We start from the raw sequence: 288,358 nt of genomic DNA on the forward strand, positions 1-288,358 counted from the left end.
CCAGCCTGGGCTACAAAGCAAGACTCTGCCTCAAATAAAATAAAAATAAAAAAAAAAATCTGATGAACATTCAAGAATACAACTAAGTACTCAAAGATATATACTTTTGAAAGACATTTTAACAAATCTTACATGTCCATACTAACAAACAACTGGAAATAAAATGTCTACAAAATGATATTTGGGTAATAAGATATAAACATATAAAGATGTATTATCACTTGAAAGTAAATACCAGAAAGATGCAACCATGTTCACAAGATATTGTAAGGAATGTGCCAGGAAACTGCATATTTAGGCCAGGTGTGGTGGCTCACGCCTATAACCCCAGGACTTTGGGAGATGGAGACAGGAGGACCACTTGAGGCCAGAAGTTTGAGACCAGCCTGGGCAACAAAGTGAGATCCCATCTCTCTCTCTCTCTCTCTCTCTCTCTCTCTCTCTCTCTCTCTGTCTCTCTCTCTCTCTCTCTCTCTCTCTCTATATATATATATTTATACACACACACACACACAGAGAAAACTGCATGTTTATTATAAATTTGCATATCTCTGCAAATAGACAAAAAAGTCAGTGTTAACAATGGCACTTATTTTCTAAGTAGTGAAATTAGGGTTGTTTTCCATAGGACTATGGATTTTATTTCTGAGGATCTACATTTTGTAATTTTTCTATGAATATGTGTTACGTAAGCAAGACGATAGTTCTCAGATTTGCCTATCTTTGAAGAACTGCATAAAAGCCACCCTGTGGTAATATTCTGTTATTTCCTGCCCTCCACCTGAATTAGAATGAATCACTATATCCTCTGAATTCCCACAGCACGTTGGTTAATCCAATATTACAGACTTATTTGAATCAGCTTTGTGTTATTTCGAAAGTAAATTAGGAGACTGTTAGCTGACTTACAGAAGGACTCACTGAGGAGTGGCATGAAATAGTGGTCTCTGCTGTGACTGACAGTTTATGAAGACATGCTTAGCCTATAGAGCCAATAGCCTTTACCTGCTATAACAGCTTACAGAAATGCTGTCATATTTCAACTCTAGAAAGCTGTTGTATTTCAATTCTAAAATCTGTAGATTTTTAAGGATCACAGTCTTTTTTTCAGATCTCCACAGCATATGCTCATTTGTTTTTCACGAATTATTTATTTTTCACACTAAAAGGCAGACCACTTCCTTTTATTTCCATGAGTTTTTAACCATCTCATGTTCTCCTGTTCAGAACTTTTATAGACTGATGTTAATTATAAACACTGACTACAATTAATCTGAAGATCAGATTAGCTATCTATAAAACTTCTTTAGGTATTTCAGAGCTGAGAATAGAATAATATTTATATTTTCTACTTTATTCTTTTACTTCTTTCTTTTTTGAAAATGAGTTGAGGTTTTCATCCATTTGGCTGCTCTGTTTTTTTTTCTTCCTTAATTTTGTTGAACTTGACACAGTTGATTTGCTGTTATGTTTTCAAGAACTACTGAGACTTCTACATTTTTTGGTCTTATTGGTTGTGGATTAGTTGGCTGTAGGGAAGTTTGTTTGTCGTGTTATACATTTCACCCTCTGGGCCAATAATAGAGAAAAAGCCCCAGAAAACTAATGGTCAGAGATGATTCAAGTAAACCAGATTACCATAAAAAAGGTAGCTTCCCCCCCTACATTCAATTTCCAGATTAGCAAATGCATTTGAATTTTAGTAAACTGGTCATTATACTATCTCAAGATACTGTTATAAGAATTAAATAAGCTTGTATTTGATTAGGGTGACAGAAAAACTAATCAGTAGACTGCAAGCAGTACTGTGACTAATCACCGTGCCTGAATCAGACTTCCAAAGAGACCCAGGGTTCATCTAAGGGTCACAGATCTGCTCTTTGTTTTTGTTAAACTTTGGCCATGATAATCTAGAATGAAAGCGACAAAGAGTTTGAGTAAATCCATTGGCAATATGAACAGAAAGAGGAAGATTACCAAGTGATTTTTTTAAAAAACCAACCAAGAATGATGATGAAAAAAGAAAAATGACTGATATAAAATTTACTTTGGAAAAGTATAGGCATCTATGAAATTGGAAGTTGGAGCAGAAGATTTAAAAACATTTTTGCCTGTGGAGGAATAATTATCGTAAAATACAAGGCAAAGATCTTCTGTGTTCAGTTTGATGAATTTTGACAGTTTTAGTCATGCTTGTAATTACCACCTAAAACAAGATATAAAGCATTTCCATCACACTAGAAATTTCCCTCATGCCTTTTTCTGATCATTTCACCTTCTTCCTCAGTCAACTATTCTCTGCTTCTATCTAAAATGGAGAAATATTTTTTAAGATCTAAATTCTTCAAAACATCAAGGAGCAGAATATGAAATTTATAAGCATATGGTGTTCTCTGGTAATGAACTAGGGTATTTTCAAATATTTGGCCTTTAGTTTCTCTTAATATGGAATTAAGGAAAAATATAGATATATTGAAAATAATGATCACAAATGTTTGGTTGATAAAATGGTATTCTTGAATTTAAAACAGAAAGTAGTAGATAGACATATTGAAAATCCTCATGTAATTTGTCTAGCATATTTTCTTTATTAAACTATATGACAGGGAGTTAGTTAGTGTGAAGGAATACCATTACTTATTACCTAAATTGTCAAATATTATTATTTTTTGAGGCAGGGTCTTGATCTGATGCCCAGGCTGGAGTGCAGTAACAGGATCGTGCAGGCTCAGCCTCCTGGGCTCAAGTGATTCTCCCACCTCAGCCTCTTGAGTAGGTGGGACCACAGTCACATGCTACCATGCCTGGCTAATTTTTAAAATTTTGGATAGGGACACGGTCTCACTATGTTGTTAGGCTGGTCTCAAGATCCTGGGATCAAGTGTTATATTATCTATTTACCTTTCTTCCTTTCCTTACATTCCCCCTTCCCTTCCCCTTCCCTTCCCTTCCTTCCCCTTCCCTTCCTTTCCCCCTTCCCCCTTCCCTTCCCTTCCTCCTTCCCTTCCCCCTTCTCTTCCCTTCCCCCTTCCCTCCCCTTCCCTCCCCTATTCCCTTGCCTTCCCCTGCCTTCCCCCTTCCCTTCCTCCTTCCCTTTCCCCTTGCCTTCTCTTCCCCCTTCTCTTCCCTTCCCCCTTCTCTTCTCTCTTCCCTTCCCCTCACCCTTCCCTTGTCTTCCCCCTTCCCTTCCCCCTTCCCTTCCCTCTTCCCCTTCCCTTCCTTTCCCCCTTCCCCCTTCCCCCTTCCCCTTCCCCCTTCCCTTTTCCCTTTTCCCTTTTCCCTTTTCCCTTCCCTTCCCTTCCCTTCCTCAACTTTAGCTTATAAGAAATATTCCGGCCAGGCGCGGTGGCTCACGCCTGCCTGTAATCCCAGCACTTTGGGAGGCTGAGGCAGGTGGATCACGAGGTCAGGAGATTGAGACCATCCTGGCTAACACGGTAAAATCCCGTCTCTACTAAAAAAAAATGCAAAAAATTAGCCAGTTGTGCTGGCGGGCGCCTGTAGTCCCAGCTACTTGGGAGGCTCAGGCAGGAGAATGGCGTGAACCCGGGAGGCGGAGCGTGCGGTGAGCAGAGACCATGCCACTGCACTCCAGCCTGGGAGACAGAGCGAGACTCCGTCTCAAAACAAACAAACAAACAAACGAAAAAACAACAAAAAAGGAATATTCCCGTATTGCAGATTAACAAGAAGTTAAGGCTTGCATTAAACAATCTTGGGAAACAATGTCCATGTTTTTCTAAGATTATATAATTCCAGGAGTCAGATCTAGATACAACTTTTCCCAACATCTCTGAAGCAGAAAAAAACTTTAGGTGGTGAATAAGTTTCCCTTTTAAGAAGTGCAGCAGCCTTACTCTTTAGGGCAAAAACCTAGGGATACCAAATGTCCTTTGATTATAAAGTCTAATAGGAAAAATCAGTTGCCTTAGATCTATTTTTTTTTCTTTAAAGCTTACTTTATTATGATTTATTTCACAACTCCTCCACTGATTCAGCTCTATCACCACCAGCCACAGATGGTGATACTACTACCTTGTTCTGGATTCCTTCTAGGACATGCACATACTTTCATTACTTCGCATAGTATATTCCACAATGAAATTGTCTGAAAGCCTTTCTTTTCTTCACTAATAAAAGGCAAAAATTGTCTTTTAAATGTTCTCCTAAAGTTCAGCCAGTGGCTGACATACGGTAGGCACTGCAGTGCTTTTGGAGGAATGAAGTAATAGGGTCTCATTTTCTGTGTGCCATGGTTTAGATGTTTGTCTCCTCCAAATCGAATGTTGAAATGTGATCCCAATGTTGGAAGTAAGGCCTGGTGGGAGGTGTTTGGGTCATGTGGGCGGATCCCTCATGAATGGCTTGGTACCCTCCTCGTGGTAATGAATGAGTTCTCACTCTATTAGTTCATGTGAATGCTAGTTGTTTAAAAGACTCTGGGAGCTCTGGGACTTCCCCCACTTTCTCTTGCTTCCTCTCTTGCCATGTGACATGCCTGACTTCCCTTCACCATCTGCCATGAGTGAAAGCTTCCTGAGGCCTCACCAGAAGCTGAGCTGATGGATGCTGGTGCCATGCTTATATGGCTGGCAGAACTGTGAGCCAAATAAACCTCTTCATAAATTACCCAGCCTCAGGTATTCCTTTATAGCAATGCAAAATGAACGAACACCATGTATAATACATGTCAGTTTTTGAACACTGTCAGGAAGATGGCCTCCCCAGAAGGCTCTTATTGGAGTGCATGTGCCTGTAGCATGCAAGGGAGCCCCGTGAGTTGCCCCCATGGGGAGCTCCTGGAGCCACACTCAGACACTGGACCTGGGCCCTGCTCTGTGGAGAGCTCTGCACATTTAAATTCCCCAGTTCCTGGGATTTGAGTCAGTGTACTGCCAATTAACCTGAGCTCATGAGAATTCTGCCAAAGATGTTCTCAAACACCTTTAAGCAATGTCAGGTAAAATATTATTCAAAATGTTCTTGGGAAAATTTTGATCTGAATTAGAAATTTAGCTAACAGTATGGGATGGAACAGATAATATAGCTGACATATGTTAGGCATATTACAGTTCATGAATAAGCAGTCGCTAGTGCTAGACATAGAAAAGTACAAATAGAACATCTGCTAACTCTTAAGTACATGTTTTTGAAGTCCTTATTTACATTGAGTTGTTCTCCCTCTGATTAAAAATATTATAATATTAAAATGTTTGATGGATTTGATCTCATGATTTCACAAAAGAGAAATGAATTCCAATCATATCTTGACTGTTTTCATGTGAAGTCTTACAATTGAGGCAAAATATTTTTTTCAATAAACAATAAGTTTTAGAAATAATCATCTAATTAAAATCACGATTTGTAGATTCCCAGTGTTCTTCCCTTTATTGACATCAGTCATACTTGTCAGCTTGCCTGAACAACTAAAACCAGAGAATCCCCCAGCTCCCACCAACACACACGTATGCTAACAGAATAAAATCTTTGATGGGTTTGTGATTTAAAAAAATAGAATTGTGGAAATGCTATTTTTAGGAGAGATTAGTTGGAGGGAACCTCTGGGTTGTCATAATATTATTTATATGTACTCTCTTCATTTACTTTTTATGGTTAACCCATGGCAATAATCTCATTTATGATCTTATTTTTTTAAGTTTTTTTTTTTTTTTTTTCTTCATGAGACAGAGTCTCCCTCTCTCACCCAGGCTGGAGTGCAGTGACACAATCATAGCTCACTGCAGCCTTGACCTCCTGGGCTTAACCCATCCTCCCACTTCAGTGTCCCAAGTAGCTGGGATTACAGGCGTGTGCCACTACATCTGGCTAATTTTTGTATTTTTTGAAGAGACAGAGTTTTGCCATGCTGCCCAGGCTGCTCTCAAATTTCTGGACTCAAGCAGTCCTCTCACCTTGGCCCCCAAAGTTCTGAGATAACAGGCATGAGCCACGGTGCCCAGCCAGAAGTTTTATATATACAAAAAATAAAGGGGAACCACTTTGTCTCTGTTTCCACATCAGTGTTTCTAAAAGTGTTATCAGGACTCTACTATATAGACAGATTCAAGCAATGTGAGGATTTTCTTTGGGCCCTAAGTTACTCACATGTCTAACCAGAAAGGAGAAGTTTCTACTTAATGTAGGTAAGTGACAACCAAGTTCTAAGGAGCACAGCACAATTATGGGTAGAATCAGGTGATACAAGAGATTGGAGGAAAAAAAACAAAACAGAAAAGATAGTCCCTAACCTCAAGGCATTTACCTCTTTTTTGTTTTATTGTATTCTATCACAGTTAGTTTCCATCCATCATTTATAATCGAAACAGAAGCACAAACCATGCACTGAGAACTCCCTTCTCAATCAAAACATAAACATGAGGAAACATTCAAAATAGTGATGTCACTGGACTCTCTTTACTATTGCAATTGGGTATAAATGACACCTAGCCTGTCATCTGTGCATGGCCATTCCCCCAGAGGCCTCACAAAGCTACAACATACCAGGAGAGCCTATGCATGGCCCACATTACATTTCTCTTCCTGATCCTGCCCTCATTTTTGAGGTTTTAACCAGTAGGCAAAATAAAAGCTTAAAGAAACAACAAAGAAAAAATTATTCAAAATCTGCTTTGAATCAGTTTTTGTGTAGCAAATGAAAACTAGTTTTCTTTCTGGATATTTATTAGAAATTGTAGTGTGGGGGAAATTTAGAAAAGATCTATAATATCACATTATTACTCTTCACAGTGTTGGCTGTACATGCAAACTATCGGCAATAACCTGAATGCACATGTATAGGAGAGTGGTTGAATAAGCCGTGATGCATCCACATAGATGGCCGTGCTATGCAGCTGGAGAAAAGAATAAAGAATGTCTCTGTGAACTGGTATGGAATAATTTCCAGGATATATGAAATTTAAAAAGCAAAGGATAAAAAAACATCTACAACAGTGGTTAGCTAACTTTTTTCTGGAAAGGGCCAGATGGCAAATATTTTAGATTTTGTAGATCACATGTTCTTGGTGGAGACTACCCACAGTGTGAAAGCCATCACGGCCCATACTACAGGGAAGGGTGCTGAGGTTGGGTTCCAATCAAACTTCGTTTACAAAACAGGCAGCAGGTTAGATACAGCCCTCAGGCTTTCATTTGCTGATCCCTAATTTGTTGATTCATGTAAGAAAGGGCTATAAGAAAAAACAGGAAGGGAAAAAACAATGAGCTTGATTAGCTACAGGGAGTAGAATGGAATGAGGTAGAAAGAATGGAGGAGTGGGTATATGGTCATAGGAATGAACAGGGAGCAATACTTTTTTGAGTGACTTTTTGTGGAGCTCTGACTTTCAGAACCATGGTAATGTTCCATATATCCACAAAAATTATACTTTTCTGGAAACTGGTCAGTTTTATGTTTTCAAATTTATTGGTATCATTGATATTGTCTTTTACTTTCATGTGAATCTATGGCTATGCCCTTTTTATCTTTCTCAGCTTTATTTGTGCTTTTTAATCTTTTTTCTTCTTTGAGCAATAGTATATAGGCTTATCAATTTTATATATATCATATACAGATACATTTGTATATATATGTTTATATATGTCTATATATGTATGGTATATATATGTATATGTATACACACACATTCTAAGAACCATATTTGGCTTTTTAATTTTATCTGTGCTTTCTATTTTATTACTTTTTACTGTTATTTTTATCTTTTCTACTTTCTTTGACTTTATTTTATTATTCTGATCTAAATTTCTTGAGATGAACGTTTACCTCAGGAAACTTTAGTCTTTTCTTTTTTCCTAATATGAATATACAGTGCTGTAAGCTGCACCTCCAAATGTTTGTTATGTCAAACTTTCATTATTTAGTTCTGAATATCAACATTTTAATTTTATTTTGACTCAAGGCTTATTTAGTTACAGGTATATTTTGTTTCCACCTGTAAGAGGATTTTTTTCATTTATATTTGTTTTTGATTTATTAATAAGTTCCATTGTTTTCAGATAACATATTGTTAAGACATCAGCTCTTGACTTTTTTTTTAAATTATACTTCAAGTTCTAGGGTACATGTACACAACGTGCAGGTTTGTTACATAGGTATACATGTGCCAAGTTGGTTTGCTGCACCCATTAACTCGTCATTTACATTAGGTATTTCTTCTAATACTATCCCTCCGCCTGCCCCCACCCCATGACAGGCTCCCGTGTGTGATGTTCCCACCCTGTGTCCAAGTGTTCTCATTGTTCAATTCCCACCTGTGAGTGTGTCCTTGTGATAGTTTGATCAGAATGATGGTTTCCAGCTTCATCCATGTCACTACAAAGGACATGAACTCATCCTTTTTTATGGCTGCATAGTATTTCATGGTGTATATGTGCCACATTTTCTTAATCCAGTCTATCATTGATGGGCATTTGGGTTGGTTCCAAGTTTTTTCTATTGTGAATAGTGCAGTAAACATACATGCACATGTGTCTTTATAGTAGCATGATTTATAATCCTTTGGGTATATACCCAGTAATGGGATCACTGGGTCAAATGGTATTTCTAGTTCTAAATCCTTGAGGAATTGCCACACTGTCTTCCACAGTGGTTGAACTAGTTTACACTCCCACCAACAGTTTAAAAGTGTTCCAATTTCTCCACATCCTCTCCAGCATGTGTTGTTTCCTGACTTTTTTTTTTTTTTTTTGAGACGGAGTCTCGCTTGTTGCCCAGGCTGGAGTGCAGTGGCGCAATCTCGGCTCACTGCAAGTTTCGCCTCCTGGGTTCACACCATTCTCCTGCCTCAGCCTCCCCAGTAGCTGGGACTACAGGCACCTGCCACCACGTCCGGCTAATTTTTTGTATTTTTTAGTAGAGATGGGGTTTCACCGTGTTAGCCAAGATGGTCTCAATCTCTTGACCTCAAGATCTGCCCTTCTTGGCCTCCCAAAGTGCTGGGATTACAGGCATGAGCCTCCACGCCTGGCCATGTTTCCTGATTTTTTAAAGATCACCATTCTAACTGGTGTGAGATGGTATCTCACTGTGGTTTTGATTTGCATTTCTCTGATGACCAGCAATCATGAGCATTTTTTCATGTGTCTGTTGTCTGCATAAATGTCTTCTTTTAAGAAGTGTCTGTTCATATCCTTTGCCCACTTTTTGATGGGGTTGTTTTTTCTTGTAAATTTGTTTAAGTTCTTTGTAGGTTCTGGATATTAGCCCTTTGTCAGGTGGGTAGATAGCAAAAATTTTCTCCCATTCTGTAGTTTGCTTGTTCACTCTGATGGTAGTTTCTTTTGCTGTGCAAAGCTGTTTAGTTTAATTAGATTCCCTTTGTCAATTTTGACTTTTGTTGCCATTGCTTTTGGTGTTTTAGACATGAAGTCCTTGCCCATGCCTATGTCCTGAATGGTATTGCCCAGGTTTTCTTCTAGGGTTTTTATGGTTTTAGGTCTAACATTTAAGTCTCTAATCCATCTTGAATTAATTTTTGTGTAAGGTGTAAGGAAGGGATCCAGTTTCAGCTTTCTACATATGGCTAGCCAGTTTTCCCAGCACCATTTATTAAATAGGGAATCCTTTTCCCATTTCTTGTTTTCGTCAGGTTTGTCAAAGATCAGATGGTTGTAGATGTGTGCTGTTATTTCTGAGGCCTCTGTTCTTTTCCATTGGTCTATCTCTCTGTTTTAGTACCAGTACCATGCTGTTTTGGTTATTGTAGACTTGTAGTATAGTTTAAAGTCAGGTAGCGTAATGTCTTCAGCTTTGTTCTTTTTGCTTAGGATTGTCTTGGCTATGTGAGCTCTTTTTTGGTTCCAAATGAACTTTAAAGTAGATTTTTCCAATTCTGCGAAGAAAGTCATTGGTAGCTTGATGAGGATAGCATTGAATCTATAAATTACCTTGGGCAGTATGGCCATTTTCATAATATTGATTCTTACTATCCATGAGCATGGAATGTTCTTCCATTTGTTCCCTCTTTTATTTTGTTGAGCAGTGGTTTGTAGTTGTCCTTGAAGAGATCCTTCACATCCCTTGTAAGTTGGATTCCTAGGTATTTTATTCTCTTTGTAGCAATTGTGAATGGGAGTTCACTCACGATTTGGCTCTCTGTTTGTCTGTTATTGGTGTTTAGGAATGCTTGTGATATTTGCACATTGATTTTGTATCCTGAGACTTTGCTGAAGTTGCTTATCAGCTTAAGGAGATTTTGGGCTGAGACTATGGAGTTTTCTAAATACACAATCATGTCATATGCAAACAGGGACAATTTGGCTTCCTCTTTTCCTAATTGAATACCCTTCATTTCTTTCTCTTGCTGATTGCCCTGCACAGAACTTCCAACACTATGTTGAATAGGAGTGGTGAGAGAGGGCATCCCTGTCTTGTGCCAGTTTTCAAAGGGAATGCTTCCAGGTTTTGCCCATTCAGTATGATACTGGCTGTGGGTTTGTCTTAAATAGCTCTTATTATTTTGAGATACGTTCCATCAATACCTAGTTTATTGAGAGTTTTTAGCATGAAGGCTGTTGAATTTTGTCAAAAGCCTTTTCTGCATCTATTGAGATAATCATGGTTTTTGTTGTTGGTTCTGTTTATGTGATGGATTATGTTTATTAATTTGTGTCCCAGCTTTGCATCCCAGAGATGAAGCTGACTTGATCGTGGTGGATAAATTTTTTGATGTGCTGTTTGATTTGGTTTGCCGGTATTTTACTGAGGATTTTCACATCGATGTTCATCAGGGATATTGGTCTAAAATTCTCTTTTTTGTTGTGTCTTTGCCAGGTTTTGGTATCAGGATGACGCTGGCCTCATAAAATGAGTTAGGGAGGATTCCCTCTTTTTCTGTTGATTGGAATAGTTTCAGAAGGAATGATAGCAGCTCCTCTTTGTACCTCTGGTAGAATTCAGCTGTGAATCCATCTGGTCCTGGACTTTTTTTGGTTGGTAGGCTATTAATTATTGCCTCAATTTCAGGGCCTGTTATTGGTCTATTAAGGGATTCAACTTCTTCCTGGTTTAGTCTTGGGAGGGTGTATGTGTCCAGGAATTTATCCATTTCTTCTAGATTTTCTTTTTTTTTTTTTTTCTTTTTTATTTTTTATTATACTTTAAGTTCTAGGGTACATGTGCATAACGTGCAGGTTTGTTACATATGTATACTTATGCCATGTTGGTGTGCTGCACCCATCAACTCGTCAGCACCCATCAATTCATCATTTATATCATGTATAACTCCCCAATGCAATCCTCCCTCCTCCCCCCTCCCCATGATAGGCCCCAGTGTGTGATGTTCCCCTTCCCGAGTCCAAGTGATCTCATTGTTCAGTTCCCACCTATGAGTGAGAACATGCGGTGTTTGTTTTCTCTTCTTGTGATAGTTTGCTAAGAATGATGGTTTCCAGCTGCATCCATGTCCCTACAAAGGACGCAAACTCATCCTTTTTGATGGCTGCATAGTATTCCATGGTGTATATGTGCCACATTTTCTTAATCCAGTCTGTCACAGATGGACATTTGGGTTGATTCCAAGTCTTTGCTATTGTGAATAGTGCCGCAATAAACATACGTGTGCATGTGTCTTTGTAGTAGAGTAATTTATAATCCTTTGGGTATATACCCAGTAGTGGGATGGCTGGGTCATATGGTACATCTAGTTCTAGATCCTTGAGGAATCGCCATACTGTTTTCCATAATGGTTGAACTAGTTTACAATCCCACCAACAGTGTAAAAGTGTTCCTATTTCTCCACATCCTCTCCAACACCTGTTGTTTCCTGACTTCTTAATGATTGCCATTCTAACTGGTGTGAGATGGTATCTCATTGTGGTTTTGATTTGCATTTCTCTGATGGCGAGTGATGATGAGCATTTTTTCATGTGTCTGTTGGCTGTATGGATGTCTTCTTTTGAGAAATGTCTGTTCATATCCTTTCCCCACTTTTTGATGGGGTTGTTTGTTTTTTTCTTGTATATTTGTTTGAGTTCTTTGTAGATTCTGGATATTAGCCCTTTGTCAGATGAGTAGGTTGCAAAAATTTTCTCCCATTCTGTAGCTTGCCTGTTCACTCTGATGGTAGTTTCTTTTGCTGTGCAAAAGCTCTTTAGTTTAATGAGATCCCATTTGTCAATTTTGGCTTTTGCTGCCATTGCTTTTGGTGTTTTAGACATGAAGTCCTTGCCCATGCCTATGTCCTGAATGGTACTACCTAGATTTCCTTCTAGGGTTTTTATGGTATTAGGTCTAACATTTAAGTCTCTAATCCATCTTGAATTAATCTTCATATAAGGGGTAAGGAAAGGATCCAGTTTCAGCTTTCTACTTATGGCTAGCCAATTTTCCCAGCACCATTTATTAAATAGGGAATCCTTTCCCCATTTCTTGTTTCTCTCAGGTTTGTCAAAGATCGGATGGCTGTAGATGTGTGGTATTATTTCTGAGGACTCTGTTCTGTTCCATTGGTCTGTATCTCTGTTGTGGTACCAGTACCATGCTGTTTTGGTTACTGTAGCCTTGTAGTATAGTTTGAAGTCAGGTAGCATGACGCCTCCAGCTTTGTCCTTTTGACTTAGGATTGTCTTGGCAATGCGGGCTCTTTTTTGGTTCCATATGAACTTTAAAGCAGTTTTTTCCAATTCTGTGAAGAAAGTCATTGGTAGCTTGATGGGGATGGCATTGAATCTATAAATCACCTTGGGCAGTATGGCCATTTTCACGATATTGATTCTTCCTATCCATGAGCATGGTATGTTCTTCCATTTGTTTGTGTCCTCTTTGATTTCACTGAGCAGTGGTTTGTAGTTCTCCTTGAAGAGGTCCTTGACATCCCTTGTAAGCTGGATTCCTAGGTATTTTATTCTCTTTGAAGCAATTGTGAATGGAAGTTCATTCCTGATTTGGCTCTCTGCTTGTCTGTTACTGGTGTATAAGAATGCTTGTGATTTTTGCACATTAATTTTGTATCCTGAGACTTTGCTGAAGTTGCTTATCAGCTTAAGGAGATTTTGGGCTGAGACGATGGGGTTTTCTAGATATACCATCATGTCATCTGCAAACAGGGACAATTTGACTTCTTCTTTTCCTAACTGGATACCCTTGATTTCTTTCTCTTGCCTGATTGCCCTAGCCAGAACTTCCAGCACTATGTTGAATAGGAGTGGTGAGAGAGGGCATCCTGTCTTGTGCCAGTTTTCAAAGGGAATGCTTCCAGGTTTTGCCCATTCAGTATGATACTGGCTGTGGGTTTGTCTTAAATAGCTCTTATTATTTTGAGATACGTTCCATCAATACCTAGTTTATTGAGAGTTTTTAGCATGAAGGCTGTTGAATTTTGTCAAAAGCCTTTTCTGCATCTATTGAGATAATCATGGTTTTTGTTGTTGGTTCTGTTTATGTGATGGATTATGTTTATTAATTGTGTCCCAGCTTTGCATCCCAGAGATGAAGCTGACTTGATCGTGGTGGATAAATTTTTGATGTGCTGTTGATTTGGTTTGCCGGTATTTTACTGAGGATTTTCACATCGATGTTCATCAGGGATATTGGTCTAAAATTCTCTTTTTGTTGTGTGTTGCCAGGTTTTGGTATCAGGATGACGCTGCCTCATAAAATGAGTTAGGGAGGATTCCCTCTTTTTCTGTTGATTGGAATAGTTCAGAAGGAATGATAGCAGCTCCTCTTTGTACCTCTGGTAGAATTCAGCTGTGAATCCATCTGGTCCTGGACTTTTTTGGTGGGTAGGCTATTAATTGTTGCCTCAATTTCAGGGCCTGTTATTGGTCTATTAAGGGATTCAACTTCTTCCTGGTTTAGTCTTGGGAGGGTGTATGTGTCCAGGAATTTATCCATTTCTTCTAGATTTTCTTTTTTTTTTTATTTTTTATTTTTTATTATACTTTAAGTTCTAGGGTACATGTGCATAACGTGCAGGTTTGTTACATATGTATACTTATGCCATGTTGGTGTGCTGCACCCATCAACTCGTCAGCACCATCAATTCATCATTTATATCATGTATAACTCCCCAATGCAATCCCTCCCTCCTCCCCCCTCCCCATGATAGGCCCCAGTGTGTGATGTTCCCCTCCCGAGTCCAAGTGATCTCATTGTTCAGTTCCCACCTATGAGTGAGAACATGCGGTGTTTGGTTTCTCTTCTTGTGATAGTTTGCTAAGAATGATGGTTTCCAGCTGCATCCATGTCCCTACAAAGGACGCAAACTCATCCTTTTTGATGGCTGCATAGTATTCCATGGTGTATATGTGCCACATTTTCTTAATCCAGTCTGTCACAGATGGACATTTGGGTTGATTCCAAGTCTTTGCTATTGTGAATAGTGCCGCAATAAACATACGTGTGCATGTGTCTTTGTAGTAGAGTAATTTATAATCCTTGGGTATATACCCAGTAGTGGGATGGCTGGGTCATATGGTACATCTAGTTCTAGATCCTTGAGGAATCGCCATACTGTTTTCCATAATGGTTGAACTAGTTTACAATCCCACCAACAGTGTAAAAGTGTTCCTATTTCTCCACATCCTCTCCAACACCTGTGTTTCCTGACTTCTTAATGATTGCCATTCTAACTGGTGTGAGATGGTATCTCATTGTGGTTTTGATTTGCATTTCTCTGATGGCGAGTGATGATGAGCATTTTTTCATGTGTCTGTTGGCTGTATGGATGTCTTCTTTTGAGAAATGTCTGTTCATATCCTTTCCCCACTTTTTGATGGGGTTGTTTGTTTTTTTCTTGTATATTTGTTTGAGTTCTTTGTAGATTCTGGATATTAGCCCTTTGTCAGATGAGTAGGTTGCAAAAATTTTCTCCCATTCTGTAGCTTGCCTGTTCACTCTGATGGTAGTTTCTTTTGCTGTGCAAAAGCTCTTTAGTTTAATGAGATCCCATTTGTCAATTTTGGCTTTTGCTGCCATTGCTTTTGGTGTTTTAGACATGAAGTCCTTGCCCATGCCTATGTCCTGAATGGTACTACCTAGATTTCCTTCTAGGGTTTTTATGGTATTAGGTCTAACATTTAAGTCTCTAATCCATCTTGAATTAATCTTCATATAAGGGGTAAGGAAAGGATCCAGTTTCAGCTTTCTACTTATGGCTAGCCAATTTTCCCAGCACCATTTATTAAATAGGGAATCCTTTCCCCATTTCTTGTTTCTCTCAGGTTTGTCAAAGATCGGATGGCTGTAGATGTGTGGTATTATTTCTGAGGACTCTGTTCTGTTCCATTGGTCTATATCTCTGTTGTGGTACCAGTACCATGCTGTTTTGGTTACTGTAGCCTTGTAGTATAGTTTGAAGTCAGGTAGCATGACGCCTCCAGCTTTGTCCTTTTGACTTAGGATTGTCTTGGCAATGCGGGCTCTTTTTTGGTTCCATATGAACTTTAAAGCAGTTTTTTCCAATTCTGTGAAGAAAGTCATTGGTAGCTTGATGGGGATGGCATTGAATCTATAAATCACCTTGGGCAGTATGGCCATTTTCACGATATTGATTCTTCCTATCCATGAGCATGGTATGTTCTTCCATTTGTTTGTGTCCTCTTTGATTTCACTGAGCAGTGGTTTGTAGTTCTCCTTGAAGAGGTCCTTGACATCCCTTGTAAGCTGGATTCCTAGGTATTTTATTCTCTTTGAAGCAATTGTGAATGGAAGTTCATTCCTGATTTGGCTCTCTGCTTGTCTGTTACTGGTGTATAAGAATGCTTGTGATTTTTGCACATTAATTTTGTATCCTGAGACTTTGCTGAAGTTGCTTATCAGCTTAAGGAGATTTTGGGCTGAGACGATGGGGTTTTCTAGATATACCATCATGTCATCTGCAAACAGGGACAATTTGACTTCTTCTTTTCCTAACTGGATACCCTTGATTTCTTTCTCTTGCCTGATTGCCCTAGCCAGAACTTCCAGCACTATGTTGAATAGGAGTGGTGAGAGAGGGCATCCCTGTCTTGTGCCAGTTTTCAAAGGGAATTTTTCCAGTTTTTGCCCATTCAGTATGATATTAGCTGTGGTTTGTCATAAATAGCTCTTATTATTTTGAGGTACGTTCCATCAATACCGAATTTATTGAGCGTTTTTAGCATAAAGGGCTGTTGAATTTTGTCAAAAGCCTTTTCTGCATCTATTGAGATAATCATGGTTTTTGTTGTTGGTTCTGTTTATGTGATGGATTACGTTTATTGATTTTTGAATGTTGAACCAGCCTTGCATCCCAGGGATGAAGCCTACTTGATCATGGTGGATAAGCTTTTTGATGTGCTGCTGAATCCGGTTTGCCAGTATTTTATTGAGAATTTTTGCATCGATGTTCATCAGGGATATTGGTCTAAAATTCTCTTTTTTTTGTTGTGTCTCTGCCAGGCTTTGGTATCAGGATGATGTTGGCCTCATAAAATGATTTAGGGAGGATTCCCTCTTTTTCTATTGATTGGAATAGTTTCAAAAGGAATGGTACCAGCTCCTCCTTGTACCTCTGGTAGAATTCAGCTGTGAATCCATCTGGTCCTGGACTTTTTTTCATGGGTAGGCTATTAATTGTTGCCTCAATTTCAGAGCCTGCTATTGGTCTATTCAGGGATTCAAATTCTTCCTGGTTTAGTCTTGGGAGAGTGTAAGTGTCCAGGAAATTATCCATTTCTTCTAGATTTTCTAGTTGATTTGCGTAGAGGCATTTATAGTATTCTCTGATGGTGTTTGTATTTCTGTGGGGTCGGTGGTGATATCCCCTTTATCATTTTTTATTGCGTCTATTTGATTCCTCTCTCTTTCTTCTTTATTAGTCTTGCTAGCGGTCTGTCAATTTTGTTGATCTTTTCAAAAAACCAACTCCTGGATTCACTGATTTTTTGGAGGGTTTTTTGTGTCTCTATCTCCTTCAGTTCTGCTCTGATCTTAGTTATTTCTTGCCTTCTGCTAGCTTTTGAATGTGTTTGCTCTTGCCTCTCTAGTTCTTTTAATTGTGATGTTAGAGTGTCCATTTTAGATCTTTCCTGCTTTCTCTTGTGGGCATTTAGTGCTATAAATTTCCCTCTACATACTGCTTTAAATGTGTCCCAGAGATTCTGGTATGTTGTATCTTTGTTCTCATTGGTTTCAAAGAACATCTTTATTTCTGCTTTCATTTCGTTATGTACCCAGTAGTCATTCAGGAGCAGGTTGTTCAGTTTCCATGTAGTTGAGCGGTTTTGATGGAGTTTCTTAGTCCTGAGTTCTAGTTTGATTGCACTGTGGTCTGAGAGACAGTTTGTTATAATTTCTGTTCTTTGACATTTGCTGAGGAGTGCTTTACTTCCATTATGTGGTCAATTTTGGAATAAGTGCGATGTGGTGCTGAGAAGAATGTATATTCTGTTGATTTGGGGTGGAGAGTTCTATAGATGTCTATTAGGTCCGCTTGGTGCAGAGATGAGTTCAATTCCTGGATATCCTTGTTAACTTTCTGTCTCGTTGATCTGTCTAATGTTGACAGTGGAGTGTTGAAGTCTCCCATTATTATTGTATGGAGTCTAAGTCTCTTTGTAGGTCTCTAAGGACTTGCTTTATGAATCTGGGTGCTCCTGTATTGGGTGCATATATATTTAGGAGAGTTAGCTCTTCCTGTTGAATTGATCCCTTTACCATTATGTAATGGCCTTCTTTGTCTCTTTTGATCTTTGATGGTTTAAAGTCTGTTTTATCAGAGACTAGGATTGCAACCCCTGCTTTTTTTTGTTCTCCATTTGCTTGGTAGATCTTCCTCCATCCCTTTATTTTGAGCCTATGTATGTCTCTGCATGTGAGATGGGTCTCCTGAATACAGCAGACTGATGGGTCTTGACTCTTTATCCAGTTTGCCAGTCTGTGTCTTTTAATTGGAGCATTTAGTCCATTTACATTTAAGGTTAATATTGTTATGTGTGAACTTGATCCTGCCATTATGATATTAACTGGTTATTTTGCTCGTTAGTTGATGGAGTTTCTTCCTAGCCTCGATGGTCTTTACATTTTGGCATGTTTTTGCAATGGCTGGTACCGGTTGTTCCTTTCCATGTTTAGGGCTTCCTTCAGGGTCTCTTGTAAGGCAGGCCTGGTGGTGACAAAATCTCTAAGCATTTGCTTATCTGTAAAGGATTTTATTTCTCCTTCACTGATGAAACTTAGTTTGGCTGGATATGAAATTCTGGGTTGAAAATTCTTTTCTTTAAGAACGTTGAATATTGGCCCCCACTCTCTTCTGGCTTGTAGAGTTTCTGCCGAGAGAGCTGCTGTTAGTCTGATGGCTTCCCTTTGTGGGTAACCCGACCTTTCTCTCTGGCTGCCCTTAAGATTTTTTCCTTCATTTCAACTTTGGTGAATCTGGCAATTATGTGTCTTGGAGTTGCTCTTCTGGAGGAGTATCTTTGTGGCGTTCTCTGTATTTCCTGAATTTGAATGTTGGCCTGCCCTACTAGGTTGGGGAAGTTCTCCTGGATGATATCCTGAAGAGTGTTTTCCAACTTGGTTCCATTTTCCCCGTCACTTTCAGGCACCCCAATCAGACGTAGATTTGGTCTTTTTACATAATCCCATACTTCTTGCAGGCTTTGTTCATTTCTTTTTCTTCTTTTTTCTTTTGGTTTCTCTTCTCACTTCATTTCATTCATTTGATCCTCAATCGCTGATACTCTTTCTTCCAGTTGATCGAGTCGGTTACTGAAGCTTGTGCATTTGTCACGTATTTCTCGTGTCATGGTTTTCATCTCTGTCATTTCGTTTATGATCTTCTCTGCATTAATTAGTCTAGCTGTCAATTCTTCCACTCTTTTTTCAAGATTTTTAGTTTCTTTGTGCTGGGTACGTAATTCCTCCTTTAGCTCTGAGAGGTTTGATGGACTGAAGCCTTCTTCTCTCATCTCGTCAAAGTCATTCTCTGACCAGCTTTGATCCGTTGCTGGCGATGGGCTGCGCTCCTTTGCAGGGGGAGATGCGCTCTTATTTTTTGAATTTCCAGCTTTTCTGCCCTGCTTCTTCCCCATCTTTGTGGTTTTATCTGTCTCTGGTCTTTGATGATGGTGACGTACTGATGGGGTTTTGGTATAGGTGTCCTTCCTGTTTGATAGTTTTTCGTCTGACAGTCAGAAGGACTGTCTGTTGGTCTGTTGGAGATTGCTTGAGGTCTACTCCAGACCCTGTTTGCCTGGGTATCAGCAGCAGAGGTTGCCAAAGATAGAATATTGCTGAACAGCGAGTGTACCTTTCTGATTCTTCCTTTGGAAGTTTCCTCTCAGGGGTGACTCCACCCTGTGAGGTGTGGGGTGTCAGACTGCCCCTAGTGGGGGATGTCTCCCAGCTAGGCTACTCAGGGGTCAGGGACCCACCTGAGCAGGCAGTCTGTCCGTTCTCAGATCTCAACCTCCGCGTTAGGAGATCCACGGCTCTCCCCAAAGCTGTCAGACAGAGTCGTTGGCGTCTGCACCGGCCCCCGCTGCTTCCCCTATTGGACTGCAGCTGTGCGCTGTCCGCAGAGGTAGAGTCTACAGAGACAGGCAGGCTTCCTTGAGCTGCTGTGAGCTCCACCCAGTTCGAGCTTCCCAGTGGCTTTGTTTACCTACTTAAGCCTCAGCAATGGCGGGCGCCCCTCCCCCAGCCTGGCTGCTGCCTTGCGGATAGATCGCGGCAGACTGCTGTGTTAGTAGTGAGGGAGGCTCCGTGGGCGTGGGACCCTCCCGGCCAGGTGTGGGATATATTCTCCTGGTGTGCCTGTTTCCTTAAAGCGCAGTATTGGGGTGGGAGTTACCCGATTTTCCAGGTGTTGTGTGTCTCAGTTCCCCTGGCTAGGAAAATGGATTTCCTTCCCCCTTGCGCTTCCAGGTGAGGAGATGCCTCGCCCTGCTTCAGCTCTCGCTGGTCAGGCTGCAGCAGCTGACCAGCACTGATTGTCTGGCACTCCCTAGAGAGATGACCCCAGTACCTCAGTTGAAAATGCAGAAATCACCGGTCTTCTGTGTCGCTGGCGCTGGGAGTTGGAGACTGGAGCTGTTCCTATTCGGCCATCTTGCTCCCCACCCCCCCCCCCCCCGATAAGGATGTATTCTAAAGAGAGACTGGTCGCCCCATATCCTTTCCTCTTCCCACGGGTGCTAAGGGACTCACGTGGGATTGAGGGACACCTGCTTCAGACACTCTGGGTCATGCCACCAATTTTTGCCTCTGAACCGTTTGAGTGGAATGGACCTGAAACCCTGGGGTATCTGGTGCGGCCCTTGTATTGTTAAGAGTATTTGTGGGCAATGTATGCTACTTACATTTTGGAGTTTGCTAAACAACATTTATCTGAAGGGACTATTTTAATTACATGTGATTTATATGTTATTTACAAAGAGGCTTTTCAGTTGTTTATAAATAAAAACAATACAAATCTAATGACCAAATGGGTGCTACCAGGGAGTTAGGATGAAATAATTTTTCAACATGTTTGGAAAGGTTGAATTTTGGTTCAGACCTGGGCTTGAGTTCAGACTGTTTCCTAGCTGGGCAGCCTTGGGATCTCAGGACGTTTTCCTTGTCATGAGAGAAAATGACTTGAAACCACCTTGTCTAATTCTTAGGAAGAGGAATACAGTGAGGTGCAGTAACTTGCAAGGGGCATGTGTTTTATTTTTCCCCTGTTCCTAAACACTCTGCTTTACTTGAAACTAAATTTGGCTCTGAGTTTACTGGCAGCGAAGGCAAAATACAAACACAAAAACAAACAGGTTACCTCCCCTCCCTCCCTTTTAAAGTTAGTATCTATTTACAAGATCAAATAGTTGTTATCAAAGCCCTTGGCTCTGAATTCTTGAAAAATGGTCTCATGTTTCCTTATATAAGAAATCAAGTGATGTAATGGGCACCTATTGTTAATATGGATTATGGAAGACAAATTCGGTGATTTTTTATATCGACCCTTTTTGAAAGCTGAGATGTAACATTAAATTTTAATTTAGTGCAGACATCTCTAAAGGAAGCTGAGATAATTTGGCCTGAAACCATTGCTTCTCAGCAGCATAGCATAATGCAGGAATAACATGAGAAATTCTAAACATTGTGACTACTCAAAATGACCTTTACTTTTGCCTCAAGTATTAATGCTCTCAAGTTATCATTTGGTAAATGCTAAATTGACAGGTTGAATATGATCATCAGTTGTCTTGTGTGTTGCTTATTCCTATAGAATATGAATTTATTTTGTGTTTCCTATGGTTATGAGACCAGACTCAGCTTCTCACAGTGAGGACTAGTATAACACAATTACTTTGTGAGGACTGATTAAGAAAAAAAATGTTTGAATTTAAGTTTGTGGGTGATGTTCACTCAATTAAGGTTAGAGATGATGCACTGGGAAAGATCCAGCCTGGCTGTTAATTTCACTTTCATTGTTACCTCAAGCTATCATGTCCTAGTGCTTAAGGTGTGGCTTTGCAGTCAGGCTGAACTGGGTTTGAATTCTGGCTCTGCCAATTTCCAGCCATGTGACCATCAGTAAGTTATTTCTGTTCACTTCTCTGAGCCATTACTCTCTCCATCTGTAAAATGTGGTCTGGAAAACTTACCCTGCAGACTGTTGGTGAGAATAAAAGGACATATTTAAAATAAATTGTCCAACATAGTTCTGAGTATTGAGATAGTGAGAATGTGGACTTGGGGGCTTGTTTTGATTCCTTATAATCTGATGCTCCATTCAGAGAGGAAATATGAGCACAAGGTCTTCTCTTCTCTTCTCTTCTCTTCTCTTCTTTTTCTTCAGATCTCATTCTGTTGCCCAGGCTGGACTGCAGTGGTGCCATTTCGGCTCACTGCAACCTCCACCTCCTGGGTTCAGGTGATTCTCCTGCCTCAGCCTCCATAGTAGCTGGGACTACAGGCACCCACCACCACGCCCAGCTAATTTTTGTATTTTTAGTAGAGCCTGTTGGCCAGGCTGATCCAGAACTCCTGACCTCAAATGATCTGCCTGCCTTGGCCTCCCAAAGTGCTGGGATTACAGGTATGAGCCACCATGCCTGGCCATCTTTCTATGACAGAGTAAACACTGGGTAGCAGAGACCCCTGTTCCTTTTGAAAGTGGTCCACTCAGTCTCACTTTTCTTAAGGAAATGATTGCTTCAGTGGCTTAAAAATGTATCATTAAAATGAAGATAATGAGGAAATAATTATTAGTTAATATCAGTTTACCTGTTGGTGTCATATTGGTAAAATTTTTCTAGATTTATTTCATAATCTGATGGCTAGTAATATAAGATCATGATGATAACTGAGTTTGGCCATTTGCATATTAGAGTTATTTGGTAAAATCATTTCTAATATTAGTTATTGAATATTTTAGAATAAACATTAGCTGAGTAATTAGCAGTCAGACTGGTTCCAGGTATCTAAAGGGTTGGTATATTCATTAACAGGGGCCTAAATCTGGATAGAAACTTAATATATTTGACTAATAATTTATCCATCTCATCTTTAAATATTGTTAGGTATATTTTTATTTTTGAGATATTCCTAATTTGAAGCAATTTTTAAAATTTACATGAAACAAGTCATTTTAAAAAAAATTTTAAGAGATCAATCCTGACATTAAAACACTGATTTTTTTTTTTCATTTTAAAAAAATGGGGGTGAGGGGAAATTTTAGGCCATTCTATTATTATTATTTTGTTTTGACAATGCTTTAAAAACCCAACCAAACTGGAATTTTAAGTGAGTGAACTGCATGAATACATACAGAACTGCCTTTTTAGTAAGCTTTACTCTATAGCCGGGAGACATTTCTTCTGAGTAGGAGAAAATCTATGTATTGCCCCTCTTTTGAATGCCTCTAAAGCAGGAGCCTTCGTGTGAGCTTAGTGGAGCCACTTTGCTGTCAGAACTCTGGTCAGGGAAAGGGAATGGTATGTTTTAAGGGACCTTGGCAATCATTTCACCAGCCCTGTCACATGGCAGATAAGGGAATGACGCTTGAGAAGTAATTTGCTCACAAACACACTGTGTTGATCTAGGACAGGGAGTTACAGCTCCTAATTCCCAGGTGATCCTAACAGACCATAAGGTGACTCGAGAGAAAAGTGTACTTATTCCAAATACAATTTGATGAGTTTGTCCCAGATTGACAGCCATCCCCTTCCTTATGGTAACTCTAGGACACAGTTTCTTTAACTGACAATTGTACCATGGACTTCTTTGCAGTCTGGGGAGGTCTATAGAATTTCTTTTCTAAATAATGTTTCTAAATGCTTAAGATAAAATACAATTGGTTATAAAGGAAGCCAGTGTACTTATCAAAATCCTTAACTTGTGATAGAATAATATATATTCTTCCCCATGAATACATTAAATAACAAGATCTAGTAGTGGTTTCTAGTAACAACCACCATGTGTTCCAAGTCTGGGAATTTTTAGAGATCTGCAATAGGGAGGGACTTTTCTGGGTAACAAGCTGCAGGTCCTGCCAACATCGCTGTGATTAGTTGCATGCATTCCAAATTAAAGGGCATGTTAAATTTCAGTTATGTGTCAGTGAAAATAGAGCTATAATTTTTTCCCTTTCTTGTTTGTGGATCCCTTAATTATTCTTTCTTTCTTTCTTTCTTTCTTTTTCTTCCTATTTTTTTATTTTTTATTTTTTATTTTTTTGAGGCAGAGTCTCGTTCTGTCACCCAGGCTGAGTGGCATGATTTCAGCTCGCTACAACCTCCGCCTCCTGGGTTCAATCAATCCTCCTGCCTCAGCCTCCCAAGTAGCTGGGATTACAGGCATGCACCACGACGCTGGGCTAATTTTTGTGTTTTTAGTAGAGATGAGGTTTCACCATATTGGTCAGGTTGGTCTCAAACTCCTGACCCCAGGTGATCCACCTGCCTTGGCCTCCCAAAGTGCTTTGATTACCGAGATCCCTTAATTCTTTGCCTACTCCAAGTTACAAACTTCTGTTCTAAAGTGAAGCTACCTGGGGAATAGAATGCTTGAACAACCTCCACCTATTTCTGCATTTTGAAACCTTGCCAAAATGCAGATTCCTGAGCCCTGCACCATACTAACTGATTTCCTCTCTGAATGGAGCATCAGAGTATAAGGAATCAAAACAAGCCCCCACGTCCACATTCTCACTATCTCAATGGATCAGAAGTTCTGCAAGAACACTTGCAGGTATCCAAGGTCTGGACACCGGCAAGTTCAACATTCAACAATTTTTGATTCTTAGGGACATTAGAATTTGAGATTGTCTAAGGTGGCTGAGCTAGTTCAGGTACCTAAGTGAGCTGGGGGAGGAGGCTGTTGTCAGTAGAGGGGAAGGATGGTTTTGATAGGGGTTGAGTCACTTAGTAAGCTGGTTACATTGTCCTGCCATTTTCCTTAAGATTACATAGAGAAACTATTTGAATTTCTAAGGCTGAATTTGGCTGTAATCCACATGGGGTGGGAAGTTTCTTTTGCTGATTACCTAACTGTGAAGTTGGGCTATTGTAGCCCCAGCAGAAGTGCACATGGGATGTCTACCCAGAAATAAGCAGAATGGAGGTTATAAAATTGGGTGGGGGAACACATTTGGTTATCTGCCCCAAATGGGTCCCTGCTCAGTGGGTTGAATCAAACTCTAGTCTGTTAAACTGGCTCACATATTCAAGGGGAGAGAGTTTGGGACCTCCGTAGAAGATGACTGGATAAGACAGCCTTGTTCCCAAAGAGAGCAGATGGCTAGCTTTCTCAGGCCGAGAGCCACTGGCTTTGAACTTAGGAGGTCTTGTTGATTGCCAACTCTGTTGGTACTTCCTTAGGGAATAACTTTGCGTTTGTAAGGACAGCTGGGTGGATTTGTTTTTTTGCCATCCTAATTGCCTTATAAAACGAGACATAAGGTTTTACAGTGATTTTTAGATTATTCACTACAAAAGCAGGTATAAATCTTAGCCCACAACTTTACATATTAACTTTTCATTTTATTTATTTTTCTCTAACTAAAAAGTGTCCTGCACCTCTATTCTGCCAGGATAGCACAAACTTAACATATCTGTAAAGGGCTTAGGCTCTTAGAATACAAGAGCTGGAGACTCACAGACAATTTTTGGCATTCGATCGCATCATGTCCCTCCTCTGAAATAATGAACCCCTGAGCCAACTATTTACTTGACTAGGGAGAAAGGAATGGGGGAAAATATTGAGAGACAAAAAATAGATTAATATCTCAAGAATACTTTTCAGCCTTAATGCTTTTGAGGTACTTAATGCTTTTGAGGAAAAACTTGTATTGAAGAAAGGTGGTCTGGTAGCCATTCATCTACAATTTTTGGATCAAGGATCTGGTCCCTTAAATCCATATCTGTGCCCATTTTTGAATTTTGGATAGTCTACAATTTTATGAAAGGCACAACCCAGGTTGTTCTGATAACTGCTGAATCCTGTGCATCCTTTCAAGAGCAGCCTTTGAAACAACTCTGTTATTATGTCAATCTATTTCTGGTTGACGCCCAGGAGCAGCATGGTCAGGTCGCAGACAATGTATGCTGTGCTCAGCTGAGTGTGCAGGGACAGGGAGGCTGCTGCTTCTGGCCAGGCAGAGCAGAGGGCTGAGAGAGACCTGGAGAGGAGGAGTTGTTTCTATCTCATGCCAGGCCATGCTCTAATCCCCCCCAAAATCACCAAAGGCTTACAGGGTTGGTTGGTTGGTTGGTTGTTTCCATAGGAATAAGAGCTATGAGGTTGGTGCAAAAATAATTGTGGTTTTTGCATTAAAAGTAATGGCAAAGACTGGCTGGGTGTGGAGGCTCACGCCTGTAATCCCAGCACTTTGGGAGGCCGAGGCGGGTGGATCACCTGAGGTCAGGTTCAAGACCAGTCTGACCAACATGGCGAAACCCTGTCTCTACTAAAAGTACAAGTGTTGTGGTGGGTGCCTGTAATTCCAGCTACTCGGGAGGCTGAGGCAGACGAATTGCTTGAACCCGGGAGGCGAAGGTTGCCGTGAGCCAAGATTGTGCCATTGTATTCCAGCTTGGGTGACAGAGAAAGACTCTGTCTCCAAAAGAAAAAAAAAAAAAAAACGGTAATGGCAAAAACCTCAGTTACTTTTGCACCAACCTAATAAATTTACCAATTTAATAATCTGAAATTTAACTGTCCAAAAGTATACTAATGTGTAACTGGCTGTGTCTTTAGTTCATTGTCCTTAGAATAAAACAGCAACTATGCTCAGTTAATTTTCCAAAATGTCCATTTATAAATGGTTTTGACCTGAGAGGTCTATAATAATATATTCTCCTTTTGCTTGAAAAAGAAATCTATTTTAGACTTTAGAAGAATATTATTTTTGTAACCCATTGTTATATTTTAAAAGAGCTGTAAAATATTTATAGTCCATGGCCATTATTGGAGCAGATTAAAATGAACCTTGGAATATCAAACTTTTATCTATAATACAGGCAGCATATCTTTCCTTTATAATAGGTAAATTAGCTTCAATACTCAGTTTTTCAAGTTGCTATAAAAGGAGCCTTCTACTTCACAACATCTAACATTCATTTTCTTGAAGGTAAATCATTCTTGGCTAGAGACACCACTAGAGAATGTTGTTTTGAATTCTTTCTGTACTAGAGACAGTGCTAGAGAATGTTGTTTTACTTCCTTACATCATTTGTACTGGTTAGAACAATAGCTCAATGTAGCTTCCTTATATGCCAATGTAAGAAGACTAGGTAACAATATCAAAGAGAATACCATTTCAATATTTGAGTTCTCAGCTCTAAACTGTTGTGCATTTCATCTCTTCATGTTCAAAGAGAAATAATCTAGCTTTTTAAAAATAAGTGATTTACAATCTACTTACAAATGCCTGTGTGATTTAACTATGCCTTTATAATCTTTGAGTTTGAATGAGATTAAACTGGATAGTTTGTTTCTCTGACAACACAATATTTTGTGCAAGCAGATTAAGTTAGCAAGGCAGACTCAGGGCACTAATGGCTTCATGCTGTAACTAGGAATCTATAAATAAAAAGAAACAAGGAGAAGACCAAAGAGATGCTTACCATGCTCCTTCAAAGGCTTGAGATAAGAGGAATGCTGGTCAATATGTGAAAACCGCAATGTTGCATTATGCTTTGCTTTTATTTTCACTTGTATATTGAATCTAGCTTTAAGTTGTACGGGAAAGTGAATTTTTTCTAATGAGTGATATGAAATATACATCAAAGCTACATTATAATACAAGTTTTGATCATAAGCCAAATAGTTGAAGTGTATCACTGTTGTGGGAAGTCAGGGACCCCGAATGGAGGGACTGGCTGAAGCCATGGCAGATGAACATAAATTGTGAAGACTTCATGGACATTTATTAGTTCCCTAAATTAATACTTTTATAATTTCTTACGCTTGTCTTTACTGCAATCTCTGAACATAAACTGTGAAGATTTCATGGACACTTACCACTTCCCCAGTCAATACTCTTGTGATTTCCTATGCCTGTCTTTAATCTCTCAATCCCGTCATCTTCATAAGCTGAGGATGTATGTCGCCTCAGGACCCTGTGATGATTGCATTAACTGCACAAATTGTTTAAACAATATGAAATCTGGGCACCTTGAAAAAAGAGCAGGATAACAGTGATGTTCAGGGAACAAGGGAGTTAGTTAACCATTAGGTCTGGCTGCCTGAGAGCCAGGTGGAACAGAGCCATATTTCTCTTCCTTCAAAAGCAAATAGGAGAAATATTGCTGAATTCTTTTTTCTCAGCAAGGAACATCCCTGAGAAAGAGAATGCGTTCCCAAGGGGAGGTCTCTAAAATGGCCGCTTTGGGAATGTCTGTCTTTTACAGTTGTAAATAAGGGATGAAATAAGCCCCAGTCTCACATAGCACTCCCAGGCTTATTAGGATGAGGAAATTCCTGTCCAATAAATCTTGTTCAGACTGGTTGTCTGCTCTCAAACCCTGTCTCCTGATAAGATGTTATCAATGACAATGTGTGCCCGAAACTTCATTAGCAATTTTAATTTTGCCCCGGTCCTGTGATCTCGCCCGGCCTCCATTTGTGTTATGATACTTTATTACCTTGTGAAGCATGTGATCTCTGTGACCCACACCCTATTCGTACACTCCATCCCCTTTTGAAAATCGCTAATAAAAACTTGCTGGTTTTGCGGCTCAGGGGGCATCAGGGAACCTGCCATCATGTGATGTCTTCCTCAGATACCCAGTTTTAAAATTTCTCTCTTTTGTACTCTTTCCCTTTATTTCTCAGACCGGTTGACCCTTAGGGAAACAGAAAAGAAACTACGTGAAATAACATTGAATTATCGGGGGCTGGTTTCCCCCAATATATCATGTCTCTGTTTTAAAGAAATACATATAGATTTGTGCACATAGTATATTCATCGCTAGATATTAATAACTGAAGAATTGGCCATTGACCTATAATTCATTTCCAAATGTTTGATTAAAGAGCTCTGCTCCTGAGCTAACTTTATATTAGATTGGTGTAAAGTGTTAAGCTTTATCTGTTGGAGAACATTTATGAATATGAATATCAAGGATATGTACATATCCTCAAATGTAAATTAACTTGCAAAACAGCATGGTATTTATAAATAGCTATTCTCCTACACATAGTACTTACTGTTGATTAGGCACTAATGTTTGCAAAAGCAAAACACTGCCAGATTGAGCTTTCATATTACTTTAAGACAGCCCTTTGAGGTAAGAGTGTATTTTCATTTTACAGAGCACGACACTTGAGCTCTAAGTAGTCAAGTGTTGTCCAGGTTTCCCACTCCCAGGAAAGGACAAAGCGTGGGATGTGAGCTCTGCTGTTTTGGCTGAGGCTTCATTCTCAGCTTTCTCCATCCATAAACATGGTTGGCCCCTGTATTTGTGATGTTCTTATGCAAAGTATGTTGATGCCTATCTTAGTTTTATTTCATCCTTATGATGGAAGTGATTGAGTCTTGGTGGTGTAACTGAGACTCCTAGTGTGTACGCATGATAGAATCATGACTTAAGCTCAAAAACAAAAATTCAATTTCCACAGCATTTTGAATGTCTTTTATCCCATGCTTGGCTAAACAGCAGTTTTCTATGATTTTGGGCAGGGTGATACCTAGACTGATATATTATAGACTTACAAAACAATGTTTTTAAAAAAATTTTCTTAAAAAAAATTTTTTTTTTTTATATGGAGTCTCACTCTGTCACCCAGGCTGGAGTGCAGTGGTGTGATCTCAGCTTACTGCAAGCTCCACCTCCTGGGTTCATGCCATTCTCCTGCCTCAGCCTCCCAAGTAGCTGGGACTACAGGTGCCTGCCACAACACCTGGCTAATTTTTTGTATTTTTTTAGTAGAAATGATGTTTCACCGTGTTAGCCAGGATGGTCTCAATCTCCTGACCTTGTGACCAGCCTGCCTCGGCCTCCCAAAGTGACGGGATTATAGGCATGAGCCACTGTGCAAAAAAAATTTTTAATTGACATCATTAATTACATTAATTGTACATATTTATGGGGTATGGTGTGACATTTTGATATAGGTGTATTTAAAACTATAGTAAGATCAGGAAGTTAAAAGTGGCTGTATTTTTTAATATTACTTTTAAATACTAATATTCTTATTAATTGAGGGATTTTTGGTTATGAACAAAAGGTAATACTTTAATTTTTTAAATGAATGATCTACATCAATATCTACTGACAGTAGGAATTTGATATAAGTTCTAATTACGAGTAAAAGATACCATAGAATAAGCCCTTTTCTTAAAAAATGAAATAATGATACATTATTTCTACGAATTTGTTTTTTAGGCATATACCAAATTGTCAATAATGACTATCTCCATGTTCTAAGATTTAAAATGGGCCTTTACATTCAGACTTATGAAATGCCATGAAAAGGGGCCTAATTCTTTTGACAGAATTCTGTAAACACAGGATATTTATATATATTTATTCAGTAAAGACAATTGCTTCATGTACCAGATTTTTAATGCATTTGAATCTTTATTCTACAACACAAGCAACATAATACAATATCTTTTAAAATATTTTCTCTTTAGAATTTTCATTTCCACCTCAGATAAAATGTACACAAAATACACTTGCAAGCTTGCTTACAGAGACCTGTTAAACAAGGAACAGACAGATTCTATAAAATCAAACAGTTATATCAACATATAAAGGAGTGTGATTTTCAGTTTGTTTTTTTAAGTAAATGTGACCAAACTGACTAAATAAGAAGGCAAAACAAAAAATTATGCTTCCTTGACAAGGCCTTTGGAGTAAATAAAACGCTTCAAGGCTCCTGGTGAATAGGGTTGCAAGGATGAATTTTGCATTTTATAGGTAAAATGGTACACTGACTCAAATCATTATGGCTATACCAAGCTTCATTTATTTATAATCTTCAATGAAAATAAGTTGATTCTTTGGCATAATACTATAAGGAATAAAAGGACCCATACCACCCATTGGCTTTATCTAGAGTGGGAGATAGTAGTAGGGGAACTGTTTATAATGCAATTTGTCTAAGTTTATTCCTGTTAGAAAAGTGGGAAAAGCATCTTGAATAATAGTCTCTTAGCATGATTAGGGCAATAAACATCTTATTCCTATCTCCCCCATCCCCCCAACACAAACTAAGAAACAAAAATAACCTTTCCCTCTAGGCACCTCCTCCTGTCCCATCATGCCACACCTGGATATTCTATCACATTGTTTCAACTGAAGTGAAACCCAGCTTATCAAAAGCATTCATCTTTGTTCAGCTTTGCCTATTTTATGGGAAATCAATTTTTATTGGAGAGAAGCACTCCCAATAAGAACCAGATGAAAGAAATGCAGGACCAAGCAGCTTGCACATAATCCCGAGGTAGCCAGGGATGCTCACTGGGGCTGGCAGTGTCAGGGCCCGAGTCTCCCTAACTTTAGGAAGAAACATAATCTTTTATACATTAGTTCAACAGATTGGCTTTCGGATTCCCTCCTCTCCTTTTTGGCACCGGTTGGTAAAACAAAAATAAATTACTCTTAGAGATTGACTTTTGAAATTTAATTTTAAAATTAGTGTTACTAAAAGAACTAAATGCACACATACTTTCCAAAAATTATGGGAAACTAAAGTAAAAAAACAAAAAAACAAAAAAAACTCTTCAATTATTTCCATCCACAGAGCCAAAAACTCTGTGGATTGTCTCCTTGATGTCATTAACATTCTGATATGCTTTCTGATCTCACTAATTCTAGTAAATATAATCATTTCCTTCCATTCCTACAATAGTCTAAATTAATTTAAACGAAGTCAGTATATTAAGCAGAAGTCTGTAGAGAAACCTCATTGAATCAATAAGCATTATGTGTAATTAATACAGTTTATAAATAGGTGATGATTGTTAAGTTACTTGTTTTTTTCTTAAATCATTCTCTGTATGGTCCTTAATTTTTTTTAATGGTAAAAGAATTTCCAAAGCTAATTAATTAAATAAGAGATAAACTAAGGCCCCCTCTATATGAGTTAACATGATTTCACTGAATTCCCAAAGCACACTGATTATTTTTATATTTTTCCCGTTATTTGGAAGATGAAATAATATGGTCTCCACCATGTAGATATGTGCACAAACACAACATATTTACTGAAAAGTCAAACAGGCACACCTACTGCTTAAAAGGGAATTGGTTCATTTTGCAAATTTCCATGAAGCCTTTGGGTAGACTCTTTACAGATATATATGAAATTAAAATGTTAATTTATGCCAGACAGTTAAATGAAAAATGAAGGTACAACAAGTAGTCTCATCTCATCTCAAAGGGCTAATATTTTGGTGGCCAATGAGAGATGTAAAACGACTGGCAAGCAAGCAACTATTAAAAAATCTGTAAGCCAGGAGCCAAGGCTGTAAAGGAGCCTACATGGAAACATCTCATTAAAACCATATGGACGGAAGAAATTCAAACACTACACACTTAAATTTAAAATCACCTTCAGTACAAGTCAAAGGGTCAACATGATACAAATGATCATCCATAGAATCAATGTTTCTAAATACAGAGACGAGAAGCTTAGATTTATCTCACTGTTCCATAGAACTTATACATTCATTGTCTTCTAGCTTGTAAAAACCAATTGTTGGTATAACAAAACTGGAAACTGGGAAGATTGAGCAAGACTGCTGTATAGAATCCAATCCCAAGTTGTCTGCCCAAGGATAGATTCAGTTTTTCTCTAGCGTTTGATAAGTCAGGTTGATCTTAAAGGTAGTAGTTGGAAACTTTTTCAAGGCAGTGGTTCTCAAAGCATAGTTCCCAAAACAGCAGTATTGGCCTCACCTATAAACTTGTTAGAAATGCAAATTTCCTGATTTACTTAACTGGAAACTCTGAGCATGAGCCCAGCAATCTGTGTCTTAACAGGCCCTCCAGGTGATACTGATGTGTACTAAAGTCTGAGAACCACTGTTCTAAAGACAAAAGATACTGGACAACCACTGGTTAAACCTTCGGGATAGGAATTAACAGTAGAAACAGTTTTCGGTGGTTGAAAAGGGTGGAAGGACCATAATTAGATGGAATTCACCAGCAGTGGAGTGCCATTTTGTCACCAAAGTGGTCAGCCACTCTCTCCTCCCTGGTACGCCTTTGTAGTATTGTACAAAGATACAGAGAAAAGGTTTTGTATGGTGCTAGTGGTGTGGTCGTGGTTTCTCTTCAATGATGGAGTGGTACCACAATTTATAAAGAAACGGATGATCTCAGGAGATATTTTTGGTCTGTCTTCCCTGAAATAAGAATTGTGTTTTGGAAATCTAAAGGGTGTTCTGTTCCAAAATCTTAAGTTATTATTATTTCCACATCAAATAGCAAACACTACAATATAGCCAGAGAAAGAGGATCTTTCAAACAAAAAAGGTATGTTTTCTAGATTGCTCCACTACTAAATGAGAACTTTTTTTTTGAGGAGGCATAATTATAAATCAAGTTCTTGACCAATTTTACAAATCTTTCCCAGTAACAAGCTCCTATTTCCAATAAAAAGTGCTCTTTTGCTTTCCTAAGGCCACACTAAATCTCCCTGGGGTCACCTAAGTGGTGCCCAAGCATATTGAAGTTTTGTCATCTGCTTACTGCAAGACTCTGGATTTTCCTTCTGCCTGTTTCCTTGTCTGTAAAACAAGTGGAAATGTGTAGATGTTATGGCACATGGTTACTAAGGATGTCGACCTGATGCCCTTAGCACCTGGTTCTTCAAGCAATCTTGTCTAACCAGCTGCTTCCTCTTCAGAGAATGTACATTTTGAAAAATGGTTATCCATTATTTTGCATATTCCCAAACTTTGTGCTACAAATTTAGTACCATGTATTTCCCAGAGAAGCAAGTAAAGAGGCACTGTTGGCTACAGGGCACTTTATTCTGAGTTGATTAAGTGGTATTTGCAAAAGGTTTACAAATTGTGCATGCCATTCTAGAGACACAGGCTGCCATGTACTTCTGTGTTAACAGCTGGCCATGAACAGTATTATTCCATCATTTCCGCCTAATTCAGTGAGTTTTCTAAAGTAACACTGAATGTCTGCTTGAAGATTAAAGTTTAGATTTTGGCTTTATTTTCAAACACTTGAAATGTGTTACATATGATTTTTTTATGTATAAACACGATTCATTTTTTTTCAACTTTCATTTTTAAAAACCTCCATAATATCCCAGACAGATCTGAGATGTCAAATAGTCTCATTTTAATGGCCTCATTCCTTGAAACTTTTTCTCATACTAGAGTGCTTACTCTGTGGACTTACAGCATGTTGTCAGAGAGAGTATGGCCTTTGAATTCAGAAACACCTTTTGCAACCAACTTTGCCTTTTGCTTGTTATCTTGGGCAAGTTTCTGAACCTCTCTGGGTCTGTGTTCTCATCTGAAAAAATGAGGAACACAATACTTGTCTCACAAGGTTGTTGTGAGGACTATGTGTGATAATACAGGTAAAGGTTTGCAATCACAGTGACATCTCACTCTCTTCCTCCCTGCTATTTGTAACCTCTTGTTATTACTATCAGCTCTACACAAAGGTCTTCATTCTGTTTAGTTTGATGGGACTGATACTAATGGATTTTCCTTTCTGAGAAAGAAAATTTTCCTGTATAAGCAGTATTGTGATGAATTTGGTAAAGTCAAGGATATCTATTATATAACTGCATTACCTTCTCACAGCGAAGGCTATTGTAAAACAACAAGGACGAAAAGCCTAATGATCATTGTACCAATATGTTTCAATTTCAAGGAACTTTTGAATTATATTAACATTTTTGTCATGTTTGATTTAAAATTTTTATTTTTATTTACTTTTTTGAGAAGAAGTCTCACTTTGTCACCCAGGCTGGAGTGCAATCTTGGTTCACTGCAACCGCCACCTCCCAGGTTCAAGCAATTCTCCTGCCTCAGCCTCCCGAGTAGCTGGGATTACAGGCGGCTGCCACCATGCCCGGCTAATTTTGTATTTTTAGTAGAGACAGGGTTTCACCATGTTGGCCAGGTCTCGAACTCCTGACCTCAAGAGATCTACCTGCCTCAGCCTCCCAAAGTGCTGGGATTACAGGCATGAGCCACCATGCCTGATTTAAAGTATTTTAATGAGAGCTGTTAAGTATGTTAGCATCTGTCTGGGTTCTCATTGGTCAGTCATTACATAGACCCCAAATAATAAAAGGTGTTCTAGTTTTATATCTATGGTAAGGGCTGGAAAATTATCATAAGAGGAGAGAAGATGGTGTAAAAAGGCAGTCTATTTTTAAAATATGATCAGGAGACACAAGAGCTAGGTGAGATGCTATGGACAGTGCATGAGGTTCAATTGTGAAAACCGATGTCCTCATTAATGACAGAGAGAACTCTGTCCCTCCATACACTTGGCTGGGCCATCATCAGTCCCAGTTCTCTTATACTTGGAGTTTTCCAGATGTTTGTTTCATGAAGCACACTTTACCAAATTTTAAGAAAAGAAGAGAAAGATCTCAACTTTAGGGTAATAAACTTTTGGCTATAAATACAGGCAACTAAAAACAATGTATAAACTCTCATTCTGCTTAGGTCTGTAAATACATGCTAATAACTGTTCTTCACTTTAAAAGGCTGCTTTGGGCCGGGCGCGGTGGCTCAAGCCTGTAATCCCAGCACTTTGGGAGGCCGAGACGGGTGGATCACGAGGTCAGGAGATCGAGACCATCCTGGCTACCATGGTGAAACCCCGTCTCTACTAAAAATACAAAAAACTAGCCGGGCGACGTGGCGGGCGCCTGTAGTCCCAGCTACTCGGGAGGCTGAGGCAGGAGAATGGCGTGAACCCAGGAGGCGGAGCTTGCAGTGAGCTGAGACCCGGCCACTGCACTCCAGCCTGGGCGGCAGAGCGAGACTCCGTCTCAAAAAAAAAAAAAAAAAAAGGCTGCTTTGAATTTTGTCTTACTGTTGCTGCAAACAAGACTGTGAGGAGAGAAACACCTGACACTTTCAGAGACTGGGAGGGATTGAGACAAGTTTGGGGGTGGGCAGCTGAGTCACAGGAACAGGGCAAGAGACTGAGCTGGGCAGTCTGGGAAAGTGCCACTCCCCTCAGCGTTCTTCATCTCCTCCCTCGCTTCTCCACCTGCTGGGAAGAACCACCTGAAGGCCTACTCGTTAGAGACGACTTTGCATCAAGCTGCAAATACCTCTGAGAAGTACTGCTGTCACTCAGTGATGTTTCTGGTTGAAATCTGATGTCAGTGTGGATGTCCGGTAACTCGAGCGCAGAGTATGTTAGGACTGGGTTATAGAGAAGACAATGGGAAGGTACCAAAACACTCTTAAAAATTATAGATCAAGAGCTCTGTACACCTTCTCATCCTTTTATTCTTGGGACCCATAGTCAGGCTAGAACAAGAACAGTGTTCGGACACAGTATAGGGTAAACTTATGTTCAAGAATTTTGGATCCCATAATAGAGCATCAGGGAGAATGCTGATTTCCAAATAACTAACATACTTTGGGACGCAGTATTCACAATTATTATTTTTTTAGATGGAGTTTCACTCTTGTCGCCCAGGCTGGAGTGCAATGGCACAATCTTGGCTCACTGCAACCTCCGCCTCCTGGGTTCAAGCAATTCTCCTGTCTCAGCCTCCTAAGTAGCTGGGATTACAGGTGCATGCTACCACACCTAGCTAATTTTTGCATATTTGGTAGAGACAAGGTTTCACCATGTTGTCCAGGCTGGTCTCAAACTCCTGATCGCACGTGATCCGCCCACCTTGGCCTCCCAAACTGCTGGGATTACAGGCGTGAGCTACTGCGCCCAGCCGGTATTCACAAACTGAGACAGCTTCCTTTGAATTTTTCTACTTTATGAAAAGTTGCTATGTATAAATACTGTAATTCTGGCCTCTGCTTTACTGAAGCCTTTTCCCCCAGTAAACTGTGCAGTACTCACAGGTTCACAAAGAAGAACTGAACCTCAGGTAAGCTATAAAAAGAAACAAAACAACTGTGGTGTTACTTCTGTTGGAAAATTTAAAAAAAAAGCAGTTATCCAACTTTCAATTCCATTTATAAAGTATAAAAATTCAAAAGTATACAACATAGTTCATTGATATCCCAACGATTCATTGCCTTTTAAGATCAAATAGCTGATTACCTGTTTCTAAACTTGAATTATTGTCTAGTGAGTGAAAAATGAAGGCAAAGAGAGTGTTTTGTGGAACTGGCAAAAAAATGGATTCTGTGGTGATCTCTAGATGGCACACAGAATGATAAGGGTCTTTCTTTTGGATCACCTGAAGAAGTCAGAACACTGCCTTCCTCCTAACCTCTAAGTTAGTTCCATGTTTCTCAAGGAGGGCAAAGTTTACAAATACCCTTTTAAATCCGTGTTTCAAGACTGCAGAATTTATGTCTTATATTTAAAGGGTGACTTATTCATTATGAATAGAGCTGAGAGATTATAATGTATGCCTTAACAACTAAATCTGCTCTGTAGAATGTGTGTAAGTTTGAGGAGTTTTCAATCATTAGGATAATGTAAAAATACTGTAAATAATAAGATAAAGCTTTCAAATGTATTTTCTAGTAATACTTAGAAATATCCACCTGAAATATTGGTCTGAATGAAAAGACATCAAATGTAGGGTAACTTTACTTGCTAGATAGGAGAAATATTTTAAACAGACAACATTTTCTACATTTCAGTGTCTTTCTCCATTGCTTTCATTTTATGAGACTAGTGCTTGTGTAACTGACACCATAATTTTGCAAGATTGTTGTGTTATATTTTAAGATTGAAAACGATTTCATCATCATCCATCCCTACCCTCCACTCCCTGCTCCCTTCCCTGAGTCCCTTTCCTCCAAGCATGTTGATATACAATGAGTTGCGTTTTACTGTTTTGTTGTCTTAAAAACCAAATGTTATACCTTATGTTCAGATAATTGTGGGGCATAGAAATGTAAGTGCAACAAAAGACGAAGGCACCATTTTTTCTTTCCTTTCCTTGTTTGCCTTGGGGACAGAAGCAAACGCCACGAGAACAGCCAGGGTGGCCGGTCGGTCTCATGTCTCTCGACGATCTATGTATCAGCCACTTTCACTGGCTACTCTGTGTCACAGGCTGACAAGCCACAGACTTCAAAACCTGCTAGGAAAGAACTTTCTTCTTTTAGACATACAGAAATCATACAGAAATAAAGGCACAACAGTACCTTATATGGGGAAATTGGTGAATAGCTGAAAATCTTATTTAGGAATAATTTTGAAGTGTTCTGGATTATTTTACAACAGAAGTCACCTCTTTCTTGATTATGACACCCAAGAATATGTCTTTATAGTTGTCTTCTTCCCAGCCAAACCCATAATCATAAATCTTCCTCCAATTAATAATCCCTGGTACTATATGTCTGAGTGTTTACGTATCAGCTTGATTTACCAGCAGATATTGCCTTAGGAATTATATTTATTTTTAAGATGATAGATCAATATAGTGTTTTCAAATGAGTAACCCTTGAAAATGACCCATTTGGGGACAACACTGTAAGCAAAAGCACTGGGAAATATACCTCAAGAGTTAGAAACATATCAAGGATTATAGATTCTTCTATAATAATGTGCAAAATCAGAATATCGTTTGTGTCATCTAGATACAAACCTTAGCATGGCCCCAATGCTGATCAGTGGTTGGAAAGGCTTTTTACATTAGGAAACATTGTTCTCTGAGACACTAGTTTAAGTGGGGCTGGTGGTGGGGAAAACGCAACAGTTGGATTGGCAGGCAGACTCTAACCCTCACTACTGCTGTTTGGTGGCGGAGTGGAATAGGAGTCTGCTACACAATGATGTCTACACAATGATGTCATAGACACGGCCCACCCTACCCAGCCACTCCCTCACAGCCTGGCGAACTCTGATGTCAGTCACGTGACAGGTCAGCTGACTGATGCACGGGAACACTGCGGGCTGGAGGGCCGTAAAGGTCTGGTCTGGGAGAATCTGAATCTGATTGAGAACTGTTAGCACCATGTTGGTCCATGCCTAAGAGAAAGGATTTAAGAAAATTAGTGGCTTTCCCCCCTAGTTTTATTTGAACACTTGCGAGTGGCCCTGCCAATGTGGAAATGTTTTTTTTTTTTCAGGCGCTAGTTGCAATAAATTCGTTTTCATTCATTTAATATGCCTATAATAAATTGTAGGCATATTAATTTATTATGCCTACATCATAATTTCACATCCATAAAGATGGGCAGAGATTCGCCTTATTTTCAGCTTTCACAAACTACTAAACTCTTACTCCTTAGATTAAAAAAAAAAAAGCAAATATAAAAAACCTCCCTTGCCTTCTCACAATGAGATCTCCATAGGCCATTCATCTCAAACTCATTTTTTGATGCACCATAGAATTACACTCAAAGCGCCCCTGAAGATTGAGAATTTTTATGTGTACAGGATGGGCTAGAAAAAGTTGAGATGAAAAGAATTTGAAAAAAATTAATTGGCATAACCACACAATATTTGCTTTTTTCGTTTGTATAATGCTTCATAACTACAGAATTTCTTCAGTGCCGTTTTTGAATGACACACTAAGAACTCAATGCCAGTTAAAGCTTCCTTTTTTTAAGACAGGGTCTATGTCATCCAAGCTGGTGTGCAGTGGCACCATCTCAGCTCACTGCAACCTCTGTCTCCTGGGATCACACAATCCTCCTGGCTCAGCCTCCCAAGTAGCTGGGATTACGGGCATGTGCCACCTTTCCCAGCTAATTTTTGTATTTCTTTTTTTGTAGAGATGGGTTTTGCCTTGTTGTCCAGGCTGGTCTTGAAAAAGCTTACATTTTATAAGCTTTAGCCTCATCTTATTTATACAGCTGAGTTCCTAATTCTCAATAATACATATTACAATGGAAAAAAACAGTTTCTGAAATTACCTGAGAGTAAAATTCCAGCTTCATAATGATATACTGATACTGGGAAATCCTGCACTTAGGCTCGGGCAGTCCTCTGACTTTGGAGGGAAATTGGTTCGTACTCCCTACCTGTTTCTATACATCTTAGCCTTTGTGCGCCCGCTCTGCAAGGGGGGCCCATCCAGTACTGGAAACCCAGCCTCCCGCCCACCTCCTCTGGCCGCAGGGGTGTACCTGGATCTGTGCTTCTGCGTCTCTCACCGAGACACTAAGGGAGCTGCCGGTGGAGCCTGAGCGGGGCCTCTTGTCCTGTCGCAGCAGCTCGGGGCCTGCGCTGAAGGAATGCCGCATTTGCCCTTGGTCCATCAAGTGCTGGGGACGCTGAAGCAGTGGGGAGTCCTGGCCCCTGGGACCCAGTGGCTCTCCTTTCTTCTCCACTTTGACCTCTTTGGGGAACGCGGCCAGGTTGTGCTGCTGTTTCCTCTTTTTGTATTCGGTCATCAACTTGGAAATGGTCTTGTCGGCCGCCATGGTGTAGATTTTGTTGCCTGCATTCTCCCACCATTCCTTCTTCCGGCTGGGATCCTTCTTCTCTACTTTGGGGCTGGGGGGCGGCAGCAGCAGCAGGTCCCCACCAGCGGTCTTCAGGCTCAGGGACTCGCCCGTGTGCTCCCGGGACTGGCTTCTGTCGTCCTCGGAAGGGGTTTCTTTCCCAGAGAAGCCCCCCGTGGATGGGGTGGATGACTCGGACTGGAAGGAGGGCAGGATGAAGAATGGGTCGCCCTTGAAGATGGGAGGCTCCTCCAAACAGTTCTCCAAGTCCAAGTGCATCTGGATGTAGTTGTTGCACAGTTCCATGCACAGCTTGTGCAGCCTCTTGACCAGCCACACCCAATCTGCGTTGCTGACAGGCTGGACGCTGAGCAAGGGCATCCGTGCCCGCCACTGTCTCTTCTCCTTGCCTCTCGGGGGGCTGACCTGGGCGGTTTCCTCAAAGATGTCTTCATCCTCAGATGAACACTGCTGGGAAGAATCTGTGCTTCTCTCGTCGTCCTCAAACAGGACCTTCTTCACTTGCTCGGCCGTGATGGTTTCTTGATTGGTGAGAACAGCACACACCAGGGCGTGGAAATAAATGTTAAAGCTCATCGCAGACTGACGGTAGAGGTTGGCGGCGCCCCCGATGCCAGACACTTTCTTCAGCAGGCACTTCAGCCCGGGGCTGGTGTCAAACTCCCTGGCAGTCCTATAAGAGTCCAGCAGCAGGTCGAATATGACTGCCAAGTTCTGCATGGAGATGTATCTGAGGAAGCCAGCCAGCTTGGCTTCTGGCACTTGCATCGTCTTTTCCTCTCCAGGAGAGGGGCCTTTGACAAACTCTTCTAACAAGATGTCATATAAGTTCTGGAGTAACACCTGATGAGACAGCAGGCTCACCACAATTTCCCTGAAAGACACGCTTCAAGTGAAAAGAGAGGGATAGATTAATGGTTTTCTGCCCTACATCCAGTATTTCAAAGCAATATAGACGTTACCCATTTCAGACTGATATATGCAAATTTACAAACTAAACTACCTCTACTCAAATGTCTTCCGTGAAAAAAGGCATACTTTTTGGGCATTACATGTTAACCATTTTAATCACAACTAGTGGAATTCTTGACACTTTAAAAAATTCCCAAAGCTATAGAATATAAGTTATGATGCCAAATTAACAGTTAACATGAAGATATATTTGTGAAAAGATGTCACAGTTGAAGGGGGCTGGGAGGTCTTTTTGCCCTTGGGAACACAGAATACATTTTGGGTTTTCCTACGACCCATCACATGAGGTCAGGTGTGGAATTTTCCATTTGTGGTGTCTTGCTGGCACTCAAAAAGTTGAGGTTAGGGATGCTCAACCTGTCCTATGTTTGCCAAATTTTTAAATTCACCAGTGTGGTTCAATGTGGTTTTGGTTTACAGTTTCATTTCTTTTCACTGCTCTTAGAATTTTATGAAAATAGTTGAGGCCATTATACAGCCAGTTAATATCCCAAACTGGATAATTATAAAATTATGACAACTGTTATTAATTTCAAAGGTCTAGCCATCATGTTAATAACATTTTGCTTTATGTCTCACTATGACTTTGAATGTAAAAATTTGTGTAAGCAGGAAAAGTGCTTTTCTAACAGCAGAAAATGACAAATCCTGCATAAATCTCAGTGTCAACTTTGCCCTTTGTCTAGTCCTCACTGAGGGAAAACACATTACTCTCAAGATGAAATGAGTAACAAAGGACTGTCACTCAAAAACAGTAACCTTTTAAAATAAATCACTTTCATGTTTTTGTGGTAAAATAATACATAAAAGTTACTATTTTAATTTTTTGTGTATACAATTCAGTGATATTAAGTATATTCATAATGTTGTATAACCACTACTGCTATCTATTGCTAAAACTTTTTCATCATTTCTAACAGAAACTTTGTACCCATTAAACAAGTCTCCATTTCCTCAGCCTCAGTTCCTACTTGAGCTACCAGTAAACCCGAACACGCGTTCTTTTGAAAAAGAGGGCTCCAAAAGCTTATACCAACTTGGTCCAAAAGCTATCAGTTTGTTCTAATGTTTTCTGTCCATACTATAAGGATATGAACTAAAAAGGGACATTTTTTAGTCATCAGACAAGTCTGTCCCCATGACACCTATAACATCCTCAAGGGACGGGACACTACCTTATTAATCTTGTCCACAGTAACCGGGAAAATGGTGAGAGTAGCATTCAGTAAGTCTCCAAGTCAAAGAAAGAAAGCAGGCTGGCTCTGGGCACAGGCTGCCTGAAGGAAATGCTCCCCCTGAGAAATGGCTCTGACATTTGAACCCCACTCCCCTAGGATCCTGGATCCCTGACGCAGGAAGCACCACCAGAGGGGTGAGTTTAATCAGCCTGGTGAAGGCGTGAAACCCTTTGCTCACAACACTGTTTTTTATTACCTTCCCTAAGAAATGAAAAGCCATTTTCCAGCCAACACCTAAAGTGAGGCCAATGCAAAGGCATGTCTGAATTGTGGAAGATCTTCATCCACCAAGATCATTTTTTGGATGCTTTAAGAGATACAGCTGCTAACTATGCATGTAAAAAAGGACAGCAAATCCCCTTTACCTTAGGTTTAGGTTAAAGGATGCAGTGGCAAGAAAACAGAATGGGAGGGAAATAATACTGAAGAGATCAAAGTTTCAGAAAGATAAGTGCAACAATTTTATAGATATGCAGTTCCTAATCATCTATGCTGATAGGAGACAAAGATCTCAAACAAAATCAACAAATAACTTTCTAATTCAGAGTACCCAAGGGTTTCAAGCTTTTTCTCAGCACACCTTTAAGAAGTCTGCCATCCTCCAGATTGGATAATTGAGAATTAATTGCATAAAAAGTGGTTGACTTAAAACATGCTAATATATATATATATTTATTATTATTATTATTATTATACTTTAAGTTCTAGGGTACATGTGCACAAGTGCAGGTTTGTTACATATGTATACATATGCCATGTTGGTGTGCTACACCCATCAACTCGTCATTTACATCAGTTATAACTCCCAATGCCATCCCTCCCCCCTCCCATATTAGGCCCCCGTGTGTGATGTTCCCCTTCCCATGTCCAAATGATCTCATTGTTCAATGCCCACCTATGAGTGAGAACATGCGGTATTTGGTTTTCTGTTCTTGCGATAGTTTGCTGAGAATGATGGTTTCCAGCTGCATCCATGTCCCTACAAAGGGCACGAACTCATCCTTTTTTATGGCTGCATAGTATTCCATGGTGTATATGTGCCACATTTTCTTAATCCAGTCTGTCACTGATGGACATTGGGGTTGATTCCAAGTCTTTGCTATTGTGAATAGTGCCGCAATAAACATACGTGTGCATGTGTCTTTATGGCAGCATGATTTATAATACTTTGGGTATATACCCAGTAATGGGATGGCTGGGTCATATGGTATTTCTAGTTCTAGATCCTTGAGGAATCGCCATACTGTTTTCCACAATGGTTGAACTAGTTGACAATCCCACCAACAGTGTAAAAGTGTTCCTATTTCTCCACATCCTCTCCAGCACCTGTTGTTTCCTGACTTTTTAATGATTGCCATTCTAACTGGTGTGAGATGGTATCTCATTGTGGTTTTGATTTGCATTTCTCTGATGGCCAGTGATGATGAGCATTTTTTCATGTGTCTGTTGGCTGTATGCATGTCTTCTTTTGAGAAATGTCTATTTATATCCATTGCCCACTTTTTGATGGGGTTTTTTCCTGTAAATTTGTTTGAGTTCTTTGTAGGTTCTGGATATTAGCCCTTTGTCAGATGAGTAGGTTGCAAAAATTTTCTCCCATTCTGTAGGTTGCCTGTTCACTCTGATGGTAGTTTCTTTTGCTGTGCAGAAGCTCTTTAGTTTAATGAGATTCCATTTGTCAATTTTGGCTTTTGTTGCCATTGCTTTTGGTGTTTTAGACATGAAGTCCTTGCCCATGCCTATGTCCTGAATGGTATTCCCTAGGTTTTCTTCTAGGGTTTTTATGGTATTAGGTCTAACATTTCAGTCTCTAATCCATCTTGAATTAATTTTCGTATAAGGAGTAAGGAAAGGATCCACTTTCAGCTTTCTACTTATGGCTAGTCAATTTTCCCAGCACCATTTATTAAATAGGGACTCCTTTCCCCATTTCTTGTTTCTCTCAGGTTTGTCAAAGATCAGATGGCTGTAGATGTGTGGTATTATTTCTGAGGGCTCTGTTCTGTTCCTTTGGTCTATATCTGTTTTGGTACCAGTACCATGCTGTTTTGGTTACTGTAGCCTTGTAGTATAGTTTGAAGTCAGGTAGCATAATGCCTCCAGCTTTGTTCTTTTGACTTAGGATTGTCTGGGCAATGTGGGCTCTTTTTTGGTTCCATATGAACTTTAAAGCAATTTATTCCAATTCTGTGAAGAAAGTCATAGGTAGCTTGATGGGAATGGCATTGAATCTATAAGTTACCTTGGGCAGTATGGCCATTTTCACGATCTTGATTCTTCCTATCCATGAGCATGGTATGTTCTTCCATTTGTTTGTGTCCTCTTTGATTTCACTGAGCAGTGGTTTGTAGTTCTCCTTGAAGAGATCCTTCACATCCCTTGTAAGTTGGATTCCTAGGTATTTTATTCTCTTTGAAGCAATTGTGAATGGAAGTTCATTCATGATTTGGCTCTGTTTGTCTGTTACTGGTGTATAAGAATGCTTGTGATTTTTGCGCATTGATTTTGTATCCTGAGACTTTGCTGAAGTTGCTTATCAGCTTAAGGAGATTTTGGGCTGAGATGATGGGGTTTTCTAAATATACAATCATGTCATCTGCAATCAGGGACAATTTGACTTCTTCTTTTCCTAACTGAATACCCTTGATTTCTTTCTCTTGCCTGATTGCCCTAGCCAGAACTTCCAGCACTATGTTGAATAGGAGTGGTGAGAGAGGGCATCCCTGTCTTGTGCCAGTTTTCAAAGGGAATGCTTCCATTTTTTGCCCATTCAGTATGATAATGGCTGTGGGTTTGTCATAAACAGCTCTTATTATTTTGAGATATGTTCCATCAATACTGAATTTATTGAGAGTTTTTAGCATGAAGGACTGTTGAATTTTGTCAAAGGCCTTTTCTGCATCTATTGAGATAATCATGTGGTTTTTTTCTTTGGTTCTGTTTATATGCTGGATTACGTTTGTTGATTTGCATATGTTGAACCAGCCTTGCATCCCAGGGATGAAGCCCACTTGATCATGGTGGATAAGCTTTTTGATGTGCTACTGGATTCGGTTTGCCAGTATTTTATTGAGGATTTTTGTATCGATGTTCATCAGGGATATTGGTCTAAAATTCTCTTTTTGTTGTGTCTCTGTCAGGCTTTGGTATCAGGATGATGTTGGCCTCATAAAATGAGTTAGGGAGGATTCCCTCTTTTTCTATTGATTGGAATAGTTTCAGAAGGAATGGTACTAGCTCCTCCTTAAACCTCTGGTAGAATCTGGATGTGAATCTGTCTGGTCCTGGACATTTTTTGGTTCATAGGCTATTAATTATTGCCTCAATTTCAGAGCCTGCTATTGGTCTATTCAGGGATTCAACTTCTTCCTGGTTTAGTCTTGGGAGAGTGTAAGTGTCCAGGAAATTATCCATTTCTTCTAGGTGTTCTAGTTTATTTGCGTAGAGGTGTTTATAGTATTCTCTGATGATAGTTTGTATTTCTGTGGGGTTGGTGGTGATAACCCCTTTATCATTTTTTATTGTGTCTATGTGATTCTTCTCTCTTTTCTTCTTTATTAGTCTTGCTAGCGGTCTATCAATTTTGTTGACCTTTTCAAAAAAACCAGCTCCTGGATTGATTTTTTTGAAGGTTTTTTGTGTCTCTCTCTCCTTCAGTTCTGCTCTGATCTTAGTTATTTCTTGCCTTCTGCTAGCTTTTGAATGTGTTTGCTCTTGCTTCTCTAGTTCTTTTATTTGTGATGTTAGGGTGTCAATTTTAGATCTTTCCAGCTTTCTTTTGTGGGCATTTAGTGCTATAAATTTCCCTCTACACACTGCTTTAAATGTGTCTCAGAGATTCTAGTATGTTGTATCTTCGTTCTCATTGGTTTCAAAGAACATCTTTATTTCTGCTTTCATTTCCTTATGTACCCAGTAGTCATTCAGGAGCAGGTTGTTCAGTTTCCATGTAGTTGAGCGGTTTTGATTGGGTTTCTTAGTCCTGAGTTCTAGTTTGATTGCACTGTGGTCTGAGAGACAGTTTGTTATAATTTCTGTTCTTTTACATTTGCTGAGGAGTGCTTTACTTCCAACTATGTGGTCAATTTTGGAATAAGTGTGATGTGGTGCTGAGAAGAATGTATATTCTATTGATTTGGGGTGGAGAGTTCTGTAGATGTCTATTAGGTCCACTTGGTGCAGAGTTGAGTTCAATTCCCGGATATCTTTGTTAACTTTTTGTCTCGTTGATCTGTCTAGTGTTGACAGTGGGGTGTTGAAGTCTCCCATTATTATTGTATGGGAGTCTAAGTCTCTTTGTAAGTCTCTAAGGACTTGCTTTATGAATCTGGGTGCTCCTGTATTGGGTGCATATATATTTAGGATAGTTAGCTCTTCCTGTTGCATTGATCCCTTTACCATTATGTAATGGCCTTCTTTGTCTCTTTTGATCTTTGATGGTTTAAAGTCAGTTTTATCAGAGACTAGGATTGCAACCCCTGCTTTTTTTTGTTCTCCATTTTCTTGGCAGATCTTCCTCCATCTCTTTATTTTGAGCCTGTGTGTGTCTCTGCATGTGAGATGGGTCTCCTGAATACAGCAAACTGATGGGTCTTGACTCTTTATCCAATTTGCCAGTCTGTGTCTTTTAATTGGACCATTTAGTCCATTTACATTTAAGGTTAATATTGTTATGTGTGAACTTGATCCTGTCATTGTGATATTAGCTGGTTATTTTGCTTGTTAGTTGATGCAGTTTTTTCCTAGCATCAGTGGTCTTTACATTTTGGCATGTTTTTGCAATGGCTGGTACTGGTTGTTCCTTTCCATGTTTAGTGCTTCCTTCAGGGTCTCTTGTAGGGCAGGACTGGTGGTGACAAAATCTCTAAGCATTTGCTTGTCTGTAAAGGATTCTATTTCTCCTTCACTTATGAAACTTAGTTTGGCTGGATATGAAATTCTGGGTTTCAAATTCTTTAAGAATGTTGAATATTGCCCCCCCCCCCTTCTGTCTTGTAGAGTTTCTGCCGAGAGATCTGCTGTTAGTCTGATGGGCTTCCCTTTGTGGGTAACTCAACCTTTCTCTCTGGCTGCCCTTAACATTTTTTCCTTCATTTCAACTTTGGTGAATCTGACAATTATGTGTCTTGGAGTTGCTCTTCTCAAGGAGTATCTTTGTGGCATTCTCTGTATTTCCTGAATTTGAATGTTGGCCTGCCTTACCAGGTTGGGGAAGTTCTCCTGGATGATATCCTGAAGAGTGTTTTCCAACTTGGTTCCATTTTCCTGCTCACTTTTAGGCACACCGATCAGACATAGATTTGGTCTTTTCACATAATCCCATATTTCTTGGAGGCTTTGTTCATTTCTTTTTCCTCTTTTTTCTCTAGACTTCTCTTCTCAGTTTGTTTCATTCATTTGATCTTCAATCATTGATACTCTTTCTTCCCGTTGATTGAGTTGGTTACTGAAGCTTGTGCATTTGTCACGTATTTCTCGTGTCATGGTTTTTATCTCTGTCAGTTTGTTTATGGCCTTCTCTGCATGGATTATTCTAGTTATCCATTCTTCCATTCTTTTTTCAAGATTTATAGTTTCTTTGTGCTGGGTACGTAGTTCCTCCTTTAGCTCTGAGAAGTTTGATCAACTGAAGCCTTCTCTCAACTTGTCAAAGTCATTCTCCGTCCAGCTTTGAGCCGTTGCTGGCGATAAGCTGCGTTCCTTTAGAGTGGGAGATGCGCTCTGATTTTTTGAATTTACAGTTTTTCTGCCCTGCTTTTTCCCCATCTTTGTGGTTTTATCAGCCTTTGGTCTTTGATTATGGTGATGAACTGATGGGGTTTTGGTGTGGGTGTCCTTGCTGTTTGTTAGTTTTCCTTCTAACTGTCAGGACCCTCAGCTGTAGGTCTGTTGGAGATTGCTTGAGGTCCACTCCAGACCCTGTTTGCCTGGGTATCAGCAGTGGAGGCTGCAGAAGATAGAATATTTGCTGAACAGCAAGTGTTGCTGTCGGATTCTTGCTCTGGAAGCTTTGTCTCGGGGTGTACCAGCTGTGTGAGGTGTGAGGTGTCGGTCTGCACCTAGTGGGGAATGTCTCCCAGTTAGGCTACTCAGGGGTCAGGGACCCACTTGAGCAGGCAGTCTGTTTGTTCTCAGATCTCAACCTCCGTGCTGGGAGAACCACTGCTCTCTTCAAAGCTGTCAGACAGGGTCATTTACATCTGCAGAGGTTTCTGCTGCTTTTTGTTTAGCTATGCCCTGTCCCCAGAGGTGGAGTCTACAGAGACAGGCAGGTCCCCCTTGAGCTGTGGTGGGCTCCACCCAGTTCGAGCTTCCTAGTGGCTTTGTTTACCTACTTAAGCCTCAGCAGTGGCAGACGCCCCTCCCCCAGCCTCGCTGCTGCCTTGCAGTCAGATCTCAGACTGCTGTGCTATCAATGACGGAGGCTCCATGGGTGTGGGACCCTCCTGTACAGGTGTGGGATATAATCTCCTGGTGTGCCGCTTGCTAAGACGCTTGGTAAAGTGCAGAATTAGGGTGGGAGTTACCCGATTTTCCAGGTGTTGTGTGTCTCAGTTTCCCTTGGCTAGGAAAAGGGACTCCCTTCCCCCTTGCGCTCCCAGGTGAGGCAATGGCTTGCCCTGCTTCAGCTCTTGCTGGTTGGGCTGCACCAGCTGACCAGCACCGATTGTCCGGCACTCCCCAGTGAGATGAACCCAGTACCTCAGTTGAAAATGCAGAAATCACCCGTCCTCTATGTCATTCGCGATGGGAGCTGGAGGCTGGAGCTGCTCCTATTCAGCCATCTTACTCTGGGAATCGCTAATATATATATATCTTAAAGTGCTAATTAAGATTATGTGGATTAAGTAAAGCTTGGGGCTATCAATGTCAAGGCTATTAAAACAAACCCAAACCAACCAACACAGGTTTCTCTACTTAAATGCTGTAATTTGGTTTTAGGATTACATCTAAAGTATGCACCTGGCCAGCATATAATTTTCCATAGGTCTAACTCATCTTCCACTACATCCTATACTGAACTAAGAATTGCCCCTGCAAATAAAAGTCAAATCTAAGAATGCAAAGCATAGAGAGTTTGGCTGAGAGCTCCTAAAGAATGTTAAGGAATGTCTTTTGCCTCAGTGGCCAGTGGGATTGGTGAAAGAATTTAATATGCTTATTTTGTTTTGTTTAACTACAATGAGTGGGCAACCGCCTATTAAAAGTGCTAAGAAAATTTATGAGCCATGTTGCTATATTTTCAAACTGTAACCTTTTAAAACCAATAATATAAGGATATTAGGCTATTCTCCTGTGTTTTATTTATAATTTGAATGCAACCTATTCCTTTTTCCTACTTCTACATCAAAAATATTTCAGCAAGAATAATTGACTGAATGTGAATTAGAAATAGGAAAAAAGGAAGAAAAGAACTGAAATTCTGAAGTAAATCAATGCTTAAAGATGTCAAAGGATTGAATAATCTTTGGTAGATAAAAAATGACCAACACTTAAAAATCAGCGACTGGCGGTTGAGGGAAACAGACTAGAATTGGTAGAGTTTTTATTGCTGAAGTTGGGTGACTGGTTCACATTTATTTTTTATTCATGCTTCATAACTTTTGAACATTCTATATTTTTTTTTAGGTACCAATAATTGACCAAAAAATTATTACCTAGAAATTTCACCCAAATAATTGTTACATTAATCAAACTGCTCTGCTAACCCAGCTACCTGTTTGTTCGTTTTATGAGATGAAGTCTTGTTCTGCCGCCCAGGCTGGAGTGCAGAGCGATCTCAGCTCACTGCAACCTCTGCCTCCTGGGTTCAAGCGATTCTCCTGCCTCAGCCTCTTGAGTAGCCGGGACTACAGGCACAAGCCAGCATGCCTGACCCAGCTAACTTTTGGACAAATCACCCAGAGCTTGTGAAATGATACCAACTGTCTTTATTTGGGCTGCTGTAACAAATACCATAGACTGGGTGGCTCACAAACAACAGAAATTGGTTTCCTGTAGTTCTAGAGGCTGGATGTCTGAGATCAGAGTGCCAGCATGGGTGGCTTCTGGTGAAGGCCCTCTTCCAGACTACAGATGACCATCTTCTCCATGTATCCTCACATGACAGAAAGAGAGCAAGGGAGCTGCCTCTTCTTATAAGGACACGAATCCCTTTCATGAGGGCTCCACCCTCAAGACCGAATTTCCTCCTGAAAGGCCCATCTAACATCATCACATTGGGGGTTAGGACTAAAACACATCAATATTGGGGGACACATTCAGTCTACTGCAGCAACTCTCTCCTTGAAATGGGAAACGGCAGAGGCCTTATGCCCAACCAGACCTAGTTTTTTTTTTTTTTTTTTTTTTCTTTTAAGACAGAGTCTCGCTCTGTCACCCAGGCTGTAGTACAGTGGTGTGATCTCGACTCACTGCAACCTCCACCTCCCAGGTTCAAGAGATTCTCCTGCCTCAGTAGCTGGGATTACAGGTGCACGCCACTATGCCTGGCTAATTTTTGTATTTTTAATAGAGACAGGGTTTCACCATGTTGGCCAGGCTGGTCTCAAACTCCTGATCTCAGGTGATCCGTCTGCCTTGGGTCCCAAGGTGCTTGGATTACCGGCGTGAGCCACTGCGCCCAGCCCAGAGCCAGTTTGGATTGTGACTCCACCTCTTTGCAGTTGTGTGTCCTCGGGCAAGGGACCCAAGCTTCTCTGTACGTGCCTCACTGTGTTTCACATAGAGTGCTCAAATACTTCGTATTACTATTAATGTGTCAGAAGTTTAAAAGTGGGAAATCTTGGTCATTGCCTTCATCCTCAAGTCTAGAACGATATTTTTAAGGGAGGATGATAGTGTTTAGAAAGGGCAAGTTTGCTGGGGCACAGCATAGACCTTTTTGTCTTCCAATAGCCATTATTGTTCCTGGGGAGGTTTATGTGCTTCTCACTGAAACAATCAGAACCATGCCTCAATTTACTTCTTATTTTTAATGAGACAAGGTTTTGTTCTGTTGCCCAGGCTGGAGTGCAGTGGCACAATCATGCCCACTACAGCCTCGACCTCCTGGGCTCAAGTGACCCTCCCACCTGAGCCTCCTGAGCAGCTGGGATTACAGGCGCATGCCATCACGCTTGGCTAAATTTTTATTTTTTTACTTTTTTGTAGAGATGGCTCTCACTATGTTACTCAGGCTGGGCTTGAACTTCTGAGCTTAAGTGATCCTCCTGCAGTCCTGGGATTAGAGGTGTGAGCCACCACGCCCGGCTCCTGTTTTTGTTTAAGATAGTAAGTGTATGACATTATGGGTTGGGCTGTGTTCCCCCAATTCGTATGTTGAAGTCCTAACCCCTGGTACCTCAGGATGTGACTATATTTGGAGGTCTTTTAAGAGGTAATTAATTCAAAATGAGGTCATGAGGGTTAATTTTAATTCAAAATGACTGGTGTCTTTATAAGATGAGGAAATTCAGATACAGACCTGTACAGAGGAAGTCCATGTTAAGACACAGGAAGAAAATGGTCATCTACAGGTCAAGGAGACAGATCTCAGAGGAAACCTTCATATCTGACTTCTAGGTGCCAGAACTGGGGGATATATGGTTCTGCTGTTTGAGTCACCCAGTCTGTGGTACTTTCTGTGCAACCTGGGCAACCTAATACATATGAGATGTGGGGAATTTGGTTACAAGGCTAACCGTTTTTATGAAAACCTTTGCTGAATGACTCCACAGATGTTTTCAGTATTCCTGGCCAAAGCTTGGATTACAATGCATGAGAACTGGAAGTGAATGAACATTCTTATTCATAAGCACTCTATGAGTTGAGATTTAGGTACTTACCTTTTCTTGGTGTGTCCATTTGGTTTTTCATCAGGAGGCAGCTCAATAATGAGCTGGCAGGACTGAGCGTGGTCAAAGTTGTTTGGTGTCTTTGGTGAGCACTGGGTGTCCAGCATAAACACCTGTATGGGTGTGCAAAGGTACATTTCAGAACTCCAGTGTCCTCTGCTTGACCTGTCAGGGATCAGCTGGATGACCCTGGGCAAGTTAAGCCTCATCTATAAAATAAGGATAATGGTTTCCTATTTGATATGTTTGTTGAGAGACTTAATTTATATGTGTATATTACATATGCAAAGCATTAGAACAGAGGAGTAAATAATCAGGGTTAGCCGTTGACACTAATACTAGCAACACTACTAGTTCTACCATGTGACAATTCATTATATCCCAAATAACAGGTATTGACACTTAATATTAACTATAAGTAAATAAAGAAGGGCTTTGTAAAAGATTCTCTCTGATTTTTGAGTCTTTGGTATCATATTCAACACAGGGATAAAAAATGAGTTGGGACTTCTGTCAGGATTACTGGTGGTTACCGATAGGGCCACAGTGCCCTACCAGGCATTGGCAGATGTGACTAAGAAAATACTGAGCACTTACTGGCTCTCTGACCCAAATGATTTTCTTTTACATGACTTAAAATACTTCCACTACTTTCTTCTGGAAAGATTTTATATATAATATATTATATATATTATTTTATATATTATAATACATAATATATAAATATATAAAAAAATTATAATACATAATATATAAATATATATTATAATATATTATAAGATTATATATTATATAATCTTATATATAAATAAGATTATTATATGATATATATTAAATATATATATTTATATGATATATATTATATGTATTATATATATCTCTCTCTGAGACAGGATCTCACTCTGTTGTCCAGGCTGGAGTGCAGTGGTGTGATCATGGCTCACTGCAGTCTCAATGTCCCAGGTCAAGTGATCCTCCCACCTTAGTCCCTCGAGTAGCTGGGACCCAGGTGTGCACCACTATGCTCATCTATTTTTTAAACAATTTTTTCCTTCTTTTCAAGTTTTAAGTTTGGGGTCCACATGCAGTATGTGCAGATTTCTTACATAGGTAAACATGTGCCATCGTGGTTTGCTGCACAGGTCATCCCATCACCCAGGTATTAAGCCCAGCAACCATTAGCTATTCTTCCTGATGCCCTCCCTCCCCCATCCCCCACAGGTTCCCAGTGTGTGTTGTTCTTCGCCATGTGTCCATGCATTCTCATCAATCAGCTCCCACTTATAAGTGAGAACATGCAGTGTTTGGTTTTCTGTCCCTGTGTTAGTTTACTGAGGATAATGGCCTCCAACTCCATCCATGTTCCTGCAAAGCACATGATCTCATTCCTTTTTATGACTGCATAGTATTTCAGGTACCACATTTTCTTTATCCAGTCTATCATTTATGGGCATTTAGGTTGATTCCATGTATTTGTTATTGTGAATAGTGCTGCAATGAACATGTATGTGCATGCATCTTTATAACAGAATGATTTATATTCCTTTGGGTATATGCCCACTAATGGGATTTCTGGGTCAAATGGTATTTCTGCCTCTAGTCTTTGAGAAATCACCACACTGTCTTCCATAATAGTTGAACTAATTTACACTCCCGCCAACAGTGTAAAAGTGTTATTTTTTCTCTACAACCTCACCAGCATCTGTTTTTTGACTTTTTACTAATAGCCAATCTGAGTGGTGTGAGATGGTATCTCATGGTGGTTTTGATTTGCATTTCTCTAATGATCAGTGATGTTGAGTTTTTTTCTTATGTTTATTGGCCACATATATGTCTTCTTTTGAGAAGTGTCTGTTCAAGTCCTTTGCCCACTTTTTAATGGAGTTGTTTTTTCCTTGTAAATTTGTTTAAGTTCCTTGTCGATTTCATAGAGATGGAGTCTTATGGTATTGCCTAGGCTGGTCTTGCACTCCTGGGCTCAAGCAGTCCTCCTGCCTTGGCTGCCCAAGGTGCTGGGATTATAGGCGTGAGCCACCATGCCTGGCAAGGTTAGAATACTTTAAAAATATTTTCTTGCAAAATCTTGTAAGAATTATCAGATTTTCAAATAATGAGTTATTTTAAGAGTGAATACATAAGGAAAATTTGGGATTGAGGAAGAAATAGAGAAGTATTAAGAAGTGAAAGATTGTCCAGTTGTGGTGGCTCATGCCTATAATCCCAGCACTTTGGGAGGTTGAGGCAGATGGATCACTTGAGGTCAGGAGTTTGAGAACCAGCCTGGCCAACAAGGCGAAACCCCATCTCTGCTAAAACTGCAAAAATTAGTGGGGTGTGGTGGTGCACACCTGTAATCCCAGCTACTCTGGAGGCTGAGGTAGGAAAATCACTTGAACCTGGAGGTAGAGGTTGCTGTGAGCTGAGATCACACCTTGCACTTCAGCCTGGGCAACAGAGCAAGTCTTAAAAACAACAACAAAAAACAAAACAACAAAACAGAAAAAGAAGTGAACAATTCACTAAACAGTTCTTGCTGTTCTTCTCCATTAATGATCTATTTCAGAAGATTCCATTGACTTTTTCATATTCTTGTTGTATGATTGGACAGGGTTGCAGAGACCACTGCAGGCACGAGTGCAAATGCTTTAGCCAGATGTAACAACTGCGTATTTAGAGAAGCTATCCCTTTGGAGGGTCACCTTCTTGGTTTCTCTGTTCTCACTTCTAGCTACACCATTGCTGTAGCAGCCACAATTGCCATGCTGCTAGAAGTGGCTCTTCGTTGCAGCCTTACAACCTTTCTTTTCCAACTTTTGCAGACTGGCCATGGAGGCTTCAGTGGGACATGGTGCCTTCCTTCAGAACCAGCAGAATCATCAAGTCCCAGATGTTAGGCCTGTGCTCAACAGAGATGTGAGAAACCGAAGGTAGAAGGTTCTTGTCCCACTACCTCAGGATAGCTGGGAAAAGCCCCAAAGAAGCCAGACCTGGCTAAGAAACTTCTCAACTGACTGAGTTCTTTACATGGGTAATCAGGGGATCCCAGATTATCAGTGTGCTAAGAGAAAATTTTATTAAGAATTTAAACAGATCTGGTAGAGAAAAGGGGCCTTGCCTTTTGAGCATAACCTCCAATTCATTTCTTCAAATTTAACTCAAATGTGACAGTTCAATTACATTTGTAAAACTTGTTTAATATTTTAAATACATACCATGCATACATATGCATATGCAAAATAGTTTCTTCATATGAAGACCCAATTCAGACATGTCTGTTGCTATTATATGATGGAATATTTAGCCAGTCAATAGTTGTTGGGAATTTAGTCCATTTCCATTTTTCACTACTATGAATGGCATGGTTATGATTATATATGGATTTGGGGATGGCATTTAGCTGGACTGCTGCTGAGAGTCACATCTAGGGTTTCCTAGAGGCAGACTGCCATGTCACTTAGGAGCTTAGGGCATATCTGTAGTTTGTGATACTACTGTATTCTTCTGATATTTCTGTGATTCAGTAACCTATTGATTCAACAAAGACATACTAAACATTTTCTCTAGGCCTTGCTGTAAAAATACCAAGGTAAATATAGAGAATGTGTTCTCTGCTCCTCAGGAGCTGACAGTCAAATTTTGTGACTTCTTACACGTGTCTCAAGAAGAAAAAGCCATTGGTATATGATGATTCCTGCATGAGTGAATACACTTGAATTTTAATGCTATATTCAACTCAAATGTATTAAGCAACTTTTAAATGTTAAGTTCTGTGTTGTGAATGAAAGATATAAGAAAAAAGCCCAAATAAGTTTGCCATTGTTAGGCACTCATAGTCTAGCAGTTAATAATAGTTAAGCAAATACTTACAGATAGCTCAAGCAAGTTACGTATAAAGGACAATGATTCTATTTGATCTGGGCACTGGAGGATGCAACAAGCAAGAGATGATGGACAGGAGGTAATGCTGTTGATTGGGTTCATGTCATTCCTGGCAAAGAATGGTACTGGCAAGAGTTGGGAGCAACAAAGTGTATGTCCCTCAGGGAATGAAAGGCAATTTGGTGATGCAAGACCTTGAAGGAAGGTCTCCTAACATGCATTTCAAGTTACTAGAGGCCCTGAGATCAAAAGCCCCTGCCCTTACCTGCTGGGCCATGGCTCGGATGCGCCAGTACTCGGCCTCGGCACTTGGGGAGGTGGATGGGGCTGCCACCCGCACCTGGCAGCCTTCCCCGCTGAAGCTCTCTGTGCCGCTGTGGAAGCAGCCCAGCAGGTCCTGGGGAGGAATAGCACATGCTCACTGAGTGCATCCTGGTTCATGGGCTAGGCCCAGTCTTGGATCTGAGATCGTTATTGTGTCTGAGATAAAAGTACTGACCCAGCGACATCTTTCTCACCCTCTGCAAGATCTAAAGTGAGGCTACCTGCTCAGAGGAGGCAGAACTCATGTGCCCAACATGATAAGGGATCAGGAGCTAAAGACGGTTAGAACTGCTCCAGGGAGGGCTTCCTCCCAGTGATGTACCTTCACTGGCTTGAGTGTGGCAGAGAATGCATCTTGCAGGGCACAGCAGGCAAGCCTCCACATCTCCTCAGTGAACACAGGGCCCGCTGTCACAAGGACGTATCTGCCAAAAGAAACAAGTTGTTGTTGTTTTTTTTTTTTTTTTTTTTTGAGACGGAGTTTTGCTCTTGTTGCCCAGGCTGGAGTGCAACGGCATGATCTTGGCTCACTGCAACCTCCACCTCCCGGGTACAAGCAATTCTCCTGTCTCAGCCTCCTGAGTAGCTGGCATTACAGGCATGCGCCTCCACGCCTGGCTAATTTTGTATTTTTAGTAGAGACGGGGTTTCTCCATGTTGGTCAGGCTGGTCTTGAACTCCCAACCTCAGGTGATCCAGCCACCTTGGCCTCCCAAAATGTTGGGATTACAGGTGTGGGCCACCGCACCCGGCCACAAAGAAGTCTTGAATTCCATTTTGTTGCCACAAAATTTAGGCCATATGGACTCATGCATAGGTTTATTCTGCAGCTCCCTGCCAAGTCTCCCTGTCTCAACCATCCAGTATTCCATTGTCAAAATACTACTTCCTAAACGATTTTAATAGAGAAATATCAACGGATCCCCTCTACAAATAGGCCAATCATTAAGCGTAGACTTGTATGCAAGACTGTATATATTCTGTAGTGATTTTTGGATTCTAGTTCCATTTTCCATCACTCCTCTACAACTAACAAGCAAAACCAAACCCCAAACTCTTATTGTCACTTACAACTCTAATCTCAATGCTATTTTGTTCTTCTGCTTGGAAAGTCCCCTCCTCCCCCATGCCTGTCCACCTTAGAGGAGGTGACCAGTGTCACTGCTACAAAGAGGTCCTTGCTTCACTGTCACCATTTTTCATGTGACTTGCTCTCCCATGTGCCTGGCTTATTTCACTTAGCATAATAACCTCTAGTTCCCTCTATGTTGTTGTAAATGACAGAATCCCCCCCACTTTTTTTGAGACGGAATCTCGCTCTGTCGCCCAGGCTGGAGTGCAGTGGTGCCACCTCGTCTTACTGCAACCTCTGCCTCCCAGGTTCAAGCGATTCTCCTGCCTCAGTCTCCTAAGTAGCTGGGACTACAGGTGCCTGCCACCACACCCAGCTAATTTTTGTCTTTTTAGTAGAGACAGGGTTTCACCATATTGGCCAAGCTAGTCTCGAACTCCTGACCTTGTGATCTGCCCCCCTTGGCCTCCCAAAGTGCTGAGAATCCCATTTTTTTTTATGGCTGAATAGTACTCCATTGTGTGTATGTATCACATTTCCTTTATGCATTCATCTGTTGATGGACACAGATATGGTTTGGCTGTGTCCCCACCAACTCTCATCTTGAATTCCCATGTGTTGTGAGAGGAACCCAGTGAGAGGTAACTGAATTGTGGGGCCGGGTCTTTCCCATGCTGTTACAGGGAATAAGTCTCATGAGATCTGATGGTTATAACGAGTTTTCTCTGAGCCAGGGGTATAGTTCAGTCCAAGTCTGAAAGCCTGAGAAGTGGGAGATGTAAGTACAGTCCAGGGGCAGGAGAAGACTGATGTTCCAGCTCAAACATTTCAGGCAGGCAAAGTACCCTCTTACTTGGCCTTTTTGTTCTATTCAGGTCTTCAACTGATTGGACAAGGCCCACCCACATTACGGAGGGCCATCTGCTTTGCTCTCTCCACCAATTCAAATGTTCTTCTCATCCAGAAACATACCCACAATAATGTTTGGCCAAATGTCTGGGTACCCTGTGGCCCTGAGCAAGCTCTCTGCCTGCCACCATCCATGTAAGATGTGACTTGCTCCTCCTTGCCTTTCACCATGATTGTGAGGCCTACCCAGCCACGTGGAACTGTAAGTCCATTAAACCTGTTTTCTTCCCAGTCTTGGGTGTGTCTTTATCAGCAGCACATGAAAATGGACTAATACTGACACTTAGGTTGCTTCCAAATTTTGACTATTGTGAACATGGGAGTGCAGCTATCTCTTCAATATAATTATTTTCCTTTATTTTGAGTATATACCCAGCAGTGGGATTGCTGATCATATGATAGCTCTATTTTTAGTTTGAGGAGACTCCAAACTGTTCTCCATAGTGGTTGTACTAATTTACATTCCCACCAACAGTGTACGAGGGTTCCCTTTTCTCCACATCCTCTCCAGTATTTGTTATTACCTGTCTTTTGGATAAGCTATTTTAGCCGGCATGAGATGACATCTCATTGTACATTCAATTTGCATTTCTCTTATGATCACTGATGCTGGGCACCTTTCCATATACCTGTTTGCCTTTTGTATGTCTTCTTTTGAGAAACTGAACCAGAATACTTTGTATAATGTCTTACACAATACACATTTGCTGACTGAACACTGAAATGAAGAATTATTAGCACATAGTCATTTTTAATTATAAAAGTCTACTTACAGAAAGCAATCCAAAAAGCCGATTCCTACCACAAAGACAATTTAATTTCCTTAGATTTTTAAATAACTCCAGCTTTGTGGAGAGTCAGGAAAGCTTTTTCTCACCTAATACAGGAGCAGCCCACTCTGGAGATGGTTTCAGTGGGCTTGGCCACACAGGCGACCAGCAGCTCGAAGAGGTCCTTCAGCATGGTATTGATCATACTCTCATACCTGATGTCTATGGGAAACAGCAAAATCACAGTTTCACACAGGTCTAGTGTAAAGGGATAGATTGAAATGGCCATCTACAGCAACAGAGGAAAGTCTGAATGATAAGCAAATATCTGGGAAAAAGAAATAGAACAATGAGAAAAATGGCCATATCCTCCTCCAACCCCCCTACCCCCAAAAAAACCCAGTAAAACAATAATTTTCTTGGATTTTTACTCAATTTCAGCGTGTTTCATCCACTTCTAGAGAAATAAAAATGAAATATGCAGTTCACTTTTATGTGTTGCTATATCAGAGTCTCACACTGTGCAAAGCAATAACCTGGCCAGGGACATGTGGCTACCCTTAGGGATATGGTTACCAGTTACCACCTACATGTAGAAAAACTCACTTGTTTTCTTTTGCAATTCGTGTTCTTTTTTTGCAGGGTAAACTGTCCTTGCTAAACTTGATAGAGACACAGTTTCTTTTATTAGCTTTGTTAGTTACTCTCCCCTGGGGTCAACATCCTCCTTAGTTTCTCTGTCCTCTCCAGCAAGGGGACCTCTTCCCTTATACCATGATATACCAGTCCTTCGAGTTATAAGCTCTGCGGGTAGCAGCAATGATTCTTCTGCTCCCGGACACCCAGATCTTCACACATGTGGCTCCACTGGAACCACAGTGAACACATTCCCTGCCTCTAGGTCCCTCTCCATCTGCTGACTTCAGCATACTGTCCATCCTACACTTTCACAGCCTTTACAAAGTGCCATCAATATTAAGAAATTTCTCTTCATCCCTAGCCTGTTAAGCTACTTCTTGCCCACAGTGGAAGCCTTTTCTAAAACGCTGCCTCCTCCATTTAGCCTCCCCAGATGAAGCAGGGTGACAGGATATAACCCCTAACCCCCCACAGGCTACAGGGATATTGCTTCTTTTTTATTCATTATATACTTGAATTTGCCTCCCTTCTCCTAATGCACAGGTACCCCAGACCTCTTATTAGGCACTTTGTTTTCCACCACACATATATTTTGAGCATTCGATTTGAAAATTTTGTAGAAGACACATGGGTATGAATTTTCTCTTTGAAAATCTATTAGAAGGCTGGCACTGACCATGTTGTTCTATTTTAATAATTCCCAGGACAAAAAACCCTGCATTAGTATTTGCATTAGGTATTTACTATGCCGTTTTAGCTGACGGTGCTGTCTACCAAAGAAATACCCAGAATGAACTGCTCTGGCACTTCAGATACCTGAATGTAGAAAGCTTTGAATGTGCTCCACCACCAGCTCACAGGACAGACCAATAGCGTGCTTGAAATTGGCAGAGGCCACATCCCAGTAGGAATGGTCTTTATGGCTACGGCGGAGCCAAAGGGACATCACAGGAAGTAGGAGGTGAACCACTGCATAGATACCAAACCCTGGTCCTGAAAAAGAAAAGTCAGCATAGCAACAACCTGTAATAAAAGGGAAGCTCTTTGCCTCCACCTGGCATTGTTGCTCTCTTTTGAAGGATCCCTACATTTGCTGAGAAAGTGCAGGGAAAAAGAATTTACTGCTGATGGGGGGATATATGGTCTTCAGTGGCATTTTTCCTTTTTGTTTCTGCAGGGTTTTAGTTATGTGAGCAATATGTGAATATACTCCTAAAACATTCAAATATTGCTGGTAAAGCTAAAATATCACCTGCTCAACTCCTAGGACCCAAATGTAAACACACAAATACACATGTGTGTATAAGAAAATACCCTTTGAAATCATATGTTTATGATATCTAACTACATGGGGAAATACAGAGTTTATTTTTATTTTATATAAATGAGATAATGTAAACTTTGGTCTGCATACTCATTTTTTTTTTTTACTTAATAATAGTGTTAGAGCTGGCCACAGTAGTGCACGCCTGTAATCTCACCTACTCTGCAGGCTGAGTCATGAAGATTGCTTAATTAAGCCCAGTAGTTTAAGACTAGCTTGGGTAACATTGTGAAATCCCTTCTCCTAAAAGAAAAAAAAAATTAGCTGGGCATTGTGGAGTGCTGGTAGCCTCGGCAACCTGGGAGGCTGAGATGGAAGGATCGCTCGAGCCCAGGAATTTGAGACTGCGGTAAGCTATGATCACATCCCCTCCTCCAGCCTGGGCAAGACCTCCATTTCAAAGAAAACCCCAAAAGTGTAAGAGATTATTCTTTGTCAGCAAATTTGGATATTCCTCATTTTTATTGCCACATACTATTTCTGTTGTATTTACATACAGCAGTTTACTTATCCATTTCCTTACTGATGAACATTTAAGGTATTTCTAATTTTTTGTTTTATAGACTATGCTATAATGAAAATCATTGTGCTTCTTTGTTCAACATCATGGAAATGTTGATTAGTTTTTGAAGTTATGATGACAAAAGCAAAGCATCCATTTTATAATAAATATGTAAATTACATGAGAATACAAAAGAAAAAACTCATCTAGAGATAATCACATTTTGATGTATTTCCTTTTAGGACTTTTTGAATGCATGTGTGTTTGTATTTATAATTGCATAAAATTTCATAGTTGAGGCTGCACTCCATAGTATGTGCATTTTAATATAATGCTTTGTAAGTAATTATTCACATCATTAAATATTATTCACAAATATTAATTTTAATGCCTACAGAATATTTACCACAATTAACCGCTTCCCAATTAGGGTGTGTTCATAATTTTTTGGTATTCAAGATGTTTCAGCAAACATCTTATATATATAATTTTGTCTTTATTATTGATAATTTCCTTAGATGACAGGCTCCTGGGAACAGAAGTGGATTAAATGCTCTTCACACACATTTAGTGGCAATAAATGTGAAAGCAGAAAATGGTACTGATGAGTAAAACAGATTTAGAAATAGTAGTTTGCAATTCCATAAAATACCTACTTACTCTTTGATGGAAGGCTTTTGACTTTTTAACATGTGGGAGTATGTATGGTTTTTTTGTTAAATAATACAAACTTTGCTATAGATTTTGAAACAGTATCAATTATCTAGTCTTCATTATAGTGAGTGCAGACCTCTTAGTATGAAAGTGGCTTCATTTAGGGTCTGATTGTTAGTAAAATACTTAAATTTCTATAAAAAAGTTTTTTTTTTTACCTTGAGAAATTGGGATGAATAAATGTATATACTGAAATTGATTAATTCACAACAAGAAATAAATTCCTAAAAGTCATTCTTTTCTTATACTCTCAGGGGCCTTGTACTAGGCGAGCACTAAATGTCTTTTTCCAAATCTAATCACCTACGACCTTTACACAAACGGGGTGTTGCTACCTTAATACTGCATATAGTTGCAAGTGGTTTGTTTATATTACTGCAAGACCCAGTAAGCCCAACCAACAGCCCAGGGCCCAAGAGTATGTGACTGTGAGATCCTGCCTCAAAGGAAGGCTGTGACCATGGAACACAGCAAAGCCAAATGGCTCATGGAGACACTGATACCATAGCCTTGATCTGATTAACGTGGAGCTCCTGCACATCCAACTAACTGGCCACCACACAATACTTGTAACCAGACTTCTAGGAAGATATGTAAACAATACACGGGCCATATCTTAAACATCACTACCATTCAACAAACATTTATTGAGCACCTCTTACATGTGAAGCTTTGTACTAAGTCTAGGAAACAGTGAAAACAGGCAGACACCTGCAGAAATACCCTAGTGAAAAGAGTTATACATATAACCACTCCTCCAAAAGACGGACATAGAAATATTTACCTGGTGTTTTGGTCACATCTCTCAACAGCTCAAAGAGTAAATCCAAAGTCGGTGGTTGGTGCTGCCGTGGACAATTGGACACAGCCGCTGTCAGCTGCTCCAGCAGGATTATCCAGACTTCTATCAGACCTGGAAACCAAAAAGCAGACCTGTATGAAATCCAGTTAGACACAATGAATAATCATCCTAAGATCCAATTAAACATTGTATGTAAACTGCCAAGTGCTATACAGATGTGAGCCATCACCCAGCGTGTTAGCCTTCAGTGGCCATAGACATGAACAGATGATGATTTATGTGTTCTGACAAAAACAAAGGGAAAAATACTCACATTTCCTCCTTCTTCCCCTTTAATAAAAAGGTGATAGGGTAAGGAAATTCTACTACGTTGAAATGGCTGTCAGGTTTCTTGGGAGCTGACGATAACAAACAAGATATCCATCCAGTTCTATCACCTTCATCTATCATTTTTTAAAAAATGATTTTATTGTGGTAAATATGTAGAGCAGAAAAAGCCATTTTAGCCATTTCTATGAGTATAATTCAGTGGCATTCATGACAACAATGTTGTGCAACTATCACTGTTTCCAAAACGTTTTCATCTCAAACAGAAACCCCGGAGCTATTAAACAGTTAATCTCCTTTCTTACTCACTCCAGTCCCTGGTACCTCTAATGTACTATAAATCATGGTTGATTTTGAGGTGTGTAGTGGTGTCGTGCTTATGTTTGTTATCTTTAAAGAACACACACTGAAACATCTACAGATGAAATGCTATGTTGAGGATTTGCCTTAAAATATGGAGAAAGAGGAAGAGAGAGTAAAGATATATATGATCCAAGATTAGCCATAAATTGATAGTAGTTGAAGCTGCGTGATAAGTCCATTATATTATTCTGTTTAGTTCTGTATATTCTACATATGTATATCTGTATATGTATGTATTTTGTATATTCAAAATATACAAGTTTTGCATATGTTTGACATTTCCATAAGGGGAAAAATTTAACTATTTGCCTTTGAAAACCAGAGGAATAATATCTGAGAATGTATCAATGTTGAGGATTGTTTAATTTTATAAACTGAATTTAAAGCTGTTACTGATTTTTGTTCTGATTTACTATGTCTACATAACGATAATTTTAAAGTCCTTGATACATTGATTATGTAGAAAACTTAGGTGCTGGACTGAACTGTATCCCTTAGAAGATGGGGTTCCTAGAAAAAAAAATCAAAGATTTGCACAAATGGGAAAGAGAATGCTCGCCATTACAGACACAACCATTTAAAACTGTTTTAAAGAATGTATAAACAACATAAGCTTCTGCTTATAATTATCTGGGTTTGAGGTTTAAATGCTAAAAATTGTTCTTATCTAATCATTAAACTGAAACCTCTATTAGGCAATATCTAGCCAACTTCCAATACTTTAATTGTTCTCTATATTAGATATTCTTTCCTATAATTACTCCTCACAACTAATCTGAACTTGTGAGATTTTGTTGTTTATAATCTCCATCAAAACTCTTAAATCTCTTGGCCACCCCCACAAAATCTGTAACACCAAAATAAAACAAAACAAAAAACCTTCCCCTCAAAAGTCCTTTTATAAAAGAGTTTGAAATAACCTATACCCAGAAATTAGACCCATGTGAGGGTATGATATCCAATTCTAGATGTAGAACAGGACAGGGTCTTCTGAGACAGAAGACAGAAGGCATGAGCATGAGTTAATCCATCTGAAAATGATCCACAGTTACTAGTTTGAACTCTGATTCACAGGAGATCACATGGGACCTAATGTGAAACAAATTCTTTAAAATCATTCCTTTCATGAACCTTCAGCGTCAACAGTCAGTCACAAATAGATTCTCTCTTTAGTAATGGCTTCACTTCCCCAGTCTCTAGCCAAATAGTCCTGAAGGAAGTAATTATATAATGATTTGTTTTCTAAAAGATACTAAAAGACAATTACCAGTCAATTTAAATACCCAGGCACCAATGGAACTTCATTCCAATTTGCTAAACTCAAGAGAATTGAGAGAAACTACTTAAGTGGAATCTGCAAATCTGCACTAGTTTTAGACAGAGGAATCCATTTTAAAAGGATGGGTATAGAGGCATCCATTGTAAAGTGATGTTTTTGGAAAGTCCATGGAAACTTTAAGCAGACTTCTTGTGACAGAATTACAAAAAATAACCACAAAAGTAGATGATCATTCTTATGATCTATGCTACGGTTTGAATATTTCCCCCAAAGTTCACATGTTCATGGAAAGTGCAGTAAAAGATTATTTCGGAGTCTTACAATTTAATGTCTGCTCTGTTGTTTTTGGGCCTACCTGGGGCATGTTACTCCTGTCTTGCCTATTTCTCCCCCTTCAGAATGTGAATGTCTATCCTATGCCTTCCTACCATTGTATTTGGTGGAAACATGCAATTTGTTAATTTCACAGGCCCACAGCTGGAGAGGAATTTGCTTTGGAATGAATCATGTCTTTAGCCTCAACTGTACCTGATTTACATGAGACTCTTGAGTTGGTGCTGAAACAAGCTAAGGCTTTGGGACTATTGGGATGGAATTAATGTATTCTGCCTGTGAGAAGAACCTGAATTTTGGGGACCAGAATGGGATGCTATGGTTTGAATGTGTCCCCTAAAATTCATGTGTTGGAAACTTTATCCATAATGCAACGGTGATTATGGTAATTAGGTGATTAGGTCATGAGGGCTCTGTCCTCATGAATGGATTAATATTGTTAGGAACGTGAGTTAATATCTTGGGAGTGGGTTCCTGATCAAAGCATGAGTTTGGCCCCCCTTCCTCTCCCCACCACCCTGAACTCCTTGAGTGCTCTCTTGCCCTTCCTCTGTGGGATGACACAGCAAGAGGGCCCTCATCAGAGGCAAGTCCCTCAACTTTTGGCTTCTCAGCCCCAGAACTGTAAGAAATAAATCCGTTATTTATTACTCTCAAGTATTCTCTTATAGAAGCACAAAATGGACTAAGACAATTCCCAGAAGCTTAAGGTACTTCATTTATGACTTAAGCTTCTGGGAATATGAACACGGCAAATAACCTAGTTTAGTCCAATCAATTAACTTACCGGTGTCATCATCAAAATCAGACAGGACTGATTCAATTCCATCCTCACTGCTGGCTGACTGTTCCTGAAGTCTTCGAGGCAAGCTGGCAAGTCTCCCACTAAGGAATATTGGCTTCAAGGGCATTTTGTAGATTTTGGCCAATAACTAAATTTAAAAAGAAAAAAAACGGCAATTATATATTGGAAAAAGCTGCATTGTGGGTTTTAAAGAATAATGAAATTATACACTAGTACTAAAGGGAGATGGGAAACTAGACATTGAAAATTTGATTATTCGTGATTTGGATTTATAAAGGTAGCTTAAAAAGAGGCATTTATCCCATGAAGCAGATGAAATAGCATTCAATGGCAACAAAAAAGTAGAGGGAAAAAGGATCCTATGGATAATTATTCAGTATTTTAATTACATATGAGTTTTATAGATGTTTATAAACCTACCGAGGGAACCATGAAACATGTCAAGAATTTTTGCCCATGGGAAAAAGTGTTCTGTGGGGATCACTGAGAAGACAGTCCACAGGCAAATGAGATACCAGACTCTGATTTCTCCGTCCCTTGACTCAACCTCTGAGGAAACACAGGGGCAAGAGCAGTTGGAGAAATGAAGGAGGCGGGGCCAGGAGGGAGACGGGAAGGTCTCAGAAGCAGAGCCAGCAGAGTGGCCTGGGCTCTTTATTCCCGTCTTGGGACTAGCGCCCAGGCACCCCTGAGCTCTCTGTTACTGGGACAGACTTCCAAAGACCCTTATGTCTTCATGAATTAGAATCCTGCCATGCCCACATTGTTCAAGGAACCAGGACTATGAGCAAACAGACAAAATTCCTGTCCTGGTGGGTCTCACCAACTACAGTCCTTTCACAAGTAATTAAATTTTAGACATAAATGCTACAGGAAAAACTAAACAGGTGGTACTAGAAATAGTGAAGGTTGGGCATGGTGGCTCACACCTGTAATGCCAGCACTTTGGGAGGCTGAGGCCAGGGGATCACTTTTGATCTGGAGTTCGAGACCAGCCTGGACAACATGGCGAAACCTCATCTCTACTAAAGATACAAAAATTAGCTGGATGTGGTGTTGCATGCCTGTAATCCCAGCTACTTGGGAGGCTGAGGCAGGAGAATCGCTTGTGAGGGCAGAGATTGTAGTGAGCCGAGATCGTGCCACTGCACTCCAGCCTGGGCGACAGAGCAAGACTCTGCCAAGAAAAAAAAGTTACCACACAGGGGGAATCTTGGCAGAAGTTGGCAGATCCTCTAGCTCTGCACTCTGAGGAGGTGACATGTCAGATGAGATCTGGGAGATAAAGAGTGGCACTTAGAATCCGGGGAGAGTCCCAGTGGAGGAAGCAGAGATGGCCCTGCGCAGCAGTGAGCAGGTGTATTTGGGGGAGGGCAGAAGCTCAGCGTGGCTGTAGCACTGTGAGTGAGAGGGGAGGATGTGAGGGTGGAAAGAGAGCCGGGCAGGGGTCATATTATATGGGGCCTGGGGGAGGCAGCTGGATGTAGAAGCCAGGGCTGTGTCCCTTCTAAAGCCATGGGCTCAATGCTATCACCCAGGAAGAGGTTGTACATAGATCCCCAAAGAGGCCCAGGGACACCACCTGAGAAAACAGGTGAGAAAGTATTGACAGAGGGGTGTCACTGAAGCTTAGAGAGAAATGGCTTCAGGGAGGGGGCATGGTGTCAGGCAGAGAAGGATGGACACAATGACGGTCACTGCTCACTATGACAGTGCTGTTGTATTCTGTCTCTTTACTAGGTTTAAAAATTTTTTTTTGAGAGGGAGTCTTGCTCTGTCACCCAGACCAGAGTGCAATGGCATGATCTCAGTTCACCGCAACCTCCACCTGCCGGGTTGAAGCAATTCTCCTGCCTCAGCCTCCCCAGTAGCTGGGATTACAGGCGCATGCCACCACGCCCGGCTGATTTTTGTATTTTTAGTAGAGACGGGATTTCACCATGTTGTCCAGGCTGTTCTTGAACTCCTGACCTCAGGTGATCTGCCCACCTCTACTAGATGATCTTGACTGAACATGTCTTTCTTTTATTAATGTCCCTCTTCACTGCTTGCACCCCTGCTCTCCACTTTTTGGTGCCCTCAGGAAGACTTCCTGTGACTTCGTGACCCCTTCCCCTAAAACCTCACGCAAATATAAAAATTCTGGTAGTCTGGGCCTCTGAGTGTGAGGGAGAAGTTTCAGAGACCTCGGCATCCAATTGCATGTTCTAGTATGTTTCCATTATTTTCTTTCCTTCATGGAAAGAGGAGGGACAAAAACGTATACTCCACATCTGTGCCCCAATCTCCTCAGATGGCAAAGTGTCTCTCTTGGGCTTCAGCAAAAGACCCCCACGCGTGTTTTGGGAGCATCTTCCAAGGCAGGTTTCCAGGCCCAGAGCCCAGCTGGACCATTCCCCTACCTGAGAGCAGCGCCTGAGGTAATCCAGGGCCGGGAGGCACAGGTCTGTGGACGGGGCTCCAGGTGCTGGGGCACAGTCTCCAATCTCTTTACAGTCCACTTCCCCTAGGGGCGGCATGGGGGACAGAGAGCAACACTGTTACCCTTGCGGGCCCTCTTCTAACAGGAGACCTGTTTACTCACATAGCACTAGCGCACCAAATATCTACTAAAAGAGAGTGGGAGAAAAGGAGAAAAATGACTCCGAATTGCACAACCCTGAGGAAAATCCTTTCGGCCATTCTCCCGGCTGCATGTGCACATGTTAAATACAGCTGGGACCATACTCTACCTATCATTTTGTTGAGATTATATGGTTTAGTAACTCCCCCTTCCACTAAACAATCAATATCTCTTCTCTATTCTACCACAGTACTTTCAGCGACTGGACGGTGTTCCTTTGTACACGGGCACATGGTAAATCACATTTCTGGGACCTGCTATTGGATGGAGGGACTTTTGATGACAGAGGACAATCCCAGAGACAAGTCCTGGATTGGGTTGGAATGAAGCACTTCCCTCTCTCCATTTGGGAAATGATTTCTTTCTCTGCCAGTACGTGGCACTAAATGGTGATAATAAATGAGGTCTCTTGTTAGAGTGTAAACATCTGGGGTTTGGGGACAGAGACTACTTAATTGCATTTACATGATTTTCTATTTTTTGTACATATCTAGAGATTTAACATGTCTGTAGAGGGTTATCTGGGTTTTTCTATAAGAATGGTAATTGTGAATTATTATAATTTTTCTTCTTGAATCTATTTCTATACATTTAATCAAATCATTTCACGTGCTGTAATTGTTTCTAATTGTCTACAATTGTGAGAGCTAGAACCCTCCCCTGTGAGTAAACAGACATAATTACTAGGCATTAGTTAAAATTCAGAAGCAAAGAGGCATGTTTCTCCTTAAAAAAACAAAAAACATTTATTATGTTTTCAATCAAGGGTTAGCAAACGTTTTTGGCAAAGGGCCAGAGAGTAAATACTTCAGGCTTTGCAGGTCATGCTGTCTTTATTGCAACCGCTCAACTCTGCACGGTAGTATAGAAGCAGCCATCGATGAATGAACATGGCTGTTTTAATACAACTGTATTTATAAAAACTGTGGGCCATAGCTTGCCAACTCCTGGCTTAGATGAACACATTTTATAATACAGAAACAGACCAGGTCAAATTCATGTTGAAATAAGCAGGTGGGGATTAACAATAAATCATTTCCTACCCATGATTACAGCAGGCGTCCCAAAGGTTTACACCGTGGCTGCTGTGTATTTGAAAGCATCCAAGTCTATGTGGATGGCACTCCCTGGAGCCAGGCAGGACACAGGCACCATGACTATACAGGGGACTCTGCTTTTTCCACTGACCCCAGGCCCCATACAAATAACTCCACCTTATAATTCACAGAAGAAAACAGGCTGTTTTCGATGTCCTCTGTATGATGGTTTTAGATGTCAACTTGACTGGATTGGGGAGACCCAGATCACTGATAGAACATGATTTTTGGGTGTGTCTGTGAGGCTGGTTCTGGAAGAGCTTGGCATTTGAATCAGACTGAATAAGGGAGCTCCACCCTCACCCAGTGTAGGCAGACACCATCTAATAAGCCAAGGCCCAGGGAGAACAAAAGGCAGAGCAGAAGAGAATTCTCTGTGTTTCTGTCTCCGGAGCTGGGATACCCTTCTTCTCCTGTCTTAGAACTACAGGTTCTCCGGCCTCTTGCTTTGGACTAAGAGTTACACCATCAGTGCCCCTCATTCAGGGGCCTTTGAACTTGAACTGAGCCATGTTATCAGCTTCCTAGTTTCCAGCTTGCAGATGGTCTATCGTGGGACTTCTCAGCCTCCATAATTGTATGAATGTTCTAAGATTTCCAACCTTAGATTAGTCAATATTATATTAAATAATTGGCCTTATGCAGAAACCTATTCTCAGTGTCATATGATTAGCAGCTTGAGTTTGATTTCCCAACTTTTTAGCGAAAGTTAAGAATTCCTCCTACCCCAGGCTTTAATTAGAAAATATATTTTCTAAGTATAGAAGTCCCCCTTCTTGAAAGCCTCGTGTATTTCAGAAACTACCCAGATGATTTTATACTTAATTTAGAAACACCTTAACAAAATAGATTCTCACTATACAACGACCTGCGATAGCAGATTTTTATATAGCACAGGTTTATCCGGGGTGAAAAGAAAGGGAGGGACACTTAGTTAAACCAAAAGGTTTATTAAAAACTTAACATTTTGAGAGCTTGCATAGAGTGTGATTAGACCTGGAGCCTGAGAACCTTTTACAAAGGGAAAATATAAGGTTGATATTATTTGACAATAAAGTTAGTATAAAATAAATAGATTAAAAATATGCTATAAGATATTCATGAACACAATGAAAAGTATTGACCTTGGACAAAATTCAAGCTGCTTTCACAGTAAGTTTTTGCTTTTGAGTACACAACACCACCATCTGCTTGTATCCCAGGGTGCGTGCTTGTTCCAGGCAGTCAGTGGGCCCTTTCTCCAGCCACAGAGCCACCCTGGAAAGGGTCTTCAGCAGTTACAAGGCATGAGAAGAGGGTTCTGCTTACCCAGTCCTTTGACAAACTTCATAAGGCACATGATGTAGCTAGTGGCTGCATTAGCAAAGACCTGGATGTTGTCGGTATTGAGAAAAGCTTCGAATACATCAAACACTGGAGCTTGGCCTTTTCCTATGGGAGGAAGATTACAGAATTGTAAGAAAGTAAGTTTCTGCCCTCGGGGTTGCCAGGGTTGCCCATATTCCTAGCACCTTCCACTGAGACAGATCTTGAGAAAGATCTACTGGGGAGATGCCTGGGTTTTTTATTGGACCATTGGCTTGACTCCAGTGCGGTGCTCAGCTCTGCCGGCAGGGGAGCAGCTCGGCAGAGAGATGAGTGCCGAGCTGAGGCAATGTGCTGGTCTAAAGAGCAGGGAACCACGTGGCCTCTGGAATGCTCCTGCACAGGTATTTGTAGATTATCTACAGGACATGGCAGGGCAGGTTCAGATAGACCTTTGGTGGCATATCTGAGTTTCTTTATGCAGAAAAAGAGCACAGAAGGCCTGAGACCACTCTCCTTTTAGAAAGCTTGCTTGCAAAATTGGCCTTCAGCTGGTGTCTGGGAACTCAGTTCTCAGAGTACTCCCAGGCCACAGTTAACTGATAAGAGTAGTTCACCGTGCCTAGACTGTTCATGCAAACCATATGGTTTATGCTGAACACCTGCTTTCCTGTTGGGAGTCTGGGATTTTGGTATGTGCTAGGCAAGGGGTACATAAGTGGTCAGTCTCCAGCTAGATCTCTAATGGGCTTCCACAGGCAGAAACATTGCAAACATGTTGCTGTGTTTTCACTGCTGGGGGAAGAATGTGTTGTGTGTGATCCCTCCTGGGAGGGTGAGAGCACAGGGAGGCTGGTGCGTAGATTCCTCCAGACTCTGCCTGTGTCGTTCCTTTTCATAATCTGTTGTGTCCTTCCTACATTGCTAAAACTTAGTCATGAACTGTGTAATAAATCTCAACATAATATGCTGGGTCCCATGAATCCTTCTCGTGGGTTTCTGAGTTTAGGGTGGTTTTGGGAACCTCTGAGACAACACTCCTGGGCCCTGGGCATGCTTTATGGGTACCCATCCATTTCCAGCAGACTGAATCTCCCTAAGTCTGGTTACTCTGTGTTATGATACTTTTCTGCTTCTTAACCAGCACATAGATAACATTTTTCTTTTTGGCTTTAGAAATGAACTCAACACAGCAATGCGTAAGTGAAACAACAGAAGTCTCAGCCTTATTGCCCAATTGTCAGCAAGAACAGGGCCTGACAATGCTTAGGGCTCTCAGCCTGCTGGCAGAACTCAGAACTCGTGTTCCTGCTACACCACATTCTTTCCTGCTGATAAAACATAGCTGACAATCTGTCTTCCCTATTGTTCAACTGTTTTTTTTTTTTTATAGCATGAAACTTGGCACAGAGAGTTAATGCTGAATAGCAAGAATCATCCAAACATTCTTACCCATGGAGTAGTCACCAACCAGGTACTCCTTCACCTCCGACTTGTTCCCGCCGTGCACTGTTTCCAGAGCACTGAACAAGGGTCTCCATCCGGACTGGATCTGCGTGGAACACACTTCAACCAGCTCACCAATGGATGTCACAACCTGGCAGACACAAAGCAAGGGGCACTTAAAGCCCTCTCCTTAAAAGGAGCAGAATTTCTGGGAAGGGTGATATAGTTCTCTGCCCCCTATTTTGGAGTTAATTTTAGTGAAAAGGAAAAACCAGAATAGACAAACTCACTCAAAAATCTTCTGAATAATCAGCCGTATTGTATTAATTTGCATTTCACTAATGACTAGTGCCACTAAGCAACTTTTCACATCTTATTAGTCAAATATTTTGTTGTTTTTAAAAATTCGGTTCACGTCTTCTTGTTATTTTCTTTTTTGTTTGTATTTAGAGTTCCTTATATATTCCCAAGATATAATTTGCAAATATTTTTCCACAACTTTGGGCTTTTTAAAAGTTTTGTTTTTTAATGGTGTCTTTTGAAGATTAAAAGTTCTTAGTTTTGGTGGAGTCCAATTCATCCATTTTTCTTTTAATGGATCACATCATGACCCATTTTGAACTTTTAAAAATATGGTGAGAGGTAAAGGTGTAAGTTTACTTTTATCACATACATTCAAGCATAATTTGCTGAAAATATCCCCTCCCATGATTGAATTGCAATGGTATCTTCGTCAAAAATCAATTGATTATAAACAGGAGAATTTATTTCTTTACTCTTCAGTTCCACTGAACTATAGGTCTGTCTTCAAACCAATACCACACTGTGTTGATTACTGAAATTTTGAAATCAGGTAGTGTAAATTTTCATACTTTGTCTTCTTTTTCAAGTTTGTTTTCTCTATTATGTTCTTTGCAGTTTCATATAAATTTGAGAATTACTTTGACAATCTCTTCAAAAAGGTCTACTGGATTTTAATCGGAATTGCACTGAATCTATACATCAATTTGGGGAAATTTGCTGTTTTAAAAATATTGAGTCTTTCAATCCATGAATACGGTATATCTCATATTTATTTGAATCTTTAATTTCTCTCAGCAATGTTTTGTAGCTTTTGTGTACAGGTCTTGAGCTTCTTTTGCTAAATTTATTCATAAATATTTTATCATATTTGATGTTGTTTTGAATGGAATTGTTCTTATCTTTGGATAATTTATTTCTCATATATATAAATTCAATTGATTTTAGTATGTTGATCTTGTATGCAGTGACCTTGCTCGACTAGAATTTTTTTGTAAATCCCATATAATGTTCTATATATAACCACATGTTGTCTGTGAACTAAAATAGCTTACTTTTCATTTCAAACCTTGATGTCTTTAATTTCTTTATACAATGAGTAAAAGTTAAAGTTGAGTAGAAATAGAGAAGACAGAAATCCTTGTCTTATTACTGATTACAAGAGAAAAACACTCAGTCTTTCATCATTAAGTTGATGTTAGATGTGGGATTCTCAAAGATGCCCCTTATCTCATGGAGGAAATCCCTCTAATTCCTTTTTTTTTTTTTTTTTTTGAGATGGAGTCTCGCTCTGTCGCCCAGGCTGGTGTGCAGTGGCCGGATCTCAGCTCACTGCAAGCTCCGCCTCCTGGGTTTATGCCATTCTCCTGCCTCAGCCTCCCGAGTAGCTGGGACTACAGGCGCCCACCACCTCGCCTGGCTAATTTTTTTGTAATTTTTTTTAGTAGAGACGGGGTTTCACCGTGTTAGCCAGGATGGTCTCGATCTCCTGACCTCGTGATCCGCCCGTCTCAGCCTCCCAAAGTGCTGGGATTACAGGCTTGAGCCACCGCGCCCGGCCTAATTCCTCTTTTCTTAAAAGGTTTTGTCAAAAATGGGTGATGAATTTTGTTAAATGTTTTGTCTCTATCAAGATGATCATATGGTTTTAATCTTTTATTCTACCAATTGACTTTGAGCTGTTAAACCAATCTTACATTGCTGGGATGAATTCCATATGCCACAATGTTTAATATCTTCTTTCTTTATATATTACAGGATTTATTTTGCTTTTTTTTTTTTTTTTTTTGAGACAGGGTCTCACTCTGTTGCCCAGGCTAGAATGTAGTGGCATGTGATCATGGCTCACTGCAGTCTGAACTTACTGGGTTCAACGAATCTTCCCACCTCAGCCTCCTGAGCAGCTGGGACTATAGGCATGCATCACCATACCCAGCTATATATATATATATATTTTTTGGCAGAGATGGGGGTCTCACTATGTTGCCCAGCATGGTCTCAAACTCCTAGACTCAAGCAAACCTTCTGCTGTGGCTTCCCAAAATGCAGGGATTACAGGTATGAGCCACTGTGCCTGGCCAATAATTTTTAAAGGAATTTTTTGTCTAATTTCATAAAGAATATTGGTCTATAGTTTTCCTTCTTGTGGTTTTGGTATCACAGAAACGAGAACTCATAAAATGGGTTTGGAGGTATTCCTTCCTGCTTTATTTTCTGGTAGAGCTTGAGTAGGGTTGCTATTATTTCAACCTTAGTTTATAGATTCACCTGTGAAACCAACGGGCTTGGGGTACTGTGGGGAGGTTTTTTTTTTTTTTTTTTTAATGTATGAACCTTTGCTTTATTCAATTTGTTAAACAAGAACTGATTAAATTATTTCCCCCCTCCCCATAACAGTCATGGAAAACATGTCACTTGTTTGAAAGAACAATACCATTAGTTACAAAATTTAATTGTAAGGATCAAGCAGAGGTTATTGGTCTAACCAATCCACATTGACAGCTTTGAAGTGTTCAGATGTTAGTTTTAAAATAAAGGTGACAAATACCAATCACATTCTCATATTACTGTTCAGGATCTACATAAACTTGGTTCTGGAAATAGTTCAATACACAAAGGTATGAGAATAACACTGTAATCACCGGTGATCAAACCAAGGGTGTAATTTTACAAATCACTTTTAGTAAGAATCAATTCTAACATTTTAAAAGTCTAAATCTACATAAAACTCAAAGCAATATATTTTTCTACTTGAGACCAAAATAAGTTTCCTTTTTCCTATCTAAGCATAATTCTTTAAGATGAATCTGAATTCACATGATATACCTTGTCAAACTTTTCCAAAGAATTTTAAACCCTGCTTTAGAGACAAATTCTTACATTATGTATACATACATTTTTCTTTTTTTTTTTTTTATTATACTTTAAGTTCTAGGGTACATGTGCATAACGTTTATATCATGTATAACTCCCCAATGCAATCCCTCCCTCCTCCCCCCTCCCCCGATAGGCCCCAGTGTGTGATGTTCCCCTTCCCGAGTCCAAGTGATCTCATTGTTCACTTCCCACCTATGAGTGAGAACATGCGGTGTTTGGTTTCTCTTCTTGTGATAGTTTGCTAAGAATGATGGTTTCCAGCTGCATCCATGTCCCTACAAAGGACGCAAACTCATCCTTTTTGATGGCTGCATAGTATTCCATGGTGTATATGTGCCACATTTTCTTAATCCAGTCTGTCACAGATGGACATTTGGGTTGATTCCAAGTCTTTGCTATTGTGAATAGTGCCGCAATAAACATACGTGTGCATGTGTCTTTGTAGTAGAGTAATTTATAATCCTTTGGGTATATACCCAGTAGTGGGATGGCTGGGTCATATGGTACATCTAGTTCTAGATCCTTGAGGAATCGCCATACTGTTTTCCATAATGGTTGAACTAGTTTACAATCCCACCAACAGTGTAAAAGTGTTCCTATTTCTCCACATCCTCTCCAACATCTATTGTTTCCTGACTTCTTAATGATTGCCATTCTAACTGGTGTGAGATGGTATCTCATTGTGGTTTTGATTTGCATTTCTCTGATGGCGAGTGATGATGAGCATTTTTTCATGTGTCTGTTGGCTGTATGGATGTCTTCTTTTGAGAAATGTCTGTTCATATCCTTTGCCCACTTTTTGATGGGGTTGTTTGTTTTTTTCTTGTATATTTGTTTGAGTTCTTTGTAGATTCTGGATATTAGCCTTTGTCAGATGAGTAGGTTGCAAAAATGTTCTCCCATTCTGTAGGTTGCCTGTTCACTCTGATGGTAGTTTCTTTTGCTGTGCAGAAGCTCTTTAGTTTAATGAGATCCCATTTGTCAATTTTGGCTTTTGCTGCCGTTGCTTTTGGTGTTTTAGACATGAAGTCCTTGCCCATGCCTATGTCCTGAATGGTACTACCTAGATTTTCTTCTAGGGTTTTTATGGTATTAGGTCTAACATTTAAGTCTCTAATCCATCTTGAATTAATTTTCATATAAGGGGTAAGGAAAGGATCCAGTTTCAGCTTTCTACTTATGGCTAGCCAATTTTCCCAGCACCATTTATTAAATAGGGAATCCTTTCCCCATTTCTTGTTTTTGTCAGGTTTGTCAAAGATCAGATGGCTGTAGCTGTGTGGTATTATTTCTGAGGACTCTGTTCTGTTCCATTGGTCTATTTCTCTGTTGTGGTACCAGTACCATGCTGTTTTGGTTACTGTAGCCTTGTAGTATAGTTTGAAGTCAGGTAGCGTGACGCCTCCAGCTTTGTCCTTTTGACTTAGGATTGTCTTGGCAATGCGGGCTCTTTTTTGGTTCCATATGAACGTTAAAGCAGTTTTTTCCAATTCTGTGAAGAAAGTCATTGGTAGCTTGATGGGGATGGCATTGAATCTATAAATAACCTTGGGCAGTATGGCCATTTTCACGATATTGATTCTTCCTATCCATGAGCATGGTATGTTCTTCCATTTGTTTGTGTCCTCTTTGATTTCACTGAGCAGTGGTTTGTAGTTCTCCTTGAAGAGGTCCTTTACATCCCTTGTAAGCTGGATTCCTAGGTATTTGATTCTCTTTGAAGCAATTGTGAATGGAAGTTCATTCCTGATTTGGCTCTCTGCTTGTCTGTTACTGGTGTATAAGAATGCTTGTGATTTTTGCACATTAATTTTGTATCCTGAGACTTTGCTGAAGTTGCTTATCAGCTTAAGGAGATTTTGGGCTGAGACGATGGGGTTTTCTAAATATACAATCATGTCATCTGCAAACAGGGACAATTTGACTTCTTCTTTTCCTAACTGGATACCCTTGATTTCTTTCTCTTGCCTGATTGCCCTAGCCAGAACTTCCAACACTATGTTGAATAGGAGTGGTGAGAGAGGGCATCCCTGTCTTGTGCCAGTTTTCAAAGGGAATTTTTCCAGTTTTTGCCCATTCAGTATGATATTAGCTGTGGGTTTGTCGTAAATAGCTCTTATTATTTTGAGGTACGTTCCATCAATACCGAATTTATTGAGCGTTTTTAGCATAAAGGGCTGTTGAATTTTGTCAAAAGCCTTTTCTGCATCTATTGAGATAATCATGTGGTTCTTGTCTTTGGTTCTGTTTATATGCTGGATTACGTTGATTGATTTGCGAATGTTGAACCAGCCTTGCATCCCAGGGATGAAGCCCACTTGATCATGGTGGATAAGCCTTTTGATGTGCTGCTGAATCCGGTTTGCCAGTATTTTATTGAGATTTTTGCATCGATGTTCATCAGGGATATTGGTCTAAAATTCTCTTTTTTTGTTGTGTCTCTGCCAGGCTTTGGTATCAGGATGATGTTGGCCTCATAAAATGAGTTAGGGAGGATTCCCTCTTTTTCTATTGATTGGAATAGTTTCAGAAGGAATGGTACCAGCTCCTCCTTGTACCTCTGGTAGAATTCAGCTGTGAATCCATCTGGTCCTGGACTTTTTTTCGTGGGTAGGCTATTAATTGTTGCCTCAATTTCAGAGCCTGTTATTGGTCTATTCAGGGATTCAACTTCTTCCTGGTTCAGTCTTGGAAGAGTGTAAGTGTCCAGGAAATTATCCATTTCTTCTAGATTTTCTAGTTGATTTGCGTAGAGGCATTTATAGTATTCTCTGATGGTTGTTTGTATTTCTGTGGGGTCGGTGGTGATATCCCCTTTATCATTTTTTATTGCGTCTAATTGATTCCTCTCTCTTTTCTTCTTTATTAGTCTTGCTAGCGGTCTGTCAATTTTGTTGATCTTTTCAAAAAACCAACTCCTGGATTCATTGATTTTTTGGAGGGTTTTTGTGATTCTATCTCCTTCAGTTCTGCTCTGATCTTAGTTATTTCTTGCCTTCTGCTAGCTTTTGAATGTGTTTGCTCTTGCCTCTCTAGTTCTTTTAATTGTGATGTTAGAGTGTCAATTTTAGATCTTTCCTGCTTTCTCTTGTGGGCATTTAGTGCTATAAATTTCCCTCTACACACTGCTTTAAATGTGTCCCAGAGATTCTGGTATGTTGTATCTTTGTTCTCATTGGTTTCAAAGAACATCTTTATTTCTGCTTTCATTTCGTTATGTACCCAGTAGTCATTCAGGAGCAGGTTGTTCAGTTTCCATGTAGTTGAGCGGTTTTGATTGGGTTTCTTAGTCCTGAGTTCTAGTTTGATTGCACTGTGGTCTGAGAGACAGTTTGTTATAATTTCTGTTCTTGTACATTTGCTGAGGAGTGCTTTACTTCCAATTATGTGGTCAATTTTGGAATAAGTGCGATGTGGTGCTGAGAAGAATGTATATTCTGTTGATTTGGGGTGGAGAGTTCTATAGATGTCTATTAGGTCCGCTTGGTGCAGAGATGAGTTCAATTCCTGGATATCCTTGTTAACTTTCTGTCTCGTTGATCTGTCTAATGTTGACAGTGGAGTGTTGAAGTCTCCCATTATTATTGTATGGGAGTCTAAGTCTCTTTGTAGGTCTCTAAGGACTTGCTTTATGAATCTGGGTGCTCCTGTATTGGGTGCATAGATATTTAGGAGAGTTAGCTCTTCCTGTTGAATTGATCCCTTTACCATTATGTAATGGCCTTCTTTGTCTCTTTTGATCTTTGATGGTTTAAAGTCTGTTTTATCAGAGACTAGGATTGCAACCCCTGCTTTTTTTTGTTCTCCATTTGCTTGGTAGATCTTCCTCCATCCCTTTATTTTGAGCCTATGTATGTCTCTGCATGTGAGATGGGTCTCCTGAATACAGCAGACTGATGGGTCTTGACTCTTGATCCAGTTTGCCAGTCTGTGTCTTTTAATTGGAGCATTTAGTCCATTGACATTAAGGTTAATATTGTTATGTGTGAACTTGATCCTGTCATTATGATATTAACTGGTTATTTTGCTCGTTAGTTGATGCAGTTTCTTCCTAGCCTCGATGGTCTTTACATTTTGGCATGTTTTTGCAACGGCTGGTACCGGTTGTTCCTTTCCATGTTTAGGGCTTCCTTCAGGGTCTCTTGTAAGGCAGGCCTGGTGGTGACAAAATCTCTAAGCATTTGCTTATCTGTAAAGGATTTTATTTCTCCTTCACTGATGAAACTTAGTTTGGCTGGATATGAAATTCTGGGTTGAAAATTCTTTTCTTTAAGAACGTTGAATATTGGCCCCCACTCTCTTCTGGCTTGTAGAGTTTCTGCCGAGAGATCTGCTGTTAGTCTGATGGGCTTCCCTTTGTGGGTAACCCGACCTTTCTCTCTGGCTGCCCTTAAGATTTTTTCCTTCATTTCAACTTTGGTGAATCTGGCAATTATGTGTCTTGGAGTTGCTCTTCTGGAGGAGTATCTTTGTGGCGTTCTCTGTATTTCCTGAATTTGAATGTTGGCCTGCCCTACTAGGTTGGGGAAGTTCTCCTGGATGATATCCTGAAGAGTGTTTTCCAACTTGGTTCCATTTTCCCCCTCACTTTCAGGCACCCCAATCAGACGTAGATTTGGTCTTTTTACATAATCCCATACTTCTTGCAGGCTTTGTTCATTTCTTTTTCTTCTTTTTTCTTTTGGTTTCTCTTCTCGCTTCATTTCATTCATTTGATCCTCAATCGCTGATACTCTTTCTTCCAGTTGATCGAGTCGGTTACTGAAGCTTGTGCATTTGTCACGTATTTCTCGTGTCATGGTTTTCATCTCTGTCATTTCGTTTATGATCTTCTCTGCATTAATTAGTCTAGCTGTCAATTCTTCCACTCTTTTTTCAAGGTTTTAGTTTCTTTGCGCTGGGTACGTAATTCCTCCTTTAGCTCTGAGAAGTTTGATGGGCTGAAGCCTTCTTCTCTCATCTCGTCAAAGTCATTCTCTGACCAGCTTTGATCCGTTGCTGGTGATGGGCTTCGCTCCTTTGCAGGGGGAGATGCGCTCTTATTTTTTGAATTTCCAGCTTTTCTGCCCTGCTTCTTCCCCATCTTTGTGGTTTTATCTGTCTCTGGTCTTTGATGACGGTGACGTACTGATGGGGTTTTGGTATAGGTGTCCTTCCTGTTTGATAGTTTTCCGTCTGACAGTCAGAAGGACTGTCTGTTGGTCTGTTGGAGATTGCTTGAGGTCCACTCCAGACCCTGTTTGCCTGAATATCAGCAGCAGAGGTTGCCGAAGATAGAATATTGCTGAACAGCGAGTGTACCTTTCTGATTCTTCCTTTGGAAGTTTCCTCTCAGGGATGACTCCACCCTGTGAGGTGTGGGGTGTCAGACTGCCCCTAGTGGGGGATGTCTCCCAGCTAGGCTACTCAGGGGTCAGGGACCCACCTGAGCAGGCAGTCTGTCCGTTCTCGGATCTCAACCTCCGCGTTGGGAGATCCACGGCTCTCCCCAAAGCTGTCAGACAGAGTCGTTCGCCTCTGCACCGGCCCCCGCTGCTTTCCCTATTGGACCTCAGCTGTGGGCTGTCCCCAGAGGTGGAGTCTACAGAGACAGGCAGGTTTCCTTGAGCTGCTGTGAGCTCCACCCAGTTCGAGCTTCCCAGAGGCTTTGTTTACCTACTTAAGCCTCAGCAATGGCGGGCGCCCCTCCCCCAGCCTCGCTGTTACCTTGCGGATAGATCGCCGCAGACTGCTGTGTTAGCGGTGAGGGAGGCTCCGTGGGCGTGGGACCCTCCCGGCCAGGTGTGGGATATATTCTCCTGGTGTGCCTGTTTCCTTAAAGCGCAGTATTGGGGTGGGAGTTACCCGATTTTCCAGGTGTTATGTGTCTCAGTTCCCCTGCTAGGAAAACGGATTTCCGTCCCCCTTGCGCTTCCAGGTGAGGCGATGCCTCGCCCTGCTTCAGCTCACGCTGGTCAGGCTGCAGCAGCTGACCAGCACCGATTGTCCGGCACTCCCTAGAGAGATGACCCCAGGACCTCAGTTGAAAATGCAGAAATCACCGGTCTTCTGTGTCACTCGCGCTGGGAGCTGGAGACTGGGGCTGTTCCTATTCGGCCATCTTGCTGCCACTTTACATACATTTTTCTTTTACATATTTTTTCTTCAAAGACTAATGACAAGTTTATGAGGTTAATAGACCTTTAATGTGCAAACATCACCACAATCTAATTTAAAAACAATTTTATTTACCCCCTCAAAAACCTCAGTACCCATTTGCAGTCATTGCCTACTCTACCACCCCACCCTCAGCCTGAGGCAACCACTAATGTACTTTTTGTCACTATAGATCTTCCTATTCTGACATTTCATATAAATGCAGTCATATAACATATGGCCTTTGGTGACAAGCTTTTCTCATTTAATGTAATGTTTTCAAGATTCATCCATGTTGTACATATATCAGTACTTCATTTTTATCGCTGAATAAGATTTCGTTGTGTGGACATAACCTAATTTAATGTATCTATTCATCAGCTGTTGGAATTTGAGTTGTTTCTAACTTTTTGGCTATTATGAATAATGTTACTATGAACATTTGTGTACAGGATTTGTATGGATGTTTTCATTTCTCTTGGGTACATACCTCTTGAGGAACTGCCAGACTGCAAAGCAGCCGCACATTTTACCCTCTCACCAGCAGGGCATGAAGGTTCCAAGGTCTCCACCTCCTCCCTCACCAACACTTGCTATTATCTTTCTTTTGAGACCGAGTCTCACTCTGTTGCCCAGGCTGGCATGCAGTCGCACGATCTTGGCTCACTACAACCTCCCGCCTCCCGGGTTCAAGTGATTCTCCCACCTCAGCTTCCCGAGTAGCTGGGACTACAATGTGCGCCACCACACCCAGCTAATTTTTGTATTTTTAGTAGAGATGGGGTTTCACTGTGTTAGCCAGGATGGTCTCGATCTCTTGACCTCGTGATCCGCCCACCTCAGCCTCCCAAAGTGCTGGGATTACAGGAGTGAGCCACCGTGCCCGGCCACTATTATCTATCTTTTTTATCCTAGTAGATGTGAAATATTATCTCATGTGGTTTTGATTTACATTTTCCTAATGACTAATGATGCTGACCATCCTTTCATTAGTGCATATTTAATGCCATTATTGACATGGTTCCTTTTACATCTGTCATTTGCTATTTCTTTTCTGCGTATTTACATATCACGTCCTTTTTGTTCCTCTGTTCCTCTTTTACTACCTTCTTTTATGTTAAATACATTTTTTGTGATCACTTTCACTCATGTTTATTTTTTCATCTTTTTCTGTTACTCTCTTGGTTGCTGCCCTAGGGATTATAATATGAATCTTCAATTGATCACATTTGTACCTCAAGTTAATAATGAGCAAATTCTGGCAAAATATAGCAACTTTGCTTCTACATAGCTCCATTTCCCATCCTTCCTTTCTGCTAATGTTATTTATATTACATCTTCTTTACATGTTTAATAAATCCAACAATACAGTGTTAGAGTTATTGTGTTAAACGTTAGGTTTTTGAAATAAATTAGGAGAAAGAGAAAAATGTATATACTGTTTTATATTTTCCCACATGTGTACCATTTCTTCTTATGCAATAGATTTACCAGTTTGTGTTACTTCTTTCAGCTTAAAGGAATTTAGTATTTCTTGTAGAATAGGTCTACTGGCAAGATATTCTCCCAATTTTTGTTTATCTGAGAATGTTTTTACATCATCTTCATTTTTGAAGAGTAATTTCTCTTTCATTGACAGTTTTTCTTTCAGCACTTTAAATATGTCATTACATTGTCTTCTAGCCTTCATTCTTTCTGAAGAAGTCAGCATTAGTTAATCCAAGTATTAATCCTAGCATTAGTTCCTCTGTAGTAATATAGTCTTTCTCTTGCTGCTTTTAAGGTTTTGTCATTGTCATCGAGCATTTTGACTATAATGTGTCTATTGTAGATATCTTTGTGTTGATCCTAATTGGGGTTCCACTATATCTTTAAATATATTTTCTCATCTGTTTGTCTTTCTCCTCTCCACCTGGGACTCTCATTACAGGTATATTGGTATGCTTGACATTGTTCTACAAATCTCTGAGGCTTTGTTTATTTTTGTTCAAACTTAGTTTTGTCTGATCTTCACAATAGATAATTTATATTAATCTATTTCCATGTTCACTGATGCTTTCTTCTGCCATCTCAAATCTTTCTGGTAAGCCCGTATAGCTAATTTTTCATTTCAGTTATTGCCCTTTTCAACTCTAAAATTTGCATTTTTATAGTTCCCATTTCTATATTTAGAATTCCTATTTTTGAGTCATTGTTGTGTTTGCCCTTAATTTTTTCAAACATATTTAAAAGGTACTTTGAAGGCTCTGGCTCCCAAATATATCTGGGCTCACTCTAAGTCAGTTTCTACTCACTATTTTTCCCTCTGAGTATGTTTCACTCTTTCCTGTTTCTTTGCATTGCTCATATTTTTGAGAATTAGACATTTTAGAAAATATATTGTAGCAATGCTGGATGCTAATTTATTTTTGAGGGTTCCCCCCTCAACCAGACTAAGGTGCTTGGACTTAGTCTGTAGAATCTGTCTCTTCCCATGGCACTCATGTGTCTGCTCAGTTTTTGTTCTTCATTTTTATTTTTTATCCTGACTCCCTAGTGTTCATCCCCATGTCTGCATAGCTTAGTAGTTAACTGATCATGTGGGTGGAAACTGTGCTCAAACACCTTGAGTCTTTAAGTTTCCTACCCTCTGGCAATCAATCTGTGTGAGAAGGTTGGCCAGAATATTCAAAGTTCAGCCAGTTTTTATCTCCCATTTCTTTTACTTTCTGATGAAATCTTTACAGTCTCCCCTGTACATGCCCCAGGGATGTGTGAACAGACTATTTGGTCCCTCTATGAATCTCTGATATCCAGGATCTTAGATTTCTTGCTAGTACGCTACTGACTGCAAACCTTAGGCCAGCAAGGTTGCAGGATTCTCCTGTTCATTTCTCCATGAATTCATCACTTTTAATTGACAAGTCAATGATCTTCTCCCCACTCTTCTCCATACCAAGTCTGTCCCTGATTGTAGAAAAGCTGATGATTTTCTCAGTCAGCCTCACACGGGTCAAACTACTCTTCTTGCCAATAGAGCTTGGGAGTAAAGGTGATTGCTTCAGTCTTTGGCAAGAAAGTCAGACTCCCACTATTCTTAACCAAAGTTCTAGCAAACACTGTTTTAAGAATAAATGCTACTCAATTTGTTGTCTGCTTTTGGTCAATTTCCAGACCCCTCAGATGGTTGCTTTGGACAATTCTGTCCTGTCCTGTTTTATGCTTGATTTTTGTGGGGAAGGTTAACCTAACTTCTTCAAGTCACCATAGCCAAAGCTGCTCCTGTCCTTAATCTTCCTAAACACATTTAAGCATTGTTATTTTAAAATATGTCTCTGATAACTCTGATATCTGGGTTCCTGTGTGTGTTTATTGTTTGTTTTTTAAACTTTTGTTTTCAATGACATGTTATTTCCTAATGAGCCTGGTTATTTTTTATTGAATGCAAACATTGCACCTGCAAATCAAGAAATAATTTGAAGCTTATTATTAATGGTGCCTTCTGTCAGAAAGGCACTAGAAATCTCAGATTACCTTAATCTCACGTCAGGGATTGGGATTATTTGAAGTTGGGTTTATTTTCTCTTACGACTAATCTATTTAAGGTTCACCTCTCTTTCTAAGATGTCCCTTTCACTTCAAGATCCTGACTCAAGATGTCAGGAAGTTACCAGACTTGGGAGGTCCCAGACTGCAACTTTGCTGAGCTTCTCCGTCTTTTACTGTACTGGTGCAAAAGTAATTGTGGTTTTTGCTGTGATGGCAAAAACCACAATTACTTTTGTACCAACCCAATATCTTCCTTTTTTAAAAATGGTAGATTCAATTTTAGGAAAAACAGCCTCAAATACCAGGAAGATTACTCTGGGTATTCTTTTTCTCCCACATCTTGGCCCTGGAGTTCTTCACTGCCCTATAGTATGTCAGTGTCTTTGAGTGATTAAAATTTTTTTTTTTTTTTTTTTTTTTTTTTTGAGGTGGCATCTCGCTCTGTCGCCCGGACTGGAGTGCAGTGGCCAGATCTCAGCTCACTGCAAGCTCCGCCTCCCGGGTTTACGCCATTCTCCTGCCTCAGCCTCCCGAGTAGCTGGGACTACAGGCGCCCGCCACCTCGCCCAGCTAGTTTTTTTTGTATTTTTAGTAGAGACGGGGTTTCACTGTGTTAGCCAGGATGGTCTCGATCTCCTGACCTCGTGATCCGCCCGTCTCGGCCTCCCAAAGTGCTGGGATTACAGGCTTGAGCCACCGCGCCCGGCCTAAAATTTTTTTTTATCCAGCTTTTTTTAGTTGTTCCCTGTGGGAAAGTTGATCTGAATCACCTAGTTCACTCTTACGGGTATAAAGTCTTAGGTATTAACCCATCTAGGTTAACTTATCTTAGACGTTAATGATCTAACCTTTAGGTGTTAACTTGTAGGTGTTAACTATCTAGGAGCTAACTATAGGTATTAACTTACCTTAAGTGTTAACAATCTAGTCTTTAGGTGTTAACTTGTATTTTCATTCCTTTATTTCCTTAAACTTACTAGGCATTTTGATTGAATATTTTGCATGGAAGATACCAATATTTCAATCCAATTCTTTACAGGTCTAGTTGTACCATTGGTTGTTTTATCAGTTCTCTCCATTGCCTTGTTTTCTTGTGTGTTTTGTGAATTTTTAAAAAATACTGAGAGCTCATATACCTTGAAACTTTGTTTGTGGGATTATTTTGTGGCCTGAACTGACATGAGTTGCTCTAGGGGGAATTTTGTTGCTTCCGTATGGTGCCTGTGTAAAGTTTCTCAGACCCTGAGGTGATGCAGTTTCACATACAGATCACATAAAAGGGTTAAGTTGTAATAATAAATCCTGGAGCGCTCTTTTTAAAAAACTTTCCATTAAGAGCCAGTGTTAGAAACAAGCTGACAGTATCCTTAGGAAGTTTGTTTTAATTCAACCTTGGCCTGAGTGAACATTAAGTTTGTTTTAATTCAACCTTGGCCTGAGTGAACATCAGCTTTGTAAAGTTTGCATTGAGATTTGTTTTCTGTTTTTGTGCACTCTCGTCTGGGATGACCAGAACTTCTGCTCCACTTAATAGCAAATTCCCTCATGGTAAAACCAGCCTAAGGGCTCTGCTTACTTCTCTGGCTTCCCATTGGCACTCAGTTTTGGGGCCTCCTTACTTTCTTGTCAGTGTGTCAAGGTATTTGAAAGAAATGTTTAAACCTCTATTCAATATTTTTGGTGGATTTCAGAGAGAGAGATCTTGTATTTCTAGCCCACCATCATGTGAAATACGAAGTCTCCAGTTAGTTTCTTTACCTTGCCTTCAGTGGACAGTATGGCAGCAGTTAGGAATATAGGCCAGGTGTAAAGAGATAGGCCAGCAGATTGCCTAGGTTCAAATCGCAGCTCCACCAATCACTGATTATGTATCCTTAGTCAAATTACCTTTCTGGTTTTTTTTTTTTTTTTTTCCTGACGGAGTCCCGCTCTGTCACTCAGGCTGGAGTGCAGTGGCGTGATTTGGGCTCACTGCAACTTCCGCCTCCCGGGTTCCAGTGATTCTCCTGCCTCAGCCTCCTGAGTAGCTGGGATTACAGGCATGTGCCACCACACTCAGCTAATTTTTGTATTTTTAGTAGAGATGAGGTTTCACCATGTTGGTCAGGCTGGCCTTGAACTCCTGACTTCATAATCTGTCTGCCTCGGCCTCCCAAAGTGCTGGGATTACAGGTGTGAGCTACCATGCCCGGTCCTGATTAATTTCTCTGTTACAGATTCCACATAGGATTACTGGAAAGAGTAAGAGTGCAAAGCTCATAGAACCGTGCCTGCCACTGCACTCAGTAAGAGCCAGCTATGACGCTGATGACCATGTCACACTGACCTGGTCTTGGACGTCCTCATCACACAACTCCAGCTGCATAATGCGCTCGAAAGGTCGGAAGAGTGCTTCATTGAAGTGAAAATGAGGTGGCTCATTCCAGTCAGTGAGGACCTCTGTCAGTATGTCATGGATGAAGGAAACAGCCTTCTGTGACACATGTCTTTCCTTATGGCAAGCAGCCTGCAAAATTCATCAGAGAGTGGCATACCATCAGGACAGCAGACAGTGAGAATGTGATTTCTGAAGGCCTTCCTACCCCACTTCATTACAAGGAGGTAGAAGCAGCAATTCTGTTAAAATCGAAACACTCTAAGGGATAAGTCTAAGCAAACTGCACACTAAATTGCATTTTTAACAATTTAACCAGCTTATCAGGCACAACTTCAATTTCATGTTAATGTTTCTAGAAAAAGAAAAGTTTCTGGTAATTTATTTTTCTGTAACATGACTGTTTTCTTAAATGGTACAGAACATGCTCACTATAAAGACACCAGAACCCAGACTAGGAATGGCTTATGGTTTCATCTTAGCTGTGCCCCACATGTAGGAAGATAAGATGAGTCATCTGTTCCTCAGTGAGGTGAGGGACAAATTGCCACAGTAGCTCTAATTGGTTTACAAACCTCCTGGTATCCATGCTCTTGAGTAGTCCTTTCCTGTACTGGCCCTGGGCTTGGAGGTGTGAGTTGCTTTGGCCAGTGGAACACAAGCAAACATCATGTAAGAACAGAATTAAAAAGTACTTGTGATTTGAGGTTAACCCTGTTGTTGCTCTTTGGAACCCTAAGAATGCCATGTGAACAAGCTGGGGTGGTCTGCTGGAGGCTAGTCTACATGAGAGACCATGAAAAGAGAGACCTATGTGTCTAGCCATCCCTGTTAAGGCCATCATGAACCATCTGGCCCCAGACTTTGCACCAGCTGACCATAGATACACAGTTAAAGCCAGTGAGATCCACCACACCTGGCCAACCCCAGAACTACCCAGAGAAGCCTACCTCAAATATCTGACTCATGGAATCATGAGCTAAATAAATGGTTGTTGTTTTAAGCCTCTAGATATTGGGGAGGCCTTATTGTAGAGTAAAAGATAACTGACAGACTTTTTCCCCATGTCTACATTGCTATTTTCTACCCATTTTGCTTACTAGAATGTTCTCAGGTTAATAAGTTCCAAGAAGTGTTTTATGATTTATCTCTACCAGGTAAGAGCAAAAGGGCTATTAAGAATAGCTATCACTGCAAAACAGGGCAACAGTTTTCCCTGTCAACTTGGAAGTGGCCAGTCCTCATGTGTTGAGATGCTTAGATGTAGAGCTGCCATAAAACTGATCACATGAACTGCTTTCCTTTGGAGAGTGAAAGGGTCTTAGTATTAATTTTGTTAGGAAAACTAAGACATACTGTTCCCTGACTGAAAGGACACTGTCCTGAGTATATTTAGCTATTAGAAAACAGGGACTGGTAGGAACCAAAGACATTGTTATATTTATGTATGCAAATAAAGCTATTAGGAACCATCCACAGTCTTTCTGTTCCAGGCTCAGGTTGATACCAGATCATAAAAAATGAAAAACTAGCTGAGTTGTACAATTGCAAAGAAAGAGGGTCAGAGTGAGACTAGGGTAGTACTGCCCTTTGGGGTGATTCTTTAGATGCCATGAGGTATAACTAGAAAACAGTGATGTTTGTGACCAGGTGATGGGCAAGTTCCCACTGCCCAGTGGCCACAGTGCTTTGTCCCCATACATGACTGCAGGCCCCCATGCTGGCTCTGCTGGTCATTGACTTAGCAGTTCCAGGCTCTTCCCACCTTTCCAGTGCTCACCTCCACTAGGTGTGGGGCCACTAGGCTCCAGCAGCGCATCACGTGCAGCAGGGGCCGTGCTTTGCTCCGCACAATCCTCAGCATGGCATCCCCCAGGCGGAACAGGTGGAGGGCGCTTTTTCGGTCTTGAGTGGATTTAACTTCTCCTACAGGAAGGCAAGAACATAAATGCCAGAAAGCCCAAACTCAGATATAGTCTGACCTATTCAAGCAAAGAGAGAGGTTGAAAATCTAGGTAGGACCAGTAAGGTAATTCAATATTGGCTAACCAAGGGAGGAGGGAGCCCTGGATTCAAGAAGAATGTGGTGGTTCACTCAGCAAGGCCTGCATCGCCCTCTCACTCAGCACTGTAGCCGCAGTAGCTGAGATGTGACACGTGTGATCAGGAATTGATAAGAGGGAATGAGGTAGCAGTTTGGTAGGAGGGCCGAGAAGTCCGACTGTCTGGGTTCAAATCCTGGCACCATTTAGTAGTTGTGTTTTATTTGGCCAAAGATTTTCCTCTTTAGGCCGGGCGTGGTGGCTTACGCCTGTAATCCCAGCATTTTGGGAGGCTGAGGCGGGTGGATCACGAGGTTAGGAGATCAAGACCATCCTGGCTAACACGGTGAAATCCTGTCTCTACTAAAAATATAAAAATTTGCTGGGCGTGGTGGTGGGCACCTGCAGTCTCAGCTACTTGGGAGGGTGAGGCAGGAGAATGGCATGAACCCGGGAGGCGGAGCTTGCCGTGAGCCAAGATCACACCACTACACTCCAGCCTAGGTGGCAGAGCAAGACTCTGTCTCCAAAAAATAAAAATTAAAAAAAATAAGATTTTCCTCTTTAATGATCTCATCTGTAAACCTGGGGATAATACTGCCCACTCCTAAAATTGCTTTAAAGATTAAATGTGATAATACACATAAAGTGCTCAGCATGGGCCCAGCACATACTAACTGAACAACATTATTAGCTATTATTATCACTCTTGTTCCTGTCACCTTTCACTTCATCATCTACTTTGACAATCCTTAATAAACCTCTGCAGCCTTTGCCAAGCAGGCCTGGTCCCTCTGCTGCTCAGTAACATGCTGTCTGGCCTGCTCTGTCTTGTTTCAATACCATCCCTGTCTACCCTGATCTTGGGCTACTTCTTTGCCACTGTCACCTTCATTTTCCCCACTCCCTTCTTGCTCATGTCCTATTGCCTCTCCTCCACTTCCTACTGGGGATGGGACCCAAGTCTAAACACAAAATTCATTTCTGTTTCATATATACCTTACGCACAGCCTGAAGGCAATTTTTGTATCCCTTGGGGACCCTCAATAAACTGTGTTGTGTGCCTGCATTTTGAGCATGGCCCATCACATGAGGTCAGGTGTGGAACTTTCCACTTGTGGCCTTATGCCAGTGCTTAAAAAGTTTTGAATTTTGAGCATTTTGGATTTTTGGATTAGGGATACTCAACCTGTAATAATCACCATGGATGTTTACCCTGCATCAGACACTGTGTTGGTTCTGTAAGTCTTTAATAACTTTAATTTTTAAAGCAATCATATTTCCTTTTTTTTTTTTTTTTTGATGGAGTCTCACTCTGTCGCCCAGGCTGGAGTGCAGTGGTGCAATCTCAGCTCACTGCAACCTCCGCCTTCCAGGTTCAAGCAATTCTCCTGTCTCAGCCTCTTGAGTAGCTGGGGCTACAGGCACATGTCATGACGCCCAGCTAATTTTTTTGTATTTTTAGTAGAGACAGGGTTTCACCATATTGGTCAGGCTGATCTCCAACTCCTGGCCTCAGGTGATCTGCCCGCCTCGGCCTCCCAAAATGCTGGGATTACAGGCGTGAGCTGCCGCACGCAGCCTATATTTTCTTTTAAGAAGAAAATATAATTATTGCTATTTTATAGAGTAGAAAATTGAATGTCTGAAAGGTGATATGACTTGCCTCAGATGCTGTGGCTGTTAAGTGTTGGAGGCCGCATTTTATATTCCTACCTGATTGATTCCGAAGCAAGTCTCCCTCTTTCTAGATTTACCGCCTCTTCCTGGCCCCTGCTCACTGTGTGCTTTGTAAGCTCAGAGTCTACTGTTTTCTCCAATGAGAAAGACTTTGAAGGTTACCCCTGGGCTCAGAGATTCTCTGAAAGTCTGATGGGCCTGGGAGGTTGGCTTTATATTGCTCAGGTTTTAAAGTTTATTAAAAACGAGTGGGACAACAACTGTGGCTCTCAAATCCAAATCTGCAGCAAGGATGAAAAAATCAAATATACTGCTTTTAGAACTTTAGATTCCTAAGGACGGAAGGGACCTCAGAGGTTGTGCAGTCCAACACGTCACCACAGTGCGTCCCCAGCACATGGCTCCCTGTCTCTGCCCAGAACTCATCTGGGACAAGGTGCTCACTGTTTCAGGACAACCACTGGTGCTGTGAATGAACAATTCCATCTGTGAGCAACCTGCCAACCCTCTAGGTCCCTTATTCAGTGCAACTCTACTTTGTCTTCCACAACACTGGCCTTCAAGAGGCCTCATTTATTCACCTGGCCTCACTGGAGACGACACGGATACTGACCCATCATTAATGGGATATGCCTCTGAGGTCAGTTTTGCAAGAGTGGTATGCAGTTTCCTTTTTCACCACCCATTTTGGGATCAGTGGTTGTTTCTGCATATCACAAATCACCTCTGTCCAGCCAACTGGACAGAGGTGTGTGGTGTGGTTTGTGATATGCAGAAAAGTTCCACCTTCATGTGAAGGAAGCTATCTGCACCCTAAGGAGCCACACAATTTCTACCACAAGCACAAAACTTAGCAGAACAACCTAGTCCAGCTCCAGTGGGAATTCTTATAGATGTGGTAGCAGCAACGTTTCCATTCACAAAGAGTTACACCACCCCTCACACAGGGTGCCTCAAAATCCGGAGACAAATCTATACTTGGGCGTAGCTTGTGTGAGTGTAAGCAAAGGGAAGGTGGAGTCAAATCTTCAGGCACGCTGCTGGTGACAGAGGCCTGGGCTGTTTCCTGCTAACTTCCTGGTATATGGTTTCTTCCGGGAAACAATTACCTGGCATTGCCAGAGAGTAATCAACTGTATCCGTAACGGAATGAAAAAGCTGAGACTGTGATGCTTTCTTCAGCTGGTAAAGAAAGCCTCCCAGGGCCATGAGGTTCAACTTATCTGTAGCATCTTCAAAGAGCCTGGATGCAAACAGAAAGAGATGTGTTATTTGGCAACAATTCAGCAAGGTCTTTATGGCAGAATGATTATGGTAATTTTGTTGATGTGACCAATGGAAATGCGTGTAAACACTGTAGACAAATGTATGGTATTATTATATCTATTCTAACTGTGTACAAGTCTGCTCTGTGACATTTTAATTCAAAGGCACAAAGAATATATTTAAAAATATCTTTGTGCCCTCGTGGTCTAGCTCAGCCATGGTAGGCTCTCATAAAATGCTTGGCAAGAAGCTGAAAGATGGCAAGGCGTTGTTCCCAGAAACTGAGTAATTGGGAATGGAATCTTCAGAATTAGCTTCAACTTCATAAACGATGTCAAAAAACCCCAGTAAATTGATGAATACATTTTGTCTGTCTATAATATATGAGCATAAAGCTGGAAGGGATACAAAAACAGCTAAGAGTGGATCCTGTAAGCCCCCCACAGGGCGGGGACTGGCCTCATACACACCGGAACACCTGGATGTGATGGGAACTCAAGTATCTATTTGGAAGAAAGAATGTTCCCTAATATGATGGGTCTTGCAAGTTCTTTTTCTTTTCTGCTCAGCTGGGCACAGACCTTGCCAGCAGAAAGATTTAGGAAGGTGGGGAGCACAGTAGCAGAATTTAGGGGAGGATTTGAAGGTCACTGGAATGAAGAATGGTAAAGGTCAAATATCTGTTTTATGAAGCCACAATGAGGAATGTGCCAGGTGAGCCTGCCATGGCTCTTGGGTCACCCTGGTATCTGCCTTCCAAGCCTCACGACACCACAGGGCAATCAGTGCTGTGGGGGCACCATGGGCTGCTTCAGGGAGAGGGTCACTAATAGAAATGGAATCATGAGTCCTTTTTGAAGGAGGAAAATGAGACATGCAAGTTAAGATGGGAATTAGTGGATCTAACATTTATAAATTATCCAAACAAACATATTTTTCTTGCTATTTTGATACCATTTGGTTTCTGGGTCCCATTGACCATTTCTCCTCCCTCATTCCTAGTAAGAAAATAGTGATGAATATTATATTCCACCTGACACTGTCTATTGCTTTCCAGATTCTAAAACATTTTCACAGCCAACTTGGATAAGCAGGACAAAGCAATTATGGTAGTGGGATAGTAGATGGAGAAACTGAGTCTCAGTGCAGCTATGTCTACAGACATGAGCCGGCAGCTGGGGAGTGCAAAGCCAGGACAGGAACTCAGGTCAATCTGAGTCCCAGCCCAGGGAGTGCTCCTCCCACTCCCATCCCCTTCCTGACAGTCCTCCCTGTGCCCGTGCAGGGGGTCTGGGACACAGTGACCAAATGCTGAAGAGGTAAGTGAGGTGGAGCTGTGTGTGACTGGTGACCAAAAGCACTTTCTACATCAGGAAGTACCACCAAAGAGTTGAGACGATTGGTGATTTTCCCTCTTCACCTTCACATGGTTGTTGGGCATCAATAGGTAACACATGCATGTGGGATTTTTGAAAACAGCCATAATCATAAAAATAGTGGATTTTTACCATTTGCCAAGCTCCGCTCCAGGTGCATCAAGTTACTAATTAATTTACCCTCACAACTACCCGGTGACAGAATTACTTTTAAAAAATGACCCTATTTTACCAATGGAGAAGGCCAGGCAGGGCCCAGGGAGGTGAGATTGCCTGAGATCCCAGAGTAAGTGCAGGGCTTTGACCCCAGCTGGCCTTCCTCAGACCCTCCAGTGTTAGTAGAAAACGTTTCATTCCGAGTATGGATGTAATGGTAGAGAGAACAAAGCTTGAAAAAGATGGAAGAAATTTAAGGGATTGGCTAACACATGGGTCGTCCCTGGCATGACTGAGACCAGATGGAGGTGGGTGTCGCCTGGTGAGCAGGCCCCCCGGGGCGTGGGAGGCCGGCGCCGCGCACCTGTCGGCCTGCGTTGAGAGGGTGAGCACCACCTTGGCAGCGCTGCTCCCGCTCATGAGGCTCCCGCCGCGGAAGTCTGAGGCCCGGCCCCGGCTGCCTTCCCGGACGAGGTCCTGGATGGACAGGGGCTGGACAACGGGGGCTGTGCTCAGGGAGCGCCCCTGCTCCGGGCTCTGCTCCGTGGGCGAGCCCTCACACTCGGCGTCCCCAAGGAGGCCAGCACTCCCAGTGGCCTTCTGGGGCTGGCTGATGGTCAGAGGGGGCTGTGAGGCGCCATCGCTGAAGTGGTTGTGCTCCAGGGTGCCCACGTACTCACACACCCTAGAAAGAGCACAGACAAGCAGCTGTTAGACTCTGCAGCTCATCACTGCAGCTCCATCAACCCCACAGTGCCAGACAAAGGAAATGCAGCCAGCTCTGCCAGCTCCCCAGCTTTCCTCTTTCCTGTGATCAGTCAGTCCTTCCCTCCTGTGTTCTCATGTCACACAGCATTATTAGTAGTAGTATTTCAGTTAGACCAGACAGCCTTGAAATGAGTAAAGGATTATTTGGGTTCTTCCACCCCAGGCTGGGAGAAAGACAGGCAATGAAGCCCCGTTCATCCAGTCCCCCTGCCTAGTCCAGCTTACTGGCTTATCTCTGCCCTCCTGCTGTTTGAGCCACTTTTCCCCAGGCACCCTCTTTCCCTCTATATAGTGCTCTGATTAGGAGTTGGGAAGCATTTCCTTACGATGGGATTCCAGAATGGCCATAGCTATGACCGACAGGCCATCCAGCCACAGTGAGTTCTGCCCAGCCACCTCCTGCCTGGTCCTGACGGCGCCACATAACTCAAGTCTGGGTGCGGTGGGTGGCGGCTGGGTGGAAGGGCAGTCACCGAATCATGGCAAACACAGAGAAGAGTCACCACATGTGCTACAACCGCCAACTTCTAAATGGTTTGTTCCCAACAGAACTTGGGACAAGGATGGTTCGCAAGATCCCTCATCTCAGAGTAAGTCCGTTTACCGGTAGAGCGTCGTGGATAATCCACTCTGATGTTCTAGAATCAGGGAATTTTTCAATCCCTTACCCACTGCTTGTGTACCAGGATAGCCTTTTTCTTTTTTCCTTTTTTTTTTTCTTGTTAGAGCAATAAAGAGCAGCAGGTTAGCCGCCTTCATAATAGAACCATTTTGCTCAACAAACACTCATGGCTATATTTGCTTTGGCAAGGTGAAACTGAACCCATCTCTGGCTGGTGCCCTGGGCCATCGGCCATCACCCTGGCCACTCTTGCCCCATGCCTGCCGTGCCTAGATCTGGGTTTGGAGTGAGTGTGAGGCGTGTGCTGCAGAGAAGGAGAAGGCACAGTGTGGCCAGTCCCCGTCCTGCTCCATGGGCAGTGCTCCTTCCACGGTCCTGGGTCTGCCCTGATGCAGTGCTTGGGGAGATGTGCTTTCAGTCTTAGCTGTAAGAGGACCTGGACTCTGGAGCTGTTGCTGGTTTTCATCTTACAGGCACTGTGCACTGTGTAACTCACTGGGAGCTTCTTTTCACTTTGATGCTACAATGCTTAGAGCCAAATTTTTGGTCTTTGGCAGAGGTGTACTATTTTGTTTTGTTTTGTTTCGGTCTAGCTACATTAAAAGTAGGTATCTTGTATTTTATGTATCCAAATAGACTATCTGAAATCCTTCTTTAAGTAAAGAGGACATTGATAAACATGTAGCAATGTAATATTGCAGAGACATGACCAGTTTTAGATTGGCACAGTATTCACTTAACTTACATAGTCATCTCAATCAATTATTTGTTTTTTCTTCCTTCCCTCTCTCGTAAAAATGTCAATAGAAAAGTCACAGTTCCTGAGCCCCAGTTCTGTCCCTTGTTCTTCAAAACATACATTTAGTTGGGCCCTTATTGCGTCTTCTCTTTTCACGTCTTATTTGAAGTTTAATCAAACTCTGTGAATTGTTATAATTGATTTACATGCCGGCAGGCTCTTGAGGCTACCTCTCTCCACCCCCCAGAGCCCACTCCAGGCTTCCTGAGGCAGGGTCAGTGCCATCTGGGGGTGGGAGCCCGTCATGCACCTGAACACGTGTGGCCAGCAGTCCGGGTTGTGGCTTCCCATCTCCAGGCCTACGCTGAGGATGGCCTCCATGCACAAGACGTGGGCAGTGTGCAGCCACACCCCCTGCACCTTCCCAATCTGCTCCAGTTTCTGCTCCACTTTTAGTTTCACTGTGCCAGAAAGACATTTATTAAAATAACAGGTTGAGTAAGGGAGACAGAAAAGGAGAAAGAATGAAAATGAAAGAATGTGTGTCATGCAAGGGCAAAAGGGAAAGGACAGACGTCAGTGGCAGCAAGCGCCTCCACAGCAGGTCCTTGCGGACCATCATGCAAACCACTCAGCCGGCAGGTCCCATGCGCCGGTGGCCCCAGCTCTCCAGCTCCAGAAGTGGGATGGATCCTGAGCTGGCAGGTGCCATTCCTTCCAGGCCCTTTCATGGGCTCTGGGTCAGGCACAGCAGTGCGGATGGGTTTCATGAGCCAATTCCAGGTAAAACCATCTGGGCCCAGACCTTTCACCCCTCCTAAAAATTGGTCAAATGGAAGAATTCCTGGCTTTCTACAAGTTTTCTCTGATATTATTGTAATGTTAGGCTCTCATTATGATCATCATCTCTAAAACAACTTATTTATGTGTATTTTGAGCACCAGAATGACTGCTCTATCACTGAAAAAGACCAATTTCATTTCTTCCCTTGAGTGTGTATTTGTGAGCTCCAAATAAAACTTGAAAAAATTGTAGACCAGGCGTGGTGGCTCACACCTGTAATCCCAGCAACACTGGGAGGCCCAGGCAGGCGGATCACCTGAGGCTGGGAGTTCAAAACCAGCCTGAGCAACACGGAGAAACCCTGTCTCTACTGAAGATACAAAATTAGCCGGGTGTGGTGGCACATGCCTGTAATCCCAGCTACTCAGGAGGCTGGGGCAGGACAATCACTTGAACCTGGGAGGCAGAGGTTGCAGTGAGCTGAGATCATGCCACTGTACTCTGGCCTGGGCAACAAGACCGAAACTCGGTCTCAAAAAAAAAAAAAAAAAAAAAAAATTGTAGATGATTAATGAGAAAGAATGCAGAAAGTGACTTCAGATGTCAGTAATGCAAAATGCTAAGGCAAGGCCAAACCACAGTGTCCTCCTTGAAAAAAGGTTTCAAGTCACTGCATGTGGTAGGATAACTAAGTGGTGGTCCAGAACCCAGAAATATAGCAAGCCAACCTCAAAGGAATCCAAACCATCTCCTAACATAAGAAGCAAAGTGATTTTTAGCAAAACATCATTTGTCTCATAAATGTGATACTAATTTTATTTATTATTTATTTATTTGAGTTGGTGTCTGTTACCTAGGCTGGAGTGCAGTGACACCATCTTGGTTCACTGCAACCTCCACTTCCCAGGTTCAACCAATTTTCCTGCCTCAGCCTCTGAAGTAGCTAGGATTACAGGCACCCGCCACCACGCCCAGCTAATTTTTGTATTTTTTAGTAGAGACGGGGTTTCTTTCACCATGTTGGCCAGGCTGGTCTCAAACTCCTGACTTCAAATGATCCGCCCACCTTAACCTCCCAAAGTGCTGGGATTACAAGTGTAAGCCACTGCACCTGGCCATTTTATCTATTTTTTTTGAGATAGGATCTCACTCTGTCACCCAGGCTAGAGTACAATAGAATGATTATGGCTCACTGCAGCCTGGACCTCCCCAGGCTCAGGTGATCCTCCCACCTCAGCCCCTCAAGTAGCTGGGACTACAGGCACACACCACCATGCCTGGCTTATTTTTGTGTTTTTAGTAGAGACAGGGTTTTGCTATGTTGCCCAGGCTGGTCTTGAACTCATGAGCTCAAGTGATCCACTTTCTTTGACCTCTCAAAGTACTGGGATTACAGGCGTAAGCCACTGTGCCCAGCCTTAATCTTATTTTTTATTTGTATTTAATCAGAATATTGTGGTCTTGATTTTGTGGTTTTTTTTCAAGAACTGTGAATGTAAGGATTTTTATGTAGCTCATGGTTGTAAAATACTTAAGTAAACTTGTGAGACTCCATTTTAAGTTAACACTGGGGATCTGTGAGAACTATTTTGTTTTCAAATGGGTCTCTAAATTTTATTCAAATCTGAGAAACACAGACCTAAACTGTGTTTTTCGGCTAAAAATGTACAGCTGACTCAGTGACTTGCTACTGTGTACATATCTGATAGTAGTTACACAATTTGGACCACGCTTGCATTTTTCTTTTTGTTTGCTGCCTGCCTTGTATCTTCTGTTGCTATCAGGATGGTCATTCTCTTCCCTTAGATCCAGATAATCATCAGCTTCATTGACTCACTGGTTTCAACAGGTTAAAAATCAGCCATTTCCCGAGTTCACAAAGCTCCGATTTTTCTCTGATGAGAGCCTCTTCTTCCTGAGCCTCCCCTCATTAATTTTCTCCATCTGTTTTCTCCCCTTTAGAAAACTGGCCAATCTGCCTTCCCCACTATAACCCGAAGGCTCTTCAAGTGTGCACTTGTGAGAAGTGCACAAAGCCAGTGACTAGATGACAGATATGAACAGTTAGGCCAGGTGGGCCCGCGGGACTCCTGGGCCTGCTGCACTTTCCTTGCCACCAGGGGTCAGTATGTCTCTCATTCTCCAGAGATCTCTTCTGTAGGTCACCTGTGGCTCAATGGGATCTCGAGATCAGTGGTGTATACATACTGGGCATTGCACACAGAACAGGCACAAGTATTGGCTGGCGTGTGTTAGCCTGTGCAGGTGTGTGATTACTGCACCCAAGGCATCAGGTGGGTTCTGGCCCTCCAGTCGTTACCTTGTGTGATGGCATCACTGGGTTCTTGGGCCTCCCTCTCTTCTTTTTCTTCTTGGACACAGGAGGCAGCTGCCATCTGGGCAAGAGCCGAGGCGCAGTTAGCAGCAACCCCTTCGGAGGAGACAGACAATGACTTCTTGACTGAGTATATCCTCTAACCATTCACCGAGCAGAACGCCTTCTAAAAGGTCCCCCCACCCCACCCTGCCAGGTCATTCCCAGTAAGTTCTGCAGGACCACAGCCAGGGAACACTACTTCCGCTGGTACCTAGAGCGCAGCTCAGCCGTGCAGCTTTCCGCAGCCCATCGAGGCTCATGCAGATGGCGTCCCGTTCCTTCTGGTTCTGCTCTTTGATGCCTTCAGCTCCCAGAATGAAGGCCAGCCCTTTGGAGCTCCCTGCCATTCGACCAGTCAGTGGGGTTGATAAAGTATCGATCAAGTTCTTCCAGCAGCCCACCAGAATATAGCGAGCAAATGCCACACCTGGAACATGGAGGAGTGTGAGTCATTTTCTAGAGACAAAAACGACCTGATAATGAATGACATGGCGTTCTCTTGCCATCAAATGAGCAGTACAGAGTTGCATGCAATTCTACAAAAGGAAATATAACTTAATGGATTATATGAGATCACGTTTCACTTTGTTCTTTTAAAAACAAATGTTGCATTATCAGCTGAATGATGCTAAGTGACTTCCATCAATTACTTTTTCTTTTTTTTTTTTTTTGACAGAGTCTTGCTCTATCACCCAGGCTGGAGTGCAGTGGTGTGATCTTGGCTCACTGCAAGCTCTGCCTCCCAGGTTCACGCCATTCTTCTGCCTCAGCCTCCTGAGAAGCTGGGACTACAGGTGCCCGTTACCACGCCCAGCTAATTTTTTGCCTTTTTAGTAGAGACAGGGTTTCACTGTGTTAGCCAGGATGGTCTCGATCTCCTGACCTCGTGATCCACCTGCCTTGGCTCCCAAAGTGCTGGGATTACAGGTGTAAGTCACCGCGCCCGGTCCAATTAGTTTTTCTAACCAAGACAAAATCTTGATTCAAGTCACCACATAATAATGTAATTGCTGATAACACATGCAGTGTTCATAAACTCAAGATCCAAGTCATTACCTGCCACTGTGGAGTCATCGATTCTCCTGCTCTGGGCAAAAGGAGACTCTGTAGCAGCTGAGGCCATCAGCTGGCCACCAATGGCACTACTCTCTAAGCCATCAATATCTGTCAAGGAAAAAGAGTGAAGTTTTCCCTAAATAAACACTCCAGTCAAAAACAAGGAAATGGCCACCACAATATTCATTTTTAACAAATATTCCTTGTATCTTTTATGTTTCAAGCATGTAGCAACCTTTTATGAGACTATCATAAATTTTGTTTTATTCCCTCAGTCTAGTTTTATTTCATGTTGGAGTATTTATTCTTCTGTTACATTGTTGCCTATCTTTATTTAAAAATAGATGTAAACTATAAATTATTTATCTGTTAGAAAATCTATTGATTTAGAATATTTGATCTTAAATACTCTTTTTACTCAGAATCATTGATTATGCCCGAATTATATATTCCCAAACCTGGTACAGGTTACCAGATGTGAACTTTTCTTTCAGAGCTTCCTTACATGAATTAAGAGGAGAATAAGCCTCTTTGGTCAGATCATCACATAGTCAAATTCAAAGTACAATAAATAATAACCTTATAATTTTCAAAGTGTTTTCACATAAAATTTTTTGACTTGATCATTGAAACAGCTCAAATTAGGTAAGCAGGTCAGTATTATTTTTATTTCACAGAGGAAGAAACAGAGTCCTGCACCACAAAATGACATTTTCGTCAACCACCAACTGCATATAAGACAGTGGCCCCCTAAGATTATAATAGCATATTTTTATTGCACCTTTTCTATGTTTAGATACACAAATACATACTACAATGTTTTTACAGCTGCTTACAGTATTCAATACATGCGGCGCAAGTTTGTGGCTTTGAAGCAATAGACTATACCATCTAGCCTAGGTGTGTAAGTACACTCTATGATGGTCACATAATGACAAAATTGCCTAACAGTGCATTTCTCAGAACATGTTCCTGTCCTTGCTAAAGGATGCATGATCATGTTTAAAGTAGGTAAATGGTTCAAGGCCATGAGGCTGATGGTGGAAATAATTAGTATTCATGTCTTCTGACTCCCATCCAGGCCTCTCTACACCATTCCAGCTCCATACTAGATCCTCAGTTATCCTGTTTACGTTTTTGTTGAAACAAATTCTCTTCTACAGAATTAGCTCAACAAAAAACTCTTTAACATTATGGCGAGGAAAGGACTGGAGTGGGGTCGAGAAGGCTGAGCTTTACTCTTGGCTCTGAAACAAGTAGCCTTGTAGCCCTGGGCCAGGCTCGCCAAGGCCCCAAGTTCCTCAGTATAAAGGAAGTAACCATTGGAAAAGTGACTATGGAGTTGAAATATACATACTTGGATGCAACTAATATAGCTGAATGCAACACAGGGAGGGGATGGGAAAGGAGGGTAGTTGTGGGTTGTTTGTTTGTTTTTGTTTTTTTTTGAGACAGGGTCTCACTTTGTCACTCAGGCTGGAGTACAGTGGCGCAATCTCAGCTCACTGTAACTTCTACCTCCTGGGTTCAAGCAATTCTCATGCCTCTGAGATGCAATTTCATGAATAGGTGGGATTACAGGTGTGTGCCACCACACCCAGCTAACTTTTGTATTTTTAATAGAGATGAGGTTTCACCACAATGGTCAAGCTGGCCTCTAACTCCTGACCTTAAGTCATTCTCCCGCCTCTGCCTTCCAAAGTGCTGGGATTACAGGCGTGAGCCACTGCCTGTAATTATTAGTATTTATTCCCTGAGTTTAGGACTTCACCCTCACCCCAAGAGGATAAGACTTCTTTGCATGGTGTTCTACTCTATCTTTGATGCTTACAGAAATTACAAAAAGCCTGGAGACTTCTCGGCAACTATCAGGACCAAAACAGGGACGAAATTTATATGGCTGCTAAGGTGGAAACAGACTGGTTTCTCTGAAATTAATTTGATGTCTGGTCAAATGACCTAATGATATTTGCCAGAAATTTTCATTTATCAAAGTATAATGGATGTTTCCTATGTGCTAGGTAAAGGTCTGATGATTTCAAGTAATGCAAAGTTTATTTCTGTGCTAAAATTCCACAGTTCTATATAATACTCTGACATGACACCAGGAACGGGCACAGTTAGTACAGGGTTCATCATCAGATTGCTGGCATTGCTTCTCCTCACACATCACGAAAAGATCAGATAGAAGTCTCCAAACTAGGCTAACTGCTGCTCTGATTCATTTGTCACTTCATACCTGGAATTTCAATCATAAAGAATCATAGACCCTTATTTTGTTGAATTATTATGAAAAGCCCTTTTCATCTTTAAAGTTAAATAACTTTCCTGTGGACATAGCAATTGAGCGTACTGTTCCATTAATAACAGCGATGGCTAATTAATGGTGATGATTGATGAATATGGGAACTATGAATAGTCTGTTACTTATTCATTTTACATCTACTGAATGACTCCTTTTATTAAGGCCTGGGCAAGAGAGTCACAGAGATCACTTTTGGCAGAAACTATGGTATTTGCAAATTAAAGCTGGAATGTTTAGGATCCTCATCCAAATTCTCAGACTTACAAGCTCTGGGCAGTACCTTCCATCCCTACTGAAAGGAGTTTGTAAAAACAGATAGAAATCAAGCATTGCTTATAGGTAAACTAAATAAATGGCTCTCATACATTTGAATGATTACTTCTCTTTTCTTTTTTTCTGTTTCTTCTTTTTTCTTTTTTTTTTTAGACAGAGTCTCGCTCTGTCACTCAGGCTGAAGTGCAGTGACGCGATCTCAGCTCACTACAACCTCGGGCTCCCAGGTTCAAGGGATTCTCCCACCTCAGCCTCCCAGGTAGCTGGGACTGCAAGCACTTGCCACCATGCTCGGCTAATTTTTGCATTTTTTTTTTTTTTTTTTTTTGTAGAGATGGGGTTTCACCATGTTGGCCAGGCTGGTCTTGAACTTCTGACCTCAAGTGATCCACTTGCCTTGGCCTCCCAAAGTGCTAGGATTATCGGCGTGAGCCACTGTGCTTGGCCTGAATGCTTATTTTTCAAATGGATGTAAATGCTATCATGATTAACAAAACACAAATTGATCACCTCTCCAGTGATCCTGATCTGCAAAGTTCGAGATCCAATCTTACTTCCCCTAGTTCCATCCTAGTTCTTGAAGCAAGACTCCAAATGCCAATCAATGACGAGGACTCTGCCACCCGTGGACAGACCTCACTCTATGTTCTGACCTTCTGCCTGATTCCTAAATAGTGCCTCACCCCAAATTCTACATGGCTGGGTTCCACCTGCCAGTAGTTTATTCTGACACCTTGTAAGAACCCCCAGTGCCAACCATAGGCAACATAACATGCCCTTTGGACAACAGATTCTGTACCCCAGCTGGACTGTTCTGCCCAGTCCTGTGCTGTTCCTGCTGGGCACAGAGCCATGCCGAGCTGTGTGAGGATACAGATACTCCAGAGAGGTCAGGGCCATGCTCTGCACCTCCTTCTGCTGGAGGCAGGAGAGGATAACTGCATCAGAAACCAGTGTGGGGAGGGTGGGTGCAGTGGCTCACACCTGTAATCCCAGCACTTTGAGAGGCCAAGGCAGGCAGATCACTTGAGGCCAGGAGTTCAAGGCCAGCCTGACCAACATAGTGAACCCCTATCTCTACTCAAAATACAGAAATTAGCTGGGCGTGGTGGTGGGCACCTGTAATCCCAGCTACTCGGGAGGCTGAGGCAGGAGAATCGTTCGAACCTGGGAGGTGGAGGTTGCTGTGAGCTGAGATCATGCCACTGTACTCCAGCCTGGGCAACAGAGCTAGACTCTGTCTCAAAAAAACAAAACAAAACAAAAAAACCAAACCAACCAACCAACCAACCAACCAACCAACCAAACAAACAAACAAAAAACCCACTTTGGGGACTCAGAGACAATCCAGGACAAGCCTGGAGCTCTAACTTACTAAGGCAAGCAATGACCCGACTAAACTTTTGCACATCTTTGGCATTATGGCCGAGCCACAAGAAGCCATGAAAAGCTGCTTTTGCCAAAAAAAATTGCCCCACAACAATATGGCATACTGCTCTCTACACTCTCATGTGAAATTTCTAATTGTCAAATAGGATTTTAAAAGTTATTGTGGTCCATATACACCATGGAACACTACATAACCATAAAAAAGAACAAAATCATGTTCTTTGTTGCAACATGGACACACCTGAAGGCCATTATCCCAAGCGAGTTAATGGAGGAACAGAAAACCAAATGCCATATGTTCTCACTTATAAGTGGGAACTAAACACTGGGTACTCATGGACATCAAGACGTTAACAATAGATACTGGGGACTGCAAGGCAGGAGAGGGAGGGAGGGGAAAAAGTTGAAAACTATTGGCTACTATACTCAGTACCCGGGTGATGGGATCGGTTGACCCCAAACCTCAGCATTATGCAATATGCCTAGGTAACAAACCTGCACATGTATTCCTTTAGTCTAAAGTAATAGTTGAAATTATATATATAGAGGGAGAACTATCACATGAGACTCTGCAAAAAGCACCAACTTGCTCACAAGCCATTGCAACTCACAAGCCATTGCAACCTTACACAAAATAATACTCCTGTGAGAACATCTGCCCAGCATCTGCTTGCCTGTCCAAGTTAAACTGGCACCGCCCCTGTTACTGATCCTTTACTTAAGGATCATTATCTCAAAACAATGATGAAATCCTCCTCATTTTTCCTTTAAACACCTTTGCCATCCTTTATCTCCCTGTATAAGCACGTAGTTTATTATGGCGGGCATATTCCCAACGCAACGTCTATTCCTGAATAAATATTTTCTTTACAAAAAAAAAAAAAAAAAGCTCTGGACACTGAAGACAAAGATGCTGGTAAGTATTTGGCATTATTCTTAATTCTGGTACAGTTGGGAAGGGAAGGGAGGGCCTCTGATATAGATAGAAAACAGAAGGAAACCAACTTTTTTTGTTTTGAGACAAGGTCTTGCTCCTGTTGCCCAGGCTGGAGTACAGTAGTGTGATCTCGGTTCACTGCAACCTCTGCCTCCCAGGTTCAAGTGATTCTTCTGTCTTAGCCACCCAAGTAGCTAGGATTACAGACACTTGCCACCACACCCAGCTAATTTTTGTATTTTTAGTAGAGACAGGGTTTTGCCATGTTGGCCAGGCTGGTCTCAAACTCCTGACCTCAGGTGATCTGCCCACCTTGGCCTCCCAAAGTGCTAGGATTACAGGCATGAGCCACGGCGCTTGGCCAGGAAGCCAACTTTAAAATCAGTCATTTTACATTTATTGGTAAATCCCAAGAACACTGAATGAAATGATATGGGTGACTATTAGCATGTGAGAACTTCCAGGAATAATCCTGGGCCTACACATCCTACCGATACGGCCTACAGTTTTACACCAACAGACAAAGGTGCTAAGTGAGTCCTCATCTAATGGGGCACAGTGAGCCCTACAGACTCCCACATGGAAAAGGTACAGAAAACACCTGTGAAGTGAACTCATGACACTTCCTTGGAACTGTCACCAATGCCAGGGAGCTTTGTGGGTGCTGTTTCAAAGTCTGCTCCAAGCACCAACACTTCTCTGAAAGAGGCTTTAAAGCATGAGCCATCCCACCCTACCATGTGCCCCAAGGCCTTGCAACGAACCACTGACCAGTCAGCATGGTGATGAGGGGAAGGCTGTTATCTTCCGGGCTGCCCCAATAGCCAGCCTCTCCAAGCATGTTCCTGTCGAGCACCTGATGGTAGAGCTCCTCAATCCAGGCCTGGGAGAAGACCATCAGCACGCCGCTGGTCTGCACCTGCTTCATGAAGTCCTTCTACAGAGAGATCGCATGAGAAGGTGACCACATAACACCCCGCTCACTAACAGGCTCCTAAGTGCCTCTGCTGCCTCTTCACGACAGAGCCCTGAACTAAACCAAGGCTTGTGTATTGGGTAAGGGGGCGGCAAGTGGGGAGAAGTAGAGATGGAGAATTCCCAAATGTGCTGAGGTCTCCTTCACTGATGACACCTTTTGACAGATACCTTGTAGAAGGATTACAGAGACTGCACTTTTCATTCTTACTCTTGGATGTGTGGAAAGGTTTGCAATTGCACAGATGTCTTTAATAGAGTAACAGAGCTTCCTTTTCTAAGAGCACCAACAGCAGCAGAGATGGAACGCGTTCCTGTTCCTACAGGAATGTGCACATTTCCAGAGATACTTCACTTATGCTCATGAAGTAACCACGTACCTTTGGGAATTTACAATTTATCAAGCAAACAAATGGTTGTTGATTTCCTTCATGTAGATCCATGGATTCAGGCTCAGGAACTGATAATAGGGTACACCATGGAGTGGCTTGCTCCATCACAGGAGCTAACCACAGGACAGTCAACATTCTCATTGCACCCCTTACAGGAGGTGCTTATGAGCAACAGCCAGTGAGCTTCGTTCTGGGTCAACAGTCAGTCTGGGAACACGTTGGAATACGGTGAAGAGTTTTTCTAAGTGCACACCTTCAGCCAGGCATGGTGGCTCATCCCTGTAATGCCAGCATTTTGGGAGGGCAAGTTGGGAGGACTGCTTGAGCCCAGGAGTTCAAGGCCGGCCTGGGCAACATAGCAAGACCCTGTCTTTACAAAAAATAACAAAAAAAATTAGCCAGGCATGGTGGTGCACACCTGTAGTCCCAGCTACTTGGGAGTTGAGGTGGGAGGATTGCTTGAGCCCAGGGAGTTTGAGGCTGCAGTGAGCCATGCCATGATCACCCCACTGCACTCTAGCCTGGACGACAAAGCGGGACTCTGTCTCAAAACAAAGAAAAACATGACTCATTTTCAGCAAATTTCCTGCATATCTTCTGATCTCCCTTAACACATCAATGATGTGGTTTTGAACAGGTTTTATCCATGTGTTTAATAATGGCACGGGATGAAACTAATGGGTTATCCCTGGGCAGCCATTTCCAGGGCCTCACGTCCATACACTCTTCACTGGAGCCCAGTGGGCAGCTCTGTGATCACGGTGCTGGGCAACTGTGTATCTGTGCCCTTATATAGATGTCATCTCCTTCCACCCCCCAAAGTCCCACTGGCATTACCAATCTAGAGCAGTGTGGAACAAAACACGCTGTGCCATCCCACTCAGGGCACTGACACTCGACTGTACACCAGGAGGCCACAGCCTGCCCTCTGCCAGTCCAACGAGGGACGGCACACTCACCATCACGCCTGGTGCCAGGGTCGGCCGCTTCCTGTAGTAGTCACCGTGGGAGAGCTTCAGATTGAGGAGCAGGGCGCAGTGTGCAGCTGTGTAGAGGCTGTCTGCGTTCATCAGCATCTGGAAGCTGAGGCTGCTATTCCCGTCAAAGCCAGGAGAGTGCATCATGCCTAAGGGAGAAAATGAAGGGACTTTTGGGGCTGTGAACAGTGTGCCTGGCAAGGCTGGCTTCCAGAGAGCTGCAAACCCATTGTGATAGATGCTGCATCATATAGGACATTTATGTATAGCACTGACAGCTAGCTAGGAATACCCTTAGGGCCCGATACATATGCCAGCCTGGTGGCAAACAGCGTGAGCTCAGGAGTGGATCTGCCTGGGCCTGGATCCTGATCTCTTACTTAGCAGCTACAACTTTGATAAAATCATGTAAACCCTCTAAGTCTCACCTTCTTTTCCTATAATAGGGAGAAGAACTGACTGCATTCTGTCCCTAGCTTGAGCCCTCCGGTGGCTCCCCATCACAATATAATAAAACTCCAACCTCACCCTATTCTCTCCCTCTCACTCCCTGCAGCCACCCTGACTGCCTGCTGTCCCTCAGCCACACCAGGCCTGGACCTGCTGCAGGGCCTTTGCATTTGTTTTTGCCACTCCCTAGACTGATCCCAGGATCTCTGGATGCTGCACTCCCTCAATTCTGCCAAGTCTCTGCTCAAGTGACAGAGACACCTTCCCTTTTAATTTCATTATTAAATAGCAAATCCACTCCTGCCCACCAATATGCCGCTTCCTTATCTGGCTTTTAGAAAATGGCCTCAATGGCATTTATTCTACCCAGCTTTATGTTAATATATACTTGTTTATCATCTGCCACCACTACTATAAAATCAATAAGAAGGTGATACTTTATTCATTTTGTTCACTATAGAATCCCCAGTGCCTAGAACAGTGTTTGGTACATGGTAGACCCTTAAAAACATTTGCTGAATGAATAAGAATTAATGGACATGCCAGCATGAGAATTAGATGCAATAATGCATGTAAGATGTTTAGAAAAGTTACTTGTAAATACAACTTTTCAAAAGGAATAATGTTCCTCAAAAAGCTAAACATAGAATCACTATATGACCCAGCGATTCTACTCCCATATAACCACAAGGACTGAAAGCAGGGATTTGAACAGATGCTTGTACGTCAGTGTTCACTGGAGCATTACTTGCAATAGCCAAAAGGTGGAAACAACTGAAGTGCCCATCCACAGATGAATGGATAAGCAAAATGTGGCATATACATAAAATGGGCATTACTCAGCCATGAAAAGGAATGGCGTTCTGATATATGCCACAACATAGAGGCACCTTGAAAACATTATGCTAAGTGTCAGGCGCAAATATATATGGTGCACTCTATGAAGTACCTAGAATAGATTTGAAGAAATAGAAAATAGATTGGAGGTTACCAGGGACCAGGGACCGGGGGCAGAGTACCTTCTATTTGGAATGTTAAAAAAGCTCTGGAAATACTTGCACAACACTGTGAATATAATTAGTACCACTGAATTGTATACTTAAAATTTATTAAAATAGCAAATTTTGTTACATATATTATTACCATGATGAAAACAAATAATAACGTAATACATCAAAACACGTTAGGCCAGGCGCAGTGGCTCACACCTGTAATCCCAGAGCACTTTGGGAGGCTAAGGCAGGTGGATCACTTGACTCCGGAAGTTCGAGACCATCGTGCCCAAGAGGGTGAAATCCCATCTCTACTAAAAATACAAAAATTAGCCCAGCATGGTGGTGTGTGCCTGTAGTCCCAGCTACTTGGGAGGCTGAGGAAAGAGAATTGCTGGAACCCAGGAGGCGGAGGCTGCAGTTAGCAGAGATCGCACCACTGCACTCCAGCCTGGGCAACAGAATGAGACTCTGCTTCAAAAAAACTCCCAAAAAACAAAAAAATAAAAACAAAAAAACCCATGTTAAATGTGCACTTTAAGTGGGTAAACTGTATAGTATATGAGTTATCTCACAATAAAACTGTTAAAAAATAAATGAGGAAATAAAGAGGTTTTAAAAAAACCATTAAATAATAGCTATTGACATTTTCCCCACTGTCTTTTTTTTTTAAAGATATTTTATACTTACTAAAGTTTTCATTTTGAAGATCCCTTTGAGCTTTATATAAATAAACGGAAAAAACAAACAACTACATCTCATGCTCCTAAGATGTGTTCATTCAGTCAGAGTTGTTGGTATCTTGGCTCAAACTTTCACAGGGAGCTTGGGGTGACAAAATTACGGAAGTCGGCTTCTCTGCATCTGCTAGTACACTGGTCCTAAGGCCATCTGCAGACAGCCATTTCCAGGCCCTCAGGGTTCCTCACTATCTGGAGCCTGGTGGTCAGCTCACAGCTCTGCAGCCCAAAGACAACTGCACATCTGTGTCCTTACACTGTCATCTCCTCTTACCCTCCAAAGCCCCACAGGCATTATGAGCCCAGACAAGGGTGGAACAAAACACACCGAGCCATTCCTCTCAGAGCACTTAAGAGATTTTCAATGAATGTTCCATTTGTTCCTGCAAATACTCGGAGGCTGAATTTAGCGATGTGGGGGAAGCAGTCCATCTCTACATTTGTGCATGCAAATTACACATGTCCATATACTCTGCAAATCAGGTCTAAAATTATTCTTTAATCAAAAATATGGCTCATATGTAATGTAAGAGTTTTCTAGAATTAACAAAGAAATGAGAGATACAAATTTTCAACCAGAATGTTTATCCAGTGATGTCGTCCCTATGAATTTTTTTTTTTCCTGAGACAGAGTCTTGTTCTGTCACACAGGCTGGAGTACAGTGGTGTGATCTTGGCTCACTGCAACCCCTGCCTCCCGGGTTCAAGCAATTCTCCTGCCTCAGCCTCTCAAGTAGCTGGAATCACAGGTGTGCATCACCATGCCCAGCTAATTTTTGTATTTTTAGTAAAGACAGGGTTTCACCATGTTGGCCAGGCTGATCTTATAGTCCTCGTGACCCGCCTGTCTCAGCCTCCCAAAGTGCTGGGATTACAGGTGTGAGCCACCATGCCTGGCCATCCCTGTGAATTTTAATAAATAGGTAAGTAAGAAGATGTGGACCAGAGAAAGCTTTCAAAGTTGAACATAATTCAAGAATTTGCCATATTTGAGGGCAGTATAAGCATTTTTTGGTGGGAGTAAGCATATATATTATTCCCATAAAACCACCTTAGACAATCAAAGGTTGGGTATTACCTCTGCCTTATAAAAGAAGGCGGGGGAAATTCAAAACTGTAGAAAATTTGAAGTTGCCTCGAGACGTTGTCTACCAAGGGCACTTTGTGATCATGGGCTGAGGTGCATTTTATTATTACTATGTTTTTATTTATTTTATTTATTTATTTATTTGAGATGGAGTCTTGCTCTTGTTACCCAGGCTGGAGTGCAATGGCACAATCTTGGCTCACTGCAACCTTCACCTCCTGGGTTCAAGTGATTCTCCTGCCTCAGCCTCCCAAGTAGCTGGAATTACAGGCACACGCCACCACGCCCGGCTAATTTTGTATTTTTAGTAGAGACAGGGTTTCTCCATGTTGGTCAGGCTGGTCTAGAACTCCTGACCTCAGGTGATCTGCCCGCCTCAGCCTCCCAAAGTGCTGGGATTACAGGTGTGAGCCACCGCGCCTGGCAAGGCTGAGGTGCATTTTAAAATGAAGATCAGACTGCAAGTGAGATCTGAAAACTATATCTCTGGTTAGCACATGAGCAGTGTATCTCAGCCCCGATGGTCCGTGGGAACCCCCGGCACTCTCAAGGTGCTAGTGGGGCTGATTTCAGTTATCTGGAGGAGACATAGGGCACAAGACCAGTCTCCTTCCATGGTAAAACAGAAAGTAGCATTCAGGGTTGGGTGTTTAACTATCTTGGATCATAGATGAAAGGTACGATTGAGTCTATCAACAAGAAAAAAATGAATCTGTAAATGACTTTCATTTTAGACATCAGTAATAATTCCTTTCAAAATGTTGAAATGTTTACCTCGGGATGTTTTGGAAAACTGAGCACTTGCTCAGATGCTGAAAGTGAAAAAGGCCGCTTATGTGAGTGTTGGCATGGAGACTGAAATCAGCGGAGCAGTGACAAAGCCCTGGCAGGTACTGCCAGTGGAGACACCATCTGTTGGTACCAGCCTACATCCGCATGCAGATTAATTTCTTAAATTACAAAGAGGGGGCAAATTTGTAAATAAAACAAAATAAGGTCTATTTTGTCAACTTAAACAGCCATTTTCTTGCTATGTCAGATATAGTTTACTGGTGATATTGATAATAATGGAAACATGATAAGAATAATTCATTACATGCTTTCTATTGCCTAGAACCAATCTCTCCTCATAGATCATTTTCTAATCCTGCCCAATTGTTTACCAGGAAGGAAAGTGTCCCAGAGACAGTAATTTGCCCAAAGTTACACGGCTCAAAATCGGCAAAGGTCTTTTGGGCCCACACTTCAGGTTTTTGCACTAGCCATGCTCTACTTGCTTTGAATGTCATGAAAAGATTCTGCCATATCCAGTATCTAATAGATACTCTATTTTCCATTCTTCCCTCTGATTGGCCTCACTGATGTGTTATCCAATCTACAGTAACAAACTATAGGAACTATGACTTTTAACGTATTCTCACTCTTTGCATTGCCCAGTGTTCGGTAACTAAAGTTAATTCTCTCCCTCTATAATTAAGATGTGCTTGACTGTGGAAACAGGAGGATGGGTCACCTACTTGACTGCTTACCAGTGAAATATTAGATACAAGATTAGCACAAGAGACCCCTAAAAATCTCTTCTGTGTCTAACGGAATTTGGTACTTCTTCTTTGGATAAACATTAATTTAGAACATTTAATAGTACTGAAGAGTATAAAAAATAAGAAGAGTAGTCCCCGCTTCTTCCAAGGCCCAATGATACCTCTACCAGAAAGACTGACTTCCTTGTGTGTATGAAAATACCACAAAGCGAGATCACACTACATATGTCGAACTGTAACTTGATGTTTTCTAAAAATATGTGATAGATGTGTCTTGATATTGACACTTCTGGATCTGTTTCCTTCTTTTTTAATGACTGTGCATATACCATTGCATAGTTACATTGTGGTTTATGTGATCTTAATGCTCTATTGGTGGACATTTATGTTGTTTCAATTATGAAAAAAACTGAAACAATGAAATGAATGTTAGTACTTCTGCAAGTGTACTAAAAGCAGAATAAGTATATTAAGTTTAATAGATACTTCCAAACTGTTTTCCAAAAAGATTTATACCAATGTTCCCACCTATCCACTGTGCACAAGAGCACTCTTACACCCACTCTCAGCAACGCTGGGCATTATGAGCTTTCTAAACCTTCGTGATAAGATTACACAACTTTGCTTAGTCAGAGATTTGTTTAACTCTAGGGATCTAATTTTTACATAACAATACTGCTTTATCTTCTGATACAGGTTGCAAGAAATTCTTTTAGAGATTTGGAAAAAGGCCCAAAGAAGAAAATAATCTGTAATAACACCAGGCTAAGTAGTATTAATATTTTAATGTGAATTTTAAATCCTTCTTTTTAAAATTACATTATGATAATTTTTCATATCATTAAATATTACTGGAAAACATCATGGTAAATGGCTATATAGGCCGGGTGCAGTGGTTCATGCCTGTAATCCCAGCACTTTAGGAGGCCAAGGCAAGTGGATCACCTGATGTCAGGAGTTCAAGACCAGCCTGGCCAACATGGTGAAACCACGTCTCTACTAAAAATACAAAAATTAGCCAGGCATGGTGGTGGATGCCTGTAATCCCAGCTACTCAGGAAGCTGAGGCAGGAGAATCGTTTGAACCCAGGAGGTGTAGGTTGCAGTGAGCCAGATCGTGCCACTGCACACCAGTTTGGGTGACAGAGCAAGACTGTCTCATAAGTAAATAAATAAATAAATGGCATCTGCTAGTATGCTATAAATCTCTGCCTGAGTTTCTGTTTCTTCAGTGTAGGTTCCAGGAGCCAATGAGACGCCAGGTATCCACTGGTATTTTTAAGTCTGTCAGGACTTAAAAAACTCATACATTTGCTGGGCTACAGTTTTTCAGCCACCATGGGTTTTTTTTTTTTTTTTTTTTCTCCAGAGCTAATCAACTCCAGAGGTTTTTGTGTTCTTGAACAGCATCTCTTAAATAATTGAAAATCCTCTAAGAGAAGCATGTGAAGAACAGCTTAAAGATCCACCAAAAGGAGAAATTGAGTAGATTGTGGTAAGTTAGCAGGAATGGGTATTATAGAGGCATCCTAAGTCATATTTGCAGAGAATACTTAAAGACACAAGGAACATGGCAACAAAATATTAAGTAGAAAGTAAGTTACAAAATTACACATATGACATTCATTCCCCTCATCCTGATACTGTGCAGTGTAATGAGTGTGCTGTCTGGAGCCAGGCTCATATCCTGGTATCACTGCTTCCTAGTTATGTACATACCTTGGATGACTTATTACTTAACCTGTGTCTCAGTTTTCTCATCTGTAAAATGAAGATAATAATATCATCTACTTTACGAGGTTGTTATGAGTATTAAATGAGTTAATATCTGTAAAACCCTTAAATAATACAGGGCATACAGGAAGTTCCATGTTAGATTAGCTATTATTATTATTGCAGATACATGTAAATAAGCACATTCATATGATGAAAAATGACCGCAAAGAAAGATGCCACGATATTTCAGAGTCAGCTTCTAGGTGGTATGATTAGTTATTTTGTGTTGTCTTTTTTTGTAGAGATGAGGTCTTACTATGTTGCCCACTATGTCCTCCCACTTTGGCCTCCCAAAGTGCTGAGACTACAGGAGTGAGATTTTGTGTGGTTTTTATATTGTTGCATTCTCTAAGTTTTATGGTCCACAATGCCAGGTGTTGGTAGAGGAGTTTGTTAGACTACTTATTCTCCATCCCTGCTTCTAGAATACTTCTCTTCCTCCATTTATTAAAACAAGCAAGCAAACTCTCAGCCTTTGAAGCTCCTATCATCTGGCCAGATCTTCCACCCATCCTTGAAACTCTCCTCCGTGATTTGCCAGACACAGCCACATTCACTGACCACCCTGGCATGCAGTCTGTGGCCTCCTCTTCACCCCAATGCCTCCTGCCCTTCCTGCCATTATCCTGCACGACTTCAGCCTCTAGATGGCCAACTCATCCAATGCCAGGTCCTTTTAGAGTCTTGACAACCATGCCATCCACCATTCCCTCTATTCCACCCCTTCCCACGCATGGGCTCCTACAGTAACACTCAGAACCAATTCACCCCACTCCAGGGTTCTTCCTACAACATCACTAATTTAGATTTTAGATGGCCCACTCTGAATGGAATCTTTCTGTTGGCTTACCCACTCACACTACAGTAGATTTTGGAGGAATCCTCACCTGCATGTACTACTGCATTTAATCTGCAGAATAGATAAAGTAAGTGCTGCTGTTTATCATATTTACATTACAGGCAGGCAATGTGAGGCAGGGAGAGGCTCAGTAATTTGCCCATGGTCACAGCTATTTGGCGAGAAATGGCTAGAGCCCAGATATGTATACATGTGTGCCTATGTAAAATTCCTGAAGTTGGGAGGCAGAGGAGGGCGGATCACGAGGTCAGGAGATCGAGACCATCCTGGCTAACACAGTGAAACCCTGTCTCTACTAAAAATACAAAAAATTAGCCAGGCGTGGTGGCAGGCGCCTGTAGTCCCAGCTACTCAGGAGGTTGACGCAGGAGAATGGCGTGAACCCGGGAGGCGGAGCTTGCAGTGAGCCAAGATCGCACCACTGCACTCCAGCTTGGGTGACAGAGTGAGACTCCGTCTCAAAAATAAATAAATAAATAAATAAATAAATAAATAAATTAAACTAAAAAAATTTATTAAGTTAGAGCTCATATTTATGTCTATATAAACTTTCTGAACATTGGTTTCATTCTCCCCCTTTCTGTCTGAGACAACATTCAAGAATGGAAGTCACCAATGACATTACAATAAGGATAACTCTGAATCCATAGTTGGTTTTTAAAACAAAATATGGTGCTGTATTAGAAACTGCTCATTACTATACAAAACCATTTTCTTCTTACTTGGTAATAGAATCATGATTTTACTTGGGCTTGCAATGTGCCCTGTCTCCTAGGAGGGGTCAGTGAACTTGAGGTTGTTGTGTGGCTCTTCCAGACAGCTCCTGAAAGCAGCTGTATTTAGCTCTCAGGTGGCTCCTTTGCTAGCCTTGCCCCCTTCCTTCTTGCTCAGACTACGGATGAGAAGCCAGCAGCTCTGCCAGCACCAGCTGTCTCGGTTCATGAGGAAACCTGAAGATGACAGTCACCTATTAACACGAGTAGAGCAGAAAGACAGGAGCACGTGGGTCCCTGATCATCATGGAGCTCTGGAGATCAGACCTCAGACTCAATTTAGAGGAAAGGAAATGAATCTCTTTCGTTTTGTAGTAATATCTGCCTTTTTTTTTTTTTTGAGACAGAGTTTCACACTTGTTGCCCAGGCTGGAGTGCAGTGGCGCGATCTCAACTCACCACAACCTCTGCTTCCTGGGTTCAAGAGATTCTCTTGCCTCAGCCTCCTGAGTAGCTGGGACTACAGGCATGTGCCACCATGCCTGGCTAATTTTGTATTTTTAGTACAGATGGGGTTTCTCCATTGTTGGTCAGGCTGTTCTTGAACTCCCAACCTCAGGTGATCTGCCCACCTCAGCCTCCCAAAGTGCTGGCATTACAGGTGTGAGCCACTGCACCAGGCCATCATCTGCATTTTCTATATATGCAAACAAACCTAATCCTAACTGACAGAGGCAGCATAACATACTCATTTACTTATTTGAGGTTTTCTTCCTGTAATTTTACCTTCTGCATTATACAAAGATAGCAAGGTAAACTTGTATTTGCCATCTTTTAAGGTGTTTAAACCACAGAGAAAAAAACTGAGGCTTGGTAACAGCATAAATGCCTTCCTGGTTGTATAGTCACAAAGCCAGAGCTCCTTCCAAAGACTTCAGCCCACTCCTTAGAGGGTAAAGAGACAGGGGAAGAAGCAGTGAGGCAGAGAAGGGAGAGCCTAGGCTGGGCAGAGGTTGCAGGTCTGTGGCTGCCCACCGCCTGGCAGTACCTGCAGGGTTGGCAGGACCCCCGGGGAGAGCAGACGACAGCAGCAAAATCACAGGACCCTCAGGGAGCCAATGATTGGAGATAATGGAGGCTCCCTGGTGATATAAGAGGTGAGGGGCCTTACAGATACAAACTCCAGCTTCTGGTTTGACCCTGGGTTTAGAACTAAAGGGAGGGCAGAGACCAAATGTTCTCCCTGCTAGGCAGGCTGGGGGGCTAGAGTCAGCTTTGTTTTAATGTAAAGAAATAGATATATCTTATATAACTGAGATTGATACTTGCTATACTATCTTTCAGGAAATCTGGTATTTTATAAATATCATATTGCTTGCAGCATTATGATAGCCTTACATTTGGTTACAGTAAGTCACAAGACTGCAACTGAAAACCAGTAATCTAAGGAACAGCAATCCCAAGTCAGTGCCCATGACCCTTGATCAATTGCTCTACAAGGCTGGGACCTTCCTTTAGTGCTGAGGAGCCACCTTACACAGATGTCACTTTGTTTATTTTATTTTTATTTTTATTTTTATTTTTATTTTTATTTTTATTTTTATTTATTATTTTTATTTTTTTTTTTTTGAGGCGGAGTCTCGCTCTGTTGCCCGGACTGGAGTGCAGTGGCCGGATCTCAGCTCACGGCAAGCTCCGCCTCCCGGGTTCACGCCATTCTCCTGCCTCAGCCTCCCGAGTAGCTGGGACTACAGGCGCCCGCCACCTCGCCGGCTAGTTTTTGTATTTTTAGTAGAGACGGGGTTTCACCGTGTTAGCCAGGATGGTCTCGATCTCCTGACCTCGTGATCCGCCCGTCTCGGCCTCCCAAAGTGCTGGGATTACAGGCTTGAGCCACCGCGCCCGGCCGTCACTTTGTTCTATCCAGGATCAAAGAGGCATTTCTGCAGCGATCACAGCTCATGTCAAGCACTGTCTTTATAAAAAACATACTTTATTTGCCCGAACATTTTCAAACTCCCCTACCATATGAAACTTTAATTGCTTTGAAAAGAAAGGCTCTCTTGAATCCTGTAGAATTAAGAAGGCTCATTTCAACGGCATATTAGCTGTCTGAAGATAGGAGTCACTGAGAAACACTGAGTGACTGTGATTCAGCTGAGAAAGCAGCTCCCTGATAACAGGGTAGGGATGAAGGCTTGATGGATGTTTATGACAAAGTGAGGTTTGAAGCTTCTGACATCAAAATAAATAATGAGAAACTCAGAGAGTTTCTTTCCCTTCTCCCTCTCTTCTAGTTTTACTTTCATAACATTCTCTCAGAAGAACAAAGGAAATCTGCCATCTCCGTCTCAGTGGAGCATCTATGTTTCTCTTTTGTTAATTTTTAATCATGGAAGTGGCACTTGCAAGGGGGCAAGAGGACATGCCTCAGTCCCGAGATGGACGTGGGCCAGCACCCAGTGGCTGGGGGGTAGCCAAAGCAATGATGAGTGCCACCAGTTGAACCACAGCAGTGATGGAAGACAGCCAGCTGTTGGTAACAGGACCACAGAGTGATGGGTCTGTAATTTGGAAAGAGAGTCCAACTCCTGAATAGGAAAATTTTGTGATGTCACAAGAATTAAATAGACCTACAACTAAATTACGTCAATAAAAATGACATTCAAAAACAACCGAACATTTGTGAAGTCTCTTTTCAATGTCTTGATTTCTACATTTAAAAAATAATTTCATAAAACATATTTGGTCTGATGGGAAATTTATGGAACTCTAAAATTTGGGCAGTCTGCAACATTTATAGGGCCATATTCTGGCCACATAAAAAATTCACAAAAGCCCTGTTTTGCATATACTATAAATAAGTATTGATTTGAAAGGTACAAAAACACAAAACTGAAGACCTGCTTTGGCCTCAAATTTGAAAAAGACTTTGCTAGGATTATGTTTCTTAATTCTCATAAGAAATGAGGGTGGTCCCTTGGAAGTCAGTCCTCACCACTGTGAAAATTCATTCATCTGAAATTTCTGGGGATGTGTTGATAAAGAAGAAGTTATCTGAGAGCTAAATTTTATATATTGTGCTGAAACTTTGGCAGTGGAGTTATTTTGTATGGATAATTTGAATTTTTTTTTCTTTGAGGTGGAGTAGCTCTGTTGCCCAGGCTGGACTGCAGTGGTACAATCTCGGCTCACTGCAACCTCTGCCTCCTGGGTTCAAGCGATTCTCCTGCCTCAGCCTCCTGAGTAGCTGGGATTACAGGCATGCGCCACCATGCCTGGCTAATTTTTTTGTATTTTTAGTAGAGACGGGGTTTTGCCATGTTGACCCGGCTGGTCTCAAACTCCTGGCCTCAAGTGATCCGCCCGCCTCAGCCTCCTGGATAATGTTAATTTTAAATAGAAGACCCTAACTATAATTTTACCATTTCTTGATGGCTCAAGGCCATAATTATTACTGCAACCAGTGGCCATGCTGAGCTCTGATACACAGCTATTCTGGGGACTAACCATGTTTGGTGGGCTCTCTGCCTTGGTACAAGGGACACCAAGCTGGTCGGAGTAGCCAAGGCTGCCAAACCTCTCCATACGACTATTCCCAGCCAGGAAGAGGCAGAGACTCAAAGGATCCACCAACTGCTTCCAAAGAACAACCTGAGAGGCTTTATGTACAACTCCTTCAGCTCATGAACTACTGCACATCCCGAGAGACCTAAAGGCTTGGTGCAGTGGCTCATTCCTGTAATCCTAGCACTTTGGGAGACCAAAGCAGGAGGATCGTTTGAGCCCAGGAGTTCGAGACCAGCCAGAACAACATAGTGAGACCTCATCTCTTTTCTTTCTTTTATTTCCTTCTTTCCAACATAGTGAGACCCTTTCCCTTCTCCCTTCCTTCCTTCCCTCCCTTCCTCCCTTCCCTCCCTTTCTCTTTCTCTTTCTTTCTCTCTTTCTCTTTCTTTGACAGGGTCTGAAGGGCAGTGGTGCAAACATGGTTAACTGGAGCCTCAACCTCCCAGGCCCAAGTGATCCACCCACCTCAGCCTCCCAAGTGGCTGGGACAACAGGTGCACCACCATGCTTGGCTAATTTTTATATTTTTTTGTAGAGAAAGGTTCTCACATGTTGCCTAGGCTGGTCTCAAACTCCTGAGCTCAAGCAATCCACCCGTCTCAGCCTCTTAAAGTGCTGGGATTGCAGGTGTGAGCCACCATGCCTGGCCAATATCCCATATCTACAAAAGAAAAAAAAAATTTCTGGGTGTGGTGGTACCTACAGTCTCAGCTACTTGGGAGGCTGAGCCACTGCACTTCGGCCTGGGTAACAGAGTCAGACCCTGTTACAAAAAAAAAGGAGAGACCGAAGAACAACTTCATCAATTTACAATCAATAAATATTGATTGAGAATAAGCTGTACATATCCTGGGACCTTAGCATATAGCACAATTCAGCTTCTCTATAAATGCTGGTTGAAGGAGGATTTGCATTGGTGTGTCTGACAGAGAGAGAGAGAGAAAGGGAGAGAGAGATGGACAAAAAGACAGAGAGACAGACACAAATGTGCACAAAACACACCCCTAGAATGTTCAATAAGAGAAGATCAAATTTCATGACAGTGGTATAAAAGATATTAGGGAGAAATATAATTTTTTAAGAAGAGTATACATTTTCCTAGCCTTCCAATGAAACATGAATTTTGTTTCACACCAAATAAAAAAATCCAACATTTGTTATACTTATCTCCAAAAGAAAAAATATTGAGGAAAAAGTTATGTTAGGGAGCCTTAAAAATTGGTGTGAAATTAGGAAATAAGGTGTGAAATTCTTAGGAAATAAGAATTAGGGCAGTGAGTGGAGATGGGCCACTGCACTCCAGCCTGGGTGACAGAGCGAGACTCCACCTCCAAAAAAAAATAAATTAGGAAAGTAGAGAAATCATGTCTCTTTACATCTTTTTCTAGGTCATGTGAAAATTTCTGGAGTAACAATTCTGTGTCTCCTTTGGTGCTTGCTACAACTTTGGATCATTTTCATATTAAAAAATGTTCCGGCTGGGCAGTGGCTCACGCCTGTAATCCCAGCACTTTGGGAGGCCAAGGCAGGCGGATCACAAGGTCAGGAGATCGAGACCATCCTGGCTAACACAGTGAAACCCCATCTCTACTAAAAATACAAAAAATTATCCAGGCTTGGTGATGGGCGCCTGTAGTCCCAGCTACTTGAGAGGCTGAGCCAGGAGAATGGCATGAACCTCGGAGGCGGAGCTTGCGGTGAGCCGAGATTGCGCCACTGCACTCCAGCCTGGGTGACAGAGTGAGACTCCGTCTCAAAAAAAAAAAAAAAAAAAGTTCCTCCTCATATATATGGAGATTTAAGTGTCTTTTACTTGTCCTCTTGAAAAAGGACAATTTGGTCAGCTTCTTAAAGATACTTATTAAGCTACACATCTGTCAGCTTCTAACTAAGTTCCAGTAACTGGGCTACAATTTTTCATGTATCTGCATGAAGTTTTCTTTGCTAGAAAATAAAAAGTGAGACACGGTCTCAGCCCTCAAAGAGCACGGAGTATAGAGAGGGGAGGGTGGAAGGGATGGTGGATGCATTAACAAATGACTGTGATAAATGCAGCAAGCACAATGACAAACACAAGTTCAAGGTTAGGTGGGAGACGAGCAAGTGATTGTGGCTTTTTAGCAGTTCTGTGTCAGTTCTCAGGGTCAGCCCTTTGAATCTGAGCACAGGCTTAGGGAGATTCATTCGCCTCAGTATTCTGTGGTCAAGAGACACTTGTATTTGAGGGAAAGGCACAGAGGACCTCCCTGGTATCACACAAACATTTATTCCTACCATACATTTTATGTACCCATTAATTGCTTTCTTTCTGTATTATCTTTCAAGAAAACTATCTTAAAAATAATTATTTACTATGTGAAATGCTACTACTTCCCTGTATTCTTTGTCTGCTTCCTCCACCAAAACTCTAGGTGATTCTCTCCTTCCCTTCAATAATACCAGCATGATTCTCTGACGTAATTTGGCCACTATTCCCCCAGCACCACTGTTTATGTTCTGATTCACAATTCAACATACGGAAGGGTCTGAGATGGGGGAATGCAACGTTACCAAGCTATACTGGACTATCACACATTGTTCGAATGTTCAGTAGAATTCAGAAGATATTGGGAGGACTTGGAGTGCAACTGATCCAAGACAGCATTCAAAATAGTTTACTTTTTGATACGCCAAAAGTGCATTGCTCTATGAATTTTAGACACCAAGACATAGAAGCATACTGATAATTCAGTGTTTTAAGGATTACAGACTGTCAGGTTGTTTCTATCAACAGCACCTTTCTAGAATGCAGCTACTTCTCATTCTTTACTTTATATCCTATACATTTATCAGTCTCATAGTATATTCCAGCCATTGACTGCTGTAGAATTCAAATAAACCACCACTAACAGGTCTTAGATGTCTTTGCCCTTTTTAAACTGGGGAAACCCAAAGATTCATTAATATGCTTTGAGCACTTCAAACTATAAGCATGACAGTAATTGCCCATTAAGGCAAACTGCTCTGAACAATCTTGTTGACTATACAGCAGAGAATTGTTTACAAACCTGAGCAGAAAGTAGAGGCAAAGTTCTGCAGAGCGGTGTCCACCTCCTCTACACTGGAGAGAGCCAGGAGCCGAGGGAGGAGGCCTTCCAGGGACTGTATGAACAGCCTGGCGCTGTGCTGATCCGCCTCCTGGTTCTTCAGCAGTTTTAGAGACAGGGCAGCAGCTCGCAGGGACCGGTGGCCTAGGCAGTCCCGGGGTGTCTGCTCTTCATCGGCTAGAGAACAGTTGTCCGACCCAATGTCTGACACATCGGACCTGCCCGAGTCCTTTTCTGCTGCCATTGAGTACTGATCACAGGAATCAAATTCTGTCCTAGAAAGGTCTTGGTCATCAACACTAAAATTGCTCTCACTATACCTAGATCCATAGGACCTTGTCCTGCAGTCTACTGACAGGAAGTTAGTTATGTCAGGGTAAGGGACTGTGTGGCTTCTCTGCACGACATCTGGCTGGTCTACTGCCTCTGTTTCCAATACTTTGCTCAGCGTCTCCTTGCCCTCCGGGATGGCTGGCGACTTGAGACTGTTCTTGTGGTTTCCCGAGTGGTCCTCGGGTGTAGTCTGACCCAACTCTCCCTCGAGAGTGGTCTGGCCTGTGTCTGTGGTGACACTGATGCTGATGTCAAGGTTCCTCTCGTTCCCTGATTCCCACGGCGTGTGTTCCGAGGACAGCACTCGCCGCTGCCAGCGGAAGTCAGCCTCATTGATCTCCATGGAATCTCGGCTCCACTCGGCCCCATCCTTCAGCTCCTCAAGGCGCAGAAGCAGCAGTTGCACCTGACCTTCGCTCAAGCCCTTCCCCTGGCTGAGCTCATCCAGGGCACCCAGCAAGGTGCAGACACAGGACACCGCTGCATAGCAAGCTTCGATGCCACCCTTGATGCATGCTTCGGTCATGCCATCCATGATGCTAAACAGTGTTCAAAAGAGAAAACCGAACAAACGCATAAAATATAGAAAATATCTCTGAATGGAACAAGAGTGTTAGACTGGCTAACAGCATAGTATTCAAAACGGAGAGTCTGATTTGCATAAAACAAAATGGTCCGGGCAATAAATAAAGGAAACAAACATGCTTAGGTGGGCAGAGAAAAATCTTCAGATAAAGTGGCCTGCATTGGCCAGGCATGGTGGCTCATGTCTGCAATCCCAGCACTTTGGGAGGCTGAGGCAGGTGGATCACTTGAGGTCAGGAGTTTGAGACCAGCCTGGCTAACAAGGTGAAACCACATCTCTACTAAAAATACAAAGAATTAGCCAGGTGTGGTTGGTGTGTGCCTGTAATCCCAGCTACTTGGGAGGCTGAGACAGGAGAATCATTTGAACCTGGAAGGCAGAGGTTGCAGTGAGCCAAGATCCCGCCACCGCACTCCAGCCTGGGCGACAGAGCAAGACTCTGTCAAAAAAAAAAAGGGGGGTCTGCATTGAATCACCCTCCCTCTTGGCTCGCTGGTTTATCTGGGTACAAATAGAAGCTCCCGATGAGCATTTATGACCTTCCCGAACAATCTCACTTTTGTATTATGCTCGGTATTTCAAATAGAAAATAGTGATAATGGTTATATGATAATGTGGACCTTCCTCTATAAAGAAAACATATTCCTGAACAGATGTATGTGAATGCAACTATTATGAGCCTTATATTATTCAGTTTTCTAGGGGGGCTACATGTGAAGAAATCCTATAGCTACAGTATTGTAAGTCAAAAGTTCTTCTCTAAAAAAATCCCAATGAATAATTATTATATATTTCACTTGGTATATTTGGTTTTAAGTCAATATGAAAATATAAAAAGTTCCATGATTATAATAAATTGAGATACGTCTTCTCATGTAGCTTGTGGGTGAATTATTAAATAGACACATTTCATATAATGTAGAAATTTTTAAAATCTCAGGGATTTGCAAGCAAAGTTAAAAGTCTTCAGAAAAGCAGCCTCAACAAAGACCTAAAAGGATAAATATCATACAGTTTGAGGAGATCCAGATGAGACTTTCTTTTTGAAATTGATCTTTTTCTGGACTCTGATTCGATGGAGCTGGGTCCTGCCAAGTCACAGAGACGCTGTGGGCTCCCGAGTATCTTAAAGAAAACGGCAAAAGAGTAACAGAAAAGTGAGTATCACAAAAAAGCACAAGGTTTTTAAATTGTGAGATCAAATAAACATGTACTTTCCCTACTGAGTGATATAGTATAAGGAGAAACACAACTATTTGGAACTTCCAATCTTAGTAAGACTGATTTAGGTTTTCTTCTCGACATATGGTGTGTATCAGGCTCCTCGCTCCTCAGCTCAGCGCTGGCTTAGACAAAATTCTCAGAGGGATTGTTGAAAAATCTTTTCTAGCACAGAACTAGAAAACACTTGGATCTCTGTTCTTTAGTAAGATTGGCCTTTAATATAACCTTCCTGGACTCTTTTTGTCTACTTTTGGTATCAGGTCGGCTAGCTTCATAAACTGGGTGGAGAAGTACGCCCTCTTTCTCATCACCGAAAAAGTTCACGGAAGATTGGAATTACCTGTTCCTTGAATGCTTGTATAACTCGTTTCTAAAGCTACATGGGGCCAGAATTTTAATAGGAATCCTTCAACTACTTCCTCCATTTCTTTCAAGATTATAGGACTATTCAGGTCCTCAATTTCTTCTTGAACCAACTTTTTAAAAGTTGCATTATTTCCTAGGGACTTATCCATTTTACCTGGTTTTCAAATTTACTATTCTAAAGATGTCTTAATACCCTCTTTTATTTCTTTAATGTGTGTAACATTTATAGTTAGGTATTTTTTCATTTTTATTTCTATTCATTTGTACCTGTTTTAAAATTTTTTTATTGCTCTTGAGAAAAGTTTTTCAATTTTCTTGATCTTTTCAGTCCTAACATTTTCTGCTTTTAAAAATCCCCTATATTTCCTTGTCACATTACTTTCTTCTTTTATCCTTATTTTTCCTCCTTTCTACTTTCTTCGAATTTATTCTATTCTTTTTTTTCTAACTAAGCTGGAGAATTAGGACATTAAGGTTTTCTATTTTTTAATATAAGGAGTTAAAGCTATACATATCTTCCCATTTACTGCTTCTCACAAGTTTTCATATGTAGACTGTTCATAATTGTTCATTTCTAACACATTTTTATAGACATACGGTAGAAGTCTATAGAAGATGTCAACTCGAGGCTAAATTGATTCAAGGAAAGATGGTTAATGCAGTGTGTCTGCAGCAGACGTCCCATCGTATGCCCATTCATCTTCAAAGTGATTGATACTCCAAGCAAAGCAGGAAAAGGTCCATTACACAGAAGAAGCTGTATTTTAAGTGACTCTCCTCTTTCCCTCTTTCCATATTTCTTTCTTACCACAGAAATTGAACATTTCTGCTCTCTGGGAGGAAAAGAAATGAAGCTTCCACTTTTTGTTGACATCAAAAAAAGAGTGACAATGCTGGGGCTAAAGTCTGGCAGGCTCTCTCTTTCCCTCTCTCTCTCTCACCCCCTCTCTACAGGCCTGCAGCCCCGTGGCTGGACCCTCTGAGCCTCAGGATGCTCCATCTCTTGCTCAAAGGATAAGTGCATTTCCAAAAGATGGAGTGAAAACCTCACTGTCTCCTGGGATTCTACCACAATTTAAAATTCAGCTTCACCGGTAATAAATTAGATATTCACTGTTAATAAAGTCACTAATTTTTTTTAAAGATGGAATATCGCTCTGTCACCCAGACTGGAGTACAGCAGCACAATCTCGGCTCACTGCAACCTCTGCCTACTGGGTTCAAGAGACTCTCCTGCCTAAGTCTACCAAGAAGCTGGGACCACAGGTTGTGTGCTACCACGCCAGGCTAATTTTTTTGTATTTTTAGTAGAGACGGGGTTTCACCATGTTGGCCAGCCTGATCTTGAACTTCTGACCTCAGGTGATCTGCCCATCTTGGCCTCCCAAGATAGTCTATTTTAATTCCCACATTAATCTTGTGCTTATTTCTCAACTGCTTCAGAATCTGGAGGGAAAGGGATAGATTGATAAGGTTTCTGGAGAACCCTTGACAAATACTAAAAGGAAAGATGTTTTAATCTCAGCTTCTTCAGGTGGGAATGAGAGTTGTGGGATCTGTGGCTGGGGTGCCAGAGGTCTGATAAAGACTAGGGAACTTCTAAAGCCGAGCTATAGGAGAGAAAAGGAAGCAAGCTGTACTTTTTCATTACTGTTCATTTTAAGGGGAAATCAGAAACAAAAAAGGGGCTGTGCTTTGAAAAACAAAGATGTCCTGTATGTCCTTGATCAATAGGCACACACTGCATATGGCAGAGTGACAAACTAAAACTAGAACAGGGAAATAACACACCAAGCATACAAACTCCAAAAGGCTAAACAAACATCCTGGGAACCCAGTGGTTTTCTTTGTGTGCACAAGCCCTGCACATTTTGCTATCTAGGTTACCAACTTTCCCAAATGATTGATTTTGTCGTATAAAGTGGAGATGCTGCTTTTTAGAACATCTTGGCCCCAATTAGTCTGCTGGGCTCCTTGGGGCAGCACTGCCTGGACGTGCTACTTGGGTACTACCATCAAATTCTAGCATCACCTCTGCAAAATGACCTTGGAAAGATAGAACATCTATGATGAACAGAAAAACATAACTAACTTCCTTTTGCAGTACAAAGGAAATTATTTAAAACACATTTAGAGACCTACGTATGCCATATGCAAAGTATGTACTTAGCATCCAGGTACCAAGCGGCTCTACTGTGGGCAGTGACCGCTCTAGTGCCTGCCATTTCTGGGGGGGAAAAGAAAGGTTGCTGCTGCTTATAAAATAGCCTCTTTGTAGACATTTTGTCTTCAGGTCCATATGTCAGTCAGTCAAAAGTTACTAAACACTTATTCTGATTCAAGCATTATAGTGTTAAATACTAGGGGAAAACATACAGAAGCAATCTACACAGAAAAGTCTAGTTGAGGAGACAAGAAGCTTGTTCCCCATTCTATTGTGAAACATCAGTGTGATGGGGCGTATAATCAATTGCTAAATGGCGGGATGGAATTTAAAGAAGAACACGATCAGTGGTGTGAGGAAGCCCAGCCATGAAGGACAAGGATTTTGATAGCAAAGAAGCAGCCATACTTAAAACATCAGGCTTCACCGTCTTAGCCTTACGACTCACAACGTGAAGGACTTTGGGCAAGTGACTTCTCCCCTCAGAGCCTCAGCTTTCCCATCTGGAAAATGGGCATAATATTATCTTCCTAAGGAAGTTTGTAAATAAGCTAATGGGAAGAGGCAGTGATGTCTAGCCTGTTGCAATTAATCACTCAATTCTGTGAAGGGGGAGTGGCCCACAAGACTAAGGGACAGGAAACCCTGAAGAGGCGGGGAGGTGGGAATTGAACAAAGCAGTCAATGGGATGAAGGTGCATCCTGGGAAGTGATGGAAAATGCAAATGATGGAAGAAGGCTCTGGAAGTTGGGCACAGTAACTCAGCCTTGATGGGAGAGTCAATGAAGAGCCATTAGTTGGCCATTAGAAAAGCCAATGATTAGAGTGCCCCGGGCAATGGGAAAATTGTTAACAGTGGTGATTTATGGACATAAATCCAGTAAGACAAAAGGAATAAAACAGGCAGGAGAAGGAGGCCAGCTAGAATTGAACCAACTATTTTCAGCCTCCATATGTTTTTTCTCTTCCTTGCAAGAGCAATAAGTATACCACATATTTGTTTAGCACTTGATACTTACAAAGTACTTAGGCAAACTTTAGTGCATTTTGAATTTGCAATCTTTGGAATAGTATAACAATGTACCCATGAGAAAACTTTTAAGTTCAGAGTTAAATGATTTACCTGTATCACATAGTCAGTGAGTGGCAGAAAGAGGATTCAAACCCTGACTCTTTTTTTTTTTTTTTAATTATACTTTAAGTTCTAGGGTACATGTGCACAACGTGCAGGTTTGTTACATATGTATACTTGTGCCACGTTGGTGTGCTGCAGCCATCAACTCGTCAGCACCCATCAACTCGTCATTTACATCAGGTATAACTCCCAATGCAATCCCTCCCTGCTCCCCCCTCCCCATAATAGGCCCTGGTGTATGATGTTCCCCTTCCTGAGTCCAAGTGATCTCATTGTCGAACCCTGACTCTTAAACTCAGGTTCCTGAAATGGGCAGCAGAACCTACACCAAGAAACAGGCTGCTGGGGGTCATTTGCACCGCAATGTGAGAGTCAAGTTTAGTGACAAGAATGATGCAGCAAAAGACCATGGGATTAGGGTCAGCGGGTCCAGGGTTTGCACCTTCTTTTTCTTTGGGACTTTGGGCAAACCATTTGACCTCCTCAAGCCTAAGTTTCTTTGTGGGAGGGAATTTCCTTTTCCTCTGGCATCACACTTCTATGAGGAGGAACATCCAGTGCAGTAAAATTCTAGGCCTCTCTTCTCCTTTCCTCTCGTTTCTTCCAGGTATAGGAAGAGCCCCTGATCAGACTGGTGAATTTAGGATAAGGAGCTGAGCATGCCTTGCTAGCCCCTTTCTCTCCCATCTTCCTGGGGATCTGCTAATCAGAGGAAGCCCACGCTTGCCCCTCCAGGATGCAAGCTGAACAGGTGTAGGGGAGGACCCTGGGGAAGGGCCACTGCTGTCTTAGTGGTGAAGAGTGGTCTAGTCTCACTGGCCTCCAAAGTTGTATTATATCTGCCCATCTAGTGAAGATCAGTTCTTAAAGCTGGCCTTTTGATCTCCATTGCCTGAAGCTCTGGTGGGGAAAAGAAGTAACATTCTTAATTGGTAAAAATAAAGTTGATGGCCAGGCACAGTGGCTCACACCTGTAACCCTAGCACTTCGGAAGACTGAGGCGGGAGGATTGCTTGAGCTCAGGAGTTTGAGACCAGCGTGGGCAACATGTCTCTACAAAAAATACAAAAATTAGCCAGGTGTGGTGTCATGCACCTGTGGTCCCAGCTACTCAGGAGACTGAGGTAGGAGGATCACTTGAACTCAGGAGGTCCATGCTGCACTGAGTCGTGATTGTGCCACTGCACTCCAGCCTGGGCAACAGAGTGAGACCCTGTCTCAAAATAAATAAATAAATAAAAGTTGATATACAACCTCACAAATTTATTATGAATAATAAAAATAATATATGTGAAGTGCCTGGCATATAATAGGCAAGAAAAAGAATGGTAAATATTATCATGGGCTCATAGATTTTCTTAACAGCCATTAAATCTGGGCCACTCCTTAATTTCTAGAAATAGTGGGTCAGAACTTTCCAATACTCATAACAATAAAATCTCATTAAAACACCAAGAAAGAATTCAAATTTAACTTCTCAGATATTGGTTGGCGGCAATGATTGCTTAAAATAAATTAATCATCAACAAGGGAATTTTGCTACTCTGGTTTTTGCAGGAGTGAGATACCAAAAGGAAATGCAATTTTGCAATTGGACCTTTATGATCAGATTCACAAATACAAAAACACTGATGACTTTTCCTTTTGGTTTTCTGAGAGAAGGCAGAGGAATCTTTGTTTGAAGCACCTTCAAAATAAGCCTAATTCTGCCTCAAAACTATGAAGCAGCACACTGGGATGGCTACTGCAATCTGGACAATCTTTATGTTCTCACTGGGGTCGTGACATTTGGGAGAAATGAGGCAAAAGAATGGAACAAAGGATTCCCCTTAGCAGAGACTGGCAAAGCTCTTTTTTTGGGATAATGTGCCACCTGAGTATAAAATCATTTTGAAATCTAATGTTGGCAAAGGCGAATAAACACATATATCTGCACAAACAGCACCTAAGGTAGAAGAATGAAATCTCAGCATGGGCCTGGTCAGGTGCACATCTAACAGAGTCTTAACAACCACTAGCTCGATTCTCAAATGGTTTTGTATCACTGAACACCACTGACCCCTCTTACCCAGGTTCGCAATACACGTTCACACTCACAGACTCTAGACATAGCATTCGTTACTGGACACCATGAGGCAGCAATGAAGTTCTGGCAAGTGATTGACAAGCCTTTTCTGAGGGCTTCTTGTATGCGAAACTTGTAAACCTTGTAAACCTGGTGGCGATCTCCAGTGCCTCCTCACCTCTTTCATTATTTTGATGGCTTCCACGCGGTGCTGGGGTGGGGGGTACAGCAGCACTCGGTGGTAGAGGGACTGCAGCACGGGCTTCATGGAGTCCACGGACCCCACCAGCCGGACCAGCTCGGCTGCAATGTAATAGATAGTCCGAGCCACGGGCCCGCTCAGGGCTGGAGCAGTGCAGGAGCAGCCTGATCCCCGGCCATGATCAGACACTCCTGGAGACGCAGAGTCCGACTCCAGGCTGGTACTGGTGCTGCTGCTGTGAGCAGAGGTGATGGTTTTGTCATGAATTGGATTCCCTAGGATGACGATGAGAGCAGGGCAGAGGTTTTTCCTGGGAAGAGATGGTGAGAAAAGTAAGTTTCCCCACAAGACAAATGATAAAATTTACTCTGCGAGTAAACAGATGCTGCAGAAATGACAAGAGTGGGGCTCTTTACTGCTTCTTCTTTTGGCTACATTTTGCCCGTTTTCTAAGTCTCTCTAACATTTCTGGGTATTTCAACAATACTTTTCCTCATAAACTGAGCTAGCATGAATAAAATAAAATATAAGAGAAGCATTAAGAAACCATCATAAGTGAAGAAATGGACTCAAAATGCTAAATGGCTGTTATAAAGTTTCATATTACTATAAATAACAAAATTATTTACCATTTGAGAAGTTAATTGCAAATTCCATACTGACACCTGCCATTTGGCTTCCTTCCTGTCGATAAGCCCAGGGATCCAGAACAACCAGCTGCCTGCCTGCGGGGCCTGTCACTTCTGGGAATCTCTGACTATGATTAAGAGACTGGTATTCGGGTTGAGATGGAGCTAGGGCTAGGAGTAAAGCTCAGTATCTCTTGCTCCCTGCATAAGTTATATGCTTTTTGAATGAGCTGAAAACACAGAAAAATTTTCTGGTTCTGGTATCTCATGATCCTATGATATAAACTAAAGAGGGCCTTGGAAGCATATTCTGCCATAATCATCATCGGTTTTTCTGCGGATTTTGGTCTGATGGATGTCAACAAAACAATTTATCTGCTTTATTATTATTATTATTCTTATCATATATTTTTTTGAGACAGAGTCTAGCTTTGTCGCCCAGACTGGAGTGCAGTGGCGCAATCTCGGCTCACCGCAACCTCCACCTCCCAGGTTCAAGTGATTCTCCTGCCTCAGCCTCCCAAATAGCTGGGATTACAGGCGCCCACCATCACCCTCAGCTAATTTTTTGTATTTTTAGTAGAGACAGGGTTTCACTGTGTTGGCCTTGAACTCCTGACCTTGTGATCCACCCACCTAGGTTTCCCAAAGTGCTGAGAGTGTGACTCACTGCACCTGGCCTATTATTATTATTATTATTTTCTGAGAGTCTTACTCTGTCACCCAGGCTGGAGTGCAGTGGCTTGATCTCCACTCGCTGCAACCTCCACCTCCTGGGTTCAAGCAATTCTCATGCCTCTGCCTTCCAAGAAGCTGGGATTACAGGTGCCCACAACCACCACGCCCGGCTATTTTTATACTTTTAGTAGAGACTAAGTTTCATCATGTTGCCAAGGCTGGTCTCAAACTTCTGGCCTCAAGCAATCTGCCCGCCTCGGCCTCCCAAAGTGCTGAGATTACAGGTATGAGCAACCACACCTGGCCACAATTTCCCTGCTTTCTCTCTACGACATTTATGCACAGATGAAACTACTACTGGTGGGTCATGGACTTCATGAAGAGGGACCCAGAGACATAGCCAGCAGAAGCCCTTGGGTTGGTGTCAGCATGGGGGCGTCAGGAGTGGGTGCTCACCAGATCAGGTCCGTGAAGCGCCTGTGCAGGTGCATGGAGGAGGAGGAGCTGCTGAGCACAGACAGGATGCACTCCAGATAGAGAAGCTGCAGCTGCTGGCTGTCACTGTGGAAGAGCAGAACCGACACAAATGCAGACAAAATTAAAGAGGTAATGTGTGGAAACATGCTTGGAAAAATGATAGGCGTTACCAAAGTGCTAGTTTTTGGGGGAAAGTTAGCATTATGGGTTGAACTCTGTCTCTCTCCCCAAATTCACAGGTTGGAGTCCTAATCTCCAGCACCTCCGAATGTGACTTTATCTGGAGATAGGTCCTTACAGAGGTGATCAAGTTAGACTCAGTTCACTGGGGGGATGCTAATCCAACATGACTCTGTCCTTAAAGAAATGAAAATTTGGACACAGAGACATTCATTGAGGGAAGGCAGTGTGAAGAGACACAGGCAGAAGACAGCCATCTACAAGGTGAGGAGAGAAGCCTGAGGAGATCCTTCTCTCTCTGCTCTCAGGAGGAACCAACCCCACTGAAGCCTTGATCTTGAACTTACAGGCTCCAGAACCACAATACAATAAATTACTGTTTAAGGTACTCAGTTTATGACACTTTGTTATAGCAACCTCAGCAAAATAATACAGTTGGGTGAATTTTTTTTTTTTTTTTTTACTAATAAACTTTACTTTTTAGAGCACTTGGAGATTTACAGAAAAACTGACCATGAAACAGAGTTACCATATTGAACTATTATTAAACCTCACATTAGTACAGTACATTTGCCACAATTAATAAAAAATTGGTATATTAACTAAAGTCCGTAGTTTATGGCAGAAATGCTAATTTTTATATTATCTAAACCTTTCAAGAGACCGTTTACCACATTATCTTTTCATTGGTGAACACTTTATGAACTTGCTTATTGAGGAAATATGATTTTTCTGTGGAGAAATTATTTTGTGTCCAAGTTATTATTATGGGGTTCCTCATAGAGGAACAGAGCCAGATGAAGAAAACAGACAACTTTATGGGGAACACATTCCTAATATCCAGATTAACTTCTCTGCCTAGCCTACCAGAAAGTATTAAAATCCAGGTAGGTGACAAGAGTGACAGATAGGGCTAAGGAAGAATTTAATTTTCAGGGACATGTTTATTGCAAATACATAATAAATCCTTTTTTAGAGAGTTCACTCAGTAATGTGGAATGGGAATACTCAGAAAAAGGAAAAACTTGCTTATAAAAATAATTTTTGGTTGTGTCTCTTTCACCTAATTTAAAATAAATAAATGACCAAAGGAAGTCAGGAAGTCTAGTGTCTTTAACAGTTCAAATAAGTCCCAGGAGAAGGGGGTGGAAGGAACAGAAAGGCTCATGACAGGCCAACTAGAAACTTGAAGAGAGAGGAAGGAAGCAAAGAAAAGTTAACAGTAGACAGTGCCAGGGCCAGAGGTTACATCCACACAACTGCCAAATTGAGAAAGACCGCGCAATCGTAAGACACAGGATAGTAAGAGGGGTGGAGTCCTTTATTTATGTGCCATTAAATACCCCAACATTTAGGCTTTATGCCCTAAAGGCTTTTGTCAAAATTATTCCATGGCCTCTGCACTAAAAATACTGTTTTTATTTTCTTTTAATGTTTATAGAACTAAACAAAAACAAAGACAAGAGACAGAGATAGTTTGTAGCCCTTTATAGAAAAAGTTTCCTGACCCATATTCTAAAATCTCTCTTGTCTAAAAGAGCTGTATAATGATTAAATAATGTTATTATTCTGTAGAAGGGAAAGTCACTTATATTTGGATATACTCTGTCTACCACACCCTTTGAGAGCAGAAGAAGAAATGGGGAAAGGCTGAGTCTCCACAAAAATTATTCCTATTTGCCAAGAGGAAGGTGATGGATGGAGGAAGAGTAAGAAATGATGAGCCATTCTTGGGCCAGGTAAGGACCTCACATTTCTAGGCTTCTAGTCCTACAAGCTTCCCTACGCTTTTGACGAAGACGTAGCTCTTGACATGAAACAGGAGGTTTCTTCACTCTTACGGGACTGGACAGACATATAAGCCAGTAGATAAAGCACGGGTGGGAAGGGCTGTGAATGAATACCTTAACACAAGGTTCTATGAGACCATATGGCAGGAGTACCTTCTTAGAAAGAATGTCCACAGGACATGCTGTCTTAGTAGATTCTCAAGTTCAAGTAGGAGACTGTGGCATGGTGAGGCAGAGGAAGAGGTGTCACAAAATGTGGGGGTGGAGGAGGAAGGGATTTGGGCTGAGAGGTTGTGGCTAAAGCACAGGGTGTGAGGATGGTATCAGCCTGAGAGGTGGACAGAGGTCCGATCAGGAAGGGTCCTGTAGGCCAGGCTAAGATGTCTGGACTTTATTTGGAGGTAAAAGAGTGACATGACCAGATCTGTATTTCAGAATGTTCAATTTGTTTGCTTTATGAGGAAGAGAGTGGACAGGACAAATCAGAGGGCCATGGTATCAATTGTAAGCCATATTTAAAAAATCACTTCTGGAAGGAGGGCCTTCGCTGTAGTCTCAGTTAATCATTCTGACCAAGCACTTGACCTGTTATTAAGAAGAATAAGTATTAAATGCTCCAATTCAAAAATTTCTCTTTTTCTTTCAAACTGTCAGTCTAGCATCACAAAACGAAAACAACTATAGACAGGAAAGACTCTCAATTTCTGAAATCATTGGAAATAAGTCCATAGAAAAGCTATGAGTCATCAAGCTATTGGCAAAGTGTGCCACGGTGAATTCTTCAACCCCGAGATTATCAGACTCGCTGACAGGGAACGCATTGCCAAGGTAACTGGCCTGAGAGTCTCCTTGGAGACTGAATGCAGCAGCTTTTGCGTGGGTTGCAGCAGTCTGGAAAACAGGTGATCGTGGCTGTGCATGAGTCACACCATTAAAGGAGCTGTTTAAAACGTAAGCACCTTCCACTAGATACACACGCGCACGTACACAGTTTGTATGCATATAACAGCTGGCCCTACACAAACAAGTAGAATACACAAGGCAAAAAATAGCCTAGAAACCAGCCGACTCCTTCAAAACACACAGGGAAAGATCTGTCCACTTAGGAGGGCTGTAAGTCACTTTTCTTGGTCTTTTGTCTGAGCATTTCATGGTTGACAGGCTGAGTATCTGCTGGTTTTGTTCTCTGCTCATCACTGAACTTCTTCCCAGGTGCACGATCTGTGGAGAACAATGCTCAGGCGTGGACCCGTGGGCCATGAAGGCGAAGCAGCCACATCTCCTGGCAAGGCTACTGGGAGGGCAACCTAGCACGTTTTGTATCTCTGGAGTTCTTAGGGTTTTGTTTTGAACCATTTTGACTTTGCTTCCCTTAGAAATAGATTTGAATTTAGTTAAAGGAGTGAAGAAATTTAGTAATTGTGTAAGGAGAGAAACGGAATTAACACAGACAGTGGGAATGCTTTGGTAGGCCCCATCGATTCCAAGCCTGCGTTGGTATAGGTTTCACTCTAACATTCTGTTCTAGGAGGAGAGGGAAGCAGGGAAAGAGTGATGGGAAACAGGCAGAGAATAAGTATCTTTCTAAGCCCAATTATCCTTCCTGAAATTCTTGGATTTAAAAAGCATCATGTAACTCAACTTGCCTAACATAGGATTCTATTAATACCACATCGCCAAGGCATGCGAGGGAGTGTTCTGCATTCCTGAATACATTTTCTGAATCCTCCCAAGAGACCAAGCATATCATGAACACACACCCCTACAGAGCTAAAGCCCTAAGAGGCACTGATTTTGGAAATGGCTGTTGAGGTTAGTAAATACTGATTCTGGTGTAATTTCAGAGGAATAACCTATTCAGAGGGTAGAAGAGGCATCAAGTTTAGCTAATAGAAATAAAGGAATTAAGTTAGTAAAATCAGAAGCAATGGTACACAAGTGAAAACTTAGCAAGGAGAATGAACAGAAGCACCAGAGTGAGAGCAGCCGGGGCACAGGACTATCTTACCAGGTGGACATAAAGGTCTTCCCTTACAGCTACGCTAAGCATCCTGTGCCCCCAGCATCTTTAGCAAAAGGCCCCCATCTTAGGGTAATGAAGTCATGATGGCAAATACTGAAATCAAACAAAGCAATCAATTTCTAGAGGCAGAACTATGACCAGGGGAATTGTACTGGAAAATCAAGCAAGACTGAGAATCCTATAAAATCATTAAGCTCTAAAATAACATGCCTAAAGCCATCTTTGATCCAATGTACAACGAGAAATCCTAGAAAAATGTGCATGTGAATTATTTTCTCCATTTAAAACCTATTCTCAAATTCTGACATCAAGTGATCCGTCTACCTGGGCCTCCCAAAGTGCTGGGATTACAGGTGTGAGCCACCAAGAGACCAGCCTAGCCAACATGGTGAAACCCGATCTCTACCAAAAATATAAAAAATTATCTGGGTGTGGTGGCGCATGCCTGCAGTCCCAGCTACTCAGGAGACTGAGGCAGGAGAATTGTTTGAACTCGGGAGGCAGAAGTTGTAGTGAGCCCAGATCACGCCTCTGCATTCCAGCCTGGGCGACACAGTAAGACTGTCTCAAAAAAATAAAAACAAAATACCTATTCTTAAGTCATGTGGTTAAGAAATGCTTTGTTTTTCAGTGACTGATTGAAATCTACAACCTTTATTTTCTAATATGTATGTGTGAGCACTTTCAGTGTGTGTTTGTGCAATGCATTTTCCTAACAATCTACAGTCAAATTTCTGATGCACACAGCCCAGTGTTCTTAACTGTGTGATGACTAGAATTAGCAGCAACTATTCTAAAAGCAAACAAACCAGTTTAAAGCAAATGTATGTCAAATATTTACTACATGCTAGACACTGAGCAATTAAAAATAATTCTACTTACAGCAGTACTTCCTAGATTTCAAAACTGAGTGTTTATAATAATTACATTCTAGGCATAACCTTAAACACTCGCAGGTAAACGAGGTCATATGGTTGCGCTACAGATGAGAGGGATTCCTGGAGCTGATGGGGATTTCTGGGTGGCTGGAGCCATCCAGGTTTAAAGAACCGTGAACTTGAACCCCAGAACGCCAGGCACTCACTGAACCTAGCCTAAGACTTTTCTGACTAATGAACAATGGTATGTTTTAAGCCTATCCATGTTGGGCCTACAGACTCATTTTGCCTTATCCTGCTGGCTAGGGACTTATTCATGTATTTATTTATTTCAGAGTTTTGCTCTTGTTGCCTAGGCTGGAGTGTAACGGCACGGTCCCAGCTCACTGCAACCTCTGCCTCCCTGGTTCAAGCGATTCTCCTGCCTCAGCCTCCCTAGTAGCTGGGATTACAGGCACCCGCCACCACGCCTGGTTAATTTTTTGTATTTTTAGTAGAGATGGGGTTTCACCATGTTAGCCAGGCTGGTCTCAAACCCCTGACCTCTAGCTAGGTTTTAATTACTAACTGGCATAACTACCATGAGCCTCTCCCACGTTTCTGGCACTTAAAAACTCCAGATTTTTCCCTTAGAAAACTACTCAGAAAAAAAGTTTAACTAATTAGTTTTCCCTTGCTTATGAAATAACAAATACAGTCTTCATAGTTTTTGTAGTTCTGGTGGTCTTCGTGCTATTCCCTGCCAATGCTAGCACCTGGGGGTGGAGCAGGGGTCAGGGAGAAGCACCCCTGACAGCTGGCAGTACCTGGTTGCCACCAGCGAGGCTGTGGTGTCCCCTGGTGAACACAAACAAGTTCAGTGAGTTAACATCAGATAAGGACTCACCATGAATGCACTGGAACAGGATGAAAGCCAATCAACGGCCACACTTGAACAGAGGTCTTTTTTAAAAGGGCTTCGTATGACCACAAAAATGAACAAATGTCCCTCTCCCCTATGACTGACTCCCACTTCTTCTATGACAACTCTAGCTCCCATCTGTTTGTCCTGCCTGCTAGAAAAAATTAAGGTGCTAGAATTGCGCCTACTTTCTGATAGCACCCAATCTTTGAACAGAATGCTCAATTTTTAACCAATTCTAAGTCACCTAACTCATGCTAAAATCCTATAACAATCCCTCCTAACACCCTTTTACTGTCCTGTGGTTTCCCATGGTGGACAGGCTCCCTCATATAAGAAGTTACTAAAATGAATCCTGTTAACTTCAGGTGTTCCTGGAGCTCTGTGGCTGATGGGCATTGGCAGTCTTTTAAGAGTATTTTCTCATTCAATCTTACAAAAACATGAATGTGTTTTGTATTACTGATATTCTATACAATATCATAGTAATTACCATCAGAAATAGTCTATTAATTATTTTATAGGATATACAAACTTAGGGTGGTTCAGATCTTTGTCCAAAGTCACACGCCAGTAAGGGGCAAAGTGTGGGTTTTAACCCAGGTAATCCAACAAAGATAATGTAGTTGAGCCAATAGTGATTAAACATTACTCTTGATTGGGTCTTAGGAGAAAATATGCCAATAGAAACATATTCCAACTCTGCTATACCAGCTGTCTGTGTTATGATGGAGGGAAATGGATGGGGATGGGGAGGGGGAGGACTTAGCACTAGAAGAGATCAGACCTCTGGTCACTGATGGGTAGGGTGAACACATGACCTAAACCAGAACACCTTTGAGAGTGAAGGAGGGTAATTATAATTATTACACAACAGGTATAATCTGGGACTGTCCCAAGCAAAGCAGGTGGCATGGGGGCCTTACAGATGGGGTCGCTGCAGTTGGTGCTAGAGCCCTCAGTTAGGATGGTAATCTGAGTGCCAGCTCCACTGTTCCAACACTCCATGGTCAGGAAAGATGCGGACCTAAGCAGGGTACAGCAGGAGCTATTTACATCCATCTGCTGTGGGACTCAGCCCTCCTGAGCAGGGGGAAGCCCAGACCTGCTGCCTGCCTAGCCTGCCAGGGTCCAGGGATGGGAGAAATTTGAGGGTGGGGGGTAGAGAAAAAGTGTTACTTCTTTTTGGTTTATACTATCCATGTATTAAACAGGCCTTTTCATTTTATAAAAATAAATTTTATTGTGTATATTTAAGGTTTACAACATGATGTTATAGGATTTATATATATAGTAAAATGGTTACTATAGTGAAACAAATGAACATATCCATCATCTCACATAGTTACTCATTCCCTCCCACTACCCATCCACATCGCAGTGGCAAGAGCAGCTGTAAGCTACTCATTTAGCAAAGATCCTGAATACAACAGATTATTAATAACTATAGTCCCCATGTTGTACATTTGATCTTTAGACTTATTCAACCTACACATTTGCTACTTTGAATTCTTTGCCTTATATCTCCCTATTTCCTCTCCCCGACCCAACCCTGGTATCACTATTTTATTTTCTATTTGACCTTGAAGTGCCTCAATAAAGAGAGCTTACTTTGGTCAAAATATAGACGTGACTTATAGGAACAACAGAAGAACTGATGAAGAAACCATTTGGCAACAACTTCTAAGAGTAATTCTAAGCTTAGCTTAAAAAATAATCCTAAATTTCTGAGAAACCAAAAGCCAAACAAATTAAAAGATGAGTTTCTGCAATGTTTCCAGCAAAGTGAGACACCTCATTCTTGCCTACAACTAGACTATTTCTCCCAACTCATTCCTGCATTTAAAATTCAGCAAGTAAGTTTTCTGCATTATCAGATGTCCTAGTTACAAATGAATGATAATTTAATGTCTGTCATAATTCAAAGGACACTTCAGAATTGTAATGTGTTGAAGAATTTTGCAATTCATGACATATGTAGCTGGTAGAGACTTTTCATCCCATGTTGAAAGTCTGGTGTTTTATGATTTGGCTTTACTACAGGTGCACAGGTTGTCTTGTTAATGACTGCACAGAAAGATGGAGCAGCAGGCATCACCTAAGTGAACTCAGATATTAATTGATATGCAAAAACAAAAAGTAAAAGTCAGAGTAACATGCTCTTTTTAAAGCCGGTTGTGTGAGCTCATAGGCTCTGGAATGTTAGAAGACATAGAGATAAATTACACAGTCCAACGCTGTCATTTGATAGAGGAAGAAAGGGCAGCACGGTTTGATGAGAAGAGTCACGCACCGGGACACAACTGAGATCTGGCCGAGACAGGACCGGCTCTTACACCAACTGGCACTCAGCCCAAGATTCTTCCCACTCAGCTTCATGCTCCAGGAAGCAACTGCTCTCTGTAAGGTCTTGTCTTCCCATTGCCACATCAGAAAGTTATATACTCTAGTAATGGTATTTGGTTATTTGAATTGCGCCAAATTTCAGAATATATTCCTTAGTAAATACCAGTGTTGAGTCCCTACAATCTTATAATCCATAATTTGAAGTGATGCTGTAGACAAAGGTTATTTCAGAAGGAGACCACCAGTAAAGAAAAGCGGCAATGTTTAGGGCACTTACTTTATGGCGGTTTGCAGCTTCTCACATAGGACGGTGAGTACAGAGACAACATCATCACAGAGGGACTCTACTGTTGACCCTTCAAAACAGAGGAGGTTACAGGCATGAGACATCAACAGGGGGCACGACAAGCTCCCTGAACCATCCTTCCCATCCTCCACTTTAGATGGTTTTTGAGACTGAAAAGATGATTTTCAGATGTGGAGAAGCCCTTAGGCCACCAAAGTGATGATCACAGAAATGATAAGAATTAAGCGTAATTATTCCTTTTTTTGTTTTTTGGAGGCAGAGTCTCACTCTGTCACCCAGGCTGGAGTGCAGTGGCACCATCTTGGCTCACTACAACCTCCGCCTCCCAAGTTCAAGCGATTCTCCTGCCTCAGCCTCTCAAGTAGCTGGGATTACAGGCACCTGCCACCACACCCGGCTAATTTTTTGTACTTTTAGTCGAGACGGGTTTCACCATGTTGGCCAGACTAGTCTTGAACTCCTGACCTCAGGTGATTCACCCCCTCGGCCTCCCAAAGTGTTGGGATTACAGGCATGAGCCACCGCGCATGGCCTATAATTATTCTTTCTAAAGCAAGACACTCAAAAAGATAGTCCAGAAAAAAAATAATAGATTGTTTCTTATTATCAATAAAATTCACTCACACTTACCAAAGGGAAATTAGTAATTTCAAAAACATCATGATAGACAACAATTTTCTTAATATTTAGGCCAGTGGTCTATGTGTGTATTCCTTATTCTGACCCTTGAATTTCTGGGTCTTCTGAGCTGATTAGAATAGTATCCCAGAGAGATAAAATAAGGTAGCGTGGGAAAAGATGGGCTTTGGAACTAACAAATCAGAGAAAAATGGGGCGAGATAACTTAGCCAAATCTTTACCTACTTTATTTGTTGAGCATCTGTAGGGCACACGGTCTTTGTTGATACTGAAGCAATAGTCGATATCAGAAAAATAAAATTTCCCTCTAAATGTGCTCTAGTTTCCAGAGGCTAGAACCAAAACTCCCACAGAAGCATAGTGGGAAATTTGGAATCTGTTCAACTACATGTCAAAAACTGCTGATTGTGTGAGTTTGGGCAAACTTCAGTTTTTCTTCTGTCAAAAATGGGATAAATAATACTAATTTCACAGAATTGTCAAGCTATGTGAAACAGCAAGTGGAAGCATTTGTTCCTTAAAATAAAAACCTGTAAAGGTCATTATAAATGTGGCTCTAAGTATCTGATGAATGTATAAAGGAATGATGACGGTGACGTCAAGGAAGATGGAGAGAAAATGGCAAGTGTGTAAGAGAGAAAATAAAGTTGGAGGAAGGCAGGGAAAGAGAAATAAATGGCTGTTCCTCAGAATTAAGATCTTAAATGCAGCAATAAAGAAAAGAAATGATAAAACATAGTTTAAGATTAATAAAACCCACACAAGTAGTCCTCAAGCTCAATTTTAGATAAACATTAAATGAGTCCCTCTGTCAATTTTTTACTATTATATTTTTTAGAGCTATATTCTTGACCAAGAAGACACAGACCTCCTTTTTAGTTTATAAAATCATCCTACATTAAAGTGAAACCTTTATGAGAACACCATAGCCAAAAAGAGGAAAGGAAGATGGAACATCTTAGCGCATGTCACTGAGAGCATCCAACTGAAAAGGGCACCTTCCAGTCCGTGGCCCAAGAATGTAGCATAATGGGACTGAAACAATACACTTTAGTGATGCTTTAGAATGTGACTTAAGGCATGTCTCTTTCTCATTTATTTCAAATACTCTTCCTCTCCTAATTGTGGCTGTTAAGCTGTTTCTCTCCTTTTCATTCTCTCCCTTTTTTTCCCCTCCTCCTCACCTCCATCTCCTTCTCACTATTATTAACTGGCAAATATAATAGAAAAGCAGATTTTTCCAATATTTAAAAAAATTACTCAGTCTGAATTTCAATTTTTTAATCAGATATTATTTTTGCATACTTTCAGAAAATAGTATCAAACCTGTTTTTAAAAACTAAATTGCTGGTTAATTAAATATGTGGACTTCTATATTTTTTTCTTTTCCTGTGGGTCAGAATGAAGGTTCCTTAACTTGATTTCAGCTGATCTTTAAATTGAGTTGTCTGCAAGTGGCCCTGTGAGATGACTCAACATTCTTGTCAAAAAATTGGTATTTGACAAACACAATTCTGGTGCAATAACACTGTATGCCAATCAGGTTTCTACAATCTTCTATCCAGTTATTCTTATTTTAGCAATTAAACCTGACTTCATGGAGAATGAAGTAACTAACAAAGCCAGCCTCCAAATGAGAGGTATGTGAAGTGTTAATTTCCCTCACAGAGTTGGATCAGGAACAGGTGTGGTTGGCATAAGTGAATGTAGGAACAGAAGAAAGACAGCAGCTGATTAAATAATGCCACCTAAGGCAAAGCCAAGCACAATCTCCAAGAGAATGGTAAAACAACCCGAGAGCTCCTAGACATCTTTGTACCTCTCACTCCAAACACTCAGTAGGCATTCTCACAGCTGCTTTAAAAACTGAACTAGTACAAATCAAATGCAATACCTTGATTCCCGAATTCCTGTGGGACATCTGGGTTTTCAATTATCTAGTAAGGGAGATACACACACACAATTAGGAGATTCAGGCAAGAAAATTCCTGACTCTTTGACGCTGGGAAAATTCTAGGACACAAAATGGCTTCTGGAGTGTCCTGGGCTCAGCTACCTTGCCTGAGCACACCCCCCACCCACCAGCTCTTGAGAGCATTTCATTATTCATGGTGTTTATGAGAAAAATTATTATCTCTGGAACTGAGCTTATCAGTTCCCAAAATAATTCATTTAAGAGTGTCCACGCAAACGTGTGGACATGCCTCGTGGACACTTCCTGGAAGTTTAAACCCTTTGGTGCACTTAAACTCCCAGGATTCCAGGATGCTGGGCTGTGACCTGGGGCAACGCCTGCCTAAAGAGGTGAGTTAATTTCACACAGAGAACAACCTATTCCAAGGCTACAGCTGACACTGTGCATGGCCCCTAATAAATACAGACTCTTGGCCATAAGCAGGATTAGGTTCCTGGACTTCAAAATACAGATACAAAGATAACCACTGGTCAGAATCTCCATCTTTGTATTTGATGGGGAGCATTTTAACCGTACCGAGCCAGCTGCTGTTGGCTAGGTACATCCAGAACTATGAGGGCAGAGACAGAACCATGAGGGAAGGGAAAATAGGAAGGAAAAGACATTTACAAATAATCAGACTTACTTCCCATTGCAGGGATAACTCAGCAACTACTGAGAAGACACTAAGAAGGTGGCACTTTATTCTCCCTACCTCTTTGCACCAAGAGATAATAAGGAGGTATTTTCATGCCAACTAATTACCGGACATGTAACTCATCCCATGGTGCTGATTTAATTTTTAAACTTGTTACAGACACATATTTCTACCATTCTCTGTTCATTAATTTGCAAGCTCAGCTGCTTCCACAGCAACTTTTGTGAAATGTTATGTCAGTATCTACAGCTCAGAATGGCTAAAGTCAAGTTGAGAACAACACTTTCTGGAGGAAACACATTTGAGTCATATTTAAGGGTAGGAGAATCCCTCCATCCTTCAGCCCCAAATATTTAAATGTAGCAACTTTACTTTTTGAAATTAGTCATTTACAACTTAACAATAGCGTAGGTTACCTAAAATAATTCAATAATAAAGCTGGATAATATGTAGGATTTGTGATGACACAAAATCAAAATTATCATCTGTCCTGGGGTGCAGCTGGGGATAAACATTAGGTTGAAGATCCACATCCTGCTGGTGATTTTGGCATTCTACATGATTTCTTTTCCTTCCACTGCATTTAGCCTTCCTAATTTTGTGGTGGCCCGTGATGTCTTTCCAGTTCACAACTGAAATGAGTGACTGAGGCAATTATCTCAGTCAATCGAAGTTTATTAAGACAGCTTTTGGGCACACCTGGGAAAAACGCGAGCTGTGACTGTCTGCACCTGTGGCTGTTTTCTGCAGAGGCTTTCAGGAGGTTTTACATTTCAGGAGGTTTCTACATTTCCTTACAGGAAGGAGGAAGGCATGTAGGAAGGACAGGTAGGCAGTAACGCAAATCGTTACATGCTTGTGAGATTTTACTTGGTGCCCAGTAAATCTAAACTTACATAAGGTGAATGTTTGAAGAAAAAAATGGGAGTAACAGAAGAATCAATTATGCAGATATCTCTGGGTACATAGAAGAATGATGGATCTTGTCTTTAAAGATGGGCGTGTAATCCACATTATCAGTGTGGAATCAAACAGACTTTAGTTTTGGGAGCTAGACTTAGATTGCGGATCTAAAGTTACAATAGGCATGTTCTTTTTTATGGGAGGCCAGCAAAGTTTGACTTAAGAGTGATCTGTGGGGGCAGTCATTTGGATATGCCTGAGGCCTCTTACCCTTCTGAGGTGGTCTGGCTAATGCATAACGCTAGTAGGAGCAACTCATTTGGAAGAGGGTATTACATGACTCAGCCTCCAGGCTTAACCTTCCTGTTGGCATAAAAAATTTGGGGGTCCTGAGATTTTAAACATTTTCTTTTACACAGTGATAGGCCGTGCTAGAAAATATGCATATCTTCCCAAGGGAATGCTCAGTGTTCCCCAGGGGAATACGTGACCTCTTCAGAGCAAACCTCTCCATTCCTACAGATGATTCCACTTTAAGAGCTTTAAAAAAATACCTAAATTCTTATGTGACAAAATTTATGTCTCCCTCCATCAGATATCACAAATGCTTCAAATACCAGCATCCTGAGAACTATGTTTTCTGGGACATGGAATTACATCTCCAGGGACTGCATGAGTAATAGAAAGGAAATAACAGGAAACACCAATTTTCCACCTAATTTGAGATCTTGCCTCCGGTTGGGGTGAGTCCAGATGGTCCACGATGAACAGGACCAGAAGGCCTTATTAGCCACATAATACCCAGGATGGAGACAGACAGCCTCTACAGTATCAACTGCACCTCCACAGCCATACCTTTGCCATTCTTACAGAAGAGCAGTATGAATTAAAAGGTTGGGATATTTGACTTGAAACCTAATACTCTCCTACTTAAAATTTTTAAAATAAGATTAAATGAACTCATATAATTGAAAGCACTTTGAAATTACAAAGTTTGATTTAAATGTTTCATTTAAAATATTAAGATATTATTAATATAGTGTTTGGTAATATTGCCATTTAGCAAGGATGAAATATGAGTGTATGTTATAAGATTTCTCAACATCTTAGATTTACGTCAATTAAAAACTTTTTCTCTTAATACGTTTTTGATTTATGTATTTTAATTTCTTTTAAACTAAATACTCCCATACTACCTATATCCAAAATCCTAATATAAATGAAATTGTTTTTAGCAAGGGGTAAGCTAAAGTAATGAAAATATCTCAAGTTAAAACAATTTTTAATAGAAACTGGGAATTGGATACAGCAAACAGAAAAGAAAAAAAAATCAATATTTGCTTTTTTCAGATTAGCGTTGTTTTCAACACTGGCTGCCAGAGCACATATTAACTGAGAACTTGTACTGGCAGTCAGCTAGGAGACCAGGGGTTTACTTCTGGCTCCTTCGTTGATAAGCTCATTCATTTTAGATTTCAGTTTCATCTTTCTGAGCTTCACCTTCTCATCTGTAAAATGAGGAAAAAAGAATTTGACTAGATCATCTCTAAGGTTCCCCTCAACTCCGTGATCTTCTAAAAATTAGAAAATATTGAAATTAAAAATTGCAAATAGTTGAAGTTAAATAAGAAATCCTAATTTTTATAAAATTAATTTCAGAGATATCTGGGACTGTAATTGAGATTTTCTTTTTTTTTTTTTTTTTTTTTTTTTCTGAGACAGAGTTTCACTCAGTCGCCCAGGCTAGAGTGCAGTGGTGTGATCTCAGTTCACTGCAACCTCCACCTCCTGAGTTCAAGCAATTCTCCTGCCTCAGCCTCCCAAGTAGCTGGGATTACAGGTGTGCACCACCACACTTGGCTAATTTTTTGTATTTTTAGTAGAGACAGGGTTTCACTATGTTGGCCAGGATGGTCTCAAACTCCTGACCTCAGGTTATCTGCCTGCCTCAGCCTCCCAAAGTGCTGGGATTACAGGCGTGAGCCACCACACCCAGCTGTAACCGAGATTTTCTATTTGAACAAATAACAAATGTCATTTCAGAACACTCCTTGTAGATTTCAAAATGATTTTAATCTAAATTATTACAGAGGCAGATTTTAAAACAACACAAAACACCAATTTTGAAGAGGAATCACTCTCTCATTAACATTCCCAGAAGATAATACATACAAGGAGCCAATTACATTTACATTTTCCCCTGGAATGCTCATTTTAGACAATCTGTTCAAGTTCAGAGCAAAAAGCTCTAATGGCCTTTGACGATAGAGAGAAGACAAGTTAGTTCAGTTTCACCCTGAAGGCCCCAGCAGGTGAGGGAGGCCTCCTGCCACCATCTTTTAGTTAACAAAGGGAAACATACCCAACCTCAAAGCATGTAATAAATTATATTCATTTTTCTTAATTTCAAATTTACTTCCAATATTTGTTAATATATCACAATATTTCTAATAAAAATTTTCAGTATGAGAAGTTTTAAAACAATGATTAAAAAATAAGTTTTAAAACAATAACTCAAAAAATTACAGAAACTATGAGGAAAAGCAATTCTCAAAGCTTTGGGGTGAAACAGGCAAACATCTAAAGAGCTTAATGTATACAAATAAATGTTCTTTTAAAACAAGCAAGCCCTTCCTACTGTTTTCAGGAGGCAGGCAGCCCTGGCAGGAGGGGCCCCCGGGTGTGGGATACACAGACACCACCAGGAAGGTGATGAGCGTGGGGGTGTCACAGACTCACCGTATTCTCCTGCCTCTGTCGTAACTGTAAAGTCAAGTCACTCAGCATTTGACTGAGAGTCGCCCGCACAGCAGTGTTTATGCTACGCTGGTGACAGCTGCTTATGTATGTCTCAATGCATACCTGTTAAAGAAATAAGACAGCAACACATATGTCTGCAGGTATCAGCTTATTACCAACATTCTTTGGGATTAACCAGAGAGGATATCAAATCCCTCTTAGACAGAAAGTCAGCCTGATTTAGGACTGGTTATTACTAAATATAACTAAATATATTTTAAATCCCTGGAAATTTGTTTTTAAGCATATAGGAAAAATAGTATTTCCCTAAGGAACCACTCTTACAACCTGTTCCTCTAAGCATGATAGGAGAATGCAAATTAGTGATTTTTAGATGTGCCAAATAATTCTATCTAGAATCAACTCAGATGGCTGGAAATTAATCAGAAAAAGTTCACTTGGTGATGAAATATAACAGAATTTATTAACTCCCAGGTTGTGCAGTGTGGGAAAAGGGTTAGCAAAACCCTTTCTCCTGCTCTATGAATGAGTTTGACCTTGGGTCAACCCTCTTGCTGTGTTCTTCTGGAAATTTCATAAAGGCAGGACATCAGCTGTGTTACTAGGTAACATGGCTTATGGCAAAAATGTTTCCAAATTCCTATGCTACATCTGAATTGGGAGAACTGTGAATCAACTGTAAATACCTGGTGGGTAGCCACAGGTTTGGGCTTCCCTAGCTGTACTGACTCTTCGAATTGACATGTCCTCTGCAGGAACTATGCAAACTCCGCTAATAGAGTTGTTTCAGAAATATTGGTCCTATTTGGGACATAGGGCTTCTAGACCAAGGTGACTGCACTCACTGAGATGGCTCTCATCTCCTTGCATCTATGCTGTCACTTGAGAGCCAGAGGTTCTTCTCTACGCTGCTGTGAGGAACCCCGGGAATAACAATGCCTAACATTGTCCTGCTTCTGTTTCCTGTCCTGTGTCCTGCAAAGTGAATATAACACCAAGAGTGGCCTATTTGGATCTTGCAAGTCTCCACGTCTAGTTGAGCCTAAAAAGACCCGGTGGTGGCTACTACATGGAGAAATCTCAATTAGAAAAAAAAAAATCCCTCATTTGCTAATATGCTGCTAAAAGTCATGACTTTTCAGATTTTACAGCCTCTAATTCTTCTGGAAGCCACAGGGATGGGCATGAAAATGCATGCTTTAAATTAGCCTACTTTTTTTCTCTGCATAAGGTATTCAATTTTACAAAGCATATTTAGAGACACAAAAACAAAAAGAGGTATTTAATTTCCTCAATTATTTCTCTAGGAATAGCTCCAAGATTATCTACAACGAAAATCCAGGGTTCTCACCTACATGGCAAATTTAATTTGATGATTGACAACTGAGACGGGCAAGAGACTACATTTTAATCTTTTTGCTGCTTCTGCTTAAGCTGGGGAATTTTCTGCCAGGACTCATGTTATCTTTTTCTTTCTGCCATGCCTTACTATGTTTACCTGGCAGAATTAACTAGGTGAACATAAATTTTTTTTTAAAGTTTAATTTATCTCCTACTGAATGTTAATATTTCAAAGGAGCATTTGAAACTGAAAACAGTATGTGGAAAAAAAAAAAAAAAAAAAAAAAAGGCAGTCTTCTCGACCTGGACAAAACCCAACAACTCCCAAACCTACATTTGAAAGTTGGCCTAGATTAATTCATTTCATAGTTAAAGAGCAAAAGCAAGTTATAAAGTATTTATTTTTCATAAAAGTACTTAGGGCACATGACTTTTAATTCATTTTCTCAAATAATCATGGATACAGTGGATTTGAAGATACAATAATATGTGCATGCTTAGGAAAAAAAGGTGTTTTAGGCCAGATATGGTGACTCACACCTGTAATCCTAGCACTTTGGGAGGCTGAGGTGGCTAGATTGTTTGAGCCCAAGAGTTTGAGATCTGCCTGGGTGCAATGTGGCAAAACCCTGTCTCTACAAAAAATACACAAATTAGCCGGGCCTGGTGGTGCACACCTATAGTCCCAGCTCCAGGCATGGGAGGATCACCTGAGCCTGAGAAGGTAGAGGCTGCAATTAGCCATGATATCATGCCACTGCAGCCTGGGTGACAGAGACCCTAACTACCCCCTGAAAGGTGTTTTAATCCTGAAATGCTTCTACTTTTGCATGTGATGAAGTGGTTTTAAAACTTTGAAAATACATCTAGAGACCACACTGAATCACTTTGATGAAGCCAAACTCTCCATCGTGCATCATTTGTACTTCATAATTTAACAGTTTTCTTTAAATCTTACATTTTCCCCAGAAATCTTTGTAACTGTTGATCTTTAAGATCTCTAAGCTCTGCCATTTTAAATTTATGGGGGAATTGTAAGCCTTAAAAGCATTACAGATGAAAGAGGAGCTATTTTGAGAGCTGAACTACATTCTTAATATAAACTCTCTTGATACATATCACTACACAATCTCTGTTAAAAAATTACATCATTCACTTTAGACTCATGAAAGAAAGTGCACGCATGAGGAATTGGATTTTATATAACGCAGTGCTATAAACAGACAAGAACTTTCCAAATAGCTAATGTGTATATATATATATATATATATATATTTAGTTTTAATGCCAGCACTGTTTTTAGTGTTTAGTTGCTAATACTACACATATAACACTTGGACATGACTTATTGCAGGAGGCATTTTATTCAGGGAAAAGGTAAGCATGTTTACTCAGCTAAAAAAAATTATTAATTTAAGAAGCCCATTTGGCTAAAGTTGGGAGTATAAAGACTGAATATGACAAAAGGTATCCCATTAAATATAAAATTTACCATGTATTTGATGCTATGGTTATCTTTAGGTACCTAGAAAGAAATGCTTTCTCAGCTATCTTGGCATCTTCTAAAGGAAAGTTTCTTACACTTCCTGTAATAATATATTGGCAAACTACTAAGATTCATAGAACTAGAGCTTCCATTTTTAAACCTATTCATTGTATTCAAGACCAACTATTTTTAATGTTTTTCTTCCTCTACCTCAGGGCAGTACTAAATGAGCACATTGAATCAAGGCAGCTAAAAGAATACCATGTCCAAAAGCAGGCTGAGTTTCTGGGACAGAGCTCATCAGTTTCTTCTTTTATTCTGCCCATTATTGGTTCTACCTGTCCATGCTCTTTGCTTTCATAAAGCAGAATCAACACTGGGAAAGCCTAAGTCCTGCACCTTTGCCAGAGGCTTAAAGGGCCAAGTCAAATACCTTGTGAAAAGCCCTATCGGCACCTGATCACAGGGAACACACAAAGATGCAGGGCAGTGAGGAGGTTATAAGGGACACTTTGTGATCATTTCACTGATCTGTAAACATCCAGCTTTATAATATGCTAAACAGAACTGAGAGCAAATACAAATGGTTAATGATACAAAATAAACCCCAAAGGTAGAAGGAGAAAGAACAAGAAAACACAAGTCTGCAGGTCATACATAAGCAATAAAAGCTTTACATCATTGAGTAAGTAGACTGATAGATAATAGTAGTAGGTTAAACCCAGGGAAAAATCACTAAAGTATTTAATATGAAGCAGCACAGTGGAACATAGCATCATATATATATATATATATATATATATGTATATATATGCCAAAGGGATCACCAATATTAAAGAAGATGCCACAGTAAAAATGTGCTTAGCTTTATAAAATACGTATGACCTTCACTTTGTTGAACTGTGCAATCACCTTCTCTTTCCCACCTGAATGGGGTTATTGGCACTGCTTTGTTAAAATCATGCATAATACTAATAAGTTCCATAAAGAGAAGAGCTAGTCTATTGTCAACTGGAAAACTTTTATAGGGATAAAAAATAATTTACGGTGATTAAAAGTAGAAAGGATCAGAGATTAAGCTATAAAAAAGCAGAAGGAATGTCCTCTATGTAGGAAGACTATAAATACTTCTTGAACACATTAGTACCAGAGAAAATCTTGGCTATCACTATAAGTCTACGTTTCATGATTAATCCTGCTGACAACTCAGTTGCCAGGCTATTCCTTATTCTCTCCTTCCTAAGACAGGTCAACAGGTAGGTGTGTGGCAAGAGGCATGTCATCAAATGGGTTCTGCTGATGCAAACACACACACACACACACACACACCACACACACACACACGGCATGAACTGAAGTTGTTTTACTATTCCTAGGAAACAGCTGTATAAGTAAGTCCGATCACCACATTAGGTAGGGAAGTTGGCTAGTTTTGCTTTTGGATGTCAGCTCAAAAGTAAATTCTAAAAGTGCCAGGCATACCCGGAGAAATCTGATTGTGACTTGCCTCTTCCTCCTCCATGGTCTTCTTGGCTTAAGTTGGCATATTAAAATGGCTTAAGACACCTTAACCCATCAATTCATGCACCTTTCCAGGTCTACAGAAGATTGCCTGAGAACCAGTCCAAACTGAAGCAGAGACACTGGTCTGTGTGTCTTCTAACTCCAAACAACTTCTTCACAAGCCACGCAAGTAAGAGGTTTAAGGAAGGTATGGAAATTCCTTGCCAAAGAAGCAATAACTTACTTAAAGCCCATCTAGCAGTAACTAGATAAAATACAGACTCCTCAGAGGAGTCAAACCAGGATAAATAGAAACTGGCACACAGGAAAGAAAGGGTTTCAGGAAGGAAAAGTGAAGCTCCTTGAAATGCAATTTTCTCACTTTAGTGGTCTCAACTGGTTTGAGGTCGTGGTCCTGCTTCCTTAGCTAGTTTTCTTGCCAGGAGATGGGGTTACTCCTTCCAGTCTTACAGAGAACATAACAAGATGCTTCCAAGATAAATAGATCACGGCATCTGTGTACTTTTCTGTGGGATTATTTCTGAGACTATCTGTTTCTTAATTGTAGAACATTTTATTTCAGGTATGTCTCAGAAATAATGCTACCATATCAGAGTAAAAGAAGTATTGGCCGGGTATGGTGGCTCATGTCTGTAATCCCAGCACTTTCGGAGGCCGAGGCAGGTGGATCACGAGGTCAGGAGTTAGAGACCAGCCTGGCCAATATGGCGAAATCCCATCTCTACTAAAAATACAAAAAAACTAGCCAGGCATGGTGGCGTGCACCTGTAGTCCCAGCTACTGGAGAGGCTGAGGCAGGAGAATCACTTGAACCTAGGAGGTGGGAGTTGCAGTGAGCCGAGATTGCGCCACTGCACTCCAGCCTGGGCAATAGAGGGAGACTCTGTCCCCTGTGCCCCCCCCCCCAAAAAAAGTATCACTGAACATTTCAAGAGCTATAAACCAGCTCAATCTAAAAAACAGTTTAGTGACAACTAGAACTGTTAAATTAGAACCGCTGGTGGCAGGTGTTGAGCGTCAATGTTTTTTCAAGCTCCCCAGGGCAACAAGTGAAACTATTACTAACCTCCAATCCTCTGATGTGTTATATATAATGCTCAGAAAAGATACACTATCCATATGGAAAGATACTGGAAAAAGTGGCATATTCCCTATGGCCATGTGAATCAATGGTCACAAAAAAATGAAATGAATCAACACTTGAGCTTTATATATAAAAACACCATAGAACAAGTATGTAACAAAATGCCTCGGTAAAGGTCCAATGGTATAAGACTCCTAAGAACTTCAGTTGGTTGCCAATATTATTATGGTAAGATTCTGCTAACATTCTCTAAGACTGAGGGGGAGCCAGGAAGCAATATAGCAGACTGATTAACAGTACATGTTTGCAATATTAAAAGTCTGGATTTGAATATCTAGCTGTAGAAACTTGAGCAAGCAAACTTCACTTTGCTTGGGTTCTTTATCAAGTTGTGGCAGAAATTAAAGGAGAATACATGTAAAATGCCACTTATTGCCATGCTTTAGAGACTCAGTGACCAGTAGCTATTATTAACCAGTATATTACAACATACCAGAATCTCTGGGACACATTTAAAGCAGTGTGTAGAGGGAAATTTATAGCACTAAATGCCCACAAGGGAAATCAGGAAAGAAACTGACACCCTAACTTCACAATTAAAAAAACTAGAGAAGCAAGAGCAAACACATTCAAAAGCTAGCAGAAGGCAAGAAATAACTAAGATCAGAGCAGAACTGAAGGAGACAGAGACACAAAAAACCCTTCAAAAAATCAATGAATCCAGGAGCTGGTTTTTTGAAAAGATCAACAAAATTGACAGACCGCTAGCAAGACTAATAAAGAAGAAAAGAGAGGAGAATCAAATAGACGCAATAAAAAATGATAAAGGGGATATCACCACCGACCCCACAGAAATACAAACTACCATCAGAGAATACTATAAACACATCTATGCAAATAAACTAGAAAATCTAGAAGAAATGGGTAAATTCCTGGACACATATACTCTCCCAAGACTAAACCAGGAAGAAGTTGAATCCCTGAATAGATCAATAACAGACTCTGAAATTGAGGCAATAATTAACAGCCTACCAACCAAAAAAAGTCCAGGGCCAGACGGATTCACAGCCGATTTCTACCAGAGGTACAAAGAGGAGCTGGTACCATTCCTTCTGAAACTATTCCAATCAATAGAAAAAGAGGGAATCCTCCCCAACTCATTTTATGAGGCCAACATTATCCTGATACCAAAGCCTGGCAGAAACACAACAAAAAAAAGAGAATTTTAGACCAATATCCCTGATGAACATCGATACAAAAATTCTCAATAAAATACTGGCAAACCGAATCCAGCAGCACATCAAAAAGCTTACCTACCATGATCAAGTGGGCTTCATCCCTGGGATGCAAGGCTGGTTCAACATACACAAATCAATAAACGTAATCCAGCATATAAACAGAACTAAAGACAAAAACCACATGATTATCTCAATAGATGCAAAAAAGGCCTTTGACAAAATTCAACAGCACTTCACGCTAAAAACTCTCAATAAATTCGGTATTGATGGAACGTATCTCAAAATAATAAGAGCTATTCATGACAAACCCACAGCCAATATCATACGGAACGGGCAAAAACTGGAAGCATTCTCTTTGAAAACTGGCACAAGACAGGGATGCCCTCTCTCACCACTCCTATTCAACATAGTGTTGGAAGTTCTGGCCAGGGCAATCAGGTAGGAGAAAGAAATAAAGGGTATTCAATTAGGAAAAGAGGAAGCCAAATTGTCCCTGTTTGTAGATGACATGATTGTATATTTAGAAAACCCCATAGTCTCACCCAAAAATCTTCTTAAGCTGATGAGCAACTTCAGCAAAGTCTTAGGATACAAAATCAATGTGCAAAAATCACAAGCATTCTTTTACACCAATAACAGAGAGTCAAATCAGGAGTGAACTCCCATTCACAATCGCTCCAAAGAGTATAAAATACCTAGGGATCCAACTTATAAGGGATGTGAAGGATCTCTTCAAGGAGAACTACAAACCACTGCTCAATGAAATAAAAGAGGACACAAACAAATGGAAGAACATTCCACGCTCATGGATAGGAAGAATCAATATTGTGAAAATGGCCATCTGCCCAAGGTAATTTATAGAATCAATGCCATCCCCATTAAGCTACTAATGACTTTCTTCACAGAATTGGAAAAAACTACTTCAAAGTTCATATGGAACCAAAAAAGAGCCCGCATTGCCAAGACAATCCTAAGTCAAAAGGACAAAGCTGGAGGCATCACGCTACCTGACTTCAAACTATACTACAAGGCTACAGTAACCAAAACAGCATGGTACTGGTACCAAAACAGAGATATAGACCAATGGAACAGAACAGAGCCCTCAGAAATAATACCACACATCTACAACCATCTGATCTTTGACAAACCTGACAAAAACAAGAAATGGGAAAAGGATTCCCTATTTAATAAATGGTGCTGGGAAAACTGGCTAGCCATATGTAGAAAGCTGAAACTGGATCCCTTTCTTACACCTTACACAAAAATTAATTCAAGATGGATTAGAGACTTAAATGTTATACCTAAAACCATAAAAACCCTAGAAGAAAACCTGGGTGATACCATTCAGGACATAGGCATGGGGAAGGACTTCATGTCTAAAACACCAAAAGCAATGGCAACAAAAGTCATAATTGACAAAGGGAATCAATTAAACTAAAGAGCTTATGCACAGCAAAAGAAACTACCATCAGAGTGAACAGGCAACCACAGAATGGGAGAACATTTTTGCAATCTACTCATCTGACAAAGGGCTAATATCCAGAACCTACAAAGAACTCAAACAAATTTACAAGAAAAAAACAAACAACCCCATCAAAAAGTGGGCAAAGGATATGAACAGACACTTCTCAAAAGAAGAATTTATGCAGCCAACAGACACATGAAAAAATGCTCATCAGAGAAATGCAAATCAAAACCACAAGGAGATACCATCTCACACCAGTTAGAATGGTGATCATTAAAAAGTCAGGAAACAATAGGTGCTGGAGAGGATGTGGAGAAACAGGAACACTTTTACACTGTTGATGGGACTGTAAACCAGTTCAACCATTGTGAAAGACAGTATGTCGATTCCTCAAGGATCTAGAACTAGAAATACCATTTGACCCAGCCATCCCATTACTGGGTATATCCCAAAGGATTATAAATCATGCTGCTATAAAGACACATGCACACGTATGTTTATTGTGGCACTATTCAAAATAGCAAGACTTGGAACCAACCCAAATGTCCATCAGTGACAGACTGGATTAAGAAAATGTGGCACATATACACCAAGGAATACTATGCATCCATAAAAAAGGATGAGTTCATGTCCTTTGCAGGGACATGGATGCAGTTGGAAACCATTATTCTCAGCAAACTATCACGAGAACAGAAAACCAAACACCACATGTTCTCACTCATAGGTGGGAACTGAACAATGAGAACACTTGGACACAGGAAGGGGACCATCACACACCGGGGCCTGTTGTGGGGTGGAGGGAGGGGAGAGGGATAGCATTAGGAGATGTACCTAATGTAAATGATGAGTTAATGGGTGCAGCACACCAACATGGCACATGTATACATATGTAACAAATCTGCACGTTGTGCACATGTACCCTAGAACTTAAAGTATAATAATAAAAAAAAATTAACCAGTATATTAGAATAGAGGGCTGGGTGGATGGAAGGAATAACAATAAAAAAGGTGTTTTTCGTACCCTTGTATGAATCTTAGAGGAAAAAAAGTATGAATCTTAGAGGAAAAAAAATGGCCTTTGAGACAGATTTTGCTGACCTTGACAGCATGATACAGATTCAAAGACTGGAAGTTTCCATGAGTCAATAAGATCAAACCAGCAAACACACATTTATGAACTAGGTTTTCTGCTTTTGAGAAATCCCACAGAGAAGCCTTTAGCAGGTATAAAAATCTCTCCAACGGGACAGGCTCACCGCAGCCTCCACCTTCCAGGTTTAACCAGTTCTCCTGCCTCAGCCTCCCAAGTAGCTGGGATTACAGACATGTGCCACCACGCCTGGCTAATTTGTATTTTTAGTAGAGATGGGGTTCCTCCATGTTGGTTAGGCTGGTCTCGAACTCCCAACCTCAGGTGATCCACCCGCCTCGGCCTCCCAAAGTGCTGGGATTACAGGCGTGAGCCACTACGCCCAGCCCCATCTTTTCTTTTACTCCAAGACCTTGGCAATTTCTGCTGTTACAGCTTTTTCCTATACGAAGGTAACTTTACTTGGAAAACTCAACATATCTGCTACTCTGCTACTCTGGGCATAATATTAGCAGAAATCTTGGGCTCAGCTTTCAATAAATGAAGAGAAGGGCTATGCATCCATATGGAGTTTTAGTAACAATTTCATAAAATTGAACAGAAAGTACTTGTTGGATATTTCATAATTGTCCATTTTTATATTTGGTAATCTTTCTTATGCATCCTCTGTCACAGAGGATGCTGTTCTAAAAACCTTTCATTATTGCAGTTTAATTAAGCAAGTTAAATTTAGATACACAAATGAAGGCTGCCCTCTTATTTACATTTTGAGAGCTTAATGATCCTTTTATAGCTTCAGAACCTTGGGGAAATAGCCTCATTTTTCATACTTAAGTACACATCCCACTTCCTGATCAGCAGGTTTCAGGGTAAACACTATTCATGAATAATAGTCAATGTACACAAAAGTAAGCATGAAGAGAATATCTAGATTCCTTCTTAACATTTCCACAGGAGATTTAAATGGTTTAAGACGCTTTTATAAATTGCTTGCCTATTTCAAACACAGCAATGGCAAACATTTCACATTTACCATGTGGCTGGACTTGCACTAAAAGCTTTTTATATGGATTGTATTTTTATTCTCTAATTAGCACAACTACACTATGAGCTCGGTATCACTTATCATTTCATCACAGAGAGCAAACAAGAGGCTGGGACAAGCATCCGAGGCAACACCATTGGGCAGAGTAGAGCCGGGTTCACATCTAAGCAGTACGACTTCGGAGCCTGTTTTTCTCTCCCACCAAGCTCAAATGCCTTTGTCATCATTATATTGTTCTTTGGCTGCGATCTGTTGTTGTTTTTCCTTTCCTGGTTTTGGAAGAGGCCACAGTGTTTCCATGTTGCATCCTATCTGGACAGGCCTGCTGAGTCTTTTTATTTGGCTTCCAGATACTCTCAGTGAACACCCTTCACTCGTGCCGAACTTGGTGGTGTATGCCTATTATTCAGGAATTACATTTTCAATCATTCTGACTCTCATTCAAAAACTGGTTCTCATGAGGTTGTTAGTATCAACAACCTCAATCCCTGGCAGCCCTCTCTTCCTCAAGACCCTCTGCTCCTTGTCTCCCCTTCCCCCAGTTCCATCAGCAGAGGCAGTGGCTTGACACCTCCCCTCTCTTCCTTCACATGGCAAAGGGCTAACAAGCCTCTTACACACCAATCCTGCTTCTTGCTACTTTCAGAAACAACACTGTCTTTTGGAAAGTGAACCTGCAAATAATGAAAGAGCTCACAGGGCTCTCTTAAAATTCAATTAAAAACAAATGCCAATAAAACAAACACAGAGTATCCATATAAATGTGTTAAAGGAAAGTGTTCTTTCCATCTATATCAACACATATTTTTAAAGTGACTTGTATTGTAATGAGAGGTCAGCTGATTGGCTGCTGCTTTCTGACAGTCAAATAAAAATTTTCTACATGCTCAAAAATAATTTTCTCTTAATTTTCACTCTTTAATACCACATGATACCATAAAAAACACATGTATCTGCTAATATAAGTACTCTCCATGAGTGCTGATAATTAGCCTTTTTCTCCATCATTTGAGAACTCAGAAAATCATTCTTTGTGGTTTGAATGTATACTCTTATCAGAACATACAAATCATGTAGATATTCTTTTCAAGGAATGGAAGGGAAATTATTCTAAGCATATTAAAGTTCAGCTTTGAAATGATAATGTTTCCAAAAGCCAAAGGCATATGCCAGGCATTCAAGAAGCCAAGTTTTCTGTTGGACATATTCTTGGGAGTGCTGGAAGGCACACATTACTCCGGGCTGCAATACAGATTGAAAAGAGAAGGCTTTTCAATGATCATTACAAAAGGCATTCTTCAGGGTTTTGAAGATGGGGAGGAGATTTAATCTATAAACATCTCTCTAAATCTCCTACGTGGTTTCTTAAAAACTATTTTTTTAAATCAAATGCTTTTCAATTAATCGTAGGTAAATTAGACCAAGAAAGCAATATGCCTGGGTAGAGCAGGGTAAGGGGAACCAGTACTGTTATTTACATGGTTAAGGCCTCAAGTGAAGCAAACGTAAGCATGCAGGGCTCTGAGACACAGGGCACTACAACTAAGGGTGGCGCACCACACAGCATGCTTCCCACAGATCAATTCCTTAGTGGAAATTCCCCTGGTAGTAATCAGAGAAGGGTTCACTCCAGTGCTGGGGCTTAGTTCCAACCCAATATTTATCCCGGTTAGAGATAAAGCAGCTGTGAACAGGAGGCACAGACACAAGCAGTACTCACTTCTGCGATCTTCAGCACGGCACTCCCATTCAGATCAAATGTCGGTGTGTAGGTGATGCACAGTAAAACCTTTAACAAGGTGAGAGATGAAAGAAGAGACGAGGGTGAACAGTATGGAAATTCACTGTTGTTTCAGATGCCATTTGTGTCGCCCTGTTTTTATGATTCCTTTGCTATTTGCTTTATCTAATGTTTCTTTATATCCCACCCACTGCTTTCTCATTAGTGGCCACACATTGCCTAATAAAGTAGAGACCATCCTTTAAAAAATAAAGGCTGCTAATCTCTCCCTGTGGAAAGGACTTGCAAGACTGGCCAGAAACAACGTCTTTCAACAGCTCCAGGAGGTGTGTCCAGTAACAGCAAAAACCACAAAAGAGTTGTTTAGTAGCAGTCATTTAAAAAATGCCAGGCTTCATGCTAGGCACTTCACATAAATTATCTAGGTTGATCTTCTAAATAAGTGTTATTATTATTATTGCCCCCATTTTACTGGTGAGAAAACCAAAATTCCATGATTAAATATGTTACCTAAGGTCATACAGGTAGCAAGTTGTTGAACGTAAGTAATCTGACTCCATGTGCCCACTCACTAGGCAAAGCCATCTCCACCTCTTCTGGGACTCAAAGGTCAGTGTCATTTTCTATTCCTATCCCCTTCCCAAATCCACATGGAATTAGAAATTCTTTTATGGCATTTTCCTCTTCCCTCTTGCAATTTCTTCCAGAATGCTGCATGGGGTTTACTTACTCCCCTTATTTTCCAAGATACATAGACAATGGGTCGATGACATTTGCAAGATCTTTCAGGACCGCTAACAACTTCACTTTCTACTTGTACAGCCTTTAGGGAACAGATCAATAAAAGCCTGTGGCATTTTAAGAATTGCTTCTCAATTTGTGGGTAGGAGGCTACTCTCTCCCTCTTCACTTAGCTCTGACTTTTCTTGCTGCAGAAGACAGACACAAGAGTGCTGGTGCCTGCTCCTTTATCTCAAACCCCACAGCCATGCCCTGCCTACAGCTTGGCCTGCCAGGGGCAGTCTTCTGAACATTTTTCTCATCTGTTCAATTCATGAAGGAGCATGGAAGCCTAGCAAATTTACTTAACACAGGAAACTGCGATTGTCAGATGTGACAAGAAATCTCTCCCCATCTCTCAGTCTTAGCTGTCAGCTAGGCCAGTCCTAGGAATAGTTGCTCCTTCACAGAAAGCAAGTATGTATGCAATTAAAGGGGGGGAAAAGATTTTTTTTTTTGCCATATTTAGTCACAAGGGTGGGTATTAATTGCAGGGGTGCTCCTCAGGCTTTTGATTCTTAAAGGGACTTAATCCAAGAATCAACACAGATAAAAATCGGCTCAGTCGCCTGGGCACAGTGGCTCACACCTGTAATCCCAGCACTTTGCAAAACTAGGTGGGCAGATCACTTGAGGTCAGGAGTTTGAGACCAGCCTGAGCAACGTGGCAAAACCCCATCTCTACTAAAAATACACACACACACACACACACACACACACGCACACAAAGATTAGCCGGGCGTGGTGGTGGGCACCTGTAATTCCAGCTATTCGGGAGACTGAGGCATGAGAATCACTTGAACCCGGGAGGCAGATGTTGCAGTGAGCCGAGATCACACTGTTGCACTCCAGCCTGGGCGACAGAGTGAGACTCCATCTCAAAAAAAAAAAAAAAAAAAAAAAAATCGTCTCAGTGCCAAGGCGATTGAGAAAAAGGGATTGGGGAGCAACTGCCCCTTGGCCTCATAGGAAATGGCTTTCTTTTGTTTCATGACAATCTTTGGGAGTTGGGATTTGGTAGGCAGGGAGTGATGAAGCTGAGGACAGCAGGGTCACCAGGACCTACCCTGGGCTTGGAGGGAGGCTACGTCTTCCAGGCCCCTATAAGTACATGGTGGTGGTCCCATGGCTGAAAAGCCCTGTTCTCAGCTCCTCGTCTACCTGTTTTACCACGTGGCTTGATTGGCTTCTTTCCAGTCTCAACTTAGATGTCGCCCCCCTCAGAGAGACGTTCCCAGATCCCCCTCTCTAAAATACTTGCTGTCACATCTCCTTGTTTCATTTACTTCAGAGCAGACATCAGTCTCATAAATGACTTGTTTGCTTATTTGCAATCTTCTCATTAGACTATATCATCCGTGGAGCCTCTGAAAGGCCCTCAGGACACTGTCACATGATGCTTTCTTACTTTGAGGTTTTTTATCTTTAGTGCCATGTTTCATGGTGGGGGGTGGGGAGTCTGAGGTGGTGGTGGACAGCAGAGGCCACTTAGTCCAGCTGGGATCTTGATTTTTTAAGTATTGACAATAAAGACTGGTACCACTTTATAATATGAAGATAATGATGGCAAACATTTGTCTGCACTGGTTAATTATTAACATTGCTTATAGGACTGACGACTGACTTTCTGCCTTCTGTGGCTCTATGCGTTCATACAAGGTACACAAAGGTAGGTTTAGGAAGAAGCGTTCAAAACTTGACCCAGTTTTCTGTAAGAGCTGCTTTTCGGCAGCAGCGGCTGGAAGCAGGAGCAGTGCCCATGGTGAGGTCTTCGTGAGGGTGTTGAGTTAGCAGTATCTGTAATCAAGATTCTCAGGGAAATGCAGGAAGCTTGACTTCCTGTGTTTCAGGGAAGCCCAGCATATGTAGAGGGAGGCCTCCCTGCAACAGTCCACAGAAGCTGAGGATACCTGCACCCAGGCCCCCAGCCAATGCTGACCATGTTCACAAGATGTTGGAAGGAAGGCTTTCCACACCTAATGTCTGGCCAACAAGAGTCAAAGACTCACTGAGCTATATGGGCGTGGGGGTGGGTACCGAAAACAGGAAATAATGAAAGGAAGGTAAAGCACATTAACGGAGCCATTTCCTTAAGCTCATGCAGTTTGTTGCATGAAAAGCACAGCAGATTTTAATTACAGGGCTGATGGTATCCACGCCCTCCTGGGACTCACAAGATATAGTAAGGGCAGAGTGTCTAGCCAGGATGATGCAGCAGATGAAAATGACTTATCAAAACTGTTGATGCTCCCAATGCTTAGCATGTATTAATTCACTGGATTAAAACACAGACTAGGGGTAGAAAATTTAGGGCAATAACAAATTGAAATCATCTGACTTCCATTGCATAATGAGAGGGCAACAAGTTTAGATTAACATCCTGAGCATGCTGGCCCCATGGAAAACAGAAGCAGCTAAATATTGACGGCAATTTTATTAAAAATATATCCTTCACAGGGTCATTAAAGCATATTGACTAAATTACCATGGAACAGCAGGAACCTGAGTGACGGGCAGCGTCTTGCAATCTATACCAGCTTGCAGAAACTGCCTCCATAAATGAGCCACAAGGAAAAGAGGGAAAACAGGGGCAAAGCTTTCCATGAAAATGGAAATATCATTCAATGGCTAATAAAAGTCCCAGATCACTTTATTTAAAAACTTGATAACTGAATAGCTACTATGTGCAAGAAGCAATCCCTCAATTTAAAACGTGTACAGAAACCCTGGGTTTAGGAAAAGAAATTAGAATTAGACTTGAAAGGAGAAAGCAAAGCTGATTTATTGCAAGATTTGGGCACAAATGATAAGAATCTAGAAAATAGGGGAGCATCACACACCGGGTCCTATTGTGGGGAGGGATAGCTAATGTAAATGGAGATATACCTAATTAGGAGATGTACCTAATGTAAATGACGAGTTAATGAGTGCAGCACACCAACATGGCACAAGTATACATATGTAACAAACCTGCACGTTGTGCACATGTACCCTAGAACTTAAAGTATAATAAAAAATAAAAAAGAGAAAAAAAAAGAATCTAGAAAATGTGGTCACGTTAAGATGAGAGAGGGATGGATGTGGACGGATAATGATGACGAGTACAGAATTGCAGATGTGCTCTTTTAAGAATATCCTGAATTAATCCTCTCCCAAGGACATGTCCTGGTCATAATCGGGAGTTTCTCTGTCAGGCACACCCTGCCCAGCGGCCATGATCAGGGCAGAACAGAGGCTATGATGTCAGGGCCACAAATGAGACATGATCATGCATGTGACTTGGTGTTTAATTGCTGTGTGACTTTGTCTATGTCCCTAGCCCTTTACCTTTAAAATTCCCATCCCACCTCCCAAGGATATTTACAGGAACAAATAAATTAAATGAATGTTTAAAGAAATAGTGCAGATGAGACAGATCTTTAAGACTGTCTTCTCACAGAAGCTACACAAGTCTCATTTGATGTAGTTCATGGTAGCTACTCCGACATAGATGATTAGGCTTATTTCAAGTAAAAAAAAAATTAGAAATATCAGATAATCCACATTGAAAAGCATAAAACCTTTGTTTTTCACTCCATGTCTTATCAATGCCACAAGTTCTCATTTTTCTGATCCAGCTCCACTTTCTTCCTTCTGTCCTCCCTTTTAGGCTACTATTCAATTCCAGTCATTATTCACTAAGGTTCTAATTGCTGTGGGATTACAATATAAAGGAAGCACAGTCTTTGACATCAAAAAAAGCCTCACCATCTATTGGAGAAATGAATGCCTGCAACTGTTCTTCAAGGCTGGCTGTGATAAGTGCTTTTGCAATTGGGAGGTATATAATAATTTGGAAGGCTAGAAGACACAATAACTTTGGAGAAGACAGACTTTGCAGGTGAGAGGACATGTGAAAAAACCACCAATACTGGAGAGAAAAGGGAGGGAAAGACGCACCAAGCGAAGGAAGTGTCATGAGCAAGGCATGGAAGTGTGAAAGCAGAGGCCAGGGATGATGCTAGAAAGATCAGCTGAAACTTGACTGGATGTCAATTTAAATGCCTTATGTTAAGTGTTTCATACATATTAGGACTGGTCACGCCAATAAATTATAACTAAAAGGATATAAACTAGGGCAAATTGGAAGTCAGAGAGATAAAACAGGCACTTAATATGATACAGACGATGTCGAAGACAGATCCTAGTTGTTCCAGTGGCAATGAATTGACTGTTGCACATTTGGAAAAAAGATGCAGGGAGAGTGGAAGGCAATGGTCACCCATGTTTGAAACCTGGGTACCATCCTACCATTGCCCTCCCACCAACCCCTACTGTCCTAGTCCACCTGGCTGACATCTCTCATACCCCACCATTCCCACATATTTTACAAAGCTTTATGTTATATATTAATGAAGTAACATGCTTTGGAGAACAGAAATATAATTCCTTCAAATTGCATAATATAAAATACTTAATGCTACAGAATGGGCAGACAACTCAAAACGCTTATCCCTATAGCACTTATTTGGAACAGTTTAGATACACTACTTAAATCTGTATCTTACACACATACACACACACGCACATGCACACATCATTGGATTTCTCAGCTTCTTAGCAATAAGGTCTACCTTTGTTGATGCCTGCTATGTTTATAGCACCTTGCTGGGCCCTGGGAGGTGCCAGGAGCAGCTGGGCCTTGGCCCATGCTCAATATCTTCTATAAAATGTCCAGATGAATGGTCATCCTCACAGTTTCAGTAGAACTGTGCATCTATGTGCCTATTCAAGATTGTACAATGTGTAGACAATGTAGTAAAACAGCCCTGGTGGTATGGAAGAAAACTGTTCTGGGCATCTGAATGTCAGATCCAGGTGGCCTGACTGGTGAAAGGCAGTTTTTGTAACCAAGTAAGGTAATACTGGAGTTTCAGGTGATCTAGTTAGGGAAATTATAATTTTGTAATCCTCATTCAGGATTACCAAATTACACTAATCTGGCAGGACCTCGCTTGGATGGGGAGAAAATCATCTCTAGTATAAGCAGAAAGCATCTCCAATGAGACATTTCTGATATTTCCCATTATGCTCTGCTGAGAACCTATCTACCTTCTGCACTCACCATCATAAATGGTAACTTGTACAGGATTTATGAGTTGAAGAGCTCATTTCTGTCAAGGTTCCAACAGAGCCCTCTGCAGGACCATTTCCAGGGGATTCCGGGGTAAAGAAGTGATTCCTGAAGTGATGAGAGAACAGCTCCATGGCCATACTACATCTACCCGCGTGCTGGATTACTCAGGCTCTCATTCTTTCACTCAACAAATATCTGCTGAGGTGTTGCTAGAGGCCACATCCAGTGTAGGTATTGGATAAACAGCAGTGAACAAATAAGATAATCTCTTATCTTACAGAGCTAACATCTGGTATGAAGGTGGTCATAAAATAAAAAATTACAATAAGCTGAAATGAACATTCTGAATCGGAAAATGCAGTGTCCTCTGGGAAGGCATGTCAGGGTCTAACACATAATACACAAGGTGTAATGCTGTATTCATCCTCTCATGGAACTCTAAATTTCACATGTTACAACACATATAATAAATCAAACCTAGGGGAAAAGAAAAGGGTACCATCAAAATGGGAGCTGATTTTGGGGAGTCAATCTACCCGTATGCCATATGGTGGGCATGAGGGCATATTGAATGAACAAGAAATTATTTTTCCTTTTTCTTAAACTGTTAAAAATTATCTTAATTAACACACAACTCCTTCTTGGGGGGAACTGTGGTTTCATTTTTCAAAATATCAGATGTTATTTATAAATCAAACCAAACAAAATAAGCTAGTTAGGGCTCCAAAAAGTACAGCCCACAGAAGGCCTTGCATTTTTTCTCTCTTGGTGTACGAAGAAAACCTTAATGCCAGGCGCATTTCAAAGCCCGCCTCTGGCTCTGGCTGAGAATTTAGCTTTGTTACTTAACACACATTTCCTTCTAGCCTCTCATGTACATTGGCTTTAAACTTCATAAAGTTAAAAATCATTGCATAATTCATTCTCTTTAGAAACATTCCAGTTCTTTTTTTTACTCTGTCAAATTCAGCAGCAAGAATAGAAAATTCAGTGACAAGCACAGGAATATTGAGACACCAAACGCTCTGCTACGGGGGAAGAGTGTGTCACCTTCCGCACGTGTGGCCAAATGGAGTGTTCATTGCTGAAAGTGTACCCCGACCATGAAATGTCAACAGAGATTTTTTTTCCCGCATGGTTCAGGCACAAACAACAAAGCAGACTTAGTCTTCTGAAGTTCGCAAAATGGCAGAATGTTTATCTTTGGAGTGAGGGAGGGATGGAGTCACAGAGTAAACAAAGAATTTTCAGAGGACATTTCCTTACTTCAGTTTAAATTATGGATGTCACAGAGTGGTATAATAGACACTGCAGACTTAGAATGGGGGAGGGAGGAGGATGAGGGATAAAGAACTATATATCAGGCACAAGGTACACCACCCAAGTGACATGTTCACCAGAATCTCACACTTTACCACTACACAAGTTGTCTATGCAACCAACAGCCACTTGTACCCCTAAAGCTATTGAAATTTTTTAAAAAAATAAAATGTTGATGACAAAGACAAACCTTTTTTCTTACTTTGATCAAGGTTTTTCAATCTCGGCACTATTCGCATGTTAGACAAAATAATTCCTTTTGTCGGGGGGACTGTCCTGCTCATTGTAGGATATTTAGCAGCATCCTTGGCTTCCACCCAATAGATGGCAGTGGCAATACCTCCATTCCCCCAGCTCCTCCTTCCCAATGCCAGTTGTGACAAGTGAAGATGTCTCCAGGCATTGCTAAATGTCCCCTGAGGACAAAATTGCCCCCACCTGAGAACTACTATTTCATTCATTTCTATCCCACATGCCTTATAGACATAACTCAGAACTTCTACCAACAAGCTTGTCCAACCCTGTGGCCCATGGGGCACATGTGGCCCAGGACAGCTTTGAATGTGGCCCAACACAAATTCATAAACTTTCTCAAAACATTATGAGATTGTTTTGCAATATTTTTTTAAAGCTCATCAGCTATGTGTCATGTTAGTGTATTTTATGTGTGGCCTGAGACAATTCTTCTTCAGATGTGGCTTAGGGAAGCTAAAAGATTGGAAGCCCCTGCTCTACAACACTGTTCCAATTCCAAAAGGCTGAGAGCTAGAATCTAGGACTTCCAGAGAAGAACTAGGATGAGCCACTGATCCTTCACTTTGCTTCAGAGACTGTGGATTGCAGGTCACAACAAGTAGCTGGGCTACAACCTCGATCTTTATTTTTGACCCTAAGAAAATGCATCAAGTTATTTTATTTCATAAAACATCTACCACTATTAGCAGGTTATTAACCAAATCACTTTCTGGCTCAACTTGCCAAATTTCTGGTAAACAGCTATTCTGAGAGATTTTTCAGTCAACAGATTTTGCTAGAGCTCCTAAATACTCAAGGTGGAAAATCTTTCCAATTCCTCATTGGTTTACGGTCATGTCATGGGTTCTTTTCTGGCCTTTATTGATTGCCACTAGAAATAAGTTACTGATATTCATCAGATATGCCCTTAGCACCGAATTCTAGGAAATACTGTACCAGTGATATTCATAAAAAATATATAAATATTAGTTATAATTAATTTAGCTAATTCACTTGAACAAATAATCTGTTTATTATTTATATTTTCTTCTCCCTTCTAAACTTTCTCCCCTGGCCAAGTCTTATACTGAATGAACAAGAAATTATTTTTCCTTTTTCCTCTCTAACGAGAGGCCTCAAAAATCTCTTTCTAGAGTCGTTTTCCCCAGGTTGTAATCCTTAATTTCAGTTTCTAAACATCACAAATAAATATTGACATATTAGACCAAATAATTCTTTTGTGCAATTCCATGAAAATCACATCAACCTCAATAAGGCTCTAACATGGTAAACAGCTGAATATTTCTTGTTCTACAATTCTTAATTACCCCTGTAGATATCCCCATCAAGAAACAGAATCTATTTCTCTACCTTTTAAATATGAGGTATGGAGTGACCATTAGCTTGAAATGACCAATGGGACATCAGCAAGCAAACAAACAAACCCCCAAAACACTTGGGCCTCTGAGTTCCTCAATTTTCCCTGCCACTGCCACCACGTAGATAATCTGCCACACTAGAAAATGAAAGACCTGATGCAGCAATTGTAAGTCTGCCAGCCCCAGTCAAGCCACCAACTGACCAAAGATATATAAGCAAGCACAGCTGGGATCAGCAAAAGAACAGGACAGCTGAGCCCAGCCTGAACTGCCTACCACATTTTGGGGTGGTTTCCGCTACATGAGGCATAGTCCCAACCATATTTATTTTAGAATATGAACTTGCTTTACTATTTCAAATGAATTCTAGAAGATTCAGCTGTGTTTATATGGCAAGGCAATTTAGTTGGTCAAGATGAGATCTACTAATTCCAACCCTTATGAAGAACAAACTGGATTGGTCAGTAACGTGTTGATTACTGCTGGATGATAACATGTGATTAAGACAGGAAAAAGAAAACGAAATTACTGTGGAAGGGCTGAGTTGATGCCCTTCCAGTAAGTATATTAGACACGAAGACAAGCGAGTGTATTAGAACCTGCACCCAAAGGTTGAGTGGAAAAGAGTTATTTTTTTGTTCCATTGTACAAGTAGTTCATGTTTTAGAAATAGACTCTAGCCTAAAATTTCAGTAGAATGCAGGATGCATTTTCTCATAGAAATAAAGATATAAATTACAGATAGTTGCTTAGGGCAGCCTACAGATTTCTCTTTAATCCAGAACATACATGAAGTATTCTGTATTGACAATAAATAAAATGGAAATAATAGAAAAATAAAAATAAAAAATACAATTCTTAATTATGCTAACATTAAAACTGTACTTAAAGGCATACATACACACACACACACACACACACACACACACATATATATATAGCCATGTAGAAAATGCTTATGATTTAAAGTACAAAGCAAGAAACAGGTTGGCTGTGGCGGCTCACACCTATAATCCTAGCACTTCAGGAGGCCAAAGCAGATAGATTGTTTGAACAAAGGAGTTCGAGACCAGCCTGGGAAACATGGCAAAACCCTGTCTCTACAAAAAAATACAAAAATTAGTTGAGCATAGTGGTGCACCCAGGAGGCTGTGGTGGGAGGATAACCTGAGACCTGAAGGTCAAGGCTGCAGTGAGCTGTAATTATATCACTGCACTCCAGCCTGGGTGACAGTGAAACCCTGCAGAAGAGACATACATAGGCTCAAAATAAAGGGATGGAGGAAGATCTACCAAGCAAATGGAGAACAAAAAAAAGCAGGGGTTGCAATCCTAGTCTCTGATAAAACAGACTTTGAACCATCAAAGATCAAAAGAGACGAAGAAGGCCATTACATAATGGTAAAGGGATCAATTCAACAGGAAGAGCTAACTCTCCTAAATATATATGCACCCAATACAGGAGCACCCAGATTCATAAAGCAAGTCCTTAGAGACCTACAAAGAGACTTAGACTCCCATACAATAATAATGGGAGACTTCAACACTCCACTGTCAACATTAGACAGATCAACGAGACAGAAAGTTAACAAGGATATCCAGGAATTGAACTCATCTCTGCACCAAGCGGACCTAATAGACATCTATAGAACTCTCCACCCCAAATCAACAGAATATACATTCTTCTCAGCACCACATCGCACTTATTCCAAAATTGACCACATAATTGGAAGTAAAGCACTCCTCAGCAAATGTACAAGAACAGAAATTATAACAAACTGTCTCTCAGACCACAGTGCAATCAAACTAGAACTCAGGACTAAGAAACTCAATCAAAACCGCTCAACTACATGGAAACTGAATAACCTGCTCCTGAATGACTACTGGTTACATAACGAAATGAAAGCAGAAATAAAGATGTTCTTTGAAACCAATGAGAACAAAGATACAACATACCAGAATCTCTGGGACACATTTAAAGCAGTGTGTAGAGGGAAATTTATAGCACTAAATGCCCACAAGAGAAAGCAGGAAAGATCTAAAATTGACACTTTAACATCACAATTAAAAGAACTAGAGAGGCAAGAGCAAACACATTCAAAAGCTAGCAGAAGGCAAGAAATAACAAAGATCAGAGCAGAACTGAAGGAGATAGAGTCACAAAAAACCCTCCAAAAAATCAATGAATCCAGGAGTTGGTTTTTTGAAAAGATCAACAAAATTGACAGACTGCTAGCAAGATTAATAAAGAAGAAAAGAGAGAGGAATCAATTAGATGCAATAAAAAATGATAAAGGGGATATCACCACCGACCCCACAGAAATACAAACAACCATCAGAGAATACTATAAATGCCTCTACGCAAATCAACTAGAAAATCTAGAAGAAATGGATAATTTCCTGGACACTTACACTCTCCCAAGACTGAACCAGGAAGAAGTTGAATCCCTGAATAGACCAATAACAGGCTCTGAAATTGAGGCAACAATTAATAGCCTACCCACGAAAAAAAGTCCAGGACCAGATGGATTCACAGCTGAATTCTACCAGAGGTACAAGGAGGAGCTGGTACCATTCCTTCTGAAACTATTCCAATCAATAGAAAAGGAGGGAATCCTCCCTAACTCATTTTATGAGGCCAACATCATCCTGATACCAAAGCCTGGCAGAGACACAACAAAAAAAGAGAATTTTAGACCAATATCCCTGATGAACATCGATGCAAAAATTCTCAATAAAATACTGGCAAACCGGATTCAGCAGCACATCAAAAAGCTTATCCACCATGATCAAGTGGGCTTCATCCCTGGGATGCAAGGCTGGTTCAACATTCGCAAATCAATAAATGTAATCCAGCATATAAACAGAACCAAAGACAAGAACCACATGATTATCTCAATAGATGCAGAAAAGGCTTTTGACAAAATTCAACAGCCCTTTATGCTAAAAACGCTCAATAAATTCGGTATTGATGGAACGTACCTCAAAATAATAAGAGCTATTTACGACAAACCACAGCTAATATCATACTGAATGGGCAAAAACTGGAAAAATTCCCTTTGAAAACTGGCACAAGACAGGGATGCCCTCTCTCACCACTCCTATTCAACATAGTCTTGGAAGTTCTGGCTAGGGCAATCAGGCAAGAGAAAGAAATCAAGGGTATCCAGTTAGGAAAAGAAGAAGTCAAATTGTCCCTGTTTGCAGATGACATGATTGTATATTTAGAAAACCCCATCGTCTCAGCCCAAAATCTCCTTAAGCTGATAAGCAACTTCAGCAAAGTCTCAGGATACAAAATTAATGTGAAAAAATCACAAGCATTCTTATACACCAGCAACAGACAAGCAGAGAGCCAAATCAGGAATCAACTTCCATTCACAATTGCTTCAAAGAGAATAAAATACCTAGGAATCCAGCTTACAAGGGATGTAAAGGACCTCTTCAAGGAGAACTACAAACCACTGCTCAGTGAAATCAAAGAGGACACAAACAAATGGAAGAACATACCATGCTCATGGATAGGAAGAATCAATATCGTGAAAATGGCCATACTGCCCAAGGTGATTTATAGATTCAATGCCATCCCCATCAAGCTACCAACGACTTTCTTCACAGAATTGGAAAAAACTGCTTTAAAGTTCATATGGAACCAAAAAAGAGCCCGCATTGCCAAGACAATCCTAGGTCAAAAGGACAAAGCTGGAGGCGTCACGCTACCTGACTTCAAACTATACTACAAGGCTACAGTAACCAAAACAGCATGGTACTGGTATCACAACAGAGAAATAGACCAGTGGAACAGAACAGAGTCCTCAGAAATAATACCACACATCTACAGCCATCTGATCTTTGACAAACCTGAGAGAAACAAGAAATGGGGAAAGGATTCCCTATTTAATAAATGGTGCTGGGAAAATTGGCTAGCCATAAGTAGAAAGCTGAAACTGGATCCTTTCCTTACCCCTTATACGAAAATTAATTCAAGATGGATTAGAGACTTAAATGTTAGACCTAATACCATAAAAACCCTAGAAGAAAATCTAGGTAGTACCATTCAGGACATAGGCATGGGCAAGGACTTCATGTCTAAAACACCAAAAGCAACGGCAGCAAAAGCCAAAATTGACAAATGGGATCTCATTAAACTAAAGAGCTTTTGCACAGCAAAAGAAACTAGCATCAGAGTGAACAGGCAACCTACAGAATGGGAGAAAATTTTTGCAACCTACTCATCTGACAAAGGGCTAATATCCAGAATCTACGAAGAACTCAAACAATATACAAGAAAAAAACAAACAACCCCATCAAAAAGTGGGGAAAAGATATGAACAGACATTTCTCAAAAGAAGACATCCATACAGCCAACAGACACATGAAAAAATGCTCGTCATCACTCGCCAGCAGAGAAATGCAAATCAAAACCACAATGAGATACCATCTCACACCAGTTAGAATGGCAATCATTAAGAAGTCAGGAAACAATAGATGTTGGAGAGGATGTGGAGAAATAGGAACACTTTTACACTGTTGGTGGGATTGTAAACTAGTTCAACCATTATGGAAAACAGTATGGCGATTCCTCAAGGATCTAGAACTAGATGTACCATATGACCCAGCCATCCCACTACTGGGTATATACCCAAAGGATTATAAATTACTCTACTACAAAGACACATGCACACGTTTGTTTATTGCGGCACTATTCACAATAGCAAAGACTTGGAATCAACCCAAATGTCCATCTGTGACAGACTGGATTAAGAAAATGTGGCACATATACACCATGGAATACTATGCAGCCATCAAAAAGGATGAGTTTGCGTCCTTTGTAGGGACATGGATGCAGCTGGAAACCATCATTCTTAGCAAACTATCACAAGAAGAGAAAACCAAACACCGCATGTTCTCACTCATAGGTGGGAACTGAACAATGAGATCACTTGGACTCGGGAAGGGGAACATCACACACTGGGGCCTATCATGGGGAGGGGGAGGAGAGAGGGATTGCATTGGGGAGCTATACATGATATAAACGTTATGCACATGTACCCTAGAACTTAAAGTATAAAAAAAAAAAAAAAGAAACCCTGCAGAAAAAAAGAAAAGGAAAACAGAAAAGAAAAGAAAAAAAAATCCTATACACACAATGAATATAACTATAAACACCTAAGTAGATACGATGAGAAATCAGTATACAAAAATCAGTCAACATGATGAGATTTACAATTAACTTTTTCTCTTTTGGAATGCTCATAATGTTAAACTACTAGCATTTCTTTAAATTTGTCTTTTAAAATATTATACACACACATGCACACATACACGTCAAAATTTAAATATAAATATTGAGACCTGTACAATATGAACTCAGTCTCTCTCTTAAATTATCCGTTAAGACCATCACTCAACCAGAAAGTCTGGCTGTGAGTCCTGCCAGCAGCTTGGGCTTTCCCTTTCCCACCTATTCACTGCGCATGTCACTGCCAGTCACCAGCTGCTCCTCATTCTCTCTGCAAATCAGGTCAGTGCACTCAACCACACCTTCTGCATTTGGCCCAGGTGGCCCCTTCCTACTGCCACCTACCTGAATTAAGTCCTGGTACCTCTGGCTCAGCCTCTTCCAATAAGATATTTCATGATGAAATGACTTGGTTCTGCTGATTCCCGAATCATCCTGCAAACATACTCCCTCTCCTCACCTTCCATGTTTAACGTCCAGCTCTGGCTGGATCACTCGCCTGCTTACAGAGAGCAGGCCCTCTAGAACCTCTTCAACCTCCCTTTCAGGCTCATCGTCCACTATCCCTCACTAATCCCAGTTTCCATCTCCAGGACTTTTTTTCTCTACCAAGAATGCCCTCTCTCCCAACATAATTATCTGAATCCCACCTACCTTTCAAAGTCCAACTCATATAGTATCCCCTCCTTGAAAGGATGTTCTGCCCTGCTAAACATGCTTCTTCCTCCTGAATGCACCTCCTGAACTTTTCTTCGGATTAAACATACACAGCTACCTTGAATTGTGGTAATTGGCTGCCTCTTTATTGCTTTCCTACTAAATTATAAACCCTTGCCTTTGAATGTTTTGTTTTTAATCCTATATAGTTTTATGCAATGTTGGTAACAAAAATATATTTGCTTAATAAGCCAATAAAAAATAAGGTCTAAAAAAGCAACAAATTTAAAAGTTCAATGACTTATTTTTTCAAGTTTAACCTGTAACAAGCATATTTTGACTTAATCTCACAGCTGGGTTTTTAAGAAGTCAAATTTCATTGGTACACTCCAGATAACACCCCCACTCCTTCCTCTTCTCTTTCCCTCTCAGACTCTCTGCAGAGTGAGAGCCTCATCTCAACTTGTCTCTGCCCGTATAAACACAGAACTTTTGACAGTTTTATTGTTGATACTTATAGACCTGACCACGCAAGGCCCTCAAGATAGGGTTGTTAAAGGGCTAGAGCCAACTTGATTCTCTACATCTGAAACACTTAATCATTACAGAGCTCTTCTGGAATAATCAAATCATATGAACTCTACCCAGCAGGATGGAACAGAAACATCGGCTCAGCTAAAGAGTGGGTGTTTTCCTTAGACTGTGGAATCATGGCTGAGGGTTAGGAACTGAAATATATCGAGGTGGATAATTGATGTGTAATAATTTACAAAATTATTCTTTTAAGCTACAGAGCTACAATTCACAGTAGTAAATATGAGGACCTTCTTAAGGAATCAGAAATACGAGGATATGCACAATATTATTCACATTTTACAGATCAGAAAATTGAGGCACAGATAAACTTTTCAAGGCTACCAGGCATTCTAGCTCCAGAAGCTGCACTCTTACCATTCTGCTACAAGATATTTTGAAAAAAAGAAAAAGCAAAAAGTCAAAAAACAACAGAGTTCATTGATTATTCCATTGAACAGTCACACCATGCCATTCTCACACCCTTGCAGACACATTTGACTATGAAAGGTTCCTCATTATCTTCAGAATCCATATTACTCACATTGACCTTGCAGTTAACTCAAACCCCTAGATCTGGAATGCTGTCTTCTCTACCTATCAAAAACTATACATCCACAAACCATATAAACTCTCAGCCCTGCTGCAAAGCCTTTCCGGAAAAATATAAATGTTTGAAAAGGCAATTCTGCTACCAATGACTGTTTAAGCCCAGCCAAGAAACTGAACCATTCCAACTTCAATTTACTTATGAAAAGAATTTGATGATGTAGGAGGTTATTTCAATTATAAAATACAAACCCATGTTGATCTTTCTCATTCTTGAACTCACAGATTATCTATTATCTCAATTTAGTTTGTTTGTTGTTTATCCTGGTGGGCCATTAAAACTACCACATGTGTTTCTGTCTCTCCATTAGTCAATAACTAAACTAACGAGCAATTAGTGAGCCATGTGCCAGATGCTCTGCTAGGCACCAGAGGGATAAGTATATCACCAATTTTCGCTTAGTAACTAGTGAAATTTTCAAGTCATGCCTGAGTCAAGAATTTAGGAGACATTACAATGTGTAATGGAAACCAAGGAAAGTGAAACTGTGGATAAGGGGGGACTAGTGTATTTATGTATTTAATTGATTTCTGACGCTATCACTAGCCTCCCAACAAGACTGTGTTTTTCTTTGGTTTTGTTTTCTTCACCACAGGATCTTCTGTGCCCAGCACAGCACCTGACAGATAGAATACAATCAAATATTTGCTGAATAAATGATTAAAAAATCAGAGAACCTTCCCACTCTATTTGGAACTATAGAACATCCAGAGTAAGTGATGAGGGCCTCTGCATTTATACTTGCTTAAATAAGAGTATGTGAGAAAAGTTTAAAGACACTTAGTATGGTGATTCTCAAATATAGTTAACACTTGGAAATGGTGGTGCTTTAAAAAGATATTAATAGATAATATGAAAATCTCCATCTCAAAAATAATGCATAAACTATTTAAAGGAAAATCACATCTCTAGGCTTTCAATGTTTGTTCATTACATTTTCATATATTTTTACCATCTGCCAAAGGCAGTCATATCAAGGGGTAAAGAAAGATGGGAGGAAAACTTAGTAAGAATTATATTAATCTGTTTGCAAAGTAGTAAAAGATTCTCATCACTCAACCTTATGAGCAGGAAGAGGGAAGGCTGTTTGAGAACCATTTACTTAACAGAATCACATATTTTAAACACTTCCCTGCATTCACTGCACAAACAATATGTTTGCAGACTTCTTAGATCAACCTTCAACAACGACACATTCAGGAGTTAAACATTTTTCATCAAACATTGGATTTTTCCTTAACTCCAGAGATTGCTACAAATCTTCTGAAGTGTCTCAACGGCTTCAGGCTAAGAAGAGATATCTCCCTGTTATAAGAAGCAAGACAAATTAGTCATTTCACTCTCAAACTTCACTAATGATCACATTCTTTCTAAAAGGAACTCTAGAAGACCAAATGCCCCGAGTTAAGAACATCAAAACTAATCAGCTGAAGAAACTTCCCAAGTGTAAGACTCTGCCATTAAAACATTACTGAGAGGGGACTCAAACATAGCCTTTATTCCTTTGTCATGTTTCTAGCTCCCAAACCAAGCACTGATGGCAGTACTGATACATAATTTAAAAGCACACTCCCTTCCACATTGTAATACCAGAACTCTAATTGGACACCCTGAAGCTTAGGACTACTAGCCATACAAATAGTAAACTCTTTGTCCACGATTCATTCACCTGTGTTTTTTCTGTAGATGTTTACTAGGCTTTTATTATATAAAAATACTCCGGTCAGGTGCGGTGGCTCACGCCTGTAATCCCAACACTTTGAGAAGTGGGTGGATCACCTGAGGTCGGGAGTTTGAGACCAGCCTGACCAGCATGGTGGAACCCCTATCTCTACTAAAAATACAAAAAATTCGCTGGGCGTGGTAGTGCATGCCTGTAATCCCAGCTACTCGGGAGGCTGAGGCAGAATTACTTGAACCCGGAAGGTGGAGGTTGCGGTGAGCTGAGATTGCACCATTGCACTCCAGCCTGGGCAACAAGAACAAAACTCCGTCTCAAAAAAAAAAAAAAAAAAAAAAAAAACAAAACACCAATGGTAAATTACACTCTCCTTCCTTTTTCCCAACTCTCTCTCCCTCTCTTTCACACACACACACCACCAGACCGATTAGCTAACTTAGTGGAAAAGACACCCAGATTCTGTCTTCATATGTGAATTTAGCTCACAGGACTAGTGAGGGAATATCATTATCATGGGAGGACACAGAAAACACACAGGACTCTGAGCCACTCCTAGTTTTACCCCTCCTTAGCCTGTGACTTGCCTTTTCTGATCCATCATCTATACAAGAAGAATAGCAGTGACTAGCACCCACAGGCCTCTCAGGATAGACTTAGCAGGCAAGGTAACCCACCACTTCAGAGCACAGGTTTAACCTTAGGCTAAATACTGCTCTGGTCATTTCACTAGCCATGTGACCTTAGTATCAATGTGTCTGATGCATAAAAAATGTTACATGATCAGCCCCTGTCATTTCTCCTTTAAAAAGTATAAAGCACTCTACCAATATTCACTTCTATTATCTAAAAATGCACATAAAAAGATACCCAGTAGTAGAATATTCATCAAATGCTCTCTCAGGGCCCAATATCATCTCCTTCCTTATCGCCAAAGCCAGCCTGCCCTCCCCAGATAGGATACTCACATCTCCCACATGCTTACAGAGGCAGACGGTCAGCCATCAGCCATAATTCCTCCACTCAACAGCCTTTGAAGACTCAGCCAGCTGTATCAGTTAATAACCTCACTAAAGGTTATCCATCAGAAAGAAGGGAAACAAGTCCTAACTACTCTAGTGAGAGAAGTCATTAAATCCATACATGGCTCCTATACAGTCTGCCTGGCATTCATGGAAATAGCACACACCATAGGAAAATGTTACCAAAGCAGACAAGTATTTAACCTAAATATTAAATAGTCTACCAATCAATTTCAAAGGTAATCTATCTTCAGAGAATCTTTCTGATTCTCTACAGTTCTAACCATTTATTTGCTCAAGCTGTAAAATTTTTCTTTGGGTTCCATAGCCATTTCAATAAATCAAACTTGCCTTTTCTCCCCTTCCTGTTAAATAGTAAAACCATGTAGAACAGTTCCTAGACTAAGTGATTTAACCTCATCCCTATTTGTCAGAAGCAGGCTTCACTGATTTTTTTTTTTAACACTCTGATTGAAAGTCTTCTTTCTAAATGAGAATACTATGCTTGGAATGTTGGATTTCATTATTGGTTAGTTTCTGTTTAGTCTTGGAGAAATCTCTACAAAAGGAAACTATATTATTTTCTTTCCAGGAATTTAATACAATTGTTCCATACTCTTAAGAGTGTGACATGGTTCAATTTCTCATGTTTATAAGCACTAACAGATACCAATATGTGAATAAAATGCATGATCTAACTTCTAAAAAATAATACCCAGGATATGTTATAACAACGTGCTATGCGGTGGTTGGACAGACAAATTTTTATTTGTCCAACACTGCATGGTGTGGCCTTATCCCTCCTGAATGGTAAATGCAGACCAACATTCGAAGATGTCCACCATATCTTGTTTTAAAAGGTTTTCTGTGCCTACAAAATACTTAGATAAAATTTTTATAGGAAATTTCTTAAATAATTTATCATCAGAATGAGTCATGTAGAAGCACCAAGACTAAATTAACATCCCCTTCAGATGTAATGGAAAGCCCATCTTTTCTCTGGGGACTCATCTAATTCTCTCTGCTATAATTTTTGGGAGAATACAGTAAAAGCATTTAATACAGTAATGGTATTAGCAAAACAAGGACTTATTTAAGAGGCTTTACTTGGGTCATTACAAGTATTACAGAATTACAAGATAAAGAGTGTGGGCTTCTGGAGGTTACTAAAAAGCTGATATAGAAATTCCTCGTTCAGAGAGAAGGGGGTACAACTTATTATTCTAAGCCAGAAAGTCTACACTGTGAACCAAACTCTATACCGAAATAAGTATTTTAAATCTCAGAAATGGGAAATGATCATAGAGCCCTCACTTGTGACCTATCAAAGTCAGGTTACCATCAAGTTTTATTTGATGTTAATAATAACATTACCCAAAGTATAGTTATCTTGTCATTAATTTTCTAGCAGCTTGGCCAAAATGTTTATCAAAAAGTATACTACAAAAAATTAACTTCAGGCTAGGTTTGCTGTGAACTGAAATAATAAATCCTAATATTTAAATAGTTAAAAATACTGGTATGTTTCCTATCATCTCCCCATCACCCCTCCCTTGTAAGCACCCCAGTCTCCAGCAATCATCATCTTACCCTCTACTTCCGTGAGATCAACTTTTTTCGATTCCACATGTGAGTGTAATCATGGTATTTGTCTTTCTGTGCCTGGTTTATTTAACATAATATCTTGTGGGTTCATCCACAGTTATAGTTAAGTTGGAGGAGTAAATTTCAGGAGCTCTATTGTATAGCAAGATGATTATATTTAGTGACAATATTTTTTTTAATTTTGAGACAGGGTCTTACTCTGCCGGCTACAGAGCAGTGGTACAATCTCGGCTCACCGTAACATTTACCTCCTAGGCTCAAGCAATTCTCCAGTCTCAGTAACCCAAGCAGCTGGCATTACAGGCACACACCACCATGTCCTGCTAACTTTTGTATTTTTTTAAAATTATACTTTAAGTTCTAGGGTATACGTGCACAATGTGAAGGTTTCTCACATAGGTATACATGTGCCATGTTGGTTTGCTGCACCCATCAACTCGTCATTTACATTAGGTATTTCTCCTAATGCTATCCCTCCCCACAACAGGCCCTGATGTGTGATGTTCCCTGCCCTGTGTCCAAGTGTTCTCATTGTTTGATTCCCACCTATGAGTGAGAACATGCTGTATTTGGTTTTCTGTCCTTGTGATAGTTTGCTGAGAATGATGGTTTTCAGCTTTATCCATGTCCTTGGAAAGGACATGAACTCATCCTTTTTTATGGCTGCATAGTATTCCACGGTGTATATGTGCCACATTTTCTTAATCCAGTCTATCATTGACGGGCATCTGGATTGGTTCCAAGTCTTTGCTATTGTGAATAGTGCCGCAATAAACATATGTATGCATGTGTCTTTATAGTACCATGATTTATAATCCTTTGGGTATATACCCAGTAATGGGATAATGGGATAGCTGGGTCAAATGGTATTTCTAGTTCTAGGTGCTTGAGGAATTGCCACATTGTCTTCCACAATGGTTGAACTAATTTACACTCCCACCAACAGTGTAGAAGTGTTCCTAACTCTATACATTAATTGTTGTATTTTTTTGTAGAGATGTGGTTTCACCATGTTGCCCAGGCTGGTCTCAAACTTCTGGGCTGAAGCCATCCCCCTGCCTTGGCCTCCCAAAGTGCCGGGATTATAGGCATGAGTCAAATGCCCAGCTGACAATATATTCTTGAAAAATGTAAAGAGTGGCTGATATGTGCTGTCACCATAAAAGTAATAACTATGTGAGGTAATGCAATTGTTAATTAGCTAGATTTAAGCATTCCACAATGTATATAGACTTCAAAATCATGTTGTACATGATAAAGCATACTATGTTATCTGTCAACTAAAAAAATAGCATGTAACAAAGGCCCTTATCTTTTTAAGCATTTTGGAAATCTCATTGTAAAGACTGACAGATTTATTGTTTTTCTGACAGTGTCTGACTTTCCTCCCAGACATTAACTAAAAGTATCAAGGTTTATAATGGTGTCATTGGAGAGTTCATTAAGGGAGGCTTTCCATGATTTCTGGTAGAGTTAACCTGTGTCAACTCCTATCTTCAGCAAGGCTAGCAGAAGGCATTGCTGGGCTGGATGGAATCAGAAAGCAAGTACAAGTTTTCAAAACAGGTGCTACTGTTGACATAACCACTAAACATTCTACTTGTGCATAGCTCCTAGAAGAATGGGTACTTCCTCATTTTAATTTTTAATACAAATTTCTGTATTCCACAGAAAACTATTCCTGGGAGAATTTCCAGAATAATATGTAATCTGACTTGCATCTCTTAGTATGACACCAAAGCTGACTCACCAGTATTTGGAGAACTAATAGTAGAAAAAAGATTCACAGATTGCACTTCGAAGTTACATAAGTGGTTAGCATGGCAGTTGGCCTTGCCTCTGTTTCAAGAGTGACCCAGAGGTAGTGGAGAAATAAAACAAAGCTGGAAGGGGTCACTCTGTGGTTCCTAAGAATGCACAGCTGCCAAACTTAAAGGATAAGACAAAACTGTACATTCCAGAATCAAAGAGAGTTAAAGATGAATGAGATCCTAAAGATCAGCTAGCTCAGGCATCATCAATGTTCATCGTATTTAAGAATCAGTTGGGATGCTAGTGAAAGCTGCACATTCCTAGTCCCATCCACTGAGATTCTGATTCAGCAGCAGGAGGCAGCAGTGGTACCAGTAGTGATACATAACATTTCTAAAGCACTTGCTTTGTGCCAGATACTGTGCTATGTTCTTTACAAATATCACCTTATTTAATTCTCAAAACAATCCTTTTGGGTGGGTACTACTATTGCCCCCATTTCACAGACAAGGAAATCAAGGTAGAGTGACTAAGACATCTGTCCAAGGACATTCTGGTAGGAAGTGGAAGAATAAGAGTTGAAACCCAGACAGGCTGGCTTCAGAGTTTGAGCTCTTAATCATCACCCTGAACTACCCACCAATGGGTTAGGGTGAGGCCCAGGACATCAAGAGAATGTCATGACTGCAGTCAATCTTTTCTGAATGAGAAACTGAAACCAGGAGTACCGCAGTCTCTAATCCAAGACAAAAATCCTTCAGTGCATTTCCAGGGAGAAATCCACCAGTGGATGACACCAACTATTCCTGAATATTCCTCAACATACACTCCTCGAGAGAGGAAAAGGACGGAATGCATTATTGAAAGCTTTCTTGTTGGTTCCTGCTGTGTTACCATGACCAAGGTGCTGTTATGGGGCAGAGTTTCTATCCTTTCTGCCCAACTCACCATTCACTCAGAGAATATGACACACTCTGTTCAGCATAAGGGACCCCCAATCATGGTGATTCTTAAAACAAAGGGAAAGCAGGTGGGAGAGATGCTATCCCTAGAAGGAAGGTGGTAATTGGAATGAGGGTGTTAAGTTTCATGTAACTTGAAGGAGAAAAAAAAAAAAAGATGTGATTCTGATATGCCTTCCAACTGTGGTCTTTCTCCCCCTAAACTGACCATTCTGAAATCTCAGTATATATCAAAACATTATTATTATTATTATTGCTTTGTTTTAACATATGAAAGCAGACAGACTACCCGGAATAATCAGATCTACTGCATGCTGGAACTACTCACATACATTCTCTTAATAGGTTACAAATATACTTTCTAATAGCCTTTAATGCAGAACGAGGCCAAAAATCTCACGGATTTATTGAAATTGTCCCTTTTTGATGTTAAACCACCAGGGTAATTTAGGGGGTCCATGAGCAAGAATAACAAGCATCCGTTCCGAATGAAAGACGAGCTAGCATGACCACAACGCAGATGCATTTTCAGATAACAAGTGCAGGGGATCTGAATGTGTTCCTGTCCCAATGACGCACACTGGTGGCCACGTCAAACCAACCTTCATCACTTCCACCTGCAGGTCCTCGTTGAGCGAAGGCGTCACTTTCACGGCATTCAGGATCTGATTGAGCAGCTGCTTCTCATCAGAGTCTGTTTCCATGGATACAAACCTCTCTTCCGACAGAAGCTTCTGTAAAGAGGCACAAGGCAGTGATCACAGATAGGCTCTCCCCTGCTGCCTTATTTGGTTGTATCTTATTATGGATTGATGATCAGTTTTCTTACCGGGGAGGCGTGTAACTGGAGGCCACTATGAAAGGACTTATGTATGCTATGTGCCAATAAAGAGAAAAATGCGGCCAAGGGCGGTGGCTCATGCCTGTAATCCCAGCACTTTGGGAGGCTGAGGCGGGTGGGTCACGAGGCCAGGGGTTCGAGATCAGCCTGGCCAACACGGTGAAACCCTGTCTCTACTAAAAACACAAAAATTAGCCAGGCGTGGTGGTGAGTGCCTGTAATCTCAGCTACTCAGGAGGCTGAGGCAGGAGAATTGCTTGAACCCGGGAGGCGGAGGTTGCGGTGAGCCAAGATCGTACCACTGCACTCCAGCCTGGGCGACAGAGCAAGACTCTGTCTCTAAAGAAAAGAAAAATGCATGCAACCCTGAGTAAATGGTTTTTGGCAAAGACCTTTTCCTGCTGTTGGACTATTCATTCTAAATTCCATCAAGTGAAACTCTAATGTGCCAGCCATATAAGGTATTTAGGTAGTGGGGATGGAGAATGATCATGCTAAGAGGAATCTAGCCCTACCCACTAGTCACACACACACACACACACACTTTCTAAATGTGGCTTCATCACAGGAAAGAAGGTCTTGTAGACAAGATCATTTTTCAGGTTTTTATCTTTTTACTTCCTAATGTGACCTGTCATTTATCCAGGAATTATTTAGGAATCCAGAAATCTTAATGTATTTCCCCATCAGAAAATGCATCCCCCCAAACCTCAACAAGAAGACATTCATTGTTATGAGGACTCCCAGGAGTCCACCTCGCAGGATAGGCTTTCTCTATCTCTTTCTCATTTTCATAAAATTATTTTCCAGATTGTACCAAAACCCACCTGCCCACAACTTCTACTCCTTCATCTTCCTCCAGAGACACACAGATTAAGCTTCTAAAAGATCTGAAACCAGCTATCAGGTCCACCCAAGTCTTGTCTTCTCCACACTAAACCTCCTCAGGCTCCTCCAAATGTTCTCTGCCAGATAAGGTTTCACTTGTGCTTAGAATGTGGCCTCAAGAGTGGTCTGATACTAACTAGTGATACATAATTTGGATCACATTCTCAGGTCAAATGAGCTTAGTTGGTTGTCACAGTACATTCTATGCCTGTGAAAGAGGCATAGAATTTCACCCTGAAACCCCTAATTCTCATTCACAAGGACTGCAATTAAGCTATTTTCCTCCATGCTGTCTTGGTGCAATTGATTTTTGAGGCCCCAGTATAGACCTTTATATTTATCCCTATTCAATTTGTTCTTTTCCAAAGGGGCTTCGAGTTGCAGCCTGTGAAGAACTTTGAGAATTCTGATTCGTCCAGTGTAATAACTCCCTCTTTTACCTTCACACCACTGAAGATCTTGAAAATAATATTTCAAGCATTTCTACTTAAGACTCCCTGAAATTTTGCCTATATTCTTTCAAAAGGACTTATTTTTTTTTCCAGAATCATGTGGTATACTCAGGAAAGCCCAGAATTAGAGTTTACATACAATTTATTTTTGTTTAAAGTGATAAAAACTGAGAAGCTCTAAAAATATGCCTAAAGTTAACAGGAGGTAGCGGGGGATGGTAAAAGGACGACTCACAGCCCACCAAGTTGCTTCAGTTAACACGATTCAGTAAGCCCTTGAAAACATGGCACTGCAACTTAGAATATTGCAGGGTTAAAGAAAAAAGGGAGAGAAGCTAAATGCAAAATCTACATAACATTCGAGAAAAAGGAACAAAAGTGGCAGATGAAAACAAATTCTCAACTATTTTTATGGTTGGCCCAATTACCTTGGAGAAAAGCAAAAGGTTTTTAATAACATTATTGACAATGTTTAAAAGATTCAAATACTGCTGTATATAAAAATATACATTATCTAATTCCCATCTGCTGGGGGAAAAAGAGCTGTTTTCTCAATATTTCATAAGTTTCCCAATACCTTCAAAGGTATTAGGAACTTCTCTGAACTAAAAAAGCTAACTATGAAGCAGTTTGCACTGACATAAAAAGACATATGACAAATGCCACCGTGGTTTATCCATGGCCACACTGAACAAACTCCTGCAGGCTTCAACGTCACAGCGCTTGTCTCTTAGAGGCCAACCACTTTAAAAAGTATGTGTATTTACATAGTCATCACCTTTTTACTATCAGAATTAGACCCATTATGTTTGGTGTAAAACACAAACCAAAAAAATGTATTCAAGCAAATGTGACTTTTCTTGTTAAACCAAATTTCTTTTTTCTTCCCAGTCTTGCTCTGGAAATAAAAGATAATAATCCACTCCTCAATCTAACTGTGGAATAAAAAACAAAACAAAATCTTTCCAGTTTACCATCAGTTTTTATTATATAGAACCATAGATGATGAAAGTATAAGATTTGAATTGGTATGAACTTGTGGTCTCTTTTTTGGGATCCTTTACTCTCCTGAAAGATGTCACACACACACACACAAAATCCCTATTTTTGTGGGCTTAGCTATGTCCACATGAATCAGTGTCTGATCACAAAGGTTCAATGAAATAATGCTGTGTACAGAGAAATTCTGGTGAATATAAGAAAATCCTGTTATTCTCTGTGGTTATTTCCTAGTTCAATCACATTTCTCTCTGAGTCTTTAAACAGCCAGTATTTAAAATGTTAACTATTTGCCCTTTCAATGCCAAAGTGGCCTGTCAATTTCTATCATCCCACTGCATTCAATCAAAGCCATACCTGCATCCCTGCCAATGCGTGTTGGGCCAGCTTCACATTCTTGGATTCCAAAGCCAACTGGAGAGGCAGCAGGCATTTCTCCCTGGCAAACGCAAAAATAAGGACAACATGTGAGCTCAATAAAGCTGGCAGTCAAGTGATGTAAGCCTTATGTACACCCACCCCCAAAGACCACTACACACACACAAACAAACTATAACCAATAATAAAAATGTACATGGGCTCAAGAGAAAACACAGCAAAGAAGCTGTGCAGAAATGATAGCCCATCAACCCCTTGCCTTCTTGGTACGGCTACAGGAAGAGCAAACACAAGGACTTTCACTAATTATTACCTGGTACACTCATTAGTACACAATGGGATCCCAGCCAGTCTGTGAACATGCTTTGTTCTTTCCCAAATTAACACCACTGCTCACACCAAGCACACCTGGGGGTGAACAACTCTAGGAGGCATCATTAAGTAGATTTCTACGACTTGCTTCTACCTCTTCATTACCTGGAGATTATATGCATCACCATCAGCACTCTGTCTCATCAATATATACCAAAATTCTATTAGTTTGTCCATTCCTCCCCAACTCAAAGGATTCAACAATAATTTATAAATTTAACATTTGCTCTATAATCTCCATCAAGTGGTAGATCTGAGTCTTGTGACAGGTTCTTAATGAACATGTTTCCAAGACAGAAATACAAATTAACCATCAATAGCACTGGCCAATAAGAGGTGCCTAGATGCAACATTATCTAGAGTCAGGGGAGAGATAAAAGAAGAAAAAAAAAGGAGAGCTATTTGGATATTTTAAAGCTTAGAAAAAAAAGGAGCTTAAAATATTTTAGGAATAAACCAAAAGACAAAAATATCTGTTAGAAGTATCTACTTTAAATAATTAAACAACAGACCAAGAATTTTAATCAACCCATTATTTCCCTATGGAGTTACACTAGCACAAAAGTGAAATGTGACTTCATTTTACCAGGTTTCTCTACCCCACTTAAACCAGAGCGGCCCCACTCTTATCTGTTTTATATTTTCAGCATAAACTGAAAGATACATTGATCTTTAGAGTGTGAAAGCTACCACATTAGACTATAGGATTTCATCGTTGGAGAAATAAGGGTTACTGTTGTAGAACACAATGAAATACAAAGTTCATTATAGCTCTGATTTCTCCCTGTCCACTCTGCAGCTCTGCTGCTTTTCCATGGAATCCTTCCATCAGCAGCTTCACAACCGATGAAGTGAGAGTCACACACTCCTCTAATATAATGCCAGCCACACAGACTACAAAAACAATCAGGAAAAATGTTTGCCTTCCTAATCCTCACCTTGTCCCTCAACAACCCAATGGTACAATATCCATTTTTATATGACAATTAACACTACAGCCATTTTTCATTAGATTCATCCTTTGACAGATGGATAAATTACCCAACTGTGTTACATCCAGTTGGGTGGCTGTAACTTTGTCACTGTTATTTTATTGTCAGTTTGTCACAATTACAAGACAAACACAGTGGTGCAGTCAATTAGTGCAGGAATAGCTGATTTTTTTTTTTCAATTTTGTTTCTTTTATTCAATGTTAACCAGTTTAAGAGCTTAGAAAAATTAAACGGAAGCATGAAGATAGAGTGAGAAGTAGCAACCAAGGGCAGATGGTATGCTAACAGAAGCAGCACAAAATTTCATCTGTAAACCCTTGAAACAATCAAATTTCCACCAGGATTAATCCACTGTGAAAGAACTTTCCACTTGAATTTGGAGTCAGATTGGCCAGTGAAAGAGCATAATAGCAGGGAAAAAGCATGAGGGTCCAAAAGTCTTACAGCCTAATAGTCCAGGGAAGAGGAAATATATCCTGTAGCTATGGGCTGAAAATGTACAAGTATTTACACATTACTCACCAAGGGCACCCAACAAGACTGGATGCCATGTCCAGCAGCAACAAGGACCCTTTTGGAAATCCTCAACCTGTTGACCCTTGGAAAGCAGCAATATGTTCGCCTATCTATATTACTCTGCCATCTGCAGTATTAGCCCTTGAAATCCTTATTCCACTCTCTCACCTGCTTATACATTCACACGACTGATACTGTTGACCTGAGCCAGGTTGCTGACAAATGCTAGGATTTCCAGGTTGCACCACCACCAGGGGCCATCACCACCATGCAAGCCATGGTCACCAAGCAGGACTGGTAGATGAAGGTGGTTCAACTAGGTTTTGGCTGAGTTGAAAAATATGAGTGGTTAGTAGAACGAACATGGGCTGTGGAATCACATACACGTGAATTCAAATGCTAAGCACTGATAAGTTTTGTAGTCTCAATCGAAATACTAAACTCTGTGGGTCTTAACTCCCTTATCCATAAAAAGGGCATTTTAAGACCAATCCTGCAGAGTTGGAGTACAATATATAGATAATATGTAGTATAACATATGTATCAGAGGTTGTCAAACTTTTTTGGTAAAGAGCCCCATAATAAATATTTTAGACCATGCACTCTAAATGGTCTCTGTCATAACTATTCAACTCTGCTAAAGCACAAAAGCAATCACAGACAATTAGTAAATCAATGAGTATGACTATGTTCCAATAAAACTTTATTTACAAAAACAGGCAAAAAGCCAGAGTTGGCTTACAGGCTGTAGTTTGTCCAGCACTGATATAGACAAAGTGCCCAACACAGATCATGATCTTCCGCATGCAGATCAAAAACAATTTTTTTTTTTTTGAGACGGAGTTTTGTTCCTGTTGCCCAGGTTGGAGTGCAATGGTGTGATCTCAGCTCTTTGCGATCTCTGCCTCCTGGGTTCAAGCGATTCTCCTGCCTCAGCCTCCCAAGTAGCTAGGATTACAGGTGCCCACCACCACACCCAACTAATTTTTTGTATTTTTAGTAGAGATGGGGTTTCACCATGTTGGCCAGGCTGGTCTTGAACTCCTGACCTCAGGTGATCCACCCACCTTGGCCTCCCAAAGTGCTGGGATTATAGGCGTGAGCCACCACACCTGGCCTCAAATCTTTTTATGTACCCAGAAAGATTTTGCACAGGACAGGGGCTAACTGTCCTGGGAAGGTCACAGGAGAGGCAAGCACAGCATCAAGATCTCCCTTAGAAAATGAATGCATTGCCTGGACACCGTGGCTCACACCTGTAATCCCAGCATTTTGGGAGTCCAAGGTGGGCGGATCACGAGGTCAAGCGATAGAGACCATCCTGGCCAACATGGTGAAACCCCGTCTCTACTAAAAACACAAAAAATCAGCTGGGCGTGGTGGCATGTGCCTGTAGTCCCAGCTACTCAGGAGGCTGAGGCAGGAGAATCACTTGAACGTGGGAGGCAGCGGTTGCAGTGAGCCAAGATCATGCCACTGTACTCCAGCCTGGCAGCAGAATGAGACTCCGTCTAAAAGAAAAGAAAAGAAATGTATTGGGGAAATATCACTATAGACAAAAATTTCATCTGGATATTAAACCAAAGCACTCCATCATTCAACCATTTATCCAATCATCATCCATTCAAACATTTGAGTGCCTCCTGTGTGCCAGGCAGCATGCTGAGAGCTAGGCAGGAATAGGTCACAACAGGTACCTGCTTTCATTAGTATTCATGGGACAAAGAGAGAAAAAAGAAAATTAGCACTTATTATTTATCTCATCTTAACTGTCACTACAACCTTCTTATCCTTATTGTAAATTTGAGAAAACTGAGGTTTGGAAAGGTTTTGTAGCCTGCCCAAGGCCACACAGTTAAAATTTGTTGCAGACAACTCAAACCCAAATTCATCTGACTCCCAAGACCAAGTTCCTTTCAACCTCTTTGGTCTCATAAGATCACAGCAAAACTAGAATCGATGTGCTTCTTAACCTGTTTTAGTTCTTAAACACACACACACACGCACACACTCACACACAAAATCTGGCAAAGGACCCTCTTCCTAGAGGAGGGTGCCTATCATTCCGTAATCCTCAGGTCCCCAAACCTCAATTCTACATGGATCCCAAGTTAGGAGTCTCTGTCCTTATGGTAAAGAACTCTGCTCAACATTCAAGGTCTGTATCAGAGAAAAGGGCAGTGTAACCTGGCTGGGGTTCTGCTAGGACGGCCTTTGAAGAGATGCTACACTGAGCGCTGGGTAGCTGTGTTTGTGTGTATATCTGTGTGTGTGTGTGTGTGTGTGTGTGTGTGTGTGTGTGTAGGTGTATGTGTAGGTTACTATGAACATTTTATAGTAAATAAAATTCTATTGTTGAAATTGAGGACCAATATTTTAAGAAAATGTCTACAATGTTAATAGTGCTATTTATTGCAAAGTAGTTGCTTCTGACCCTATCTTCAACAACAAAATAGATATTTACTTAAAATGAAATGCTTAAAAACAGGGTTTTTTGCTAGTAAATACTAGTAAGAACAAAAGTGTACCCACCAGTCTAATGCTTTTAAATAGCTAACAAAAATCAACATGAATGAGAACAATTTACTGTAGTAGTAGCACGGTTGGTAACAGGACCATAATAATCTGTATCCAAGGCCTCTCATCCCCTCAGACCCAGCAGCCCCTAGAGTAGTATCACAAGCCTCAGATCCTGACTTCAACTGGAAATGAACCCATGTGCAAAAGAAGGAAATTCATGGGGCATAACTAATTTTGCTGCTTGCTCTGTGATATCATAAAAACCCTCCTACTTTCATGTTTTTCTAAAAGTGATTTTAATGAAAGAGAAAACAGGCCTGTTAATTGGGACTCAGGATGAAATTTATAATGAAAATGCAACATGGCACACACTCAATCCCCTTTGCACACACTGTACTGGAATAAATCATCTTTTGATCTTTCTAGATGCTGCCTCATTGGGAAAAGGGCATGGCAAAAACCAACATTCGATTACATTAAGCGATTATTTTTAATGCAGAGGCACGTGCAAATTTATTCTTGCCTAATTAAATAAAGGCAGTGGCCCCAGGTTTCATGTCCTGACATGCCATTATTTCTTAAAGAAGAATAATTAGCAGTGCTGCATATGCATGAGGAAGGCATCATCCACACTGTGATGCTGCATCTGGTCATGAAGAAGAGACTGAACCTACTTCCTTAACTGCATTGTCATGGTTAACAGACCAGCTTTATTAGGCTGTCAGGTAACAATGGACAAAGAGAAATTAAAATAGGTGAACAAAGGAAGAGTTAGGATTTACCAATAATTATCTTTCAATACAAGCACAAACGTGAAGTTTAAAAAAATTGTTTGTAAGTTATTGGGGTACAGGTGGTATTTGGTTACAAGAGCAAGTTCTTTAGCGGTGATTTGTGAGATCCTGGTGCACCCAACACCCAAGCAGTATACACTGCACCATATTTGTTGTCTTTTATCCCTTGACCCCCTTCCACTCTTCCCTGCAAGTCCCCAAAGTCCATTCTATCATTCTTATGCCTTTGCATCGTCATAGCTTGGCTCCCACATATCAGTGAGAACATACGATGTTTGGTTTTCCATTCCTGAGTTACATCACTTAGAATAATAGTCTCCAGTCTCATCCAGGTCATTGCAAATGCTGTTAATTTATTCCTTTTATGGTTGAGTAGTATTCCATTGTATGTATGTATATATATACACACCACATTTTCTTTATCCACTCATTGATTAGTGGGCATTTGGGTTGGTTCCACCATTTTGCAATTGTGAATTGTGCTGCTATAAACATGTGTGTGCAAGTATCTTTTTCAAATAATGACTTCTTTTCCTCTGAGTAGATACTCAGTAGTGGGATTGCACGATAAAATGATAGTTCTACTTTTAGTTCCTCAAAGAATCTCCACACTGTTTTCCATAGTGGCTGTACGAGTTTACATTCCCACCAGCAGTGTAGAAGTGTTCCCTGATCACCACATCCACAAAAAACATCTACTGTTTTTTTATTTTTTGATTATGGCCATTCTTGCAGGAGTAAGGTGGTATTGCAATGTGGTTTTGATTTGCATTTCCTTGATCATTAGTGATGGTGAGCATTTTTTTCGTACGTTTGTCGGCCATTTGTATATCTTCTTTTGAGAACTGTCTATTCAAGTCCGTAGCCCACTTTTTCATGGGATTGCTTTTTTCTTACTGATTTGAGTTCACTGTAGATTCTGGATATTAGTCCTTTGTCAGATATATAGATTGTGAAGATTTTCTCCCACTCTGTGGGTTGTCTGTTTACTCTGCTGACAGTTCCTTTCGCCATGCAAAAGCACATTAGTTTAATCAGGTCTCAGCTATGTATCTTTGTTTTTATTGCATTTGCTTTTGGGTTTTTGGTCATGAAATCCTTGCCTAAGCCAATGTCTAGAAGGAGTTTTCCAATGTTATATTCTAGAATTTTAACAGTTTCAGGTCTTACATTTAAGTCCTTAATTCATCTTGAGCTGATTTTTGTATAAGGTGAGAGATGAGGATCCAGTTTCATTCTCCTATATGTGGCTAGCCAATTATCCCAGCATCATTTGTTGAAAAGGGTGTCCTTTCCCCACTATGTTTTTGTTTGCTTTGTTGAAGATCAGTTGGCTGTAAGTACTTGGGTTTATTTCTGGGTTCTCTATTCTGTTCCATTGGTCTATGTGCCTATTTTTATAGCAGTACCACACTGTTTTGGTTACTATGGCCTTATAGTATAGTTTGAAATCAGGTAGTGTGATGCCTCCAGATTTGTTCTTTTCACTTAGTCTTGCTTTGGCTATGCAGGCTCTTTTTTGGTTCCATATGAACTTTAAAATTGTTTCTTGTAACTCTGTGAAGAATGATGGTGGTGTTTTTATGGGGATTGTGTTGAATTTATAGATTGTTTTGGGCAGTATGGTCATGATCAAGTGGGTTTCATACCAGGGATGCAGGGATCGTTTAACATATGCAAATCAATAAATGTGAGACACCACATAAACAGAATTAAAAACAAAAATCACATGATCATCTCAATAGAGCAGAAAAAGCATTTGACAAAATCCAGCATCCCTTTATGATTAAAACCCTCAGCAAAATTGGCATACAGGGGACATACCTTAATATAATAAAAGCCATCTATGACAAACCCACAGCCAACATAATACTGAATAGGGAAATGTTGAAAGCATTCCCTCTGAGAACAGGAACAAGACAAGGATGCCCACTCTCACCACTCCTCTTCAATATAGTACTGAAAATCCTAGCTAGAGCTATCAGACAAGAGAAAGAAATAAAGGGCATCCAAATCAGTAAAGAGGAAGTCAAACTGTCCCTGTTTGCTGACGGTATGATCGTTTACCTTGAAAACCCTAGGCCGGGCGTGGTGGCTCAAGCCTGTAATCCCAGCACTTTGGGAGGCCGAGACGGGCGGATCACGAGGTCAGGAGATCGAGACCATCCTGGCTAACACGGTGAAACCCCGTCTCTACTAAAAAATACAAAAAACTAGCCGGGCGAGGTGGCGGGCGCCTGTAGTCCCAGCTACTAGGAGGCTGAGGCAGGAGAAAGGCATGAACCCGGGAGGCGGAGCTTGCAGTGAGCTGAGAACCGGCCACTGCACTCCAGCCCGGGCGACAGAGCGAGACTCCGTCTCAAAAAAAAAAAAAAAAAAAGAAAACCCTAAGGACTCCTCCAGAAAGCTCCTAGAACTAATAAAAGAATTCAGCAAAGTTTCCGAATACAAGATTAATGTACACAAATCAGTAGTTCTTCTACGCACCAACAGCAACCAAGTGGAGAATCAAATCAAGAACTCAATCCTTTTTAAAATAGCTGCAAAAAATAAGGCACTTAGGAATACCCAACAAAGGAGTTGAAAGACCTCTACAAGCAAAACTACAAAACACTACTGAAAGAAATCACAGATGACACAAACAAATGGAAACACATCCCATGCTCATGGATGGGTAGAATCAATAAAGGGAAAACGTGAACTTTAAGTAACCCCAAATACATTCCTGAATGGTAGGCTGATTCCTCTTTGATGCTCTGGGTGAGAAGAGGTATGAAGATATCTTACATTTCTGAGGTCTGCTTATACTCTAAAATTATAGGATTCTGTGATCTAAGCCATTTATCAAATAACTGTCTGAATTTCTTCACATCATAATCACAGCTCTGGTTGAAATGGCTTAGATGTGGCTTACAAAGTAACATGCTACACATGTTCCTATTTACTATTCATTTATAACTTTTGGAGGTAGACATTTAATTGTCAACCAAACTGAAACTAAGAGAGATTAGGTTACTTGTCCAAGGTTATATGTTTGCAAATGACAGAGCAAGATTCAGACTTAGATCATCTCTTTTCTTTTTTAAAAATATTAAATAGACACAGGTTTCACTATGTTGCCCAGGCTGGTCTCAAACTCCTGGCCTCAAATGATCCTCCCACCTCAGCCTTCCAAAGTGCTGGGATTACAAGCATGGGCTGTAGTGCCTAGGCTAGACCATTTGTTTTGAAAATCTATGTCCTCAAACCTATGCCATAACGTCTATGAGAACAGCCAGCTCCCACCAACTATGTGTAAGGCACACTGCTTTAAAGTGGTAATTTAAAGTTCCACTATGTTAAGAATGGGGACAGGCATCAAAGAAATAATGTGAACTCTCTTATTTCGAGTGGTAATTCATGAAGCAATGCATTATGTTGACAGTTGGTATGTAATTAGGAGAAGGTGTAGGCAGTTTGGAAATGTGGAAAAAATTTGGCTTTGGAACTAGCTGCTGAGTTCAAGCCACACAGCCAGCACCTTTCCTGATAGTCATGCCATTTCCTAATTTGCATACGAAAGATTTCTACCCTCACTGTTGTGACATTCGGGTTGTTATTATTCATGTTAATGAATATGCGTCCTTTACATTTAAACAGTTTACACCTACATTGATTGATTTTCATTGATTAAGCTTTTGTCACGGCCAATTCCATTGGCCCAACTGGAACTAAATTGGTTCCTTAATTGATTTTCTCTACAGTGCAGTTAAAATATATTTCTATTTCATTTCTATTTTAATGAAATTATTTTTATCACTAGCAATCCTTTTCTATTTCAAAACAAAGTTTGGATTCACCCATCAGGCACTGTTTCAGGCCCTAGGGATATAGCTGTGAACATAAAATCCCTTTTCTCCTGCAGGCTTTCAAGATTTTTAGCAAGTCTATCACAATTATTAAGCTGAGCATATGAAACTGGCATTTATATAGGTCAGAAGAGGTTGAATATTGGCAATTTCATATGATTCAATCTAGTAGAAATAATTCTAAATAACATAAAATGGTTATGCCTACACTTTACCTCAAGATATCAACTTTTATTGTCCATGATTTTCTTACAAAAAGCACACATGTATATGAGAAAAATCTAAACAAGCAGAATAAAAAACAAACATTAATATATAGCAATGCAAATCAATTAGAGCATTATTCAAGAAAGAGCTCAGCTGAATGTCAGCAGTGGGTATTTCCAGATAGTGGCATGGGAGAATTTTTTCTTTTTTTATACTTTCCATTTGTACCAATTTAATATAATAACTCTAGAGTATACTTGCGTAATCTAAAGAAAATACTCTTTAAGCTTGACTGATGTAAGGAGAGTGGCAGTTGAGTCACGGAAGTGCCATTATTAAAACCTCCAGCATGCCAGTCACCGTGCTAAGAGCTCACGCATTTGATCCCAATAACTCTCGCAACCACTCAATAAGTAGGGACAAATACAGTCATGTGCCGCATGATGGTGTTTCCATCAATGACAGACCACGGTGGTCCCATAATCACCTGGGAAGTTTCCTATCACAGCTGACCTAACATCATGCAACACTATACTCACATGTTTGTGATGATGCCAGTGTAAACAAATCAACTGTGCCGCCAGTTGTATAAAAGCATAGCACATACAATTAGGTACAGTACATCACACTTGATAATAATAAACAACCATGTTACTCGTTTATATATTTTCTATATTTTTATCATTATTTTAGAGCATACTCCTTCCACTTACAAATAAAAAAGTTAACCATAAAATGGTCTCAGGCAGGTCCTTCCGGAGGTATTCCAGAAAAAGGCATTGGTATCATAGGAGATGACAGCTCCTGATCCTGAAGACCTTCCAGTGGGACAAGATGTGGAGGTGGAAGATAGTGACATTGATGATCCTGACCCTGTGTAGGTCTAGGCTAATGTTGGTTTGTGTCTTAGTTCTTAACAAAAAGTTTAAAAATTAAAAAATAAATTAAAGCTTAAAGGCTGCGCGTGGTAGCTCATGCCTGTAATCCCAGCACTTTGGGAAGCTGAGGCAGGTGCATCACCTGAGATCAGGAGTTCAAGACCAGCCTGACCAACATGGAGAAACCCCATCTCTACTAAAAATACAAAATTAGCCGGGTACGTGGTGGTGCATGCCGGTAATTCCAGCTACTTGGGAGGCTGAGGCAGGAGAATCATTTGAACCCAGGAGGCAAAGGTTGCGGTGAGCTGAGATCATACCACTGCACTCCAGCCTGGGCAACAAGAGGAAAACTCCATTTCAAAAAAATAAAAAAAATAAATAAAAGTAAAATAAAACTTATAAAATAAGGATATAAAGTATTTTTATACAACTGACAATCTGTGTCTTAAGCAAAGTGTTACTTCAAAGAATCAAAAAGTTAAAAAATTTAACAGTTTATAAGATAAAAAAGTCACAGTAAGCCAAAGTTAACTTATTATTGAAGAAAGAACATTTAAAAAATAAATTTAGCGTAGCCTAAGTGTACAGTGTTTATAAAGGCTACAGCAGTGTACAGTAATGTCCTCGGCATTCCAATTCACTCACCACGCTCTCTCTCAGTGACTCACCCAGAGCAACGTCCAGTCCTGCAAACTCCGTTCATGGTAAGTGCCCTATACAGGTGCACCATTTTTTATCTTCCATATCTCATTTTTACTGCACCTTTTCTATGTTTAGTTACACAAACACTTTCCATTGTATTACAACTGCCTACAGTATTCACACAGTAACATGCTGCACAGCCTGCCTGGGAGCAACAGGCCTATAGCCTAGGTGTATGGTAGACTGTACACCTAGGTTTCTGTATGAACACTCTATGGGGTTTGTATAATAATGAACTTGCCTAATGACACATTTCTTAGGACCTATCCCCATTATTAAGCCATGCATGACTGTATTATTGGCATTTACTGATGAGGGATGGAGGGGAAGAGAAAAAAATCACTCCTGGACAAGAGGTAGGGCAGGCAATGGACCCCTGAGCTCATGCCTCGGCACATGAGACCTTAATGGTTACCATTTGTCAATCTCAAACTACATTCCAAGAACGAGGTTAAACATTTTACATACAGTAAGCCAGTAAAGATTTTTTTTTTTTACCAAGACACTCCTTTCTTTCTGTCCATTGTTAATCCATTTTAACATTTCCTCACATTATCTCCTACATGTCCATTTTACAACTTCCCGCTGTGAAATGCTATAAGCTGCTCCTCACCCCCACAGACACACTTAGTTCCTCACTGAGCCACTTCTTATGGCACTATGGAAAATGTCTGCTCTTTAACGTTTTCATAAGAAGCACTTTGTCAATATATATAAAGAAATTAAAATATTGGTATGCCTTTAACTAGGGTTTCTTCTGCTAGGAGCCTTTTCTAAGAAAATAATCATAGATGTTGAAAACTTTGCTGTTTTCTATGCAAAGATGTTTACTGTATCTTTATGTATAATGTAACTGAGGTTAAAGAAATCATGGTACATCTATAGAATGGAATAATACATAATCACTAAAAGTATTCTAAAGTTTTTTTTGACACAGGAAAATACTTTGAAAATGTTACACAAAAATATGAAACTATCATGCAGATTATATACCATACATGGTTGTCCTCTTGAATAAAAACTTGCACACACATACAGCGCAGGCAGAGGAGGGAGGGAGAGATTGGAAAGAACTTGCCCCCCAACACTTTGCCTTTTGGGAATGTGGATGATTTTGGTTTTATTATTTACATGTTTCTACATTTTAAAGATCTTCAAGAATAAAACATGTTATCTTTAGAATTAGGGAAAAGGTGGCCAGGTGCAGTGGCTCACACCTGCAATCCCAGCACTTTGGGAGGTCGAGGAGGGCAGATCATCTGAGGTCAGGAGTTCAAGACCAGCCTGGTCAACATGGTGAGACCCCCCCCCCCCATCTCTACTAAAAATAGAAAAATTAGCTGGGTGCGGTGGCACACACCTATAGTCCCAGCTACTCAGGAGGCTGAGGCAGGAGCATTGCTTGAACCTGGGAGGCAGAGGTTGCAGTGAGCTGAGATCGCACCACTGCACTCCAGCCTGGGAGACAGAGCGAGACTCCATCTCAAAAAAAAAAGATTTAGGGAAAACATGAAGTTAGCCTGAGCCTACAAGTACATACACATGCTCTCCCTTTCCTTCAAAGCTTTATGGCCTGAACACTGAATGCCTGTTTCCCTTAATGGCCTCAATGTCATCCTTCCTGAATTCGCTGTGCTAACTTCATCTCCTCTATCCAGTCACCACCCTTTCCAATTTATCAATAACTGAGCCATATTCCTGGAATAGCTTCTCTTTTTCTTCCCCCTAAAGAAATGTCCATACCATCTTTCAAACATTTCCTGAATGTTTCAAACATTTCCTCTCCCTAAAGCCTTCTTGACTGAAGTGATCCTAAAATACAGTTACCTTAGCCAAATATGTCATTTAAAATCAGTCTACTTAACCTTGCTTCTTCCTTTCTGTGACATGTTTTCCTACAATCAAGCTTTCAGCCTTAGAGTGTGGATATACTGACAGCATGAAACATGCCTATGGAAATTGCTCTGCCCTGCCCTGGATCACAGAACACATGCATTTTGTTACTTAATGATTTTTTTCATGATGAAAATGCTCCAGCTGGCAATTCAGAGTTAGCACTCTGCTCGGAATCTCCAGCAGGAGAAGCACCCTTCCGCCAAGGAGTGGCAAATGCAAACAACAGCAGCAGCAGGTTCCTAACACAAACACTTGAATTTTATGGAACAAGAGAAAAGTAGTGGGAAAAAAAATTTTTTTTTTTTTCTTGGCAGAGTCTTGCTCTGTCACCCAGGCTGGAGTGCAGTGGCGTGATCTCGGCTCACTGCAACCTCTGCCTCCCAGGTTTAAGAGATTCTCCTGTCTCAGCCTCCTGAGTAGCTGGGATTACAGGCACCCACCACCACGCCTGGCTAATTTTTGTATTTTTAGTAGAGACAGGGTTTCACCATGTTGTCCAGGCTGGTCTTGAACTCCTGACCTTACGTGATCCACCCACTTCCAAAAATGCTGGGATTACAGGCATGAGCCACCACATCCGGCCCCATCATTATTTTAATATGCTGATAACCTTTGCAACTGTAGAGTTACCTCTTTAAAAAATGACAACTCTATGGCATAAATATCTTTCAGAAACGTCTACACAACAAAAGACAGGTAACTTAAAAGCAAAACAAAACTAATAATTTTGAGAAAAAAAGACTGACTTCATATTCTCTTTGAGACTCACTGGCCTATTAAAGCTCACAAATAATGTGTAAATAGATGTATTATAATTTCTTATAAATTAAGTGCCATGACTGCAAAATGGTCAACTAAAGTAACAGTTTTCCAGGAAATAAAAATTTCCAGGTATGGTGTCAAAATGCCTTATGAAACCAGTCCATTACCAGTTAACACAACAGTCAGAACTAAAATTGGCATTCCTAAATGACTAATAATCCATTTGTGAGACGTACATAGGAGTTTTAGTAACAAATAGAGCATTTAGTTAATAAATATTTATTTAGCCTACTACCTGTCTAGGCACTGTGGGAAATGTTAGGCACATAACGATGAAAGACATGCGGTTCTTGCCTACATGGAACCCATAGTCTAGAGGAGGTAACAGACATGTGATAATATGGAAACATAGGTACAAGGCAATAAACACTTGTATGAAGGTATACACAACCAACTATAGAAGTATAATGAGAGTGGGAGAGATTTTGTCTAGAAAAATGCAAGTGTCTTCATAAAAAGGTGATACTCATTAGGCCTTGAACTGTAGGAGACAGAATGGAACTTTGTCAGCCCAGTGAAGAAGAGGAAAAGGACGTTCCCAGCTGAGACTGTAAATGCAAAGGTACAGAGTGGGTTCCTGGAGCAGCCAAAGTCCCATTGTGACCTGATGAGGAGGTCACGGTGAGAAGACTGGTGTGAAATGATTTCACAAGGGAGCTTTGAGTCAGCTTTGGAGGGTCTTGAATACCATTCGGAGAAACTGACCTTCAGCCAGTTGAAAATGAGGAACTAATGAAAGATTTTTAATCAAAGGAATAATGTAATCTTAGACATTTTCTACCAAATGGAACTCTGGTTACAATGTAAAAAATGAATAGAAAACAGACTATCATTAAAAAAAAAAAAAAAGTTTGGAGTCAAAGTACTCTTGGTCAAATTCAGGCCCTGACAATGGCAACCTGTGTGCTAAGCATTTCACCTCTTCAACCCTTACTTTCTTAATCTAAAAACATGGAACTAATATTACCTACCTCAAGCAGTGTTAGAATGATCTGATAAGAAGCTATGTTAGTCAAAGTCCTGACTGCCCAGAGCTAGCCTAACATTTATAGTGCTCTGGAGGGCCCCAGCTCCGTCTTATCCCGCAAGGGGTCTCAAACAGCAACATGGACACCTCAACCTGCAGACCAATCCCAATCCACAATCACTGCAGGTAACTGCTTCATGGCCAGCCCTTAGGCCTAGGGATGCATACACTTGTGGCACCATTTGCCTCCTGAAAGATAGAGCCAGGGAAGAGACCTCATAGCTGAGTTTTTGTTTGGTTGGTTTCTTTTCGGAGACAGAGTTTTTCCTTTGCTGCCCAGGCTGGAGTGCAATGGTGCGATCTGGGCTCACTGCAACCTCCACCTCCCAGGTTCAAGCTATTCTCCTGCCTCAGCCTCCCAAGTAGCTGGGATTACAGGCGCCTGCCACCACACTTGGCAAATTTTTGTATTTTTAGTAGAGATGAGGTTTTGTCATGTTAGCCAGGCTGGTCTTGAACCCCTGACTTCAGGTGATCCACCTGCCTTGGCCTCCCAAAGTGCTAGAATTACAGATGTGAACCACCTTGTCTGGCCCCAACAGCTGATTTCTGTAAGGAGGCTCAACACAGACGGAGCAGGGAATTCTGAAGTCTTTAGTACCAGAGAGAAAAGGGCAGGCTTTGGGTGGGAACAATTCCATTGTCCTAAGGAGACTGAAAATAAAGCCTGTACAACATAGGTCCAAGGCAGGGTCCTGCCTCACCTAGGTCTCAGGGTAGCACTGACAGTATCTAGCACATTGTAGACGCTCAACACATGCTTGTGATTATGGTGCTCTTTCTGATTATCACAGTTGCCTTATGATAACTTCATTGTTGTCATCATTATTAACCAGAGGCAGGAGAGCCTGGAGGAAGGGCTCCACTCTAATAGAAGGACTCAGTGCTGAAAGTGCATTTAGGTGTCTGCATTCAGGAACAGAAAAAAGGAAAAAGAACCTACAGACAGCATGCAAATGAAGTAGAGAAGCCTGCCTGAAAGAACAGTTTTGGGGAAGTAAGTGGGAAAGATAGCAGCTATATTTTGGATATTTAGAGTTCAAAGTGCCTTTGGGCATCTAAATGCTAATACATAGCAAATTGGATGTACTAGCCTGGAGCCAAGGAAAAATTTAGAAGTTATCAATCTATAAGTAGTAGCCAAAAACTTGGAAGTGGATGAAACTTCCAAGGAAATGCACAAGGTGCAGAACAGAAGGATAGAGCTCTGAGAAATCCCCCCAGCCAGTGAGTAGAGAGAATTAATGATGCTGGCAAAGAAGTAGTAGTCAGAAGAGGCTGTGATGCTCAGGAAGATGCCAGAAGGAAGGCTGTCCCTCTAAGATATGCCCATTTAGTACCAGTACCCTCTAGTCATTGACTGCCCACTCTGTGCCAGGCATTCTGACTTGGTGTACATTATCTCATTTAATCTGATCATTAACACACTATGTGATATATACTTATTTCCATGTTACCAATGAGCAGATAGGCTCAGAGATGGTAAGTAACTTGTCCCATGTCACCTAACTACTATGAATTATCAGTTCCCACTAGAAACCTAACTCTACTGTGAAAGTTAGAAAAAACTAGGCACACTTTGGTCACTGCTCAAGAGGAGGTGGCGTGGAAAGGATGAGAAGTGATATGAGCTGAGAACTTTCTCAGTGAGTTAGCTCATTTAATCCTCACAGGAATTGGGGCAGTGGCCATTATCCTGTCCATTTCACAGTCCAAGACACGAAGCTCCCGGAGTCATGGATCCACGGACAGAGTTGGTAAATGGATGAGTCCAGACTCAAATATAAGGATTATAGGACACAAAAGCCTACACCATTTCCATAGCAACGTGTTCTCCCTCCACCACAGGGAGCAAAGGCTAAAGGGGAAAAAGAAAGGACCCCGCAACACGGAAACAAGCACCAGCATCCCTGCAGATTAACCAAAGTACTGAAAAGGTTTAATCTTCCAGTTTTCCTATGCTCTTCCCACAAACCACCCAGCACATGGCACCAATGCAATAATCCCCACTTCTCCCAGGAAACACAGAACTGAGAACTGTTTCTGTTCAAATCGCATACTCAGCTATAAAATGGGCAGGCATGTGGGCTCCAGAAGATAGAAAAATCTGTACCTTTCACTCTTTGACATTTTATCTACAGTGATAAAACTTTCAGCATTACACCATTAAATTTAGCCTCAGATATAGTAAAAAGCTAAGCATCAGACTAGTTTAAATACATGGAAAGACCAAAGACATTACCTCAAAGCTTCATCTCTGGTGCCGAGACCAACTGTACCATTGAAGGCTCAGAATTACATGCTCATCAAACACACGCTTGGCACTGTTAAGCCTCATGTCCACTTGACACATCCATCCATCCTTCCAAATGCCACCCTGCTCCACACTTCTGCTTGCCCTGTTAGCATTCCCAGAGCCCCTCCTGGCAAGGTTAGTGCTTCCTCCATCCCATGACACAGGGTATGGTAGCTGGTTACATATAGGTGGTGTTATTAATATCATTAAATAACTGTGGGGGAACACGTTTATCCTGCTTGGTTCACAATCAACCAGCAACAAACATCCTTGTGAAATCCTCTACCAAGCAAGCAAACTGCCTTTCTAGTATCATGATGGCATACTACACTTTTTACTATTTTTTGTTTGTTTGTTTTGAGACAGGATTGTTCTGTTGCCCAGGCTAGAGCGCAGTGGCTCAAACATGGTTCACTGCAGCTTCAACCTCCCAGGCTCAAGTGATCCTCCCACCTTAGTCTCCCAGGTACCTGAGACTACAGGGATGTGCCACCATGGCTGGCTAATTTTTTAAAAAGTTATTTGTAGAGACGAGATTTTTGCCATGTTGCCCGGCTGGTCTCGAACCCCTGGACTCAAGTGATCCTCCCTCCTCGTCCTCCTAAAGTGCTGAGATTACAGGCATGAGTCACCATTCCCAGCCACATACATTTTAAAAACTGAGACCATAGCTTCAAAAAGAAGATTTCTAGTATTTCATGTTAATTTTCAACCAATTGTTAAAATCATTCCTACAATAAAGGAGACAGTAAAATGACCTTCCTTCCTGCCATGGCACATCAATTTGATGGAATTTTAATGGCTTTAAAATGTTTTTAAAGAACACTTAACGACATTGGAAAAACGTGTTTGATATATTAAGTGAAAATAGCAAGCTTCAAAATATTACATACCATATATCCTAATTTCATTGTATACTCTCAGAAGAAAATAAACCAAATATTAAGATTCATCTTTAGGTCATATGACTTTTGCACCCAGCAGTCACAGGTTAGAGTTTAGATTTTAACCGTTGTTACTGGGTACTCCTGGGCAAGTTATCCTCACAAAGCCTGAATCTCCTCTCTATAAAGTAGGGATGTCGTAAAACCTTCTGCATGGTTCCAGTGACATGATCTGTCAATACTTATGTTTCCTAGGATTTTGAATTTTCTACACTGAGAACTTACTCAGTTCACACCCTGACATTACCTTTTTTCACAAGTGTGTCAACTGTGTATTCTCTTACTTTCTAAATCATTTAAAACAGGTGTTTCCATAGGTCAGCCTGAAACCTTTTTACCTGTTGAAATTATAGCTCCTGTCCTCTGCTAAAAGCTTTGCAGTACCTTCTCCATAGGCATCGAACATCGCTTTCATGCATCCATGTATGAGATAACTCCCCTTAAGTAATTCATTTTGGCAGCAAGCATCAGGCAGAAAACAATGAGGTTAAATTTTATTTTCCCATAAATAGCAACTTCTCCCAGCAGTAATACGTTTGTGGTATTTCAACTACTGAACATCCCCATCGATCCTGTACTGCAAGCACTCTTTAAAAATAGGCCTTGGGCAGAAGCCAAAACGGCTGGGTGGGTTCCTTACTAGCTGCCTGCTTTAAACATATCACAGACCCTATCCCTCCCTCTACCAGCCTGCAGGTCAGCTGACGAAGATCTACATTAACCTGCCCAACAAGTAGCCTCAGGTCTGGCACTATGTGATGTGAAGACAAGACTGTTTCTCAGGATAAATGTTGTGTTAAAGGTTGGGTTTCTGTGTGGGCACAACAGGTGCCCTTCAGCCTGTCTGTAACTGCCTTATAGCCTAGTCACCCCGAAGGCAGCTGTATGTATAGCAATACGTTGGCAATGGGCTGCTTTACTGCACTCAGGGGAATAGCAAGTCTACCACATAAATGCATGACCTTTCCAAACGAGACATGTGCTGGAAGAAAAACAAATATGCCCAGTATCTTTTTTTTTTTTTTAACGCACTGAAGACAGAAAACAGTAGCAGATTGTTCTCTTAGTGCAATGATTCAAGAGCAAAAGACAGTCAAACTAAGACAGTAAAAGCTGTCTGAGAACTATCCCCGCTGAGGGCATGACAAAGTGACTGTGGAGGACAGGACAGATCCTCCTTACCAGGGGAGGTGGGGGGGAATCCTAAGTCTGCCTGACGTTATTACTCTCGCCATTCATAGCTATCAGAGACCACAAACAGCAAATGCAGCACCGTCATTTGCAGCAGGAGTGGCTGTAAATGTCCTGCATCCAAACAGAGACTTAGTAAGCTTGCGAAAGTACACACATGGGTGCCCATAAAAATCAGCAAAAGCCAGCTAAGATCCAAAAAAAATCAGCGAAAGTCAGCTAAGATCCTGGAGGCTGATAAAGATGTTCACATGGAGGAAAAAGGAATTTGTCAATAAACAAATACTCAAGTATTACAAACGCTATCATTGTTCTACTCTATTATTTTATAGCAAAATCCTATTATGTAGTTGCCTTTAGCTCAGAACAGGTGTTTTTCCTTTCCCTAGATTAAATCCCCACACACACTCATTTCCCATCCTAGTATAACTGGGAGAGCTTCCTAAGTTGAGGAAAACTAGGAGTACCTGACTCCCCCACCTACACATACTGCTGGCTCCACTCGATGCCTTTTTGGAAGGGTGACTTGACACACTGTTCACATCAGGTGGATGCTGAGGTGGGCTACAGTGTTTCTCCCAATATGTCAGAAAGCACCAAGGCACTCTCTGTCCCAGCCTGAGAAGGCGGAAACATGCCACAGAGGACTGATCCAGGAACTGCACTGAAAGACAGGGTCAGACCAACCTGGGAGAAAACATTCGGACTCAAGTTTATGGGGCATCACCACTCTTCATGGCCATACCAGGTGGCATTCTCCCCTCCCCAGGCACACACAGGGACCCAATATTCTTACGCAGGCTGGGCGATACCCAATCGTCCCTTGAGAGCCGGAGCCTTCCTTGCTGTGGTGTCAAGGCAGCTGTGACTACCCACCTGAAAGCCCAGGGTGTCTGAGCAAGGAGCCTCACTACTCCAGGCTAAGGAGAAAGACCATAAAGGGAGGTCACAGTATCATGAAGGACAATGGGGTCTGTGAAAAGGACTCTGGTCCAACTCCCTCCCATTATTTAGCTCTGAACAGAGGGGATAATCCTGGGCATGCTACTTGGCTCTCTCCAAAGCTTTGTTTCTACCCAAAATGCTCGAGGAAGTTTCTGACTTTCCCGGCCTCCTTCAAAAGGATGAGAGGGCCAGGTGCTGTGTGTCATTCCTGTAATCCCAGCACTTTGGGAGGCCGAGGCGAGCAGATCACCTGAGGTCAGGAATTCAAGACCAGACTGATCAACATGGAGAAACCCTATCTCTACGAAAAATACAAAATTATCCAGGTGTGGTAGTGCATGCCTGTAATCCCAGCTACTCGGGAGGCTGAGGCAGAAGAATCTCTTGAACTCAGGAGGTGGAGGTTGCAGTGAGCTGACGTCGCACCATTGCACTCCAGCCTAGGCAACAAGAGTGAAAGTCTGTCTCAAATAAATAAATAAATAAATAAATAAAAGGGATTAGAGGAATAACTCGTGGAGGAGATATGTAAAAGCTTTGAAAGGGACAGTGCAGTGAGAAGAGCAGCAGAGTCTAAGGAAACAGGCCCTTTTCTTTTATCCTGGCTCAGACACTTGTGTTCCCTACAAGTCTCAGTTGTTTTGCTTGCAGGATGGGGATATCTCCACTGCCTCTTCAAATTCTAACAGCCTCCACTTTCAGAAGTGTGGCTGACAGTGTTAGCAGCCTTCTCCTCAGTGACAAGAGTCCAACTTTATTTTGCCCAACAGCACGGTCAGCTCCAAGTGGTAGATCAGTTTGGTGTGAGCCTTTCCCCAAAATCCTGTTTTCCACTTTTCCTGCCTTCCTTGTAACCCTGGAAAACTTTTGCTTTACCAACAAAAAGGACCAGACCTGCTTAGTTGGCTCTGCCCTTCTGCCTTTTGTCTTTTTGACTTCTTTCTGGATGGGGATGTGATATCTGAAGCTGCAACAGCCATTTTGTGCATGAAGAGTCAGATAGAATGGAAGGCCGAGAGAATCCTGGAGATACCAGTGCTGAAAGCCGACCTCCAGACAGCCTGTTACATGAGGCAAATAGCCCCATCTCATTTAAACCACTGCTAGTTAGGCCTTCCCCTACCACTGAATGTATTTGTAAGTCACATACTTCACTAAGGCCCTATTCCCAGAGAAGAGCCAATATTCAGGTAGTGGCATATGTGTCTTCTGTCCCAGCACATTTCCAAAGGGTGAAAGGTGAAATCAATAGGAACGACAATTCCTATTCTAACACATCTAAATGACAAATATTCAATGAATATGCACTGAAGAAACAGAATAGTTAAAAGAACAATTTTCGGGTCAGACCTATATTCGAACCTCTATCATCTGTTAGCTGTGGGACCCCAAGCAAGTGATTTTATCACTTAAGCCTCAATGCCCTTATCATGAAAATGCAGATTATGTTAGTACCTATTGTACTTGTTGTAAACAATAAGACAATGCATGCCAAGCCATTGGTATAATTCCTGGCATAGATCAATACTCCTTGATAACTCTCATTACTGGGGGGTCACTCATGTTGCACCAGAGGCCATGAGTATAAGGATGATGGAGTTCAAGATCTGGATGGGAGATCCTACAAGTAAATCAGTAATTTATGGAGAAAGATCGAGGCTCTAATGTGCATCTGCATGCTCAAGGGGTGGAAAGAAACCCAAAGCCCCACCTCTAAGGTCCCATACCTTGTAAACACCACAGATATCTCAGCTCTCCTCCATATTTTATCAAAGTTACCAACCATTTAATTTAAAACTTCAACTCTTTATCTTATACACAAAACAACAGGACAACAAAATGGCCAAAAGACAGCCAGACATGAAGAAAAGAATCCTACCAGGAGATCTTCAGACTGGTTATGGCAGTTGCACATGCCTGGGCTATCCTCCCTTCTCTGGATCCCTACGGGTCATGATCATTCCTTTAGGGAGGGTGATCAGTTAGGGTGTGTTCAGCTGCAAGCAACAGAAAGTCCAATTCCCTCGGTGGCCTAAACAAGGAGGCAGATTAGTTCCAGGTTCAGGTGATTCAGTGCCCCCTTAACACAGCTAGGAGGCCCTTTCTATCTTTCTTCGGATCCACCATATGTCAGCTTCATTCCCTGGCTGGCTCCTCTCACAGCTGCAAACAGCTATAGCTGCTCCAAGCATCATTTGAATGTGAAACGTTTCGGAGGAAGAAAGAACTTCACTTTCACAAGACTGAGAGGGTACCCCTCTCATATTCTGATGCAGGGCAAGCCTGTGGCCAGCCTCCTTGGAAGCACAGGGCTGATAAAGAGGACAGATCCTATACCTAGTCAGGTTCATTGGGGGTAGGGAGCAGTTGGATGTTGGGTGGGCAAACAATGGTTTCTCCGCTGGAAAATAATGGAAGGCCTAGAGAATTTACAAATGCAAATAATTACTCCCTAAACTAAGAACGCCCCTGTGTATTTTCTGGCTAAAAACAAAACCAAAGCATCATCTTCAGGTAGGTATGTGTTCCTACTGGAAATGTGATGTCCTCCGTCCTACCCATAGCTCCATCAACAGCCACCCTCATCCATGGACTGCCACGAGAGAGGCCAGCTCAAAGAAATTTCTTTGAGTCTACAAGTAAAAATGGAAAGAGAACACAATGATAAAGCAACATGAGATTCCAATTCTTTTATTTCAGATACCAGAATTTATTTTAAAGAACACTTAAGTCTGCCATAGTCAAGTTTTCCAAGTCTTGCCTGCTCAGGCAGATTTGTTTATAATTCCCAAGGACCAGTTGGGCCCCTTTATATTCACAGGATGAGGAAATAATGCTTCTTAAATCCATAGTCTAATCTGCCCTTTCTTCCCGGTACCCTTGTTTTCCTATCTAAAATCACACTTTGAAAGCCAGCACAGGAGGGGGGAAACCTTAATCACAACGCAAACTTCCAGAAAACTGCAAGCCTGTTTACTAGAGTGATATTTCATTCACGATTTTTTGTACATTCTGCAAACTGCCGTCTTCCTTTATATCTTATGTAATCTTCATAAGAACCCAGTCAGGACTACATTGTTTGGGGGGATATGAATTCCATAGCTATGAGGATGGTAGAAGTATGATAAAAGTAGTTATTTTTCATTAAAAGTATGTCATTTATATTAACATGGAATGGGTTTGCTATTATTTTTAATGATTTTAAACCTTTTGTTTTAGTTTCCAATATGGTAAATAGATATAATCCAAATTTTAAATAGAAGCTATGTGGGATAAATAATTTTTAAAAACGTACAGGGTCTTGCCACCAGAGAGTTTGAGAAGTGCTGCCTCAGTCCACATCAGTAACACACAGAGGGTTCTGAGAGAGAGCCCTGTGGGTGGAAGCTGCCCTCCTGCCCCGATGCAGGGGAGATACAAAGGGGCAAGGCTCTCCTCTGGACAGACCCAGCGTGGACACATGCTGAGCACTCACAGGGGAGGTTGAGGCCACTTCTGTGGCCTGCAATGGGATCTCTTCAGACCTGTCACACTGGGGAAACAGAGGCACCTCCCTACCTTCCCGTTTCCATCTCCATTTATGGAAACTGATAGGCAAAATGATCAGCTCGAGGTCCCAACAGGCATATGTTGAACCAGGACTTGCATGTATTATGATGACCTATTTGCTTTCCCTTCAGCAAATGACGAGCTCTTTGAGAGAAGAGAGCATGCCTCCTGTTCCTCACTGCATTTCTGGCATAAACCATGCTGTGTGTTTGGCTGACTCCAAACCCAGGCCACCTGCTCCCCCTTGCCAACTGCCTGATCCACATGAGCCCAGTCCCCACCCTGTCTTCCCACTCTGCATCACTCTCTCTAGACCCCTCCGATAGAGACGTCAATATGCAGAACTGAGCACAGTGAGGCAATCATCTCGAGCAAACATTCGTAAAAACATCCTCTGTACTGAATGCCTGGGCATGCACACCTTTAACAATTGTTTTCTTTCTTAATTAAACCCTCCTGTTGACTTTAAATTACAGCTTTATTTTTACTACCTCTGAAATGCATGAATGCTACCCTCCCCATTTTCAGCAAAGGGCATGTTGCTGACCTTGTCTTCCACATTCAGCTTTATTTCAGAGTTGGGGGTAAACCCAGCAGCCCTTCCACCTGCTCAGTCCTGGGTGTCCTCTGTGTTCAGCCCTCTCCCTCTGCCCTTCCCAGTCATGGGATCCCTCCTTCTCCCAACCCCCAAGCACAGCTGGGCCCAGTTTCCTGGCTTCTGTCCTACCAACAGCCTCTGAAATAAGCATACAAAACCCCTTTTGTTTTTGAAGGTTTTTCTCCCAGCTGGTAAATACAGAAAAACAAAATAGGATTTATAAAATAAAGCACACCATGGGCAGTTATAGTTTCAGGAAAATAAAAACCATCATTTTACATAGAACAATTCTCTCTGGACTTCATTAAATTGAAAATTAGTGTAGGTCTGCTCTCACTTAAAATATTCTAGAAGGATTCCTTTAGGCCTAAAAATGAGCCCTATCCTAAATCTTCTCTCAGTAATTCTTCAGTTTTGCTCACCTTAACCTTCATTAAAAAAACCACATTAATTGTTACCTGGCCTCTTCCTTTGGTCAAGTTAGCAGAAGGTGGAGAGGTAAGAGTTAGTTATTTAATTGCATAATTACACAAGTTTCCCCAGTGGGTATTCACATCAGTTCCAGACTACAGTCTCTTTTGTCTTAAAGTTTTCTTCTTCCTTACAGAGAGGTAAAGTCAATTTAAGTCATTTCCTGGCAAAGCTGGGTATACACACTAATCTTAATAGCTCTAATAATTCGTGACACTCCCCTCAGTCTGAATATAGGACAACCCTCTTATAAAAGCACTGGCTCCTTGGAAATTGCATTTGAAGCTGTTTCAATACAAGGTGGTCTAATCCATAAGTTGCACTTGTGAGTGGGCAATGGCAAAACATAGCAGGTTTTCTAGGAGGTTTTTTCAACAATGGTGCTTCATCAAGTGATTTACTGCATGAAATGTAATTGTATATATCTCAGCTCTTCCCATAAACTGCAAATAATAAAAAAAAAACTTCTGTATTAAGTCAAATAATTGGAGAGCTAATACCTCATAGTGAGTTAGGAAGGTGATTTTTGGAGTCCAGTGGCCCTGGCTCTGCTCTGGACTGGCTCAAGGAGCTCAGCCAGCTACATAGCCCCTCCAATCTCAGTGTGTCCACTGTCTCACACAGGAGTGCTGTCAAGATTAAATGGGAACAGCATACATATAGTATCCAGGAAAGTCTCTGGCACTTGGTAAAGGTTTGAAAATGTTAACTTGTATTCTCATGTGTCCCAAATTTAGATGGGAAATGTGAATTATAAGGCTATTAAACATATTAAGAAGCATAATATTAACGGAGTAGTGGACTATAAAATAGGTAAAGGGAGATCTCCTGTATCAAATGTATCAGACTTAAGTTGAAAAAGATACATCAGGGAATTATGTAATTACATAATCCTATTGATTTATATACAATTCAACTATACATAAATACACAGTAAAATTAAAAATATACAAAAATATAAAATACTTAATAATAAAGGTTTCCAAGAAAACAAAATATGATTCTAGTCTGCACCCACCCTTCTCTCAGAAGAAAAGTCCTAGAGGGTGAAAAAGAAAGATGTAAATACCCCTGATATCACTAAATTGATGGGCTCAGGTCCCTATCCATCTCTTGGGATCCATTTTTATAATCCATCAATATAAACAATTTCTCAGAGGCACAGTTTGAAATGAAAGCAGAAAATTTGGGACTAAATTGCCTTCAAAGGCACAGTTTAATGGTGAAAACAATTCATAGAATAATGCACACTGCAAAAATCCTGCCTTCATTCTATTCAAAAGGGATGAAGAGGCTGGATGCAGTGGCTCACACCTATAATCCCAGCACTTTGGGAGGCCGAGATGGGAGGATCACTTGAGCCCAGGAGTTCGAAACCAGCCTGGCCAACATGGCAAAACTCTGTCTCTACTAAAAACACAAAAAAATTAGCTGGGCATGGCGGTGGAGGACTGTAATTCCAGTTCCTCTGGAGGCCGAGGCAGGAGAATTGCTTGAACCCAGAAGACAGAGGTTGCAGTGAGCCCAAATCACGCCACTGTACTCCAGACTTGGCGACAGAGTAAGTGAGACTCCATCTCAAAAACAAAACAAAACAAAACAAAACCAAAAAAAAGGAATGAAGAGGCCTAAAAAACAAAAATTCATGATTGGATTGTTATATTTTTTTCAGTGGATTTATTTTATGTTTAAAGCCAAGTGTTATAAAGTCATCAACTATTGGTCATAAAGAAAGGATGAGTGGTCACAGCTTGTTTCTGAACATTAATAATTTGTGCACATCCTAAAATACCACTCAAGCCAACATCCCCTCCATACTAACTTGGGTGACTTATGCACTCATTTTTTAAGTGGTGACTTCTTTAAGTGATGACTGCATCACTTAAAGAGTGCTTTTAGGTCAGCGCTATTAACAAGGAGAGGCTTTGTAATGGAGAGCTAATTGTCGGTCTTCCTTATCAACGTGAATAGAACATGGAAACCATTAGGACTGGCTTACAATGGGCAGATAGCCCCACAGAAGCAGCTGTCTGTAAGCTAGGAAATAGAATGGTATTATCACTTATACTATGTTAAAAGGAGACAAGAATATTCTTTGTCTTCCACAGCAGCAGGGAAAGGAAAAAGAGAAACTAGATCTTCAGAGCACCTTGATTTCTAACATGGATTTCAGCAACCTCCACTGCTAAACGCTAGTCCATGTGCCACTCTCTCCTTGCAAATACATTTTTCTGGTCACCTGTTTATTGCAAGCCTGATCTCGGGAAACTAGAAAAGTTCAGGTCTCCTCTAGAACGAGCCCTTGCTCACTTACAAGGTTCCCACTGAGCCCAGAAAGGCTGACGATGTCCTCACATTGCCTTTCACAACCTGCTGAGATAAAGAATTCGCTAAATCTGCAAATGAGCCAGGCTTGGACTAACCAAAGTGTCTTAAAGCTCCCTTACCCCTTTTTTTATGGTCCAGAACCAGCAAAACTCAACAGAGTTTGACTCAACAGAGCCAAAACTCATTTACATTTGTGTGACTCTGCAAAAAGAAGTCAGCTATAGTAGGGAGAAAAGGAAGAAGGCAAGAAAAGGGTACTTAAGATGAGTTTACATCCAAGAGAAGCACACATGTTTACAATCTATCTAGAATAATGTGAAGCACCTGTCCAGCATGTATGCTCAGACTCTCCATTTATTAGCACAAGCTGAAAACATGAATTACAAATTCTACACCAGCATCCTTTGCTTCCTCCATGACAGTGGGAGGTAGCAAGGCAAGTCCAACACTTCTCCATGACATAAGAAAGGCAGGCACAATACTGATGAGAATCAAACTGTGTGCCAAAAACAGCTATTAGGGTATTTGCTGTCCTCATCATTTTAAATCATACAAAGTTCTTCCTAGTTGATGCAGATATAGTTCTTTCTTCAAATTAAAACCAAAAAGCTGATAGGCATCGTGGTTCACACCTGTAACTCCAGCACTTTGGGAGGCTAAGGTGGGAGGATCACTTGAAGCCAGGAATTTGAGATCAGCATGGGCAACGTAGCAAAACTCCATCTTTACAAAATTTTTTTAAAAAAATTAACTGGGCATGGTGCCATACATCTGTAGTCCTAGCTACTTGGGAGGTTGAGGCAGGAGGGTTGCTTGAATCCAGGAGTTCGAGTTTGCAGTGAGCTATGATTGTGCCCCTGCACTCCAGCCTGAGCAACAGATTGAGACTCTGTCTCTAAAAAGAAAACAAAACAACCAAAAAACTTGCATATCTTGCAGAAGTCGCTCCAGGGTTCATAGCACAGAACTAAAGCACTAAAATAGATCAATGGGCATAAAGGCAATTAAAATAAAACCACATGAGGAATGGGAAGCTGTTATGGATGGTTCTCTCCAAGTATAAACACTGATGAATGTGCTCACACCCTGCATGAAAAATCAGTAGATCAACACATCAAGACGAGGAGAAATATGTCATTATCTGGACTGAATGAAGTGTCTGAACCAGGCAGGCAAAATGAAGTAAAGGGCCAGGCAGAGGGTCAGCCAGGGAGGAGAGGTGGTAGGACACATACAAAGACAAATGGGAAAAAAAGCTGTTAGAGTCTTTCTGGAAAGTACAACTGGCAAGAGAAAGCAATTAGGCTGAGGTTGACTCTGAAAAATCATGAAGCAGGTAAGCAAAATGGCTGGGTTATGGCTACGGTAATCACTGGGATTGTTCCCAAAGGGGCACTGAGTAATGCCAACAAGAGGTTTGCTGCCAATGGCTGCCTTTTGACAAAATAGCTCCAGGATTCCCTTGACAGTTTTATCTCATCTGGACAAGTACTGTTGCAAGTGACCTGGAAGGAAGAAAGAGACAATCCTGGATTGGGGCAGGATGGGAGTGGAGGTTCTTTAGTCCTTTAGAACAGAAATACTCCAAGTCAAATTCATGTTGGAGGTGGGGGTAGGACAGGCAGCATGCCTCTTCCAGGATGGCCAAGGACTTTTCATGGAAATCTACTGAGCACTGAAACCTCTGTATCCTTAGCATCCTTTGGCATAGAATATTGGTCAGAGTCCTGATTACTACCACCACCATCCTCCACCCCTTATCTAATATACATTAGGTGGGGCAGGGCTTTAGTCGAGTAGAGGGCACAGGATTTAAGTCTATACTAGCTGAGGTCAATAATTGAGTGTTGGGTTTCTGAGTATACTCTTTAAGACCAACCCTCTCGGTGAGTAAGATGTTAGAAGTCCTACTGCCAAAGCTGAGATTCCATTTTGGCACAGATTCTTTTGAATACTGCATTTTCTAAGAATCTAGGAGATGAAGGCAGTGGCTTTCTGGGACATGTGATATAAAGCTGGAGAAGCAGTTTCATCCCACAAACATTTATAAAGCACTGAGCTAAGAGATGCAAAGATGAGTAATTTATCTAGATGAGCTCCTTGAGGCTAGGGTCTGATAATAGAACCTGCAAACAACTGCCAACGCGGTTGATGAGCTTCACAACAGGATTATGTAAGGAGAATGGTGAGGGCACAAAGGAGAGGAATATCATTTTTACCTAGGAAATAGAGGAAGGACTTCAGGACACCTCAGCACAGTCTTCAAGGATAAGTAGGATAAGGAATTGAGAAAGGCTGCATGTTATAAGACACACACTGGGCAATTTTGATGAAGACAGCAGCTCAGAACATGTCCCCCTAACTTTTAGTGCTCAATATGCAGGGGAGCTATTGGGCTACTTATTCAAACATCTCTAGACCTGTGGTTTTGATCTTGGCTTTGGCATGTGGAAGGAAGAGAAGCCATGACAAGTATGCCATATTTCATCTTATGAGATGGCCTAAGACTTAAGAATGGTGAGGATTAGGGAATACCTTCAGTAAAACCCTAGCCAACCAACATCATAGTCACATCTTCCATAGAAAAAGTCCCCATGCCCAACAAAAACAAATTCAAAAATAGGAAGCTACCCTTGTTCCAAATGCATTTAAATCAACACAAAGATACAGGAAGCATAAAAAAGTAAGGTAATGTGACACCCTCAAAAGAACACAATAATTCTTCACCAATAAATCCTAACCAAAAAGAAATCCTTGAAATGTCAGATAAAAATTCAAAATATTGATTTTAAAGATGCTCAATGAGATGCAAGACAAATCTGAAAATAAATATAAGGAAATCAGAAAATCAATTCATGATATGAATGAAAAATTAACCAAGGAGGTAGACATCTTAAAAAAATTCTGGAACTGAAAAATTCATTTAAGGAATTACAAAATATATTCAAAAGCTTCAGTAATGGACTAGACTAAGCAGAAGAAGGAATCTCAGAACTTGAAGGCAGGTCTTTTGAAACAATACAGGCAGGCAAAATATAAGGAAAAAAGAATGAACAAAGCCTTTGAGATATTTGGGACTATATAAAGCAACCAAACTTACGAATTATCAGTATTCCTGAGGGAAAAGAAAGACCAAAGATCTCTTTAAGGAAATAATTGATGAAAATTTCCCAAGTCTGGCAAGAAATTTGGACAGATCCTCCAGATACAGGAGGCCCAGCAATTTCCAGAGAAATACATTGCAAAGAGGACTTCACTGCAGCATATTATAATTAGACTGTCTAAAGTAAAAGTTAGCCAGGTGCGGTAGCTCATGCCTGTAATCCGAGCACTTTGGGAAGCTGAGGCAGGCGGATCACTTGAGTCAAGGAGTTTGAGACCAGCCTGGGCAACATGATGAAACCCAATCTCTACCAAAACAAACAAACAAACAAACAATACAGAAAATTAGCTGAGTGTGGTGACACATGTCTGTAGTCCTAGCTACAGGGAGGCTGAGGTGAGAGGATTGCTTGAATCTGGGAGACAGAGGTTGCAGTGAGCTGAGATCGCTCCACTGCACTCCAGCCTGGGTGACAGAGCATGACCCTGTCTCAAAAAAATATAAATAAATAAATAAATAAACAAAATAAAAATGAAAGAATTTTAAAATCAGCAAGAGAAAAGCATCTAGTCACCTATAAAGAAAACCCCATCAGACTAACAGTGGATTTCTCAGCAGAAACCTCTTAGACAGAAGAGAATTGAATGACATTTTCAAAGTGCTGAATCACAAGGAAAAGAAAATGTTGACCAAGATTTTTATATCCAGCAAGAATAAGCTTCATAAATGAAGAAGAAATAAATTCTTTCCCAGACAAGCAAATGCTGAGAGAATTTATCATCCCTAGTCTGGCCCTACTAGCAATGCTCAAAGGAGTCTTAAACATGGAAATAAAAGGCTGATATTCACCATTATGAAAACACAAAAGTATAAAACTCACAGGTCTTATAAAGCAATCAAACAAAGGATTAAGAGAAGAGAAAGGAATGAATGGCAAGAAGAGAGAATTCCACCAAACGACAAAGACAGAGAAAAAGAAAAAAACAAAGAATCTAGAAAATGACAACATGACAGGAACAAAACCTCACATACAAATATTAATCTTGAATGTAAATGCATTAAATGCTCCACTTAAAATATATCGATTGTCATAAAGGATTAAAAAAAGATCCAACTAGGCCGGGTGCAGAGGCTCACACCAATAATCCCAGCACTTTGGGAGGCTGAGGTGGGTGGATCACAGGGTCAGGAGTTTGAGACCAGCCTGGCCAATATGGTGAAACTCCATCTCTACTAAAAATACAAAAATTGGCCGGCCGTGGTGGCACATGCCTGTAGTCTCAGCTACTTGGGGGGCTGAGGCAGGATAATCACTTGAACCCTGGAGGTAGAGGTTGCAGTGAGTTGAGATTGTACCACTGTACTCTAGCCTGGGTGATACAGTGAGACTCCATCTCAAAAAAAAAAAAAAAAAAGATCCAACTATACACTGCTTATAAGAAACTCACTTTACTTATAGAGACATGTGTAGACTAAAAGTACAGAGGTTGGAAAAGATATTTCATACAAACGGAAATCAAAAGTGAGCAGGAATCACTATACTTATATCAGATAAAACAGACTTTAAATCAAAAACAGTAAAGACAAACAAAGTCATTATATAATGATAAAGGGATCAATTCAACAAGAGACTATAACAATTTTAATATATATGTACCCAACACTGGAGCACCCAGATTCATAAAACAAATATTACGAGACCTAAAGAAAGAGCTAAACACCAATACGATAATAGTAGGGGACTTCAACATCCCACTCACAGCATTAGAGAGGTTGTTGGGACAGAAAATCAACAAAGACACATTGGACTTAAGTTGGACTTTAAGCCAAATGAACCTAACAGACATTTACAGAATATTCTACTCAACGACTGCAGAATATTCCAATTGTTCTTGATCGGTAGCCTCAAAGTCTTATGTTATTACTTGGTTGAAAAACCAGTGGATAGTCATGATGGAATCAGTGACTACCAGTGGCAACTGTACTTGGTCATATTTTTCACCAAATCCATCACTATTAGGGAACATCCTGAGTTGGCTTTTGCTTATGAAACAAAAAGGACATGGGCAGGATGATTCTAATCTAAGACATAGCCTGAGCTATCGATGGCTTCTTCAGTGTAGGGATACCACAGTAGCCCACTAATTCATAGATTTATTCAACCCTGCATAGATGCATGTAAGAAGACCTTGAAGTTTAAGAAAAGGGAAAAGAGAAGCAAAGACAGCAAGCATGCAGTCTCCTCATGGAGGAAGATAAGGACCCTTAAAACCCACCCCCAAATCAAAAGCAAGACTAAGGGTAGGAAGGTGGAAAGATTTTCACATGACTAGCCACTAATAAAGTCAGGAAATATTCCATAACACATATTCCCTGGACCTTCCTCCCTCCATGACATTGAATATCAATGGGCTCTGCATTAATTCCTACGCTTGTTGCTCACCACATCAACAATGAGAGTGAGCATTTGATCAGTGACAGAGCCTTGGGCACAAATAAGCAATGTCTCTTGACCTCCTTAATTATATCTAAAATGTTTTATCATCAATATCTCCCTTAGAATAGTCTATGCATAACTACCAGTCACCAGTCACTTAAATCATTCAAAAGTCATTAGAGCAATCAATGGCAAAAGGAAAGATAATACAACATAGGTCTCTCAAGGATTCAATTTCAACACAGGCTCTTCAAGGGTTCTTCTGATTTAAGCTATCACTACTAACGCACACAATTGACCAAAAACAATATTAGTAATTATGACAATGGGACTACGCTGAACATGAAATTAACAAATCAGTGGCAAAAGGAAAAAAATAGGAAAAAGCATAGCAAAGGTATTCAAGATTACGAATGATCCCTTAGCCCTTTCCAAAAGAAACAATTTTAAAAATCTGCAAATAATCACCTCCAGGTGATTATGTAACAGAAATGAAAACTAAACCTGAATTTAAAATCAGAAAAATGCAAGACATACTTTATAAACTTGGTTTCTTTCCCATATATTAGATGTAAGCATAATGGAAGAAAAAATAACATATCCAAATTCTCCTCAATGAGCAAATATTTACAGTGCCTGGAATTTTTTTTTTTTTTTTTTTTTTTTAGCAGATGCCCAAATAGAAGGATGCCATGTTACACATAATGATTTAACAGAGTAAATGCTCTCTTGGTTTAAAGTGTCTCTAAGAGGAATCAAAGGATTAAAGAAGGACTGATTTACAACACAGGCGGAAAAGCCCATTACTGTATGTCTCCTTTTTATATCATTTCCCTAATGATAACCTGGAATAGTAAATCAGACTAGTATTGATTCGGTCTCTTTTCTGCCCTAATTACGGCTTCTTCTTGTATCTTAGAAGAGGCTTTGAGAGGTTCCCCACTATTGTGAATCACAAACTGAAACCTCCTTATATGTATAAAAATCTCTAATAAGTCTGCATTTGCTACCACATCACAATGTTTTCCATATTGTATATCTTCATTCTCCTCCTTCAAATTTGTTTTTAAAAGAACAGCTTTAGGGGCGGAGCAAGATGGCCGAATAGGAACAGCTCCAGTCTCCAACTCCCAGCGCGAGTGACACAGAAGACCGGTGATTTCTGCATTTTCAACTGAGGTACTGGGGTCATCTCTCTAGGGAGTGCCGGACAATCGGTGCTGGTCAGCTGCTGCAGCCTGACCAGCGTGAGCTGAAGCAGGGCGAGGCATCGCCTCACCTGGAAGCACAAGGGGGAAGGAAATCCGTTTTCCTAGCCAGGGGAACTGAGACACATAACACCTGGAAAATCGGGTAACTCCCACCCCAATACTGCACTTTAAGGAAACAGGCACACCAGGAGAATATATCCCACACCTGGCCGGGAGGGTCCCACGCCCACGGAGCCTCCCTCACTGCTAACACAGCAGTCTGCTGGCGATCTATCCGCAAGGTAGCAGCGAGGCTGGGGGAGGGGCGCCCGCCATTGCTGAGGCTTAAGTAGGTAAACAAAGCCGCTGGGAAGCTCGAACTGGGTGGAGCTCACAGCAGCTCAAGGAAACCTGCCTGTCTCTGTAGACTCCACCTCTGGGGACAGCCCACAGCTGAGGTCCAATAGGGAAAGCAGCGGGGGCCGGTGCAGAGGCGAACGACTCTGTCTGACACCTTTGGGGAGAGCCCTGGATCTCCCAACGCGGAGGTTGAGATCCCAGAACGGACAGACTGCCTGCTCAGGTGGGTCCCTAACCCCTGAGTAGCCTAGCTGGGAGACATCCCCCACTAGGGGCAGTCTGACACCCCACACCTCACAGGGTGGAGTCATCCCTGAGAGGAAACTTCCAAAGGAAGAATCAGACAGGTACACTCGCTGTTCAGCAATATTTTATCTTCGGCAACCTCTGCTGCTGATACCCAGGCAAACAGGGTCTGGAGTGGACCTCAAGCAATCTCCAACAGACCAACAGACAGTCCTTCTGACTGTCAGACGGAAAACTATCAAACAGGAAGGACACCTACACCAAAACCCCATCAGTACGTCACCGTCATCAAAGACCAGAGACAGATAAAACCACAAAGATGGGGAAGAAGCAGGGCAGAAAAGCTGGAAATTCAAAAAATAAGAGCGCATCTCCCCCTGCAAAGGAGCGCAGCCCATCGCCAGCAACGGATCAAAGCTGGTCAGAGAATGACTTTGACGAGATGAGAGAAGAAGGCTTCAGTCCATCAAACTTCTCAGAGCTAAAGGAGGAATTACGTACCCAGCGCAAAGAAACTAAAAATCTTGAAAAAAGAGTGGAAGAATTGACAGCTAGACTAATTAATGCAGAGAAGATCATAAACGAAATGACAGAGATGAAAACCATGACACGAGAAATACGTGACAAATGCACAAGCTTCAGTAACCGACTCGATCAACTGGAAGAAAGAGTATCAGCGATTGAGGATCAAATGAATGAAATGAAGCGAGAAGAGAAAACCAAAAGAAAAAAGAAGAAAAAGAAATGAACAAAGCCTGCAAGAAGTATGGGATTATGTAAAAAGACCAAATCTACGTCTGATTGGGGTGCCTGAAAGTGAGGGGGAAAATGGAACCAAGTTGGAAAACACTCTTCAGGATATCATCCAGGAGAACTTCCCCAACCTAGTAGGGCAGGCCAACATTCAAATTCAGGAAATACAGAGAACGCCACAAAGATACTCCTCGAGAAGAGCAACTCCAAGACACATAATTGCCAGATTCACCAAAGTTGAAATGAAGGAAAAAATCTTAAGGGCAGCCAGAGAGAAAGGTCGGGTTACCCACAAAGGGAAGCCCATCAGACTAACAGCAGATCTCTCGGCAGAAACTCTACAAGCCAGAAGAGAGTGGGGGCCAATATTCAACGTTCTTAAAGAAAAGAATTTTCAACCCAGAATTTCATATCCAGCCAAACTAAGTTTCATCAGTGAAGGAGAAATAAAATCCTTTACAGATAAGCAAATGCTTAGAGATTTTGTCACCACCAGGCCTGCCTTACAAGAGACCTGAAGGAAGCCCTAAACATGGAAAGGAACAACCAGTACCAGCCATTGCAAAAACATGCCAAAATGTAAAGACCATCGAGGCTAGGAAGAAACTGCATCAACTAATGAGCAAAATAACCAGTTAATATCATAATGACAGGATCAAGTTCACACATAACAATATTAACCTTAAATGTCAATGGACTAAATGCTCCAATTAAAAGACACAGACTGGCAAACTGGATAAAGAGTCAAGACCCATCAGTTTGCTGTATTCAGGAGACCCATCTCACATGCAGAGACATACATAGGCTCAAAATAAAGGGATGGAGGAAGATCTACCAAGCAAATGGAGAACAAAAAAAAGCAGGGGTTGCAATCCTAGTCTCTGATAAAACAGACTTTAAACCGTCAAAGATCAAAAGAGACAAAGAAGGCCATTACATAATGGTAAAGGGATCAATTCAACAGGAAGAGCTAACTCTCCTAAATATATATGCACCCAATACAGGAGCACCCAGATTCATAAAGCAAGTCCTTAGAGACCTACAAAGAGACTTAGACTCCCATACAATAATAATGGGAGATTTCAACACTCCACTGTCAACATTAGACAGATCAACCAGACAGAAAGTTAACAAGGATATCCAGGAATTGAACTCATCTCTGCACCAAGCGGACCTAATAGACATCTATAGAACTCTCCACCCCAAATCAACAGAATATACATTCTTCTCAGCACCACATCGCACTTATTCCAAAATTGACCACATAATTGGAAGTAAAGCACTCCTCAGCAAATGTACAAGAACAGAAATTATAACAAACTGTCTCTCAGACCACAGTGCAATCAAACTAGAACTCAGGACTAAGAAACTCAATCCAACCGCTCAACTACATGGAAACTGAACAACCTGCTCCTGAATGACTACTGGGTACATAACGAAATGAAAGCAGAAATAAAGATGTTCTTTGAAACCAATGAGAACAAAGATACAACATACCAGAATCTCTGGGACACATTTAAAGCAGTGTGTAGAGGGAAATTTATAGCACTAAATGCCCACAAGAGAAAGCAGGAAAGATCTAAAATTGACACTTTAACATCACAATTAAAAGAACTAGAGAGGCAAGAGCAAACACATTCAAAAGCTAGCAGAAGGCAAGAAATAACTAAGATCAGAGCAGAACTGAAGGAGATAGAGTCACAAAAAACCCTCCAAAAAATCAATGAATCCAGGAGTTGGTTTTTTGAAAAGATCAACAAAATTGACAGACCACTAGCAAGATTAATAAAGAAGAAAAGAGAGAGGAATCAAATAGATGCAATAAAAAATGATAAAGGGGATATCACCACCGACCCCATAGCAATACAAACAACCATCAGAGAATACTATAAATGCCTCTACGCAAATCAACTAGAAAATCTAGAAGAAATGGATAATTTCCTGGACACTTACACTCTCCCAAGACTGAACCAGGAAGAAGTTGAATCCCTGAATAGACCAATAACAGGCTCTGAAATTGAGGCAACAATTAATAGCCTACCCACGAAAAAAAGTCCAGGACCAGATGGATTCACAGCTGAATTCTACCAGAGGTACAAGGAGGAGCTGGTACCATTCCTTCTGAAACTATTCCAATCAATAGAAAAAGAGGGAATCCTCCCTAACTCATTTTATGAGGCCAACATCATCCTGATACCAAAGCCTGGCAGAGACACAACAAAAAAAGAGAATTTTAGACCAATATCCCTGATGAACATCGATGCAAAAATTCTCAATAAAATACTGGCAAACCGGATTCAGCAGCACATCAAAAAGCTTATCCACCATGATCAAGTGGGCTTCATCCCTGGGATGCAAGGCTGGTTCAACATTCGCAAATCAATAAACGTAATCCAGCATATAAACAGAACCAAAGACAAGAACCACATGATTATCTCAATAGATGCAGAAAAGGCTTTTGACAAAATTCAACAGCCCTTATGCTAAAAACGCTCAATAAATTCGGTATTGATGGAACATACCTCAAAATAATAAGAGCTATTTACGACAAACCCACAGCTAATATCATACTGAATGGGCAAAAACTGGAAAAATTCCCTTTGAAAACTGGCACAAGACAGGGATGCCCTCTCTCACCACTCCTATTCAACATAGTGTTGGAAGTTCTGGCTAGGGCAATCAGGCAAGAGAAAGAAATCAAGGGTATCCAGTTAGGAAAAGAAGAAGTCAAATTGTCCCTGTTTGCAGATGACATAATTGTATATTTAGAAAACCCCATCGTCTCAGCCCAAAATCTCCTTAAGCTGATAAGCAACTTCAGCAAAGTCTCAGGATACAAAATTAATGTGCAAAAATCACAAGCATTCTTATACACCAGTAACAGACAAGCAGAGAGCCAAATCAGGAATGAACTTCCATTCACAATTGCTTCAAAGAGAATAAAATACCTAGGAATCCAGCTTACAAGGGATGTAAGGACCTCTTCAAGGAGAACTACAAACCACTGCTCAGTGAAATCAAAGAGGACACAAACAAATGGAAGAACATACCATGCTCATGGATAGGAAGAATCAATATCGTGAAAATGGCCATACTGCCCAAGGTTATTTATAGATTCAATGCCATCCCCATCAAGCTACCAATGACTTTCTTCACAGAATTGGAAAAAACTGCTTTAAAGTTCATATGGAACCAAAAAAGAGCCCGCATTGCCAAGATAATCCTAAGTCAAAAGGACAAAGCTGGAGGCGTCACGCTACCTGACTTCAAACTATACTACAAGGCTACAGTAACCAAAACAGCATGGTACTGGTACCACAACAGAGAAATAGACCAATGGAACAGAACAGAGTCCTCAGAAATAATACCACATCTACAGCCATCTGATCTTTGACAAACCTGAGAGAAACAAGAAATGGGGAAAGGATTCCCTATTTAATAAATGGTGCTGGGAAAATTGGCTAGCCATAGTAGAAAGCTGAAACTGGATCCTTTCCTTACCCCTTATACGAAAATTAATTCAAGATGGATTAGAGACTTAAATGTTAGACCTAATACCATAAAAACCCTAGAAGAAAATCTAGGTAGTACCATTCAGGACATAGGCATGGGCAAGGACTTCATGTCTAAAACACCAAAAGCAACGGCAGCAAAAGCCAAAATTGACAAATGGGATCTCATTAAACTAAAGAGCTTCTGCACAGCAAAAGAAACTACCATCAGAGTGAACAGGCAACCTACAGAATGGGAGAACATTTTTGCAACCTACTCATCTGACAAAGGGCTAATATCCAGAATCTACAAAGAACTCAAACAAATATACAAGAAAAAAACAAACAACCCCATCAAAAAATGGGGAAAGGATATGAACAGACATTTCTCAAAAGAAGACATCCATACAGCCAACAGACACATGAAAAAATGCTCGTCATCACTCGCCATCAGAGAAATGCAAATCAAAACCACAATGAGATACCATCTCACACAGTTAGAATGGCAATCATTAAGAAGTCAGGAAACAATAGATGTTGGAGAGGATGTGGAGAAATAGGAACACTTTTACACTGTTGGTGGGATTGTAAACTAGTTCAACCATTATGGAAAACAGTATGGCGATTCCTCAAGGATCTAGAACTAGATGTACCATATGACCCAGCCATCCCACTACTGGGTATATACCCAAAGGATTATAAATTACTCTACTACAAAGACACATGCACACGTATGTTTATTGCGGCACTATTCACAATAGCAAAGACTTGGAATCAACCCAATGTCCATCTGTGACAGACTGGATTAAGAAAATGTGGCACATATACACCATGGAATACTATGCAGCCATCAAAAAGGATGAGTTTGCGTCCTTTGTAGGGACATGGATGCAGCTGGAAACCATCATTCTTAGCAAACTATCACAAGAAGAGAAAACCAAACACCGCATGTTCTCACTCATAGGTGGGAAGTGAACAATGAGATCACTTGGACTCGGGAAGGGGAACATCACACACTGGGGCCTATCATGGGGAGGGGGGAGGAGGGAGGGATTGCATTGGGGAGTTATAAATGATATAAACGTTATGCACATGTACCCTAGAACTTAAAGTATAATAAAAAATAAAAATAAAATAAAATAAAAACAAAAAAAAAATAAAAATAAAAATGAAAGAACAGCTTTGAGGCCAGGCGTGGTGGCTCACGCCTGTAATCCCAGCCCTTTGGGAGGCCGAGGCAGGCGGATCACGAGGTCAGGAGATCGAGACCATCCTGGCTCACACGGTGAAACCCCGTCTCTACTAAAAATACAAAAAATTAGCCGGGCCTGGTGGCGGGCACCTGTAGTCCCAGCTACTCGGGAGGCTGAGGCAGGAGAATGGCGTGATCCCGGGAGGCAGAGCTTGCAGTGAGCCAAGATCATGCCACTGCACTCCAGTCTGGGAGACAGAGCGAGACTCCATCTCAAAAACAAACAAACAAACAAACAAAAAAAGGCTCATATCTGCTGTGTCTCATTCATATGGTTCAATTCTCTGTACAAAAATGCTCGATGATCTCATTGTGCATCTAAACATAATAATGTCCATTCTTTTGAATAGTAAGATGATGTATCTTTGTACATTAGGATAATCTTCATCATTAGGGGAAATACTCTGAGTTGAATTTCTAATAATGGTGAAAATATGTAAAGAAATGTACATATGCATATATTCATCCATAGTCTCTCATCTGACACCCCTCCCACCAATTTTGTCAACAGCTCCTGTAGGTGCACAAGATAGGTAGCTGGCTCTGGGGTAAAGCAAAAGATCATTGAATAAAATAAAGCCAAATAAGTAAAAGGAGAACCAAAAATATGTCCTTGGACACATTGAAACCATATTCTCTCCAGCTCTTCTGGCCACACACATACACATGAACACTAGACAAAGAAGGTCATTATATAATGATAAAGGGATCAATTAAGCAAGAGACTATAACAATTCTAAATATATGTATGTGCCCAACAATTAAACATTCCCAGCCAGTGGAGCAGAAGCCTCTTCTGTTGCTCCTCACACTGAAGACCGACATTTTATCACAAACCCAGAACCACAGAAAACCTCACTGCTAGGTTAAACAACACTTTGGATGAGGAAACCACCTTTAGAGCAGAGTTTATCAAACTCTTTTACAAACAGTCACTAAGAAAAGGTTAAGATTCTGTTTTTCACGTGTTTTAAGTTAGCATTCAAATTTTTTCATCATAATTTTAATTGTGAAGGCTGTAATTCTGGAACACTGGAATTATTAAAATTTTCAATTAAAACATATCACTCTCGAAATTTATCTCGTGAATATGACAGCAATTTGAAAAACATCTTCATCCATCAAAAAAGGTGAACAAACTCTTCTTTAACAGTAAAAAATGCTGTATTGTTATTTTTCTCCTTGAATTTATTATATTTCCATTCCATTTTCCCCAAATAATTTTCTCCAATATATTTTAATGCTAGAAAGCCTTTTATTAATCTCCATACTATACTTCTCTCTTAAGAAAAAGTATGTATAAAGTAATTTTTAAAATATTTCCTGTAACCATAAGGCTTTAAAATGTTCAATTATAAGCAATCATTACTAATGCACAAAATTGGTCCAAAGAACATTAATAATTATTTATCAAATGTCAATACGGTTAGCATGGAAATATACTTTTATTAAAAATAAATTTCTAAAGAAATGGAGTTTGTTTATATTTCCCCCAGCTAGTTCATATGCCTATGGAGAAGTATTTTTTATTGCTATACAGTAAGGTAGAATTTAGCACAAATTCCGTATCAGTTCTTTACCTTTATAGTTGTAAGCAGTAAGAAACCTTGTTTACATAAATAATAAGGGAATGAAGGAGACATCATCAAAAAAAATCTTTTCGTCTATCATCTTATAGTTCCTTCAATATTGCTGAAAGTGAAGAAGTTAAAACTACCTAACTTGAAAAATGATGTGTTTCCTGGTCCTTATAATCACTCCCTTTAACTGTATGGACACTAGTATTTTCATAGTTCTTTGTGGGTGGGACAAGATCTCTGTACCCCAGGGCGACACACTACTGTAAGACACAGGTGGGTAACAGGTGTGGTTTTCTCTGTCAAGCAAGAGCAGAGTGACCGTAAAAGGTGAGGTGGAAAAGAAGACGTGGCAACATCAGTTTTGAAGCAAATCAGTTTTAAGAAACAGAACTTAGAGAAGTTCGGAGCCAGGAAATTGCCTTCTTTAAACTATCCATGCCTTCACAGCTCATAGAAAGTCCTCACATCCTCCTATGCGCTGGACACTCCAGCTGTACCACCTCTCCACTAGACAAACATGTTGTTGCCAAACATTCTGTTCATGTATAAGCTTTGTACACACAAAAATGTACTTAGTTTAACACATGGATTCCCTTACAACATGTAAACCTACAAGTTTATGCAGCTGCTACAGGAAAAGTAATGAATTTTTTAAAAAGATAGAAACATAAATTTTGTTCAATCTACTTAAAAAGAGAGAAAATATCTAATCACAGTATCCTGAGAACATAGAAACCACACTCAACAAAGGGTTATAGTCCAATATATTTTATAATCTCAAAGAAAACCCTGGAAACAGCCCAAATGTTATTAAACAACAGGAAAACTGCTAAATGAATTATGCTACAGCCATATAATGGAAGTATATGTAACATTTTAATTTGAAGAACATATACTGGCATTAGAAAATATTCTATATGGTATTGAGTAAAAAAAACCAAGCAGGCAACAAAGTCGTGAATAAAATTTTATATTAATTTATAAAAATATATGTGTATAGAAAAAGACATTTAAGCAAATCTATTAAACTTTTCAGTGATCATCCTTAGGTGATAAAGTTATGAACAACTTTCTTTTTTATTCTATTGTTCTTTCCAATTTTCTACAGAGGGCAGGCATTTCTCTCCCAGTGAGGGTTGGGGGAAGGCATAGGGGGAGGTGAACAAGGTGGGGAAACAGGCTCCCTATCTCTGGGCTGCTGCATCTGGCTGTGGACTTCACAACCAGTAAGATGATGTTCATCCAGGGTTGCCAAACAGAGCTTAAATCCACACTACCTGGTATAGGGGTGCATCCCCATCAGAGGGAGTACAATTTTCTTTCTACTCCTTCACATAAGTTTTGATCATGTCTCTCCTTGACCAATTTGATCCTTTTACCATGGACTTCCATGACTGGTTCCTTTAGGTCACTGATTTCATTCCCTCCACAGACAGGTGAAGCGAATGCAATTAGGTTCATATCATGCTAACCTCATGAAATATCCCAGCTCATGGGTGCAAGAAAGCCTTTAGTCAGCAAGTAAAATGCTATGCTATGGTTTGAATGTGTCCCCACCAAAAGTAAGTGTTGGAAACGTAATCCCCAATGCAACAGTATTGGGACGTCAGGCCTAATGAGAGGTGATCTGGCCATGAGGGCTCTGCCCCATGAATGGATGAATGCGGTTATGACAGGAGTGGGGCTTTGTTAGAAAAGGGTGCATTCAGTCCCCTTCTCTCTTCTCTGTTCCACCCTCTTTTTGTCCTTCTACCTTTCGGATGATGCAGCAAGAAGGCCCTCGCTAGATGTGGCCCCTTGATCTTGGACTTCTCAGCCTCCAGAACCATGAACCAGTAAATTTCTGTTCGTTATAAATCACCCAATCTGTAGTATTCCATTATAGCAGCACAAAACAAACTAAGACACACTGTAAATCAATGTGGTTATCTGGGCCTTCAATGGGCAATATTGACTTCTGTGATATTATACAATGTCCATCTCCTACCTCAGTACATGTGGAGGGATCTTGACAATGGTATCCAAACCACCCAGAGTTTCTGCAAAAGAAAAATTACAAAGTTAAAAATAAATATTTAAACACTGAGAATATACACTGTACATGAATTTCTCTGTTAGTTTCTCTTTTCCCCAGGAATTCCTCTAATTATAAACTAGTCAATTCTCAATTATCTGCATGCACGTCTTTCATATTTTAAAATCCTTTTCCCTTGAGAGTCCCAGAGATTTCCCTGGACCTTGCAAACTACTGGGGAGGGAAAAGTTAAAAATTAGGGCACATTTCCCTATACAGATAAAGAACAAATAGTTAAATTCCTAATCTGAACCACTGAATCTAGTTACAACTGACTAAGATACTATATTCTTGTCATAAAAATAGAGAAAGAAGAGCTGTGTCCTTGGAAATACTGTTTCAATATCCTTACACAATAATTCATACTTGTGAAAGACTTTCAAATTCACAAAGCACTTACACAACATCTCATTATTCTCACACACATTTGTGACATGTTAGATTAAATTTTTTTTTAAATTACAGTATAGTTAGGATATCGATTGGAAGGCTCACATCCAAATCTCGTTAATCCAACCTGGATGTTCAACACTTTACCACTGTTTGTGGATTTTTCACACTATTGCTGCCTCCAATTTTAGAGATAATGAAAAGCTCACCAGTCTCTTCCCCAAAAAACTGTACTATTTCAATCCTTCCAACCTGTCTCCAGTCTTGTAGCTCAAATTGTGTTAACCCCTTTCTTCACTCCTAAGAGTCAGCAAGCCCTGTCTATCTGAATTATTTTCACTGGGGGAGGAGAAACGTCTCTTCCCACCTTGCTCAGAGATCAGAGAGAATAACAAACATGAAATATATATATCAGAGACTCAAGGCTAAGGACAGGCCTGATAGGATCTGGGCTTGATGTGGCCAGTGGAGCAAAAGAGTGGATTTCAGAAAGACAATCAGCAGAACAGAAAGATGAGTTCAGCAGGGTTCTTGGTATCATGAAGACAAGGCCAATGGAGGAAAATAGGACTGAAGTCAATGCCTAAGATAAGACAGGATGACAAGAAAGGGAAGCCCTGAGATGCAGGTACAGGAAGCAGCTCAAAGGCCACACAGGCCAGCGCACCCCACCACTTAGCACAGCAGGGACTGGCACTCAGGACAAGCCGACGCTGCTGCCCAAGGAGAGGCAGTGACAGTGAACAACCAGATCAGCATGGTTTTCCCACAGGACAGAGGGATATATAGTCAACTAAGGCTGGGTAACAGTGCCCAGCTCTATAAGGCTAAGAGCAAGCTAGAAGAAAAGGAAAAGAGAAAAGGCAGTCACACAGCAGCGACTGTGAAACTACACCTCCAAGTGCAGTGAGACTCCCAGGCACATGGGATAAGTGTGGAACCCAAGGCGAAGAGCATCCAAGGTCAAGGTCAAGGAGAAAATGGCCTGCAGCTTTGCGGTAAGCACCCATGACAGAATGGTAGCTGGGGTGGGCACCATGGAAGCATCAAGAACGAAAGCAAAGTTAACCAGGTTCCAGTCCAGCTCCGCTCCAGCTTGTGACGCCGTGGGATCGGGGCAGGTCACTTATCCTCTGTAAGTTTCAGTTCTCTCATCTTTAGAAAGAAGACAATGACACCTTCCTCCTGGGATGCTTGTGAGGAACTGACAGGATCATGATCATAAAGGGCCTGACACGGTTCTTAGTTGCCAGTGCCAATTCCTGTCTCCCTTCTTTGATTCTCTCCCTAAATACTGGACCAGGTCCTTTGCTAGGGACCCAGTGGTGAGAACAGACATGATACGTGAATTCATGGAGTGCACATTCTCATTTCAAAGCATGATAGATGCCAGGAAGGAAAAGACAGGGAATCAGGCAAAAGTAGAAAAGGAGGTCCTACTTTGGACTGCGAGGTCAGGGCTTCCTGCTGGGGGTAATGAGACCATAAATGATTTACTTAAAGTAGATAAGGAGGGGTCACTCCAAGCGGAGTGAATAATAAGTTTGAAATGCTTGGAGAATCCCAACATCTTCCCTGACTCTGTCCTGCCACTTCAGTCCTAGCTGCCACCTTCTATCACCTGGATGACTATACCAGCCTCTGTCCTGAGCTTTCAGCTTTTGGGCTTGCCCCTGAAGCTGCAGTCTCTGCTTAACACAGTAGCCTGAGAGACTCTGTCAGGACCCAAATGACAGCATTTCCTCCACCCCAAATGACTCCCCATCTCATCCTTAGAGAGCCCAACAAGGACTTTCATGATCTGGTCCTCACTTCCTACTTCTCTCCCCTTGCTCCAGCCCCCTGACTCCTTGCTCTTTCCTGAAGCCATCAGATAGATGTTTTCCCAACTAGGAGCCTCCCTTTTAGTAAGGTTTTCCGTGAATACCCTATTTAAATGGCAATTCCCCCTTTACTCCACGCACCTCCTATCTTCTTCACCATTTTATGTTTTCCCTTTCTTAGCTCTTATCACTCTCTTTGCTGTCATGTATATTTTATTTATTTATCTTGATTATTGGCTGTCATCTCTCCAAGAGTCTGTAAACTCTTGGATCTTTTTGCCTGTTTTGCTCACCATGTTATCCCTAACACTTGGAACAGTACCAGGCACGTAGTAGGTACTCACTAAATATTTGCTGAATTAATGAAGTAAGAGGGAGCACAGGGTAGCTGAGCAACTGAAAGAAGATCAGCGTGGCTGAAATTCAGAGAGCAAGGACCCCTCTTTGTCATGAAGGTTTCAGTGGGGAATGACCCTTCTCTCCCATAAGGGTCTCAGAGGGGGATGACCCCTCTCTCTCATGAGAGTCTCCATGTGGGATGCTCCTCTCTCTCATGAGGGTGGTATAGGACAAGGCTGTGGGGCAGGTAGGAGCCAGGCCATGTAGGGGTGGACAGAACACACTAGGGACTTTTGTTTTTATCCTAATGGGATGCTATTCAGTGTTTTAACATGGCATGTCATGAAAAGATTGGGGTTTTCCAAGGTGACACTACTTGGGAAAAAGAACTTGAGCAGACAAGGAAGGAGCAGTTAGGAGGCTGTTGCAGAAGTCCAGATCAAAAGAGAAGGCAGCTTATTCTGGAGAGCTGGCAACAGAGGTAGAAAGAAGTGGATAGCCTTAACATATACTTAGGAGGTAAAAATGAGTAGAGCTTGGGCGACGGACTAGGTAAAATGGCAAATTACAGAAATGTATCAAGGATGACTCTAGATTTCAGGTTAATGCAACTGGACAGGTGATGACATCAACTGATCATTTAGAAACACCAGAGGTGAGTGAGATTTGGCAGTGAGGTAGAGGTGGGGAAGAACACAAGGTCACTTTGAGCCTTGTTGAGCTGAGTGCCTGTGAGCCATTCAGGTGGAGATGTTCAGTAGGTAGCTATGTTGCGGGGTGTGGGTTTCAGAGCACTGGTGTCGACTAGTGATATAAATGTGGGCATCACATTCACAGAAATGGAGCTGAAGCCATGGGTATGTGTGTGTTCAACTCCAGAAGAAATGGGAGTAAGAGATGAGGGCTCAAAGTTATCCCTTGAGAAACTCAAATATTTACAGCTGGGGAGAGAATCTGGAGCTGTCAAAGGAGACAGAGTGGCTCAAGAACCAAGACGGAGCTGGTAGGGTGTGGTCATAGAAGTCAAGGTAAAGTAGGTGCCCAGGTGTGTCTAGTGTCACCAGGAGGACCTGTGAGATGGGAGTGAGAATGGTCTGCCAGCTGGACGGCTGTATGTTACTGTTCCTCAGTAACTGTGAGATGGTGGGATAATGGAGGTGAAAGGCATATGACAGCAACATGAAGACAGAGTAGAAGGTGAGAACACACATACAATTTCTACACTTTTTAGGGAGTTTGGCTGTGAAGTAATAACCTATGGCTGGAAGAAAAAGCAGGTGGATAGATAGAGAGAAGGCTGCTGGTTGGATAGATGTACCCTCTTCTCCTACTTGGCCTTCATGCCTCTAGTTTCTTTCCTCGCTACTCCATTTTCCACATCTATTCTGCATAAGGCCCCTGATAGACATAAAATACTAAAAGTAGGACTTGGTTGCTTCCAACTTTCCTGTTCTGCAATTCTATTTCATCCCATCACAGCCTAGCTCACAAGCCCCCAGGACTGCCAGTTCCGGAAGTTCTTTCTGCCTTTCCCCAAGCCAACCCTCTATCCAATTCATTCCTTTCTACTCCCTGGCCAGGCCATTCCTCACCAACAAAAACAACCAACCAGGTAACACTAAATAAAGAGAAGATACATACATATGCCTTGTTAGTTATTCTACAGCCATTAACACTGATTTTCAGAGAAGTATCATGACAAAGTAGACAAAGTAGAAGAAGATGCTAAAGTTAAAAAACACATGACAATATGCCATATGTGCTATGACCTTTTGCAAAGGGAAAGACTCCAAAATGTCAACAGTGTTATCTCTGGATAGGGAGACTGCAGATTATTTTAATTTTTTCTTTATGTGGTTCCATTATTTGCAACATTCTAAAGTGAACATATATAACTCTTATAAATAGAAAAAGATGAATATTATTTAAAACTCAAGCAAGCAGTTAAAGTATTGATTTACTTATTGAATGTCTGCCTTCCACTATAGGTGCAGAAGCAACCAAAGAAGCATAAATGGCAGTCCCTGTACTAAAGAGCTCACTACACTGTTGACACGTATTGTTTTGATTGACCAGTGTCCATTCCCCTGGCTTCTGAAGAAGCATCCTAATTATACTTCCAGGAAACCATTTTCCCCAGCTCTGAATTTCAGTGGAACTTGTAGCCTAGGCCTAAAGCAGTTATTCCCTTCCATTCTTTGACTAGAGGACTGGTTCAAGGATACTCACATGAACCATCAGGACAAAGAGAACAAGGGAAACCAAGGATCGAGCAGGAGTGCCTGGAAAGTCTACTCTCTTGATATGATCTAAATATGGTGACGATCATCTATCTCAAAATGGTCTCAGTGAGGAATGATGCCTCTCTCCCTTGAGGGTCTCAGAGTGAGATGACCCCTCTCTCCCATGGGGGTCTCAGTCTCAGTGAGGGATGACCCCTCTCTCTCATGAGTGTCTCAGTGGGGAATGACCCCCTCTCTCCTGAGGGTCTAAGTAAGGCACGATCCCTCTCCCATGAGGGTCTCAGAGGGAGATGACCCCTCTCTCCCATGAGGGTCTCAGTGGGGGAATAACACCTCTCTCCCATGAGGGTCTCAGTCTCAGTGAGGGATGACCCCTCTCTCCCATGTGGGTCTAAGTAAAGGATGATCTCTTTCCCATGAGGGTCTCAGAGGAGGATGACTTCTCTCTCCTATGAGGGTCCCAGAGGGGGATGCTTCCTCTCTCCCATGAGGGTCTAAGTGAGGATGACCCCTATCTCCCACAATGGTTTAAGTAGGGGATGGCCCCTTTCTCCTATGAGGGTCTAAGTAGGGGATGACCCCTCTCTCCACAAGGGTCTCAGTGGAGAATGACCCCTCTCTCTCATGAGGGTCTAAGTGAGAGATAACTTCCCTTTAATGATGGTCTAAGTGGAGGATGAGCCCTGTTTTCCTGGGATGGTCTAAGTTTATTGTTGCCTCTTTTCATGAAATGGTCTAAGTGTGTTGATTCATGAGCCCAAAACCGTGGAGACCCATGCAGAGCATGTCAGTCAACCCACAAAGAGCAGGACAAGATCCCTGAAACAGTGTCTAATTCCTAAATCACAGCTATTCTTGCAAGGGGTATTTTAGTTAAAGGAGTAAATAAATCCTGTTTTGTGTACGTCAGTTTAAACTAGTTTTTTTGTCTCTTGCACCCAACATATTTGTCAATTATACTGCCCATAAGAGCCTACCTGTGCACACAATCAACTACTATCCAAAATAGTAGGTACCCTAAGAGAGTCATGAAGGCAAGGATCTGAAGCCAGACAAGCAACTGATCCTATTGAGGAGCTCAGAGAATGTTTCCTAAACAAGTTGGACCTTGCACATTCTGAAAAGGGAATCCCGACAGAAGGACTAGCATGAGCAAAAGCAAAGAGAGAAGTGTGCCACACAGCATGTTCAACAAAGTGCTGTAGCTGACTGCCACTAGATGGTTGAATCTTGGTTGGGGAGTGACAAGAACAGAGGCTGGGGCTAGATTCTGAAGAGCATTCTGAGGAATTTACACATTAATCTAGAAATAAATTATGGGGGTTGAAGAGTGACTGGTGTTTTGTATTCTAAACAGTGATGGGCAGTGGAAATGGACTGGAGTGGGAAAGACAACAGGAAAACCTGTCTCTATGCCTTTGTTCATGTCTCCAGCATGCTCTTCTAACAAATTCCTTATAGGGGACATTTTATTCATCCATATATCCCACTGCTCAGTACCAGGGAGGTCTTAATAAATGTTTGCTAAATAAAGAAGCAAAGGAAAGAAGGAAGTCATAGCTTCCCCATTCTTCAAGTGAAATCTGCTTCAAAAGCTCCACCAGCTCACACCAATTCTCCCCCAATCCATGGGCCCCATATTTATCCTCCCTTCTTTGACTTGTTTTGCTGGTTTGGTCAATCCAACTGCACAATGAATGCCCTGCACTATTATTTAACGATTTCATGCACTTCTGTCTTGTCTTGCTAATTACAGAACAATCACTGGGAAAGGAAGCACCTCCACTCAGGCTGGTTTTTTTCAGACTTGACTCGAATAATCTACCTGCCTCAATGCTCAGCCTCCCCAATGGCTTTAAAGGACCTAAACTCAGCAACGTTGTGGTTTAACTTAATAAGACGTTGATGCCAGTATTCAAACTTATTAAAATACTGATCCTCCTCCCTATTTATCTAACTCTGCCTAATTTGCTGCAAAATAATAACGAATACTAGGAATGGCATGTTTAAAGCACAATTGGGCCCTGCTTTATCATGTTACCCAGCCATCTGTGACCCTTCATTAGAGGCATTTTGGAATCTAGCTTTGAACCACTCTGCTGAATGACAATGGCAACGCAAAAATAGTAATGTGGCTTTAAGAGCCTTACTGCTCTCTCAGATTTCTGGTCCATTTTTCTCGAACAGTAAGCTAAAATGGTCAAGTGCTGGTTCTATCTACAAGACAAACTTCCTAGGCAATATTCTAGATAATTTTGTGACGATAGGCACAGGTTTAAAAAAAAAGATGCTGCTATAATTGTCTGTACACACACCCAAACATGTGAATTAAGACCATCTACATATTAAGAGTCACCTAAACCACTCAAAATTTTACATTTAGTGGAAAGCCTGCTAAAGGCTCTTCTCTATCTCAGGCTGCATCAACGCACACACAGTGTCATGACAGACAGTGATGGTTCTTGGTTGCAAGGGAAAGGGAGTCAACTTCATTTTTCAATTGAGTGGCAACTGAGACATCACATCAGGCTCCGGCAAGGCAAAGCGAGGAGCCCGCAGAGCTAGCTGCGCTGGCTTCTTCTTGGCCTTTCCTTTCTAAAAAGCAGCACCACCACCCGAAGTATGCTTCTGATCTATATGCATTACCATTCTGACCATTTTGATTGCCCAAACCCAGCCTAATTGAAATGTCTTTCCGTTTTTTTCCGCTGCTGAGTTCTGCAACCTGAGTCTGAAGAGAAACACAAATTTGCTCCCTGGAACTTATTTCAATGCTAGCACAGCTCATAAACCTAAAATCCCATCTGTCTGAAGGGCAGACCACAACAGAATTGCCGAGGTAACATGATCCCCGCCCGCATGTTGTTTTTCAAGTGCAATAACCATGAAAGCTAACACTTAGCAAGCTGACCTCTATCAGGAAAACCAAACTAAATAAGCCTTTCCTTCCTGGTTCCACTCGCCAAGGATTCCACATCGGGGTTGTTGGTTTAACTTCCCTCTTCCCTAGAGGCGCTTCGCTATCAGGCCCCAGGTTTCGCACCGGCTCCGGGCGGGTCCTGCCTAACTCGGCGATGGGGAAGCATCGTCCCCAGCGCCGGGACCGGGAGAAGGGGGCCGCCAGGAGGGGAGGACAGCGGTTCCCGGGGAAGGTTTTGGAGAGTGAAAGAGACCGGAGGGGAGGCGGCTGATGTCCACGCCCGAGCCAAGACTCTCAAATCCCACATCAATTTCCCGAGGCGACTCTCGCAATTGCGCGAACGGCACCCATGACCGACGCTCCGCGAAAGCCCCACGCGCGGAGGCGCGGGTTCAGCCCCGGCCGCGCGGCCCTCCCTCCGCGGCGAACAGGTACCGGGCGCTTACCCAGGGCCCAGGTGCAGCTCTCCTTGATGGCTTTGTACTTGCTCCCGGACGCCTCCTTCTGCAGCTTCCTCAGGATCTCTTCCATCTTGACCTTCCAGGCGCCGGGCCGCCGCCCACAGGGAGAGAAGCGCGGGCGAGCCGGGCCGGGGACGCCGCCGCTGCCTGGCCCTGGGCGCCTAGGCGGCCGCCGCGCGCGCCCCCATGCCGCCCCTGCACCGCTGCTGATGAATCACGCCCGCTCCATGCCGCGAGCCACGTCAGCCCCGCGCCCCGCCCGCCGCCCCGCCCGCCTGGGTCAGGTGCGCTCCGCTCGGCCGCGGCTGCGGGCTGGGGCTGGAGAGTGAGGCTGGAGGCCGCTGACCTGACCGCCGAGGCAGGCCCCGCGGGCGCCGTGCTTCGCGGAAAGGTGGGGACGGATGTCCGGAGCTGGCTCGCCAGCCGCCGGGAGGGAGCGCCTGCTCAGCAGCAGGCGGCGGGAAGCAGGCGGGGAGGGGCCTCCCCGCGGTCCTCGCACCCCCTGCGCCGACGGTGGCCGCGGGCGGAGTCGGAGCAGCCCAGCCCTGACACCCGGACCCCCAGCGTGGTGCAGGCGCCGCGCCCGCTGCATCCCGTCGTCTGCTTAACCAGAAAATTCTTGCGTTCAGTCACAAATAGCTTTTTTTGGCCACTCCCTGTGCAGCGTTGCATACACTGTGCCCCTGCCTGCAGGGAACCTCCAGTCAAGCTTTCAACACGCGGTGGGGCGGTGGGCTGAGGTGGGGCTGGGGTAGAACTTGATGCGCCCCAGGAAACCAGGCCCAGAGAGGCTGAGTTACTTCTCAGACCAAGAATGGATCTCCAAACACGTCCTGAATCCAAAGCCGCTTTCAAAAACCTCTCTCCCCTCCTCTTCCCGTCCTCTCTTGTGCTGAATTGTTGTTGCCCTCTGAAAAATGGTGTGCACAAGGGCAGCCACAGCAGAGGGCCTCTCATTGGGATGAAAACGGGGAGCCCCAGGAGTCTCACGCGGGCGGTGGGGAAGGCAATGTGACAGGGCACTCCGTGTTTCCTTTTTCTTTGAAAATGTTCTGTGGTGGAAGTGAGGATGATGGACTGCAGAGAGGCACACTGGCAGCTGGGAGAACAAAGGTTCTACAGGAATCTAGAAACCAAGTAGGCCAAGGGTGGGTAGGAGGGGAATAAAGGAAAGTATGTCAAGAGATATTGAAGGGTAGAAGCAATAGGATTTAATGACAGAATAGGGGAGAGACGGCGTATATGGGATGGCTTCCAGGTTTCTTGTTTAGGAAATTGGGAGGATGGTGGCCCTATTCTCTAAGTTAAAGAAGAGGAGATAAAAAGGGTTTTGGACTGGGGGGATATATGAGTTCAGTTTTGAATACGTTCAGATTGAAATGATAATGAGATACTTGTAGGTGTTTTTGTTGTTGTTGTTGTTGTTGTTTTGGACAGGAACTCAGGATAGGGCTCTGGGAGGGATGCCAGTATTTGAAGGGTGGTAAATATAGGGAGTTGTTGATGCCTCGAGTTTGACAAAGGTTACACAAGAGAGGGAGTGAGGACCCCCCTAATTCTCAAATGATGGGTACAGGAGCAAGGGCCCAGGGAGGAGGCTGAGAGGAGCAGTCCGAAATCCGAGGTGTGGGGGGTCAGCCAGGGGAGGGAGTGCCATCGGAGGGTGTCCAGCACATGGGGATGTTAGACTTCTCCTTCGGCGCTCTTGGTACTGAGGAGGCAAAACCTACAAAGTCCCAGCCCCAAGGATCTTTCTACCACTACCCTCACGCCCAACGAAGCCATCATTTACAGAAAGGTTAAAAAAAAAAAAAAAGTCAAAACACTGCAGCAGATAACGTACTTGGGTTAAAGAAAATTGTTAACTATTTGGAAAAATATATAGATCACAACTTTATATCATGTAGCAAAATAAATTACAAATGTATTAAAGAATTAAATGATGAAAAGTTTAGAAGAAAGTATAACTGAATATACTTATCTTAATACATTAAGATTATTTCTAACAAACTAAGGCAGAAACTGAAGGAAAAAAGGTCAATAGATTTGACTATCTGAATATTGAAGACCTTTATGTCAAAAGTTCCATACAAAATTAAAAAGCAAATGACACTCTGAGGGGTGGATTGAAGGAAGAAAAGACGATAACTCTAACTCTTAATTATATGTGGATTTATATTTTTTAGTCTATTTTAAAGTATATACTATTTTATAATTAAAAACAATTTTGCTTAAGCTACAAACTAGGAAAATATTTATAATAATGTCAGATATATAAAGTTTGAATAGCTTTGTTAAAAAAAAAGCTTTAACAAAGAATTAAAAAACAAATGCTCCTTCTTTTTTAAAAAAGCCAATAAATATAAAGTCAGTGTACAAAGGAGGGAATACATATAACCCCATAAACTTATGAAAAATGTTCTAGTGCCTAATAAAGAGCACAAACTTTTAAATAAGATGCTATTTTCTATTAATCAAATTGACTAAGATTTTTTAAATGTTATTGAAGGAGCTGAGCAACAAGGTCCTCTCATGTCTTGGGTGCTGGTCAGAGTGTAACTTGGTACTACATTCCTGGAGGGAGGGAGCCTGGATATGTATGTAGCATAGGTATAGCTTTGACTAACAATTCCACTTTTGGGAATTCATCCTAAGGAAGTGATTATGGAAATGGATGAGGATCTTTCTACAAGGATTTCAGTGTGTCTTTCAATTCTAAAAAAAGAGAAAACTAAATATACAACAAGGATATAGATAAATAACCCATGATATATTCATAAAGCATCATATTATATAGTCTTTAAGAATAATGTGGGGGACTAGGCATGTTGGCTTATGCCTATAATCCCAGCACTTTTGGAGGCTGAGGCAGACAGACTGGTTGAGCTGAGGAGTTCAAGAGGAGCCTGAGCAACATGGCAAGACCTCATCTCTACTAAAAGAAAAAAAATTGTTTCTAATTTAAAAAGAATAGGAGAGAAATATTGAATGATATAAAAAGTGGTGTCAGGGACAGTGGCTCACACCTGTAATTCCAGCACTTTGAGATACCAAGGCAGGTGGATCTCCTGAGGTCAGGAGTTCAAGACCAGCCTGACCAACACGGTGAAAACCCCCGCCTACAGTAAAAATACAAAAATTAGCTGGATGTAGTGGCACATGCCTGTAATCCCAGCTACTCGAGAGGCTGAGGCGCAAGAAGCGCTGGAACCGTGAGGCGGAGGTTGCAGTGAGCTGAGATCGCGCCACTGCACTCCAGCCTGGGTGACAGAGCAAGACGTTATCTCAAAAAAAAAAAAAAAAAAGAAAAGAAAAGAAAAAATAAGTGGCTTTTACTATATACTTAAGTAAGCAAATTGTAAAATGCCATGTATTTCTGTATACTACATGATTCCAATTTTATTTAAATATTTGATGTAGACATATATATAAGTTCAAAAATGCATACATATATACATACATATCTATGAAAAGTACACACAAATTATTAAGTGATTATCTTTGGTGGGCTTATGGGTGAGTTTATTTTTCATTAAATATTTTTACTTTTATAATGAGAAGTGTTATTTTTTTTTAAAAAGTGGCACAAAAATGAAATAAAAGTAGTATCCAGGCAACTAGGTCAACATCCAGAGAAAGGACAAAGATAAACACAGAAAATGATATAATGGACGTGAGAGTTAGGATGCCGTGGAAGCCAGACCCGGGAGAAATGATGACTGCAGCCTGGTTGCAGTGGATTAAGAGCCAGTGAAATCACACGGATCAACAACCCAGTCGATGGCTATGAAGGAAAGTAAACACTTTTCTACTGTCTTTCTATAACTCACAGTAGAAAATATGCTTTGCATTGTCATCCAGTATACACATACATGTATAGATATGTTAAAAAACTGAAACAACAGTTTTAGGTATAAAACAGTACTTACTGTTAACTATAATAGTTACTATTAAGTATGATTTCATTCACTGCAGCAGGCATACTTGCCTGTTCCTAAATTCATTCTAGGTTGTGGACATGAGGACAGTGCTACCGGTACAACCACCGTGGTTTGCACTGTGATGCCTATTTCTTCCCAATGTTTTTAATTTTGTTGCTTAAAAATTCTGGCTCACACAAATAAGTTGCTGTGAATGCTATTAATAACAACAGTGAACACTGTTTAGCAATGGAAAGTCTTATTTAATCTTAATCTAAAATGGTTATAAACTTATAATCATTCTTCAATGTATTAAAATAAAGTATTAGTGATTAACTTTCTTCTTTGAGTATCAGCTTTAATATGGATTCAGGATTTTGGAAAGCAGATCTTTTATCAATTTTTTCCTCAATATTTCAAATTTCTCTTTTTGAAATTATTAAAGTTTATAATAGAGACTTGTAATATAATTAAATGATTTTTCTATTCAAAATGTCTTCATTAATTTTCTCTTTATGTGTTACAAAATTGTGGACACATAGTAACCACAGTGATTACTTAAAATTTATTTGTTAGTGTTGGATATATTAAACATCTTGAAATATATTGTTACTTTTTCCCTGTTGATCCAAATTCAGTTAGGTTAAAATGTCAAAAAAATAGTTCTATATGTAAATTCTTTTGGTGAAATATCATTTTCAAAATGCCAAATGAGATTGCTTTTCAAATAGAAAAATACGAATCCCATTCCTGAGTTCATATAATTTAATTAGTACTTTCCTTGTAACAATCAGTAACTTCAGTATGATGCAACATATACATGTTATTTGATGGAAAGGCTAAGTTGTTTTAACAAAGAGCCAACAATGCAGTGGTTTACAAAGCATAGACATTTACTTCTCTCTTAAATTAAACCCTGAGTCAGTAGTCTAGGTTGGTGCAGCAGGTCCCAGGAGATCATTAAGTGACTATGTACCTTAAATGTTACTGTTTCCTCATCCCATAGGGGGTTGTTCTCATTTGTGTGTCTCAGAGATATGTGCCAGGCACATTGTGTTCTAGCCCATAGGAAGAGGAAAAGAGAGCAGAGGAGTCCATGCCTCAGAGGCAGAAGTTACACAAATCTCATATATTGCATTGGTGAAGACAGAGTTGCCGAGATATACCTGAGTAATCACAGCTCTGTTCCTATGGCATAGGGAGGGGAATCATTAGTCTCAGCCACAGATCCAATTTCTGAACAAAACATATGAAAAAGTGAAGGTTCCCTTAATAAAATTAAACAACTATCACTATTTTTGTTTTCAAGTCCAAGAGATTCAGTACAATTGTTAGGATGCAAAATCTTTGTAATGTATAGAACATAGATTTTGAATGATGTACAGAGTAGCTTCTAACAATATTTTAAATTATCTTTCTATGTTTCCTGGTCATATTTACTTCTGAATCACTCACAATTCCATTACAACTTTCCAGTTGAATTTATGTTTCTCAAGTAGTCTTGTGTTAGGTTAAATGGAAACAACACAATAAATCCTTTATAAAAGTCCTATTTTCATACATATTTGGCATAAACTGAAAGTCTAAGTAATGTGAAATATTAGTGTTCTCATTAAGTGGAATTAAACAACCTGTGTCTGCCTGTATGTGCCTAATAAGTATAAATTCTATTCTGTATATTCTTTAGAACTATAATATGTTATGACTTAGAAGTATAATTTTACATTTATCTGCTGATTTATCAAGAATCATATTCACTATAACCATGTATGCTGAGAATAACTTCTTTAGAAGCTGTGTAAGTTTTTTCCTTTTGCTGCATGTATGTAACTAATTATGATAGTAATGCTTTTTCATGAAAACCAATGTGAAATAATGTTGACAAATTTACATATTTTTTTCTTTCTTTGAAAATATTTGAAGGCCTTATGAACAAATTTGGCTTGCTATATTTCAAATGATTTTTTTGGAAGATCTTAAGCTTTTATTTACAAGAAAGTAAATTATTTTTTGTAATGACACATAATACATTTTCGGTGAGTTTTGAGTAATTGACAAGCTACACTTTATCATTATTAAAATGATTTGCACTTCTTTGGCTTATAGTTCAAATAATAGAATTTATTAATTTAAAAAGACATTTCTCTTAATGTTGTCACTATATACATGTCCAAATCTGGCAGTTCTGCCAGAACATGCCTCTGCGTTTTTCACAAAATTGTTTTTATTTCTTCTAATAATAAAATAAACTGTGTTAAGGATAGTTGGTATAACTTTGATTAAAATGTACAATTATCACAAAGTTGAAAAATGCCTGACAATTATGCCTAATTCAAAAAGCACATTGAAAGCTTCTAACTCAGCCAAACCTTGGTGGAAAGTCTTGCTGCCTTTGCCAAGACTAGATGAAGTTCTTCTAAACCTCACTTTATAATTAGCTATAAATTACATTGACAGAAAATGAAACTATAAAACATGAACTCTCCTGATACAATTATGATCAATTCCAGAAAATCAGCTGAGACACCAATGAGCAGAAGAGTGACTGGCTGGCAGTTCCCAGCCAATGCATATATTCATTACCTCCCATTCTCCAGCTGTCACTCAATTCAGTTGTTTGCAGGATTTGTGGCAATGTGGACAGCTCCTGCTAGGAATATACGTGTTGCATTCTGATATCGTAGGCTCCATACTAATTCATTTCTTAATATATTTTTATGAAACAGACTCATTAATTTCACAACCCACTCATGGACAGAAGCATGAAATTTGAAAAACACCAGACCAAAGGAAAATTTGTGATTAAACAGCCTAGTGGTAGGGAGTATATTTATACAATGAAAGAAAAAAAGACATAAAAGCAGGGTTGAAAAAAGGCAGACGGATGCCAGCCTAGTGGGGGAAACAAGTACGCTAAGAAGATGGGAAAGATGGTACCTAGAGTATAGACAGAGTCATTGCCCAGTTAGGGGATGAAGGCCAATTTACAGATATGAGTGGGGGGTGAAGATAGAAAGCTGATTTTTTAATATTGTTTAGTTGTTGATGTAGAGACAGGAATTTGTGGGAGCTACACCTGGTGACTTCTGTTTTTCTCATGAAACAAGAAGACATATGCTGAATGTAAGAGGAGAAATGAATAGATGAAGGACCCAAAATTCGACAATAAGAAAGAGAGCTGACTAAGGATGTGTAGAAGGCTTCATGAAATGTGGAGGACCCAAGTAGTTCCCTCTTTGTGAATGCTTGGGAAGCAGTCCCAATCCCACAGAATTTTCATATCTGACAATGTCTACTGAATTTGCCATTGCTTCAGATCTTGACTCATGATGCTAAATCTATACTTCCAGCTCAAATCTCTGTTATGCTTGTTTTACCTGATACTTAAATCGTCGATCTTTTCACTTACTCTAATGCTTGATTCACAGAATACAGTAGTAAAGAAACTTGTTTACAATATAGAATTATACCCAAATATGCAGCAGTATAATCAGAAAGTAAAATAAGCATATTTTTGGATTACATTCCATTTTGAATTAAATTTAGATGAGTGAAAAGTATTCAATTTGAATATGGCTTATAAAATTATTTATGATCTTCAGCATTTAAAAAAAGGTATTTAATACTTTTAAGTAACTTCTATAAAATATTGTATACCTTTCTTCAAGGAAAAAATTTAAATACCCACAAAACGGGTAACATTAAAAATTATTCACTTTACTTACAATTAAAATGATCTCTTTACTTACAAAATAATTTCCTATTTTAGCAATAATTAATATGCCCTTAAATATGAGACAATTGGACTTTTGCTTCTGGCTGTGATACAGCTTGTATCAGAACCACTTACTGTTGAAAGCAGTTATAAATCTGGATTAAAAAATTAAGACGAGCTGTTTGAAGGCATCTAAACAACCAGGACAGCCAGGACTTGAAGGAACAAGATCTTAGAGAGAAGGAGAATGTACAGAAGTGAGCCTGATGTTATTTGCTTCTTTCCTTGAAGCATTTGCTAGCTCACCTCACAGTGCACAGAAGTCAAGCTAAATATGGTGTTCTAGAGATATCTGGGAATACAAAAATTGGAGTAAGAGAATTTGAATTGAGGAACCAAGATGATGGGGAAAAGGAAATCACAACAGTAGTAGGGCTATATAAAATTATACATAACATTATAAACAACAACCTCACAATGCCTGCCACCTGCTTGTTAATAAAATTTAAATGTTTTGATAGCCATATCTGTATATGTAGATGTATATGTATTTGTACATGTAGTAACTTTTATATAAATGATGTAAATGCCCTTATACATTCTGCTTCCTTTCACTGTACGGTTTGTCACCAACAATTTTTCCTTTTTAATGGCTGCTTATTATTCCATTGTATGACTCTAGCAAACCATTTAATCCATCTATATTGTTGGATTCCAGCTTTTACTATTATAAACAAGACTTCAGTGAACATTGCTGTGGTTATTGTATTACCTACCTATTAGAATATATTCCTAGAGTAAACTCCTAGAAGGGGGAAGTGCTGAGTCAAAAAGGATATACAGTATGAGGCCAGCATTACCAAAACCAGACAAGGACAAAACAAAAAAAGAAAACTACAGGCCAATATCCTTGATGAACACAGGTGCAAAAACCCTCCATGTAATACTAGCAAACCAAATCCAACAGCACATCAAAAAGATTATACATCATGATCAAGTGGGATTTATCCCAGTGATGCAAGGATGGTTCAACATATGCAAATTATTGTGTGATACATCACATTAACAGAATGAAGAACAAAATCCATATGATCATTTCAATAGATGCAGAAAAAACATTTGATAAAATTCAACATTCCTTCATGATAAAAACTCTCAACAAATTAGGTATAGAAGAAACACACCTCAATACAATAAGGGCCATAAATTACAAACCCACAGCTAACATCACATTTAATGGGGGAAAACTTGAAAGCTTTTCCTTTAAGAACTGGAACAAGACAAGGATGCCCATTTTCACCACTTTTATTCAACACAGTACTAGAAATCCTAGGTAGAGCAAGTAGGCCAGAAAAAGAAAGAAATGGCATCCATTGATAAAGACGTCAGATTATCCCTATTTGCAGATAACATGATTTTATATATAAAAATACCTAAAGACTTCACAAAAAAAACTTTCAGAACTGATAAATGAATTCAACAAATTTGCAGGATATAAAACAAACATACAATAATCAATAGCACTTCTGTACACTAATAATAAACTAGCCAAAAAAGAAATCATGAAAGCAACTCCCTTTACAATAGCTGCCAAAAATATTAAAATACCTAGGAATAAATTTAACCAAGGAGGCATAAGATCTTTACAATAAAAATCTATAAAACACCGATTAAAGAAACTGATGAAAACACAAACAAATGGAAAGACACAAACAAATGTTCATAGATTGGAAGAATGAATATTGTCAAAGTGACCATATTACCCACCCAGAACAAGCTACAGATTTAAAGCAATCTCTATCAAAATACAAATGATATTCTTTAAAGAAATAGAAGAAAATTCTGAAATTTGTACAGAACCACAAAAGACTCACAATAGCCAAAACAATGCTGACCAAAAAGAACAAAGCTGGAGGCATCATGCTACCTGATTCAAAATGTATTACAAAGCTATAGTAACCAAAACAGCATGTCACTGGTATAAAAACACACACATAGACCAATGGAACAAAATAGAGAACCCAGAAATAAATCCAGATATTTATAGCCAACTGATTTTTGACAAAGGTGCCAAGAAAACACACCAGGAAAGCACATCCTCTTTAATGAATGCTACTAGGAAAACAGAATATCCATATGAAGAAGAATGAAACTAGATCCCTGCTTCTCCACTTGATCTTAGCCAAAAGGCTGAGAAGCAATTAGATCCCTATTTCTCACCACATACATAAATCAACTCAAAATGGATTAAAGACTTAAATGTAAAACTCAAAACTGTAAAACTACTAGAAGATAACATAGAGAAAACACTTGATTTGGGCAGATTTTATGGATAAGACTTCAAAAGCATAGTCAAGAAATGCAAAAATATACAAATGGGATTATATCAAACTGAAAACCTTCTGCATGGCAAAGGAAACAACTAACAGAGTGAAGAGACAACCTGCAGAATGGGAGAAGATATTTGCAAACTATTCATCTGACAAGAGATATTCAGAATATATGAGAAACTCAACAGCAGAAAAAGATCTGATTTAAAAAATGGGCAAACAAACTGAATAGACATTTTTCAAAAGAAGACACACAATGGCTACCAAGTCTGTAAAAAGAAAAAAGTCCAATATTAGTAATCATTAGGGAAATATGATATCATATTGCCCTAGTTAGAATAGCTATTATCAAAAAGACAAAAGATGCTTGTGAGGACACAGAGAAATGGAAACTCATCTACTGTTGGTGGTATTGTAAATTAGTACAGCCATTATGGAAAACAGCATAGAGGCTCCTCAGAAAACTAAAATTAGAACTACCATATGATCCAGCATTCCCAATACTGGATATTTATCGAAAGGAAAGGATTATCACAGCACTATTGTAGCTAAGATATGGAATCAATGTAAGTGTTCATCAATGGATGAATGAATAAAGAAAATGTGATACATGTACAAAACAAAATATGATTCACCCATAAACAAGAATGAAATCCTATCATTCTTGGCAGCACAAATGAGACTAGAGGACATTATGTTAAGTGAAATAAGTTAGGCACAGAAAGATAAACATGGCATGTTCCACACATATGTGGGAGCTAAAAAAGTTGAGCTCATAGGAGTATGGAGTAGAATTGTGATACTAGAGGGAGGGGCAGGGGGATAGGGAATGTGTGGTTAAGGGTTGCAAAATTACAGCTAGATAGAAGTAATAAGTTCCAGCGTTCTATAGCACTGTGGGGTGACTGACTATAGTTAGCAGTAATTTATTTTATATTTTCACATAGCTAGAAGAGAGGATTTTAAATGTTCCCAACACAAAGAAATTATAAATGTTTGAGGTAATGAATATGCAAGTTACCATGATTTTGATCATTACACATTGCATATCTGTATCAAAATATCACTCTGTACCCCATAAATATGTATAATTATTACATGTCAGTTAGAAAATTTTTAGAGAATTCTAAGTGATAAAAAGGATTGTGCTATATAGTTTGACATTTTTTTCTTCCATAGTAGTACACAGAATAATGATACATCTTATGATCAATGCTATGTTGGGTTTGTTGAAGTATCAATTATTAAAAATTGAATATAGAAAGACTGCTTACATTCTTAAAGCTTATTTTGTTTTGTTTTCGATAGAATAAACTCTCACGAAATAAGAAAAAAAGTTTACATGGTTAAAGGGTTTGGCAACATATTGTCAGACTCTACTCAAGGAACATCAATGTTTGCGTCTACCAACAGAGCATAGAGAGCCTGTATTCTGTCTTCAGCATCACCATGTACTGAAGATCCTTTTCCCCTTGGCCAATTTATTTGTTGAAAAACATATATTTAATTTTTGTTTTAGTTCATAACTAAACCTAAAAGGTGAAGTTGAACATCTTATTTTTATTGTTTATTCTCTGACTTTTGTTTATGTCCTTGGCCCATTAAAAAATCAGGTAACATTTTTATCAGTTTATAAGAACTATATGTATATTATGGATAGTAACTTTTGTCATATAAATGTTGCAATTTTTTGTCATTTTTTAAAAACTTTGTTATGACTGTCTACATAGAAATGTTCAATTCTGTGTGTGTGTGTGTGTGTGTGTATCTCAATTTTGTGGCAGAATGCTCTTTATTAAATTGCTTTTTATTATTACTAGCAGTAATCTTCTAGAAAACCATAAAAGAACATTAACTTCTTCACAGACGTGAAAATAAAGGAAGAGCTGGGAGACTGTGATCTACTTAGCAGTAACTTCGGCAGAAGAAAACATGGATACGGCTATAGATGATAACATTGGAAACAGAAGTATATAAACCTGTGAAAGAAGAGGGAGGGAATAACTGAGAATATGACTTGGAAAAGTCACCTCTGAGGTTTTATACTGGCAAGAAATTCTCATTCTTTAGAATGCTCCACACTTCATCCCCATTCATTCCCTAGGTCTTCCCTTCTTGAAGGCTCCACAATAGGCCATAGGAACTTCCATAAATAATTTGGAACAGGGAGAATCTCCAGTTCTGATATTATGTACACAGTAAAGGGAGATGTATTCTTACAGTTCCAATTTGAAATGAAGAATAAATTCTCCTATAGGAACATTATTCATGGAGATTAGGTTGCTTACATAGACTCTTACTGTGCATAAAGACAAGTATATCAGCAATTACAAGTTGCTTTCCATTCTCCGGCGTTTGAATGTCCTTCTAATTTTGGAGAAATTCCTAGAAAAGTTCAAGAAAGAGCCCTATATCATACTATGGCATATGTTTTGTTTTTCTTTTTCTTCTTCTTCTCCTTCTCCTCCTTCTTCTTCTTCTTTTGGCAGTTAGAAAGTCCTGTGACTCAAACTTGGCCAAGCAAATGTGCCCATTTGGGACTCTGATTCTGTACCAAATGCCAAAAGAAAAAAAAAAGGAGACAGAGACATAAGTCCCAGATAAGAATGATCCCAGAATAGAAGAATCACCCCTTCTATTCGACAGTGTATTGGCTAAAATTCTTAGACAGCACAATGAAACAAGAAAAAGGTACAAGAATTAGGAAAGGAATAAATGAATCAGTCATTTACAAATGATATAATTTCAACATGGAAAAATCAAAATAATCTACAGATAAATGGAATCTACAGGTAAATTATCAGATTCCGTGAGTTCAAGATTTCTAGACGTAATATCAATATAAAAAGAAAAGTGCATTTCTATTCAACAGTAGAACGTGTTTTAATAGTATAAAATAATATAAACCACCCAGGAATAAATGTAAGAAAAATGTGTAGGTCCTTGGTACAGAATTACTAAAGTTTTTATTAAAGAACTTTAAGGAGGCCCAAGTATATGGAGAGACACATACAGCTCAATAGAGAAACAGGTAAAAGACATGAACAGTTATCTCATAGAAGAGCAAATGTGTATGGCTTATAAACATAGGAAAATACCCAAACTTGGTAGTAATCACAGAAACCTAACTTAAGACTATACTGAGCTACTCTGTTGCACCCACTAGCTTGACAAAAATAATAAAGTTGGGTTCTACCTGATGTTGATGAAGATGTGGGAAAGTGAAAAAAAGTCATCATATAATTATTACAGTTATTCTGGAAAATAATTTGCTGCCACCTAGTAAAGTTAAATATTCACATTCCTTATTACTTAGAAATTCTACTTTCAGCCGGGTGCAGTGGCTCACGCCTGTAATGCCAGCACTTTGGGAGGCCGAGGCGGGTGGATCACAAGGTCAGGAGTTTGAGACCAGCCTGGCCAACATGGTAAAACCCCATCTCTACTAAAAATACAAATTAGCTGAGCATGGTGGTGCACACCTGTAGTCCCAGCTACTTGGGAGGCTGAGGCAGGAGAATCACTTGAACCCAGGAGGCGGAGGTTGCACTGAGCTGACATCGCACCATTGCCCTCCAGCCTGGCAACAGAGCGAGACTCCACCTCCAAAAAGAAAAAAAGAAAGAAAGAAAGAAATTCTTCTTTCACTATAGACCTTAATGAATTATTTAATATGTACACCAGGAGGTGTGTGTATATAATTAGCAGCATTGTTGACTGGGGGAAAAAATCCTTACTTCTTTAACAGTAGACAGGATAAAGTAGTTCTGGTATATTAATACCATAAAGCAGTGGACGTGAATGAACGATAGCTATTTCACACCAACATTGAAAATATATAGTGAGCAGAAAGCATGTTACAAAGGAATACATACAGTGTGATTTTATTTATATAAAGCACAAAAACAGGCAAAAGTAACAATGCTAGATCTCGTATAGGGACACAAATCTATGATAAAATTATAAAGAAAAGCAAATCCAGGGATTGGCCACAGTGACTCATGACCGTGATCTCAGCACTTTGGGAGGTTGAGGTGGGAGGATCACTTGAGCCCAGGAGTTCAAGACCAACCGGGGCAACATAGGGAGACCCCATTGCTATTGGAAGAAAAAAAAATTAGCCATACATGGCAGCAGGTACCTGTGGTCCCAGTTACTTGGAAGGCTGAGGTGGGAGGATCCCTTGAGCCCAAGACACGGTCGAGGCTGCTGTGAGCCGTGATCACACCATTGAACTCCAGCCTGGGTGACAAGAACAAGACCTTGTCACAAACACACACGCACACACACACACAAAATAGAGCAAATCCAGAAAACTTAGTTACCCATGAGATGAGGGCAATGAGGGGAAAATAATGAGAAGAATACTAAAGGACTTCAAAAGAATAGCTTAGCAGTAGCTACAGAAGTGCTCACTTATTATGCTTTCAACTGTACCAAAATGTTAAATCCCCTCATTATTTATTTGTATTTTATTTTATTTTTTGAGACAGGGTCTCACTCTATTGCCCAGGCTGGAGTGCAGTGGCTCGATCTCAGCTTACTGTAACCTTCGCCTCCTTGGTTCAAGAGATTCTCCTGCCTAAGCCTCCCAAGTAGCTGGGATTACAGACGTGTGCCACCAAGTCCAGCTAATTTTTTTTTTTTTTTGAGACAGAGTCTTGCGCTGTCACCCAGACTGGAGTGCAATGGCACGATCTCAGCTTACTGCAACCTCTGCCTCGCGGGTTCAAGCAAATCTCCTGTCCCAGCCTCGCAAGTAGCTGGGACTACAGGGGCCTGCCACGACGTCTGGCTAATGTTTGTAGTTTTAGTAGAGACGGGGTTTCACCATGTTGCCCAGGCTGGTCTCAAACTCCTAAGCTCAAGCAATCAGCCTGCCTTGGCCTCCCAAAGTGCTGGGATTACAGGTGTGAGCCACTGTACCTGGCCAAATCCTTCCTTTATATGTACAATTTTTGTTGTTGTTGCCACAACTTAATAAACTGAAGAAGAAGGGGACAGTTTGGAACTCATTCTCTTGGTGTTATGGCAGCAGCACCCAGCATCTGGTGGCAATAGTGGTGATGGGGCAGGTGTGAGCTGGGTGTGAGGTTGCCTGGTTAACTCACCAGCACACCTGGAGATGTAACCTGGTCTGTATTTCCATTGCTTGATCTTCTTTGGATTTGGCCTGTTTTCTAAGCCTAGTTCTTACATTAAAATTCTGCAAACTCCCAAACGGCCTTCCAAAAAATTGTCTTTTCTGCTTCAGTTTATCAGAGATGGTTGCTGCTGTTTACAATCAAGAAAAAATATAATTGCAATGGAGGGAAGTAAACAGTACCTACAGAAGCATACAGGAGGGGCACCTAGCCCAGACTTGTGACTTGGGAGGCTCCCCACAAGTAGCAACATACAAGCCCTGACCTGAATGAAGAGTGGAAGAGAGCTCAGTATTGGGAGAAGAGCATGAGGGTTCCAGGCTCCCCAGTGCCTCCCCTGCCACGTGGTTCTAGTTACACCAGGTCCCAGCCCTTCCTCTCCATTAAATACCTCTTTTCTTTAAATACCTAAGACAAGCCCTCCATTTTATTTTATCTCTTAGCAGCATTTGCTATTATGGACCACTCTTTCCTTGAAACCATGCTCCTTTATTGGATTCTGCAAAGCCACATTTGCTTTGTTTTCTTTTTGTTTGTCTGGTACTTTATTAGGCTTCATTTCTGGCTCTATTTGCTCAAACTCGAAAGATTAGATTAGTCTCACCAGTCAGTCCTAGCTCTCTTTTTTGTCTTTCTCACAGTCTCTCTCTTTCTCTTTCCCTCTCTCTGCCCTCTTCTTCTCTGTCTCCCCGTCACTGCCCCAACACCCCATAGGTGATCAAATCCACTCTCAGAGCCTTTGAGGCTATCACTATGCTGATCATGCTCCAGGTCAGGTATCTCTTCCAGGCGCAAGTAGTTTCAAAGCCAAGAAGGAAGGAACCATGTCTGTTTTGCTACATATGCAATACCTAACATGGTGCCTGGTACATAGTGGTTGCTCAATTAAAATATTCATGAATGACTGAGTGAACAATTATACTTACATTACTCCAGGTGTCTAGAAACATGTATTTGTATTCTTATTAGATCTTCTGTCTTATATTAAACCTTAAGTTTCCATTTGCTATGAAAATAAGCTGTTTCTAACTTTTGGAAGCAGTTATACTTTTAGATAAAGAATTGTGTTTTGTTGGCAAATTTCAGTAGACCCATGGACCCAATAATTTATTCCTATTAGATGTTCTCTCTTATATTTTAACCTTTACTTTCCATTTACTATGGAAAAAAATAAGCTATTTCTAATCTTTTTGAAGTAGGTATACTTTTAGATGAATTGCATGCAGTTTGACAGTAAATTCCGATGGACCCACAGATTCAATAATTTAGTGGTTGGAAGAAACGTGATTTTCTCTTGGAACTAAGTAGTGGATTCAAGAACCAAAGAGAATCGGACTTCACCTCTCTCAATCTCAAATGGCTCTGACCGGTGGCTGGGTATAAAAGTCAGAGGGAGGTGGGAAAGAGAACTAGAATCAACACACACATGCCTGACCTGTAGGAACTTGGGTGAAACTGAAACAAGTAATGTCTACTCCTCTGATTAAAACTCTGATGTGTGGGGCTTAGACTCCAGGGTCCCTGCACATGGTGTAATCATGTGTGCACTCTAAATGGCGGGCTGAGCTCCTCTGGCTATGGGGTAGGATGGGTGCTGAAAGTCAAGAACTCTAATCCTGGGACTGCTTTTTGGAGAAGAAACTTTTGGTCATAAGAGTAGAAGGAAATGAAAATTTCCTCTTGGTCAGTAAAGCTATCTGGGCATCTTCTCTAGAGCACTACTAACTGCTCTGATCCACTTTTGTCACACACAGAAATTTATTCTGCAAAAATGTTCTGTCTTAACCAACACTAAAGACATTTTTAAAGAACTGCAGGATGAGGAAGACTGAGTTTCTCCTCCTGTGATCAGTTATTTTTTTTTTTTATTTGGGGAGGACAAATAAGTGTATTGTTTTATAAGTACAGACCATGCCCCTTAGAAGCTTAAGATTTTAATGCACAAACAAAATAGAAGTGATTGGACAAACCATGTGTATTTTTCATCTTCACGCTGCTGATAAAGACATGCCTGAGACTGGGGAACTTATAAAGAAAAAGAGGTTTAATGGACTCACAGTTCCACGTGGCTGGGGAGGCCTCACAATCATGGTGGAAGGTGAAAGGCATATCTTAAATGGCGGCAGGCAAGAGACAATGAGAGCCAAGCAAAAGGGGAAACCCCTTATAAAACCATCAGGTCTCATGGGACTTATTTACCACCATGAGAACAGTATGGGGGAAACTGCCCCCATGATTCGGTTATCTTCCACCAGGTCCCTCCCACAACACGTGGGAATGTGGGAGCTACAATTTAAAATGAGATGTGGGTGGGGACACAGCCAAATCATATCACTATGTGTTTGAAGGAGAAAGAAATGCTGCTTGCCTTCATTGCTGGTAGATCCCTTGAGTCAGCTGCAGGGATTCCCAGAAAGGAACAGTTCCCTTTTCATCCTTACAATTGGACCAGGCTTTAATATTAAAGGGGAAAACATGCATCCAATTTAATATGTTGTCAAATAAAAAGAAAAATTAATTTGCCATAAATATTAATGTTCACTCTACAAGTAATCACCAATTTCAGAAGGTATTTTATTAAGTCTATGTTTAGGAGCATTATAAATGGTGGCTACATTCTCAAGCAAACTCACAAAATCTCATTTAATTTATCATGGGGCTGAAATATTCCTGAGTGTAGTTTGTAGCATTTCCAGAAAGAAAGACCTGAGCATCACCACCTTATATGCTGAGTCCTAAGCGCTGAGACTCTTGAGTCCTGAGGCTCTTAGATTTCTGATGCTTTTGGCAATAGGATGGAATGGGGTATAGGTGCCACTGGCCTGAGAGGTCTGAAAGCAAAGCAATGAAGGAGATGGAGAGTGCCCAGAGGATCCAGGTGATCTCCACAGCAATGGTAGGGAAGGGCTCCATGGATCCAGGTGTCAACAACAGAGGAAGGTTCCTGGAGAACAGGACATCAGTGATAGCTATGGGAGGACTTTGTGGGCAAGTGGTAATGGTCATTCATTTGTAAGTATTATTAAGTCAAGAGCTTATTAGTCAGGGGATGTTTGTACATATAACCATTTCTAAACATTTTATTCTAAGTATTTTATTATTTTATTTTGAGACAGGGTCTCACTTTTTCACCCAGGATGGAATGCAGTAGCCTGATCTTGGCTCACTGCAGCCTCAACCTCCTAGGCTCAAGTGATCCTCCTACCTCAGCCTCCCAAGCAGTTGGAGCTACAGGCACATGCCAGCATTCCTGGCTAATTTTATATATTTTTTATAGAGATGAGATCTCACTATGTTGCCCAAGCTGGTCTTGAACTCTTGGGTTCAAGCAATCCTCCTGCCTCAGCCTCCCACCAAAGTGCTGGGATTACAGATGTGAGCCAGTGCACCTATCCATCTAAGTATTTTAATTGAAAATGCTTTGTTAATTCATTCAACAGGTACCGTGTTAAGCCTTACAGATACAAAGATGAAAAGGCATATATGACCTTCAGAATCACCTGTGGAATATACACCACTTCTCTCAAATATCAGTATTTGACAGGGGTTGTAGAGCAGATACTAAGACTTGGAAGACTTAAGTATGTGCCTGATTTGGAAGACTAAAATAGTTCTAAATTTTTTATTCTGAAGTGATCCATAGATATTAAATACCACATGAAGAAATGACAATGTTGACATTTGTCATAAAAATTCAATTTCGAGACATTCTTATACAAAGTTATTCATATCTTCATTTAGGTGAGCTTTTTTTCTATCTATACAAAGAGGATGATTAAAATATGAATCTTGGGATGAAAATTCTGATCGATTGGTAATTACAATTAAATTTTCTGTGATGTCCATAGCTTAATTTCAAAAATTAAAAGGCAATACACAATTTTATAATGTTTAGATTTTATAAAATATCAACTCTTCTACAGAAAATAATAAAATTAAAAGCAAATAATCAAAAAAGGAAATGACAAATTGAGAAAAACATTTGCAACATATATGAAAAAGGTGTATTATCCCTAGTAATGGGGTATTACATGAGAGGAAAAAGAGCAATGTCAAAGGAAATTGCACAATAGGAGGTACATATAAGAAATACAAATGACCAATAATGAAAAGTGTTTAAGTTTCATGATCAAAGCTGAACACATCATTCTCCTAAAAGTGGTCCTCTTCCAGAATACCCTGGGATTGTATCACCACAAGCCCTACAGCCAGGAATCTCGAAGTCTTCCTTGCCCCTGGTATCCAGCGCTTCTCCAAGTCTTGTCTCCATAGGACTCACAAATCCATTCTCTTTTTAGCTTTGCTGACATCACCTTGATCTAAGCCAGCACCATCTTTCTCCTAGATGCTGTGGTAGCCTTGAAAGGAGGCTACCCACATCCACCCTGCCCCCGACTTAAACATTTTCCAACCTGAAACCAGGTGATTTTTTTCAAAATGTAGATTTTATTGTGTGACTTTCTTGCTTAAAATATTTTAATGACTTCCATTGTTCTCCAGATAAAGATCAGAATCCTTCAACAGATATGGCCAGTGGAATATATGAATATGAACTTACCATGAACGACAAGATCCTGAGTGATGTGGTGACTCCTCCCTCTCCGGCTTCATCACAGCACTGTGCTGGCCCTGGCTTGTCGCATACCATCCATGTTGGCTCACTTTCTGTGGTGTATAGATACATGGGAAAAATCTGGAAGGAGAGTAACAAAATGTTAATGATGCTCATCTCTGGGTTGTGAGATTATGAATTATTTTTTACTTCCTTCTGTGCAACTTAACCATCTGAAATATAATACATATGCTTTATAGTCATAATCAGAAAAGTACCTATTTTTAATACTAAAAAATAAAACTAAAAATGTCAAATCCTATCTATCTTTTTTTTTGAGGCAGAATCTCTCTCTGTTGCCCAGGCTGGAGTGCAGTGGTATAATCTTGGCTCACTGCAACCTCTGCCTCCCAGGTTCAAGTGATTCTCGTGCCTCAGCCTCTTGAGTAGCTGGGACTACAGGCATGTGCCACTACACCCAGTTAATTTTTGTATTTTTAGTAGAGATGGGGTTTCACCATTTTGGCCACGTTGGTCTCAAACTCCTGATCTCAGGTGATCCACCCACCTCGGCCTCCCAAAGTGCTGGGATTAGAGACGTGAACCACTGTGCCCGGCCTCAAATCTACACTAAATATTTTTCGTTTCACACAACTCCATCTGAACCTAATTTGGAAAGGAAATTCAGAGGTAACCTGCCTCCCAATACAGAAGAAAGCACTCTTATCCCTGGCAACTGGGAATGCAGTCTTAAGTCACACAGATGGAGATGCCCTACTTCTTTTGCAAAGGACTCAATTTTTTTTTTTTTTGCAACTCTAATTGTTAGAATGTTCTTCTTTTTATTGAACCAAAATCTGTCTCCATATAACAGTGAAAATTTCTTCTGTTTATTCATCGTAAGATTAATGCTTAGTATAATGCCTGCAGGATGGCAGGGACTTAAATACTTAATGAATTATGAGTTCTTTAAGATAATTAAAATTTTCCCCTACAGATTTATTTCATGATTCAACAAATCCCCTCAGCTCCCTAAATTGTCTTAATTCAATGGGGGTTCAAGATCAAAACACATCCAGTTTCTCCTACTCTGATGTTCTTTAGTCATGAATGTCCCTCTTTTTAAAAGACCCATTGCACTCTAGATATGGGTTGATTAGCAAGAGAAAAGACAGGCTATTATACTGTTTGCAAAATTAATACTGCCTAAAGTTTTATCACCTTTTAAAATAAGCATGCTATATTGTAAGCCCATATTAAGTATGGCAAATTAACACTCATTCAGAAATCTTCTTCCACAGAAACTATTCCCAAGTAAAATCTCCTCCACTGTGACCTGATATAATTAATTTTTTAAAATTTTAAATTGACCTTATTGAGGTAAAATTTGCATATAATGAAATTCACTGATTTAATTGTACATTGAGTTCTGGCAAGTATATATAGTCAGTAGTCATGACCACAATCAAAATATGGAATAGATCAATTGCTGAAAAAGTTCTCTCATGCCCCTAGGCAGTCAATCCTTTTTCCTTTCCTTTATTCCTGAATCATTGTTAAAAAGACTGCCTTTTTTCTCCACTGAATGGCCTTGATACCTTTGTCAAATATCAATGAAGTAAATTTGTGTTGGTCTATGTCAACCTGACTGGCTTAAGGAATGCCCAGATAGCTGGTAACACATTATTTTTGGGTGTCTGTGCAGATGTTTCCAGAAGAGATTAGTGTCTGAATCAGTAGAGGGGTAGAGAAGATCTGCCCTCGTCAATGTGTACAGGCATCATTCAATCTGTTGAAGGCCCAATAGAACAAAAAGGCAGAGAAAGGGGGAATTGTCTCCCTCTTTGTAAGCTGGGACAGCCATCTTCTCATGTCCTTGGACATCAGAGCTCCTCGTTCTTGGGCCTTTGAACTTTGGGACTTACACCAATGCTCCCATATCCCCAATCCTCAGGCCTTTGGGATTGGACTGGGAGTTACACAATCAATCAGCTCTGCTGGTTCTCAGGCCTTCAGAATTGGACCAAATTATACCACTAGATTTTCTAGTTCTTCAGCTTGCATACAGCATGTTATGGACTTCTTGGTCTCCTCAAACATGTCAACCAATTCCCATAATGAAATCTCCCTATAGTTAGATTAGATATAGACTATATTGGTTCTGTTTCTCTGGAGAACCCTAATTATAATCTATTCCTGGATTCTGTAATCTGTTTTATTGATCTCTATAGTTATACTTATGTCAGTACTGTACTGTCTTGGTTACTATAGCTTTGTAGTACTTATTAAAATCAGGTAAATAGGGTAAATCCTTTAACTTTGTCCTTTCATTAGAGTTGTTTTAGGTATTCTAGGCCCTTTATATTTCCATATAAATTCTAGAATCGGTTTGTCAATTTCAATTAAAAAGTTGTCCAGGGTTTTTTTTTGTTTTGTTTTTTGTTTTTGGAGTTGTGTTAAATCTATAGGCAATCTTTCTTTTGTTGTGTTTTTCTTTTTTTTTTTTTTAGATGGAGTTTCACTCTTGTTGCCCAGGCTGGAGTGCAACGGCGTGATCTTGGTTCACTGCAACCTCCGTCTCCCTGGTTCAAGTGATTTTCCTACCTCAGCCTCCTGAGTAGCTGGGATTATAGTCATGTGCCACCATGCCTGGCTAATTGTGTATTTTTAGTAGAGACAGACAGGGTGTTTCCATGTTGGTCAGGCTGATCTCAAACTCCTGACCTCAGGTGATCCACCTGTCTCGGCCTCCCAAAGTGCTGGGATTACAGGCCTGAGTCACTGTGCCCGGCCCTGAATCTATAGACAATCTTTTGAAAAGTTAGTATTGCAAAAATATTCAGTCATCTGATCCATTAACATGGTAAATATCACTATTCATTTTGGTCATCTTTAATTTCTGTCAGCAATGTTTTGTTATTTTCAGTCTTGTACATGATATATTAAATATGTTTATATTTCATTTTTCTATGCTATTATAAACTGTATTGTTTCTTAACTTCAATTTCCAATTGTGTGTTGCTAGCATGTAGAAATACAATTGATTTTTGTACATCTTACAGACTTAAGGGAGTCACTTATTAATTGTACTGGGGTTTTTTTTTGTAGATTTTTATGGTTTTCTATATAGATGTTTATGTCACCTACAATGAAAGATTGCAGCGTACTTCTTCCTTTCCAAATATATGCCATTTATTCATCTATTTTACATAACTGAACTAGCTGAGCGTCCCAGTGCAATGTTGAATAGAAATGGCAAGAACAGACATCCTTGACTTTTTCCTCATCTTAAAAGGAATATGTTTTGTCTTTCACCATTAAGTAAGATGTTAATGAAAGTTTTTTGTAGATGGCCTTTATTGAGTTCTGTTCCTAATATTCTTAGGGTTTTCTCATAAATGGGCATTAAAAATTTTCCAATGCTTTTTCTACATCTATTAGAATGTTTATATATTTCTTTTCTTTGGCCCTTTTAATGTGGAGAATTACACTGATTGACTTTCAAATGTTAAACCGATCTTGCATTCTTGGGATAAACCCCACTTTGTCATGATTTATTATCCTTTTTCTATATTGTCCAAGTCAATCTCTAATAATTTAAGAATTTTTGTGTCTATATACTTAAAGGATGTTGATCTCTAATTTCCCCTTATAACATCTTCTTTGGATTTGGTGTCAGGGTAATAATGGCTTCATAAAATGAGTTAAAAAGTGCTTCTTTCTCTTCTCTTTTCTAGAAAAGTCTGTGTAGAATTGGTATTACTTCTTTGTCAGATGTTTGATTAAATTTACCATTGAATCCATCTAGGCCTACTCTTTGTGGAAAGGTTTTAAACTATAAATATAATTTCACTAATAAATAGAGTGCTATTCAGATTATTTCTCCTTGACTGAGCTTTGGTAACATGTCTTTGAATAAATATTATCTAAGTCACTCTATAGTACTTCATATAATTGATTTTTACAACAACTTAATTGAGATATGATTCACCTACTAGATAATATATCTATTGAAAGTGTAAAATATGTTCAAGACCAGCCTGGGCAACACAGCAATACCCCGACTCTACAAAAAATACAAAAATTAGCCAGGTGTTGTCGTGCATGCCTGTAGCCCCAGCTACTCAGGAGGCTACGGTGGGAGGATCATGTGAGCCTGGAAGGTCGAGGCTGCAGTGAGCCGTAATTGCTCTACTGCACTCCAGCCTGAGCAACAGAGTGAGACTCTGTCTCAAAAAAAACAAAAAAAGAAAAAAAGAAAAAAAGAAAGAAAGAAAGAAAGAAAGAGTAAAATCTATTGTTTTTTAGTATATCCACAGAGTTATGCAGTCTTCACTACAATCAATTAATATAATATTTTCAGCACCTCAAAAAGAAAAATTTTTAGGAGTTTCCCACATGCTTTAGCAATCACCATACATTTCCCCAAACCCCCAGGTCCACCAGTCTTTCTGTCCTTAGAGATTTGCCTTTTCTGGAAATTTCTCCTAAAGGAATCATACAATATGTAGTCTTTTGTGACAGACTTATTTTATCTAGCAGAATGTTTTAAAGGTCCATTCATGTTGTAGTATGCCTCAGCACTTCATTCCTTTTTATGACAAAATAATATTCCATTGTCAGGATATACTACATTTTATTTATCTATTATCAGTTGATAGACATTTGAGTTATTTCCACTTTTTGGCTACTTTGGATAATGTTGCTACAAATGGTAAGCATACAAGTTTTTGTTTTTCTATATCTTAGGTATATACCTAGATATGGAATTGCTGGGTCATATGGTAACTATGTTTACCCTTTTAAGGAACTACCAAACTGTTTTCCTGAGTGGTGCATCATTTCACATTTCTAGCAGCAGTATATGAGGGATCCAGTTTCTCTACATCCTCATCAGCATTTGTTACCTGTCTTTTTTTATAGTAATCCTAGTGGTATACAATGGTATCATATTGTGGTTTTGACTTGATTTCCCTAATAACTAAAGATGTTGAGCATTTCTTCATGTGCTTATTGGCCATTTGTATGTCTTCTTTGGAGAAATGTCTATTCAGAGCCTTTACCATTTTTAATATTGGGTATTTGCCTGCTTATTATTGAGTTGTAAGAGTTCTTTTTATATTTTAGATAAAAGTATGTTATCAAATATGAGTTTCAAATATTTTCTTCCATTCTATGGGTCGTCTACCACTTCCTTGGGTGTTATAACTCATTTGGATCATAAATAGATGAATTTTAATTTCTCTCTGGCATTATATCCAGTGGATTTAACTGGGAGTTTCTTTATTTTGACATAATTTTGAATAAATTTTGCCGTTTGATACACTTGTTCTTTCTAAGCTTTGTATCAACCATAGGTTTTACTGAATAAAATATTAACAAGGCAAAGCTTTGTGGCATGTCATAAACATGTTCCTCCAGATTGACGTCAAACAATGGCCAAGCAACCAATGAAAACTAGGCCCTATAATAATGAGTCCGGCTTCATGATTTTTCCTGCTTCTTGGTATCCCCTAAGTTCAACCTGTGGCTTCAGCTCCATTTATATGACAAAATTGGAGCAGAGATGGAGGCTGATGGAGAGGAACAGAGCTAGTTTGGATACTACATTGTAGGATCTTCTCATTAGCACAGAGTCTATCACTTATCCCTTGATATCTTGCTTCACACCCTTCTGTTGCTTTCCATTATACTTAGGGTGAAGTCCCCACTCCCGAACATAACCTACAAGTCCTGTTGATTTGGCTCCTGCCTAATTCTTTTCATCTTGGGTCACTCATCGCCCCTCTCTCTCTACTTAGGCTACACTATACCCCTCTAGTTTTTCCTAGCCTCAAAGATTTTCATACACATACACTCCTCGCGCTCTTCCCATTTGAGATTAACTATCACTTTCTAATGAAGTTTACCCGACACACCCTTAGAATCATGTTCTTGCGTTATTCTCTCTCAGACCACCTTGTGCTTTTCCTTCCTAGTATGGATTATAGTTTGCAATTAAGTATTTCTTTTCGTAATGACATTTCCCTTTCAGCAGATTGCAAGCTCCTTGCAAGAAGAGCTTGTATTTGTTTTGCCTTCCTATATCTCTACTGTCTATCCCAGCACCTGGCACAAAGGAGGTGTCTTATAAGTATTTGTTGAATGAATACATTGTAGGAGACAAAAAACATGTATTCTCACCTCCTTGTGTTATGAGAAAGGAGAGGAAATTTTTACCCCACTTTCTAGAAGGGAGAAACATGGGCAGAACCCACCCATCTTCTCTACTTCCTCCTCCTCCTTGTGGCAAGAGGAGGACCTAAGTGGTTAGTATATGTAGAAAAACGGACTTAAGTGTTTTGGCTCATCCTTTTATGGGCTTCTGTTCCTTTTGGTGTCAGTCCCTCTGCAGGACACATCCATTCTCTGTCCCTTCATATGTTAAGAACTTGTGGGAAGGCCCAAGGTGTCCAGTTGGTGATAGGGGCCCACTGCTGCAGCTCATGTGAGCTACCTTCCCCAACTCAGCTTCCATCACCATCAGTAATCAAGCCCATATTTCACTCTCTATCTGTCAGACCCCAGCATCCATTGCTCAATTATTTCCCAACTCAAAAAGGGATTCCAGTGAGAATGAGTGAGAAAAGCCCACAGGGAAGTTCAGCTGGAATTTGGGAGCAAGGAAGCATACTTTGAAAATGATGAACTGGCTGAGGGCGGTGGCTCATGCCTGTAATCCCAGTACTTTGAGAGGGCGAGGCGGGTGGATCATGAGGTCAAGGGATGAAACCATCCTGGCCAACATTGTGAAACCCCTTCTCTACTAAAAATACAAAAATTAGCTGAATGTGGTGGCGTGTGCCTATAGTCCCAGCTACTCGGGAGGCTGAGGCAGGAGAATCGCTTGAACCCAGGAGGCAGAGGTTGCAGTGAGCCGAGATCGCGCCACTGCACTCCAGCCTGGTGACAGAGTGAGACTCTGTTTCAAAAAAAAAAAGGAAGAAAGCAAAAAAGAAAATGATGAACTGTGTTGAATATACTTATTTCACAGAAAAGGCTCATAAGGTACAAAGATATTTGAAAAGTTTTCATGTTTACATGATTAGTTACTTGAGAGTTGGGGTGAGAACCCAGGTATCCTCACTTTCTGAATCAGTGTTTTTACCCAGGCAAGCTTCATTATTGTCATCTCTCCGAAGTTGAATACACACAGGCCCAAAGTTTATACAAATTCTCCTTTGTGCGTCTGTCCTTCCTTCAAAAAATATTTGGGAAAGGAATGTTATAGCCACATATAAAAGACAGAAAAGCCTTTATGAAGTTACATGTATATTTCTCATGTATGTTTGAAATTATTTTAACGTAAGTCTTTACAAATTCAATTCTGAAAAACATGACTTAGTTCACATCTACAAAAAATGATTAGAAAGTCCTCAAACTTGATCTGTTTATCCCGTGAGTCACATAAAAATATGTCAAAATGAGCTATTGTAATGTCCTTATATAAAGTTAAATCAACTGTGATTTAGTGAACATTTTCATTCCACACATTAAAGAAAGTATCTTTTGCAGTCTTGAATAAAGTGCCGACATACTGATTGATAGGTTAAAAGAACTATATCCTAGTTCATTCCGTAAATCATAAAGCGCAACGTCTGCAAAGACCCAATGCTGTTGATATGAGCGTCGCCTCTCTCTAAGCTTGCAGGGGTGTCTTCCTGCACTTGCCTCTTACTTCTTTCTCCACTGACCTCTCCCCTTTTTGACCCTTACACCTCATCTTCTCATGTCTCTGGTCATAGGCTCTGTGCCTCCGATTTCTGTCTGAATCCCCATAGATGGCCTGGGTGCCCCTAGCAAATTCCCGGATCTTGTCCTCCAGGGGCTCCCTGTTAAGGGCTATTTGTTTCTGCCTCCCAAAATATAGGACTCCCATGTCTATGAGGTTCCCCAAATCTTGGGCTCCCTTCCTCTGCTACTCTGTATTAGGCAGTGAGGGCTTTGTTATCAAGCTGTGTAGGGGAGGCCTTAGCCAACAGTTTATGCTCGAGTCGGTTTGGAGCTGGGGAAAGGAGAGCAGGTATCCACTGTGGGGTGGGAGAGGGGGTTGGAGTGCTGGGGTGGGGGGCTTGTTTAAAGACTCTTGGTGACTCAGGTTGGGAGGAGAATGGACAGTCTCACTGAGGCTTGTGCTGAGAATGTGGTGGTTTGAACAAAGAAAGGCAGACCACTACGTTACCTGCCAAGGAAACAAGTCCAACAAATACCTCCATTCCTATGCTTTTACCAACCTTTGCCTTCCTGAGTAAGATAAAGCACTTGAGCTAATAGTAACCAATCTCTGCTCTCTGAGAGAGTCTTGGGAGTAAATGCGTTCACGAGAATTGAGACCCTTCTTCTGCGAAAACAATCTGGAGAAGAGAGATCAACAAGAAACTGGACCTAATAATGCTTATTTCACAGAGTTATTGTGATGATTAAATGAAGTAGTGCGTGGGAAGTACTTAGTAGAGTTAAATCCGTAATAAATGTTACTTCCATTCTGTACCGGTTCGTTTTGTGTTCCCACAAAGGAATACCTGAGGCTGGGTAATTCATAAAGAAAAGAGGTTTACTTGGCTCATGGTTTTGCAGGCTGTGCAAGCAAGGCACCAGCACCTGCTCCTGGTGAGGCCTCAGGAAGCTTCCAATCATGACGGAAGGCAAAGGGGGAACATGCATGTCACATGGCGAGATGGGGAGCAAAAGAGAGGGGAGGAAGTGCCAGGCTCTTTTAAACAACCAGCTCTTGCATGAACGAATAGAGTGAGAACTGACTCACTCCTGTGAGGCATGCACCAAGACATTCACGAGGGATCCACCCCAACGACCCAAACACCTCCCACCAGGCCCCACCTCCAACACTGGGTACCACATTTCTTTATATTTTCAAAATTTTGTAGGTACATAATAGGTGTATATATTTATGAGGTACATAAGATATTTTGATATAGGCATAAAATGCATAATAATCAGATTAGGGTAAATGAGTGTGTCCATCACTTCAGGCATTTATCCTTTCTTTCCGTTAGAAACACTCCAATTATACTCTTGGAATTATTTTATTTTATTTTATTTTATTTTATTTTATTTTTGAGATGGAGTCTTGATCTGTAGCCCAGGCTGGAGTGCAGTGGCACAATCTCAGCTCACTGCAAGCTCTGCCTCCCGGGTTCATGCCATTCTTCTGTCTCAGCCCCCTCAGTAGCTGGGACTACAGGTGCCTGCTGCCACACCCTGCTAATTTTTTATATTTTTCTTTTTTTTTTAGTAGAGATAGGGTTTTACCGTGTTGGCCAGGATGGTCTTGATCTCTTGACCTCGTGATCTGCCCACCTTGGCCTCCCAAAGTATTGAGATTACAGGCGTGAGCCACCGTGCCCGGCTGGAGTCATTTTTAAATATACAATAAATTATTGTTGACTGTACTCACCCTGCCGTGTTATCAAATGCTAGATCTTATTCATTCTATCTAACTATATTTTTGCACTTATTAACTATCTCTACATCCTCCTACCCCCAATACCCATTCCAGCCTTCTGTTCTCTGCTGGAAAAACTCTATATCCATATGCAGAAGATCATCCATGAGGTTGATTGTGTTAATTTTTAGCTCCCACAAGTAAGTGAGAACACGTGAAGTTTGTCTTTCTGTATCTGGTTTATTCCACTTAACATAATGACCTCCAGTTCCATCCATGTTGTTGCAAATGACAAGATCTTATTCTTTTTTGTGGCTGAATAATACTTTATTGTGTTTATGTAATACATTTTCTTTATCCATACATCTGTTGATGGATACTTAGATTGCTTCCAAATCTTGGCTGTTGTGAAGAGTGCTACAATAAACATAAGAGCACAGATACCTCTTTGATATATTGATTTCCTTTCTTTTGGGTATATAACTAGCTGTGGAATTGCTGGACCATATGATAGCTCTATTTTAGTTTTTTCAGGAACCTCCAAACTGTTCTCCATAGTGACTGTTCTAATTCACATTTCTATCAATAGTGTACAAGGAATCCCTTTTCTCCACATTTTTGCCAACATTTGTTATTGCCTGTCTTTTGGATAAAAATTTTAACTAGGGTGAGATAGTATCTCATTGTGATTTTGATTTGCACTTCTCTGATGATGAATGATATTGACCACCTATTTGCCATGTGTATGTCTTCTTTTAAGAAATGTTTATTCAGATCTTTTGCCCATTTTAAACTGGATTTTTAGGTTTTTTTTCTATATAGTTGTTTGAGCTCTTTATATATTCTAGTTATTAATCCTTGTCAGATGGGTAGTTTGCAAACATTTTCTCCCATTCTATGGATTGTCTCTTCACTTTGTTGATATTTTCATTTGCTGTACAGAAGCTTTTAAACTTGATGTGATTCTATTTGTCTATTTTTGCTTTCATTGCCTCCTGTGCGTATGGGGTATAACTCAAAAAATCTTTGCCCAGACCAATGTCCTGGAGAGTTTCCTCAATGTTTTCTTGTAGTAGTTTCAGAGACTGATGTCTTAGATTTGTCTTTAATCCATTCGGATTTGATTTTTGTATACGGTCTAGTTTCATTCCTCTGCATATGGATATAGAGTTTTCCCAGCACCATTTACTGAAGAGACTCTCCCTTTTCTGACATATGTTTTTGGCATCTTTGTTGAAAATGAATTCACTGTAGATGTGTGGGTTTGTTTCTGGGTTCTCTATTCAGTTCCATTGGTCTATGTTTCTGTTTTAATACCAGTACCATGCTGTTTTGGTATTGCTTTGTTGTATAATTTCAAGTCAGTTACTATCTAATGGTATAAAACTCACTGGTAATAGTAAGTACACAGAAAAACACAGAATGTTATAATACTATAATTGTGGTAGGCAAGCTATTCATATATTGAGTAGAAAGGTTAAAGATGAACCAATCAAAAATAATTTCAACATTTCATACAACAACATTTCAAGACATAGACAGCACAATAAGATATAAATAGATACACTATAAAGTTAAAAAGCATAGGACAAAGTTAAAGTATAGAGCTTTTATTAGATTTCTCTGTGTTTGTTTGTGCTATCAGTGGTAAGTTGTCATCAGTTTAAAATAATGGGTTATAAGTTATTATTTGGCAGCCTCATGGTAACATCAAGTAAAAAATTACAACAGATACACACACACACACACAAAGCAAGAAATTAAAAAATATCACCAGAGAAAATAACCTTCAGTAAAAGGAAGACAGGAAAGAAGGAAGGAAGGAAGAAGGAAGACCACAAAACAACCAAAAAACAAATAACAAAATGGGAAGAAAAAGTTCTTATTTATCCATAATAACGTTGAATGTTTATGTACAAAACTCTCCAATCGAAAGACATAGAGTGGTTGAATGGATTTAAAGAACCGAGACTCAACAATCTATTACCTACAAGAAACACATTTTGCCTATTAAGACACACATAGACTGAAAATAAAGGAATGGAAAAAGATATCCCATGCCAGTGAAACCCCAAAGAGAGGAGTAGTAGCTATACTTACATCAGACAAAATAGATTTCAAGACAAAAACTATTTAAAAAGACAAAAGATGGTCATTATATGATGATAAAGGGGTTGATTCAGCAAGAGGATATAGCAATTCTAAATATATGTGCACCCAACACTGGAGCACCCACATATATAAAGCAACTATTAAAGAGAAAGATAGACCTCCCAGTACAAAAATAACCACAGATTTCAACATCCTACTTTCATCACTGGACAGATCACCCCGACAGAAAATCAACAAAGAAACATCAGACTTAATTTGGACTGTAGACAAAATGGACCTAATAGATATTTACAGAACATTTCATTCAATGGCTGCAGAATACACATTCTTCTCCTCAGCATATGAATCATTCTGAAGAATAGACCATATGTTAGGCCATGAAACAATTGTCAAAAATTGAAATTATGTCAACTATCTTCTCTGATCACAGTGGAATAAAACCAGAAATCAATAACGAGGAGTTTTGGAAATTAAACGAACACATGGAAATTAAACAATATGCTCCTGAACGACAAGGGGGCCAATGAAGAAATTAAGAAGGAAATTTAAAATTATTGAAACAAAAGACAGTGGAAACACAATATACCAAAACCTATGGGATCCAGTGAAAGCAGTACTAAGATGGAAGTTTGTAACTATATGCACCTATATCAAAAAAGTAGAAAAACTTCAAATAAACAAACTAATGATACATCTTAAAGAACTAGAAAAGCAAAAGCAAACCAAACCCAAAAGTAGAAAAAGAAAGAAAATAATAAAGATCAGAGTACAAATAAACGAAATAGAAATGAAAACAATACAGAAAGTCAACAAAACAAAAGGTTTTTTTAAAAAGATAAATAAAATCAACAAAACTTTAACCAGACTAAGAAAAAAAGAGAGAGAATCCATGTAAATAAAATCAGAGATGAAAAAGGAAACATTACAACCAATATTACAGAAATTTAAAGGATCATTAGAGGCCACTATGAGCAATTAAAGGTCAGTAAATTGGAAAACCTAGAAGTGGACAAATTCCTAGACACATACATCCTATCAAGACTGAAACATGAAGAAATCCAAAACCTGAGCAGATCAATAACAAGTAATAAGATCGAAGTCATCATAAAAAATGTCTCCCAGCAAAGAAAAGCCCAGGACCTGGTGGCTTTACTGCTGAATGTTACCAAACATTTAAAGAACTAATACCAATCCTACTCAAACAATTTCAAAAAAAATAGAGGATGGCCAGATGTAGTGGGCTGGGCATGGTGACTCATGCCTGTAATCCCAGCACTTTGGGAGGCTGAGGTGGGCGGATCACCTGAAGTCAGGAGTTGGAGACCAGCCTGGCCAACATCGTGAAAACCCGTCTCTACAAAAATACAAAAATTAGCTGGGTATGGTGGGTCACACCTGTAATCCCAGCTACTTGGGAGGTTGAGGTAGGAGAACTGCTTGAACCCGGGAGGCAGAGGTTGCAGTGAGCCGAGATCGTGCCGCTGCACTCCAGCATGGGAGACAGAGCAAGACTCCGTCTCAAAAAAAAAAAAAAAAAAAAAAAAAGAGGAGGAGGGAGGAGGGAATACTTCCAATCTCATTCCAAGAAGCTAGAATTACCCTGATACCAACACCAGACACAGACATATCAAAAAAAGAAAACTACAGGTCAATATGGATGCAAAAATCCTCAACAAAATATTAGCACACCAAATTCAACAACATATTAAAAAGATCATTCACCATGATCAAGTAGGATTTATCCCAGGAATGCAAGGACGATTAAACATTCACAAATCAATCAATGTGATATTGATAGAAGGAAGGACAAAAACCATGTAATCATTTCAATTGATGCCAAAGAATCATTTGATAAAATTCAACATTCCTTCGTGATAAAAACTCTCAAAATACTGGATATAGAATGAACATACCTCAGTACAACAAAAGCCATGTACAACAGACACACAGCTGGTATCGTACTGAATGGGGAAAATCAAAAGGCTTTCCTGTAAGATCTGGAACACAACAAAGGATGTCCACTGATATGATTTGGATCTGTGTTCCCACCAAATCTCTTGTTGAATCATAATCCTCAGTGTTGGGGGTGGGGCCTGGTGAAAGGTGATTGGGTCATGGGGGTGGATTTCTCATGAACGGTTTATCACCATCTTCTTGGTGCTGTTCTCATGACAGTGAGTGAGTTCTCATGAGATCTGGTCATTTAAAAGCGTGTGGCACCTCCCCAACCTCTCTCTTGCACCTGAGCTCCCGCTTTACCTTCTGCCATGATTGTAACTTTGCAGAGGACTCCCTAGAAGCAGAAGCGAGTCTTATGCTTCCTATACAGCCTGCAGAACTGTGAGCTAATTAAACTTCTTTTCTTATAAATTACCCGGTCTCAAGTATTTCTTTGTAGCAATGCAAGGATGGCTTAATACAGAAAATTGGTACCCATGAGTGGGGCACTGCTATAAAGATACCTGAACACATGGAAGCAGCTTTGGAAATAAGTAACTGGCAGACATTGGAAGAGTTTGGAGGGCTCAGAAGAAGACAGGAAGATGGGGGAAAGTTTCCAACTTCCTAGGGACTGGTTGAATGGTTGTGACCCAAATGCCGATAGGCATGTGGCCAGTGAAGTCCAGGCTGCCAAAGTCTAGATGGAAACAAGGAACTTACTGGGAACTGGAGTAACGGTCACTTTTGTTATGTCTTGGCAAAGAACTTGGCTGCTTTATGTCCATGCCCTAGGGATCTGTGGAAGTCTGAACTTGAGAGTGATGACTTAGGGTATCTGATGGAAGAGATGTCTAAGCAGCAAAGTGGCCTGGATTTGGGGACCCCCAGGAGCCTACTTGGTGCTCTACCCCACTGTGGCCAAGCTGGTATCCAAGATGCAAGAGAAAGTCCCCTTTAGTCTTCCATCTCCTTTTCTCAGGCAGAAGGAGTCTCTCCCTATAGCCACCACAGTGGGGAATGCGCTGGGTCACATCTGAAATCAGCATGGCTCTGAGTCTCACCCAAGGCCCATGGCAAGTACTGCCTGGCTACCCCTGCTGCTTATTCAGGGGCCAAGGGCTCTTTACTCAGCAGGTGAGAAATTCTGCCACGCTGGCTCCTTCCATTCAAGGCAGCAGGTTCCAGGGTTTGTCTAGAAATGTCATACGTGGGCCTCATGAGTCAGCCTGGCACCCTATCCTACTGCAGCTGAGCCAGTATCCAAGTTGCAAGACAAAGTCCTCTTTACTTTTCCCTCTCCTCACCTCAAATGGAAGGAAGGAGCCTCTCCCGGAGCTACAAGCTACACTGCCTGGAGTTGGGGAGGGGTGGTGTGAGCACTGCCTCAATAATCCTTGCTCGTGTCTCACTAGGTTGCATGACCTCCAAGTCCTCTGGCTCTAAGCCCAGCTTAGCACCTAGACTTGACTAGGAATTACAGTCCTTTTGGCCTAGACTTCCTTTCAGGTTTATTTATGACTCCAAAGCACATTAGCCTGTGGTGACAAGGCTTGCTGGAACTCAGGTTCTGGAGGCTTGGATGGGTGACTGCCCTCTGGCTAGGGCTGGTCTAAGTAGCATCCTCCATCAGTGCCAGCTGACTTCTTCCTGATGTTGCTCTCCACTGTGACAGGGCAGCGCTGAGTTCCACTGCAGAGCCCCAAAACTACTGAGCTTTCACTCCTATAAGCACACAGATTCTCTGTCCACCCCACGTAGCCACTGCCAGGGAATGCGGCAGGGGTGGTGCTGGCAATTCAAGACTGACTTTCCTACCCTCTTCAGTGCCTCTTTCCTTGACATGAAGTTAAAACCAGGTACTATGACCACTCGCCTGAGTTTTGATTCTTATGAAGGTGCTTTTTTTGTGTGGATTGTTGTTCAATTTGTTGTTTCTGCAGGGAGGACGATTGGTGAAGGCTTCTACCTGGCCATCTTGCTCCACCTCCTCTCTCGGGTGTCACATTTCAATGTGAGATTTGGAAAGGCAAATATCCAAACCATGTCACATTTTATTTTTACCTCTCAAACTCAAAAAACATGCATGGATGGTCCAACTGCATTTTTTCTTCTGTATACATGTCTTTGTTCATGTTTGAGGACCTACTCAAAAGGTCCTGAAAGGCACAACTCTGTAAGTGCACAGTGTTGCTGAGAATCCTAACTTAACATTTCTGATGGTGACACTGTTTCCCAGTTATCCGTGTCTTTGAGTGCAACTGGGGAGAGGTGGTGTGGTGAGGTTAGGGTGGTGATGTTTATCTTTCCAGAATTTTGAGCTTGTGGGACAGGAATGTTATTAATAAATGTGGACCACAGGGTAAATTAGAGATTTACTAATCTCCTACACAGGAACATTATGTAATGGGATTTCCAAACAAAGGGGACGATATGAACCATCTTTTAGGATAGTTTTCTTCCCATTAACGTAGCTTATATACCCAGTGTCCCGACCCCAAATTTATGTCCACCAGAACCTCAGAATATGATCTTATTTGGAAACGTGTCTTTGCAGATTAATTAGCTAAGCTGAAGTAATATGAAGTTAGGCCCACCCTAAATCCATTGACTGCTATCTTTATAAGAGAAAGGAGAGAGAGATTTGGAGACACACAGACACACACAGGGCAGAAGTCCATGTGATGATGGAGCAGAGATTGGAGTGATGCAGCCACTAGCCAAGGAATGTCTAAAATTCCTGGCAGTTACCAGAAGCCAGAAATATGCAAAGAAGTATTCTCCCCATAGCCCTCAGATGGCTCTGCCAACACCTTGATTTCAGACTTTCAGCCTTCAGTACTGTGAGAGAATACATTTCTGTTAATTTAAGGCACCCAGTGCATGGAAGTTTGTTATGGCAACCCTAGGGAACAAATATATTCATTTAGAAAGGAATTTGTATGTGTTATCGGATAGAAATGATTCCACTCCTGTGAGAATTCCCAGCTTTCTTTCTAACTTCTCATTGACTTCTCCCATTCCCAAGTCCCCAGAAAAGCCACTTTGCCTGGTTCCCAATGATAGGGCAACCAACTTGTCCCAGTTTTAGCACTAAAAGTCCTGTGTCCTGTTCCAGGCAAACCTGGATATTTGGACACACACCTGAAAGGCCCTTCCTTATTACACAGCAGATGACTCCTTTCAAGTAGAAACTCCTCCTAGATGTGCTGTAGGTCCTGGGTAAGGAGTGGGGAGCTTAACTCCCTCAGGAGGATTCTCATTCCCTCTCCACAAGAGTCATGTGCAGTTCTTGGTAAGATACACACCTAGACCCATACAGCCTGGTTGAACCAGGAGTTCCTGTCATCCTAGCACACCATTTGGAAGATAAATTTTATCCACCACCACCACATCACACACTGCAGGCGCAGAGTCTAGAAAGTTGTGGTTTTAATAAGCACCTAGATGATTCTTATTAGCAAAGTAAAGAGTTAGCACAGAATCTACTATACCAGTATTTGACTTACCAGCATAGAGCAATGATTGTCCAAAGGAAAGGGACTTTCACTTGCCTAAGCAGGAACAGAGTGAATATGATGAAACTATGTCTTTAGTTAAATTCATTGTTCACCGTAGGATTTATTCTACTACAGTGGGATATGTTATTATTCTGATTATGCAAATCTGCAGAGTTGATATAAATCCCTTTCTTTCTGACAATTCCTTTTATCTCAAAACCCAGATTCCCAACAAGTGAATGCAGTTGAAACTATTTACCTTTGTGTCATGAATGCTGCCATAAGCATCATCCCTTAATTCACTTTCTGTTGTGCCTTAATGCTGAAGATGCCATGCACTTTTCAATGGAGTCATCTCCTAGTATCATATCAGCTTCAGGAAATGTTTAGCCCAGGAAACAAATTATTCTGTTGTGTATGACCAGTTCACCTTATAATTTGTACATGAACCATAAACAATAACGAATTCTTAGCAGCATTTTTTAAATAAAAGAAGCATATACAGGGATTTTAAATCATTTTTATCACTTAAATGTTTGTGAGCCATTCACCTGTCATTTAAAATTAGTGACCAGGGCAGATGGCAAAAAGCTAGGCATTAGGTAATATAATCATAAAACACCCCCTACTCCCCAAAAAGCAAAAATCTTTAAATTGGAGACATTTCATGTATTGAAGAATTTTTTTCCCCTGCTGGAATATGTTGCAAGAAATTATGACATTAGATAAAAATATATTTCCACATCAAGAAGTTCAAAAGATTAAGATGCTACTGAAATGTAAGTTAAAGGAATTCATGAATGTGTCAGGAAACATTATAGTAGAATTATTACTATAATTTGAGAAAGGCAGGCTCTGCAATAAAGTGAGATTCATTACAATGCTAACATTATTTTTCACACTTCTGACATATTTAGATAGAATTTTCATGCCAAGTCAAATAATTATGAAATTTAAAATTGCTTGAAAAAATGTGTGGAATTTCATACTAATAAGGACTTAACTTTAGAGGACTATTTTGCTCTATTAAAGTGCTATGTCTTATAACTTCCTTCTAAGTTCTCAAGGTGTGTATGATAAAATTCCTGTAAAAGCTGAGGTAAAAGGAACATTGTAAATACTTATTCAAAGCTGCCTTCCAGGAATTTTATAGTTTTAGGTTTTACATTTAAGTCTTTAATCCATCTTGAGTTGATTGTTGTATATGGTGTAAGGAAAGGGTCCAGCTTCACTCTTCAGCATATGGCTAGCCAGTTATCCCAGCACCATTTATTGAATAGGGAGTCTTTTCCCCATTGCTTGTTTTTGTCAGCTTTATCAAAGTTCATATGGCTGTAGGTTTGTGGCCTTATTTCTGGGCTCTCCATTCTGTTCCATTGGTCTATGTGCCTATTTTTGTACAGTACCATGCTGTTTTCATTACTGTAGCCCTGTAATATAGTTTGAAGTTGGATAATGTGATGCCTCCAGCTTTGTCCTTTTAGCTTATGATTGCCTGGGCTATTCAGGCTCTTTTATGGTTCCATATGAATGTAAAATAGTTTTTTCTAGTTCTGTGAAGAATATCATTGGTAGTTTGACAGGAATAGCATTAAATCTGTAAATTGCTTTTGTTAGTATGGCCATTTTAATGGTGTTGATTCTTCATATTCATAAACATGGGATGTTTTTCCATTTGTTTCTATCTCTTGTGATTTCTTTGAGTAGTGTTTTGTAATTCTCACAGTAGAGATCTTTTACCTCCCTAGTTAGCTGTATTCCTAGGTATTTTATTACTTTTGTGACAATTGTGAATGGGATTGCTCTTCTGATTTGGCTCTTGGCTTGGCTGTTGCTGTTGTATAGGGATACTAGTGATTTTTGTACACTGATTTTATATCCTGAAATTTGGCTGAAGTTGTTTATCAGCTGAAGGAGCTTTGGGCCAAGACTAGGGGGGTTTCTAGATACATAATCATATTGTCTGCAAATAGAGATAGTTTGACTTCCTCTCTTCCCATTTGGATGCTCTTTGTTTCTTTCTCTTGCCTGATTGCTCTGGCTAGGACTTCCAATACTATGTGGAATAGGAGTGGTAAGGTAGGGCATCCTTGTCTTCTGCTGGTTTGCAAAAGGAATGCTTCCAGCTTTTGCCCATTCGGTATAATGTCAGCTGTGGGTTTATCATAAATAGCTCCTATTATTTTGAGTTATGTTCCTTCAATATCTAGTTTATTGAGAGTTTTTAACATGAAGGGGATTTGAATGTTATTGAAAGACTTTTCTGCATCTATTGAGATAATCATGGGGTTTTTGTCTTTAGTTCTGTTTATGGGATGAATTGCATTTATTGATTTGCATATGTTGAACCAAACTTGCATCCCAGAGATTAAGCCTGTTTGATTGTGGTGGATTAGCTTTTTGATGTGCTGCTGGATTCAGCTTGCAAGTATTGTGTTGAGGATTTAGGCATCAATGTTCATCAAGGATATTGGCCTGAAGTTTTTTGTTGTTGTTGTATCTCTGCCAGGTTTTGGTATCAGGATGATGCTGGCCTCAATGAGTTGGGGAGCTTCTGCACAGCAAAAGAAGCTATCAACAGAGTAAACAGACAACTACAGAATGGGAGAAAATACTTGCCAACTATGCATCAGACAAACGTCTAATATCCAGCATCTATAAGGTACTTAAACAAATTTCCAAGAGAAAAACAAACAACCCCATTAAAAAGTGGGCAAAGGATATGAATAGATACTTTTCAAAAGAAAACATACATGTGGCCAACAAGCATATGAGAAAAGCTCAATATCACTGATCAATAAAGAAGTGCAAATCAAAACCACAATAAGACACCATCTCATACCAGCCATAGATGGCTATTATTAAAAAGTCAAAAAATAACAGATGCTGGTGAGGTTGTGGAGAAAAGGGAACACTTTATACACTGTTGGTGGGAGTGTAAACTAGTTCAACCACTGGAAAGCAGTATGGCAACTCCTCAATGAGCTAAAAGCAGAATTACCATTTGACTCAGCAATCCTATTACTGGGTACATACCCAGAGGAATATAAATCATTCTGTCATAAAGATACATGCATGCAAATGTTCATTGCAGCACTATTTACAATAGCAAAGACATGGAATCAACCTAAATGCCCATCAATGAAAGATTGGATAAAGAAAATGTGGCACATATATACTATGGAATAGTATTAGCCATAAAAAAGAACGAGATTATGTCTTTGTGGGAACATGATGGAGCTGGAGGCTATTATCTTTAATAAACTAATTCAGGAACAGAAAACTAAATACCACATGTTCTCACTTATATGTGGGAGCTAAATGATGAGAACTCATGAGAACAAAGAAGGAAAAAACTGACCCTGGGGTCTACTTGAGGGTGGGAGTGGGAAGAGGGAGAGGAGCAGAAAAGGTAACTAATGGGTCTTGGGCGTAATATCTGTGTGATAAAATAATCCACACAACAAACTTCCATGATATGAGTTTACAAACCTTCACATGTACCCCAGAACCTAAAATAAAAGTTTTTTAAAAAATTGATACATTCATCATAGAATATCTAGAAAATACAGCTGAATTCAAAAGTGGAAATAAAAATTACCTGTAATTTACCTCCCATAAATAACCATGTTAACATATATCCTATATCTTTCCAGTCTTATCTCATGCATCTAAAGAGATATGCTTTGTTTTGAATTAAAAATAAACAAAACACCAAAACTTCCTCAGACAAAACTGAACAATACAATTAGGTAATGGTGGCAGAACAGACTTCCTGAAATAAGGGAAGGGGCAGGTAAGTTAATATTGCTCCCCACAGAATTGAGCAGAGATGATGGAGAGGGGTGGGGACAGCACAGGCAGGCAAGGGACATCATGAGCCTCTCAGACGACATTTCTCTTGAGTGCAGTGGGGCTCAAAAGAGCATGTCCCATTGTGTCCACAAGAGAAATAGGTGCTCTGATGTCAATCCTCTGGAGTAGTGCTGCCAGCTGTCTGTTGCAAAGCTTTGCATGCCCAGGACACAGGAGGCCCCTGGCCTGGCCTGGCTTTAATGGGAGCTATCCTGGCCCTGCTCTGACTGTGCCCTCCCCACAGGGCAAGAAGTTCTTAGGCCAAGGGGACATGACCACCCAATGCCCTCATTGGTCCTCTCATGACCACACTGAGTACCCATGTTCCACAAATTCCCTACCTAACCAGCCCCAACCTTGGTCCATCCACTCACGGTCCAAATGCTCTGCTGGTGTGTGCACCCCAAGTCCTCCATGGTAGCTAAGGGATGGCTATTTAGGGAATTTGGACAGAGCGTGGCGTGTGAACTGGGGTGTGTACACCTGGGGTGTACGACATCCTGGCAGTGCAGACAGGAGCCGGGGGAGGGAAACACCGAAGTGTTTTTGTTGTTGTTGCTGTATCTCTGACAGGTTTTGGTATCAGGATGACGCTGGCCTCAATGAGTTGGGGAGCTTCTGCACAGCAAAAGAAACTATCAACAGAGTAAACAGATGACCTACAGAATGGGAAAAAATATTTGCAAACTCTGCATCTGACAAAGGTCTAATATCCAGCAAGCTCCATGGTTTCTCAATTCAAACCTGACCTTCCAGGTTGTTAGGAGGTAGCTTTGTCAAGATAAGAGGATGCAACATATTTCATTTCTGTGTTTGTTGTCTTGACTTATAACTTTTAAATACTTAGACATATGGTACTTGGCCTCCATTCCTATTCTCAGCCCAGGCTCCACAAATGTTCAGGAACAGGTCTGTCTTCTGTCATATATTTTCTTCATCAATGAAATTTTTACTGTATATTGATTGTAATATAAACATGTAAGATAAAGAGGTGAATGTATGCATTTATCTAGAAAAGTCTTAGGAACCATCTCCACCATGTTTGCTCTGATTTTCTTTTTTTTTTTTTTTTTTTTTTTTTTTTGAGACGGAGTCTCGCTCTGTCACCCGGACTGGAGTGCAGTGGCCGGATCTCAGCTCACTGCAAGCTCCGCCTCCCGGGTTCCCGCCATTCTCCTGCCTCAGCCTCCGAGTAGCTGGGACTACAGGCGCCGCCACCTCGCCCGGCTAGTTTTTTGTATTTTATTTTTAGTAGAGACGGGGTTTCACAGTGTTAGCCAGGATGGTCTCGATCTCCTGACCTCGTGATCCGCCCGTCTCGCCTCCCAAAGTGCTGGGATTACAGGCTTGAGCCACCGCGCCCGGCCTGCTCTGATTTTCTTGATACCTTGGGTGGAAGCTGTTTTTCAGGTTAAGATTACATGGATAATTGATTTCACTTTATATTCCAATTTTCATTTTCACAGCTGTTAGCTAGTTCAACTTCTGCATTTTGCAGATAAGAAACATTAATTCCAGAGAAAATGTATGCATTTATCTAGAAAAGTCTTAGGAATCATCTCCACTATATTTGCCCTGATTTTCTTGATATCTCGGAGGGAAGCTGTTTTTCAGGCTAAGATTACATGGATAATTGATTTCACTTTATACTCCATTTTTCATTTTTATAGCTCTCTGTTAGCTAGTTCAACTTCTGCATTTTACAGATGAGGAAAATTAATTCCAGAGAGACTTAGTATCTTCCAAAGTTGTATAATTAGTTGCAAAGTCAAGACCAAAACTCTAGTGTTTCCCAGTTTGATTCCCTTTCCACAATGTTGGTTCAGAAATAACTTGAGAACCTGGGATATTGCTCTGAGATTCTGGGACAGGGCTAAATATGATGCATAATCTGCATTTAAGGCAGCTGGTGTCATTAGATTCTCAGAGGGGCAATTGAATCCACTCTATCATTGCTTACCTGACATACTGAGAGAGCATTCCTTTCTCCACTTCTCTCCTCTTGGCTTATCTCTGCTGTCTAGTCTCCCTCTCTTTCTTCTCTCTGTCATTCCTTGGTTTCCAGTTCTTTCCTATGCAGAGAGATGCCCCGGAATGTCAGTGATTATGCAAGCTGAGCACTGAGCAGTTTTCTCAGAAGTTGTTAAGCCTGTACCCATTCTAGTTCTGATGCACCATGGGTAACTGTTGATCAGGTCCCAGACCTTCCCAAATATTCTGGCTGGGACTGTTTGATGACCAGTGGGCCTGAAACCCAATTGGACTATATCCCAGATTGCATACGTGATCCAACACTTGGCTCCTGGTTTTGCAAGACACAGTATAGTCTTCAGCCCGAATTTCTTCAGCATCATTCTCTCTGACATTCTTTGCAGTTGGAATTGTCCTTTTCACTCAAAGTTACTTACATTATGCTCTGATTAATACACTAACCCTAAACCAAGCCATCAAGGCAACTAACATAGAGCATGTGCTATTTCATAAGTTTTAAAACATCCTGAAAAATTAGAATAAAAAGCCCATTTCATCCTTTTTAAAGCCTGATCTCAAGAGACAGTGATGTTTAATTTAAAGAACACAGATTTTGCTGGATAGACCCAGCACAGACTCCTGGAAACCAACTCTTTGGATGAGAAATACCAAGCCTTAGTCCAAGGCTACCAAGACCTTGGACACGTTGCTTAACTTCTCTGATCCTCAGTTTTCTCTTATCTGCAATAGGGGAGATATAGTATCTGTCTCTCATGGTTTTTGGAAAGACTGCAGACAATGCATGAGAATTGCTTGCCACAATTTCTGACCCCATGTGAACACTTAATAAATACTAACTGTCAATAGATATCCAATTCCTTGTATTTGGTAGTTCCTCAGGGAAAGTATGCAACAAACACTAAGTGTATTTGCTCAAAACCTTTATTTCTTTGAAGCTGAAGAAGAGTCATCATCTGCCACAACAAGTTGCTGCATCTTGACAGCCTAAGGAAATTCTTTTCTTGCAACTACTGCAAGCTCTCTCCATGTCTCTTCTCAGTGCACCAATCCCATTCATGAAGATTCCACTTTCATACATTCCAAAAGCCCCGCCTCCTAATAACATCACATTAGGGGTTCAGAGTTAACATATGAATTTTGGGGAGACACAAACAGTTCATAGCACCAGCCTACCCCATAATTCTTTTTCCAGCTCTCCTCTGAATGTTCACTCAGTATGTCTCCACTGGGCACTTAATATATACTTTTTAATGCTATTTGTTTTCATATATATTCCATTATGAACTGTCCTCCAAATTAGACTGAAAACTCAAAAGAAACAGAAGTGGGGGGGGTCTATATTCCTTTCTAGTTGCCACAAACCCAACTGATAAAGGGCTTGATTAACTCATGTAATTTTAAAAGAAACACTCCTTTAAATCTTTCAAAATGTAAAAAGCTGATTCTCTTGTAATAGAATAACCGTATTTAATTTGTGTGTTTTGCCATTTGAGATTTCAACTTTTAAAAGACATCTCTTAGGCCCGCTGGTGCTAACTATACACCAAGATCATATGTAGTAAATGCAAATTTCTATAAATGTAATAAATGAGATTCATATATTTATTAGATTTCTCAGATCAGAAATTTATTGTTGCTTTCTGAAAGCACTTGGTTTCACATATTGAATGTGTATATGCACAGTGCATATGCATGTATACAGAACACTAGGATAAGAAAAAGACTTAGAGCTTTTGCTTCATTTACAGGAATCTTCATCTGAGTCCAATTAATGAAAATGGTGACAGCACTACAATAACAGACAAGAAATGTTATAATCTGCTAAGTTCATCTCCAGGGAAATGAAGCAGGATATTTGTCAAAAGACTTGAGGGTATCCTTGCATCCTACTTAATATTCTATGTGAGTTCTAAGAGTCAGCATAGCTCTTTCAACGTTTTCTAATTGAACATTAATAAATTAATAAGCCTCCTGACTGCTGCTCCACTTTGTCTCTCTGCATGAAAATGTCAGCTGACTCCCAACTGATGGAGGGATGGGTCTCATTGGCAGATGCAGATTTCCTGAATGAGTTTAAGAACTACTTTTTTTTTTTAAACAGAGGTATTAGATATTATAGGATATGTATATATTTTAGAATATTTTCCTCTTTCTCATTTTGAAAACTATGCATCTGACAAAGGTCTAATGTCTAGCATCTGTAAGGAACTTAAAAAAACTTACAAGAAAAAGCAAACAACCCCATTAAAAAATGGGCAAAGGGATATGACATGCATGTGGCCAACAAGTACATGAAAAGTAGCTCAACACCACTGATCATTAGAGCAATGCAAATTAAAACCACAATGAAATATCATCTCACACCAGACAGAATGGCTATTATGAAAAAGTCAAAAAATAACATGCTGACTAGGTTGTGGAGAAAAAGGAACGCTTTTACTCTGTTAGGAAGAATGTAAATTAGTTCAACCATTGTGGAAGACTGTGACGATTCCTAAAGACCTAAAGAAAGAAATACCATTTGACTCAGCAATCCCATTGCTGGGTGTATTAGTTCATTTTCATGCTGCTGATAAAGACATATGCAAGACTGGGCAATTTACAAAAGAAAGAGATTTAATGGACTTGCAGTTCCACATGGCTGGTTAGGCCTCATGATCATGGTGGAAGGCAAGGAGGAGCAAATCTCGTCTTACATGGATGGTGGCAGGCAAAGAGAGAGCTTGTGCAGGGAAACTCACATTTTAAAAACCATCAGATCTCCTGAGACTAATTCACAAGCACAAGAACAGCATGGAAAAGACCCACAGCACGGAAAAGACCCATTCCCATGATTCAATTACCTCCCACCAGGTCCCTCCCCCAACATGTGGGAACTCAAGAAGAGATTTGGGTAGGGACACAGCCAAACCATATCACTGGTATATACCCAAAGGAATATAAATCATTCTGTCATAAAGACACATGCACACATATGTTCATTGCAACACTATTCACACTAGCAAAAACATGGAATGAAGCTCAATGTCCATCAATGGTAAACTGGATAAAGAAAGTATGGCTCATATAGACCATGGAATACTGTGCAGCCATAAAAAGGAACAAGATCATGTCCTTTACAAGAACACAGATGGAATTGGAGGCCGTTTTCCTTAGCAAACTAGTGCAGGAACAGAAAACCAAATACTGTATGTTCTCACTTATAAGTGGGAGCTAAGTGATGAGAACACACGGACACAGAGGGAAGCAATACACACTGGGGTCTATCAGAGGGTGGAGCATAGGAGGAGGAAGAGGATCAGGAAAAACAACCAATAGGTACTAGGCTTAATACCTGGGTGATGAAATAATCTGCGTAACAAACCCCCATGACATATGTTTAACTATGTAACAAACCTGCACATGTATCTGGAACTTGAAAATAAAAGTTTTTAAAAAAAGAAAACCAGAAAACAAAGAGAACATTTTTCTGATTCTCATCTCTATCCACATGGCAAACTTATTTATTATTTGGCAGTTCTATTTCTTTTTTCATTTTCTTTTTTTCTTTTTTCTTTTCTTTGGAGACGGAGTCTTGCTCTGTTGCCCAGGAGTAGCTGGTACTACAGGCACCTGACACCATGCCCCGCTAGTTTTTTGTATTTTTTAGTAGAGACGGGGTTTCACCGTGTTAACCAGGATGGTCTCGATCTCCTGACCTTGTGATCCACTCACCTTGGCATCCCAAAGTGCTGGGATTACAGGCATAGCCACCATGCCCGGCCTATTTTCTTTAAAAAAATTTTTGAGACAGAGTCTTGCTGTTACCCAGGCTGGAGTGCAGTGGTACAATTTTGACTCACTACAACCCCCGCTTCCCAGGTTCAAGCGATTCTCCTGCCTCCGCCTCCCAAGTAGCTGGGACTAGAGGTGCATGCCACCACACCTGGCTATTTATTTATTTATCTATTTTATTTTTAGTACAGACGGCATTTTACCATGTTCGGGATGGTTTCGAACTCCTGACCTCATGATTCACCTACCTCAGCCTCCCAAAGTGCTAAGATCAGTTCTATTTCTTGAAGGAATATTGAGCCTGGCAGGTGAAGTGGACACCGTAGGAATACAGAGGAGTGGAAACCTCTGCTTTGAGGTGTTTTAGATCTGTTTGGGGATAAGACAAAGACCTGTGTATAGGCAGGAGACAAGGCCAAGTAGTCTCTGAGAGGTTATTATGGACTGGGCTGAGGTGGTCTCATTTGCAGGAAGGGACTCACTGAGAGATGCAAACATGTTTCTAAAGCTCCAAATGAAACAAAACGTCAATATCAGAAACAGACTGAAATGTGTGACTTTTAAATACAAAAAGTCCCACAAACATGGATGGCTCCTTCAACTTGTTCAAGAAAGAAGTCCAGGTAATTTTAAACACAGCTCAGCTCAATGTGGGCCTGTGTTTTCTCATTCCCTTCCCCCTGTCGGTGAGGATATTTGTAAAAAGTATATTTTAAGGGCATGAATCATTTAGGCCTGAGCTGAATATTTATTGGAAAATTTCCAGGCTGAAATAACCCTGGGATGTACAACCAGCATTTTTGTGATAGACCCAGGAGCATAATAATTTTTACACTGCAATGAGAGAGAGAGAGTGCATATGTGTGAGAAAGAATGAGTTCTGGAATTGGTTTGGAGAGATAAGTAGAGTCTTAAAATATATACTGACAACTGAGTATGCTCTACAAATTTCAAATGTGTTCCAATAAATTTAAGAAAATACACATTGAAATGGAAAGTTTTAGGAGTTAATTGTGCAGCTCTGTAAAGATCTGGGTATGTGGCCCGGTTCTGCCACTTACTAGCTGTGCTATCTAGGAAAACTGATTTAGCTTCCCCATGCCTCAGTTTCCTCATCTGTAACATAGAAGCAATAATTGTACAAACCTCATAGAGATGTTGTAAGGATAAGAGAAATTAATGTGTGATTAACACAGAGACTGACACATCACACTATATAAGGGCTGGTTGTCATTATTATTATTACGATAACTAATTGTGTGGTGGCTAGGTGCCGAGGCCTTAGAGCCAGAGAGTTGGTCTGGGCTCTAACACTGACCTGTTGAGTAGCCTTAAACAAGTAATTTTAATGATCTGTGGCTCTGTATCCTCATCTGCAAAGTAAGTATAATCATTGTACCTACCTCACCAGGTGGATCTGAAATTAAAGAAATTAATACATATCTTATACTTAGAATAGTGCCACGTGCCTTGCAGCATTCAATTAATGTTAGCCTTTGTTATTTCTAGCTATATTTCTGGGCTCCAGATGACATTGTTTGAGCTCAGTGTTTCACTCTCCACTTACCCCAGTGACTTTCAAGCTTGGGACTGGTGTTGATATTTAACTATTATCAGGAGATAGTACATGTCTATACTGACAACTCATTAATTCTATTTACTTGTTTGTTCCAAATGCTATGCTTAAGTCACAGCTTTTAGCTCAATTAAGAGAATAGGACATCAGCGTGATAGGTTGCACGCATTGTGGCAAGCAGGTTGGAGTTTGAATCCCCCTATTTACTAAGCTAATTTACTGAGTCAGTCTCAATGTTTTTTTCTGTAAAATGGGCCTGACAGCATCTAACTCACAGTTATGAGAATTCAAAAATACATTATTTGTAAAGTAGCTTAGGGTATTCTGAGAACATGGTTTTAAACAAATGCTTCTTGCTAAACAAATGCTCTTTGCTCCCACCCGCTGAAAGGCTGTCAACAGTTCCTTTTGGAATGCTGCCACACTGGTTCCAGGGAGGAGGTTAGAACTGGAATTTCATTAGAATTAAGTCACAGAGAAGAAATGTGTCTGAAACCACCCTTAACTTTTGGCTCTTAATAATTACGCTGATTTGGCCAGTTGTGGAGGCTCACGCCTGTAATCCCAGGGAGACTGAGGCTGAACTCCCTTGAGCTCAGGAGTTCAAAAACAGCTCAGGCAACATGGAAAAACCCTGTCTCTACAAAAAAATACAAAATTTAGCAGGACGTGGTGGTGCACACCTGTAGTCCCAGCTACTCAGGAGGCTGAGAAGGGAGGATCACCTAAGCCCTGGGAGGTCAAGGCTGCAGTCACTGCAGTCAGCTGTGATTGCACCACTGCACTCCAGCCTGGGTAAGAAAGTGAGACCCTTGTCTCAAAAAGAAAAAAAAAAAAAAAAATATGCTGACTGCTCCAGGCCCAAAAGTGACGTGCCTTTGTCTCTGCTCTCGTAACCCCCAGACACGGCCCCACGTTAGGACGGCGGAATGCGTAGCGAATGCTATGCTAAAATACGATGTGCTACTGCCATCTACGGTTCCAAAGAAATACTTCCTTCTCAATTTTGATTCTGAGAAGTTTTCCGTTTATCTCTACTTCCACAGCATTTTAGAGCGATTCATTTCCTTATGGTTCATTTTTTAACTATCTCAACAGATAGATACTATGCTGAAGTTCAGAGAAGCCAAGTTTTATGAGTGGTTGTTGACACAACCAATCATTTATTCACACATTCATCAAGCAATTATGTAACACCTGCATTATGACAGGTGCTGGGGGTATAAAGAAGAATAAGATGAAGTCCCTTTCCTCAAGGAGCCCACGGCCCAATAGGGACACAAAAGAGATGACTCAGAACAATGTGATTAGTCCACATGCTTCCAGGGTTTGGAAGCACTGAGGAGGAGCACGTAGTTACATTAGTTTGGAAGAGGTGACAGAGGGCTTAGGCCAGGATTCAGGGATGATTTCTTGGGGGATGTGATCTGAAGTTGATCTTAAGAGATCAGTAGGAAGTAAATAGGGAGGGGACTGGGAGGAAAGGTATTCCATAAATAGCATCAAGAGAAAAGCAGGAATAACATCGTGTATCTGAGAAGTGAAAACAGTGGGAAGTGTAAGGCATGCAGAAGTGACAGGTGCAGCTGGAGAGGCGAACAGACACCAGATCATGGGGAAGGGGTGGGTTTCATGTGTCACTTTCAGGAAACTCAGACTTAATCAAAGACATGATGGAGAACCAGTGAGCGATGCATGGAGTGTCAGGGGCAGATTCACGTTTAGCTGATCCTTTTAGTGATCTTGTAGGAGGTGGGCTTAGGAGAGGGGGAGGGGTCAGTTAGGGGGCAGCTGCAGTAATAAAACAATGAGCCAGGGGAGGAGCATTGGGATGGAGCAGAGAGCCTGGATGGCAGAAATATTTAGGAGGTAGAGTAGGCAGCTCATTTCTAAATTACTAAATATAGAGTGAGAGATAAAGAAAGCATCAAGGATGGTCTTGGAGTTTTAATGTTGGTGATCAAGATGATGGAGGTGCTGCAGAGGCTACAGAAAGAAGATAACTGGTTTAGGAGAAGAAAGAGCAATTTGAACTCTGTACTGAGTGAGGACCCAGGTGGTGCCATCTGGAAGTTGGATATAAAATTTTGAAGCATAAAGGAAAGGTGTGATCTAAAGGTATATATTTGCAACCATGAGTACATAAGCAGGGGTTGAAATCACAAAAGTGGATGATGTAACACAAAGAAAATATTTAGAAGGACAAGCAGAGTGTTGAAAATGTTTAGAAGGAATTCTAGAGAATACAAAACTGGCAGGTGGTGAGGCAGAGAGAGACTAGCGTGTTAAGGAGAAAGGGAAGGGATGGATGGAGAACCAGTGAGAAAGGAAAAAGAAAAAATCCCTGACAGCGCTAGTTGGCTTGGAAAACCACAGCTAGGCTGTAATAATCCTCACTGAACATAAATAGTTTCACACAATAGCAGCATTGGACAGGGTCACTCTGTAATGGTGATAGAGCAAGACCAAAACAAGATCATTCCCTAATCAGATCTCAACATGGGAAAAACAAAACACCAGGGACCCACAAAACAAGATACCCCTCTTCCAGGCATGAGATAACTCAGAATA

General features: G+C 40.7%; 2 protein-coding genes across 2 annotated transcripts; one reads left to right on the forward strand and one right to left on the reverse strand.

The window, feature by feature from the left end:
- Positions 1–36,023: 36,023 nt before the first annotated feature.
- Positions 36,024–238,399, reverse strand: ARFGEF3 (ARFGEF family member 3). The gene is made up of 34 exons (XM_033235321.1): positions 237,923–238,399; positions 229,675–229,726; positions 186,355–186,436; positions 183,420–183,551; positions 159,867–159,935; positions 147,853–147,975; positions 143,493–143,535; positions 140,930–141,008; positions 132,514–132,618; positions 130,727–131,060; positions 124,606–124,718; positions 122,636–123,546; positions 107,843–108,009; positions 106,288–106,453; positions 100,613–100,720; positions 99,768–99,983; positions 99,500–99,610; positions 96,707–96,857; positions 94,632–94,952; positions 92,579–92,712; positions 89,528–89,673; positions 87,700–87,879; positions 72,540–72,684; positions 71,091–71,213; positions 68,465–68,568; positions 66,045–66,189; positions 62,938–63,066; positions 60,430–60,606; positions 59,082–59,196; positions 56,546–56,648; positions 56,165–56,296; positions 52,012–52,133; positions 39,636–40,860; positions 36,024–38,532 (listed from the first exon to the last, which is right to left on the reverse strand). The coding sequence occupies exons 1-34, from the start codon at positions 238,005–238,007 to the stop codon at positions 38,341–38,343; spliced, it is 6,540 nt and encodes a 2,179-aa protein (XP_033091212.1). The 5' UTR covers positions 238,008–238,399; the 3' UTR covers positions 36,024–38,340.
- Positions 175,385–175,818, forward strand: PBOV1 (prostate and breast cancer overexpressed 1). The gene is given in 3 exon segments (XM_033235322.1): positions 175,385–175,513; positions 175,516–175,757; positions 175,759–175,818. Coding segments are annotated over 3 exon segments (384 nt in total). The 5' UTR covers positions 175,385–175,431.
- Positions 238,400–288,358: the final 49,959 nt, after the last annotated feature.

This window comes from Trachypithecus francoisi, unplaced genomic scaffold, assembly GCF_009764315.1.
Source record: "Trachypithecus francoisi isolate TF-2019V2 unplaced genomic scaffold, Tfra_2.0 Lachesis_group15, whole genome shotgun sequence".
Taxonomy (NCBI): domain Eukaryota; kingdom Metazoa; phylum Chordata; class Mammalia; order Primates; family Cercopithecidae; genus Trachypithecus; species Trachypithecus francoisi.

Coding starts and splice junctions, on each gene's coding strand:
- ARFGEF3 (XM_033235321.1), bottom strand. CDS start 238,007: ATGGAAGAGATCCTGAGGAAGCTGCAGAAGGAGGCGTCCGGGAGCAAG. Junction 68,569..71,090: donor GAAGTTTGTCAAAGGACTGG/GTAAGCAGAACC, acceptor TGCCGCCCCTAG/GGGAAGTGGACTGTAAAGAG. Junction 52,134..56,164: donor TCCGAGCCATGGCCCAGCAG/GTAAGGGCAGGG, acceptor ACACCCATACAG/GTGTTTATGCTGGACACCCA.